Raw genomic sequence first — 288,358 nt, forward strand, 5'->3', positions numbered from 1 at the left:
GGTCTTCAGATCTCTGTCACAGTGGCTTGTATGGTAATATACCAACTGGGTATTGAAATACAGGTATTGTATTCTGTCTCTCAAAGGTGCCTGGAACTTCTAGAGTGTTTATTATTAATGTATCTGTAAAGCACCATCTGCAGGAATGTGCTGCTGACTAGTTGGAGCAATGATGTCATTTTAAGATAGATTTGATGTGCTGTATATATTTTAATATCGGGGTGATTTAAGTAGCACATTAATAAAACCTTTCAACCCAACCTTTGATCCCAACCTTTTGTAAAAGGGCGGGATCACTCAGACTCTGAGAACAGCACTGCTTGAATGGGAACTCTTCCAGGAGTAGAGGTGTACATTGGCATTGTACTGATGCTTCCGTCTGGATCCAACTGGAACTCGTCTGATACCGGTCACTCGCTCTGGTCCGCGCGCGTGGGACCCAGAGGTGGGGCTTCCTTCAATCTCGATGCGTGGATCCACACAGGGGAGTCGTCTGTCAGCACCGCAGTTCTGGTCACTGCCTGGACTGTCGCAGGGGGTCCGTAGGGTGGGTCCAGCGACTTCAACTTATGGAGGGCCTTCACCAGGACTCTGTCTCCAGGTTTGAATGGGTGGGTCGGTGCACCTGTTGGCAAAGGAAACGAGAGCGAAATATCACCATAATCACTATTCAATGTTTCAATCAATTTTGCTACATATTCCTCTTGTATCTGCTGCAAGTCTCCAGGTATCAGAATTAATGGACTCGGTGTCCATGGGGTTGGGAAGGGTCTCCCCATCAAAATTTCGAAAGGAGATAACCTGGTTCTTGGGTCTGGAGTCATTCTGACTTCAGCAAGAATCGCAGGTAAGTACTGGTCCCACTTATGGTAGGTACCCTCCGTTGCCTTCCTCAGTTTGTCCTTCAGTGTGCGATTCATTCTTTCAACAACACCTGCACTCTGGGGGTGATATGGTATGTGGAACTTCCAATCTACAGCCAACTGTTCAGCTATGGACTGTGTTACCTTTGCAGTGAATGGGGTTCCATTGTCAGAGCTGATTCTGACCGGACAATCCCACCTGGGAATAATTTCTTTGCACAAAATCTTTGCTACAGTTTTTGCATCCTCTTTCCTTACCACAAAAGCCTCTGGCCATCTGCTGAATCTGTCAACAATTACCAAAAGAATTTTACACCCATTTGTTGCCTTTGGCATGTGTGTAAAATCGATGTGTAATTCCTGAAATGGCCCTTGTGGGGGCAGTAAGTGTTCATGGTGGCCTACTTTTTTACCTTGGACATTGTTTCTAGCACAAGTGAGACATCTTGAAATCATACTTTCTGTGACTTGTTTTAAATTTTCTGCACAAAACCTTTTACTTACCTCCTCCATTGTTTGCTTGAGTCCCTTGTGGCCTAAACCATGTATTTGTAGTATAAGAACAGGGGCTGCTACTTGAGGAATTCCTACCACTCCTCCTTTTGACCATAGACCGTTAGCGTCTTTGGTCAACCCTTGGGTCTCCCAATAAGTAATGTCTGCTGGCGTTGCAAATGCTTGGAGTTGGGACAGCATGACGTTATTTTCAGGTGTGAGCGGTACCAGCGGGGCATTTAGAAGAACCTCAGTTGCATGATTAAGTGTGACACGAGAAGCTGCTTTTGCATGCTTGTCTGCTAACCTGTTTCCCTGGGCAACTAGTGTCATTGAGGTTGTGTGCGCCTGGCACTTAATGACTGCAATGGCTTCTGGGAGTTGAATCGCTGCAAGAAGATTTGTAATGAGCTGTGCATGCGCAATTGGTTTACCTGCCGCTGTCGTGAACCCTCTATGCTGCCATATTACCCCAAAGTCGTGACACACTGAAAATGCGAATCTAGAGTCTGTGTACACATTTACTCGCTTGTTAGCCATGATTTCACAAGCTCTGGTGAGTGCGATTAACTCAGCAGCTTGTGCTGATGATACAGGAGCTGGCATGGCCTCCAGAACTGTATCAGGCAATTGTACAACTGCATAACCAGCATGAAATGTGTGATCATCTGGTCGTGTGCAGGAGCCATCTACAAAAACATCGTCTGCATCAGAAAAGGGGACGCTTTGTAGGGTGGGGCGGGGGCTTGTGGCAATGTGAATTCGTTCTGCACATTCATGTTGTTCTGATATCTCATCTTGTAGCCCCTTGAATCCTAGGAGAGAGTTCAAGAACAACATTGGTGCAGTTGTTGGTGCACAGTAGTGAACCTTGAGCCCTGGAGTGGTGGTAAGGATAACATCATATCCCGCCAACCGTTGGGCAGTCATGTGTTGTGTAGACAGATTTTTTTAGGAGGTGAAGGACAGAGTGTGACATGTAGAGTGTTGTATGGAGAGGTGGTGAACTTTAGCACGTTCTGTTTGAGGAATGCCTCAATCATTGGCGCTAGAGCTTCTTCCTTTGCTTTCTGGATGGGATATTTTTTATCTGTGCCTGCTGGGTCTGTGTAGGCATTGGTTGGGCCTGGTCTGGGGGCGGGCAGGGGCAATCTCTAACGAAGTGCCCTGGTTGCTTACACCTGTAGCAGACACGTGAGTTTTGTCTGGACCCTGCATGCTGCTGAAAGCTGCGCTTATCTGTATATCTCCCCCTATTGCCATGGCGGGGGTGGGGCTGGGAGTAATGAATACTATGAGCTGAAGACTTGGTGGTCTGCTTATGAACCTCAAAGCATCCTGCCGAGTCTTTAGCTATAGCCTGCTTCATTGTTTGTGTTGGGGTTAATGTTGGCCAGTTATATTCTGTTGTTAATTTAGTTAAGACAGGGTATAATGGCACATAAGGAGGCGGAGCAGAAGTTGGGGATACAATGGGGGCTTTGATCTGCTGCTTTTCAGTTACACAGCTAAGATCAGTCCAAAAAGTTTGCAATGATAACCATGCCTGTCCACAGGTTTTCATATAAGTTTTATCCCAGTTTGGATCTCCATGATACCATGGAAAAGCACCTATGTCATTTAGACACAACCCCTTTATCATGGTAACATGAAATTCTGAAAAAGATCCCTCTCTTGGAAATGGATCACTACATCTCATTCCCTCAGTCCAATTTGACATATTATCCACCCATGGGTCTGTATAAAATGAACCTAGACACCTCTGGACAAACATTTTAGGTGTTTCCCCAAATTCATTTTTGGGAGACACTTTCACCAGAGAGTGGTTTGCAGCAGACTTAGGAACATGCTTTTCAGTTCTAAACTTAAATTTCAAATTTCCCTTGGGCGGCTCCATACCTTGAGAGTTGCCCATTATGCTAAGCTAAAAATACAATAAAAAAAAATAGAGTGAGATTAGCTGAGTTTGAAGGTTTATCTAGGGATGGTGACGTCAGTATTAGACTTTACTGGAAAACCTGGTCTCCAGCTTATGTGATTCTTCTATGCTTTCTAATCAGATTTATCTACACCCGATTTATGGTTTGACTTTTAACTATCCTCTGTGGACAAGATTATACCTTCAATCTCAGCTCAACCTCGCATACAATCTACACAAATCTATACAGTAACATGCAATCTTATATAACAACTAAAACTCACTTAAGCGACTATACAACAATATACAAGGTTTAGAGGGACTATTCACTATTTCACACAGTACTGCTTTCTTAATTGGGGCATCAGACCCGCTATTTACTTTAGGAATATCAGATTCCTGGGAGGCGCTACAGAAGCGCTTTCCGGGTTCTGCTAATCCGCTCTGACAGTATAGGGTGGTAATAATATATAAAAAAAATAGTATTACTCACCCGATACTGTGTATGGCGAATCCCTCTTCTCGACACCAAACTGTTAGCTTGATTCCTTCCGAGGTGGCTGCACGATCACTTTAGCAGCAGTCAGACCTATGGATTCAACTCCCTGGTTCTTAGTGAAAAGTCCCTCTCCAGCTGGGAAATGCACTGACACGACACTCAAGTTGGTGACAATGCATCTGAAATCTTTATTTACAGGTCAGTCTTATATACACCCTGATGTAGGGGAAAGAACCAGGTTAAACCGGTGTGCCCATGTGAAGTAGTGGAGACAATAGAACAGACATGGTAGAGACAGTAAAAACAATAGCATGTGTTGTTCTGTAAACACTGGCAGAGGTAGAATTTGTGCATGTGTTAATTTCTCAATGGACCAGGTTCTTTAACAACAATGTGTGAATAGGTCTTCAGATCTCTGTCACAGTGGCTTGTATGGTAATATACCAACTGGGTATTGAAATACAGGTATTGTATTCTGTCTCTCAAAGGTGCCTGGAACTTCTAGAGTGTTTATTATTAATGTATCTGTAAAGCACCATCTGCAGGAATGTGCTGCTGACTAGTTGGAGCAATGATGTCATTTTAAGATAGATTTGATGTGCTGTATATATTTTAATATCGGGGTGATTTAAGTAGCACATTAATAAAACCTTTCACTGTACAAACGGAACGTACGTCCCGCATAGCAATGCAAAGGCTATGCGGACGTTCACATACGTACGTTCCGTACAGTACAGAGCCGGACCGGATCCGGACACTTTTCCAACATGCGCTATTTTTTGGTCCGGCTCATCCGGCCCACGCACCCCGACCGGAGCCTGACTGCACCATCCGGATATAGAAAACCAATGGGAAACGGAAGCACAGAACACACTGAAGACAACACCAGACGTTCTACCCCACTTCCTATGCGTATCATAGCGGCCATTTCGGATGGGTACACATAGGCCCAGCATATCTGGAGTGGAGCAGCAGTGCTGGAGCTGTTTTGGAAGTATGTCGGAGATGGAGGTGAGGCCTACAGCGGAGGACCTGATTCTACAGGTGCACCTTTTGCAGACCCCAACACATTTCAAGGTATTTTGTTGTTTTTTTTCCCCCCACGGATCCGGATGGCAGCCTGAAGCAGTCCTGATGCAAACGGACCGATCCGGATCAGGTCCTGATACGATCCGGATGCGGTCCGTTTGCATGCCAAAACGCAAGTGTGAACGGGGCCTAAAACAACAGCCAGTGGCGTAGCTAAGGAGCTGTGGGCCCCGATGCAAGTTTTACATGGGGGCCCCCCCCCAAGCACTCTATACATGACAATTGATACGGCGCACCAAAACCTGCCAATGGCAACTACAGTGCCTGAGGTGCAAGAAGGGGCTGGGGAACAGTTTCCTAATGATTACCATTATTCAATGTATCTATAGAAGTGATTATTATGAGCACAGGACCAATAGAGAGCTAATACTGTAGTTGAGGGAGGGTCCTTCGGGGCCCCTCTGGCCCAAGGGCCCCGATGCGGTCGCTACCTCTGCACCCCCTATTGCTACGCCCCTGACAACAGCAGCACTACTAGAACGAAGCACAAGAGAGAAGCGGAGCATCGCTGTAGAATAGATAACGTTCCTCCCACAACGTCATCCGTTGCTAGGAAGGCAGACACAGGAGGGAGAGGTTTCCTGCCGCAGCCAGACACCGCCCACTCAGCGCCACCGGACTTCCCCGTGACGTAAGCGGCGCTTTCCTGCGTCAGGCGCAGTGCGCTCCGAGCCGCTGCGTTTCCAGCCCTCTTGACTACGGCCAATAGGTGGAGACAGCGGAGGCGGGACTTCCGGTTGGCGCAGGAAGTGAGGCTGTCTCGTTTTTCTCATCCTCCTCCTTCTCACGGGATAGAGATAGTGTCGTTATCCGCGGGTGTTCGGAGGCCTGGCCCGCACTGTTACCGGACACCCGAGTTCCTCTCGTGAGGTATTGCTTGCTCAGCTGTCTCCTCCCCGGATTCTCCGACACATCGCGCTGCTGTGTGTGACTGAGGTGTAATCTCTACCACGGACCGGCCGGTCACTCCCGCCTCACAGCCGCCACACCGCCCGCCCGAGAGAGGAGCCCTGTGCGGCCAGGTGAGGCAGAGTGCGGCCTGCACTGACTGGCTGCCGTATAGTGTCGTATTCCTGCATAGCCTGCTTAGCACTGCCTATCTGCCATTATGTGCCGTATCCCTGCGCCTCATATCCAGTGGCTGATATCTGCACTGCCAGATAGTACTGTATTGCCTGCCTGACATTTAGTGCCTTATACCTGTCCTGTCTGCTTGTACCTTTCTACATTTCTCTGCATTATGTGCTTATTAGGTACCCTACATTAGCTGTTATTCAGAACCTTATTGTAGTATTTGCTGCTTGCCATTTATTACGTTATCCCTGCACTGCCAGCTATTTATTACATTATACCTGCACTGCCTGCATGCAACTTATTACCTTGTTTTTACTCAGCCTGTGTCCCCTGCGTTACCCATCATTTAGCGTCTTTGCCCTGCACTGCCTGTCATTTAGCGTCTTTGCCCTGCACTGCCTGTCATTTAGCGTCTTTGCCCTGCACTGCCTGTCATTTAGCGTCTTTGCCCTGCACTGCCTGTCATTTAGCGTCTTTGCCCTGCACTGCCTGTCATTTAGCGTCTTTGCCCTGCACTGCCTGTCATTTAGCGTCTTTGCCCTGCACTGCCTGTCATTTAGCGTCTTTGCCCTGCACTGCCTGTCATTTAGCGTCTTTGCCCTGCACTGCCTTTCATTTAGCGTCTTTGCCCTGCACTGCCTGTCATTTAGCGTCTTTGCCCTGCACTGCCTGTCATTCATTTAGCGTCTTTGCCCTGCACTGCCTGTCATTCATTTAGCGTCTTTGCCCTGCACTGCCTGTCATTCATTTAGCGTCTTTGCCCTGCACTGCCTGTCATTCATTTAGCGTCTTTGCCCTGCACTGCCTGTCATTCATTTAGCGTCTTTGCCCTGCACTGCCTGTCATTCATTTAGCGTCTTTGCCCTGCACTGCCTGTCATTCATTTAGCGTCTTTGCCCTGCACTGCCTGTCATTCATTTAGCGTCTTTGCCCTGCACTGCCTGTCATTCATTTAGCGTCTTTGCCCTGCACTGCCTGTCATTCATTTAGCGTCTTTGCCCTGCACTGCCTGTCATTCATTTAGCGTCTTTGCCCTGCACTGCCTGTCATTCATTTAGCGTCTTTGCCCTGCACTGCCTGTCATTCATTTAGCGTCTTTGCCCTGCACTGCCTGTCATTCATTTAGCGTCTTTGCCCTGCACTGCCTGTCATTCATTTAGCGTCTTTGCCCTGCACTGCCTGTCATTCATTTAGCGTCTTTGCCCTGCACTGCCTGTCATTCATTTAGCGTCTTTGCCCTGCACTGCCTGTCATTCATTTAGCGTCTTTGCCCTGCACTGCCTGTCATTCATTTAGCGTCTTTGCCCTGCACTGCCTTTCATTCATTTAGCGTCTTTGCCCTGCACTGCCTGTCATTCATTTAGCGTCTTTGCCCTGCACTGCCTGTCATTCATTTAGCGTCTTTGCCCTGCACTGCCTGTCATTCATTTAGCGTCTTTGCCCTGCACTGCCTGTCATTCATTTAGCGTCTTTGCCCTGCACTGCCTGTCATTCATTTAGCGTCTTCAAACTTACCCCAAGTCCGGGCAGCATCAGCAGTGTTGGACATACCTTCGGGGCACGAGTCCAATGCTGTCAGTTCTCTCTTGCCATCTGCCGGCTGTTCTACACGCCATACTACCTGGTTCCTTTATGTCACATGACATACAGGAAGTATGCCGTGCATTAGAGCCTGCAGGAGGCAAAGTGGATAGACTGGCATCACTGGACTCGTGCTGGAAGGTATGCCCAGCACTGCCGCAGCTTGGGGGCACAGAGAGGCAAAAGGGGCAGAGAGAAAGACACAGAGCAGGCTCAGAGAGACAAAGGGGGTAAGAGAGAGACCCAGAGGGTGCAGCAGATCAGGTGTTTCTGACATTATTGTCAGATCTGACAAGATTAGCTGCATGCTTGTTTCTGGTGTTATTCAGACACTACTGCAGCCAAATAGGTCAGCAAGGTTGCCAGATAACTGGTATTGTTTAAAGGGAAATAAATATGGCAGCCTCCATATACCTCTCACTACAGTTGTACTGTAAAGGAACCAGATGCTTTGGTCTGAAATTTAAAGGGGCACTACAACACAAAAGTGTAAAATTTAAAATATGTACAAACTTATACAAATAAGTTCATTTTTTTTTTCTAAAGTAAAATGAGCCATAAATTACTTTTCTCCTATGTTGCTGTCACTTACAGTAGGCAGTAGAAATCTGACAGAAGTGACAGGTTTTGGACTAGTCCATCTCTTCATAGGGGATTCTCAGCAATTCTTTATAAAGATATTCCCTAAAAAGGATTTAAACAATGATGCTGGCCAGCTTCCCTGCTCGCTACAGTTTTTTGGCAGTTGGACAGAGCAACTGTCATTCACTAAGTGCTTTTGAAAATAAATATATCCCTGAGAATTCCCTATAAAGAGATGGACTAGTCCAAAACCCGTCACTTCCGTCAGATTTCTACTACCTACTGTAAGTGATAGCAACATAGGAGAAAGGTAATTTATGGCTCATTTTACTCTGGAAAAAGTGTACTTCTTATTTGTATATGTTTACACATATTTTACAGTTTTTCGCTGTAGTGCCCCTTTAACATGCTACCTTGCGGGACTGGGTACCGGGTTTGAATCCCAGCACTCTCTGCATGGAGTCTGTGTCGGTTTCCTCTGTTCACACTCGTTTCCTCCCACACCCCAAAAACATATAAATAAGCGATTGGCCCTAAACTAGGATGGACATATGACTATGGTAGGGATTTCTGTATTTTTCAGACTATAAATTGCACTTTTTCTCCCCCAAAAGTAGGGGGGAGAAGTAGGTGCGTCTCCCCCCCCCCCCCCCCCCCCAAGCAAGTGCGAGTACAAGACCAGAGTGCCCTGACTTACACAGTCCAGCTCGGAGTTCTGCATCTTCGATATTCCTTTTTCCTTCAGGCAGCATGCTCCATCGCGATGGGCATCCATTTTCTGCTTTCATGCCCGCATTGACAGTGGGAGACATTGGTGCACACACTCTAGTGCAGGTTGTGTTGCTCCAACCCCTGTATTTGGCAGCTTCACAGCGTCTGGCACACTTCATGGATGAAATGCTTCCTTTCATCCCTGTGCTGCTGGTAGCATACTTCGGTGCACACACCGGAACCGTCTCGCCGAATATAGCCCATTCTTTGGAAGCTTATCTTCCGTCCTCCGCCCCCATTTCCTTTCCGATCTATCTACCAATCAGGCAGGGGATGCTGCCCCACACCCACCAATCAAGGCCGCCCCTTCCTCCTCTCCTTTCCTGATTGGATGGTGTCCCTGGCGGGACCAGGGCTTCTTCATTTGTCCAATCACTGTATTCCCTGATTGGCCTCGCCTGATTGGTAGATCTCTTGGAAAGGAAGCAGGGAACAGCAGAGTATACAGTAGAAGGGGTCAGACCGGATGGAAGAGAAGCTTCCAAAGACGGGGCTGGAGCCGGTGCATTAAAGTAAGTGTACCGAAGTGGGCCTCCATCAGCACGGGGATGAATGGAAGCATTTCCTCCAGCTGAACATGCGGTGTACCAGTCGCTGTGGAGCGGGGACGGAAGAGAAGCTGTGCAACGATGTCTGCCACCAACACAGGGATGAGAGGATACATGCTTCATCCAGCGGTAAATGGCTAGCGAAGCTGACTATGTGCAGTGTTGCTGGCAGGAACAATGATCATGGGGTCGGAGAACAGAAGACAGGTGACAAAGGGGGTGCAGACAGGTGACACAGGGGCGAACAGAGGACACAGGATTAACAGCTGACACAAGGTTTGGGCTGGTGATACAAGGGGACAAACAAAGGACACAGGGGGTATGGACAGGTGACACAAGGGTACAGACAGGTGACATGGGGATGGACAGGGTAGGGACAGAGGACACAGTGGACATAATAATTGGAGGGGAAAAAAGTCTATTAGACACCCCTGCACTATAGATGCACCAGGTTTAGCATATTTTTTTCCCCTGGACTTTGTCCTCTAAACCTAGGTGCATCTTATAGTCCGGTGCATCTTCTAGTCCGGAAAATACAGTACACTGTAAACCCCTCTGATAGACAGTTAGTGACAGACTATAGAGTCTTCAAAGCACTATGGAGGATGTCAGCCTTTTGTAAATATTAATAAATAATAATAAATCTGTTTGCTACTTAGTGTGCATATCATCACTACTCTATCTACTGTTATAGTCACACCTTTGTCTAGAAATATGGCATGTCTGTGTACTGTCGAGGGCTGTGGAGTCGAGGAGTTGGAGTCAATTTTGGGTACCTGGAGTCAGTCTGTGGTTTCATACACTGAGGGGTCAGATGATTTGTGTACCAACTCCACAGTGTTAAGTGTTAAACTAAGGAGTCAGAGCTGTTTTAGGTACCTGGAGTCGGTGGTTTCATGAACATCGGAGTCAGATGATTTTTGTACTGGCTCCATGTCCCTTGTTTGCAGTGACAGTACTGGTTGATATTTACTGTTACTACCTAGAGTACATGGAAAAGAGTGAAAAATTGTATAATACTAATATGCGTATTTGCTTCGCCAGTAAGGGGGAGGTTTCATGTATGAAATCACCGAACAATGAACACAACGGCTGGTTAACTGGATCAAATGCTAGAAACTGATTTGCTAATCCAAAATCCTGTCTCTTGGTTTTTGCTAATTAGAAAATAGTGGCATTTGTTGATAATCACTGCTGTGGTCTCCATGCATCACCTTCATGAACGGCTTGGTATAATTGTGCCAATGCCTTATTCATCTACTCACGGCAGATGTGTTTTGCCAATGTACTTGATGGCTGCAGTGTCTGCATGTTCTATAGTATTTGTTCTGTTCCATGCCTGAGCTGTACATGATACATACAAAACAGAGTGGTCTCAGTTGGACACAGTCTTCTTTCACGTGCGTACAAATAAATACCGTACATAATATTAGTTAAGAAGTAATCCTTACGTTATCGGTTTAAAACATACAAGTCCGGTATAGATAGGTTGCCAGTTCCAATCTTCAAACAATGTTGCTCCTAGGTGTATCCCATACGTTTCTTAATGCAAGCCTGTGCAATAGTTTGGATAATAATATTGATACTTAGCAGCACTGTAGAGGAAAGCCTCTGGATTTGGAGTGCGGCCTAGCCATGTCAACGGGCTTCAAGGAAGTCCCAGCGCTGGATGGGTGAGGCTTCCCTTTACTTAGGTAAGTACCCATTTGGGGCACTTTTTTTCACTACAGATTAGACTTTACTACGTTTCGCAGCTGTCAGACCACTTCATCAGAGGCAATGTAAATTTGTACTAAACATCTCAGGTTTTCAAGAAACATACAGTTCCAAGGACTTGTGTATATAAAAAAGTGGTATTTCTTTAGCGTATAGATATCACCGCTGTTGGAAACACATCACGTGCACACATTCAGTGTGTCACGTATAGCAAGCGTCCTTCTCCACTGTCTTACCCTCCCCCATTAACATTCTTCTTGCTTGACTGATCTAACAAAGAGGTGCTGATGCTATTTGTGGTTCCAACTTTTTGACACAGATAGATCTGAGGAAGCAAGGGGCACTAACAAAACGCCATGTCTGGCATTGCTTTGTAAAGTATTTAAATCTTTCCTATTAGTTTATGACCTTTGATTGTAGGAAAGTGGCACCCTGTTATAAGCTGTTGATAGATGATATACTTTATCAGGCGCCCCCCGTCTCCCTGAGTCATAGTTCAGGCCTCTTATGGTGCTTTCACATGCACAATAATTGTTGCCTCCTGGGATCAGAACTCGATCCCTCAGGCGACAGTTTTGGGCAATGTGTTGTACAAATCAGGAGATGTGGTCTGTTGCTATGGAGGGTGAGGAGGGACAATGGCGCTGCACATAAATTGTGGCACAGTCTGCTTGGCTAATGCCTAGTACACACCATACAATTTTCTGTTAGATTTTCCAGGGCTGTGGAGTCGGGAGTCGGAGCAATTTTGGGTGCCTGGAGTCGGGAGTCAGATGATTTTTGTACCAAATCCACAGCCCTGGTAAGTATTAAGCTAGGTACGCACGTGCCAATGTAATAATTTCCTACATGTTGGGAATTATCTATCTGGCAGGTAAATCTAATGCTGGGAATAGACGGGTCGACCGGCAGCTCGATTAGCCGCCGGATCAACACCAGCCTCGTTCTCGCTCGTCCGCACGGATCGATTACCGCTCGTCCCCGCCGGCGCTTCCTTATCAGCGCTCGAGTCCCTGCCATTGTTCGCTGGCGGGGATCGAGCGGGCGAGGGTCGAGCGGCTTGATCGGGCCAGCTGAATATTATCAGCTGGCCGGATGAGCTGGTCGATACACGGTACAGAAACGTACCGTGTATCCCCAGCATAACAGAAAATTGTATGGTGTGAACTAGGCATTTATGTTGGACATACACCGCGTTTATGCGCAGGAATCAAGCCGCTGACTCGATGCCGGCTCGTCCGTGCGGGCGCGTGGATCGATTCCCGATCGTCCCCACGGGCATTCCTTATCAGCGCTTCGTTTCTGTTCATTGTCCGCCCGCGGGGATCGAGCGCGGTATCGATTTGCTGCGGTGATCGGACAGGTTGGATTAGGGCTGCACGATTTTCCGGTTTTAAACCGAAACCGCGGTTCCTGAGAAGACTATCTAGGGATCGTCAGTATCCGGCGGTTTTCGGTTTAGTGCCCGCTGTGCCCGCGCTTGGCCGCATGGTCCGCCTACCGCTACGCGCTGAGGGGAGACGCCGTAGTGCATATTCCATATGTAAATGAGCGGGGGGGGGGGGGGGGGGGCGGGCGAGTCCAGTCCAGAGAAAGCAATGGAATGACGGAGGCGGTAGGCGGAGTTGTACGCTCTGTACAGCTCCGCCTACCGCTGCCGTCATACCATCGCTATCCATTGATTGGTGAAGCTGTGTGTGCCGCTCCGGACTGGACTCCCCCCCCCGGCTCATTAGCATCATGAATATGCACTGCTTCTGTCAGTGGATCCGCCCACGGCTGCCTGGCTCATAAGAGTCCCGTACGCCGCACATTAGTAGTAGTACCGCACGCACATTAAGCCGAGGGGTCCTCACAGAGGGCTTCAGAATTTATAAATGTGCATTGCCTGAAATGCAATGCGAATGCACAGCAACATTTTCTGACACAGAGCCCGCCATAGCTAGGCTCCTGACCCCCCCCCCCCCCCCCCCCCCCCTAAAGCTTGTTTAAAAAAAAAATCGTGAATAAATCGAAATCTCAATTTCCAACAGAAAAATCGCAATTTCGATTTTTACCCAAAATCGTGCAGCCCTAGGTTGGATATTATCAATCGAGCCATCAGCGGCTCGATTGATAAGAACTATCGTGCCGTGTATGCCCAGCATTAGACTATCCACAACTTTTGTTATTGTAGCTGTGTCAGGGTTACTGTACGCACACTAGATTCTTGTCAGAGATGGCCATACATGCTGCCCCATCGAAGTATAGTATATCATGTCAGTAGATCCCAAAGGAACGGGCACTTTTCGGTAGGGGCTAGTCCTTTCCAATACACTTTTTTTTTTTGTTTTGTTCTGGACACAACCTACACAAAGATCCTTCTGGAGTCCTGACTGTGGACAGGCTAAAGTCTTGTACACACATCAGATGGTTCTCAGTGTAAAGCGGCCACCCCCAAAGTATTGGTGAAAGATCCGACTGGCAGTGCCTGCTGAGCACAGGGCGAGGGCATTGTTTTCTTACTCGCTCCATCGTTCACCGCACTGTCGACCCTTCTCTTCCCTCAATAGCATCACAACGCACATGCTAGTGGCACACCTGTACAGAGCTCTTCTCTGAACTGTCACCTGAGGTATTGAGTCATAATCCCTGCAAGCAACAGTCTTTGTACATAGGTATCAGATTTAATTCACAGACATGCTTGAAGTGGGTTTCTTAAAGTGACCAGGGTTAGTGCAGATATCAATTTTTTTCCCTCTACTCTCATCACAACTAATTACTAACTAGTGACTCCTATTTTTTAGGTCCTTTGTCCTGCTCCTCAAATTAGGTATAACATAAGTTGCCTTTGTACCGTTCAGTCTTCTAGTAATTGCAGTTCTTGAGCGTTTTGAGCCCAACAGGAGAAAAGCGCTATACAAATGTTATTACTATCTCCTCTTCAGTGTCAGCCAGACCTGTTCTTATTTTCCATCCTTTCCTGCCTGACATTTATTGAGCCTGTCTACTGCACCATTCCTGCTTGCCTGATCTATAATGAGCCTATGTACTGCCCCAACCCTGCCTGCCTGATAAATAATGAGCCCAAGTACTGCCCCATCCTTGCCTGCCTGATTACTAATTAGCCTATGTACTGCACCGTCCCTGCCTGTTATGTAATGCCTATGTACTACCTCATCCCTGTCTGTCTGATACCATGTTCCTGTCTATTCCATGCCTGTCTGATATATTGAGTTTTGGTTCTGTCCCCCCCCCCCCCCCCCCTTTCCTCCATATCTGGCATAGTGAACCTATGCACTATTCCAATCCTGCCTGCCTGGTATTGGGGGGGGGGGGGGGGCTATATACTGTCCAGTAACTGCCTGTCTGATGTGTAAGATCAAGATAATGTCCAATACCTTCTTGCCTGATGTGTATGGTGCCTGGGTACTGCCACCATCCCATGTTGTCTGATATATAGTGCCTATTTACCATACTGTTCCAGCCCTGCCTAGTATATGGTATGATTATACAATTCCATTTCTACAGTAGCTGCCTGTGTCTTATATTTCTATACCCTTTGTTTTTTTTTTTAAACTGGTTTACTCACACATGATGTGATCATTTACCCCTGTCTGCTCCCTGTCATTACTGGCTTCTTGATGTATGGTGTGCTTCTATACCTTTTTCCTCTCTGCAGTGACTGCCTGACAAATGTATAGAGCGCTGATAAACTCCAAGATCATCTGCACACTGCCTGCCTGATATACAGTGTGCTTATAGGCTGACTCCTCTCAGCTCTGGCTGCCTGATATATGGCTTGCTTATTTACCTGTGTCTTATTTCTACAGTGTTGGCACTGACAGCTTCACATGGTGTGCTTATTTCCTTCCATCTCATCTCTACAGTGCTGGCTATTCTTAGATTTTGCTGCCTTCAAAATGAGCTAATGCCGAAAGTAGCATTTTCTGACAGTTGGGAAAAGCATGCATAGACGCAAATAACTTTTTTTTTTTTTTTTGGTTCCCTCAATATAATAAAGAATTGCCATTTGACCCTAATTCTGAGATTACTTGAAAGTGAGATAAGCAATTGTCATCCTTAATTAATTCTGGAGAGTAATATTAATGTAAATTAAAATATGGACAAAAAGTGTGTGTGTGTGTGTGTGTGTGTGTGTGTGTGTGTGTGTGTGTGTGTGTGTGTGTGCGCTACCCTACCCTTAGTGCACAGGTGTCGAACTCCAGGCCTGGAGGGCCAGATCCATGCCAGCATTTAGGATGGACTGAGAAAGAGAGGAATGTGTTCTACCTGATGGACCACACCTTTCCTGATTCCGGCCCATCAATTAATTTGAGCTGTTTAAAATAGTATTGCAACAGTGCTGAAGAGTCGCATGGTGCGATATGATGCATGCAATGGAGCACACACTTGTATGCTTATACCACAGCTGTTACCGTGCACATTGTCCTTTAACGTACAGCATGCTGCACTTTGTACCGATAGAATCTGCATTGCTCATGTGACAATGTAGTGGCACCATTACAATATGTTTGCATTGTGTTTAGAAGCAATTCTATTGTCCATTGCACCACAACAAATGTACCGTACTACAGTAACTTCTTAACATTGCTCCAGACATACTTGCCTCTCTGGTTCTCAACAGCATTTCTCTATGCATGGGCTCCAGCCCTTTTCTGTCCTTTACCAGTGACGTGTGCGCAATGAGGCTTCATAGACTCATGCGTAAGATCGGGTTCAGCATGTTGAGCGATAAATGCAAAGATCTTGCTGTCACATGGGCACTATTTAAACCTACCTCAGATGACCCTTACTGCTTTTAGGTCTGTACCTTTCTCGTCTGTTGATCACTGGCCGACCCCCCCCCCCCCCCCCCCCCCCCCCACACCTATGGTGACCATGGCCTCCCTTATTATTTCCTCCTCTCTAGTTGTCACCTCAACTAGGCCTGATATACACTTGTCGGGACATTAGCTTCTGACCTACACTATGGACAGACGCAGCGGGTTACCTGGACATGTACTAAGGTTTTTCCACCACATAGGGATTAGTTATTCCTCCCACTATATCAGATGTATACAGCTCTTGTCCGTTGTTGACTCTGGCCCTGACAGATTATTCTCTTGTCCTTTCCAGTTGTAAACTCAACTATATGTTTGAAAAATGCCTTTCCTGACTTTTAGGGTATATTTCCATTGGTGCGGTGCAATTCCAGTGCGGAAAACGCATGTGCGATTTTGCATGCGGATGCGTTTTTCCATGCGTTTTTCTATGCGCTTTCGCATGCGTTTTGTGGCCAAGCGTTTTAAACCATGTCAATGCTGATGTGCTTTTTTTTTTTCATTATAAAAGATTTTATTGAGCAGATGTTAATTACAAAAATTCAAATAAACTTGCAGTTGAAAAGCTGTGAATCTTATATATGACTACAATATATGTAAGATAACAAATGTATTACAGTAAACATTAGGAACGATAAAGAATAATGAGAATAATATTTAAATCACTCCAAAACCTAAGAACCCGGATTAGTTGTTTTAGCTAAACCTGTGTGCTGATGTGCTTTTTACATTGTCTTTACACAAAAACGCATAGAAAAACGCATGGCCCGTTTCCACTAGAGCGAATCTGCATGCGTTTTCTGCATGCAGATTCGCATAACCAATACAAGTGGATGGGACTGTTTCCACTTGTCAGGATTTCTTTGCGTTTTTCTGTGCAGAAAAAATCTGCACGTCAGAGCCATCAGAATTCGAATCGCATACAATGTAATTAATAGGAAAAACGCATGCTTTTTCTATGCGTTTTGTCATGCGTTTTTGTGTAAAAACAGTGTAAAAAGCACACCAGCATTGACATGGTGAAAAAAGCTTGGCCCAAAAACGCACAGAAAAACGCATCCGCATACGAAATCACACATGCATTTTCCGCACTGGAATCGCACTGCACCAATGGAAAGGTACCCTAAATTACATCATGCGACTCACACACCGTTTTGCGGTGTGCAAATTCTGATGGCTCTGCCGTGCAGATTTTTTTCAGCACAGAAAAATGCTAAGGGCCTGTTTCCACTACAGCGAATCTGCATGCGCTTTCTGCATGCAAATTTACATAACCAGTACAAGTGGATGGGACTGTTTCCACTTGTCAGGATTTCTTTGCGTTTTTCTGTGCAGAAAAAATCTGCACGGCAGAGCCATCAGAATTCGTACACCGCGAATCGCATAGAATGTAATAGGAAAAATGCATGCGTTTTTGCCATGCGTTTTCACATGCGGTTTTGGCTAAAAACAATGTAAAAAGCATACCAGCATTGACATGGTTAAAAACGCTTGGCCACAAAACGCATAGAAAAACGCATCCGCATGCAAAACCCACATGCGTTTTCTGCACTGGAATCGCAACACAAAAGTGGAAACGGGCCCTAAGAAATCCTAACAAGTGGAAACAGTCCCATCCATTTGTATTGTCTATGCAAATCTGCATGCAGACTCGCTCTAGTGGAAACGGGCCCTTACTTCTGACCTAGATTACTTTGACGTCTGACAGATTCTGACCTAGTCTGATATCCACCTTTCTTGACCTCCACTATGTCTGATATGTGACTGTTAAATCGCGACTTGTAACCTGACCCTGTTTATCTAATGTTGCAATGACCTTTGGTTCTGTCCCTTCCTGTCCAGTCTACTGCCACCTATGACCTTTGCTTGCTAGTTTTCTCCACTCTGCATGGACCCCTCCTAATCACAGATGGGGCTATTCCAGGTCCCAGAACCTGGTAGTCACTTGCAGATGTGTTAGCAGCTGATTGATCCTTGTGGCACACGTTGGTGAACGTCAGTTGGGATGGTCTGTGAGATGCAAATAAACAGCGCTGTGGAGTCGGTACAAAAATCATCCGACTCCTCCGTTTATGAAACCTCCGACTCCTGGTACCCAAAATGACTCCAACTCCTTAGTCTAATACTTACCAGGGCTGTGGATTTGGTACTAAAATAATCTCACTCCAACTCCTCACTTTATGAAACCACCGACTTCAACTCCAGGTACCTAAAAATTGCTCCGACGTCTCGATTCCAACTCCGACTCCTCAGTCCTGCAAATCTGAGTTGATGCAATATTAGACAGACTTTTCAACTTTGAAAAGTTATTTCCCACAATGCAACAGGGCTCCCACAGTGTGATGTAAGAACCATGGTCCTGACATTACACTGTGGGAGGGGATTCACCACAGTATTAGCCATACAAAGCCCCCTGATGATCCGTTGGTAAAAACGAAAAGATTTATCATGGGAAAGGTGGTATCAGCTACTGTGAATGAAGTTCAATTCTTGGTTACGTTCTCTCTGCAGATCAGTACAAGTCTGCAGATCAGATGTCTATGACAAATCTGACAAGATTAGCTGCATGCTGGTTTCAGGTGTATGATTCAGACCCTACTGACCAAATGGAGAAGCAGGACTGCCAGGCAACTGGTACAGTTTAAAAGGAAATACATACGGCAGTTTTCTTTGGTCTCACACCTCTGGCTCCTTTTTTAAAGGGATTTATTTCACACGGTGGGGCCATATGCAATTCACTTTTTCACCTGAGTTTTGTTATAGGTGATATTTTTCAATTTGTCAATAAAATGCCTGCTAAACCACCAGCAAGCAAGAAAATCCTCAAAATAATTTTGATAGTTCTTTTCTGCCTACTTTGTGGTATTTTTTCAGTTGAAAAGTGCTGGAAAGTTATTTTAAATAGAAGATAAAAAAATATCACGTAGGAGAAAATGCAGGAAAAAGGAGAATTGCATATGGGCCAGTGTGAGAAAACTCAGGTCTGAGCTAGGGCTGTCTATTGAATTTACCCAGTCACAATATTACAACAACAACAACAACAACAAATAACATTTGTAAAGCGCTTTTCTCCTGTGGGACTCAAAGCGCATAAGCATGGTCGGAGCGACCATCGTGGTACAGAGGAAGAATTTTATAAATCTGGAAATGCCAGGCTAAAGGCTAATATTACTTGTTATTAATCCAAAATAAATCAAATGAACTAATCCATCTTCATTGTGAGCACGATATTCCTTAAGTATTCACTTCATTCCCCCCTCCCCCAATTCCTCTTGTCTTTTTGTGGTTAACCTATCATCTGAACCAGTCTTGTATTTTTTGTGTCACCATGAAAAATCCATACTTTCAGCATGACCTCATCCCCATCTTTCTAGCTTCTGTAGACCACCACCATATCATTAATCTTGCATCCTCTTTTTCTGTCTACCTGTATAGTCTATCTCTGCCTAGTATGAATTGCTCCATAACATGTTTAGTGAGATCCAGATTACTACAATCTATTTCTTTCCTCCATACATCTCCTCACTAATCTCAAGATATTGCCCCTCCCGCAACCTTCGCTCCTCCCAAGAAATTCTCCTGGCCTCTAAGCTGATCACCTCTTCTCATGATCGCATCCAGGACTTTACACGAGCATCATCCCTTATCTGGAACTCTCTTCCACAGCCTGTACGTCATGCTCCAAACCTGGACATCTTCAAACACACTCTTAAAACACACCTTTTCATACAAGCTTATAACATTCTATAGCCCCTATTTACTTATCTGTCACAATGTAATCAGAGGCAAAGGGTCACTGCCTCATGCATCCTCCACCCCCTTACCTAATATGTCCCCTACAACCCATTAGATTGTAAGCTCTCAAGGGCAGGGTCATCCTCCTAATGTTTACTGTTTTTGTAACAATATTTGTGCTGCTTGTAACTCTGCTGTACATTTGTTAGTTGTATCTATGTTCCCCTTGTTGTCTTATGCTTTGTAAAGCGCTGCGGAATATGTTGGCGCTATATAAATAAAAAATAATAATAATAATTTTCCTTTTGACTAGAGTCAGCTGACATTTGAGGAAAAGCATCAGAGGACTTAACTTACAAATCCAGGTGAGATATTTTACACCAGAAATGTAGAGTAATCAAAGTGAATGCTGAGCTCATTACCACTTCCAGCCTCCACACATCACCATCATAATCTGTGTAATCACCATTCACTCCATTATCAACCATCCTTCCCTGTTATTTCCTTTCTTCTGTGCAGTCAGTCCCACTGTGATGAGTACAAAAGATTGCTAGCTCATGCTTTTACCTCAAATAATGGCTAAAGTACCCCACAGACAAGGGGGTGATGTTTTGACCAACAGACTGATCTCAGTACAGGTGTTTGTGCCTTTCATGACTCTGATGCCTAGCAGTTGGCTGTGGGTGGCAGAATGGTTTTTTTGCAAGTTTCTGTATTCCTACCCCCAGTATGGAGTCTGCTGCATGGGACAGTGCATGCAGCGCAGTCAAGCTTGCACAATTGTCTCAAGGCATTCTGTTGACTTGATCAATGCCATTTTGGTTAAAGAACAGTAATATATGCATGGCATTTATTCAAGCAAACCTGTGAGTTCAAAATGAGTATAAATACAAATGATGACTTGAAACAGCACCCCTTCTAAGCTTATTCCATTTGGATCATTTTCACCAATCTGGGCTGCTCCTTTCTCTCCTTTGCTTTTTTTTTTTTTATAATTTAAAAATGTATTTATTTTCTTTAAAGGGAACCGTAACTGAGAGGGATATAGATGTTTCCTTTTAAACAATACCAGTTGCTTGGCAGTCCTGCTGATATCTCCGGGAACTGTAGTGGCTGAATCACACACCTGAAACAAGCATACAGCAAATCCAGTCTGATTTCAGTCAGAGCACCTGATCTCCATGCTTGTTGAGGGACTGTGGCTAAGGCCTCTTTCCCACCAGGATGTTGCGTTTTAGGGGACGTTATAGGTCGCATAACGTGCCCCTTATGCAACGCCTGGTGGTGTTGGAGGAGGACGCTACATAGAGCTGCGTTAAGCAGCTTTTGGTGCACCTTTTTTGTCCCATGCACTGCGGAGACCACGTAATCGGAACACTCCGCATCACGTGGTCCTGCCAGCCAATCAGCGGCCACTCCAGGAAGAAAACACTGCAGTGCAGTGAATATTAATTAGCCATCTGGCTAAGTACGAAAGTGGACTCTCCGCTCCTCCTCTCCTGCACAAAATAACCCCATTACTGAGCATGTGCACACAGTCTAACACACAGCATGCTGCACTTTCGTATAACGTCCAGCGTTACACTGTAACGCAACGTGGGCACTGTGAACAGCCCATTGATTTTTCATTGCTGTGAGTTGGGCTGCGTTACAGGCTGCTGTAACGTCAGCCTGTAACGTCGCACTGTGTGAAAGCAGTCTTAAAGTATTAGAGGCACTGGGTCAGCAAGAGAGTCAGTAAACTGATATTATTTTAAAAGCAAAAATCCATATCCTTCTCAGTTTAGGTTCCCTTTAAAGGTAGCTATGACCAAGAAGTACTTGAGGGTCCATGGCTGCGTGGGCATAATGCGTTTATCGGGCATGTGCATGAAGGGACCTAAGGAGCATGCTCAGTTTGTCCTCTGGTGCAGTAGCTAGTGGCAGTGTACTCATGTGCTGGAATGGTTGTGTTTTGGGTGTCCCCATGGCAGCTACTGCTGCCCCCTTCCTCTTTCTAGTGGTGGATAAGCTGCTTGTCGGATGTAAATGAACAGTCAATATGGGGGGTGTCTGTTAGCAGCACTGTGGAGACGCATATCAATATGTGAGTATTGTGAATATGTCTGTGTGCTCCATTTTAATTGGAAAAAAAATCACATCAGGTACACCTTAAGTGGCTGTATTGGCTAACTTTAATAGCAACTTAGATTTATTGTTGCTACAGTTCTGTGTGGCAGTCCTTAGCTGTTTTTCTAACACAGATATCCAGAATAGTTTGCTGTCTATGGTCACCATTACATCATTGTGAATGACACATAAAGAACACAGTACATGCAAGCCGTTTTGTTTTTCTATTTGCATTTCAGATTTTAGCACCTGTGATAAAGCTTAATATAGTACATATGTCCTAATATTTTTATTACCTGGACTTCATTGTTAATAATTGCTTTCAATCAGTTCAGGCTTACTATAACTAAGATATTCAAGGTTTTGGAGTGTCTTCATTTTGTCCACTATTAGTAAGTGTTTGCCACACACTAACAAAAAACTGTGAACTTTTAAAGGACCACTATTGCAAAAGATTTAAAATACATACTTATAAGTACTTAAAGTTAATTAAAATCTGAGGGTTTGGACTAGTCAATCTCCTCATGGGGGATTCTCAGTTGCTCCTTTATTCTATACAAAAGCATTTCCTGGAAAGGATCTAGACAAAGATGTCAGCCAACTTCCATACTAATTTTCCACTATTTTGGCAGTTAGACTGAGCAACTGTCGGCCAGTAAGTTCTTCTGTAAACAAAGAAATAACTGAGAATGCCCCATGAGGAGATGGGCTAGTCAGAAATGTGAAAGATCTGTCCTATTTTTACTGTCTACTTTTAGGAACATAGGGGAAAAGTAGTTTTCAGTACATTTCTATTTGGGAGAAATATACTAATTAGGAGTACACATTTCAAATTTTACATTGTTTTGTGATATTGGTCCTTTAAAGGGGAACTGAAGTAAGAGGTATATGGAGGCTGCCATATTTATTTCCTTTTCCTTTTCATCAATACCAGTTGCCTAGCAGCCCTGCTGGTCTACTATTTCTCTGCAGTAGTATCTAAATAACACCAGAAACAAGCATGCAGCTAGTCTTGTCAGATCTGACTTTAAAGTCTGAAACACCTGATCTGCTGCATGCTTGTTCAGGGGCTATGGCTAATAGTATTAGAGGCAGGGCTGCCAGGCAACTGGTATTGCTTAAAAGGAAATAAACATGGCAGCCTCCATATACCTCTCTCTTCAGTTCCCCTTTAAGAGCAACTCTGGCATTTTCTGAACCTCTTCATCAATGTTGCTATGGTAGGTCTGCTGCTACTTACAGGTGTTTTTACTATGTAAGGTTTGACGGTGCGTTGGTAGTGTGTAGAATGCAGCACTGGTGGTTCTCTGCTTTCGCTTTTGAATTTTGGTTTAGAGCAGTACAGTATTTTGTTCTGACCATGCTATAAGCTGTCTGGTTCACACCCAGTGATAACATTTCTTTTGATTGGATTGCTTTGTGTGTAATGTATGTGGCATTTGTATGTGTTTAGGAGAGAGGTAAAGTATCTGTGAACAGTGATGTGAAGTGATACTGCAGTGTGCCGTCATCATCCCTGGAAACACTTTCAGTCCAGGCACCACAATGCTGCAGACAAATGTCTGCCAAAGGCACTCTAATATGACAGTATAGAGTACTCCAAGAACACTTAATTACACTGCTTTCTCTTAATGTTACATACTTCCAGCCAGTGCTTTGCAGTTGTTTAAAAGATAGAATGTCAGTACTCTTGTTTGTGTTGGGTGAGGATTTTATGAAGTCCACATTAAAATAACATTGGATGCAGTTCAGGGAGCTTTCATGTACAAGTACACTGACCTGACATTTGGAATTTGTAAAGTCCGGCAATAATAAAGTAACCAGATTTCATTGTAACGTCAAAGATGTTTCCTGCAGATGTAGATGAGATAGTGCGGCCAATTCACCAAGTTGCCTGTCCAGCTCACTTCTGCCAACCAGTGGTGTTGGACCCCGCAGCAGCCGTTTCCCATAAGGCCTAGTTTACACTATATACAGAAATAAAAAGCATTTTCCCCCTCAGTTATGACATATGAAAACTGCCTATCAGTGTGATTGTTCATATCAAGGACACTTTTCCATTTGCATGTTAAAGTAACGGCTACTTTTACTTTTTTTTTTTTTTTGACGCCATACGGAATCTTATATTCAGTATTCAGTGCTTCCATCTTTTGAGATGGCCTTTGGCAAATGAATGCGAATGCTTCTTTAAAGGGATAACTGAGAGGGATACGGATGTTTCCTTTTAAAAAATACCATTTGCTTGGCAGTCCTGCTGATCTCTTTGGCTGCAGTAGTGGCTGAATCGCACACCTGAAACAAGCCTGCAGCTAATCCAGTCTGACTTCAGTCAGAGCTCCGGATCTGCATGCTTGTTAAGGGGCTGTGGCTAAAAGTATGAGGGCTCGTTTCCACTTTCGCGAATCTGCATGCGTCCAACGCATGCAGATTCGCACATGTAATGCAAGTGGATGGGCCTGTTTCCACTGTAGCGTTGTTGAGGTGCGTTTTTTTCAGCGGTAAAAAAACGCACAAAAGAGCCAACGAATTCGCCTGCGAGTGGAATGCATGCGAATCGCCGCTAATGTATTTAATAGTAAAAACGCATGCGTTTGTTACATGCGTTTTTACCCGCGATTTCGCACCTTTTTCAATTTTATTTTGCCCTGGCAGTGTCATGGTTAATTTCGCATGGCACCCTGCCATGCGAAATCGCGGGTAAAAACGCATGCGGAAACGCATCCGCATGCGTTTTTACAAGCGTCGGAATGCCGGCGAAATCGCGTCGCAACAGTGGAAACAAGCCCTTAGAGACACAGGATCAGCAAGAGAGTCAGGCAACTGGTATTATTTTAAAAGGAAAAATCCATATCCTTCTCAGTTTAGGTTCCATTTATGATGTACAAGCTCAAGTGTGATCATAGCAAACAGGTTTTTCGAAAGGTGGCCATTAACAGTACAATACAGGCGATTGGTTTGGTTGAAATGAGAACGACTTGTGATCGTTAACCCTGCCAATCAGGGCTGTGGATTCGTAGTTGAGGAGGCAGAGGAATTTTGGATGGTTGAAGTCTGATGATTTTTGTACCAATTCCACATCCCTGCTGCCAATGATCAATTGGTCTAGCAGATTGATTTAATCTGAATATCCAATAGGATTTAAAGAGGAGCTGTTAGGTATAGGGTCTCAGAGAAAATAAACACATATATCAGTAGCTAAAGATTGGCTGTACTTACATTACATATGCATTTCACTGTCCACGTTTGGATTTCACAGAATTTGTATATAGTATATGCAGAGATAGATGCTCCTGACAGCTCATGGCAGGCTCCATGTTTGTGAAGCCAAATGTGTCGTCATGTCCTGCCTGCTTCTGATCACAGATACACTCGTTCTTGAACAACACGGTGTGCAGTGAATATTAATGAGCCATGTGGCTAGGAACAATAGCTGACTCCTGCAGTGTAGTCTGCCCGGAGATTTATCAGTGCTTCGCTCTGGACTGATTACACAAGCTGCTGTACCGTCTCATTAGCAGCCGAGGGGAGGGCCCCAGAATGCTTTGCAGTTTAGCTGCGGCTTGCGTCTTTATGGGTCTATAACAGAGGTTAAGATAAGCACACATCAAAGGTAACTGAAATGTTTATCTTCACTAATGGCTTTTGAGCTTCCTTCTAAACTGTTTAACACAGGAGAATAGAGGTTTAAATTAGCTTCTGCAGCCTGACAGTTACTCTTTAAGCCTTCATTCCATATATCAGGGCTTTTCAACCCTGTCCTAAAGTACCACCAACAGTGCATGTTTTGTGGAAATCCACAGAGGTAGTTAATCAGCTCTCCTGGAGTTGATGCTTCAAGGAACACATTTCTCTGTGTTTTCCTTCTGTCCTGTGGAATAATAATAATGGCAGTATTTGTATAGCGCCTTTCTCCTGTCGGACTCAAAGCGCTTGCGAGGCAGCCACTAGAGCACACTCAGTAGGCAGTAGCAGTGTTAGGGAGTCTTGCCCAATGAACTCCTTACTGAATTACTGGCTTACTGAACAGGCAGAGCCGAGATTCGAACCCAGGTCTCCCATGTCAGAGGCAGAGCCCTTAACCAGTACACCATCCAGCCACTGCGTTGAGGTCCACTATAAGTCCGTGTCACTCAAGTCACGGAGCACTTCAGACTAATTACTGCTACATATTGCTTACAGCCAGTAGTTTTCAGATGCTTTTCTTTAGGGAGTGCTTGCTAATTTTAATTTCGTTCACCCCAGAAATGTCTTGTTTGGAGTGAAGCCGTGAGTAAATGAGGACGGTAGTGGCAATGTTCTACCCAGAATTTTTTCCAGCCGGGTAGCATGAAAAAGTCTGGTGGGGTGTGATGGGGGATGCAGGGCCGATGCAACTCTGCTTACAGCATAGGAGTAGGATAAGGAGGTGAGCCGATGAAAGCTGGTGCGTACCAAAATTAGCAGGGTGAAGCACCACTGGTCAATGGACCATCTGATCAAAATGGTCAAATTGCCTGCTGGTCTGAAGCAAACTTTAATAGTTAACAGTATTTTTCAGCTTTTAAAAGATTGGACTTGGCTGTAAATATCAGTTTGTGTATATTACATCGTGCACTTGTGTAGACAAGCACATAAACACATTTAGTGGGAACCTGCTGACATATGCTTGGAACAAAAAAATACCTTTATTCTTTGGACTAAAAGACTTTCTTGACCATAAGACGCACCTAGGTTTAGAGGACAAAAACCAGGGGAAAAAAAATATACTAAACCTGGAGCATCCATAGTGAAGGGGCATCTTGTGGATTATGCCCCCTTTGTACCTCATGTCCCTTTGTACCTCATGTCCCTTTGTACCTCATGTCCCTTTGTACCTCATGTCCCTTTGTACCTCATGTCCCTTTGTACCTCATGTCCCTTTGTACCTCATGTCCCTTTGTACCTCTTGTCCCTTTGTACCTCTTGTCCCTTTGTACCTCTTGTCCCTTTGTACCTCTTGTCCCTTTGTACCTCTTGTCCCTTTGTACCTCTTGTCCCTTTGTACCTCTTGTCCCTTTGTACCTCTTGTCCCTTTGTACCTCTTGTCCCTTTGTACCTCTTGTCCCTTTGTACCTCTTGTCCCTTTGTACCTCTTGTCCCTTTGTACCTCTTGTCCCTTTGTACCTCTTGTCCCTTTGTACCTCTTGTCCCTTTGTACCTCTTGTTCCTTTGTACCTCTTGTCCCTTTGTACCTCTTGTCCCTTTGTACCTCTTGTCCCTTTGTACCTCTTGTCCCTTTGTACCTCTTGTCCCTTTGTACCTCTTGTCCCTTTGTACCTCTTGTCCCTTTGTACCTCTTGTCCCTTTGTACCTCTTGTCCCTTTGTACCTCTTGTCCCTTTGTACCTCTTGTCCCTTTGTACCTCTTGTCCCTTTGTACCTCTTGTCCCTTTGTACCTCATGTCTCCCAATGTCCTCCTCTGTCCCCCTTTTGTCCTCCTATGTATAACTCCATGCCTCTTTGCCTCCCTTGTGTCCTCCATTTTTTCCGCATGTGCTCCTCTGTCTCCATTTACTTCTTGTGCCCCCCACGTGGCGGCCTGTCATCGCGGCCTGTGCCCCGCACATAGCGGCCTGTCGTGGCGGCCTGTGCCCCCCATGTGGCGACCTATAGTTCAGGTGCCAACTGCCTTACCAATGTGTGGAAAGGATACATCGTTCTGTTAGGGGAGGTAGATGCTAGACACAAGAAAGGGAACTATAGGCTAGGGCAGGGGTCAGGAACCTTTTTGGCTGAGAGCCATAAACGCCACATATTTTAAAATGTAATTCTTTGAGAGCTATACAATATGTTTCAAACTGGGACAGTGCGCATGCGCGGCAGAGGGCAATGTTGCCATGGTGATGTGTATACAGTTGATCCGCTGGGCAACGAAAGTGTCAGACATGTCTTTAGCTTCTCTTGGGTTTCCGCAACATCAGCAATTTCCCTGAGAGCCAGACAGAAGAAATACCGACTAACAGCTTATACATTTAGCTAGCTGAGTTGGGGGTTGATTCACTTTGTAGGACAAGATCCCCAAACTTTGGCCCAATAGGCTGCTTGTCACGGGACAGGCAGCGTATCGGGCCAATCAAAGTGTAGGGATCTCGACCTACAAAGTCACTGGACCTCACAGGGTCCAGCGTGGAACAATTGGAGCAGCCGTTCGTTTTGGGGTAGCGTGAGTAAGTTAGTGCATGCTACTGCAGTAGTGTGCCTACTTTGAAAATTTTATTTGTGGTGCCACATTAAAGGATACCCGAGGTGACATGATAAAGACATGGGTATGTACAGTGCCTAGCACACAAATAACTAACTATGCTGTGTTCCTTTTCTTTCTTTCTCTACCTGAAAGAGTAAAATATCAGGTATGTAAGTGGCTGACTCAGTCCTTACTCAGACAGGAAGTGACTACAGTGTGACCCTTGCTAATAAGAAATTACAACTATAAAACACTTTCCTAGCAGAAAAAGGCTTCTGAGAGCAGGAAAGAGATAAAAAGGATCAATAGTTCATACATTTTAAGCTCTGGCATACTTCAAAGAATGTCATTGAGCAAAAACTATAAACAGTTAGAACTTAAAAAGTAGATTTGAACATAAAATAAAACTGTGGAATATCTTGAAAAGTCATTTTTAGGAGAAGGAAGATAGGTTTACAGTTGTGCCATACTCCCATTTTGGTAATCATGTATGATTTTCGCTCCACTTCTCATGTGTACACTACTTTGTATTGGTCATTCACGTGGAATTCCAATCAAATTTATTCATGTTTGTGGCAGTAATGTGACAAAATGTGGAAAACATCAAGGGGGCCGAATACTTTTGCAAGCCACTGTCGATACAATCATTTATTTCATTCGTTTGTTTTTGCCTCGGGTGTCCTTTAAGCTGCGCTGCTTGAGCAGTGTAGCTTAGTGAATCAACTGCTACTGATTTGTATGTGAGCCAGATGTAGTCATTGAAAGAGCTACATCTGTCTCCCGAACCATAGCTTCCCTACCCCTGGGCTAGGGCATCACTAGACGTGCTAGATTCTTGGCCAAGATGTGCTCCTAGATGACTACCTGCCGACTTTGGCAGTGAATAGCAAAGCCCCCATACATGCTATTTACACCAAAATTGCTACATATGTTAAGGAGCATAGTGGGTATAAGTCAGAAAAATAATTTTCCAAAAAGACCATGTAGTTTTTGAGAAAATCGATTTTAAAAATGCAAGGAAAAGTTTTTAAACTGAGAAATGACAGTTTAAAAAACGTATTTTTGTATTTTTAAAATCGATTTTCTCAAACCACAAAGTCTTTATGAAAAATTATTTTATGACTGCTTATTCTGCTTACCATACTTAATGTAGCAATTTTGGTAGTAATAGCATGTATGGGGACTGTGGTATTAACCGCTAAATTCGGCACAAAATTATGAGATAACGTTGCAGAAATTAACGCAAAATTATTAAATATTACTATTACATACGAAATTCATTATGATTTTCTCTGAAATTTTGAATTACAATTATGATGCGTAATTGAAAATTTTGATGCAAAATCACTGGTTCATAACAACAAAAAAGATGAGGAACACTGCTCTGTACCAAGTGATCTCATATGAAAAGGTTTCTATTTTATTTTTATTTTTCACGCATTTGTACCTGGTCCAGATAAAGCTTAATTGAAGCATTAAATTACCATCATTTTAGTAGAATGTAATATGTTGTTTGGGATACTCAATCTTACATTATTTATCTGGTTTCAGCATCAGAAACTCTTTGTATAGCTGTGTATATTACCTGTTTTGTCTGGCTATACACAAAGGGGATCGTGCTACCACCACAAAATATAAGACCTCTCTGAAACTAAGCCCTATCACATCTTTTGAAGGAAAGGTTAATATTAAACGGGGTCTTATTTTCAAGGTAACATGGTATGTAGCTCCGCCCTTTCAGTAATGTTTAAGCCTAGGTTATTTAGTGATGCGCCCTTCTGCCCCAGAGCACTCTGAGAGACCAGGTGTTTCTGCTCACTTCGGAACACATAATGAACAAGCATTCCGAACTGATGCACTTTGCCTGCTGTACTGCTTGTGATAAATTTATGAATAAATCAGGGAGATGAAAGAGTTTACAATGGACAGACATTGATTGAATAATTTATAAGTTAATATTGTAAAATATAAGCAATTGGAATCCTTACATTGCAATCAGTAATGTTCCTCTCTTAATCCTGTACAGATATTTGACAGCTGAAATGGTAGTTTGATTGTTTAACCTAGTTATAATCTATACAGCCCCTGTTCCTCCTCTTCTGTCTTCTGCACCTGTCAAACATGTGCAAGGAGCAACTGGGAATTTGTAGTCCTTTGCTGATGCAGTTACTGTAGTCGCCTCCTGCTTGTCTTCCAACACCCCCCAATCCAGACCGTATATTCATATTGATCCAACTGAAACTGTATGAACTGTCACAGGCTGACTGCAGGCTGTGGCTGAAATAGAAATGAACGGTTATTTAGCCCTGCTAAAGTCTATTGTTTATGCGTTTAGATTAGAGGCTATCTGATAGATACGGTGAAACCCCCATTATCCACGAACGGGGATTGGGTGATGCTGGTTCTAAATGTTGCCTGAGAATTGATATAAAAAAAAAGTACTATCCCCCACATTATATGCTTTCTATAAACTCTGTGAAATACAGAGCTCTTCTAATGCGTTGAAGAGCTGACCCACCGACGGGTCTCCATGCTTCACGGATGGCCAGTTGGCCACACTGGAGCTGCAGCGAGGAAGTCAGAAGACATCTAGGGGCTGGGAGAAGCCCCAGGTAAGTAACAATTGCTAATCTGGTTGTAACTGTTGGGCATAAAATCAAAAATCAATTCTTTATTTTTCTGGTTAACAAGTAATAAGGATGCTAACCAGGCAATACAAAAGTTAAAAATCACGATTACTTGTGTTGATAAAAAAAAAATAAAAAAAAAAAAATCATTCCCCAGTTTCACTTGCTCTTATTTGGTACATTGCCGCATAAAGGAAGTTGCAGGGAATGCTGGATTGTCTTTTTCTTTTTGCTTCTTTACTATCCCATCAGACTTAACTAATGCAGCCTGATTGGCTGAAGCCTCTTTCCTGTTTTCCCCTCCCACACCTTTGTTTCTCTCTGATTGGCCAATATTTCTCATGCTTCCCAAGCTACAGAGTCACACGACAATGCACTTTCTATTGCAAAGCTGGGTAGGAGTGTCCAAAGACTGTCTGTTTGCATTGGCCGTCGTCCTACCTGAGTAAGGGAGGAAATGACATCAGTATGGGATTCAGGCCGAGGGAATTAAGATGGCAAATGCCTGAAACAGAATTCTCTTACTTATTTACTATATAAAATTCACTGAAATCAAAACGTGGACAGTGCAATACATGTTATGTAAGTAGAGCAAGTATTTATCTACTTATTTATGTTTTTTTTTTTTTTTTAATGAGATGGTATAGCTGACCGCTCCTCTTTTAAGGACTAAGGTATCCTTCATGGTAACAGAGGTTAATTACTGTATAAAGAAGTGTGAGGCCTGGAACCCACTAGAGCGATTTTGTGAGCATTTAGTGAGCGATGCAAACCGCTAGCGATTTCCCTAAAAGCCCTGCATACGAGTGGGGCGGGGAAACGCAGCCTCTCTAATTAGTCACTTACCACCCAGATCACACTGCGGTGCAGATTTATGCAGCCGAATCCCTATAGCTGTGCATGGCGCGGCTTAGCGATTCAGGCTGCATCTTCACACCAGAACAGTATATGTGGCCGAATCTGAAATGGCCGCAGCTCTTAGTGGAAACAGGCCCTGTCTGAGTCCTGGGTAACGGGGATTTAAGGTACCTATACACTGGATCTAATTCCCGCCGATCTACAGCAGATTCGATCACTGCGTGAAATCGATAACGCAAATACTGAGTGATCGTCATCCGACATCAGTCGATCGATCGCGTTGGAAAATTTAGCTTGATCGCCGGCGGGTCGGGAAAACATCGCTAGCGGCGTTCGATTCGCCATAGATGCATAGCGGCAGCAATAATATCACATGTCCGGCTGGCGCGAGTCCTCGCGATACGTGCAGTCTCACTTCTTCCGGCTGGCCTTCTTCTCTCCTCCTCCTCTTCACTTCCTGTCACGTCCTGTGACAAGCCAAAGTTCAAACAGTAGAGCGCCTTCTGCTAGTCACAGGACAAGACAGGAAGAGAAGAGAAGAGGAGAAGTGAGACAGCACGGATCCCGGAGACTTGTGTCGGCCGGACAGGTGATGTATTGCTGATGGCCGGGGGAGCCCGAAGGGGGGGGGGGGGGGGGGACCAGGGGGCAGCAAGGCAAGCATGCTGAAATCGATTCAAACCTGTGTGCAGTGTATGGGCAAAATTAGATTATGGGCAAAATCTTTGGTCAGATTAGATCAGAGAGGGATCTTTCTGTTGGTCGATCTGGTGGCACCTCTATTAAGGTGGCCATACATTAGGCGACTTGGCCAATCGACCATCCAATTTGATTATTATAATCGAATTAGATGAAAATGGGTGCTGTTAAGTGCATGCCTGACCAAAAAAGCGACCAATTTCGGTAAAGAAATTGGTCGATCGCGCATGCTGCAACATGTTGGGCCGATGTCGGGTGCGTGGAGGTACAGCGGGCAATTTTAGAACAAGTGACGAAACGACAAATTGTGTGTGTGTGTGTGTATTTATACATTACCTGTCCGGTGTCAGCCTCCACACATTTTCCGTCCATCTCGCGGGTTCCACATACATGCTAGCGGCACATAGCGTCTAACGTCAGAAGCTATGCGTCACTAGCTTGTATGTGGCTGTTACCTGGCATGGATGGTCACCGCATGGAGGCTGCTACAGGGCAGGTAATGTATAAATGCACACACTGGGGTGCATATTTATACATTAGGGCAGTGGTTGTCAAAGTTTTTCAGGTGAGGGTACCCTTGATGGCCCTGAAATTGTTTTCAAGGCACCCCCGGCAAAAATAACTACTGAAATGCTGTTATGAACCTTATTCAGCAGCACCCCCCAAAGGATGGGGATGAACGCTGAGGCACCCCTGGCAGGTGCTCAAGGCGCACCAGGAAGCTGCGGCGCTCAGTTTGAGATCCCCTGCATTAGGGGGCAGTGGCGGTGCGGACATGGCAAGCTCAGCCGATTCCCTGAAGATTTCATGCTGAAATAGAACAGAATCGGCCTGTAGTATATTGGCAGCTTCAATAAGAGACACATTTATTGGATTGGAGATAAATTTGTCTTTTGTCGAATCTGCCCATAATCGTCAGGTCTATGGACACCTTTAGTGCATAGCCACCTTTAAGGGGCCCATACACCTAACTATTTTCCCGCCGAAATACGGCACACCGCTGACAGAACGATGGATTTCCGTCCGAAATCCATCGTTCCCGTTGACTCCCGCCGATCCATCCGTGCGGAAGATTTTTCTCGGTCGTCGGCGGGTCGGGAGTGCTTTGATAGCGGCGTTCGAATGCCCGACGACCGACGCAATAGAGCGGGTATACATTACCTGCTCCGCCGGCGCGAGTCCCCTGGTCCACCGCTGTCTTCTCCGCCTGGTCCCGGCATCTTCTCCGCATCAGCTTCCGCATCCCAGCATCCGGCATAACTTCCTGTGTCACTGCAGTGACAGCGGAAGTACAAATAGAGGGCGCTCTATTTGAACTTCCGCTTTCACTGGAGTGACAAAGTTATGCGCGGATTCCAGCCGGGAGCCGATGCAGAGAAGATGCCGGGACCAGGCGGAGAAGACAGCGGTGGACCAGGGGACTCGCGCCGGCAGAGCAGGTAATGTATGCAGGGGGGGGGGGGGGGGGGGCGGCGGCTCCACAGATTGTGATCGGTTTTAGTGTGAAATCGATTCACAATCTGTTTGCAGTAAAGGTGGCCATACGATCCCTCTCTGATCAGATTTAATCAGAGAGGGATCTATCTTTTGGTCGAATCTGATAGCAAATCGACCAGTGTATGGCCACCTTTACTGTTGTTAAATTACATCCATTGTAGTTCCTCTCCTATAATATTATCTAGCTACTTGGGAGATAGATTGTGTGCACAGATTGTATCACTAGCTGTCATTATCCACTGTACAGGTGTTCTTGTCATGAGCAGCTGACCACCCACTGGGACAACAATGCCTGGTACACATAGAGTAATGTCTGATCAGATCAATGTGTTGGCATGTCCAATATGCTCCAGATGAAGAAAGAAATCAATTTTCAGATCAATACTAGACAAAATGGTCCTCTTTCTTGATAGAGGCAAACATTATCGTTCGACTTGCTTGCGTGCTGCTCTTCTACCCACCCCCACCACATACTACTACATGGCACTAGGACATTATTTAATGTCTGGTCCCTGCTTCAGCTGTCTATAGCTGTCCACTTTATTTTGACTACATAAATTACATGGTGATAAAATGTAGAGTACTATATACTCAGGTCTCATTTGTTGGTGTGGTGACTGTTGTTACTGTTGCCATTAGCAAGTAATGAGCTTCTATCATCTTTGCTATGCAGAATAGAAAGTAAGAGAATCTAGTTCTAGCAGCAATAGGACTATTTTTCTAAAGGGTACTTTACAAACACAGCCGCTGTTCTTCTGTGTTTTTATACTGGAGGTAATAATTATTCTCAAATGTCAGCTTTGGGGACATAGTGTTTTTTATGTTCGCTGCCCCCTGCTCTCTGAACAGTATGATCCTGCAAACCAAGCTGCAGCAGTCAGTGTTCTGCTTAAAGTGGACCCAAATAAAAAATACAAGATTTCAGAAATAAAATCTATTTTCTAAATTATAATAATAAATAGCAGCCTTTTTTCAGCTGCATGATGACAAATATAAAATATTTTACATTTATTGGAGGAACCCCTCCCTTCCTTTCATATTGCCGGGACAGAATCCGGCAAACTGGTGGAGTAGATGGTGTCCAGCAAAGGAGGAATTGCTAATGGCTGCCACCTGTATAACCCAAGTTATGGAAAGAGAAGGGTGAATAGCATGCACTGAAATGCTCATAGGCTTGAAGGAGTGTTTATTTATCTTTGTATGTGTCAGAGTGGTGCAACTAAATATTTTGAATTAAAAAAAATGTTTGGTTTGGGTCCGCTTTAACTTACAGCTGAGCCACTGCAGGTCACATGACCTAGATTTTGTACACAGCTTTTAGCCACAGTATATTAAAGGAAATCTGAAGTAAAAATAAACGTATGATATAATGAATTGTATGTATAATACAGCTAAGAAATAGAACATTAGTAGCAAAGGAAAGAGTCTCTCATTGTTTCCAGTACAGGAAGAGTTTAAAAAAAACTTAAGTTGTTCTTTATGTAAAAGAGCTTCTCTGAGCTCTCCAACCCAATTTGGGTCGAAGACAGTCCTATTTTTTTCCGACGACGCACTTCTACATCAAAAACAGTGGAAAACCACTTCAGATAAGGTTTTACGGCAGGGAGGTTCAAAAGGATCATTAGCTCTGCTCTATTTCCTATTTCATAGTTTAAAATGCAGAATGGTTTTTGTAATTGCAAATATGACAGAATGATGCGGTGTTTAAAAAAAAAATTGTATTTTTTGGACTATAAAACTCAATGTTTCTCCCACAAAAGTGGGGAAAAAAGTCTTATAGTCCAAATGCAAGGGAGTACCTGACTTGTGAACGCCTGCCAATACAAACCTCCAACCCGCAGCAATGTCTTCGACTCCCTGTGCTGTGCCCATGCAGAGGAGGACACGGGACATAAAGGGGCATAGAGGAGGACAAAAGAGAGACAAAGGGGAATAGAGGAGAACACAAGGACAGAAGCGGACACGTGGGGGACAGAGGAGGACACAGGGAGACGCAGGCGGTACAAGGGGGCATAATACACAAGATGAATGCACCAGGTTTAGTATACATGTTTTTCCCCTGGTTTTTGCCCTCTAAACCTAGGTGTGGCTCATGGTCTTATAGTCTGAAAAATATGTATAACTGAAAATAAAAATGACTCTTTTCCTTGCTGCTATGTTCTACTAATTATAAGGTTGTGTTTTTTTTCTCCTCTCTTCACTGTCACTTTAAGGTAAAACATTAGGCAACTCTGCTTTCTAAAACTTGTGATCTGTAGCTGGATTTGGTTTAAAGCCCATCTAGACACATAGCAGTCACTTATGTATCTATATATCCAGCCCCCTTCTCCCCTCCAGCTCTAAGAAGGACCCTTCCTTTGAGTACTTTGTTTTTCTGAGGCTTTGCAGAAGACTTACCTCTGTGGGACCAGCGGGAGTCGGGAGGGCCAACCACAGTGCCACTTGTTAGAGTTGAACATGGTGCACATGCTACTTGTCTTTCACCGCCTGTTATCACGGCCACTTCCTGCTATTTTAGTGAATGCCAAGGTTGATTGTATAGAATGATGTACAGCAGCAATAAAAGTTTTGTGGAAAAACAAAGACAACTTTGTATAGCTTTGTTGCTTATTATCACTGAGGCAAACAGCAGAATAAAGTCCTACACAAAGCAGGAAATAAGATTCATTTCATTTAAAGAGAAACCATATCCAAGAATTGAACTTAATCTCAATCAGTTGCCGATGCCCCCTTTCTCATGAGAAATCTATTCCTTTTCTCAAACTGATCATCAGGGGGGCTCTGTACGACTGATTTTGTGGTGAAACCCCTCCCACAGTGTGATGTAAACACCTCACCGCTCTGAGGACATGACATCACACTGTGGGAGCCTTGTTGCATTGTGGGAAATAACAGCTGTTTCCAACTGTCAAAAAAAGCAAGCAGCATCTCCTTTGCCAGTAGTAAAAATGTCACCATGCGATAAATGTCAGAATGTAAATCAGGGAGAGGAAAGATTTTACAATGAGCAAACACTGACTAAATAATTATTGTAAAAATAAAGCACTTTCTTATTAGAATATTTTCACTGGAGTTCCCCTTTAAAATGGGAAATGCTAAGAAGGATTTTCTCATCTGTCATTCTACCACCAGGGCCGGCTCTTCCATAGAGGCAAAGGGGGCAATTGCCCCAGAGCCTTTGGGGGCCACCTATGGTGCCCCTCCTTCCCTCCAGCTATGGTGACCCAGTTCCTCTTAACGCCCCTTCACACCTCTCCTATAGCTTTGGAAGGGGTACGGCAATGGTACATTCATTGCATAGGGAGGAGGGGTCGCCCTATCCGTGAGAAATCTTATACACATGCTAGATGGGTTATCACCCAAGGTGGTTGCCAGTTAGGACCTCCTCCACCAAGAATCTAGTGTGTGAAGAAAAAGCAGCGCCCCCCCCCCCCCCCCCTGATGCTTTGCCAAGAGGCCTGTAGTGCTAAATAATCATGGCAGAGTGCAGGACATTGTTCTCCTCATGGCTAGTGACGCCTGTCTGCAGCATTCGGCCCTGAGCTGCCATTTGAGAGATTGAATCTGGTTTCCTGTGAGCAACAGTAAAGCTGGCCATACACTGGCCCGATTTGCGGCCGTTTCGACAGCAGATTCGATCACTGGGATCGAATCTGCTGCCAATCGTTCGCGCTAAACGCACCCGCCGATCCGATTTCCTCCCGAAATCGGATCGGTCCGTCGATCGTGCCGTGCGGAAAAATACCGTCGATCGCCCGCGGGTAGGGAGCGCGTCGCTAGCGGCGGCCGTTTCGATCAGGTATACATTACCTGACGCTGGCTCCCGGGCATCTTCTCCACGCTGCACGGCTCTGTCCCTGCTTCCATCCCAGCGTACATTAACTTCCTGTGTCACTGCAGTGACCAGGAAGTTCAAATAGAGTGCGCTCTATTAGAACTTCCTGGTCACGGAGTGACACAGTGTACGCTGGGATGTGGTGCGGGGTGCAGCGCGGAGAAGAGGACCCGGAGCCAGCTTTAGGTAATGTATACGGGGGGGGGGGGGGGGGGGAGACAGGCGGCAGGAGCAGCTCAACAGATTGTGATCGGTTTCAGGCTGAAATCGCTTCGCAATCTGTTTGCAGTAAAGGCAGCCATACGATCCCTCTCTGATCAGATTCGATCAGATAGGGATCTGTCAGCTGGTCGATCTAATGGCAAATAGACCAGTGTATGGCTACCTTAATTGTTCGTTTGTGTTCACAATATGGAGTATTAAAGAGCACCTGAAGTGAGAGGGTTATAAGGGCTGCCATATTTTTTCCTTATAAACAATACCACTTGCCTGGCATCCTGCTGAGCTTTTATGCGGTAGTTTCCTAATCACTCACCAGAAAGAAGCATGCAGCAAATCCAGACAAACTTGTAGTAAAGCGGAACTGAAGAAAGTATTTTTGCTACAATTTCATAATATAGGTATGTACCTTTTTAAGGCTCACATACCTCTGCGCATTCTATGTAGCTGTTTCCTTGCTCTCCCTATCCCGAATTTCAGCCGGTAAAATCATCGACTTACAAGTCGATGCTGAAATCAGGCAGACGAGCCTGTGCTCCTCTCCCTGCATGACCTGTTTTCCTTCCCTCAGGCCAGGTCTCCGCCCCTCCGTGGCCACTCCATGCTTGTTCCATCAGCGCAGTGTGAACGCTGCTTTATTTCACAAGAACGAGAAGTAAATGGGGATTTATGAATTATAATCTATTTTTTAACTTGCCCAATGCACTTTTTACTCACTGACATACTGCTGCTGGCGCTTTCAGAGGAACGAGCAGGACTCAGAGTGCACCAGAGGACAAGTTGAGCATGTGCAGTTCTGGAGTCCTCTCGTGCACGCTATCAGCCACAAGTGAACGCGCACTAATGATGCGCGATGACCCGGAAGTAATCAGGCACTGTTGCCATCTTGCCTGAATCCCAGAAAAGAAGAAAAAAATTAAAAATGCAGCGATCGCAGCGGCGGGGTGCGGCGCTAATTAAACGGACATGTTCAGCTTAAAAAATAGAAGCTGCTGGTATGTTTTTTTTTTTTTAATTATTATTATTATTATTATTGAAATCAATATACCAGTTCCGCTTTAACCACTTTGAATCCCTTGCTACGCTTATCGACTCCCCACAAAACTTCATCTGAAGCTCAGGGGAGTAGATAGGCGTACTTGTGGTAAACAGTGTGCTGTATGCCCAATACGCTATCTGATCATGTATATAGGGTATCATTTTAACCGTGACAAGTGAGAGAATAGATTTTGTGTTGTTTAACAGCTGAGGGCTAAGTCATGTGATTTTTTTTTTGATTTTTTTTTTTACCGGAAAACTGAATGAAAAGCAATAAAACTGTTATTTTCATGTACTCTATACCCCTAAATAAATACTTGTTAAAAAAAACAAAAGTGACAGCATTGAAAAGAGAATACATAGTTACCCTAGGGACTTAGCTTTTAAAATATGTATGCCATGAGAGTGTATTACTGTTAATCATGAAAATAAGGGCTTTTAATTACTGATAGAGTACAATGAGAAAACAAAAAACACAAACCAGAAACTAATATATTATCACCATACATTGTACTAGGAACATTATTTAAATGTTCAGATAACCAGGACAAATTAGCAAATACAATGTGTGGGTTTTACCTATGGTAACATTGTTTATTTGAAAACTATAGTGGATGGAAATGGAGAAATAGTGTATTTTTTCTTTCTTTTTTTCTCATTTTTTCCTGAAATGCACAGATAATAACATAATTACTAAGAGCAAATATCACCCTCACAAAGCATAATTTGTGGCAAAAAAAAAAACAAGATATAGATCATTTACATCTAATGAGTAGCAATAAAGTTATTGGTGAAAGAATGGGAGGAACGCTGAAATGTGAAAATTGCTCTGGTTTTTAAGCAAAAAAACCCTGTGGTGCTGAAGTGGTTAAAGGGGTTCTGTGGATCTTTAAAAAAAACAAAAGCTGACACTTACCTGAGGCTTCTACTGGCCCCTTGCAGCTGTCCTTTCCTGCGCCGTCCTCTACGATCCTCCATTCCCTCCGCCGGTTACCAATCCTAAGTGAATGTTGTAATAGTGTATAGATGGTTATTTGCTAAATTATCCTTTCATTATAAGAGGTAGTATGTCCTAAGCTGGAATATACTACTGGGTGAACACAGCATGCTTTGTACCAGCAGCAAATGAGCATTATCTACTATCAGGCCAATAGTTCACCACATGCTTGTTTCTCTACTATAAACATTCCTAGACAATTGAATGAAGAGGAATAACCCTTGGACCCTTCATTTTTACAAGTCCTTGTTTTTAGTGAGAAGCAATGTTAGCTGTGTCAGCTCTTGCAGGAACTGCACTGCGTCTGCTGCATGCTCTGTTTGCTGCTGCCAGAATCTAAGTTCTCAGAGTCCTCTGTGTCCTGTGCACCGAGATTCAAGCCTGCTCTATATACATCTACCACTGTTTGTCATTTTGGCAATTTCTTCTCCATCTGTACAACAACCTACACCCTTTGCATAAATGTGAGAATTCTTCAGGTAGCAGTTCACCCATGTCCTAGTGCTCTGCTTTCTGCTGAGCAACACACTTTAAGGAAGTATGGAGGCTGACATTTATTTTTAAATGATGCTGATTGTCTGGCTGTCTTGCTAATCCTCTGCCTCTAAAGAGGCCCATACACTGGTCGATTTTAGTGGATAATTCGATCAAACTGATCAGCCACAAATTGGTGCACGATTGATTTGCGGCAGATTTCGATCGATTTGATCTATCTGACAGGATGGAAAATCCAGGTCGATCTGCTGCTGGCAGCAGATTGATGGCCTATAGAGTTGCATTAGATCCAATGGTGCAGTAATGCCTTTAGATCGATTTTTCAATAGATTTCATTCTGAAATCTATTGGAAATCTGTTCCTAGTATGTGGCACACATCAGATTCCTTTAAAAACACACGATTGGTTCGCACAATGGCCAGGGGCCCCGGACCTCTCTCACTGGCCGGGGCCCCAAGGTCAACATGCGATACCTGGAGGGGAGTGCAGGTGGGTCTGGACCTCTCACACCCAGGCTCTGGACCTCTCACATTCAGAAAACTCACCAACACTGCCTCCATACTGAATGCTAAATTCAACACACACAAGCAATAGAACACAGCAGTACATGCATCCAGCTACATTTAAGTGGTCAGCAGGTGCTCGTCAGCCAATCAGGATGCACTGTCATACACCCTTTACCTGCCATACCACAACTAGCAGCCATTAGCATTCAGGTGGGAGGCTTCAGTTGGACGCCATCGCAAGATTGCGTCGCTAGCAGGACCGCCCCGTGCAGGCATCCCTCCCACAGGGGTCCCTCCCTAACTGTCACCTGTCCGCCATGTCCTAGAGCTGAAAGAAAACGTTTAAAAACACACGATTGGTTCGCACGATGGCCAGGGGCCCCGGACCTCTGAGAGAGGTCCGGGGCCCCTGGCCATCGTGCGAACCAATCGTGTGTTTTTAAACGTTTTCTTTCAGCTCTAGGACATGGCGGACAGGTGAGCGGTTAGGGAGGGACCCCTGTGGGAGGGATGCCTGCACGGGGCGGTCCTGCTAGCGACGCAATCTTGCGATGGCGTCCAACTGAAGCCTCCCACCTGAATACTAATGGCTGCTAGTTGTGGTATGGCAGGTAAAGGGTGTATGACAGTGCATCCTGATTGGCTGACGAGCACCTGCTGACCACTTAAATGTAGCTGGATGCATGTACTGCTGTGTTCTATTGCTTGTGTGTGTTGAACACATCAGATTCCTGTCAGATTCGACCTGACAGGCATCTGACAGCAATCTATCTGATGGTTTAATCTGCTGCAAATCTATCCGTGCATGGCCACCTTAATACTTGAAGTCAAAGACTTTTAACAGGCATTCAGATCAGATGTTACTGACAAAAATCTGACAAGATTAGCTGCATGCTTGTTTCTGGTGTGTGATTCAGACAGTACTGGTGCCAGAATGACCAGTTCAGGACTGCCTGACACCTGGTATTGTTTACAGGGCTGTGGAGTCGAGGAGTTGCAACAATTTTGGGTACCTGGTGTCTGAGTCGGGGGTTTCAATAAACTTACGAGTCTAAGTCGGATGTTTATTTATTTATTTACTTTTTTCTTACCAATTTCACAGCCCTGGTAAGAATTGGACTAGTTGAGGAGTCTGAGGAATTTTGGGTACCTGGAGTCGGTGATTTCATAAACTGAGGAATTGGAGTCAGATGATTTTTCTACCGACTCCACAGACCTGATTGTGTAAAAGGAAATAAGTATGGGAGCCAACATATGCCTCTCACTTCAGGTTCTCTTTAAAGTGTAGAGATAAAGTAAATTAAGATTTATACATACCTGGGGCTTCCTCCAGCCCCATCTGCAGGGATTGCTCCTACACCACGGTCCTCAGTCTTCTGTACCGGGTCCCGTTCGTTCGGCCAGTCTGAGCAAGCGCAGTGCACTCCCTCCGTCTCCTGCGCAGTACTATTCTCTTGCATACATAGAGAAATGAAAATGGCAGCGCATCTAACCAAGATGCACCTGACATTGCATAGGGCTAACTAGCCTCTTAAAGGCACAACTGTGCTCATAGCAGTAGAACAGGTGCATTAGAACTAATGCATCTCACAATACAAATAATGGAAGCAAATCCATGCGTTACACATTATTAACTTATTGGGGGACCTTACCCTTGTCTTATTGAGAAAGACATCAGTTCAGTAGCAGGGACGGCTCGTGCAGCCTTCTCTCGGGGTCCCTGCCCTAACCTACATTTAAAATCACCCAGCAATATGGGAACATGCCTGCAGCATTGCCTTGGGAGCAGCCGGCCATATGAAGGGGCGTGGTGTGGGCGGCGCCCCAGGCTCTCTCACTGGGCCGCCCACGCCACACCCCTTCCCCTTTATATGGCCTGCTGCTCCCAAGACTATGCTGCTAGCATGTTCCCATATCGCTGGGTGATTTTAAACATAGGTTAGGGTGGGGACCCCGAGAGAAGGCTGCACGAGCCGTTGAACTGATGTCTCTCTCAATAAGAGAAGGGTAAGGACCCCTAATAAGTTAATAATGTTAATGCATAAGTTTGCTTCCATTATTTGTATTGTGAGATGCATTAGTTCTAATGCACCTGTTTTACTGCAATGAGCACAGTTGTGCCTTTGAGAGGCTTATTAGCCCTATGCAATGTCAGGTGCATCTTGGTTAGATGCGCGTCCATTTTCACTTTCTTTTGTCAAATTATGAGCAGTACTATTCTCTGCCGGAGAGAGATGGAGGGAGTGCACCGCGCATCCTCAGACTGGGCCGAAGCTATGGGTCCTGGTACAGAAGACTGAGGACGGGAGCGATCCGTGCGGATGGGGCTGGAGGAAGCCCCAGGTATGTATAAAACTTTTAATTTTCTTTGTCTCTGGTTTCCTTTAAAGCGGACCTAAACTCAGAACTTCCTCTCGTCTCTAAAAGATAAGCAACAGCATAATAACTTTTAAAGGACACCCAAGGCGAAAATAAACAAATGAAATAAATGATTGCATCCATCTTCCTTCTCCTAAAAATGACTTTTTAAGATATTCCACAGTTTTATTTTGTTTAAATCTACTTTTTAAGTTTTAACTGTTTTATTGTTTTTGCTTGATGACATATTCATTGAAGTATGCCAGAGCTAAAATCAGAACTATTGACTGTTTTTATCTCTTTCCTACTCTTAAGCCTCATCTACACGGGTAGATGAGGCTCCGATCCGGCGGCTCGATTAGCCGCCGGATCGCCTGTTCGGCGGCCCCGCTCGATTCCCCGCTCGTCCCGCTTATCTTCCACTCGATTCCCTGCCATTGTCCCCTCGCGGGGAACGAACAGGGAATCGGCGGTGGGGAGATCCGTCCTGTCGGATCTTATCAATCAAGCCGCATCAGCAGCTCGATTGATAAGGAACATCGGAGCCTTATCTGCGCGTGTAGATGAGGCTTTAAGCCCCATACACACACACACTCAACAGCGGTCCTTTAGGCTCTCACAACTTTTCTTGTGACATACCTAAAAAAAATCTCTTGCTATTGTTCAAGCAGCTGATAAGACTGATAAGAAGTCAATTCAACATTTGGGTTGATTCGACCCAAATGTTGATTTGCCGTCAGATTCGACCAACAGATCCCTCTCTGATCGAATCTGATCAGAGAGGGATCGTGTGGCTGCCTTTACTGCAAACAGATTGTGAACCGATTTCAGCCTGAAACCGTTCACAATCTGTAGTAGTGGTGGTGGTGGTGCTGCCGCCACTCAAACCTCCCCCCCCCCCCCCCCCCCTCCCTCAGGAGGAACTGAAGCATGCCGGAGACCAGAGCGGAGACGGAGCAGCGGTGACCGGGGGACTGGAGTCGTGCCGGCGGAGCAGGTAATGTATTGCCGCTCTATTGCGTCAGTCGTCGGGCACTCGAACGCCGATAGCGACGCGCTCCCTACCCGCGGGCGATCGACGGTAATTTTCCGCACGGAGCGATCGAGGGGATCGGACGAAATGGATCGAAATTCGACGTAGCGCGAACGATTGGCAGCAGATTCGATCCAAGTGATCGAATCTGCTGTCGAAACGGCGGCAAATTGGGCCAGTGTATGGCCAGCTTAAAGCTGGCCATACACTAGGCCGATTCCCCGCCGATCGACAGCAGATTCGATCATTGGGATCGGATCTACTGTCACATCGTTCACGCTACACGATAAATTTCGATCTATTTCGTCCCGAAATAGATCGATCGCTCCGTGCGGGAAATTACCGGCGATCGCCCGTGGGTAGGGAGCGCGTCACTAGCGGCGTTAGAGTGCCCGACGACCGACGCAATACAGCTGCAATACATTACCTGCTCCGCCGGCGCGACTCCCCAGGTCTCCGCTGTCTTCTCCGCTCTGGTCCGGTCTCTGGGTCCGGCATGCTTCACTTTTCCCTGTCCCGGCAGGAAGTTTAAACAGTAGAGGGTGCTCTACTGTTCAAACTTCCCCCAGACAGGAAGAAGTGAAGCATGCCGGACTCGGAAACCAGACCAGAGTGGAGAGGAAGACAGCGGAGACCTGGGGAGTCACGTCGGCGGAGCAGGTAACGTATGCGGGGGGGGGGGGGGGTGAAGCGGCGGTGGCACCACCACCACCGATTGTGAAAGGTTTCAGGCTGAAATCGATAAACAATCTGTTTGCAGTAAAGGCAGCCATACGATCAGAGAGGGATCTATCTGTTGGTCGAATCTGATGGTAAATCGACCAGTGTATGGCTACCTTAAGGGCCCATTCACACTAGAGCGTTTTGCCGAGATTTCGGCAAAACGCTCAAATGCTGTAATGAAACCCTATGGGCCCGTTCTTACTTGGGCAATTTGCGCTAATCGCTGCAAATCGGCCAAAAACGCAAACGCGTCGCCTGCACCATTTTCAGGCAATTTCCCGGTGATCGCGTTTCAGTGCTATAGAAGTGCTAAACGCGGTTGCGGCAAAATCGCCACAGTGTTCAGTGATTTTTCCGCGTGAAATCGCGGAAAAATCACTCCTGCAAAATGCCGGTAAAAATCGCCGGCGTTTTGTAAGTGTGAACAGGGCCTCAAAAACCGCTGTTGTGTGTATGGGGGCATCAGAAGCCATTTTCTGCTAGGAAAGTGTTTTAGGGCTCGTTTCCACTAGTGCGGCGTGCGCCTCGCAGACGCACGCCGGTACTGAGCAGGTGGGCGGGATCACAGGCGAATCCCATGAGCCGTGCCATGCACGTCTATGGGATTCGCAGCCTCCGCCGTGAATTCTGCGGGGGGTTCCGGCCGAATCACTTGCGGGAGCGATTCGGCCGGAACCCCCCGCAGAATTCGCCGCGGCGCCGCTGTTATCCCCTATGGCAGTTTCCCCGTGCGATTCATGTGCGGGGAAACTGCGGAATCACGCCGGAAACCGCGATAGTGGAAACGGGCCCATATAGTTAGTTGGAATTTATTATCAGTGAGGGTCACACTGCAGTCACTTCCTGTCTGAGTCAGGACTGAGTCAGCCCGTTACCTGATATTGAACACTTTCAGGCAGAGAAAGAGGAAAAAAAGGAACACAGCATAGTTTTGTGTGCTAGGCACTGTACATACCCATGTCTATCTCATCATGTCACCTCGGGTATCCTTTAAAGAAAACATTTTTGTTACAGCTGATACAAATCCTGCAATAAATCTGCAGTTTCTACTCCCTGCTTTCATGGAAGCAGAGGTAGGATTAACATCCTGTTTACAAATCAGCTGCTCTGCTGAGGCAGCCAGCTGACACAGCTGAGAGATCAAATTACAGTTGTGATTAGTCACAGATGAGGGGGAATTAGACAGGCTTAACTCACTAAATACATACAGGGTGCATTTCACTGTTTTCCTTCTGTCCTGTGCAAAAGTTCAGGTCCACTTTAAAACAATACCAGTTGCTAGTACTGATGATCTTTTGCTGCAGTTGTGTCTGAATCGCACACCAGAAACAAGCATGCAGCTAATCTTGTCATAGTTTAGTCAGAAACGCCTGATCTGCATGCTTATTCAGTCTTTGGCTAAAAGTATTAGAGGGAGAGGATCAGCAGGGCTGCCAGGCAACTGGTATTGCATAAAAGGTAATAAATATGGCAGCCACCATATACGTCTTACTTCAGGTTCCCTTTAAAGTGAACCTTTAGTCAGGAAAAAAAATGAGTTTTACTCACCTGAGGCTTCTACCAGCCCCCTGCAGCAGTCCTGTGCCCTCGCAGCCACTCACTGCTCCTCTGGTCCCCCGCTGCCAGCTAGTTTCGTTTTTGCCGACAGGCCCGTCAGGACTGGCCACGCGTAGCTTTTTCTGCATTCCCGACTAATTAGCGCTATTGCGGGTCGCATGCGTGCAAAAATACGTGTTGCCGCATATCTATGCGTGCGTAATGCGGCAACACGTATTTTTGTCTGCGTTGCGGCCCGCAATTGCGCTAATTACAGTCGGGAATGTGGAAAAAGCTACGCGTGGCCAGTCCTGACGGGCCTGTCGGCAAAAACGAAACTAGCTGGCAGCGGGGGACCAGAGGATTAGTGAGTGGCTGCGAGGGCACAGGACTGCTGCAGGGGGCTGGTAGAAGCCTCAGGTGAGTAAAACTCATTTTTTTTTCTGGCTTAAAGGGGAACTGAAGAGAGAGGTATATGGAGGCTGTCATGTTTATTTCCTTTTAGACAATACCAGTTGCCTGGCAGCCCTGCTGATCCTCTGCCTCTAATACTATTAGCCATAGCCCCTGAACAAGCATGCAGCAGACCAGGTGTTTCAGTGGTTCAGACTTATAAGTCTGATCTGACAAGACTAGCTGCATGCTTGTTTCTGGTTTTAATCAGATACTACTGCCGAGAAATAGACCAGCAGGGCTGCCAGGCAACTGGTATTGATTAAAAGGAAATAAACCTGACAGCCTCCATATACCTCTCTCTTCAGTTCCCCTTTAAGTGTCTCTTTAAGTTAGAAGAGGAAGATAAGCACAGGCAACTAAGGTCTTACAAGCTCGGGATGGCAATTTCTTTCTTTCATTCTTTTTCTCTATTTTGTGGCCAGTAGTTTTTTTTTTTTTTTTTAATTAAATTCATGCTTAACACTTAATGACAAAACGGCTCCAGGACATTTTATAAGTCAAACAGTGCTGCTGCCGCTGTGCGCGCTCCCGCACGTGCACTCCTGCGCGCGTGCATGTGAAAATGGTGAAAAGATACACCTTTATTTCCAAATAATATATTGTCACTATACTTTTTTACTAGGGACATAATTAAAATCTTGTGATAGCCAGGACAAATAGGCAGATAAAATGTGTGGGTTTTATGTACAGTAGTAATGTTTATATTAAAACTTTAGGGGATGAAATTGGAGAAATCGTGTATTTTTTTTTCATTTTTTCCTTGTTTTTTCCCTTTACAATGCATAGAAAATAAAATAATGAATGAAAACAAATAACCCCCAAAAGCCCAATTGGTGGTGAAAAAAACAAGATATAGATCATTTCATTGTGAGTAGTAGTGATTAAGCTATTGGCAAATGACAGGGATGAGCACTGAAAGGTGAAAATCGCCCTTGTCCGTTAGGGTAAAAAACGCTTTGGGGTGAAGTGGTTGAAGACTGACCTATGCTTTGGCTTTATCCATGTATGAAAGAATGATTGGAGGCTTCTTTGAAGGGTTTGCCCTGCTTCTTCCTTTCGTTTTACAGAGCTAGTTAGCAAACTGAAACAGGTTGCTATAGGGAACTAGCATTACTACTGTCCAAAACGAGGACCTGGGGTACAGGTTGATCTATTTAAAGTGGACCTGAACTCAGAACTCCTTTCTGCTCTAAAAGATACACAACACCATAATAACCTTTAAACGAAAAAAATATTTTTTGTTACAGCGGATACAAGTCCTAAAATAAATCTGCACAGATTCTACTTCCTGATTCATGGAAGCAGACATATTGTTTACAGCCTGTGCTTGGGGTTATCAAATAGGCTTATCTGCCATAGGCAGTCATGTTACACAGGGAGAGATCAAATTATAACTAGTGATTAGACATAAATGAGGGGGAATTACTAAGTATGAAGGCTAAACTCTACATACAGGGTGAATTTCTGTTATGTTTTTATTGTGTCCTGTGCAAGAGTTCAGGTCCACTTTAAAAGAGCTATACTAGGGTAACTGAAGACTAGAACCACTTATCCCATCACCTAGAATGGAGGGGGAGGAGGGCGCACAGTTGGCTGAAGTCTCTATCCATAAATATTTGGACACAGTTTACTTACATAGAAGACCCATGATCGCTTTTGTACTTGGTTTTTCTTTATGGCAAGTAAGATTACTTTTAGTTAAGCAATTATAAATACTTGAAATACCTGACTGAAAGTTGTTTGCTAATGCATTAAATATTTTCTCTGTAAATTCATACCCATTTCCAGAAATGACAATGCTATGACAGTGGCTGTCCTGGTGTCCCTACCCCATGTGACAATGTTCTCAGCCCATCCCCTCACCCCATGTGACCATCCAGGATGTGTCTCTTTACATGCTGCACATGCACACCATGGGGTACGCACCTCTGAGCTGGGGGGGGGGGGGGGGCGCAGCTGGAGAGGACAGTAGAGGTTTCTTGGGTAAAGCCTAAATAATGAAGTACACGACATGAGACCAGAACTTTTGCTGTTAATTGATAGAGATGAATAGTTAAAGTGGTCTGAAGCTCAGACATAACATTCAATAAAAATGTGTTTTCCTACTTTTTATTACTCATACAGTTATCATATTAGCTTTTGTGCACAAGTAATATTGTCTGTCTACAAATGACAAGTTTCCAAAGTGTAGTTTTTCTTGCCCTGAAAACTGCCATTGCTTTTTATTCCAACTGATTATTATTGTATACTAGTGACCTTAGTCCGTTTAATAAACGGGCTCTACGTCTGTCACCGCCGCAGTAGCGCAAATGCAGTAGAGAAAATGCATGGACACACAAACAGGGACAAGACGCAGAGACACGTGTATTATTATAGAGGATTACAGTCTTCTAACAAGCTGTTCTGAACTGTGTGTGTGTGCCTGAAGCAGAGAGTTTCTCAGAGTGTTTTTTACTTGTTAAGGTGCCCATGCACTGGTCTATTTCAGCCATCAATCGGAAATGGATTGTATCGAATTAGCCGATCAATCGATCTGCCAGCAGCCGATCGATGATCTATAGAGTTGCATTGGACCTAGTGGTCCAATAATACATTAATACTACATTACACTACTCTGTAGTGTACATTCTGCATTATGAGATGACCAGAGGACACCTTTGTAAGGTGTAAATATAACAGGACACTTTAAGGCTAAAAGAGTTAATATTTGAGTATTTACATTAATTATACCGTAGTTTCATGTCTGATCTTTCAAATGAAATTCCTGAAAGCTGTGCCATTGTTGCAATCCAGAATGGCAATCTGTGCATGAAGTTAGAAGTGTAAGGTCATGCCTTAGGATCAGATGATCTGGGTTTGCAGCTTTGGATTATTGTCTTTCACTTATCTTATTAGGTGTAATTTTCTACTTTGTAGAATGACTATTCAACCAAAGGATACAGTTTAGTTTGATCTTTCCAGTACTGTTGGTAGCCATACAATCGTAGATGGGAGCTGAGACTTTCCCTGCAGTAAGGCCTTGTTCACACTGCAAGCTTTTTCTAAGCGCTTGTGATTTGAAAAGCTCTTGCTAATTAATGCTATGTATGTGTTCTCATCCGAGCAATGAGATTTTTATAAAAAATCCCCTATAGCATTGCGTTAGCAAGAGCTTTTTAAATCACTAGCATTTAAAGTATACCAGAGATGAATAGATTTAGATCAACAATTAGATTCCCCGTTAGAGAATACAAAGATATAAAATATAACTTTTATTGATTTATTCTAAAACCATATTTGATATATTTTTCCTTATAAACCATATAAGGTAGATGTATTTATAATAGTAATCAATATATGACCTATGGGTCCATATGATACTTGATCCCACCTATTCCTCACTAAAGATTGCTTAGGTGCTATTTACAATTCCCCCACCACAAAGGATTAATCTTTAGTGAGGAATAGGTGGGATCAAGTATCATATGGACCCATAGGTCATATATTGATTACTATTATAAATACATCTACCTCATATGGTTTGTAAGGAAAAATATATCAAATATGGTTTTAGAATAAATCAATAAAAGTTATATTTTATATCTTTGTATTCTCTAACGGGGAATCTAATTGTTGATCTGATAAAAATCAGTTTGTGTGTTTTGATGAATAGATTTAGGCATTTTACACCAGGGCTTCGGAATCGAGGAGTCGGAGTCGGGGCAATTTTGGGCACCCGGAGTTGCAGTCGTTGATTTCATAAACTGAGGAGTCTGAGTCAGGAGTCGGAGTCGGATGATTTTTGTACAAAATCCACAGCCCTGTTAAGTATTAAACTAGGCTGCATGGGAGTGATCGGTGCAGAGGGGGCTGGAGGAAGCCTGAGGTATGTATAAAACTCTGAAATCTATTAGTCTCTGGTACACTTTTTACAGTATATTCTGGCGTATAAGACTACTTTTTAACTCTTGAAATTCATTTGAAAAGTCAGGGGGCTTATACCCTGGGTGTCATTGATGCTGAGTGATACGCTCTATCCTGTTACCTCCTCTCAGATCTCGCTGCTGAGGACTGAAGTGGCAGAGATGCACATGTGTGAGATCTGAGAGGTAGAAGAGGAGGTAAATAGGATACAAGGGCGGGGCCAGAAGGGTGAAAGAGGCGTGTTTTATGGGCACAGCGCAATCTATACTTCCATACCGCTTTGATAAACAGGGAGAGCTGACCAATCGGGAAAGGGAAAGTTGACCAATCCAACCAGTCAATCACCTATTTACTGTTACAGTGGAGGAAATAATTATTTGACCCCTCACTGATTTTGTAAGTTTGTCCAATGACAAAGAAATGAAAAGTCTCAGAACAGTATAATTTCAATGGTAGGTTTATTTTAACAGTGGCAGATAGCACATCAAAAGGAAAATCGAAAAAATAACCTTAAATAAAAGATAGCAACTGATTTGCATTTCATTGAGTGAAATAAGTTTTTGAACCCTCTAACAATAAAAGACTTAATACTTAGTGGAAAAACCCTTGTTTGCAAGCACAGAGGTCAAACGTTTCTTATAATTGATGACCAAGTTTGCACACATTTTAGGAGAAATGTTGGTCCACTCCTCTTTGCAGATCATCTCTAAATCCCTAAGGTTTCGAGGCTGTCTCTGTGCAACTCTGAGCTTGAGCTCCCTCCATAGGTTTTCTATTGGATTAAGGTCCGGAGACTGGCTAGGCCACTCCATGACCTTAATGTGCTTCTTCTTGAGCCACTCCTTTGTTGCCTTTGCTGTATGTTTTGGGTCATTGTCGTGCTGGAACACCCATCCACGACCCATTTTCAGTTTCCTGGCAGAGGGAAGGAGGTTGTCGTTCAGGATTTCACGATACATGGCTACGTCCATTTTCCCGTTGATGCGATTAAGTTGTCCTGTGCCCTTAGCAGAAAAACACCCCCAAAGCAAAATGTTTCCACCCCCATGCTTGACAGTGGGGCGGTGTTTTGGGGGTCATAGGCAGCATTTTTCTTCCTCCAAACACAGCGAGTTGAGTTAATGCCAAAGAGCTCTATTTTGGTCTCATCAGACCACAGCACCTTCTCCCAGTCACTCACAGAATCATTCAGGTGTTCATTGGCAAACTTCAGACGGGCCTGCACATGTGCCTTCTTGAGCAGGGGGACCTTGCGAGCCCTGCTGGATTTTAATCCATTGCGGTGTAATGTGTTTCCAATGGTTTTCTTGGTGACTGTGGTCCCTGCTAATTTGAGGTCATTCACTAACTCCTCCCGTGTAGTTCTAGGATGCTTTTTCACCTTTCTCAGAACCATTGACACCCCACGAGGTGAGATCTTGCGTGGAGCCCCAAAGCGAGGACGATTGATGGTCATTTTGTGCTCCTTCCATTTTCGAACAATCGCACCAACAGTTGTCACCTTCTCTCCCAGCTTCTTGCTAATGGTTTTGTAGCCCATTCCAGCCTTGTGCAGGTCTACAATTTTGTCTCTGACATCCTTGGACAGCTCTTTGGTCTTTCCCATGTTGGAGAGTTTGGAGTCTGCTTGATTGATTCTGTGGACAGGTGTCTTTTATGCAGGTGACTAGTTAAGACAGGTGTCCTTAATGAGGGTGGCTAATTGAGTAGAAGTGTCTAACCACTCTGTGGGAACCAGAGCTCTTAATGGTTGGTAGGGGTTCAAAAACTTATTTCACTCAATGAAATGCAAATCAGTTGCTATCTTTTATTTAAAGGGATACTGTAGGGGGGTCGGGGGAAAATGAGCTGAACTTACCCGGGGCTTCTAATGGTCTACCGCAGACATCCTGTGTTGGCGCAGCCACTCCCCAATGCTCCGGCCCCGCCTCCGGTTCACTTCTGGAATTTCTGACTTTAAAGTCAGAAAACCACTCCGCCTGCGTTGCCGTGTCCTCGATCCCGCTGATGGCACCAGGAGCATACTGCGCAGACACAGACCATACTGGGCTTCTGCTATACACTCCTGGTGACATCGGCGGGAGCGAGGACACGGCAATGCAGGCGCAGTGGTTTTCTGACTTTAAAGTCAGAAATTCCAGAAGTGAACTGGAGGCGGGGCCGGAGCATCGGTGAGTGGATGCGCCAACACAGGATGTCTGCGGGGGACCATTAGAAGCCCCGGGTAAGTTCAGCTCATTTTCCCCCGACCCCCCTACAGTATCCCTTTAAGGTTATTTTTTCGATTTTCCTTTTGATGTGCTATCTGCCACTGTTAAAATAAACCTACCATTGAAATGATACTGTTCTGAGACTTCATTTCTTTGTCATTGGACAAACTTACAAAATCAATGAGGGGGTCAAATAATTATTTCCTCCACTGTATGTACTGGGTAAAACATACAGTACAGCACCAGTATCTGTTCATACATAGCACCAGTATATGATCTATTTATTTTTATTTGGTGTGCGTTGGAAGAGGGTTAGTCTTATACGACGAGTATATCCCAAACTCTATATTTTAACTGGAAAAGTTGGGGGGTCGTCTCATACGCCGGAATATACGGGTAAATGCTAGTGATGTAAAAAGCTCTTGCTAATGCAATGCTATGTGGGATTTTTATAAAATCTCATTGTTCAGATAAGAACACACACATAGCATTGATTAGCAAGCGCATTTAAAATCAGAAGCGCTTAGAAAAAGCTCCTGCAGTGTGAACCAGCTTCTAATAGGTGGTGTTTGTAGCAGATTGGCTGTCCAGTCTCCTGATTACCTTTGTAAATTAGTATAATATTAACTATGGAACTGAATGGTAGTGGCCCAGTCACTGTATTGTGACATTTGTTTTTACTACAAACTTTGTGATTTTGAAACTGAAGCCCCTAGTTTGGATTCTTGAAAATATTTTGGCATGTTTGATTTTACATTATGTACTATTTCTCTTTAGCTGTGAGGCTTTGGTCAGCTGAAATGGATGATCGTCTGAACAAAATTTATGTAGTTATGAGCAGGAATGTTCTTTCCTGGCCAAAAACGTAATTTGCAGATTTAAGTTCTTTACAGTGGGCCATCTAGGGAGTTCCCCCATAACCATGCCGGCTTCCCCCAATCAACCTCCCCTCTTTCAAAGCTTGGAGTAAGGGTGTGTGCTATGTGCTTTCCTTGCTCCCCCTTTGATCGCATTTTTGAATGGTTTTACACAGCAGCCACTGCTGGGAGCATTGTGGACTTGCATGGTTAAGAAACATGTCATAGCTGAAGCTCCAGAATACAGCCCGTCGGGAAGCACGCGAGTGGACTGCATTCGTGGCCTTCATATAAAAACCTGGGGGGGAGAGACATAATGCATGAAGCTTCATGGAGGAAGGACCTTCAAGTATGGCCACCTCATGCATTTTATTTTTATTGAAAGTGTCACTGGAGTGACAGTCTGATACTTGCCTATGAAGAGGGAAGGCTCTGGATTCTATAGAGCGGACTCGTTCCTCCCTTATTGTCTTGGTTCCAGTGCTTTCTCCCTCATTACATCTATTCAACCAACCGGTCGAAAACACCTCCGTGAGCCCTCAAATGCCTGCGGGACTCCTTATGTCCCCAGGTGCTCACGCAGATAAGCAGGTTCTTATTATGCATGTGCCAACGATGCATTTGTGCATGTGCAGTACAGAGCCTCCCATCTTCAGGAGTACTTGAGGACGTCTGTGCTGCCGAGAACTCAGAGATGGCATAACTTCACAGGGGGACAGCCGAAGAACGACAACACCGAGAGGGGGACAGGGAAGGCTCAGTAGGACCCAGAGCGTTCCCTCTTCAAAGGGACGTATCTGCCTTTTTATTTTGTGTTTTTTTTTTTGTTTTGTTTTTTTTTTATTCCAGATTTGCCCTAAAGGGACACTTCATGTTCCCTTCCTCAATAGCGTCCTGCACAGGCAAAGAACTCTATTGTGGACGGGAACGTGAAGAAAAATACGCATGGCCAGACCTTGTTGAGCCTGTCGGCGAAAACGAAACTAGCTGGCGTTGGGGGACTGGAGGCTCCATGAGTGACTGCAAGGGCATGGGACGGCTGGAGGGGGCTGGTAGAAGCCCCAGGCAAGTAAAATTGATTTTTTTTTTTTTTTTTTTTTAATTCAGGGATATGGAGGCTGCCATATTTATTTTCCTTTAAGCAAGACCAGTTGCCTGGCCATCATGCTGATCCTCTGCCTTTGATCCTTTTAGCCATATACCCTGAACAAGCATGCAGCAGATCAGGTGTTCCTGAGATTGTCCGATCTGGCAAGATTTAGCCCCATGCTTGTTTCTGGTGTTATTCAGATACTCCTGCAACCACATAGATCAGCAGGGCTGCCAGGCAATTGGTTTTATTTAAAAGAAAATAAATATGGCAGCCTCCGTATCACTTTTACTACAGTTGTCCTGTAAACCCCTTATTAAGTGACACTATTCACCACTACATCAAAACAGACTAAAGTTTGTCAGCAGGGCCTAAGACAGCAGACATGACTTTTCTGTGTCTAGACTAGTTTACAGAGGTCAGGCCAACTATTACTTGCTGGCCTACGTTCTACAGTGTCAAATGCCAGGTCTAAAGTCATGTAGAGACAAAATACTTTTTGTCTGCTGAAATAATTGCTTCTTCCAACAGTGCAGTGATAATTAGTGACAGCTCATGCACGTTTTTACCAAGTCTCCTACACTTTCCTATGGAGGCAGAGCAGAAACGAGCAGCACATAGACATAAACCAGCCACAACTGTAGATTGGGGCCAAGTGTTTGTCTCTCCAGTTTTTGTGGGTACATAGACAGGAATACCTGTAGAGACATGCATCTAATAACTGTAATTATATACCTCAGTTATTGTCTTGTGGTTGGTTCCTGCAGGCAGAAGATTGTTTAATTGCTTTTGTTTTTATTCTCTGTTGGTGTTAACCACTTGAGGACTGTAGGCTTACACGCCCCTAGTGACCAGGCTATGTTTTACTATTAAGGCCACTGCAGCTTTAAGGGCTCGCTTTTCTGCCATTTTGTTGGTGGGCTCTGATCCCTGCTGCCCTGTTTGTCTATTTATTTGGGTGTTTTTTTTTCACTAATTTCTTTTTTTTTTTTTTTTCCTGCCCTCCCCTTCCACCCCGCCAGCCAATCACTGCGGTCGCCTGTCAAAGGCATCAACCTGTGACAGCCGGTGGCTGCTGCGCCTCCCAGGGCAACAGCCGTGTCACGCAGCTGTCCCCAGTACAGCGCTGCTGTAGTTCGTGGCGCTGTACTGTGTAAGTAGATGACGGTTTCTCCGTCTAACAGTCTCTTAGCTAATCGCTGCTGGGAGACTGGAACTGAGATGCACATGCAATCTCCTGCAAAATCTCGTCCTTGGACTTGACGCCAGTGGTCCTGGGGCTGCCGCCACGTTCATGCCAATCTGCGTTGAGCAGATAGCAAGCGGTTAAAGTACTGCTAGACATGACTGATTAGTAATCCTGTAGTGGATCCATAGGATTACTACAGCATAGGATTCCTTTGTTGTATTACTGTACGCGCCTGTACCATGTGGCTGCAGGTGTGTGTGTGACATCACACATGCACCTGATTCTATGAGGTACAGGCAATAGTGGAAGCGGTGAATACTAGGAGAGGGCAGCGGCGCTGCCTGGGGGTACGATGGTTGTTGTGATAACAACCGCCGGTACTGCCACGCCCCCTGATAAAGCGCTTGCAACCAAGATTTCTCAGCACGTCTGATCAATCCTTTAGTCCAGTCTAATGATGCATGGGCAGATCGACCAAGAGACAGATCTCTATTATTTCTGAGCAGAGAGAGATATGTTGGCTAACCATACACCGCAGGCAGATTCCCACCATGAAATCTCTCAGGAATCGGCCTCATGACACTGCCACTGTCGCTATGTTAGGCTGTTGCGATATCGCACACAGTCTTACCTTAATTCCATAATTATCGAATTGGATGTTCGATTGCCCACCAAATAGCCAAATGTATGGCCACCCTTAGATTGACTTCTTGGACCTGCAAAAAGTTAATCGGCCTGCAGACTAATGCTTTTAGAAGTGGAGTATTTTTTTTTGTATGTCCCTAGCAGTTTTATTTTTCACCAAGAGGTGTAGGAATGCTGTTGTGTATGCACAAGTCCGCTATTGTGGTTTCTGTTCCTTTAAATGAGCAGGCCTGCAGTACAAGCGCCCTGCTGTCCGTTGGGGAGGTAAACGTTCTGTAATGACTTCTTGAATAAATGATGGGCCGGTTTGATCTTTGAGGCGGTGATCTGTGCATTGTGCTGACTATATAGCTAGCAGTATGCTGAACTCTACTCATAAAGCAGGGCCACACCTGATGTGTATGCTTATATAGCATGCTAGATTTCTATGCTTGTGAAGTATCGCTGTGGCACAGTGCAAATCCACGCTCACATTATAATCAAACGCATCTGTGCTTTTTTTCTGCTACAATGTCTTGTCTTCCTCAAAGGAAAATTCTGCTTAGTCATAAACACAGATCACTGCTGTACAAGTCTCTTTGCAATTACAAGTAATGATAAAAAAACACTTTACATTTCAATCTGCAGCCTGCTAAGTATTTGCAAAATTGGAAGCCTGAGCAGGATTTACATGAAAGCAATCCAGAGCCCAACAATAAAGGTAAAAAAAACGGGGGGTGGGGGGTGTTTAGTCAGATCAGGTAGAGCCTCTTACTCCTGTGGCCATCAATCAGTCAGTTTCATTTTTAGTGACCCTGGGGTCATGACGCTGCAGCTCGCTTCTCTCACAGAGCAGAGAGGTGGGGGAGAGCCATGGGGGGGCTGGATACAAGCAGGAGAGAGTCTTGGAGGGGAGGGATAGAGGCGTGGAAGATACTCCCGGATGCAAGGAAGGGACATTTTTCAGGAGTGCCAGGGACGCCCCTTTCCCTAGTTATCTAGTGATAATCCTGTAAGCATTTTTGGGGGGTCTGCAGCAGAGTAAGCGGGAGACTGTGAGCAGCGCACAGAGAACACAGAGGCATGCCATTAACCACTTAAGTACCAGCGGTCTCTGCCCCTTAAGGACCAGAGACTGCTGGTACAAGAAACGTAGTAATACCAACAAATAGCCGCTCATACTCTTTGCAACCGACGTCCATGCCGCATGTCGCGAACCTCAGCCACTCACACTGCCGTCTCTATGAAAGCTGCTCCTGAACGTTCCTTTCAATGTAAGCCAATGGGAGTTGCTTACATTGATATGCAGGGTCAGCTGCCGTTATAGAGAGTGAGCTGCGGCTGGGAGATGACGAGAGCAGTGAGAACGTTTGGTGGGTTGGAATCTACGCCCAAATCCGCATCAAAACAGCATCAATTAGCGTTGTCTTTAAATGGTTAAGCAAAGAACATGCCTTTGTGTTTCATTTGTATTTAAAAAAACCAAACAAACAAATGCCTCGGGTAGTAAGATGGGTTTGTGCCGCTCAGGGCGACAAGCATACATTGTCACCGTCAACGCCATGAACCCCTTGCTCAGATCTGTTCATTGCATTGGACAAGTCATAATGGCGTTGCCATTTCAATATGACTGACTTCCATCTAGGGATGATCAAGGAGATGCAAATATTTCCGGATTCATGCAGGATTATGTACATTTTTATGGAAATATACGCACCTTGAAAATGGACCAATCCAGTCCCACCCAGGTTTAAATTGGTCCATTTTCAAGCTGCATATATTTACATAAAAATGTACATAATCCTGCATGAACTCAGAGATCTTTTCATCTCATTGATCATTCCCACGTCTGTCTCTGGCGTCCGCATCAATCTCACACGTTATGGCTTTGAGTTCCGTCTTTGTATTTAGACACAACAGAACTGACTGGACAGTTCCATTGTTGAAGTGTAACTTTCGGGCATAAAATAAAAATCTATTCTTTATTTTTATCTGGTAAACAATACAGATGCTAACCAGGCAATCCAAAAGTTAAAATCACTATTACTTTTCTTGTTGATAAATGATCATTCCCCAGTTTACCTGACTTTTTTATTTGGTGCACACAAAATTTGGTACACAAAAAGGAAGTTGCAGGGCATGCTGGATTTCTTTTTTTTTTTTTTTTTTTTGCTTCTCTATTTCCCCTCAGACTTGACTAATGCAGCCTGATTGGCTAAAGCCTCTTTCTCTCCTGTTTTCCCCTCCCACACCTCTGTTCCTCTTTGATTGGCCAATATTTCTCATGCTGAGACAATGCACTTTCTATAGTGAAGGGCGGGCAAATCGGGCAGAGGAGAGTACGGGAGGAAATTACATTAGGATTGGCTTTAAAATAGCCACGCTTAAAGAGAAACTCCGACCAAGAATTGAACTTTATCCCAATCAGTAGCTGATACCCCCTTTTACTTGAGAAATCTATTCCTTTTCACAAACAGACCATCAGGGGGTGCTGTATGGCTGATATTGTGGTGAAACCCCTCCCACAAAGAAATTCTGAGTACGTTTTCTTGGCAGTTTCCTGTCTCTGTGAACACTGTTGCATTGTGGGAAATAGCTGTTTACCACTCTTTCCAACTGCCAAAACAGCAAGCAGCATCTACATCACCTGCCAACAGTAAAAATGTCACCATGTGATAAATGTCAGAATATAAATTGGGGATTTAAAATATTTTACAATGGGCAAACACTGACTAAATCATTTATACATAATTATTGTAAAAATGAAGCACTTTTTTATTACAATATTTTCACTGGAGTTCCTCTGTAAAATGGGAAATGCTAAGAAGGGTTTTCTCATTTGTCATTCTACCACTAGGGCCGGCTCTTCCATAGAGGCAATGGGGGCAATTGCCCCAGAGCCTGTGGGGGCCACCTATGGTGCCCCTCCTTCCCTCCAGCTATGGTGACCCATGACAGTGGTTATGCAGTGTGTTTACTCTGTATTGGAAAAGGTTAATGAGAACCCCAAAAGCAACCCCAAAAATGCTTTTTAGAGAGACATAAGATAGACACCTAATGATATTGTGTGCTATCCTTCCGGGTAGAGGCTGAGCTTTGTGCACTAGCTCTGCCTCTGCTTCAGTCGATCTTCGCCTCTCCCCGCCCTTTCACTTTCACTGGGTGAGGCAGAGATTGATTGGACTGGTAGCAGAGCTACAGCGCAAAGCTCTGCCTCCCACAGGCAGCAAAATCTACCACCTGGAAAGTAATGGAATTTTGCACCAGGATTTCATGGGGATAAAGACCTCGTTCTGCTGCGGGGATGCGACAAAGCAGTTTGGATTGTAATGCTGAAGCTGCCTGCAGAATAAAAACGTATTTTAAATCCCTTCGGACTCTCTTTAAAGCTAATGGGAATCGATGACTAAATAGAAAAAGTCAGATACTCACCTAAGGAGAGGGAAGGCTCGGTTCCTAATGAGCCTTCCCTCTCCTCTCCTGGAGCCCTCGGTGCTGCACTGGCTCCCCCATTCAAATCCCCCGCCGTGGGGGCTCCCGAAGATAGGCGGCTCCATACTGCGCATGTGCGAGTGCGTCATAGAGGGCGCTCGTGCGTGCGCATTGTAGGGCGGCCCGTCTTCGGGAGCACTCAGGCTCCCGAAGCATTTCCGAAACCTCCCTTCAGCCGGGAAACATCGTTATTTGACCGAAACTGTCGAATACCGCTACTGGGGAGCCAGCACAACAGCGGGGACCAGGAGAGGTGGGGGAATGCTCAGGGGTCCCCAACCTTTTTCGGCCCCGGGACCGTTATCCAGACCAATTTTTTTTCTCGGAACGGTAGCATTAGGGAGGGGGGGGGGGGGGGGGGAAATGTGTTGTACACAACGGGTTCCCATGGGGGGGGGTTGGGGGTTTGTCTGTGCAGCGGTCCCAGTATAAGTGTACTTTAGTTGCCCCAGTATAGCTAGTATAGTTGCCCCAGTATAGCTAGTATAGTTGTTGCCCCAGTATAGCTAGTATAGTTGTTGCCCCAGTATGGCTAGGATAGTTGTTGCCCCAGTATAGCTAGTATAGTTGCCCCAGTAGTTACACCAGTTACTGACCTGTATAGAGGTAGTATTCCCTTAGTTGCGGCCGATTCCTCTTTCATGTTCTGCTGGTCGGTCCCTCTCCTCCATGCTGCGTCTTCTTTCACAGCAGCGCGTCCCCCGGCTGTTGTGAAGAGGCAGGGGTTCTCCTGGTAACGGCGATATACATCGCCGCTAAAGGAAGCTGCTCTCCTGCTTCTGCCTCTTCACAGCAGCTGGGGGGGGGGGGGGGGATGCGTTACTGTGAGAGACGCAGCATGGAGGAGAGGGACTGACCAGCAGTTGCACGTGTGCTCTGCATGGATTCAGTTGCGTGCACTTGCGGCTAATGAAGGTTGGCGAGAATTAATTAAAAAAAAATCATTCTGAGGTAGGGAATGAGCTGCGGCCTGCTGCAAACGTCCCGCGGGCCCAGTGGTTGAAGGACCCCTGCTCTATGGGACTTAGAGCCTCCCTCTCCTTAGGTGAGTATCTGACTTTTTTTTTTATTTAAATTTCGGTTCCCGTTCACTTTAATGTATGTGGCTCCCGGAAAGGTACTTTGCAACTGGTTTATGTGACAACAGCTAATCAGAAGTTTGTAGACAGCTGAAAACATGCTCTGCCTTCACACGACTCGGAAATCATTTGTGTCTGGAGCTGGGATTTAAAGGAAACTTGAGCCGAGAGAAATGTCTACACTCCATCAGTGACCCCCTGTGAATGCCAAGTGCCTGGCTGCCTCTGGCATGCATTGCAGTTGCTGGGAGAGCTGCATAAAATACATTTGTTTCAGAGTCAGGTAGTTGGTAGTGCAAATAATGTTTCTACTCTGGTATTATGACTTGCACTTTCTTCTGTTCCTGTGTAACTGCCTCAAATACTCATAAAACTAATGAGTAGATAGTAATACGGTAGAGTGTCACACTATGGGATAACAATACGGCCACTATTGTCAAGAAAGCGCAACAGAGGATGTACCACCTACGGCAGCTGAAAAAGTTTGGCCTACCTCAAAATTTAATGGTGCAGTTCTACACTGCAATTATTGAATCCACCATAACACCTATGACTGTATGGTTCAGCTCCTGCTCAGCATTAGAAAAGGGGAGGCTGCAGCGCATCATCCGAACAGCGGAAAGGATAATTGGCTGTAGCTTACCTTCCCTGCAGGATCTTTACACTAGCAGGTGCAGAAAGAGAACAACTAAAATTGCTTCTGACCCCTCTCACCCAGCTCACTCCATCTTCCAGCACATGCCTTCAGGAGTAAGATTCCGGGCAATCGCTACCAAAACCTCCAGACACAGGAACAGCTTTGTTCCTCAAGCGGTAGCCATACTTAATGCTGAACCACGTTAGAGCTGCTAAGACTTGATAGTAATCAGCACAGAACTGTAAATGAACAATTCTCACATTGCTTACTGCATAATATACTTGCATAAATGTCCTTGACTTGTAATATACACACTGTCTGTCCGTGTATTGTTTTTGTTTGTGTTTGTTAAGCAACTGCCAAGACAAATTCCTTGTAGGTGCAAACTTACTTGGCGAAATAAAATTGATTCTGATAAAATTGATTCTGATTCTAAAGTACACCTAAAGTGAGAGGGATATGGCGTCTGACCTATTTATTTCCTTTAAGGCCTCCTTTCCATCTATGCGATTTTAGCTAATTTTAGGTAATGCAGTGCGAATTGCAGTGACATCAGAGTCCATACAAAACCATCTGCTTGGCATCCTGCTGATCTTTGGCTGCAGAAGTGTCTGAATCACACACTTGAAACAAGCATGTGGCTATCCCAGTCAGTGTACCAGAGCTGAGTTAATATGAAGAATTGATACTTACCCGGGGCTTTCTCCAGCCCATAAGCAAGTGTGAGTCCCACGGTCTGACTTTCAGCCGTGATCAGCCCTGGTAACAGGCTAAGTTGCGTTATTATTGGCCTAACTAGAGGCCTCACAAGTGCTTATGGGGCTGGAGGAAGCTCCGGGTAAGTAACCGATTCTTCCCAAGAAGAAAATGGAGGCTCCCATATTTATTTCCTTTTAAACAATACCAGTTGCCTGGCAGTCCTGCTGGTCTATTTGCCTACAGTAGTTTCTGAAGTACACCAGAAACAAGCATGCAGCTAATCTTGTCAGATCTGACAATAATTTCAGAAACGCCTGATTTGCTGCATGCTTGTTCAGTGTCTATGGCTAAAAGTATTAGAGGCAGATGATCAGCAGGGCTGCCCCACAACTGGTATTACTTAAAAGGAAATAAATATGGCAGCCTCCATGTCCCACTCGTTACAGTTGTCCTTTAAAGGGATACTGTAGGGGGGTCGGGGGAAAATGAGTTACCTGGCGCTTCTAATGGTCCCCCGCAGACATCCTGTGCCCGCGCAGCCACTCACCGATGCTCCGGCCCCGCCTCTGGTTCACTTCTGGAATTTCAGACTTTAAAGTCTGAAAACCACTGCGCCTGCGTTGCCGTGTCCTCAATCCCGCTGATGTCACCAGGAGTGTACTGCGCAGACACAGACCATACTGGGCCTGCGCAGTACACTCCTGGTGACATCAGAGGCAGCGAGGACACGGCAACGCAGGCGCAGTGGTTTTCAGACTTTAAAGTCTGAAATTCCAGAAGTGAACCAGAGGCGGGGCCGGAGCATCGGTGAGTGGCTGTGCGGGCACAGGATGTCTGCGGGGGACCATTAGAAGCCCCGGGTAAGTTCAACTCATTTCCCCCCCATACCCCCCCCCCCCCCCCCCCCCCCTACAGTATCCCTTTAAGTTTGGAATTTCGCTATTCTAGATCTTCTCTTTGGCGCTCCCAAACCTCCTTTCTTCTATGTACAAAGTTTGCAAGTTAAATCAGCAGTCTTGAGTTATAAACAATATACTACTTTATGTAACCTTTTCCTGCTTAAAAAAAACCCAAAACAAAAAATTTCTTAGTTGTGAATTGAATGAAACAAATATAGGAAGTAATTGCTGTACATTGCATTTTTATTCCCCAGCACTGACTTCCATTTTCTCTTGATTGAGGGGAGTAAAGAAACATATGCTGGTATTACATAATATTCACTAGTGTAGATGGACAGTTTGTATTTCTTTTCCTCACATAGGCCTCAATTCACTAAGCTTTATCAAACACTTAATCAAATGTTTAATAATTTACCTCATGCGTAAAATCTAATTTTGAATTCACTAAGGTGTTATAGATTTATTGAACGTTTCATCGATAGAACATTCGATAAATCTATAACACCTTAGTGAATTCAAAATGAGATTTTACCCATGAGGTAAATTTTCAAAAGTTTGATAAAGCTTAGTGAATTGATGTAATTGTGGGAGAGATTTTATCAGGCTCTTGATATGAATAGTGTTGTCAGACTGTGTGTGTGTGTGTGTGTGTGTGTGTGTATACGCGCGGTGTGCACTAGTTTTATCTTCAGCTCAGTAACTTATGATTCATTCTGTAATCATTTTCATGAGATGCTTTGAATCATTGTGTACTTAAACATGTCCCCAATAACTGGATTAAGTGCCAAGGCCTGCATTAGTTCTGTATTTATAGCATATGATATCAGCCACAGCTACAGCAGCCACAAGCAGCACCGATCTCTAATGCAGGTTCTGTGTACAGACTGGGTAGTTTGTTTGTATTGGAAAGTATCTGTGGAAAACTCAAAAAAAAAATCTATTAGTTATTTATTGTATTTCCAGAAAAAAAAACACATTATGCTAATTGGCAGGTCACATGCACTTAGATTGTTCATTCTCCTTCAGGACCCTTTTGCACTATAGCTCTTTCTTTGCATTGTGTTACCCTTTCTGCACACAGGGTAATGCAATAGCAAATAAAGTGTTTTGGGCTCAGTACACTAATGGTGTCACGTGGAGGTACCCGATTTGCTGCCACCCGCCGCAAAGTCATCATTGCGTTACCATGTGACTTCCGCAATACAGCGGCGTGAGATTGCATTAAAGTCAGTGCACGAAGCACACATTTGTGAAGCTAATAAATGCACAAAATCACCTGCGGAAAACGCAGCCAGATGCAAGTGTGGTTCCAGCCAAAAGGGCTCATTTCCATACAGCGCGCTTTCATGCGCGTTGATGGAAACGCGATCATAGGGACAGCAGACAGTGCGTAGACTGCACTGTCTGCTGTTTCCGTTCATGCACTGCGATTCACCACTGGATCGCCGCACATGATTTTCTGCATTTCAGTAATGAATGGGATCGCAAGCCCCGCCCACCCATCGGGAGTGACTCTTTTCTGTTTCAATATTGCTTTATTGAAAAACAAAAGTAGTGTATAATTCAGTTACTTATAGTAACAATTCTAATCTTGTTATAACATGTAAGAAGACATTAAATATGTAGTTCTATTCTGAACACATGTATGTTAACAGTATATTTGAAGAAATAAGTTAAAGTATATAGAACGGTATACATTCAGTGTTAAACCGCAAATTGATCAAAGTATGGATTAATAGAATACTTCTCTGAATTTTATTATGTATGGTATTGACCACAGGTAATCTGAGCGAGGTGAAAAGAAAAGGAATAGAGAAGAGAGATGCAAAGGGAATACAGAGTTATAGGGGAAAATGCAGAGCGAAATATCTAGTGAGGAAAGTAAAATAAGGCGGGGGAGGGGCAAATAGAAGGGGGATTGCCCCATAAGATTTCAGAATCTAGTAGCACAGTTTCCGGTAAGTATCAGAGGTTTTGACTGTTGGCCACAGATTCCAGGTCTCAATGAATTTTCTGGCGTATTATCAGCACCAGGTATAACTTGTTCATTCTCCTTTATTTTCTTAAAGGAATACTATCAATGCCCAAGTGTTCTAAAATGACAATGTACAAATAATGTCTAAGTAGCTGTGTAAACATTTTCCTACTTTTCATGTTAAATATCAGAGGCAAAAGCTTTAATTTATTGAGAGTAGTATTTGGCTATATTGGGACAAATCAATTGCAGAAGGGGTGTCTGCGTCAATGCACAGCCAGTGTTGCATATCAGACTTCAGTGTATTTTTCTCAGAAAGCAAAAACGGTATGAAACACACACACACACACACACACACACACACACACACACACACACACACACACACACACACACACACACACACACACACACACACACACACACACACACACACACACACACACACACACACACACACACACACACACACACACACACACACACACACACACACACACACACACACACACACACACACACACACACACCTCTCTCTGATCAAGAGGGGAATTTCCCCTCTCCTCATGGCTCACTCTGTCAGTTTTGGAGTCTGTAAGGTTTGAAAGTATTTTGATAACCGTAAACAAAGAGGTTGCCAGTGAAATGTATACACCAGTACTTAGCAGCACTTCCCAAACAATTCCTATCTCAATTGAAAAAAGTATCTAGATCGATAGTGTTCCTTTAACCCCTTTTAGCCATTGTTTTATGGAGGGAGAGGTAGTAGTTTTCCAATGGGGCTCTGCGTTTCAGTGGAAACGAGCCCTAAAGGATATATCTGGGAAACTAAAAACTGAAAAAAAAAGTTCCAGCCCCTAGAAATCTGTTAGGTTCCGCTCTGAGCCAGGCCTCCACTCTCCCCTCCTGAAGATCGAAACTCGCAGCCTGGTCAGGATCTCCTGCGCATGCGCGCTTCTCATGATCCTGCTCCCAGCGTTCAGAGAGAATTGAACTGAGGAAAAATAGAGTGCTCAGAGCCAAACTGGTACATAGCAGAATTCTAGGCTTCTAGGGGCTGGAAGAAGCCTTAGGTGAGTAAAAAAAAATTTTTCTCTGTTTGCCAGATGCATTCTTTAAAGTGGACATGAACTCTTGCACAGGGTAGAAGAAAAACCTAGAGAAATGCACCCTGTATGTATTTAGAAAGTTTAGCCTCTCCAATTTACCCCCCATCTATAACTCATCACAAGTTGTAATTTTCCCTCAGCTGTGTCAGTTGACAGCCATGGCAGAGAGGCTAATTTGAAAGCACAGGATGTTAACGATATTTCTGTTTCCATGAAAGCAGGAAGTAGAAACACTGCAGGTTGATTGCAGGATTTGTATCAGCTGTAACAAAGAAATGTTTTTGTTTTTAAAAGGTTATTGTGTTGTTGCATATCTTTTAGAGCAGAGAGAAAATTCTGATTTCAGGTCTGCTTGTTTACTTTTTATATAGCACATGGTGGAGTACTAGACAAAAAAACACGTGTATGTAGATTGTAGAAAACTCATATTGCTGACTTTATACACCCATACAATTGGTGAGACAGCTGTCAGTTTATGGGTGCTCTAGTAAAGTGACAGTTCTGCGTGGCATTTTTTTTGGTTTATGACCGCATCCTCTGTGCACCAGTATTCTTGCATTTCTTAATTACATTGCTTGCCTGCTGATTTCTGCTGCTCTTATGTAGTGCACAGTGCAGCACTAAACTTGTGTATGGAATTGTTCTTAGTAGTGTCTTATAGATGTTTTTGCATTGCAGGCTGCTGGATGTTTGACGTGTGACTTATGTACACTTCTGGGGTCCGTATCACTTCAGTACATCTACTGGAACACTTCTAGCAGCTGTGAAACCGGATACAGCTGAGTAAGGTATGAGGGAGCTGTGTGCAGACATTCGTGATGGGAGCTGCATGACCCTAGCCGAGAGTCTTTTGTTTTTACTGCCTCATAAATTTATAGGGTGTATACTGAGAGTACCCATGGCTTTAATTTGGCTAAAAATATACATCTTCTCTAATACAAGTTAGAAGAAAAAGCAACTTTAGCTTTGATTCCCATATTCTCCTTACTTAAAGAGGAACTGTAACCAAGGATTGACCTTCATTCCAATTCCAATCTTTACCTTTTATTGAATAAATCATCAGGGGCTCTGTGGCTGAAATTGTGGTAAAACCACAGGAGTCAGGACCATGGTCATTGCAGTTTCCTTTCTGTGAACCTCGTTACATTGTGGTAAATAAAGGCTGTTTTTAACTGCCAAGTAGGGCTGCACGATTTTAGGTAAAAATTGAAATTGCGATATATATATTTTTTTTTTCACTCAAATTATGATTTCGATTTTTTCACTTTTTTTTCAAAACAAGCTTTAGCGGGGTCAGTGTCTGTCACTGTCAGGTTGATCACACAAGCAATAGAACACAGCAGTACATGCATCCAGCTACATATAAGTGGTCAGCATGTGCTCGTCAGCCAATCAGGATGCACTGTCATACAACCTTTACCTGCCATACCACATCCAGCAGCCATTAGCATTCAGGTGGGAGGCTTCAGTTGGACGCCATCGCAAGATTGCGTCGCTAGCAGGACCGCCCCGTGCAGGCATCCCTCCCACAGGGGTCCCTCCCTAACCGCTCACCTGTCCGCCATGTCCTAGAGCTGAAAGAAAACGTTTAAAAACACACGATTGGTTCGCACGATGGCCAGGGGCCCCGGACCTCTCTCACTGGCCGGGGCCCCAAGGCCAATATGCGATACCTGGAGGGGAGTGCAGGTGGGCCTGGACCTCTCACACCCAGGCTCTGGACCTCTCAATGCTAATGGTAATGAATGCTGAATGCTAATGGCTGCTGGATGTGGTATGGCAGGTAAAGGGTGTATGACAGTGCATCCTGATTGGATGACGAGCACCTGCTGACCACTTATATGTAGCTGGATGCATGTACTGCTGTGTTCTATTGCTTGTGTGTGTTGAATTTAGCATTCAGTATGAAGGCAGTGTTGGTGGGTTTTCTGGATGTGAGAGGTCCAGAGCCTGGGTGTGAGAGGTCCAGGCCCACCTGCACTCCCCTCCAGGTATCGCATATTGGCCTTGGGGCCCCGGCCAGTGAGAGAGGTCCGGGGCCCCTGGCCATCGTGCAAACCAATCGTGTGTTTTTAACTGTCAGGTTGATGGCAGGGGGCTGAAAGACAAGACCTAGTCTAGCTCGTATGAGTGTGGCGAAGGGGGTGGAGTCTAGCTATGGTGGGCTTTGTGTCAGAAAATTTTGCTGTGCATTCACATTGCATTTCAGGCAATGCACATTTAAAAAGCCTGAAGCCCTCTATGATGACCCCTGGGCTTGAACAATATGCGGTGTACCGGACTCTGCCAATCAGCCGGGCAGCGGAGGGCGGATCCACTGGCAGAAGCAGTGCATATTCATGATTGCTAATGTCCCGGGGGGGGGGGGGGGGGGCGAGTCCAGTCCGAGCGGCACACACAGCTTCACCTATCGCTGGATAGCGATGGTATGACTGCAGCGGTAGGCGGAGCTGTACAGAGCTCACAGCTCCGTCTACCACCTCCGTCATTCCATTGCTATCCAGCGATTGGAGAAGCTGTGTGCCGCTCTGGACTGGACTCGCTTCCCCCCCTGCCCGGCTCATTGACGTCTTGGAATATGCACTGCTTCTGCTCTCCTCGGCGTGTAGCGGTAGGCGGACCATGCGGCCAAGCTCGGGCACTAAAAACGGAAAACCGCGAATACTGACGATCACTAGATCGTCTTCACAGGAACCGTGGTTTTGGTTTAAAACCGGAAATCGTGCAGCCCTACTTCCAAGTTTTTTTTTCTTATGTCTGCCAGCAGTAAAGATGATTACGGCAGGCGCATTGCGGATCAAACAATATGAACAAATTGCATGGCAAATATCAATCATTTCTTGACTTCTCTTCTATTGTATAACTTCTCACTTTGCAATGTATTAATTTATGGTTTCCCCTTTTTCACTAAAGTTCCTCTTTAAGGGACACTTAAAAGGACAACCATTGCGAAAAACTGTAAAATTTAGAAAACGCACATATATAAAATGTAGGGGTCTCACAGAGTTAAGATGCACTATAAATTACCTTTTTCCTATTTTGCTGTGGTTTACAGTAGCTAGTAAAAATCTGACAGGTTTCAAACTAGTCCATCTCCTCATGAGGGATTCTCAGGTAATTCTTTATTTTCAAAAGCACTACCTGAACAGCAGTTGATCAGTTAACTGCTAAAATAGTGTACTAATGAGTAGGAATGCCGGCAGGCATATTTGTACAGATCCTTACCAGTAAGTGCAGTTGTAAAAAATGAAGGTAATGCTGACAATCACTCATGATGATCTGGACTAGTCTAAATCTTTCAGATCTGTCAGCGTTTTACCACTCATCTGTAAGTGACAGCATCATAGGAAAAAGTAATGTATAATGCATTTTACTCTGGAAGAAATGTACATTTTAGATGTATGTATTTTAAATGTAACAATTTTTCACAATAGTTGTCGTTTAATAGTCCAGATGCTTCCTGATATATTGACAGGCACACCATTTCATGTACTGCTGGCCACACTGCCCACGGTGTACAAGCATGGCCGTACTGCACTTTTGCAGGTGCGTCGCTGCTTGTGCAGTAGCAGCTGTGCATGGGCTGTAAGGCCGCACTTGTACACAGAGAGGGGGGTGGCCGCAAAGAGGGACAGCAGCAAAGGGGTCGGGTGGGAAAAAAACTGAGTCTCTAAGGCAACTATTTATGTATTTTTTTTAAAACTGATTTTTTTTTTTTTTTTACAAGTGTTTTTTTTTTGGGGGGGGGGGGGGGGGGGGGATTTGGAAGTGTGAGTTATTCATTTTATTAATATTGCGTATGTATGTGCCTGTATGTGTAATTATACTTTTTGGCCACAAGATGGCTCTAGTGAACACTCTCCCGTTATAGGAAGTGTTCACTTTCTTTTTTTTTTTTTTTTTTTTTTTTAACATATAACCACACTGTGACTGTTTCCTGTTTTATGAATGGACGCTGATCGCGGTCACGTCCATTCATTCCAGGCATTGCGATTTATAGTGGACCGCTCGGTCCTCTCCCCCAATCACGGAACATGGAGTCCCGACGGCAACGGTGGCGGGAGCGGCGTGCACACGTGCGAAGAGCACACGTGAGGGAGCAAGCGATTTATTAAAACGTCCTGTTGCTGTTAACAGGCTCAAACAGGACAATTTAATAAGTCAGTTTGCCATTAACTGGTTAAACTTATCAAAGAGCTGCCAGCATACGGGGAAAAAGTTCTATGACTGGTTATCTCCTGCTTCTCCTTCTCCAAAAGTATGGCCTACGGCAGAACAGGGTCAGATGGTAGGCTGAGATGAGGATTGATGGCCAACATCAGCGTCTAAAGACAGATTACAGTCAGGCAATATTTCTGGTAGGCAAGGTCAGCAGTAGGGAACAGTGTTGGCAGGGTTTTACCCCGATGTTGTAATTTCTGTGGCCACGCTCCCTGTCTGAGATCACAAATTGATGTATATTGCAGAAAGGACTGGAAGACTTTGAAGAAAGGTATTTTATTCAACTCCAATAGTGAACAAAATGTAGCCAACCTCCGTTTACAGCATCAGATGTAAATATAGCTCTCATGCTGCCAAGCAATGGACCAACTACCAGATGGAGTGGGCAGGGTCACATTGTGGCATAGTTTCAACAATGGACTGTCGCAGTTTAGTCAAGTAGTAATGCACTGAAGTGTGCAATCACCACCTCTTTATATATCTGTCTCCTCCCCTCCCCACCAATCACTACACAGGAGGACGTGATGGGGAACTTTGGCAATAGGGTGTGGTGTGTTGACAGCCAATAAGATTCAAATACTACTGGTAGTACTCACAGTAGGGAACATCTCCACCCCATGTGGGATGGTGTAAAGGCACGTACACACACCGGACTTTTTCAAACTATGGGTCGTCAGACCCACCCGCGGGGCGGTCGTTCTGACGACAGTTGCACGTGAGTACAGGCTGTCCTCAGACAGGTAAGACTGATTTTGACTGATCCGCCGTTGTAAAATCGATTGCATGAAGCTCGTCAATTTACATTACAAAATTAATGTAGACGCGTAAAAAACATAATGCACATGCGTGTAAATTCAGTCGCATAACCTGTATCAATTAACATTATAAACCAGGGCTGTGGAGTCGGGACAAAAATCTTCCAACTCCGACTCCTCAGTTTATGAAACCACGACTCCGACTCCGGGTACCCAAAATGGCTCCGACTCCTCGACTACGACTCCTTAGCCTAATACTTAACAGGGCTGTGGAATTTGTACAAAAATCATCCGACTCCTCAGTTTATGAAATCAACGACTCCGACTCCTCAGTTTATGAAATCTCCAACTCCGGGTGCCCAAAATTGCCCCGACTCAGACTCCTCGACTCCAACTCCGACTCCACAGCCCTGATATAAACATGCATCAATTAACATTACAAACACTGTATAAATGCATAAGAAGTGACGCCAGTTACAACCATCTAAGTATACAAAGCGCTGCTTTAGTGCCAAAAATAGTTAACAGCTGACTTTCATGCATTGCCAGGCTTACTGCAGTCACATGACAGTGAGCCTGGAGCTCATTCGGTGAGTTTATCTGCAGCTTTGTAACTCTTGCTTGAGCTCAAGGCTCGCTGTCATGTGACCACAGTGAGTCTTGAGCTCTATCGGAAAGTTACAAAGCTGCAAGGGAGATGAGAACACACACACACACACACACACACACACACACACACACACACACACACACACACACACACACACACACTCACTCACTCACTCACTCACTCACTCACTCACTCACTCACTCACTCACTCACTCTTTCTCTCTCTCTCACACACTCACTCCAGGGGCGATTAGCGCACAATACACACACTCACTCACACACACTTTCTCTCGTCATAAAATAGTCAGCTCATCAGCAGTGATATACAGTACTTTCAAAACATTGATTTTAGAATACTTTGATGCACAACTGTAGGAAGTAGGTTGAGCTCTTTAATAGGGCACATTTGGGTAACTGATAGCAAGTGGCTTTGATTTGCTAGCCCTCCTTTTCCTTAGTGCTGGAGATGTTGATAATATATTGTTTTTCTGCTCCTCCCCTCTGACTATTAAGCTTGTTTACAGATGGTTACTGACATAATTTTGTCAGTAAAGTAAAAGTGTATTTTTTCCTCCCTCCATTCTGAGCCTGATCTATATGGGTGACTGAACTAGATCTGGAATCAGGCCAAGTATATCCAGCTTTGACACTTGAATAAGATATTTATAATCACTGTAGCCACAAGTATTAAGGATCTCTTTTGTCTACATAATGACGACATGATCCACCCAGAGTTCAGAGCAAAGCAAGCAAATTGCTCACCCTGAAACTAACCCCTCCCTGCCAGGACAGATCTGTGAGGCTGACATGAATGCTTTCCGAAGCCAAGCCATATGTCATAGGTTTATTCCATCTTGTGCGACCTGTTCTGCATTGTCCCAGCAGGTGGATATGGAGCAGGCCTCACCTGATGCTGCTGAAACCTGATCAGCAGCTGCATGGCCAACATCAAAACGGAATGTCCTCTCTTCAGTGTTGAAAGCTCTGAGCTGATTTACATTTCAGGAATTATTTAGTGACGAATTCCACTTAAAACCATAAAACAGCGTTGGCTGGAATTGCATTAGAGTAGTTTAAATAGAAAATCTTGCTTGCCTGCACACCAGCAATCCTCTGATTCAGCAGATGTATAGAGGAAATCTCTTCCGTCAGGTGGTCGTAAAGGAGATTTCCAATCTTCAAGCAGAAGTTACAACAGCTTTGGGACTGTTCAGAGTAAAAACTAGTTATCTCTGCGAGGACTGATGTATTGGCTGGTTCTTCTTCCTGTGCATGTTTGCTGTGGTCTATGACCTGCTGTATCTAAACTAATGCTGCTGCTTTATCTGAAGCTACTCCATGTCCTTTTCTGTGCACTTAAAGGACAGCTTTACCCGGGGCTTCCTTCAGGCCCTGCCAGCCATCCTGTGCCCTCACCGCAGCTCCGCTCCCAGCCGATGGCCCGGAGTTCCCTTCCTATGCAGATGCTGACCCCGCCAGGTCGGCCTTTACTGCGCCTGTGGGAGAGCCACTTTCACTTGTGCTGACGTCATCTGGAGTGTTCTGCGCAGTACACTCCAGACGACATCAGTGAGATTGACAGCGGCGCTCACGCAAGCGCAGTAGAGGCGCCTACACCGGAGGGGAGTCTGAGCCACTGGCTTGGAGTGGAGCTGGGGCGAAGGCACAGGACCGCTGCCAGGGCCTGGAGGAAGCCCCAGGTTAGTACTTTTTTTTTTTTTTTTGTAACTGTAATGAAAAATAACAAACACAATTGCTTATTTTTTTACAATATTCCTTTATAGATTTAGCTATTGTTTGCCCATTGTAATATCCTTCCTCTCCCTGATTTACATTCTGAAATGTATCACTGGTGGTAACCTCTTTAGTTCTGCCAGGTGATCTGTACGGAATGTTCACTACTGAGGGTTCTATGCACAGAGGGGGATTTTGCTTGCTCGGCAGTTGGAAAAAGCCGATATTTCCCACGATGCAACAAGGGTCACAGTCGGCAAACTGTCAGGACCGTGGTCGTGACATCGTACTGTGGGAGGGGTTACACAACAATGTCAGCTATACTGATCCCCTGATCTATTTGAGAAAAGGTAAAGATTTCTTATGGTAAAGGGGGTATCAGCTACTGATTGGGATGAATCGCATATGATGATAACGGCAGAAGGGCTGTCTATGCACTTCTGCCGTTCTTATGTGTCGCACACTATAAGTGCTGCCGTAATGCGCACGGCAGCGTGTATAGTGGGAACCGGGCCTTAAAGAGGAACTCCAGAGAAAATAATGTAATACAGAGCTTAATTTTTACAATAATTATGTATAAATGATTTAGTCAGTGTTTGCTCATTGTAAAATCTTTCCTCTCCCTGATTCACATTCTGACATTTATCAAATGGTGGCATTTTTACTGCTGGCAGATGATGTCGCTGGAAGGAGATGCTGCTTGCTTTTTTGGCAGTTGGAAACAGCTGTTATTTCCCACAATGCAACAAGGCTCCTACAGTGTGTCAGGACCTCAGAGATGTGAGGTGCTGACATCACACTGTGGGAGGGGTTTCACCACAAAATCAGCCATACAGAGCCCCCCGATCCATTTGAGAAAAGGAATAGATTTCTCATGGTAAAAGGGGTGTCCGCTACTGTTTAGGATGAAGTTCAATTCTTGGTCACGGTTTCTTTTCAAGGGTAAAGCTCATTTTACAGCTGTACTCTAAACGAGGCCGAGGCAGCTGCCCAAGTTCATTGTACTGTCTTTATGCACCTTTAGTAGTTCTTGCAGACAGCTTGATTGCCTGTGTTACTGGTTTTCCTGATTCACCTTCCTCTATGCTCCCTGCCCTTGAAGGTGATCCTTCTAAAATCATGGCATTGCTGTCAGGTAAGCTATCTGTCACATTCCTGCACTCTGTCGCCCTGTAGGACTGTATCCTGGGAGAGGTGAGGGTGTATTGGCTGCACTGTCAGCCTAGGGAGAGCAATGTCCTCAGCATGTTGTACTCAGCTGCCGTACATGCAGAGTGGGCTGTGTCACATGAGAGATGTAGCTGCTGCTTGTAACAGGCAGGGAACACACTTGTTTATTTTTTTGTGCATTTTATGCTCAGAAAAACAGATTTAAACTAAGGCCTAGTGCACACCAGAGCGTTTCGGCTGCGGTTTGCGATCCGCTTGCGGGTGCAGATCCGCTAGGGTAATGTATTTCAATGGGCTGGTGCACATTAGAGCGGGAGGCGTTATGCAGAAACGCATACTCCCGGGCTGCTGCAGATTTTGGATTGCGGATGCGTTTCTGCCTCAATGTTAAGTATAGGAAAAACGCAAACCCCTCTGAAAAACGGCACTTCAGAGAGATTTGCCAGGCGTTTTTTGTTACAGTAGCTGTTCGGTAACAGCTTTACTGTAACAATACATGAAATCTACTACACCAAAACCGCTACACAAAACCGCAAAACGCTAGCTGAAACGCTACAGAAAAAGAATAAAAAGCGTTTCAAAATCTGCTAGCATTTTGCGGATCTGCTAGCGGGTTTTGGTGTGCACCGGCCCTAAGAGCTTGTGTTACTCAATGGGCTAGTTTACACTTGAATGCGTTTTTCGCACGCAGTAAAAAAGCAGACACCCTGAAGCATAATTCTTCACATTGTGTGCATTCTCTCTATTAAAGGGACACTTAAGCCAGGAATAAAATAATCAGTTTTACTTTCCTGTGACTTCTTCCAGCCCCTGATGGTGTCCCATGCCCTCGCAGTCACTCACTGAGCCTCCAGTCCCCCGCCGCCAGCTAGTTTTGCTTTCACTGACAGGCCCGACAGGCGTTCCATGGGTATTTTTCTTTGCATTCCCGTCCACAATAGCGTCTTGCGCCTGTGCAGGATGTTATTAAGGATGGGAACATGAAGAAGGATGCACATGGCCAGGCCTGCGCAGAAAGCCCGTTGACTCCCTGTCAGGGTGTGTCAGCGCAAATGAAACTACCTGGCGATGAGGGACAGGAGGATCCGAGAGTGACTGGGAGGGCACGGGGTGGCTGCAGGGGGCTGGTAGAAGCCACAGGCAAGTAAAAATGATTTTTTTATTCCTGGCTTAATTGTCCCTTTAATTATATTAACTTATGTGAAAAAAATACTCCTGGTTTTCTGCATACAGACACATGGTGTACAGAAAACAAATGCAGAGAACTGAATGACGAGTGTGTCCCCTGCCTTACTGTGAGCCTGTGCAGATTCTACAAATGTTAAGGTGCCCACACAACATTTGATATTGTGGTCCGATCGACCTTCAGTTTTGATAATTGTATCAAATCAGAAGAGGATTGGTGCAACACGGTCGCCTGCTTGATACATTTTTGGCTAGAATCGGCCAAAAAGATCAATTGGGCATGCTGAAAAATCCTGTTTGCAAATGCTTGATCAGGTGTGCAGTGGCATCAGCATTTGATATTGCAATGATCTATGGGCCCCAGCCTTGGGGTACAGATTTTCACGGGGAAGCCAAACACCACAGCAGACTGTCATGCAGTCGGACAGCTGGGACTTTACTGAGCACAAATACATGGGGGCGCGGCTAGGGCCGTTTGAGTCATCGGGTTTAGGACACTTTCTAATACATTTCATTTGGAAGTTGGTCTGTGGTGTATGGGCAGGCATCAGATCCTTCTTTGATCAGAGCTGCCCTGTATAAGTATCCCACCAGAGCAGCAGCAGCCAGTGTGCTGTTTCACATAGCTGTTAGCATCTGCATTGGATAATAGCAGTAGGTGATTAGCATCTTTGTAGCTGTGAATAGTGGCAGAAGGTCAGTCTCCTGTGTGACATGGCTTTCTGACTGGAACCTAGCAGCGTTGCTATGCAGTACAAAATTACCTCTGCATTGCTCACCCCGCTGCCAGGGTGATTCTTATTTTTTCCACCTACAATCCTAGTTCCAGCCAATTTCTTTAATGAAATGGTGTGAACGTTCTGCTTTTTTCATGAAATGCAGATTCCGTACAAATGATTGCATGAATTTTTTTATTGGGACTATTGGTCTGTGTATGGTAGCCTTAAATATTGTATCACCTTTTGTGCGGCATTCTACAAATAGTTTATTTAAAAAAACAAATGTTTTCCATAACAGTAGTCATCAGGCTGCCTTGCAGTTACAAGTTTTACAGTAGGACGTTGGGGTTTGATGCAACGTTAAAGTCGCAACGCAAATTAAAATGCAGCCCCCCAAAAAAGTTGCAACACAACTTAATGCCCGTTATAGTTGCATACAGTAGAGCATACAGGCAATGAAAAGTATGCTTCCAAGTCATTACTGAGCATGTGCAAACAGTCCAACGCAGCTAATAACGTGTATAACGCACAGCATGCAGCACTTTCTAATAATGCTACACGTTACATACAAACGCAACGTGTGCACCGTGAGTGTTGCACAGACTTAGCAATGCTGTGTTAGTCTGCGTTGAAATATTTTCTAACGTGTGACTTTAACGTCGCACTGTGAAAGAGGCCTAAGTATATGAATGACAGTTAATGAGATTACATATACTTGACAGCATGAGCATTCTGGAGTAGCCGCAACCCTGCCACAACTGTCACTCGTGTTTAAAAAGAAAACTGTAACCAAGAATTGAACTTCATCCCAATCAGTAGCTGATACCCCCTTTCCTATGAGAAATCTATTCCTTTTTAGAAATAAGATCATCAGGGGACTCTGTATGGCTGATATTGTGAAGAAACCCCTCCCACAGTGTGATGTAAGTGCCATGGTTCTGACATCACTCTGTGGGAGCCTTGTTGCATTGTTCAACTGCCTAAAATGCAAGCTGTATCTCCTTTGACTGACATCACCTGCTAGCAGTAAAAATGTCACTATGTGATAAATGTCAGAATTTAAATCGGGGAGAGGAAAGATTTTACAATGGGCAAACACTGCCTAAATTATTTATACATAATTATTGTAAAAATGAAGCACTTTTTTATTACTTTTTCACTGGAGTTCCTCTAGTCCGGTTCTGGATATGTGTTCTGTTATACAGCACGGTGGTGTAGTGGAAAGCTCTCTCGCCATGCAGCTTTGGATCCTCTGTTTGAATCCCAGCCAGGGTACTATCTGCATGGATTTCGTATGTTTCCTCCCACATCCCAAAAACATACAGATAAGTTAATTGGCTTCCCCCTAAATTCGCCCTATACTACGATACATTCAGTACACAATACATACATAGATATATGACTACGGTAGGGATTAGATTGTGAGCCACTCTGAGGGACAGTAAAGCGACAAGACAATATACTCTGCACAGTGCTGCTTAACCAGTTCGGCCTATCTGGACGAGCTTCCTCGTCCAGATAGGCACTGCTGCTGCCGCCGCCTCGTGCGTGCGATCGGGCGCGCTCCCGCTGCCCGCCGCTAGCCCTCCGATCAGTGAATGGGAATATAATTCCCATTCACCGATCTATCTTCCCCGCAGAAATACCGACGCTTTCTCTCCAGAGAGCGCGGTATTTCTGCCCCCAGGAAACATCTCCCCTGCTTTTAAGTTCCTGGATGCGAGATCGTTTTACATTTAAAATTAACAGTTTCCCTCCCACACCAAAAATTACCCACATACACTTTTTTTATTAGAAATAAAAAATACAATAAAAAACAAAACAAAAACATAAATAGTTACCCAAGGGTCTGAACTTTTTAAATATGCATGTCAAGAGAATATGTTATATTATTTAAAATTATAAGCTTATAAATAGTGATGGACGCAAATTGAAAAAATGCACCTTTATTTCTAAATGAAATATCGGCACCATAAATTGTGATAGGGACATTGTTTAAACGGTGTAATAACCGGGACAGATGGGCAAATAAAATAAGTTTTAATTACGGTAGCGTATATTAATTTCAAACTATAATTGCCAAAAACTGAGAAATAATGAATTTTTTTCATTTCTTTCTTAATCTTCCTGTTAAAATAGATTTAGAAAAAAATAATTCTTAGCAAAATGTAGCACCCAAAGAAAGCCTAATTAGTGGTGGAAAAAACAAGATATAGATCAGTTCATTGTGATAAGTAGCAATAAAGTTATAGGCGAATGAATGGGAGGTGAACGTTGCTCGGATGCATGAGATTTTCGGACCGCGGCGCTGAACCGGATAAAGATGTTGGCTCAATATAAATACTAAAAAATAATAATTTTGGATCACATGGAAAGGGATTTCAAACTTTTAGGATCCTTTAACTTGGGTAAGTTAGTCAGTTGTTTTCTGACAGATAATTAGAGGTACACTATCGATTAACATGTTTCTTTTTTCAATTGAGATAGGAAATGTATGGGAAGCACTGCTAAGTACTGGTGTATACATTTCACTGCTTGATTACTTTTATGTAATTCCTTTCACATTTTTCTGATGGCAATCAGCTGAAATTCTGATGGCAGACTCAGCCATGAGGGGAGGAGGGAAATTCCCTCACAGTGTAATCTGTTAACACTGTGTGCAGAGAGCTCAGTCAGAGGCAATGCGTTTTATGTGCAACTTGCAATCATTTGTAATATAGTAGTGTGTAAAACCTGATACCTGTTTTGAAATAATCTGCTTCAATATTACACTTTTCTTAGCATGTCAGACTGCAGAGATTCTTACAGATTCATACCTCTGCAAATGAGACATTCCATACGTAGCTAAAATCTACACACAATGAATTAAAGCTTTTGCCTCTGATATTTAACATGAAAAGTAGGGAAATGTTAACACCGCTACATAGACATCATTTGTACATTGTCATTTTAGAACACTTGGGCATTGATAGTATTCCTTTAAGTCGCATTGCAATTATATTTTCATGGACCATTCACACTGGGTGTGTTGCGGTGGGTCTGTCGGACGCATAGCATGCTGCACATTTACCACACATGCGCTTTTACAGTGGCGGCAAAGCATACTTTCACTGTACTGTATGCTTCACATTGCAGTTCTAACAAGCAATATGACTTTTCACCTCTGTTGCGATGTTATTGCAGCATGTATAGTGTGAAAGGATCCTTACCTAAGAAGGGGGAAGTCTCTGGATCCTATATAGAGGCTCGCTACAACAACTTCCGGTCCCCTCGTTGCTGCTTGCAGGCCCTCCAAAGATTGTCTGTAATTTGATTAGGGCTTCTGCTTCTGGCATGAGCAAGGCCGTGCTGTGCCTGTGTGAGTACGACCGCGCCTGCGCAGTAAAGTAAATGCTGCTTGTACATGAGCGGCTCCGTGATACTGCACAGGAGCTGACATGCTTGTGTGTGTGCAGCATGGCCGCTCTCATGCCAGAAGAGGAGCGCGGCACCGATCAGCTGGATGGAGAGTCCTGGGCAGCGGGCAGCGAGGGAGGCTCTTCCCTCTCCATAGTTAGGTAAGGGCCTCAGTTTTCTCACCAGAATTTTTTTCCAGCCAGGTGGCAGAAAAAAGTAGCCGGGTGGCATGAAAAAGTAGCTGTGTGGGGCAAAATGAGAGAATGCAGGGCCAGTGCTTTTTTGCACAACTCTTCTTACAACAGAGGAGGAGGTGAGTCAATGACTGCCGGGTGCTCACCAAAACTAGCTGGGTGGAGCACCCGGCTAAAAGAGCCTAGGGAGAACACTGGGCCTGTTTCCACTACACGCAGATTGGATGCAGTATGGATGCAGAAAAACTGATTTCAATGAATGCCTATGGGCCTATTTCCACTAAACGCGATTTTTCTGATGCAGATTTTCCTATAGGCATTCCTAGGAGTCAGTTTTTCTTCATCCAATCGGCCTGTAGTGCAAACAGGCCCTTAGTATGTGTTTCTGGACCCGAGCATTGGCTCAGTTTCTCTATAACCTCCCTGGCGGTAGGCCCGACCTAGGGCAGGGGATCACATTGCCACGGGCGGATTTTTTAAAAATAAAAGTTAAGCTATATGCTTCCGCTAGCATTTCGCTAGCTAATTATGTCCCCCAAGTCCCTCCGGTCCCCACCGATCGCCTCTGATCAAACGCCATAATACATACTCCTCAGGGATCTCGCGACGGCGCAGCGTCCCAATCAGCTCCAGCCTTCGCTATGGGGAGGATCGGGACTGCGCATGACGTCATGTCCGATCGTCACCATGGCGGCGAGTGAAGCTGCAGCTCTCGAGGGATCGCGGAGGGGTAAATATTGCCGGCGGTGATCGGGGGGGGGGGGGGGGGTTAGTTGGGTGCTGGGGGGTTTGGGGGACATAATTAGTTAGCGAAGTGCTAGCTTAGGCATATAGCACAACTTTTATTTTCTTAAAAATCCTCCTGCGGACGCAGCCTCTAAAACTGCGTACCGCCAGGGAGGTTAAATTTAGTTCTGCTTTAAAGGGCATTTCCAGGTTGTGTTGAAAAAATGTAACCCCCTAGTTATATCGGTGCCGCCTGAAATTTAATATTTCAGTATTTATTTTCTCTTGCTCATAACAAGCTTTGAGCGATTGCTTAAAATAATGGAATTTCTCCTCCTGAAAATATGGTTTCATGGAATGAATTTAATTTTTTTTTTCCTTTGAAATACTCCTCCGCTTTAAAGAGGAACTTTGTTGAAAAATAGTTGTTTGAAAAAAATAAATCAATACATTGCACAGTGAGAAGTTAGAAAATAGAAGAGAGATCAAGAATTGATATTCGCCCTGGAATTTGTTCATGTTTGATCTGCAAAGAATCAGCACGTCATCTCTACTGCTGGCAGACAAGAAAAAACTAGACGGCACCCACTGCCATTATCTATAACCACACCAACAATGCTTCAAATGTACATCATTGTTGGCAGTAATAGAACTGTACACTCCCGTCCCATCTAGAGGATGTTTCCGGCTGAATCATTGTCAGTTTGAGACTGGGTGCAGCAGCAACCCATGGGGCCCCCTCCTTGGATCCAAATCCCCCCCTCATGTGGCTGGTAAAACACACCTACACACCTTTCCCCGGGCACCATCTCCCCACAGTAGTTCAGCGTTGCCTTGGTACATCCACCTTCTCCAGCGATGCGTCACATCTCCCCCTGTAGCCGCATGCTCCCGACCACATGACATGCATTCAGCGCCAGAGGCATGCAGCACAGAGCTGACTGTCGGGAAGATCTGAGGAGACCCAAAGCAGCATCTGAGAAAATAAATACAAAACTCCTCCACTGCAACTCCCTGCAGAAAGGGGAGGAGCAGAGATCCAGGCCCTTTCCACAAGGTCACTATTGTTGCATCACTTTTACAGTTTATTTTTATATGTTTATTTCACTTTAATCTTATATCCAGTGAATATTAAAGGAGTACTGTAAGGGGGTAGGGGGAAAAAAAGAGTTGAACTTACCTAGGGCTTCTAATGGTCCCCTGCAGACGTCCTGTGCGCGCGCAGCCACTCACCGATGATCCGGTCTTCCTCCGTTTAACTTCCAGAATTCTCAACTTGAAAGTCGTAAAAACCACTGCGCCTGCGCGGCCGCATCCTCGCTTCTGCTATGTCACCGGGAGTGTACAGCGCAGGCCCAGTACGGTCTGCACCTGCGCAGCACGCTCCCGCTGCCCCTCCCCATACAGTAGTCCTTTAAATCTCAATACACAGTTTGGTTCGCGACTTAGACTGGGTTTTAGATTTTAGAACCTTGCCTGATTGAATTTGAATCTCCCCAAGTCCTCCTGGAGACCACCGCTGCTGCCTGACACCCTCTTAAAGATTGGTGTCACAGGAGCCCTAGTGGCTGACCGCACTTAGCCTTCTAAACGGTGCCAGCGCACAGATCGTGCGAACTCTGGTCGCAGTCAATGCGCAGGAACCGTTAAGAATTAGCCGCAGACAACTCAGAAGGGAGCCTGTGAGACACGGGTAATTACAACGTCACCTACTGGTTCAGAGTAAACTGCCACCACCGCGGTTACCATGGGACCGTGGAGCCCACTAACTGACTGACTAGTCCTGCGAATAAAACGGTTAAACACACGGTATTCTGTCAAGCCAACAACAAACAAACAGTAGCGTATCTTCAGAGACCCGGGATCAGTTCTGTGTGTGTGCTGATAAGCAGGGTAGCGGACAGTGAATGACTTGGAGAAAGTCGTTTATTCACGCAATATAAATAATTAATATATACAGACAATTATTAAAATCACAATTATTAAGACAGTAATAGCCAGTATAAAAAATAAAAGAAGGGAGAAAAATACTTAGTTCCTGGAAAGATGTCCTTTTTGTGGGAAAACAGAGTTCTGGGTTTCAATTTGAGTTCAGAGTTAAGACCAGGTGGATGCCAGCATATCCTCAAGCTGGCATCTGATGAGTTCAAGATGTTTCAGTGTGGAGGACCCTGAGTTTGGGTCCTCTGCCATTCTTATGCCCCTGCTTCAGTAGGAGGGAGTGAGGGCGGGGAGCCATACACCCCCTTAGAAGATGAGATGAGCCCTCCCCTTGTCCTGGGGGCTAGAAATCATATCTACCCATATATGGGCTCTATCTCACAGAACCGTACAGGTCAGGGCAGATTTATTAACATTTTCAGGTCTGTCTCGATTTACCCAGCGCCCTGATACCAGACATGAGGGGTGGGACCCCTGTGGTATCATCAGGGCATTTTCAAACTGCCTAACTGGCAGTCCTTACCTCAGAATGTTCTGAAACTTCCTCAGAACCAGCATCGGGGCTAATGCCACACTTCCCCCACGTTTGGCGAAGCTGCCATCTCAGGAACCCCAGAAATCTGACAGATCTGGGAAGTTATGGATTATGCTATGAGACTCAGGTTTATTCAGGATGTGTTCTAGCTGCTAACAGCTGACTTCCCCTTTGATCTTTACCAGTGAGCAAGGTGTCAAGACCCCCCGGAGATTTGTAGCCTACCTGGCTGCACCTAGGCATCCTGATCACCCCTTGGTTAATTAACATCTACATGAGATCAGCTAGGTGTCACCTTATACCTGATGGATGGGCCATCCGCACAGCTTGAAGCCAGGGACTCTCTGGGCCCAGGCTCATTAGCATATCAAAAGAGCCATCCAGCCTTTAGGATGGTGCTCTCTCTGCTAAGAAAAGGACTTCAGCTCCCCCTACACACTCAACCCAGATTGTATCGATTTGAAGCGCAATCGATGCAGGGAATCGAGTGCGATCGCTTTTTCTTCACGGGCGGTTACAGGACGCGCCTGCGGCCCCGCAACCGTCCGTGACAATTGGGTTTGCTCTTCTCTTCATGTGCTTGTATATGAGGAGCAGCTCTTGTCAGATATGTTTCGTGGGTCCGCCTGCGGCAATAGGGAGGGCCAGGAGGATGTTGGAGTCCTGGATGATCCACAGGATTTCTTCTTGGAATCTCATTTTCTTTCTTCTACCTCCCTCGAGGACACTTTAATATTGCAAAATGGTTTAGGTACAAAACTGTTTTGTTTACATTGTTGCCATATACATTAAGTACAGTGATAACATATTGCCTCACTATAGTTCTTCTGCATCTGCCCTGAGTCTTGAACAGTGAAAACCAGTTCAGTTACTGGCCTATTGCAAGGTGTTTCCTTCTTGACAGCCATTCTTTTACACATATCACACTTGTTACTGCAATGTGAGTACATGTAGTATTTGGCTCCTTGTTTTTCTGTACAAACAGTTTCAGACAAAGCGCTATAACCCACAGAAGGGCTGCTGGCCAGCACAGATGCTGCTTGGCATTGTCAGGCTCTTGCCTTCATTGTTAGGAAAGTAGTACACATGCTGTTATATTTACAAGACTGACAAGTGGGTTTTCAGCTTTAGAACACTCTGCAGCAGCTTTTTTTTTTTTTTTTTTTTTTTTTTTAAATGTCTTCCTAGCATGTAGTTGTTCTAATGCATCACTATGCTGATTCATTGTCAAGTGACACGAGAAGGTGAGAAGTTGAAACTGGTGTCACCTGACTTGCTCTGCAGTTTAGTAGATCGATCTGTTTAGATCACATGATTGTCCACACAGTATTACTAATTCTTTTGCAGGTAAAACCTTTAACATGAATATTTCAGCTGTTTTAGTTATGTAGCTGTAGTTCAGCTGGGAAAATGGCTGTATATATTACAGCACATCTAAAGTGAAAGAGATCTGGAGGTTGCAATATGTATTGCCTTTTAAACAATGCAAATTGCCTGGCAGGCCTGTAGATCCTCAGCCTCCAGTTCTTTTAGCCATGGACTCTGAACAAGTATGCAGATCAGATGTTTGACTGGGGGTCTGTTTCCCGAATCCTGTTCGAATTTGCAGTGTGAATCTGAACAGCGTGCTGTAAATTTCTGTAGCATGCAGCCAAATCACTATAGCCATGCATGGCTTAGTGATTCAGGCTGTAGCTATTTAGCTATTTGGGAGTCACGGCTCTTGGTAGAAACTGGCCCTAACGTTTTACTGCCGCATGCTTGTTTTAAAGGAGTACTGTAAGGGGGGGGGGGGGGGGGGGTAGGGGGAAAATGAGTTGAACTTACCTGGGGCTTCTAAAGGTCCCCCGCAGACATCCTGTGCCTTCACAGCCACTCGCCGATGCTCCGGCCCCACCTCTGGTTCACTTCTGGAATTTCCGACTTTAAAGTCTAAAAACCACTATGCCTGCGTGGCCGCGCCCTCGCAGCTGCTGCCGTCACCAGGGTGTATTGCGCAGACCCAGTATGGTCTGTGCCTGCGCAGTACGCTCCTGGTTATATCAGCAGCAGCGAGGGCGTGGCCATACAGGTGCAGTGATATTCAGACTTTAAAGTCAGAAATTCCAGAAGTGAACTGGAGGCGGGGAATGGAGCATCGGTGAGTGGCTGCGCTGGCACAGGACGTCTGCGGAGGATCATTAGAAGCCCCGGGTAAGTTAAACTCTTTCCCCCTACCCCCCTACAGTACTCCTATGAGGTGTGATGAAAGAACCGCAGGATGCAAGGCAACTGTTATTATTTTAAAAGAAATTAATATGTCAGCCTTTATATGTCGCTTAAAGTGGATCCGAGATGAACTTTTACTCATTGCATAATTGTGTTTCTTTCCTATAGTTTATAGGGCATTCCTCAAGCCAAATACTTTTTTGTTTTCGTTTTAATACTCTAATTCCCTATAAACTAAACAAGCCACGCCCACAGGTTTTCAGAGAGCCAAGGCATTTTCAGACAGTAGCAAGGGCTCATGGGAGCTCCATCTGGTCAGGAGGAGGGGGAGGTATTACTAGCCGGAGATTTCAGAGGCAGAAGGGAGGAGGAGGGGGATTAGGTTTTTTTGCTCAAGATGCAGATAGGCCTGCCTCTATGTAATGTTTACTAACAACATGGCTGCTGTCGTATCACAGGAAGAAATAATCATATTCTGTTGAAGCCGTTTGCAGCTAGATTTGCTGTGTAAACTATCTAAACTTTAGATAAGATATAGACAAGTTACTTGTTATAGTTAGTTTTTCATCTCACATCCGCTTTGGGGTGTCCTTTAACCACTTAACGACTGCTTAACACCGATAGGCTGCGGCTGGTCGTTAGTGGTTTTACATGGAAACTGCCGCTCGTGTCAGTTCACGGAGGGTGTCTCCGTGAACTGCCTGCGAGTCTCCGATCGCGGCTCGCAGGCGAAATGTAAACACACGGGGAAGAAATCCCCGCTGTTTACATCATATGGCGCTGCTGCGCAGCAGCGCCGTAAAGGAGATCGGCGATCCCCGGCCTCTGATTGGCCGGGGATCGCCGGCATCTGATAGGCTAAAGGCTGTCAGAGGCGGCGCAGGACAGATGTCTGTCCTGTGCCGCCCACAGCGAAAGGGAGAGCGACGGAAGGCGAGGTAGGGCGGAAATCGCTGCGGAGGGGGGCTTTGAGGAGCCCCCCCCCCGCTTGTCACACATAGCCGGCGGCGATCAGACCCCCCAGCAAGACATCCCCCTAATGGGGGAAAAAAGGGAGGGAAGTCTAATCGCCCTGGCTGCCAGACGATCTGTGCTGCGGGCTGGAGAGCCCACGCAGCACAGATCTAAGAAAACAAGCCCGGGCCTTAAGTGGTTAACTAAAAGTAGCTTTGAGCTGTTTGAAAATATTCCAATTTTATTTTCTGCTGAGAAAAATTGTTAAATAAAAAAAAACAAAAAACTTCTTGTTTGGTTTATGTAAAGACCACACCACATGGCAGAACTTCAGTTCAAATGTTTTGGGTTTTTTCTCAAAATGTTTTGCATATCTTGCCATGCCGTGAGGAATGACAGCCATAAAACTTTTACTTGGAAGAGAACAGCTTCTGAGTGCAGGAAATGGGTAAAAAGGTCAATAGTTCATATATTTTAGTTCTGGGACATGAAGACAGTGCCATTGAGCAGAGACAATAAAACATTAATTCTAACTTGTTTACGTTTTTAAACAGAAGATAAAACTGGAATATATAGAAAAAAAATTGAATAGGAAAATAGAAACCATTGTCCTCCTTGGGTTCACTTCAAGGCCATCACACTTTAGATGTGATAAATGATCAGTGTGTATGTGAGATTTGATGTAAAACTTGAAACAAGGAACAAGTGGACTTTTACTCACCTGTGGCTTCTTCCAGCTCCCTCAGCGACCACCTGGTCCGATCCGTTGTGCTGCTGTAGCCAGATTAAAGTCTGCAACCCAGGGGGTTCTATGCATTTGCTGGTTTGGGCAGCATGCCTACTTGATCATGCTCTTGTGGCTAGAAGTGTTCTGCACATGCGTAGTTACAAGTCTGTATGAACTGCGCATGCGCAAATGCTTCTGGCCTTGGGAGCGCTTTTGAGGAGGCCCATGCCTGGGTCACTACATGGGCTGCGTATGCTCTGCTAATCACAGACTTTAACAAGACCTTATAGCTGAAAATCGGATCAAACCAGTAGGACAGGAAGCTGATAGACTACAGGTGAGGTGACAGGACCAGGTAAGTATTCTCCTGTCCCCCCCGCCCCATCTCAGGTACACATGTTTAAAAAGAGAGACAAATACAGGCTATCAATCTCGCAGAAGAAAGATGCTGATGTTTCTTTTAAAGATGTTTCTTTTAAATCATCTTTTTAATCCATTGCACTGGTGTGAAGTTAAACTAATGTGAATGGACTGTTTTGGACAGTTTTATGTATTGAACAGATTTATTGAGATAAAGGTAAACTGATTGTAGTTGTTTTCTATCTCCCCCAGCTAGGGTGACAGGTTTTCTCTGAGGAGCCTAGAAGCAGACGGCTCATGACTTCAGATCAGGATACTAAAGTTGTGGCTGAACCGCAGGTGCAGCAAGTCCAAGAAGCCAAAGACAGTTCTCATCTTGTAAGTCCTTGATATATCCAAATAAACGGTGTGGACATATTATACATTGTGTTTACCTTTTTATTTCAATGTCTTTAATCCTTTTCTTGGAGCTTAAAACTGTTGAATGTCTATTACCGTTTATGCTAGCCTATGTAGTGTTAGGGCCCGTTCACACTGCACGCGTTTCCAGCCGCGTTTTGGAAACGCGTGCAGGTGGCCAAAACGCACGACATCAGACATTGCATAGAGTGCAATGTCTGATGTTCACACAGCATGCGTTCCGGACCTGTGCGGTCCGGGAACGCATGCTGCACGCAGATTTTACAAAAACGCGCGGCTGTCCCATTCACTTTTCAGTGATGGGATCAGCCACGCAACGCATACGAACGCGGACATGCGTGCGTTCGTACGCGTTGCGGTCCGCATGCGTTGCGGTCCGCATTTTGTAGTCTGAACGGGCCCTTAAGCCCTGTAAACACCAGGGGAACTTTGTGGCAACTCTGTTGCCAGACAGGGATTGTTACACGATTCCTTGGATGACAGAGCCGACGCCATACAGATGCATCATCGGGGAGAAGGGGCTCGGCCGTTGTACGAGCGGGAAGAACAATTCACTCGGCTGTCGGGGATCTATAGCAGATGTTGTGCGGCCGCTCACCCTCATCTGACTCCAAATTCTTGGCTGGGGCTGACGTTATCCTCCATCACGGCCGAGCTCAGACCAGTGTTCATAGGTGGCTTTAGGCTCTTTTTCCATGGGAGGCTGAAGGTGATGAATTTCACCACATCTACTCCCGCATACGGCATAGGTGTTGGAAATGTCTGACCTTCTGTGGAGTAACCTCTTAGCGTGCTCAGACACAGCAAGTTGCATCTTCCTTTGCTGCAGGGTAACATCATTGTCAAACAATGACATACCTGGTGCTACATACGTTGCTGTTCAGCTGCATGACAAGGCGCTCATGGCTGGCAGCCACAGGAGGATGTCTGTGAAAATTGAGCCTTACGTGGTTACAGGATTTTGGTGCCTGTGATCACATCTTTTACATTTAGCTTCTGATGCTCACCAGTGACTATTACGACTTCCAACACAGTTTCTTCACTTGCACTGTAGCACATCTAGACTTTTGTTTGTTCTTATAGCACTTAGCATTGCTCACAGGTACAGCTTTAAGCTATCATTTTTGGCAATATGTATGAACACGGCATGACTATTTTACAATGAGTTCTATAGTAATTCAGATGTCCATTCTTCATTTTTCTCACTACATTGTACTGTTATTATGACTATAATTATGTATCCCCCAGTTGACTCTATTTTGCAGTTGCTCTTGCAGAACTGACTGGGCGACAGGCATTCGTTTAGCAGCGGTTGCAAAGTTGTTTAACCCCTTGTATGCAGTCTCACATAAACCATTGATTTTCATAGGGAAGTGCAGTCATAACTGTGCTCTAATACCTCTTCAGTCAAAGGGTTAAATGGGAATTAGGAGGTAGAGCAGGGGTGATGGACCGGTAGACAAGGTTATCTCCGGAGGTGATGGCATATCATGCGCAGTAGTGTTGGGTGAGTCATGTCGTCAGCTTACGTAGTTCAAGCTGAAGCAATTGTCAACTGGGATTTATAGACACAGAATGTCCAGTTTCGAAAATAAGGGTTCCAGCCTTTCAAATAAAACAGTCACTATTAATCAGGCTTGATTGCACAGAAGGAAGACCTCGCAAGTATTATTACTACTATTATTGAATTATAAAACCTATCCCATGGCGCTGTAGAGCAGCAGTGTCAAACTCAATGTAAGGGGCCAAAATCTAAAACCTAGTCTAATTTGGAGGGCAAATTGTTCATTAAGAATTAACATTGATTAAACTAGTGGCGTAACTATAGTGACCATGTGGGGCTTGCTCCTCCCCTTTCTGCAGAGTAGTGCAGAATTTTAATATCTATCTGCTGCAGTGCTGCTCCGGGACTCCTCTGCTGTGTACCTCAGGCTCCGAATGCAGGTCACGTGTTCAAAGCTGAGGGTATGGTAGCACAGAGCTTGCAGCTGCTGGAAAGAACAGAAGGGGCATGCTGCATCGCTGGAGACGGTAAGTGTTACACTGCTCTGCTGTGGTACTCTGCAGTGTGGGGGGGGGGGTGTTTTAACCAGCCACATGGAGGGATTCATCCCAGGAGGGGGCCCCATGCTAATTTCACTGGGCAGCCCCATGGGTTGTTGCTGCACTTCGGCTGAAATTGCCAATGTTTCAACCAGAAACTGTCACCAGCATGCTCCTCTGGTTAGAAAGGCACTGTGCTGTCGTTCTTTTACTGCTTACAATGAGGCACATTTGAAGCTCTTTAAGGCCACATAAAATGACAACGAGGGCCACATTCGGCCCTCTGGTCTTTTGTTTGAAACCTAATGGGCAAACATTGACTACATTTATAGATATTGAAAAAAAATATGCAATTATGTTCATCATGTTATTTTGGTTACAGTTCCTCTTAACCTCCTTGCCAGGCTAAAAAATCCGGCAAGGAGGCAGCACCGCACATTTTTTTAATTTTTTTTTTTTTTTAAATCATGTAGCGAGCTTGGCTCGCTACATGATAGCCGCTAAGCGGCGGCATCCCCCCACCCACTCCGATCGCCTTCGGCGATCAGAGTATGCAGGGAATCCCGTTGAGAACGGGATTTCCTGCAGGGCTTCCCCGGTCGCCATGGCGACTGGGCGGGATGACGTCATGGACGTCGGGACGTCATAGGGAATCCCGATCCGCCCCTCAACGCTGCCTGGCACTGATTGGCCAGGCAGCGCAGGGCTCTGGGGTGGGGGGGAGCGACTCGGCGCGGCGGATCGGCGGCGAGCGGCGGCGATCGGAAGTTACAAGCAGCTAGCAAAGTGCTAGCTGCTTGTAACAAAAAATAATTATGCAAATCGGCCCAGCGGGGCCTGAGATGTTACCCCGAGCTGAGCTCGGGATAACCGGCAAGGAGGTTAATAACAGCGACATATGTGACGTGATGATCAAAATCTTTAGCAAATTCCAAGAGGCAGAGAGACCTGCTCTTGCGAGCTTACAATCTAAAGGAACAGGTGAAACAGACATGGTGGGATAGTATGCAATATGTATACCTTGATGCAGTGTGTTTTAGGTTATCTTTAAGGAGTGAAACTTGACCAGAAGTATGAGGGGAATTGCCTGAGGTTGAGCATATGCTTGTTGGAAAAGTGAGTTTTGAGGAGCATTTAAAGAGAAACTCCAACCTAGAATTAAACTTTATTCCAATCAGTAGCTGATACCCCCTTTTACATGAGAAATATGATGCTTTTCACAAACAGACCATCAGGGGGTGCTGTATGACTGATTTTGTGCTGAAACCCCTCCCACAAGAAGCTCTGGGACCGCTGTACTTTTGACAGTTTGTTACAATGTAACAAGGTTCACAGACAGGAAATAGCTGTTGACAGCTGTCTCTAACAGCCAAAACCGCTAGGAGCAGCTACATAACCTGCCCACAGTAAAAATGTCACCATGTAATACATGTCAGACTGTAAATCAGGGAGAGGAAAGATTTTACAATGAGCAAACACTAACTAAATCATTTATACAGAATTATTGTAAAAATGAAGCACTTTTTTACTACATTATTTTCACTGGAGTTCCTCTTTAAAGATGCCAAAGGCTGGAGAGATACGTATGCGTTTTGGAAAAAATTCCAGAGGAGGGTTGAGGCTCGTGAGAAATCTTGTATATGTGAATGCAAGGAGGTGATTCTAGAAGAGAACAGGGGGCCATATGCAATTCAAATTTTTTTCTCTTGAGTTTTCTCCTAAGTGATATTTACACACCTTGTAAATAAAATGTTTTTCGATCACCAGCAAGCAGGAAATTAAAATAATTTGGGTAGCAGTTTTGCACCTACTTTTTAGTATTTTCAGTTCTAAAGTGCTGCAAAGTTATATTAAAAAGAAGTTGAAAAAGTATCTCCTAGGAGAAAACTCAAGAGAAAAAGTGAATTGCAAATGGCCCAGATGGTCATGTGTTAGAGCTGAGATTTCAGGTGGAGTGTTATTAAAGTAGGCAGCGACTCTTGTGCTCCTGGCTCTGCTTTCCAGTCTGAGACTCCCCTCCAATATGAAATGCATTTATGTATTTCACTTGTATTATGTCATTTGGTTTCCAGCTGTCACCCTACTCCTGACTTTTCCTCTTGGCAGCTCCCACATCCTGGAGGTACTCTGCCAAAATAGTGTGGCCATCATAATCCCTGCACCTCATAAGTGTGGCTAGAACACCTGATCTGTTAGATGGACCTCTGTTTCAGAAGGGGGGGTTAGTAGTTGGGACACCCACAGCTCTTGGGCCCTCCTGCATTTACTGAAGCTGAGCTTGTTGGCAGGCATGCTGTTTTGTTGGGTAAGAGCAGGACTGCGGATGGTCAGAGGAGAACCACTAATGAATGGGCTGCAGAGTGTATGAGAGGACTGCTTACCTAGACATGTGCTGGAGGAGTGTTCACTTTGTCTTAGGGCCTTTTTCCACTAGCCTGCGATTTGCGATTTGCTTCTGATCGCAAATCGCAAGGTACATTAAACTAATGGAAACTGCAGCAGCAATTTCCATTAGTGCGATCCGATTGCGATGCGATTTTGGTCAAAGCGCAATCGTCGTCCTGCCGCGTTTTGTATGCGATTGAGCTGGACTATAATGAATATAGTAGCTCAATCGCAATCGCAATCGCATGGTGGAAATTGAAATGCGATTGCGATCGCGATTGGAATCGCAATCGCGATCGCATTTCATAGTGGAAAAGGGCCCTTACTTGGCTGCTTTTTCAGAGATTCACGATAAATTGTAATATTTGTACTTTACAAAAACAAAGCTGCAAAAGTTCTAAACGTTATTTAGCCATATAACCAATTCATCTGTTTGAGCCAGGAGATGTCAGAGAAACAAATCAAGTCAGAGGACAGTTGTGTAATATTTAACCACCTCTGGACCTCAATGATTGACGTAAACGCCCTGTTTTGATCCTGTTATACTTGCCAGGGCGTAGATTTCAATCATCCCGCCGATCACGTCGCTCTCTACCCACCTCAAATCACTCGCCCTGCCATCTATATAATGGCAGAGCTGTGTGAGGCGGTCAGGAGTGATTTCATTGGCTTTTAACCCTGTCGTCACTGTAAGCCAATCCCATTGGCTTACTTGATTGATGGGCAGTGTCAGGAGCCAATGAAAGCTGCTCCTGACCTGCTCACACAGCTGTTTCATCACAGTTACGGCAGAGAGAGGGGCCTGCGGAGATTGTGGAGCGGCGGGTATGTTCGGCGATTCGCCGTTCTTTGGCAACGGCAGTCTCTAGTCATTGATACCAGAGATTGCTGGTATTAAAGGGGTTAAACACAATACAATGCCTGACAGTATTTGTTTATAAATAAAACAGCATGGGATATGAAAAAGAACCCCACTTGAAAGTCCATAAAGATTACTTTAGGATTCAGTGTTTTCTATAGCAAGAATGTTTTTTTTTTTCTTCAGGTAAAGTACACCTGAGTTGAGAGGGCTATGGAGCTGCCATACGTATTTCCTTTTAAACAATGCAGATTCCCTTGCTGTCCTGCTGATCTTCTGCCTCTAATAATTATGGCCATATACCCTGAACAAGCATGCAGATCAGGTGCTTTGACTAAAGTCTGCCTGGATTAACCACATGCTTGTTTCAGGTGTGTGATGCAGACACGGCTGCAATCAGAGAGATCAGCAGGACATTCCAGGAACTGCTATTGTTTAAAAGGCAATAAATATGGCAGCCTTCATATCCCTCTCACGTTAGATGTACTTTCAAAGTGCATACTAAGCAATGGGAAAGTGCCATTCAAAAAATAATTGCAATAACTGACAAAACTAAAGGGACACTTTTATATTGCACATAGTGGGTTGTCCTGGAGCAACTATACTCATCCTGCCAATTTTTTTGGAGATGAGTTATAGGGATAAATCATTAATATTTGTGGTAAGTTAGCAGGATGCTTACAAGTAAAATACAGCAAACGGGGAGGGGGGAGGGGTAGAGAAGATATATTCATTCTTTTTTCACCCACTTGATTGCTCTACAAGGTTGTAGGCTAATTGAGTTAGCTGACTCATGGTCTCTGTTTCTGGTCACATGCTAGTGAGTCTAGTCAGGCTTGTTAGCACCTCCTTACCTCATATGATGTGCTCCCTACACAACCATCTCCACGTGACACCACTTTCACCCCTCCCTTTCATGCACTGAGTTTGTGCGCCTGGTGAGCTGAGAGCAATACAACTGTACACCTACACAAATGCCTACCAGGGGACACAGAGAGGAGGTAGTACATTTTCAAATCCTTGTTTGCAGAGCAGCTCACTGTGGTAAGAATCCTATTCCCTCCCCCCATAGATCTCTTGTAACTTGAACTTTAGGACTTATTGCAGGAAACATCTGAGATTTTTTTTTTTTTCAGATTAACTTACCTGTGGCTTCCTCCAGCCCCTGGAAGCCTATATGTCTCTTGGCGCAGCTCTGCTCCAATTCGGTCTCCTGAGGTCCCCTCTGTAGCATGTGCAGCCGGACCACTTGCTGTCGTGCTCCTGTGACCAGGAGCGTTCTGCACAGGCACAGTACTTTGAGCGGTGCGCAGAGGCCGCTGGCTGCTACTGAGGGGAGACGGGCTCGGAGCAGAGCTGTGGCGAGGGGCACCTAGGCTTCCACGGTCGGGAGGAAGCACCAGGTAAGTAAATCTGATTTAAAAATAAAAATCTCAGATGTTTTCTTTAAAGCAGTATTGTCACCATAAAAATTATATTTCAACAGCAACTAGTCTGAGTGGATTACCAGCCGGGCGGTATGGACGAGCTCAGCTCGTCCATCACCGCCGGAGGCTGCCGCTCAGGCCCTGCTGGGGCGATTTTCTTCAAATAAAGAGCAGCACACGCAGCCGGCACTTTGCCAGCCGCGTGTGCTGCCTGATCGCCGCCGCTCTGCGGCGATCCGCCGCGAGCAGCGGCGAAAGAGGGTCCCCCCAGCCGCCTGAGCCCAGCGTAGCCGGAACAAAAAGTTCCGGCCAGCGCTAAGGGCTGGATCGGAGGCGGCTGACGTCAGGACGTCGGCTGACGTCCATGACGTCACTCCGCTCGTCGCTATGGCGACGATGTAAGCAAAACAAGGAAGGCCGCTCATTGCGGCCTTCCTTGTTTATTCTGGGCGCCGGAGGCGATCGGAAGAACGCCTCCGGAGCGCCCTCTAGTGGGCTTTCATGCAGCCAACTTTCAGTTGGCTGCATGAAATAGTTTTTTTTTTTATTTAAAAAAAACCCTCCCGCAGCCGCCCTGGTGATCTTAATAGAACGCCAGGGTGGTTAAGTGATAAAGATGCTAATCCTGCATTCAAAACTTTTTCTGTTTTTATGATTTGGAGTTATCTCATACTTTAGGAGCACTTGCCCTTTAGTAGTCCGTGCCAAAAAGTTGAATGCTGGGAGTTCTTTTTATCTATAATATATTCCTCCTCTTCCATTTATTTTTCTGCCTAGCTTTCTTATCTGAAACACCCTCTGCTCACTTGTGTTTACCCTCAAGGCTGAGGTGACTCAGTGATTGGAGGAGTAAATAAAAAGACAGTGCAGTTCCTAGTATACACCTCTGAAGACTCTGGGAGGAGGGCAGCTAATGAATACACAATGAGCAAGAGAAGGGAGGGGGGAAACAAGAGTCAGGGAGGATATGATGTCAGCATTAGCTTGGCAAAATGGCCACTGCCTAGAATAGGATTTTCTGCTTTTCCTTTATAAAATTCACAGGAATCATTACGTGGATAGCACAATATATCTGTTATGTAAGTAGAAGTAGTATTTATCTACTTATATGTGTTTTTTATTTCTAGGTTAGCATGGGTGTCGCTTGTTCTTTAAGCTTTGTACACTCGCTCGATCACCATCTTTGAGGGGAAAAAAGCCATCCCTCACAGTTTTGAATAAATAAACGATGTCAGAGCATGGTTGAATTAAATAACACAACTGTCCACCGATTGGATCATTAGCAGAAGCGCGAAAATGAGGACTCGAAATTGCGAAATTTAGCACACGAGTAGTTTAAATGGTTTGATGCAAACAATCATTTGATGCAAACCACTAACACCAATTATTGTCCAAACTGATCCACCAGGACCAATCGGACTACATAGATGATAGTCTTTTACAGTTGTAGGGAGGGGGGGAGGGGGAATGATCTCAGCCAACCCATTGTAGCGGAAACGCAAAAGCGAGGACCCAAACGGCAAAATTTGCCACATGTGAGTAGTTTAAATGGAGCAAGTGTTGTCGTTCGGTACAAACAACACCAATTGTTGTCTGAACTGATCCGACAGGAACGATTGGTCTATATGGACAATAGTCTGTCTTTTCCAGTTGTTGGGACACTTGAAAAAACAAACAAAAAAACTATTCTCAGCCAACCCGTTATTTGTCGTTTCAGGGTAATGATGGTCAATTGTGTGTATAGAGATTTAACTTTAAAAAAAAAAATCAAAAAATAATTATTTATTTCAGTTTATTGCCAGATTAATGAACAACTCCATTAAACATGTAATAGTAGCATATTCTGACAAGGTAAAACAGCCTGTGTGACAAAAATTAGATCAGGTGCCAAATGGTATCATAGGATAAAATTAGCTCAGTATCACAAGAGTAGTAATACTTACAAAGGGGGGTTGCAATTCCTTAGGGAATTCAGTTTGCAGCAGGGGCGCCAAAAATCTTTTTCTTTCTTAATTTTTTTTTTTTTTTTGTGGCATGTTGAAAATTGAATTCCTGAGGCTTTTTATTGACCTGAGGAGGCGGGTAGAGACCCGAGAAATGCATTGTCTTTTTTTTATTTGTGCGTGAATAAACCTTACCTGATATAAATCTTTGTTCTTCTGGGTTGGTTTATCTGGAGAGAGGTAAGATACCTCATGTATTTGTCTTTATAACGTATACTCTGAGAGATTTATTTTTGGGTGCCTCCATCCTTTATATACTGACAATGGAGCATGGAGAACTGTAACACCATACCAACTTAGAAATAATACATTACAGCATGACTGAGAGTATGTAAGGAAATTCGGATACATATTTTGGTAACGATACTTTATATCGTATTTTTCGGACCATTAGACGCACCAAGGTTTTGAGGACAAAAATCGGGGGAGAAAATATAACTAAACCTAGGTGTATCTATGGTGCAGGGGCATCCTATGGAACTTTTACCTCCAAAAACTGTCTCTAAGCTAAGCTACACTACACTAATCCCTGCTGCACCCTACCACTTGAACTTCACTACACACTAGACTATACACTACACACTAGACTACACAGTAGACTATACACTACACAGTAGACTATACACTACACAGTAGACTATACACTAGAATATACACTATACTACACTGCACTGCACACCACACTAGACTATAAACTTCAATACCCCACACAGTAATACTATCTACTACATTACACTACACTAACCCCCTCCTGCCCTCCTAACAGTTTAGCTCTCACCTGATCCTGCCACTGCGCTCCTCCCACCTCCCTCCGGCTTGTCCAGGCGTCGCTCTACTCTTCGGACATCTTGGGCATCCCTCTTCTCCTCGGGCATGGGTGGCATTTTCTGGTATAGCTGTATTCAGCGGCCACTTGCCCGCTATACAGCTCCAGGTCGCCTGTGCATGTGGCTTCCTCCTTCTTCCGCATTGGTTCGGCGGCTGCTGTTACATGAGATGCATGTGCGCTGGAGTCACACTGACATCAGCGTGACCCTGGCGCACGTGCGCTTCTCATGTAATAGTAGCCACAGGACCAATGCGGAAAAAGGAAGCCACGTGCACGGGCGACACTGAGCTGTACAGCAGCAGATGGCTGCTGTATACAGCTATTCCAGGAGATGCCACCCATGCTGGAGGAGAAAAGGGACGCCTGTTGAGATGCCCAAAAAGAAGAGGGATGCCTGGACAAGGCAGATGAAGAAAAGAGTGCGGCGGCAGGATTGGTAAGAATCGCATTCTGTGCACCTCTGCACTTCATTTATTTATTTTACCTTTGGACCATAAGACTCATTCAATTTTTTCCCCAAGTTTTGTGTTATGGTCTGAAAAATACGGGAGATAAGGGAAAAAAGGTGCAACAGTTTGGTCACACTAGTAAATAAAGCAGGTAATAGTGAGGCAGTTGAGCATTACCATGCTAGAATTAGAGATGCTGGCGAACTGCTCGCTGGTGAACATCTATGGACAGCCTGGCCCTGTACTACTTCCGGGTCGCAATGTCCCTCAGTAGTACACCTGCCCTAGCCTGGTCTCGTTCATTAGTACGCCTGCTCTAGCCTGGTCTCGTTCATTAGTACGCATGCAGTGGCCCGGCGGTGCAGGCCGTTGATTGCGCGCCTGTGGCCGGGCACCCTTCGTGACGCCACGCTCATGCACATAGCAATGAAGGACAAGCACCTTTGGGCCAGGACACACCTCCTAATGTGCGTGTGGCTTCCGTCTGTGCCAGGGCATGTGTTCTACTGCGGGACATTGCAGATGAGCAGCTCGCATACATCGCTAGCTAGAATAGGAAAAGTAACTTCGCTACACATACGCTAACTGCCTGGTCTGTGATCGGCTTTCAGAGCACCCAGACTCACTGCCAATGAAGACTTAGAGGATCTCCATGCAAAAACAAAAATCCATCAGCGCTGCTGTAATTAAGTTTTATTTACCTCCGGTGTCTTGTCTCAAAAAGCCGACGCCAAGCCCCCGCATCACTACACTTACAACGCTTGGCCCCGCCTCCCCTCCAAGAAAAACGCCAAGCTATTTACTGCAGTCAGTAGCTTGGCGGTTTTTCCTCGGAGGAGAGGGGCAGGCGGGGCCAAGCAACGGATGTGTAGTGATGTGGGGTCTTCTGGGCGGCTTCGTGGGACAAGACACTGGAGGTAAATATAACTTTACAATACAGCAGCGCTGTAGGATTTTATTTTATTTTTTTCAGGGAATCCTCGTTAACTTTAGATGTCAAAAGCGTAGTTTTTCTAAACTGTTCATTATCTTTAGGCTGGTGTCTGCCTGCTTTTTAAAATAAGGTTGCTGTTATACCTCCAGATAATGAAATGTTACCATTTCCTAACCAACTGTAAGAGTTTCATCATCTGTGCAATGAATGACTTAACCTTGTTTCAAGGCTTTTATGCCATTGAGAGTGTCTCATTAATCATGGGCCCACGTAATGTCTTAATATCCCACAACCTTCAGCAGTAACGTGCCACTGAACACACGGTGTGTCCTTTCTGCTGAGAACCTTAAGGGCCTGTACACACTGGCTGCGCTTCAATTCCATTTTCAATGGGTGTGTGTGTAGGGGTGTGTGTTTTGTCCCATCAGCTTGAGGGATTGTCAGTCTGGACCATTATGAAGCCACCACTAACATTGGCAACCTTTCATAAGCTGTCTTATTTATTTTTGGGCTCAATATACTGTCCTTGGATGGGGTGGGAGGCGGCATTACAGAAGCTACAGTAGGTGATACAGAAAACTTGGTGTAGAGTCTTCACAAGTATGTAGATGGAGAGTGGTATGCAAGCAACTGATGCATTGATGTTGCACTGTATAGAACAGTATAAAGCTAGTGGAGGCAGTGGTATGGTTAGTATTTAATTAGATCTGATCTAATATCAAGTAAAAGGTTGGAAGCATGCAAACTGGTAGATTTAAAGGGATACTGTAGGGGGGTCAAGGGAAAATGAGTTGAACTTACCCGGGGCTTCTAACGGTCCCCCGCAGACATCCTGTGTTGGCGCAGCCACTCACCGATGCTCCGGCCCCGCCTCCGGTTCACTTCTGGAATTTCAGACTTTAAAGTCTGAAAACCACTGCGCCTGAGTTGCCGTGTCCTCGATCCCGCTGATGTCATCAAGAGCGCACAGCGCAGGCCCAGTATGGTCTGTGTCTGCGCAGTACACTCCTGGTGACATCAGCGGGAGCGAGGACACGGGCGTGCAGGCGCAGTGGTTTTCTGACTTTAAAGTCAGAAATTCCAGAAGTGAACTGGAGGCGGGGCCGGAGCATCGGTGAGTGGCTGCGCCAAAACAGGATGTCTGCGGGGGACCATTAGAAGCCCCGGGTAAGTTCAGCTCATTTTCCCCCGACCCCCCCTACAGTATCCCTTTAATAATGTTACAGAGCCAGATAATCTTTCTTGCTAATGGAGCATAAGCTAGCGGCAATGTGCTGGTACTGCTCCCTTTTACAGTTAGCTAGGAGAAGCCTAGTACCGGAAAACTTCATCAGAGTGTTAGAAAAGGTATTTTCATCCATCAGGTAGCAGTGGAGATGGAGCTAATGTAGTTGAATCCAAATGGAAAAAGTCCAACCCCACTTGGGTTAAGAAGTCGTTCTATTTAGTACTGGAAATTTGGAGTGACACCCCTGTACGAAGGGTGGACAGCACATGCTGATATAATCCAAGAACATAGGTGCCAACAGTTGTTAAAAAAGAGGTAGCTGTAGACTTGCCTCCAAAGAACGACACAAGTGGTCTCATCCAAAGAACAAAAAACGTTATTCAGACAAAACACCACTTTGAAAGGCATTTTGCAGGTGATAACCCGCTTCCTCAGGCAAAATAACTTAAAGGGCCCTTTCACACCAGAGGGATTTTTCGGCGTTTTAACGCCACGGCCGAAGTTGGCGTTTTGCTAGGTAAAAGAAAGTCCATAGACTTTAATTTTACCTTTCACATCTAACTCTGCGTTTTGGAGCGTTGCGTTTTAACGCTCCCAGGAGCTTTTTCAGGGCTGTTTACAGCCGAAGTTGGCTGTTGGCGTTTCAATGATAGTCAATGGAAAACGCCAACTTCAGCGTTTTCAAAGCGTTTTACAGCTATCTTGCTCACTTATTTTTATACAAGAAAAAAAAATGACGTTTTCATATGAGCTGTAAAACTCTTTCAAAAGGCTTTGAAAACGCTTTGAAAACGCTATGTATTGGCGTTCAGCAAAAGGCTAACTTTCAGCCTTTTCTACCGCAGCCTCTAGTGTGAAAGAGCCCGGAGTGTCTAAGGGCTCTTTCACACTAGAGGCTGCGGTACAAAAGGCTGAAAGTCAGCCTTTTGCTTAACGCCAATACATAGCGTTTTCAAAGCGTTTTGAAAGCGTTTTACAGCTCATATGAAAACGTCATTTTTATAGAAAAAAAAAAAAAAGTGAACAAGTCAGCTGTAAAACGCTTTGAAAACACTTTGAAAAGGCTGAAGTTGGCGTTTTCCATTGACTATCATTGAAACGCCAACAGCCAACTTCGGCTGTAAACAGCCCTGAAAAAGCTCCTGGGAGCGTTGAAACGCAACGCTCCAAAACGCCGAGTTAGATGTGAAAGGTAAAATGAAAGTCTATGGACTTTCATTTTACCTTAGAAAACGCCAACTTCGGCTGTGGCGTTAAAACGCCGAAAAAGTCCTCTGCTGTGAAAGGGCCAAAGACATACAATCAGTTTCCTCAGAGACCATATTCAGTACTTATGTAGCGGGTTTATTGCCACAGTAACACTAATTATACATGAATTGGATAACTATTAATAGGGCAAATTTGGTTTGTAAAACCCTGCAACCTAAAAGCGTACATTAGTCATACAAGAATGGCTGGGTTACTAAGAATTAATACATTTCACTTCACTTAAGTTAATCCCCTGGATTTTTATCAATATCAAATAAGCACATTAATACATCAATATACAGTACAATAAAGAAATACATAAGTTGAGCATATACATGAATAATAGCTGAAAAACTGTATATTCACATTTTATTATTAAACATACAGGAAAGTGCAACAGTGGGACAGAATGAGGATAACTGTAATAGTAAAGAGCGAAAAAGTGAAGTAAAGTGCATGATTGCCGGTTTAACTGATATAAAGGGGTTTCCATGGGCTGAAGTAAAGTGCAAGTGCCAGGTGTGGGTCTTTAAAAAATAAGTGGTGCTGCTTAAAGCGCAGCTGAAGTGAGAGAGGTATTTGGAGGCCAACATATTTATTTCCTTGTAAATACAGTAGAATCTTGTTATAGTAAACTCTCATATAGTAAACCTCTTGATATAGTGGCTGGCTAGTACTGGTCCTGGCTAAGGTCAGTACCTATTCAGTAAGGAGTTCAAGGCAACACTCCCTAACACTGCAGGGTACCCGCTTGAGCCTGCTCTTAGGGCCCTTTTCCACCTGCAATCGCTAGCGTTCACGCTGAACGCTAGCGATTGCTGAATCGCAAAACCGGCGATTCCCCCGACGTTTGCGGCCGCGATTTTGCTATGCTATGCACTGCATAGCAAAATCGCGGCAATTATCGCTCCGCCGCGCGTTCGCGTCCCCGACAAAAGCGAATCGCGGTAGTGGAAATGACCTACCGCGATTCCTATGTTAAAAAGCAAACCGTAGCGATTGTAAAATCGGTAGCGGTTTGCGGTTTTGCGAATCAGCCAGCGCAAACGCGCTGGTGGAAAAGGGCCCTTAGTGGCTGCAGCGCTTTGAGTCAGACAGGAGAAAAGTGCTATACAAATGTTCCAATTATAATAATAATCATTATTATTATAGTAAACTCAGTCCTTAGGTCTCAGCAAATGCATCTGTATAAATATACAATGTATGAACAATTCTGATGTAGTAAATTACTTTTCCTGTTCCTTTGGAGTTTACTATAAAGAGATACTGCTTCAATACCAGTTGCCTGGTTTTCCCGCTTATCCACCACCTTAAATACTTTTAGCCATACACCCAGAACAAGCAATGCAGATCAGGTACTCTGACTGAAGTCTGACTGGATTAGCTGCATGTTTGCTTGTTTCAGGTGTGTGATTCAGACACTACTGCAGCCAAAGAGATCAGCAGGCATGCCAAGCAACTGGTATTGTTTCAAAGTAAATTAATACGGCCAATTTAATTTTAAATTGGAGAGTGGCTTTTTCCCACATGTACAATATTCTTAAATCTAATGTATTTGGCTGCATCCACAAAAAATGATGTATAAATGTAGAAAATTGCATGACAAAAACAATTAATATCCCAGCTCACTAATAGAAATACAACCAATATATTGAACATTGTAAAGTATGGTTTTGTTAGAATTCCACAAGAATATTCAGTGTTAAATGTCAGAGGTTATGTCATAAACTGAGGATCTGAGTCAGAAGATTTTTGTACCGACTCCACAGCCCTGGAATCGCGGTTGCTATACTTCACTGCACCCGGAGCGTGTGTTACCTAGTAACCAGGACACGTAACTAAGGAAGGCACACTACACTGCAGGACCACATGTAGTGTGCCTCTCTGTATTTAGCTCGCAATGCTGCCATGGAGCTTGCACTGCAATAGCAGTGCAGCTTTATGAATCTGCCCCATAGACTTTAATGCAAATGTAATGCAAAGACTGCATGCGGCTAGTTAGAATAACTCAATCCATAACTGTGAACAGGCCCATAGGATTGTATGGGCAGTAAGTTGACAAGTAGAATTATACTGGGTCTAAAAGAAATGAATATGGCAGCCTCCTTAAACCTCTCACTTCAGGTTCCATTGAAGATTTATAGACCTCGTCCATTTTTTTCCCGTTGAACTGATGCCATCTTAGAGAAGGAAGTGTAGCACACATAGTCAATGCGATGCAGATCTGGCTTGTTTGCAGATCTCATGCAAATGATATGTAGCCTGGAACTGAGCCAATTAAATGCACTTTCTGCTGTTTTTGATTGTGCCAGTTCTTGGTTCCATACAATTTGCATACAAGCTATAATTGCCGTATTTGAATCACATTTACCAAGTGAAGCTGGTTGCCTCTGGCTCCTTAGGAGGCGCCCACTGTTTAGATGGTCAGCACACATCATGCTCTGCATATCTGCTACCAGTGTAGTAAATTCTTTAGCCATTAATTACTGATGTTAGAAGTCTTACGGTTTGGATAAAGAAACCAAAAGCGCTCACAGTGGCTTTATGTTAGGGGTGTATAAAGCCCCCTGGACCGCTCTCACCTGCTGCATATGCTGTCAGATCAGCAACATTATGTGATCTCACTTGTTTGCTGCATGGGACTTGGCCCACACTGGCTCACTTTCTGGCTTCATCCCGATATCCATCTAGAGATCTGATAGGCAGGGTTAGCTGGCCATCACTTGTGTCGCTATCCTCCTCATGTCAGGTGGGACCTGTTGTATCACTGGTCTCCTCGAGGTGTATCAGGGCTGATCATGAAGTGAGTCTAAATTCCCGTGCTTAACCAGTATTTATGTAAAGCACTATAGGTAATGTTAAACTGCTGCATCCCTGCGGCAAAATGAGGGGTTAATACCCCCACATCCCCTCTGCAAAATCTACGACTTTCTTGGTCGTGGATTTTGCGGCTCATGGCGGCAGAGCTATGAGCTGCAGCTCTGCCTCCATGCGCGTCAATCCACTGCGGATCTCTGCCTCTCCCCCGGCCCTCTGTCAAGAAAAATTGAGAGGTGCAGGGATTGACGCGCCAAGAGGCAGAGCTACAGCCATAAGCTCTGCCTCTATGAAGAAGTGCTCCCCCGGACCTAGCAGAGGGGATTTGGAGGGTATAAACCCTTGGTTTTGCCGCGGGGATGCGGCGGTTTAGCATTACCTATAGTGCTTTACATAAATACTAATTACAAACTGGAATTTAGACTCACTTCAGAGTCTCTTTAAGACTCATGCTAACTACAGTATACTTCTACTAAGAGGTGAATTCCACTCAACCCACGCTGCAATGGTAGTGCCAGAAACGGGCCACTTGAACCCAATAGCAATGTGAGCAAAAAGGAGTCGTTCCGCACGATAGCTCTTGCACAAAGTGTGCTTCTACTTCTATAATTTGCTCATAGCTGATGCCTTCTGCCTGTTTGTTACACTGTATAGGGGGCTGCTAGCTTACTGATGAAAACTAGGGAAATGTTTGATATATTTTGAACATAACACTTTTTTTTTTTTTTAAATCTCTTTGTTTCATTTTTGCCAGTCAAGTGTAGGTGGACTCGCAGCTAAGAGCAGCAAGCAATCAACAGCCACAGAGTTGTCTACTGCAGTAATCAGTATAGAGCTAGCAGGGACAAAGTTTCCATTTTTGCTAAAATCTGATAGAAATCAGGTGGTGCAAGTTAGCACACTTGATCTGGCAAATGATTGACATTTCCATCAGGGAGATATCGGTTGCCAAATTAATTGTATGGTACGCACATTTATTTATTTATATAGCGCCGACATATTACAGAGTATATTGTCTTGTAACTAACTGTTACAAAATTGATGTAAACTTACTGCACCATTGATACTTTTGCATTGGTTTTGTTCCTGATTTGCATTCATTTGTGTTGATAAAACTGCCACATTGGGCATGATTGGCAAAGCTTTTTCACCTGTTTTCACCTTACCTAGGTTATATTTTTAAGCTCCCAAAGAGCAAAAATATAATTTAAGGTAAGAAAAGTAATATTGAAATAAACTTAAAGAGAACCCGAGGTGTGTTTAAAGAATATTATCTGCATACAGAGGCTGGATCTGCCTATACAGCCCAGCCTCTGTTGCTATCCCAAACCCCACTAAGGTCCCCCTGCACTCTGCAATCCCTCATAAATCACAGCCATGCTGTGAGGCTGTGTTTACATCTGTAGTGTCGGTCTCAGCTGCTCCCCCGCCTCCTGCATAGCTCCGGTCCCTGCCCCCGTCCCTTCCCTTCAATCAGCAGGGAGGGGAGGGAAGGGATGCAGGCGGGGACTGGAGTTCTGCAGGAGGCGGGGAGAGCAGCAGACTGACACTATAGAGATAAACACAGCCAGCTCTGACAAGCTGTTTGTCAGCAGCATGGCTGTGATTTATGAGGGATTGCAGAGTGCAGGGGGACCTTAGTGGGGTTTGGGATAGCAACAGAGGCTGGGCTGTATAGGCAGATCCAGCCTCTGTATGCAGATAATATTCTTCAAACCCACCTCGGGTTCTCTTTAATCAGCACCAACTTTAAGGAATTTTGCTTGTAAATATACTGAAAGGTTATTTTTATCAAATAAGTTTTGTGAATAGAGCCCATTGTCTTCAACCAGTCCTGTCATATACAATGTATTACACGTATCTGTATGCTTCACACTAGAGGACTACAACTAAACTTTCTCAAGAGATCTGCCATGTGCCTCTGCTTTTTTAGCTCAAGAGAGCTTGCCCAGAACATCCTTTAGCTCCTATCCAGTCAAATATATCTTGTCCATAACACAGGTGGAGTTTACTCACCACTCTTCCTCTTTAAAAGGCCCATTATGACCAAGTTCTGGTCGGTTATAAAAATGTAATCTCTGATCCTTAGCCTCGATTGGTGCGTCTTCTCGACTCCTAATAATGTATTTTGCATACCTCTAAAGCAATGTGTCTTTTGCCAAGTCCAAATTGCCTATCCTGTAATACAGCCTCAACTGCATTTCTTTTATGCCCCGCCCACAACTACCATTATTGTCATAATATGATCTCGAACACCAGTAGAAATAAGGTTGGTGAGAAAATGAAGTCCTGTTGAATCCTGGAGTTTACGGTGAAAGATTTACTAACTTTTCCTTCATTTGAGACTTGAGATTAAAATTGACGTTTTGTTCTTTCCTGTAAATATATTTACAGTCTTTATTGGGAGACCATAGTCTAATATAGACATTAATTACTAATACTTAATTTTCACCTGCCCTTAACAATACCTCCTGGTGGGATAACTAAGACTTTAGTGTCTGGTGATTTCACTCAGGATAGATGAGATTTGTACCTTTTTTACCTAGTTAAGACTAAGCAGGACTGCTTTTATTTCTGCGTATTCGATACACAAAAATTGGAAATTAAATATAGCCTCTAGATGTATAACTGTTAAAGAATTTAGCTTCAACATTTTAACTATAGATTTTGTGACTGCATTATTGCATAGAATTATTCTGTCACACTCTCCCCTGTGCTTCCATGCTTGCAGTCAGATGGCAACATTCAATCATGTTTAGTGGGACTGCCTCGTAGTTAAGGGATTATGGGAGAAAACATAGGAACTAATTGAAAATCTGTTTAGGATTAAATAGCTGTTCATTATGCTCAATGTATTTTTATACCTCCCACTGCTGAAAGTACCAAGGAAGTCTCATAAATTAGCAACTTGTATAATTTTAGCTTCTCATGGGTGTATAGTGTATGCTAGGCTGCAAGGATCTATTATTTTTAAAGCCAATGGGTACCACTATAAAAATAAAAAAGTCAGATACTCACCTAAGGAGAGGGAAGGCTCTCGGTCCTAATGAGCCTTCCCTCTCCTCTCCCGGTGCCCTCGGTGCTGCGCTGGCTCCCCCGTTCGCGTCCGCCGCCGCAGGGACTTCGGAGGTCTTCGAGAGCACTCGGGCTTCCTAAGACGTGCCGCTCAATACTACGTACGCGCGAGTGCGTCATAGAGGACGCTCGCGCATGTGTACTATGGAGCGGCCCCGTCCTCGGGAGCCCGAGTGCTCCCGAAGGCTTCCGAAACATCCCTTCGGCTGCGGAAGTGGCAGTATTTGACCGAACTGGTCGAATACTGCCACGGGGGATCCTGCGCGGGACCGGGCACCGGGAGAGGACAGGGAAGGCTCATTAGGACCAAGCCTTCCCTCTCCTTAGGTGAGTATCTGACTTTTTTTTTTTTAAAGGTAAACATTTACTTTAAATATCCTTATAAATTAAATTGCGTATCAAAGAAAACGGGAAAAAACAGTCTTGCTGAACTTCAAATAACACAATTTTTCTAAGAGTGGGTTGGGAAAGGTTACAGGGAGGGTGTATGGGGAGGAATAGCTCTAGCGTGTTGCCACTTCATGCCAATTGAGCCAGGGGAGAGGGATTAGGGTAAGGAGGTCAGATGGCAAAAGCAACTATCATATAGTTATTTTAAATAACAATACAAGAGTATATGCACTTTGTCTCCAGGCGGTAAGGCAGAACTGATAGAACTACATCATCGTTTAGATGAATTGATAGAGGAAAAGGCAAAAAAAAAAAGGTCCTAAAAATAATGCAATATGTAGGGTAGGCCCAGGTTGTCCTGCCAAGTCATCCACGGACTCCCAAGTCTTGATGTTAGGCATCGTTTCCTTAATTTTGGTTAAAATGTGTCCAGAAAGCATAGACTGATTAAGAAGTTCTAAGATGAAGACACGATCTGAAGCAGCCTTCTACTCATAGATTATTAGATTGAACTGACTTAATCTTCCTATGTGCCTTTAAAATCTTTAACTTTTCGTTTATACTTGTTGAAACCGTTTAGAAGTTGTCTTGATTACTGCATGTTCAGTTATAAATTACCAACTTATAAGCCATTAGTTGATAATGTTCTCTTACATACTTATCACTTAACATAGTGTAAGACATTGGCCTCAATTCACTAAGATCATGCTGGAGATAAGGCAAGAGAAAACTTATCTTCACACAGTGAGAGAGTCATCTTATCTCTTCATTCCTTAAGTTACCACCTCTGTAGTTATTTTCACACGCAGTTAATTAACAGCCTGTCTTTAACATTAGCATTCTGGAGTTATTTTAAGGATCGAAGAGTTAACTTAAAGACAGAAGAGTTAACTTTAGGTTTGCCTGAGGTAAAATGTTTCCTGAATACTACATGCCTCATCACCATGGTGATAACCCTAGAAACATTATTAAAGACAGGAGATAAGCTTAGTGAATTTAGGCCAATATTGTAACACTATGCAGTTAACCATTTATGCTGTTACTACTACTACATGTTTCTATCTGTTTTTTTATTGAAACCCAATAAAAATGTATTGAAATCAATAAAAAAAAGTTCTAAGACTTGAGTCTGTGGAGAGGTGGGGGGACCTCCAGTTGGCAGTTATGTTTTTTTTTCTTTTGGCAATTGCCTTCACAATCCTGTGTGTAGGGAAGTTCACTCCAGAGGGCTTGTTGAGCAATCGGTCATTGCATCCAACATCCGTTCAGGGTTAAAGTGACATTCAAATACTTGCTGTTATCCCATCTATGGAGCATCATGAGGTTCTGTAATTAGCTGCATATGCAGGTGCTTCAGTAAAAAGAGTCACTTGTAGATTCATATAGCCACCCCATTGCAGTATAGCATTTGAGTTTGAAATACAAATATGACATCCTACGAATAGGTGCAGGAGCAGGCAAAAAGTCTGTATTTTAAGGAAGTATGTGGTTATTAGCCAGGATCCACAACGCAGACAGAAAGGATTGAATTATTATGGTTCTAGTGGAGCAGACATTCCAATATAGAAGTGCACGGTGTAATATGTGAGTATTACCATTTCATAGGAGTCTGGCGAAGGTATATGATTACAAGAGTACTGTCACTCCTCCTTATTAGGGCCAGGAGGGCTTATGATGTCATCTGAGACCGGCATCTGGTGGACCAAGATCTGTAAGGTCTAAGGGGTCGTTTGTGTAAAACTGATGGCGGTGGTTGGTTGGCTGCTTGAACACAATGCCAGCTTTGGTCAGGGCAGCTGTGTCTTCAGCTGGTGCTTTGCATACATATGATTTGCTCCTAGACTGGAATGAAAGGGGGAATGGAAACCCCCACCTGTACCTGATAGGGGCTTGCTAGAGTGCCAAAGTATAAGACCTTAAGACCTGCGTTTTTGTATGGTCAGAAGAGCCAGGTCAATGAACAACTGGACCGACTGGCGCATACCCGGGAGAGCGGAGAGATCCCTGGCTGCCACGAGGATCTTATCGCAGTAGTCTTCTAAGTAAAACTCGCCTATGACGTCTCGAGGTAAGTCTGCGTTCGTAGGCCTTACCAAAGCCTAATCATGGAAGTATCCACTTGTGTCAGTAAGATGCTAAATAGATAAGTGACTGTTGCGTCCAGATCATGGATGGACTCTGGCAGGCCCTTAATGCGCACATTTACCCACCAGCTCTTATTCTCGAGGTCTTCTATTTTAGCCTCAAGTGCATCAATCCATGTATCCTGGTACTCCAATTAAGTTTTTTCCTTCTCAAGGGCCTGAGTCATCTTGTCTGACAGTTTCTCAAAGTCTGACACATCCAATTCACTATCTCATATGTTTTCTCCCAAGGAGATAATTTTTCATCTTCTGTCTAAAATAACTTTTCAGCACTATGCAACTGGAGAAGTACCAAAAAGTAGGTGAAAAAAATGCTGTCAAAATTATTTTGAGTATTTTCTTGCTTGTTGGTGGCTTAAAAGGTATTTTATTGATAAGGTGGGACAATATCCCCTAGGTGAAAACTGAGGAGAAAAAGTGAATTGCATAAGGGCCATGGCCTCCAATGTCAGAGATCTGCCTGGAGAGCTCAGAGACTACATCTCGTAGTTTGGCCTGGAACATTGTTTGGATGGTGGTGAGACGTTCTTCATTAGAGAGTCCTCCAGTGGCACAACTTGTGAAAAAAGTGACCCGATGTAGATGGGATCCGTCTGTCTGGCGAAGGGAGCTGGCCTCGTGTTTTAGTTTTAGAAGACACATTGTCAGCCATCTTGGATTTTCTCTGGGAAGACCGAGAGGGAGAAATTAAGGTCTTTGGGCGGGAGTGGCATCTTAGTAAATATTTGCAATAGGTCCTTAGCATAGCTTGGGGGCTCAGGAAACGAATAAGGCATTGTGAACCTGGGCTGGCATGGAGGGGGGCTGTTAAAGTTGTGATGCGGAGCTCACAGATGACGCCCTCTCGCTGTGGCGCCACGTATGCGCCCCCCAAACCATGTCCATTTCATTATGATAAATCATCAAAGAAAGTATTCCAGAAAGTGCGGGACATGTGGATGAAATTGTTTTAGCTGTGCAATGGTTAACTCTGTCTTACTACTGTGATATTACAGTATGTTCTGGATTATTTAACTTCCCTGGGAGTATGAATGAGCCTGTCTCATGAAAGGAAAGGCAGGGTACTGTTTTATTCCCTGCAATAGTTCCCCCCCCCTCCCCCCCCCCCGGATTAAACTTGAATTTATATGCGAATTTCACATGCTCTGAAAACCTTCACGTGAGAATGTTATTTGTTTTCTGGCAAGAAGCTATAATGCGGGGAAGTAATTTATTTTTTTTTATTATTTTTTTTTAAACTTGTATTATGGTCAAGATGTAAACTAGACCCTTGCATGATTCACTTTGGTAAGTTACAGGCAAACATTTCATAAAAATTTATTGGACCACTTTTTGCACAGATATCCAGCCAAAATTGAATGCCAGGGAGGTTAACACCAGGGGTGGACAAAATGTCGAGCTCCGCAGCCAGTTTCTCCAGTCTAGGAGCCAGCTCTGTTCATTCTGTTTTCCAGTGGGCGAGCCCTATGGCATTATACTTTTGTATTGTACAAAATGTGCCATACATTTGTACTTAATAAAGTGGAATATAACCCTGCATTTCAACTTTGCTCTAAAACATTATTTACAGCATATTATATGCAAAAAGCGTTGTTTTTTTTACTAGACCAGCATTGGAAGGGTTGAACACAGATGTTTAAAGTTCCGTGGAGAGATATGCAGAAGTTCAGATTGTTACATTCTATTTAGTTAAATGTATCTATTGAGAAATTTTACACACTCTTTGGCTGTCCTCCAGCTCCTTCTCAGTCAGAGAGATGAGTCACAGGCCACACTTAGATACATTTATGTAAACAAAATGTATCTATGTCAGCTTCGGATGCGTCTGCAGAAATCTCCAGGAACTTTAAAGCCCTGTGTAACCCTTCCAATGCTGGTCTAGTAATAAAAAAAATGCTGGTTGCATATAATATACTGTAAATAATGTTTTAGAGCAAAGTTGAAATGCAGGGTTATATTCCGCTTTAAAGAGACACTGAAGCGAAAAAAAATTATGATGATATGATTTGTATGTGTAGTACAGCTAAGAAATAAAACATTAAGATCAGATACATCAGTCTAATTGTTTCCAGTACAGGAAGAGTTGAGAAACTCCAGTTGTTATCTCTATGCAAACAAGCCATTAAGCTCTCCGACTAAGTTAGTCATGGAGAGGGCTGTTATCTGACTTTTATTATCTTAAGGGCCCGTTCAGACTGCAAAACGCCGACAGCCACGCATGCGGAACGCAACGCGTGCGAACGCACGCCATCCGCGTTTGTGTGCCTTGCGCGGCTGATCTCATCACTGAAAAGTGAATGGGACAGCCGCGCGTTTTTGTAAAATCTGCGTGCAGCATGCGTTCCCAGACCGCACAGGTCCGGAACGCATGCAGTGTGAACATCAGACAGTGCAGTCTATGCACTGTCTGATGTCGTGCGTGTCTGCCTCCTGCACGCGTGTTCAAAACGCGGCTGGAAACGCGCACATTCTGAACGGGCCCATACTGTAAGTGAACTGTTTACTTTTTCTCTGCTAGAGGAGAGGTCATTACTTCACAGACTGCTCTGAAAGACTCATTTTGAATGCTGAGTGTTGTGTAATCTGCACATATTATAGAATGATGCAATGTTAGAAAAAACACTATATACCTGAAAATAAAAGTATGAGAATATTTTCTTTGCTGCTAATCTTCTAGTAATTATTCATAGTACACAACCAATTCACTATATCATATATTTTTTTTCGCTTCAGTGTCTCTTTAAGTGGTTTCCTACAATAATACAGTTCATATAAGTATTTCATTGATGAACACTATAAATCTGACGACACATTAACATTTGAAATTGTGTTACTTGTTTCTGTCTGGGCTTTAATACAGAAGACTGTTGCTTTAGATGAGGTCAGTAATGGGAACACTAAAGCTGTGAACTACCGTATACAGGATCTTCTCAAAAAATTAGCATATTGTGATAAAGTTCATTATTTTCTGTAATGTACTGACAAACATGAAGCAGTCATTTCTGCAAAAGGATTCCCGACCAAGTATTGAGTGCATAACTGAACATAATTATTTGAAAGTTGACTTTTTTTGTTTTCAAAACACTTTTCTTTTATTGGTCGGATGAAACATGCTAATTTTTTGAGATAGGAAATTTGGGTTTTCATCAGCTGTATGCCAAAATCATCAATATTAAAACAATTAAAGGCTTGAACTAATTCAGTTGTGTGTATTTGAATCTAAAATATACAAAAGTCTAATGTTTATCAGTACATTACAGAAAATAATGAACTTTATCACAATAAGCTATTTTTTTTAGAAGATCCTGTATACTCTACTCTACCCTATAACTTGGCTTATACTTGAGTATATATACGGTATTATTATTTAGTATTTCTATAGCACTGACCGCCTCCACAGCACTTTTACAGAGTTTATATAGTCTTGTCACTAGCTGTTCCTCATAGGGGCTCATAATGTATTCCCTACCATAGTCCTATGTCCATCATAGTCTAGGGCCAATTTAGGGGGAGCCAGTTAACTTCTTGCAAATAAAAGGCTGGGCTTGTATTCATGTAATAAAAAATTGTTCTGTATCTTTCTAGGAATCAGCCAAGGTTTCCGAGTTAAACCCCAATGCTAAAGTATGGGGGAACCACGTATTGCATGTGGAATCGGGCAGAGCTGCTGATGGGACTGTGGATGAATCTGGAGGGTCACCAGGTAGCTCCTCACAGGACTGGCCCAAAGAAGGTAAAAACTACAGCCAAACTTCTCATCAGTTTGTTGCAAAGTATTTCCTTGCATTTAGTCTAGCCAAGGTGCATTGCATATTTTTACCTTGTGTAAAAAGAGAAATGTGATAGCATTCCCAACTTTTTGAAATTTTTAAAAGGCACACTCCAGAATGTTATTTTAAGTGGACCCAAGCTCATAACTTAATGAATAAAATTGCTTAGTTTTACAGTATACATTTATAAAGTATTAACCATAGTCAAAGTTTACCCGTTGTAAAATGTTACCTAACCTTGATTTACATTCTTAAATGTATTTGTGATGCTGGGATCTTGACTTCGGGCAAGGAGAATCACTATTGGATAAGTGCAAATTTTGGACAGAGGCGCCAGGCAGGTTAAAATGATCTAAAAACAACTAAAAAGGAGGAGTACAGGTGGACTTACCTCCTGAAATGATGGACAATCGAGATTGTTCAATTCGCAAATAACAATTTATTTTGGCACTCCGCAACGCGTTTCGCAGGTATAACCCGCTTCATCAGGCAAGGAGTGCAAGCTAAAAATCAAGCATACAAACCTTAAACAATATACAATAAACAAAACGCGACCCTAAGAGCTTGCCATCATAATACAAAAATGACATATGTCTGTCACAGAAGGGGCGATCTGCTGTGACAGGAGACGTGTAAATACCAAGGGCCTGATTTACCAAAGGACGATAAGCTGCTTTGCATGTCTAATTGTTTGTTTGCTCCTCCAAACAACCGCGAGAGCTATTGCGGGCGCCCGGACGCAATGCGCCGCCCCGGACACGCAAAGCCCATAGACCCGTATTGGGCCCTGCGCATCCAAGAAGACGCACCCCGCGCAAATGCAGCGCGCGCAAATGTATGCGCGTGCAAAAAACGCTAAGGGAGAAAAAATCGCGCCAAGCGTTAGCAAATCAGGCCCCATGTGTAATGAGGAATGCAACCAAATTAGTACAAGAATCTATCATGAAACAGCACATAAATAACTTTTCATTCAATTGTCAGCATAAGTTATTATATATATCAGTGTAAGTTATTATATAGTGACAATACCCGTGTGTCCATAGTGGTGTAATAACTATCTACATAGCCGCAAAATTATCATCTATAAAAGTGAAGTATAGCTCTTTGAATAAATAGGGAATTCCATCTTACCTCAAAAAGGTCCAATAGTGGCAATGCGCCTCTGTAACTCGCGCTGCTGCTGTCTGCTGTTTATAAAGGTGTCTATGTGCCTAAATTAAAGGTAGGATGTCAGGTGAGTACAGCGTGACATCACATCCCCCACACTGGGCTTATATGGGAAGTGATGCTGGGAAGCATGGGCGAGGTGGCGTCGGCCATGTTGATTGTCGGCAATTTTGCCAGTAGCTGTAAATATGTATAAAATGTGGTGTTTTTGCCACACTATGCATCTCAACAATATTTCCATGCCTATGCGACCATATAGTGGCACTGATAGCGTTACTGGCTATCATTAGATTGTGATCTCTATTTGTTGTTCCTGTATTCATATAGTCTATGTAGTATATATATATGAATGCTGCCATCTAGTGGTCAGAATATGGAATAGCAGTTAAAAGTAGTTCTACTCCTATACAAATGCATAAAACTGAATTAAATCCAATAACAGAGATAAAACAACAGTGTTAATATGGTTAAGAAGAAGTAACATCAATAAAATATATAAAAAAAATATGCTTATCTAATATAATAATTTTAAGAAATGTATAAAAAATAAGTGAGGACTATCATAATAAAACATTGTTTGCTATTAGCAAGCTACTGTTTGGAGTAATAATAAATAATTAATCATTAAAATGCTTTTTCTAAAACCTCATTCAGACCATTGGGTATCAGGCACTTTAGAATTTGTATCCAATAAATTTCCTTTTGGCGCAGTATCTCGAAAGCATTTGTGTGGGATGGGGAAACTGATTCGATGAAAGTGATTTTAAATAAGAGAGGATTATTGTTGTGGTGGATACCAAAATGTCGAGAAACGCTGTGTAAATTGTAATTATTTATGATGTTTCTCTTGTGCTGGCCAATCCTGCTGCGAGCCTCCTGGGTCGTACGACCAATGTATTGAGGCCCACATGGGCATGAAATAAGATAAATAATGAAACGAGAGTCGCAATCGATATGTTGCGTGATAGGATATTCAATGTTTGTAGTGTGGGACTGAAAGGTCTTAGTGTTCACCACGAACTGGCAGGCTGTACATCTCGCTTTGTGGCAGGCATGTGATCCTGGTGGTAGGCGGGGGCCGGTGGATTGGGAGAATGTCCTCAGCTTGCTGGGAGCTAATAAGTTACGCAAATTAGGTGCACGTTTAAATGTGAGTGTTGGTTTGTTGGGTAATAATGGTTTAAGATGGGGATCTTGTGTTAATATGTCCCATCTAGACTGCAACGTGGTTCTAATAATATTGTGTTGTGAACTGAAGCGTGTGATAAACCTGGGAAATGGATCGTTAACGTTAGTAATATTGGAGTTAGGGGCAGTCTGGGATGTAGTGGTGGGGGTGTGAATTGCTTTGTATTTGGCGTCTTTGATTAATTTGTTTGGGTATTTTCGTTCGGAAAATTTTTTTGTCAATATTGTCGACTGTGTATGGTAGTCATTTATGTCAGTACAGTTCCGGTAAATCCTTTTATATTGGCTGTACGGGGGTGTTGGTAGTCCAAGGTTGATGATGGTGACTGTTGAAATGAATGTAATTGTTGGCATCGACTTTTTTGAAATGGGTTTTGGTTTTTTTATATTGAGTAATTCAATGAACAATACCAGGTGCAGATATTCTATGGTGGTGGAATGATATTGGAAAGTGAAAAGTAGACCAGCCGGATTGTTGTTGAGGTATTGCACGAATAGAGGAATATTGTTGGGGTCGCCTTGCCATATGAAAATCAGATCATCAATATATCCACGATAAAACTTAATGTTCTCTGTAAAGGGATGCTGGGAATGGAATTTTAAATGCTCTAGGTAACCCATGGTGAGGTTCGCAAAGGACGGAGCAAATGAACTCCCCATGGCTGTACCTGTACGTTGGTGGTAATATTTATCCTGAAAACTGAACGTGTTATGTTGAAGTATGAATTCTGCACAGTGAATAATGAAGTTAATCTGTGGATGAGGCATGAGCGGATTGTTGTTTAAGAAGAAAGATAAAGCTGTAAGTCCAAAGTCGTGTGGTATATTGGTGTAAAGCGAGGTGACATCGCAGGTTAACCAGTAATAATCAGATTTCCAATGGATATTTTTAATCAGATGAATGAGGTGTTGGGAGTCTTTTAAAAAAGATGGGAGGGACTGGACATGTGGTTGTAAGTGTTTATCTACAAATACAGATAAATTGCTGGTGGTGGAGTCTATGCCCGATATGATTGGTCTACCCGGTGGTCTGATGAGTGACTTGTGTATTTTAGGTAAATCATAAAAGAAGGGGGTTTTTGGGTGTTGATTAATGATGAATGCCCTTTCGTTTTTTGTGAGAATCCCCTTAAGATAATGCTCATTGATAAAGGTTTTTAATTTTGAGTTATACTCTTCAGTGGGATCATGATAAAGTACGGTGTAATGTAGGGGGTCATCAAGTAGACGCGAAGCTTCTTCGAGGTAGTCTACTTTGTTCAGAAGGACAACCCCCCCTCCTTTGTCCGCTGGTCTGATTATTATAGAACAGACCCCTGTGGGACCCCACTGCTAACAGTCTCCCATTTTGAGTATGATCCATTGACCACAACTCTTTGTTTTCTGTCCTTTAGCCAGTTCCCTATCCATGAACACAGACTCTTCCCCAGTCCTTGCATCCTCAACTTTTGCACCAGACTTTTGTGGGGAACAGTGTCGAAGGCCTTTGCAAAGTCCAAGTATATCACATCTACAGCATTCCCAATATCCATATTAGCATTCACTACCTCATAAAAGCTGAGTTAGTCAAACAGGACCTGTCTTTAGTAAACCCATGTTGATGCTGAGAAATAAGATTATTTTCTACTATGAAGTCATGTATAGTATCTCTTAGTAACCCCTCAAATAGTTTGCATACAACTGATGTTAAACTTACAGGTCTATAATTTCCTGGATCAGATTTTTTGCCCTTCTTAAATAATGGGAAAACGTGGGCTGTACGCCAATCCACTGGGACTCTGCCAGTTGCAAGAGAGTCACAAAAGATAAGATAAAGGGGTTTATCTATAACTGAACTTAATTCCCTTAGGACCCGAGGATGCATGCCATCCGGGCCAGGTGCCTTGTCTATTTTTAATTTATTTAGTCTTGCCTTCACTTCTTCCTGCGTTAAGTATTTAATATTACAGTTAGAAGATTGAGACTCTTCCGCCTCTGTAGTTTGCAACAGTGCTGTTTCTTTTGTGAAGACAGAAGCAAAGAAAGCATTTAATAACTCTGCCTTACCTTGGTCATCCACCATTGAGTTCCCATCCTCATCCTTTAGGAGTCCTATACAGTCAACCTTTCTTTTTTTAGAGTTAATGTACTTGTAAAACTTTTTTGGGTTAGATTTGATATCCTTAGCGATTTGTTTTTCAGCTTCAATCTTTGCCTGCCTAATTTCTTTTTTACAACACAATATTATTAGAACCACGTTGCAGTCTAGATGGGACATATTAACACAAGATCCCTATCTTAAACCATTATTACCCAACAAACCAACACTCACATTTAAACGTGCACCTAATTTGCGTAACTTATTAGCTCCCAGCAAACTGAGGACATTCTCCCAATCCACCGGCCCCTGCCTACCACCAGGATCACATGCCTGCCACAAAGCGAGATGTACAGCCTGCCAGTTCGTGGTGAACACTAAGACCTTTCAGTCCCACACTACAAACATTGAATATCCTATCACGCAACATATCGATTGCGACTCTCGTTTCATTATTTATCTTATTTCATGCCCACGTGGGCCTCAATACATTGGTCGTACGACCCAGGAGGCTCGCAGCAGGATTGGCCAGCACATGAGAAACATCATAAATAATTACAATTTACACAGCGTTTCTCGACATTTTGGTATCCACCACAACAATAATCCTCTCTTATTTAAAATCACTTTCATCGAATCAGTTTCCCCATCCCACACAAATGCTTTCGAGATACTGCGCCAAAAGGAAATTTATTGGATACAAATTCTAAAGTGCCTGATACCCAATGGTCTGAATGAGGTTTTAGAAAAAGCATTTTAATTATTAATTATTTATTATTACTCCAAACAGTCGCTTGCTAATAGCAAACAATGTTTTATTATGATAGTCCTCTCTTATTTTTTATACATTTCTTAAAATTATTATATTAGATAAGCATATTTTTATTTTATTTTTTTATATATTTTATTGATGTTACTTCTTCTTAACCATATTAACACTGTTTTATCTCTGTTATTGGATTTAATTCAGTTTTATGCACTTGTATAGGAGTAGAACTACTTTTACCTGCTATTCCATATTCTGACCACTAGATGGCAGCATTCATATATATATACTACATAGACTATATGAATACAGGAACAACAAATAGAGATCACAATCTAATGATAGCCAGTAACGCTATCAGTGCCACTATATGGTCGCATAGGCATGGAAATATTGTTGAGATGCATAGTGTGGCAAAAACACCACATTTTATACATATTTACAGCTAATGGCAAAATTGCCACAATCAACATGGCCGACGCCACCTCGCCCATGCTTCCCAGCATCACTTCCCGTATAAGCCCAGTGTGGGGGATGTGATGTCACGCTGTACTCACCTGACATCCTACCTTTAATTTAGGCACATAGACACCTTTATAAACAGCAGACAGCAGCAGCGCGAGTTACAGAGGCGCATTGCCACTATTGGACCTTTTTGAGGTAAGATGGAATTCCCTATTTATTCAAAGAGCTATACTTCACTTTTATAGATGATACTTTTGCGGCTATGTAGATAGTTATTACACCACTATGGACACACGGGTATTGTCACTATATAATAACTTACACTGATATATATAATAACTTATGCTGACAATTGAATGAAAAGTTATTTATGTGCTGTTTCATGATAGATTCTTGTACTACTTTGGCCGCATTCCTCATTACACATGGGGCCTGATTTGCTAACGCTTGGCGCGATTTTTTCGCGCTAAGCGGTTTTTGCACGCGCATACATTTGTGCGCGCTGCGTTTGCGTGGGGTGCGTCTTCTTGGATGCGCGGGGCCCAATACGGGTCTATGGGCTTTGCGTGTCCGGGGCGGCGCATTGCGTCCGGGCGCCCGCGATAGCTCTCGCGGTTGTTTGGAGGAGCAAACAAACAATTAGACATGCAAAGCAGCTTATCGTCCTTTGGTAAATCAGGCCCTTGGTATTTACACGTCTCCTGTCACAGCAGATCGCCCCTTCTGTGACAGACATATGTCATTTTTGCTTTTTGTATTATGATGGCAAGCTCTTAGGGTCGTGTTTTGTTTATTGTATATTGTTTATGGTTTGTATGCTTGATTTTTAGCTTGCACTCCTTGCCTGATGAAGCGGGTTATACCTGCGAAACGCGTTGCGGAGTGCCAAAATAAATTATTTGCGATTTGAAAAATCTCGATTGTCCATCATTTCAGGAGGTAAGTCCACCTGTACTCCTCCTTTTTAGTTGTTTTTAGATCATTTTAACCTGCCTGGCGCCTCTGTCCAAAATTTGCACAGTATATAGTCCACCTTGGGTGGAGGGGACTGTCCCCTTCTTTCTATCTACAGAGAGCGACTTCTTAAACCTGAGTGGGGTCAGGTTCTAATACTCCCCACCTGCATTTCAAGTGGTTGCCTATGTGGTAACCCGTGTTTGTGAGTATATCCACATCTGTTAATTATTTCGCCAACAATTGTTAGACTTACTGCACTATATTGGGCTCTCGGTTTTTCTTTTTGTTTCAAGTGCACTATTAGATAAGAGTTATTACTGCTGTTTTGAAACTTGATGAAACAGGTTTTACATCAGACTGTCACGGCTGCTGTTTAGATTTCAGTCTTGAGAATTAAAATTAACAGAAAACAGAAATTTGAGACGGTTATATGTAACTGTTACTTTACCATTGGTACTTCACATACAGTTAATTATACATTTATTTTCAGTTTAGGTTTGCTTTAAATCAAATGTATGCTGCCAGTGTGTCTGCAAGGGCTAGTGTACTCAGATGTTTACTTTTTGCATCTGATTTGGGGAACCCGAGGTGAGGCTGCCATATTTATTTCCATTTAAACAATACCAGTTGCTTTGAAGTCCTCCTGATCCTGTGTCTTTAATTTTTAGCCATAGACCCTGAACAAATATGCAGCAGATCAGGTACTCTAAATTAGCTGATTCAGGTTTTACTGGAATAGCTATATGCTTGTTCCAGGGTTTTGACTCAGACATATGCCAGAGGATTAACAGGGCTGCCAGGCAGCTGCCATTGTTTACAAGGAAATAAATATGGCGGCCTCCATATCACTCTCACCTAGGGCCCCCCTTAAAGTACCCCTTACCTGGTCTTTAATACTTTTAAAATTGTTTTATTACTGTTGCTGTGACTTTGTCACAGCACCATCCTCCCCCCTCCAGCAACCCCTGTGGCCCCGTTCTGGCAACCATTATGAGCGGGGAGGAAATGACAGTTCTTCCTCCCCTCTGTACGTCCTTAACTCCACCCTCTCCACTTGTGGCCTTAGGTCCATATAGGTTGCACTGCACACAGCGCACAGGGGCGCTGTGCTGTGTGCGGGCTTGTTAATAGAGTTCGGAAGGATATACGACCTCAATTATCACAAGCACACATAGCGCAGCTCCCCTGTGCGCTGTGTGCAGTGAAACATAAAGCCGCAGGTGGAGGGGCGGAATTATGGATGCGCACAGGGGAGGAAGAGCTGCCACTTCCTCCCCGCTCATATTCAACGTTATGCCTCAGTTGAAGACTTCGACTGAACAGAACAGGGTCCACGGGATACTGGAAGGGGGGAGGATGGTGCTGTGTCTTAGTAACAGCACCAATAGTAAAACGCTATTAAACGTTTAAGGTGAGGGGGGAACCAGGTCAGGGGTACTTTAAAGAGAAATCGTAACCAAGAATTGAACTTCATCCCAATCAGCTGATACCCCCTTTCCCATGAGAAATCTTTTCCTTTTCTCAAACGGATCATCAGGGGGGTCTGTATGGCTAATATTGTGGTGAAACCTCTCCCACAGTGTTATGTCAGGACCATGGTCCTGACAGTTTCCTGTCTGTGAACCTTATTGCATTGTGGGAAATAGCAGTTTACAGCTGTTTCCAACTTCCAAAAAAGCAAGCAGCATCTCCTTCCCCTGACATCACCTGCCAGCAGTAAAAATGTCACCGTGTGATAAATGTCAGAATGTAAATAAGGGAGAGGAAATATTTTTTTTTTTAATGGGCAAACACTGACCAAATCGTTCATACATAATTATTGTAAAAATGAAGCACTTTTTTATTACATTATTTTCACTGGAGTTCCTCTAAGTTTATTGGAGTGAGTTTAAGTGCATGTTTTTTCCGTGACAGCGTTTTCTGTTTGATTTTTCCCTTGTTTTCAAATCTATTGATTTTTCAAATGTTTTCTCCTTTATTTTGCATTTGAAGTTCTTAAATTTTTAATGCAATGGTTACCTGAGACTTGTCATTCAAATGCAAATTAAACTTTGTTCAGGCATGTGAATTAGAAATTGACGTTGACACAAATCAAAAATGTTGGTTCTAGGTTGCACCAGCTGGCAGTTATGTACTTTACATACTGTTCATTGTTTTTTAACATTTTATAATCTCTTGCGTTAGAAAAAAAAAATGAAACTAAAGAAAAACTTGGTGGCAGGAATCAGAAAGCGCCTGTTCTCACTGCCAAACTCTATGCACACAGGCAACAGGCAGACTGTTGATTGCTGTATGTGGTCGTGCCATGCGACTTTTAATGTGCTTGCCAGCTCCTATTAGTGGAGAGTGCAATATGGACTTCTATGAGAAAAGCCCATGGCACACAAGTGCAGTGGGCGCAGACTCTCTATCAATACTCCATGGAGCAGTGTATGAAGAGAAGCCTTTCTACTTTAAGTTGACCCAAACTTATCACATTTCAGGACTGGATGCCAATGGGGACGGCATCAGCACAGTGTTAACGGAAGACCCGCCTCCATCAGTTTCCACGTCAGACCAAACAGATATGAATACTGTAACTCTGGGAAACTCAGAATATGAATCTATGCATGAACTCTCTCATTCAGGTAACTTTCCATCATTTTACTGATCCGTTTACTTTGCTGTGAGACACGGCAGCATTACTGAACCGTTTAGTTTGCTGTGAGAGATGACAGCATTACTGAACCGTTTACTTTGCTGTGAGAGATGGCAGCATTACTGAACCGTTTACTTTGCTGAAAAATCCTGATAAAGTGTTCCCTCACGCAACATGCATAAAAAGGACATGCCAATAATGGTTCCAATTTGTGAATACCGTTCCCCTGTGTTCTTTGTGTTAGGGTCAGAAGCGACCCGTTTTCAGGTTGGTTCTGACAGTAACAGAAAAGCTAACATAAGATGCTTCTCCTGGAGAACACTGGTCTGGGCAATGCTGTATGTGGGCCTGGATCTGTGGTTGTGGGACCAGAATACACAGCAGTCTACGGTGTATCCAGACTTGCATTCAGAAAAAAAATAACTTTTTAAAAATAATTTGAGGAAATGGGCACATTACGGTTTCTGCATTGACGACGTAGGCGGATAGAGTCCTGCATTATTTCCCTGTGTTGCTAAGAGGGCTTTAGTTATCAAAATGAAATAACTTTTTAGAAAAAAAGCCTTCTGGTCGCATCAAGGAAGGTTTATTTAGTCATTGTTACATTGGCCTCAATTCACGGAGCATTATCAAACGTTTATCAAACACTTTATCAAACGTTTGATAATTTACCTCATGGGTAAAATCTCCTTTTAAATTCACTAAGGTGTTATATATTTATCGAATGTTTTACCGATAAAACGTTCAACAAATATATAACACCATAGTGAGATTTTACCCATGAGGTAAATTATCAAACGTTTGATAAAGTGTTTGATAAACGTTTGATAATGCTCCGTGAATTGAGGCCAGTGTGACATTTACACTCTTCCTGATGTACACAGTTGAAATCTACGCCCTATCAGGAGCCTCTTGTTTCTTCCAGGGCGTAATTTAAATCCCATGTCGGCATATGCTTCCACCTCTATCACTGCTTTGTTTCAGCTGACCCTGTGATCATTGTGACTGCATTAGAAAACTGCAAACAAAAATCCCCGTTCCCTAAAGGACAACTGACCTGAGAAGGATATGGAGGCGGCCCTATTTGTTTCCTTTGAAATAATACCAGTTGCCTGGCAGTCTTGCTGATCTTTCATGCATCTGTAGTGTCTGAATTAGACAAATGAAACAAGCATGCAGCAAAAGCAGGCGTACTTAAAGTGAACCTTAAGTGGAAAAAAAAGTGTTCTACTCACCTGGGGCTTTCCTCATCCCCCTGCAGCTGATCGGTGCCCTCGACGTGTCTCTCCGATCCTCCTGGTCCCGCCGGCGACCACTTCCGGTTTCGCTGTCAGGACCCGACAGGCTGGGAACACAAGTGATTCTTCGCATTCCCAGCCACAATAGCGCCCTCTATGTTGCTATAGCAGCGCTCTCTGCTGCCATAGCAACATAGAGGGAGCTATTGTTGCTGGGAACACGAAGAATCACTTGTGTTCCCAGCCTGTCGGGTCCTGACGGCGAAACCGGAAGTGGTCGCCGACCAGGGGATCGGAGAGACACGTCAAGGGCACCGGTCAGCTGCAGGGGGCTGAGGAAAGCCCCAGGTTAGTAGAACTCTTCTTTTTTTTTTTTTCACTTAAGTGCCTCTTTAAAGAGAGCCTGAGATGGGCTCATAAAAAAAAAATATATATAGACTACCTGATCCAGGGGGCTGAGCGGATCAGGTAGCCTCCAAAACCGCCGCTCCTGTGATCTCTGGGTCACGACGCTGGAATGAGAGATTCAATCTCTTTCACAGCGTGCCAGGGAGGCAGGGGAATGTCAGGGGCCGTGGCCAGGGAGAGAGAGCTACCCACTGGCAGCTCTGGAAACCCTGCAAGAACGCCCCTGGTGTCTGTTATGAACAGAGAATCTCCCACTCACATGTTTACCTCCGAGATAGCGACAAGTATTGTCGTTAATCTCCTGGGGCTATAGTGGGGGGGGGGCTGGGTTCAGAGAGTGGCGGTGTGGGGACACAGACAGAAGCATGTCATAAGGTAGAGAACATGCCTATGCGGTCCATCTGCCCCTACCAAAAAACACCTCGGGTTCTCTTTAAAGCAGTCATCAATCAGATGCTACCATCTGATGCTACCCGCCCCCGTACTACTTACTTACCAGCGGCTTTCTCCAGCCCCTGGCAGCCACTACCACTATGTCCCTCGCTGCATCCCCACTCTCTGCTGCTGGCTCCCGATCCCCGACATTTCCTCGCCATACATCCTCTACTGCACCTGCACGAGCACCGCTGTCAACGCCACGTGATCCGGAGCGTACTACTGCGCAGTACACGCGGGCCATGTGGAGGTGATTGATAGCGTCGCAGGTGCAGTAGAGGACGACTTGGAGGTCGTCCTGTGCACCGTCGTGGGCCAGCGGCAGAGCTGCAACGGGGGACTGCTGCCAGGGGCTGGAGGAAGCCCTGGGAAAGTGTGTGTGTGTGGGGGGGGGGGGGGTGGGGGTAGCAGAATCTCCTTGACTCCTTTAAATGGAAGATCTGAGGTAAAAGGAAAAAAATTGTGCTACTCACCCAGGGCTTCTTCCGGCCCCTAGCAGCAGATATGTCCCTCACTGCAGCTCCGCTTCGGTGGCAGTACTTCTGTGCCTATGCAGCAAGCAACATGTGTGAGTGGTGTGGCCTCATGCTCATGGAGGCGCAGAAGATTCTGACCTGGCGAGGTCAGCATTTCCAATAGAGGGGACCCCGGTCCACCGGCTAGGAGCAGAGCTGTGGTGAGCGACATATCGGCTGCCAGGAGCTGGAGGAAGCCCCGAGTAAGTAGAACTTTTTTTTTTTTTTTTTTTTATATCTTGGATCTTCCCTGTAAGTCAAACTTTTAATCTGAGTGCTTGTTCAGGGACAATGACTAAAAGTATTAGAGACAAAGGATCAGGAGGACAGCCAGGCAATGTGCTTTTAAAAGGAATTAAATATGGCAGCCTCCACATCCCAGATCAGTTGTCCTTTAAGGGGTCAGAACCTGCCAGTCCATAAAAGGTTAAAGAACACTTCGGTTATCTGCACCAGGGTTTCTCAGCATTACCGAATGTGCCCCTTTTATTCAGGAAGGGGAGGGGGTGTTGCCCATCACCCTCTCTTGTATTTAACATCATCTTAAAGGAGTTATCAGGGAAATTACCTAAAATGAGCTCTGCTCCCCGCCGATGTCTCGGTCTCGCCGCTCGGTATTAAGCAGGGCTGTGGAGTCGGTCCAAAAATCCCCAGACTCCGACTCCTCAGTTTAGGATTCCTCCGACTCCTCTAATTTGCATATTACATTTTTGTTGATTAAAAGTATGTAACATGAAATTCGTCTCTTAACTGCCAACGCTTAGGAATTTTACAAGACAACTGAAGTGAGAAGGATATGTAGACTACTATATTTATTCCTTTTAGACTAAAACTAGTCCTTGGTAAGAGTACTTGTAAAAGGTACAAACCGGAACAAAGAACATCTATCAGGCCCTAGGCAATGTAAGTGTGGGTACATGTAAGAATGATGTGCAGGTATTTTGCAGGGGAAGAAGGAGATTGTAAACAGACAACACCTCTGTGTTCAATGTGCACAGCATTCTCAGTGGATTCCCTGCAGCTCTGTGGGGAGTGCATATGTAGAGTATAGTACTACTGTGTAACAAAGTAAACCTGAGACAGATTAAATTAAAGTTTTATACATACCTGGGGCTTCCTCCAGCCGCCTTCAGGATAATCAGTCCCTCGTTGTCCTCCTCCACCACCTGGATCTTCTGCTATGAGTCCAGGTACTTGAGCCAGTCAGGCGTAGTGCGCATGCACACACTCCGCCGCCAGGAGCATACTACACCTGTGCAGCACTATTGCGCAGGTGCAGAATGTTCCTGGCTGTGGGAGCGGCATGCGGCTGGACAGCGCTGACTGGCTGAATTACCAGGACTCAGCAGAAGATCCGGGTGGTGGAGGACAGCGAGGGACTGATTAGCCTGAAGGGGGCTGGAGGAAGACCCAGGTATGTATAAAACTTTACTTTTCATCCGTCTCAGTTACCCTTTAATTTGTAGTCACTAAACCAAATTTTAATAACATATCAAATTATTTGATTTCATCAGCAAAGGGAGTGCATACATTTGCATAAATCGGCATCAATGCAGAATTATTTCCATCTCATTGACCATCTCTATTAGTGACACAGCTACACATCAGGCTTTATTCTTACAGCATAGATGTCATTTAGTATATATAAGAGATTCCTGTGTACACATCATATATACAGTCACAATCAGATATGTATATCTGACCTTAAAAATACGGGGACTGCTTTATTGAAGCAGCACAAGTAACTAATTTTGATTGGTTTATTTCATTTTTGTGGACTAAGCACAGCTATTACTGTATTTATACTGTATATATACATTACTTTTCATGACTATTATCTGAGAAATAGAACATTTTATCATATTTTCTATTTTAATTACAGTTACAAATTCATTAGGAGTCGGAGTCGGTGCATTTTTTCCCGACTCCGACTCCAGGCACCCAAAATTGCCCGACTCCACGACTCCGACTCCGACTCCACAGCCCTGGTATTAAGGCCTTCCTGCATAAAAGGGGCACATGCTGTAATAACTCCTTTAAGTACTGTACCTCTTGATATACATTTATTTGGTAGGAATACTGCATAATTATCCAGAAAATCTTTCATGCTTTTCACTATGCTTCAGGTTTGTTTATATAATTATATAATTTTTGTTTTTTTTCTCTTAGCGCAAATCTTAATATAATGGGTAGACTTTGACATGTTCAGGTGCATACGTGTAAACAAAGGCGCCTGGAAATAAGTATGCAGGGTATTGCTGCTAGTAGAATATTGTTAAAATTACCGATATTCTACTACTTAATTCCAATAGTAAAATATTGGTAATCTTTACCGATATTTTTCTATGTCTTAACCTAACCCTACTCTTACACAGAACCCCCCTCTACCAATGCCTAACCATAAGACCTCCCTCTACCGATGTCTAACCCTAACATCTCCTTCTACTGATGCCTAATTATAAGATCTCCTTCTACCGAAGCTGAACACTTAAAGAGACACTGAAGCGGAAAAAAAATTATGATATTATTTGTATGTGTAGTACAGCTAAAGGTAGCCATACACTGGTCGATTTGCCATCAGATTCGACCAACAGACAGATCCCTATCTGATCGAATCTGATCAGAGAGGGATCGTATGGCTACCTTTACTGAAAACAGATTGTGAACCGATTTCAGCCTGAAACCGTTCACAATCTGTGGTGGTGGTGGTGCTGTCGCCGCTTCCCCCCATCCCGCATACATTACCTGCTCCGCCGGCACGACTTCCGGGTCTCCGCTCTGGTCTGCTCTGGTCTCCGGCATGCTTCCCTTCTTGCTGTCTGGGGGAAGTTTAAACAGTAGAGCGCCCTCTACTGTTTAAACTTCCTGCCGGGACAGGAAGAAGGGAAGCATGCCGGAGACCAGAGCGGAGACACGGGAGTCGCGCCGGCGGAGCAGGTAATGTATGCGTCTCTATTGCGCCGGTCGTCGGGCACTCAACGCCGCTAGCGATGCGCTCTTTACCCGCGGGCAATCGACGGTTATTTTCCGCACGGCGCGATCGACTGGATCGGACGGATTGGATCGAAATTCGGCGTGTAGCGTGAACGATTGGCAGCAGATTCGATCCCAGTAATCGAATCTTCTGTCGAAACGGCGGCAAATCGGGCCAGTGTATGGCCAGCTTAAAGGCCCATACACACGTCGGATTTTTGCGAACGACCCGTCGTTTGAACGTTCAGTCGTTCGCACGTCAAATCCGACGTGTGTACAGACTATCGTTCGGGTGATGAGACTGGTTTCCAGCGATCCGCCGGGCGGATCGCTGGAAACCAGTCTTATCACGCGAACGATAGTCCGTACACACGTCTGATTCCGCGTGCAAACGACTGGACGTTCAAACGACCCGTCGTTCAGAAAAATCCGACGTGTATGGGCCATAAGAAATAAAACATTAAGATCAGATACATCAGTCTAATTGAGTTAAGAAACTCCAGTTGTTATCTCTATGCAAACAAGCCATTAAGCTCTCCGACTAAGGCCACATACACACATCAGACCATAGTCTTTTGAAAATGAAAGATCACAGACCAATCTTACCACCCTTCATGTAGTATGAGAGCCATACCTACACAGTCTTTTCTATGGAGCTGAACTCCACATCAGAAAAAAATCTTTGCAAGATGCTGTACACACAGATGCTGTACAGACACAAAAGATCAGTATCTGCAAAAGATCTGTTCCTGCCAAAAATCCATTCCTGCAAATTGCAATGATAGTCTATGAGATCTGCAGATCATCATACACACATGATTTAACTGACATTCATCTGCAGATCAGATCCACCAGGATGGATTTTCAGATCTGCAGATGATTGCTTGATCTGCAGATGAATGTCAGTTAAATCATGTGTGTATGATGATCTGCAGATCTCATAGACTATCATTGCAATTTGCAGGAATGGATTTTTGGCAGGAACAGATCTTTTGCAGATACTGATCTTTTGTGTCTGTACAGCATCTGTGTGTGCAGCATCTTGCCAAGATTTTTTCCTGATGTGGAGTTCAGCTCCATAGAAAAGACTGTGTAAAGTATGGCTCTTATACTACAGGAAGGGTGGTAAGATTGGTCTGTGATCTTTCATTTTCCAAAGACTATGGTCTGATGTGTGTATGTGGCCTAAGGCCTGGTGCACACCAGAGGAGTTTTTCTGAGCGTTTTGAGTTTTTGAAACCTCCTGCTAATGTTATCCTATGTGTCTATGCACACTGGAGAGATGAGGTTTTGTAAAAAAAAAAAAACCACAGCATTACATTGGGAAGAGCTTTTGAAACCTCTAGCGTTTGGGGAGTTTTTCTGGTGTGTCTAAGCCCTAAGTTAATCCTGGAGAGGGCTGTTATCTGACTTTTATTATCTCAACTGTAAGTGAACTGTTTACTTTTTCTCTGCTAGAGGAGAGGTCATTATTTCACAGACTGCTCTGAAAGAATCATTTTGAATGCTGAGTGTTGTGTAATCTGCACATATTATAGAATAATGCAATGTTAGAAAAAACACTATATGCCTGAAAATAAAAGTATGAGAATATTTTCTTTGCTGCTAATCTTCTAGTAATTATTCATAGTACACAACCAATTCATTATATCATATTTTTTTTTCCGCTTCAGTGTCTCTTTAACTCCCCCCAAGGTTAAACTACCCTGCTGCAATGCCACGTTTAGCAATAAAGAAGGTACATTTTAGTGCCTATACAATCGTAGGAGCCAAGGCATATGGATATGCAAATTGCGGTATTGCATATCCGCATGCCTCAGCACCCGTGATTTAGAGATTTACTTTCTTTGCTGCAAATCATGACTTTTATAATGGGAGCCATTAGCAGCAAATAAGGTAAATTTTGGCGCCCAGTAGCGGGCACTGTTGTGCACCCAAATGTTTCCTCTTTGTAGCAAATTGTGGCTTTTATAATAGGCGCCTATTGCACCCTTTTTTTCCTGATTCGGGTTCAGATACCCCTTGAGGTACGTGTGTTGACAACCTAAGATCTAAACTAAGCATATCCTGTTGAAAACCTAATCTACAGTGTTATGCTGGGCATACACGGACAGTTTCATATTCTCAATCGAGCCGCTGATGGCTCGATTGATAATTTTCAACCTGTCCGATACCCCGCCGGATCGATACTGCGCTCGATACTGGGGGGGGGGGGAGCACGGGGTTTGAGAACAAAGACAATAAACGAGCTGCTCATTAGCGGCGCCCGTGGGGACGAGCGGCAATTGATCCGTGCGGACGAGCGGTGACGCGCCGGCATCGAGCCGCTGGTTTGATATCTGCGCATAATCCTACCGTGTATGCCCGGCATTACTTGCAAGTCTTAATGCATGAAGGAGATACAGTCCTGACAACCATTGTTTACAGTTGTGAATCCCCAGTAGAGTGCTAACGAGAAGTGATTTGTATTGTAACAGCCTGTATTTTTCCCCTATTCTGCTGTAGACAAACTCTTGGTATCTCTTTCATGTGAGCAGCAGACGCTTCAGGTTCTGGAGAAGTTAGCCAGGGCATCTGTAATGATTAAGCACTTTTGGCTGTGCAGAACGGCAATGTTTCATATTCTGTGAGACAGATTTGTCATTGCAGGTTATCAGTAATGTTACCACTAATTACTCATGCAGTTTGTGGGAATAGAATTTGGCAAATGGTAATCCATTTGCTGCCAGCTTAAGTAGACTATTAGAAAATAGTGTCTCATATTTTTTGTTTCTTCCATTTCTTTTATTCAGGAGCAAATGATTTACCACAGCCAGAAGGGCAAGAAGATCTGCGCGATGTGCTTAAAAAAACACTGGAATTTTGTCTGTCTCGGTATGTCAAATACTTTTAAAAAGTAAAGTGAACCTGTTAATCCCCAACCTGTTCACCTCTCCTGTTCCCCCATAACCCCCCCCCCCCCCCTTGCTTGATGAAGCAACTATGGGTTGTGAGCGTTCTAATATATTCTAGAAACTAACTTTTACCTTATCCCATACATAGAACATTTGTTTTTTTCCTTCCTACTCTTAATAAATCATGAAGCTGATGGATTTTAGTCTGAAATCAGCACTGTCCCATTTCAATTATTGTAGTTACACTTGAAGAAGAAAAAAATGTTAAGATGGCTGTGTGAAAGTATCTACTCTATGCTGTAAATTTAGCTGTGGTTATTTCTGCTTTCTAAAGACGCATCTGTCCAAAGGATCTTTCCATTATCCAACATTTATATACACTGTTTTGGCAAATCTGTGAGCCATCTGTAGCGTGTGAATAAGCCAGCATTTGTTCCAGCATGGGACAGAAGTGATGAAAAAAAATAAAATAATGCAAGAAAATTCCTAACTTGGCCTTTCACATTATTATTTTCCTCAATTTATCCATTTAAAGTGGACTGAAACACTGCAATCTTTACATGTAGGGCATCCATTAAGGATTGTAAAGAACTAGCTTACACAGATGAAAAACTTAACTTTATTGGCTTGCTTCTTTGTCCTAATGGTGCTCTGTCATTTGAAGATGCCAACTGATGGTCTACTCTGTTGGCGGATGGGAACATTTTTGAAGACTAAGTTCCCATGCTCACTCAAGCCTGCTGCTTCTGCTCACCCTCAGAATCATCCTGTTAGTTTACACACAGAGGATGGATCTAGTGCAGCCTAAGCTGCAGTGCCCAGCCTTCTACATGGGTAGGTGTGTACACTCAGTTCAACCAGTGAATGACCAGGAGCAGCAGGGGTAGGGGATTATTTCCCATCCGGCAAGAAGAAAGCAGCCCTCATCAGTGTTATTAAGGCGTTCTATTATACAGAGAGAACACCAGTGGCTGCAGGAATGATGGGGAACCAGAGTGGAGTTTGATGGGGGAATAAGGCTACGTTCACAGTGGTGCGATGCAGCACATCAGCCGCTCTGTAGCGCGGCTCGCCGCACTGCCATGCACCACCTATGCAACGTTTACAGTGTGACACATGTTGCAGTACAACAGGGTGCAGCATCTTAACACCACTGCAAGGTGCACCTAATAGTTACAGCGAAGCATACTTTTCATTCACCATATGCTTCACTGTATACAACGCGCAAATAAAGTGTAGTGCCACCTGTCTGATCCATTGCACTGCGTTCCTGGTGTGACAGGGAACGCAATGAACATTGTGAACCAAGCCTAAGGCCGGTTTCAAACAGCCAAACAGGAAGTGATGTTCGTTTGAGCTCACTTCCTGTTTCGTAAATACGGAAGTGTATCTAAGCGTATTGCAAAAATACGTTTCCGTGCATGTGTGCCGCAACAACACTGCGTACATTTTTTTTAAAATCCCTGCATCGCCATAGACTTACACGACTTCTGGTCCGCCACGTGTCGTCCATAGAACCTCGCAGTAATGTAGATCTGTCCTTGCATCGGGGATGTGGCGAAAACGTCACTTCTGTCGTATTGCGCTTTACTGCGTCGGTATGAACGGCCTCATAGACTTTCATTGGGCTGCAGTGGGGTACAGTAAAAATACCGCACTGCACCGCTCCAGTGTGAAAGCACCCTCAAGGTCCCATTGGTTTGTGTTTGAGTCAGCCATGTTTACCTGTTTTCTCAGGTAGAAGTAGAAGTTTGACTTATATTTGAGTATATGTTGTCAGTTTAATTTCTTCATTAGTTTTAATCCAGTGTCGAACAAGCACAATGGGCAGCAGTGGAAACACCTACCCAAAGATGAGTATAGCTGGGATAGCAGGGCCTCAGATTCTACAGTCTATCAATTTTATTCCCACAGCATTTATACCAAGTTATGTTCAGATACTTCACGTGCTGCAATATGAGGCATGTCTGATCTTTATTGCTTGTCTTCTGCAGAGAGAATCTTGCCAGTGATATGTACCTTATATCACAAATGGACAGTGATCAGTATGTGCCAATTATGACAGTAGCAAATCTGGACCATGTCAAGAAGCTGAGCACTGACATGGACTTAATAGTCGATGTACTGAGATGTAAGTATTCATTTCTCATAGTATGTTAGTAAGGTTATGTATTTGTATGTCATGTCTAACAGTTGCACATTCAGCGCATCATTTTTACACTTGATCCTAGTCTATCTAAGGCTCCCTGCACACTGCATGCGATTCCGATTCCTTATCGTTTTTTACATCCGATTCCGATTTTTAATCATTACTTCATGCTGCGTTTTTTCCTCCGTTTTTCTCCGTTTGATTGTATTCAGGGAAAATCGGAAGTGCAAATCGGAATCGGAATCGCAAAATGGATTTGCAGTGTGCAGGGAGCCTAATGCTGTATTTAATCTTATATCAGCATTCAATCTGTCATATTTCTGCTGAAATCTGGTCAAAAATGGTTCAGATGATCATATTGCTGCTTAAAGAGCAACTGTAGCCCAGGATTGAACTTCATCCCAATCAGTAGCTGATGCCACTTTTCCCTTGAGAAATCTTTACCTTTTCTTGAATAGATCATCAGGGGGGTCTGTATGGCTGATATTGTGGTGAAACCCCTCCCACAATGTGATGTCAGCTCCTTGGTCCTGAAGGTTTACGGTCTCTTGTTGCATCATGAGCCTGCTAAAGTTGTAATCAGGACAGTAATGGCCCATACTCACGGGCAGCAAATGTTGCCTGTCGCCAGCACACGTGAGCGTGTGGGCGACAGGCCGGCGACAGCTCCTCGCCAGGTCCCTCCGCGTACACACGCGGAAGAGGGACCAGCGGCATGACGAAAGCTGTCGCCGACGTTCCTCCTCCCCCTGCCGGAAGCTCGCCGGAAGCTCTGTGTACCTCAATGGAGGTTGCTGTCGCTAGTCCGCATACTCACGCAGACTAGCGGCGGAGTTGCGGCGGCGACTGTCGCCAGGCGATTGAACTTTTCAATCGCCTGGCGACATCAGCGACGGGCGACAGTTCGGGGTGCGCGCCCGTTGCGGGCGACAGTTCGGGGTGCGCGCGGCCCATACTCACGGGCGACCTGTCGCCGCAACACGCGCGCGCCGCGTGTTGAGGCGACAAGTCCCTCGTGAGTATGGGCCATAAGAGCTGGGCTTCACGCAGCTGGTGAGGAGATTCTCACCTAAGTCATATCAGTGTACAGATTAGTTTTGACCAGCCAATTTAACTTTTTTAAACATTGCTTATCTTGCAAAAATCATTTGACAGTAACTGAAAAACTCTTAATTCGCAATAGTGCCTCTTTGAGAACTTTTTGTCTAAAGTGGTAATGTCAGCCACAAAACCAAATTCTATTTAAATACTGCGGTGTGTTTAAAATGCTGCCAGAAATCTGTCTCTGTAAGTACAAGCTCTCCAATCTATTCAAGAATCTCTCTGCTGTTATTATATTTTCTCAGTCCCCCAGGCTATTTTCTGTGCCTTTGCCAATGACCCTCCCAACTTCCTGCTTCTCACTGATTGGCTTAGCAGGCTGCTGCCTAGCTGAAACATTATCCTCTGCTCACTCTGTTTACAAGCAAGGCTGAGGTGACTCAGCGATTGGAGGAGAAAAGAAAAAAAGTTAAGGGAAGAAATTACATCAGGATTTAGCCTCAAACTGGACAAAAGACATGGTTCCCACCAGGAACAGAATTCTTTTCATTTATTATATAAAATTCACTTAAACTTCCTGGCGTTTTTTTTTTTTTTTTTGCAACATGCAGCTAGCACTTGGCGCGATCGGATTTCCTGATCTGAGATCGCCGGAGGCGATCGAAGCGGGTGGGGGGATGCCACTGCACAGCGGCTATCATGTAGCGCTCGCTACATGATTTAAAAAAAAAAGAAAGAAAAAAACTGCTGCACTGCCCCCTGGCGGTTTTTAATAGACCGCCAGGAGGGTTAAAGGAGTTATCAGGCAAAGTTTAAGAAAATAAGCGTTACTTACGGGGGGCTTCCCCCAGCTCCAAGCTCCCAGCACGTTCCTCGCCGCAGCTCTCCTTTCAGCCGTTCGCTGCAGGTCCATCCCGGTCCCCGGCGATGATGTCAGAGCGACCTCCAGGTCGTCTGTACTGCGCCTGCGCGATCGGCGCTGTCAATCACCGCCACGTGGGCCGGAGCGGACTTTCTTAAACTTTGCCTGATAACTCCTTCAAATCAAAACCTGGACAGTACAATACATGTTATGCAAGTAGATTTATCTACTTATATATGTGTTTTTTCCCTGGCATAGTATGGCTAATCCTCCTGCTTTAAAGCAAGATAATCGGCCAAAGGGAATTAACAATCCTGATATTTCGGAGTCCAGTATAGGATTTGTGGCTGGACTAGAGAAAACTTGAGAAACTTTTCAAAAGATATGGGCAAAAAATTAATGGGCTACATGATTAAAGCTGCTACAACAGCTACAGCTCTTCAGGGGATTTAATACAACATGCTATCTGTTTTTTTTTTTTTTATGTATTTGTAATTAACTAAAAATCTGTTTGCAGGTTTATTTTAACACAAGTCAATTTACACTAAACAGTGTAAAAATAAATAAATAAATAAATTATCCCTATTTTTAAAGATTTTCGAACATAAAAAATGTATAGACTTGATACGTAGCCCTTGTCTGAATGAAGAGCAGTTTACACTAGAGCGGATGTGAAACGGACATGGTAAGTGCATCTGCTAGGCGAATGCGTTCCGTCCGGTTTTCATCCGTTTTCAGCAATTTCACTGTGTTTTGAGTTAAAGAGGAGCTGTTAGGTATAAGGTCTCAGAGAAAATAAACACATATATCAGTAGCTAAAGATTGGCTGTACTTACATTACATATGCATTTCACTGTCCACGTTTGTACTTCACAGAATTTGTATATAGTATATGCAGAGATTGATGCTCCTGACAGCTCATGGCAGGCTCCATGTTTTTCTGTCAAATGTGTCGTCATGTCCTGCCTGCTTCCTGATCACAGAAAAGCTCGTACTGAATAACAGTGTGCAGTGAATATTAATGAGCCATGTGGCTAGGAACAATAGCTGACTCCTGCAGTGTACTCTGCCCGGAGATTTATCAGTGCTACGCGCTGGACTGATTACAAGCTGCTGTCACGTCTCATTAGCAGCCGAGGGGAGGGCCCCAGAATGCTTTGCAGTAATAGTATGCGGCTTGCGTCCTCTTAGGTCTAACAGCTTTTCTGATAAGCACACATCAAAGGTAACTGAGATTTTTATCTTCACTAATGCCTTTTTGGCTTCCTTCTAAACTGTTTAACACAGGAGAATAGAGGTTTAAATTAGCTTCTGCAGCCTGACAGTTACTCTTTAACATCCGCCTGTACACATCTCACTTGTCCCTTTGCCGATCAGTCTGTCTATATTCAGCCGGAGGGCAGCAGAAGCATGTGGGGTTTTTTTTTCTGCAAGGATCAGTTTCCTGCACTAAGCGGAGCTTAAAGGGGTTCTGTAGTTCTTTATAAAAACAAAAACTGACACTTACCTGGGCCTTCTACCGGCCCCCTGCAGCTGTCATGTACCATGAGGTCCTCTACAATCCTCCGTTCCGCGCCGCCGGTCACGGACTAACGCAATGGCCGCCACGTGCGTTTCCGATCGCGTCCCCAGAGCCTCCTGTGCAGGCTCAGTACGAAGTTTTCTCGTACTATGCCTGCGCAGTAAGCTCCCGGAGACGCAAGCGGGAGCGAGGACACGCGCAGCTGGACAGGCACAGTGGCATTCGTCTAGTTAGACTAATAATTGGACAGTAACCGGCGGCGGGGGTCAGAGGATCGTAGAGGACGGCGCAGGACAGGGCAGCCGCAGGGGGCCGGTAGAAGCCCCAGGTAAGTGTCAGTTTTTGTTTTTCTAAATAACCACAGAACCTCTGTAAAGAACCAAAAAAAAAAGCCACAACTGGTAGCTGCAAGTGTGAACCGGCCCTTAAAGAGAAACTCCGACCAAGAATTTAACTTTATCCCAATCAGTAGCTGATACCCCCTTTTACATGACAAATCAAATGCATTTCACAAACAGACCATCAGGGGGCGCTGTATGACTGATTTTGTGCTGAAACCCCTCCCAAAAGAGGCTCTGGTACCGCGGTACTCTGGGCAAACTGCCACAATGTAACAATGTTCACAGACAGGAAATGGCTGTTTACAGAACAGCTAGAAACCGCTACATAACCTGCCCACAGTAACAATGTCACCATGTAATACATGTCAGAATGTGAATCTGGGAGAGAAAAGATTTTACAATGAGCAAACACTGACTAAATCATATATACATAATTATTGTAAAAATGAAGCACTTTTTTATTACATTATTTTCACTGGAGTTCCTCTTTAAAGGATACCCGAGGTGACATGATGAGCTAGACATGTGTTTACACAGTGCCTAGCACACAAATAACTAAGATGTGTTCCTTTTTTCTTTCTCTGCCTTAAAGAGTTAGGGCCGTTTCCACTATCGCGAATCCGCATGCGGATTCGCACAGCCAGTACAAGTGGATGGGCCGGTTTCCACTTGTCAGTTTTGCTGTGCGTTTTTCTGTGCAGGATTTTTCTGCACGGCAGAGCCCTAAGAATTCGCCTGCGTGTGGAATGCAGGCGAATCGCACACAATGTATTTAATAGGGAAATCGCATGCGTTTTCCCCATGTGTTTTTTGCCGCGAATTCGCATAGGTACCAATGTAAATTCACACAGGCAGTGACAGGGTTAAAATCGCATATACCCTCACCTATGCAAATTCGCGGCAAAAACACATGCGGAATCGCATCCGCATGCAATTTCGTCAGCGGTGGAATCCAGGCGATTCCGCAATAGTGGAAACGAGCCCTAAAGCATCAGGTATGTAAGTGGCAGTTCCTGTCTGAGTCAGGACTGAGTCAGACTACAGTGTGATCCTCGCTGATAAAAAGTTACAACTATATAACACTTTCCTAGCAGAAGATGGCTTCTGAGAGCAGAAAAGAGATAGTCAGTATTTCATAGATTTTAGCTCTGGCATACTTCAATGTATGTCATTGAGCAAAAACAGTAAAAACTTGAAAAGTAGATTTAAATATAAAATAAAACTTTTTTTAGGAGAAGGAAGATGGATACAATTGTTTTTCATTAGTTTATTTTCATTTCGGGTGTCCTTTAACCAGGTTTGTTAAGATGTAATGGAAGATGATTGCATGAGATTGATCAGCTTATTTTGATGTTCTTCCATGTTTAATTTCAGCTTTGCCTTTGGTCCAAGTGGACGAAAAAGGAGAGAAAGTGAGACCGAATCAGAATCGGTGTATTGTGATCTTACGGGAGGTCCCTGAGTCTACTCCTATTGAAGTAAGGATAGGGTCTTTCAGTATTTGTAAGTTTATTTACATTTTATTGCAAATGGCTCTTTTGGCTCATGTTTTTTGTTGTTTACAAAATTATTCAAAACTGTTCGGTTTCCCTGTTATGCCTATAGGGACTGTTCACACCGGCATTGATCCATCGTTAAAGTTTACCACAGACAAATACTAGTGAGTTTTATACATACCTGGGGCTTCCTCCAGCCCCATCCGCACGGATCGCTCCCACGCCACCACCCTCAGTCTTCTCCAGCTCTGGTACCGGGTCCCGTAATTTTGGCCAGTTTTAGGCATGTGCAGTGCGCTCCCTCCCTCACCGGTGGAGAATAGTACTGCGACTGCGCAGTATTATTCTCCACCGGAGAGAGCGCACTGCGCATGCTCAGACTGGACAAAGTTATGGGACCCGGTACCGGAGCTGGAGAATGGCAACATGGGAGCGATCCATGAGGATAAGGCTGGAGGAAGCCCCAGGTATGTATAAAACTCGCTAGTATTCGTCTCTGGTGTACTGTAAACAAAGGCCTCGGCGCTCAAGCGCTGTCCATTCAAAACGCTTTTCCGTTTGCTAGCATAAAAGTATTTGAGCAAGACGCCATGTGACGCCTGTCTGATCCAGCCCTAATGTCCATTCTTCATTGCTGTTTTTTTTTTTTTTTTTTTTTTTTTTAAAAGACAAAATTAAGTCCTATTGTTTACTTTCCTTTAATATTTTGCATGTCACGATTTTCTTGCAGCTGTGAAATGTGCCATCTTTCATACATGACCAGTTAAGGGGTGTCAAAATGCTAGAATAGTAAATGGCAATTGGGCTGTGTGACCCTAGCCTAAAATGGACACTTCTAGATCTGTTCTTATCTTTAACTTAAACGTTGGTCAGCTGAAGGGTTCAATGTAGAGAGGTTTTGGTGAATGATCCCAGCACAAACGCTGTGTTCAGCTGCCTGCTAAACAGTCCTTTTGAGGTCAGAAGACATTAATCTATGTACACACTTTAGGTTTCTGGACAAAAGGATGAAGAATAATTATTTTGACTCAAGGAAGCTGCATACAGGTTCCCTTGACATCGCTGGCCTCCCCTGTAGCAATGTACAAGGCTGGATCACTGTCTCCTGATTTCTTTGGTTTTCTAGGAATGTCAGGAAGTTCCCACAATATGCAGGTGCTAGCTCACCTTACCCATCCATTGGGCAGTACATGTTGTTTGACCAGGAGCCCAGCAGCTTATCCATAGAGAAGTTGGCTTATCTGTGGCTGATATGGCAGTCCCTCCCCATGCAGATAAAGCATTGGAAGTGTCTGTAACTATAGCTACCACTCCGTTTTCCAGTTCTTGTTCTCACCTGAAGCTTTGTAACTCACCTCAGGAGTTTAACTGGGGTCACATGACAGGAGCTCTTACAGTGAGTTACAAGACATGAGGACTGAAGCTGGAGTGAGGAGAGGTAGTTATGGTTACTGACACACTACCTATGTGTATTTACCAGCAAAGACACTTCCAAAGCGCGCTTATGGGGGGGGCTAAAGTCAGACCTAGAGGGTGGGCTCTATCATTGGATCACTGCATTTGGACCACTGTTCAGGCTGGTAGTTGGGGGTTTGGGCCTATCCATGGTGATATATGGTACTTATTACTCCCCCTCCCCCCTCTCCGGACTGATAACAGCTCAGCTGTGTTAGATGTTGCTGGGTGGATCAGCAGACGGTATACACACATACATGCAGATTAAGCTATCATGCTCTGCACTGTGCTGCTCATTCATAATGTATGGAGAAAGGAATGAGTGTCAGAGGCCATAACACAAGACGTGTGAACAGCAGTTTGTAGGGAGCTATTGCAGGGTGTTATGTAAACGATTATATTGCACAATACGCAATTTGATGTCTGGCTGGTCTCACTGAGAGCTGTATTGAGTACTCTTTTGTGACTGCAAATAAACTTAACTCGTGCTGAGTGCTGCCTGCAGAAAATTTTCCTGAGACAGTAATTTGTGATAAACTTTGGTTAGAACCTTAGCATCGGCACAAGTGTGTCATGCAGTTTATTGCTGGATCTTTAAATGACCAACACAAACGACTACTGTTGTTACCTGAACCATCCCCTGACATCATGTTAATCAAGGGACTGTCGCCGACTTTCTGCAAGCAAATAAAGGAGGGACTGTGCTAAAATGAGTTGTCCCTCATTGCTTTAGAGGGGACTGAAGCAGCCAACCAGTTTTTTTTATCAAACACGAATAACTGAAGATTTTCTGCTAATAATGGACCACTTGGACCAAAGCCGCCCCCCCACCACCACCACCACCACTTGAAAGAGGGCCTGAAGGGAGAGGTATATGGAGGCTGCCATATTCATTTCCTTCTGTACAATACCAGTTGTTCCTGCTGATCGCTTTGGCTGCCATAGCGTCTGAATCACTACTGCAGCCAAAGCAGTAGGAATGGTTTCCTTATAAATAAATAGAAGCCAAAACAGCTGAGAAACAATGAGATAACACTTCTGATAAGGTTTTAGTGCTGCGAAGTTCAAAGGGTCATTATTTCTATATTTACATTTTTTCAATCAGGCAGATTTGTCATGGCTGCTGTTTAGAAAGAAGTCGTAAAATGAAGCCTTTAAACTAAAATAGAAATGACTCAGTTTTGTGTTTAATTTACCTTCATTAAAATGCTTTTACTGTATCTTCTGGCGTATAAGACTACTTTTTAACACTTGAAAATCTTCTGAAAAGTCGGTGTTTGTTGGAAGAGGGTTAGGCTTGTACGGCGAGTATATCCCAAACTATATATTTTAACTGGAAAAGTTGGGGGGTCGTCTTATATGCCCAGTCGTCTTATACGCCGGAATGTACGGTTATTACCTTGAAATGCAATTATTCATCTCAAACTTTTATTGTCCTTTCAGGTTTGCGTTAAGCTCCTCTTAATTAACGTAATCTAATTTCAGTTGAGTTTGTATTTAGCTGATGGTGTTGTCCTTCTGTTTTCTAGGAGGTAGAAGCCCTCTTTAAAGGAGAGAACTTGCCGAAATTTATCAATTGTGAATTTGCCTATAATGACAATTGGTTCATCACATTTGAATCAGAAGCTGATGCACAACAGGTAGTGCAAGTGAATGTTTATGTTCTGACCCATTTTGCATGACAAACTAAAGTTCCCACATCTTAATGAAGCCATCTTAATCTATTTCATTGATTTCTACCATTGCGATTAAAATGTGGTTCTGTCCTTAGATGTGTAGCAGAAAAAATGTCTAACTCAGCTGCAATTATGTATCTAGTGGAGTTGTGGCTGTAGTATATGATACCAGCAGCAGCTTGAAGCTCTATGGGCTGAAGCTCTATGGACTTGTATCTGAGGCAATCCCGTTTTGTAGCCGCAGGTCTGCTACTGTGACTGCCGTGATACATGTTTATGGATCTTGTAGTTGCTGCTTGGCTGGTAGCAACTCTTTCAGATAATGTTGGCAGTAACTGTGCTACAGTCATACAATTAATATATTGTACATAACAACCTTTGTGCGTGTGTTATACTATTGCCTCAGCATTTACCTCAATTCCTGTCCCTTGGACCTCTATAGACCTCAGTGACTATAATACAGCAATCGGTAGTACTAGTCACCTGACCTTTCCCACAAAAAAAAAATATTTTTATGCTGTATCTGTAATTTTCGAAGGTATTGTCTCCACTTCCTGTATTTATAGTAAGTTCTCATAGATGAGGACACAAGATGGCAATAAAAAAAATCCACAATGTATTGTAACTCATAACCAGATGTACAGTAAGAAAATTTATCAGATCATCTAGAAGATGTCTTTTCACACAAATATTTCTTAAAGTGGGATTGTACTCCCAAAACTAAAATATTAGTAACTGCTCTTACTCTTTAAAAAACATTTGAAAGCATTCCCAGTGTATAAAATTGTTTATTTAGGAAGTATAATCCCACTTAAAAAAAAAAGATATGCTTTAAAGTGTGACTTAATTGTACAATATAAAGTTATGCATGATGTATGCACTCAGTCATATGTACTTTGACTATATGCTGGCTAGCTCATTTCAGCTCATTTTCATACCACATCGTAGAGCTTATGAAGGAAGTGCTGACATGGTTGCATCTTTTTAGTCACCAACCAGGCTTCCTTACACATGTGCATGCACACACTCACTTGCGCACGCACACACACACACACACACGCACACGCACGCACGCACGCACGCACGCACGCACGCACGCACACACACACACACACACACACACACACACACACACACACACACACACACACACTTGCGCACGCACACACACACACACACACACACACACACACTCACTTGCGCACGCACACACACACACACACACACACACACACACACACACACACACACACACACACACACACACTTGCGCACGCACACACACACACTCACTTGCGCACGCACACACACACACTCACTCACTTGCGCACACACACTCACTCACTTGCGCACGCACACACACACTCACTCACTTGCGCACGCACACACACACACACACACTCACTCACTTGCGCACGCACACAGACACACTCACTTGCGCACGCACACAGACACACTCACTTGCGCACGCGCACACACACACTCACTTGCGCACGCACACACTCACTTGCGCACGCACACTCACTTGCGCACGCACACACTCACTTGCGCACGCACACACTCACTTGCGCACGCACACACTCACTTGCGCACGCACACACTCACTTGCGCACGCACACACTCACTTGCGCACGCACACACTCACTTGCGCACGCACACACCCACACACACTCGCGCACGCACACAGAAACTAATGCCATGTGTTATAACAAAACACATACATTAGCAAGCTCTAACAGGCTTCCTTCAAGATGCCTAGCAACCTGTAACCTGTATTGCCACTTTGAAGAAAGCACATCTTGAACTTTTTTTCATTGCTGTTAATCTACACGCCAACTTTTCATTCACCTTAGGTGAGTGTAAAATGAGTATTATCTATTGACCACAATTGCTTTATGAGCACGAGTAGGAACATGTTTATCAATTTGCTTCTAATGGTGCCCGTACGTGGTACAATTTTTTCCTTTTTTTTTTCGATTACATCATCTCATTTGATTATTCTGTTAGATCAAGTATAAAGATTTTTCCAACATGTCCGATAGGATTTTTATTGAATAAAAATGGATAATCGTTCATTTTTCTTGATCGATAAAGATTTTTTTCGACTTTCATTTGTTTGTTTTTTTCTCTCGAATACATAGGAAAATTGACAGTTTTATTGTATCGTGTATGGGCTCCATTAGATTTCAATTCCAATGAGCTCACTTTTTTTAATTCAGCCAACAGAGTGCATCTTAGTTCCCTGAATGATGAGATTTCTATTTATCGTTGTTTCTTTTGTTTGGAATGAGTTTGTATGTGTATGACCTTGTTCTGCTGTACTCTAGGCTTACAGATACCTGAGAGAAGAGGTGAAGACATTTCAAGGGAAGCCTATAAAGGTGAGGACACCAGGCTCTGGTTTAGCAGCAGCTGTGTAATATCTGGTATTGAAACTATTGCTTGTGTATAACTGCTGTCTTTTTTTTTTTATTCCCCCCCAGGCACGGATAAAAGCAAAGCCAATAGCGATTAATACTTTTTTGCCAAAGAATGGTTTCAGACCTCTGGATATGAACCTTTACACGCAGCAGCGTTATACTACATCCTTTTACATACCTCCGCTGTACAGTCCGCAGCAGCAGTTCCCACTGTACAGCCTGATTACCCCACAGACCTGGTCTACTGCACACAGCTACTTGGACCCGTCATTGGTATGTTCTCGCATCTTACCCACAATCCCTTTCTGTTTGGATATGCAGTTTATGCTTCTTGTGAATCTCTTAACAGAGGAATGAGTGTGATTATTTTGTATAATCTTTTTCTGTACCTCACAGAAAACCAGTTGTTGCATTTTTTTTAATGTGAGCCTCATGGGGTTGTCAGTTTTTTCTAAAGGAGCTACTGCTCAACAAAATGACTAGGGGCTCATTCGGACTACATAAGACATGCACGGGCACGATGTCGTTTATGCATGTCGTGGTGCGTTGAAGTGCAGACATTGGTGGCTTCAATACAACAGAACCTGGGGGAAAACGAGCGTGTCGTGTGAAATGTTTCCATCAAAACACACTGAACGCACAGCTATACTGTGAATGGTAATCTTAGTGTATGGACTTTTATGTTGCCAGGCAGATCGCACACAATGGCTGACAGCAGTGCACGTAGTGTGAACGAGCACTTACACTGCATTGATGCAGCCTTACTGAGATTGCTTCTCTTGGCTTCCATGGATCCATCTGTGATCCTTCCGTGCCCAGCATGTCCCCACTCAGAGACTACTTGAAACTACCAGGCAGGCAGGTGTGCTATTTTGTGGGGGAGTGGATTGACTAAGCGGTACCCTGGATTGAGTGATTCCATTTCAGTGGCTGTGTGAAGACACAAAAGGGTGGAAATGAAGAAGGAAAGGTGGTAGTGTGTTGGAGGTGCAACTTACGCATAGCTTTGTATGGTATCAGTCTGTACAAAGCGAACGGTGGCTGTGGTTCAGTTATCAAAACGGTTTTCTACTAAACCTTGCTTGGTAAAGTCACTGTTTCCAAGTGTGTGGGCACGTGCACAATTTCATTCTATCCCCTCCTGCCCCTCATTCACGATGATCAACCTCCCCAGAATTTGTGGTCTAAGGATGGCTCTAAAATGCACAAGGATGGGGAATGGGGCAAGAGTCAGTCCCCTGGCCATACTGTAGTCAGGTGGTAGTAATCAAGCTTTACCAGATTTTGGTCACCATTGTATATAGTGGATAGCAGACATTGATTGACAAATAAGGACCTCTATAGGTGCTTATTGGGCTAACCATCTGCAGAATAAATTATACGTTGTAAAGCCAGCTTCACAGCCTATTCATATAATCTGTGATTTCTGATCAAATGAGACATCCAGAATACACAGACTCTTGCAGAAGTGGCGATACATATTGCTGACATAAACAAAGTGGCAGTGCTCTTGCAAGAAATGGGCACCAGGAAACCCTTACTTGAAAAAGGATGCTTGATGGACAAGTTTGCTAGATCAAATCTATAAGCATTCATGGTCAGAGGTTGGTGTAACCAGCAAACGGCAACATTTTCAAACGTTGGCGATCCTTCTGGATGGGTCAGTATCTTCCCCTACAGAACTAGGAGCTACTGACCAATCCAGATTGAAGTATGTGGTATTTTATAACTTATTACAGTATAATAAAATGGATCCACAGAATTTTTTTATTTTTTATTTTCAGGTAACGCCGTTCCCTAATACTGGATTCATTAATGGGTTTACGTCTCCAACTTTCAAGCCAGCAGCATCCCCTTTAACATCTCTGCGACCCTACGCACCTAGGAACAGGCAAGTGGGCCTTGGGTCATATTCTGTTGTTAGACGTTTGAATCTGTTACATAGTTCTAAGTTTTCATTAGTTCCAGAATGCTACAATTAAGTTCATATCAGTGGAATGTGTACATAGAAAATTATAGACTTTATATTTGTATACTTTGCAGGAATCCCACCAAGTCCCATCTGCGGCATACCATACCCACTACCGACAGGGCTCCTGCACTTCTTGATGGTTCCACCATCTTCAATTTTACTACTGATAGATTAATTAATGGTGTCCGTGGGCCTCCCACACGGCAGCCGGGACAGACGAGAACAAGGCTGCCCAATACGACAACCTTCAAGAGGGATGTCGGCACAGGTCGGGTGGAACCTCCAACTATTGAAAACTCTACTGGCCTCGGGAGGGGAAGGTGAGTAAAAAGCAGCTCTATTCAACTGGCGGCAATTTACATGCGAGAGCTCTTGCTTGCCCGCTCTTTTTTTCTGTGTCATTCCGCTTTCTCTAGCAAGTAGTAGGCGCTCTGCCCCCTCCAGACAAAAACTCCTGGTGCTTGGCAATCCAGGTCTGGTAAAGAGCAATGCCAAATACTGTCTTTCAAATGTTGATATCTGTAGAATGAAGATAACTGCAGTTTTGCAAAGCTAGGTGCAAAAAAAGAGTTCCGATTAGAGCGGTCAATTAGATGTTAATCAGTCTAGCTTGTATAAAAATGTACTGCCACATACAATACAATTGGTCAGGGCTGTGGAATCGGTACAAAAATCATCCGACTCATACTTTGAATCTTCAGTTTATTAAACCACGACTCCAGGTATCCAAAATGGCTCCTACTCCTCTGCTTTGACTCCTTAGCTGTGGAATTGGTGCAAAAATCACCAGACTCCTCGGTTTATAAAACCTCCGACTCCAGGTACCCAAAATTGCTCTGACTCCACAACCCTGCAATTAGCATGCAAGTTGGAATTATTTGCATCTAATTATCTGTCTTTAGAGCCCAGGGTGAATCGGCTACATTTTTTTTTTTCAAACACATGGGGATTTATGCAAATGCATTGCCAACCATAATACAGTAAGTCTCGGTTATCCGGAACTCTGATCTCTGGCAGTCTTAACCAACCAGTATGCCTGGGATGGGGGCAGGAATGGGGGCGTTCCTTTTTAGGTTTGCAGAATACAGCAGACTTGCATATCATTCGGGCGTCGGTCATCAGTCCTGCAGCTCTTTTTCTACATCCTTGTATGGTTCCCCAGTGTGTCACCTGACCCACATCAGGTCACATGACACATTAGAGCTGTTGAGGGGGACGGAGCAAAGCAACTGGGAGATGCAGACTAGAAGACCAGCGTTAGGAGGATTTGTAAGTTGTTTCCTCTGCGCTCTGCATTCCAAGAACAGAGCAATCCCTGCCTGTGCATGATAATCGGGACTTTGCTGTGCATATACTTTGTTGTAAGGAATGCTTGCTTTCAGAATTTAACAGCTTCAATTGTGTGTTTACTTTAGTTAAAAATTGCCTTTCCATTTCAAGCAGCAGCTGTGAATTTCCCAAACCACCTGTAAATGCAAATTGCACAAAGCAGGTCATCTTAGTAGTGATTTTCCACATCTGCATAAATCTATCGACTAGTTACAGCATGGACACTCCAAGTGGTGAGCGACTGCGCTCCGACTCAAAATATGCAGTTTGAAAATACTTGTGGCATTAATCCTTAGTGATGCAGTTGTCTATTAAATGGGATTGAGTCCGTGGCTGGTAATATTTAATGGAGAACTTATTTAAATGATACCTGTACAAAACAAAACAAAAAAAGTCTGCCCTACCATCAAGAAAGATCATCGGTTTGTACCCACAACTACTCCTATAGACTGGGAGTGACATCATCATTGTGTGACAGGCCTTCCCTGCCACATGCCACTAGGTCACACCGCTTCATTGTCAATATACTGGGATTTGGATGAGTAGGGGCTATTAAGGCCCGTATACACCTGCAACCAAACCGCCTAATTGTTGGACGACAATCAGGTGTGTGTATGTCTGCGAAACGACTCAATGACCGACTGACAACAGGCTATTTGCCTGATCCATCTGGTGTATCTACTCACACAACATACTTTTTTTCGAATGCAGCCATGTTGTGCAGTCCATTGTTTCGCTTTAGCGCGCCGACTATTAACCGAATGTGGACCGACTTAGTTTGAAGCTACCTCCAGCAGGTGGTGCTGCCGCTCTGACTGGACGTAGATTCAACGTCCACGAAAACGAAGCATCCCGCCGCGATCGTGCGCACCCAAGAGGGGAGGTTAAACTGTCTTATGACAGCTGACATCTCCCCTCAGTGATCAAAAGCCATCGCGTATGGCTTCTGATCACTATGATCGCCGCGGCTCATAGGGGGGGGGGGGAGAAGAGTATCCACTCACCTTCCTGTTGTTCCCTTCGGCGATAGTCTCTCCCCTCTGCTCTGGCCGGCATCCCAGCTCGCTTTGACATTAGTACCGGGTCCCAGCTTGATGACGGCGCCAAGCAGCGACCCAGAACTGAGCAGTACGAGCGGTGATGCCGGCGAGAGTGGAGGGGTCCACAGCGGCTCATCGCTGAAGCCTGGGAGGTGAGTAAAGGCTGTGGGCTACAGGGGGGACACCTGGCTACTAAAGGGAAACCATGCCAAGCTATCCCTAAGAAGGATCCGGCTGCCTGACCCCCCCCCCCCCACCCCACCCCCAAAGCGCCAACACTCCCCCCCCCTTATTTAAATTTGCCTGGTACTTAAGAGGGGTTGGGGGCAGCCGGTCACAAAAGGGTTTGAAGTGGTCGTTGAGTTAGTTGGTGCGCAGAAAATACAAATCGAGTAAACTGTTCTTCGTGGGGTCATGTTGTGATGCTGGCAATGCACTTCTGTTGATCAGGTTTCTGGAAAACTGCAAGAAAGTTTTACAGCAGTTACTTTTTATTATTTGCCAAAATTTCCTTTTCACATGAGCACATAATTAGCATACTAGAGTTCCCCCCTCAGCACTGGCAGTGCACATTTGCAGTATAGCAGTACATACGAGGTGTGATATGATGCACAAGAACATCAGAAACTGTATAGACAAAAAGTGCAAAGCATTTTCTCAACATGAACTTCATTTTTGTATGCTGTGATTGATTTGCCCCAAATCATTATACTGACACTTGTCTATTTTTCTTTAGAAAAACCTCCTATGGCTTTAGGAAGAAGAGGGATGACAAGTTTGTGGTAAGTGCTTGTAAACATACTAATAAGATATTAGGGCTGGGGCCCTCTACAATGCTTTCCATGAGGCAAAGCGCTGCAACAGTGGAACCTTATGACAGTGGTTCCACTTTCAGCGTCGAGATCACAGAGTGCTGCTTGCAACATTTTCTAAGCAATTGCTTTCAATTGCTGCAGGGCCAAATCGCAGTCTGGGAATCTGGTTTAAAATCGTGGTACTTTGCAATCTGGAAATCATGAAGCCACTCTGTAGTGGGCCCAGTGGTTTAAAGAAGTGTGGAGGGGATTCGCTCCCATAAGTAAGGGTGAGATGCAAATAATACAGAGTTGCTGATTTAATGCATATTTATGCAGCTTAAAAAATGGACCAATCAGACTCTGCAGCAGCATTTGGTGCATTCTAAAACAACATAACATTGCAGAAAATGAACAAATAAAATTTAATCCACTCAGAATTATTTGAATCTCATTGGCCATCCCTACCCAAGGAGTAAAGGTCTTCGGAATTCAAAGGACAAACGAGGTGACATGTTGAGATAGACGTGTATGTACAGTGCCAAGCACAAAAATAACTAGGCTATGTTAAACATCAGGTATGCAAGAGACATTGGCCTCAATTCACTAAGCTTATCTCCTGTCTTTAATAACATTTCTAGAGTGATCACCATGGTGATAAAGCATGTATTATTCAGGAAACATTTTACCTCAGGCAAACCTTAAGTTAACTCTTCTGTCTTTAAGTTAACTCTTCATTCCTTAAAATAACTCCACAGTTAAAGACAGGCTGTTTATTAACTGCGTGTGAAAATAACTACAGAGGAGGTAAATTAACTACAGAGGAGGTAACTTAAGGAATGAAGAGATGAGATAACTCTCTTAAGGCCTCAATTCACTAAGATCATGCTGGAGCTAATAAGGCAAGAGAAAACTTACCTCCACATAAGAGAGTTTTATCTTATCTCTTCATTCCTTAAGTTACCTCCTCTGTAGTTATTTTACCTCCTCTGTAGTTATTTTCACACGCAGTTAATAAACAGCCTGTCTTTAACTCTGGAGTTATTTTAAGGATTGAAGAGTTAACTTAAAGACAGAAGAGTTAACTTTAGGTTTGCCTGAGGTAAAATGTTTCCTGAATACTACATGCCTTATCACAATGGTAACAACTATAGAAGAGTTATTAAAGACAGGAGATAAGCTTAGTGAATTAAGGCCTTACTGTGTGGAGGTAAATTTTCTCTTGCCTTATTATCTCCAGCATGATCTTAGTGAATTGAGGCCAATGTCTGTACGGGTCAGACTATAGCCTACCCTCACCGATAAGGAATTACAGCTATAAAACACTTTCCTGTCAGTAAATGGTTTCTAAGAGCAGGAAAGAGATAAAAGGGTCAATTAATACATTTGAGCTCTGGCATTCTTCAATGAAGGTATCATTAAGCAGAGACAATGAAACAGTAAAAACTTAAAAATTAGATTTAAATATAAAATAAAACTGTGGGATTCTCAGTTTATTTTCACCTCGCATGTCCTTTAACCTCCCAGGCGGTAACGGGGTTTCCTGATCGGAGATCACCGGAGGCGATTGAAGAGGGCGGGGGGATGCCGCTGCACAGCGGCTATCATGTAGCGAGCCCTGGGCTCGCTACATGATTTAAAAAAAAAAACTGCTCTGCTGCCCCCTGGCGGTTTTTAATAAACCACCAGGGGGGTTAAGGCTAAGGCTAGCCATATACTGGTCTGTAATGGTCAGATAAGGTAAGCAATTAATCACTCCTCAAATACAAATCAATCAGGTAATAGAGTGACATCTTGCCTCACTTGAGCCACCTTGACCCCCATAGCCCTTTCAGGAACAGACGGCTCTGGCTCTTTAAGAATCGGAGCCATCTGTTTCCTATTTTGCCCTGAGATTACTGTGATTGGCTCACATTAATTATGGGGTCAGGAGCGAATTACATTTTCATTGAGACTGCAGAGCTAGTGTGTGCAGCGACAGAATAGCGACATGAGTGCACAACGGTGAATTGTTGGAATCTTCGTCCTGTCAGAGCCGCACAAGTCCGCCCCGTTCCATTTGCTGCCTAACAATCTCGATCTACATCTGATCTTTTGTTTCCATTTTCTTCAGAGAGGGCAGACTCAATCTCCTCCACCTATAAAGCCTCCATCTCCAAGCTTTGAACTGGGACTGTCTAGTTTCCCTCCTCTACCTGGTGCTGCTGGCAATCTAAAACCTGATGACTTTTTTGAAAATAGACTTTCAAGTTTGGTGATAAGCACATCAAAAGAAAAGGTAAGCCATTCCTAATGTGCAAGGATAGTTTACAACGCAGAAAGTGAGATAATGTAGTTGTTTCCTTCTCTTATCCTTTACTTAGCTGACTCCTTCCCCCAGTTTTGAACACTTTTTATGTTCCTGGGTGGTGGTTATGCTACCCCCTATTAACCTAGTCACATGAGCTCAGTTAGAGAGGGTGTTCCTCATGCCTACTGCATTGACAAGCTGTGAAAGGAAAGGATGGAGTCAGCTAGCTTACAACAGACCACACTGAACGCTGCACTATCCCACTCCTGGGTAATGTTTTTTAAATCAGGGGTTCATTATTTGGAAACCCAGATAATACCGTCCACCTTTATGTATGGTTTGGAAGGAGGAAACGGAGTCCTGTGACATGCGACTGGGAACCTAACTCTGTGACTCTGCAAACTTAAAGGTGCCAAACTGTTTTGGGTAGCATTCTCCAGGTTATCCTTAGAATGCCTCTAAGACTCTTTCTAAGGCCTGGGACCCACTAGCAGCACTTTAATGCTTGTGGTTTGAATAGCCCTTCCTAATATAATGCTACGTCCGTGATCTCACTTGAGGGATGTGATGTTTTCAAGAATCACCTATAGCATTATATTAGCAAAAGCTGCACAGATTACACGCACTTAGAAAAGCGCTGCTAGTGGTTGCCAGACCTAAATGGCAAGAGCGGTTTTTATGAGCTAGAGTTACCTGCTGCTGTCTTTCAGTCAGTGGTCATGTGTTGTCCCCTAAAGTAAAGTTTACCACCTTTGTCTATAACGAGATGAGCAATGTCTATGTTGGTAGTGTTAAGATAAATGTCGACCATTGCTGAGGTGTTTTGTCATCAACATTTAATCTATATGCAGGTGAATTTAGTATATATGTCACTCCACTTCTTGCCTCTGATCGGAAACTGAAAGCATTAAGTTATATTTGCTGCTTTCTTTCCATTAGACTTTGAGCATTTGGGATACCCTAAAGACTAATGCGGACTTCCACATAGTTCAAGGAGAGCTAGGAACTGCCACGGTATTTGTTTTTCCCTTAAACTATAGATTGTCTTTGCTATGTATTTTAGTTGTAATCTACAGAGCCTCTCTAGGCCTTGAAAACATCTACTTAGAATGCCTGTTAACATCTTACCACCATATCAAATTATTTAAGCTGTTTGTCATAATTGTTTAGCTGAAAAACGTGCTGGGTGTAAAGTAAAGCACCATGCCGAAAGTACATTCTGCACCAGAAGTGGGCTGAAGCCATGCCAAAAAATATATGCTTTGCTGCAGGAGGGCGATTTGGTACTGGGATGACTTAACCTTCTGAAGTGACATGACTTCCGCATTTCAAATTCCCACTTTCACATGAAGTTTTGTTTTAAGTACATGACTGCTTTAAGGAAAAAAATAAGAAAAACTTGGCACTGCTCAACTCACCCCCTGATCTAAGAGAATATGTTTTTTTCACTGAATTATGGGGTGGCGTTTGTCTTTCACTTGGACCACTTGACTTCATCCTACTTGAAGCCTGTCTGTACCACACCATCTTACTTAAAGGGAGGTTCAGGGACTGTTTAAAAAAAATAAAAATCCGCATCCACTTACCTGGGGCTTCCTCCAGCCCGTGGCAGGCAGGAGGTGCCCTCGGCGCCGCTCCGCAGGCTGCCGGTGGATGTCCCGACCTGGCCAGGCCGGCGGCCAGGTCGGGCTCCTTCCGCGTTCCAAAATGCGCCTCACGGCGGCGCACTGACGTCATCGGACGTCCTCCGGGCTTTACTGCGCAGGCTCAGTAGTTCTGAGCCCGCGCAGTAAAGCCCGGAGGACGTCCGGTGACGTCAGCGCGCCGCCGTGAGGCGCATTTTGGAACGCGGAAGGAGCCCGACCTGGCCGCCGGCCTGGCCAGGTCGGGTCGGCCACCGGAGATCACCGGCAGCCTGCGGAGCGGCGCCGAGGGCACCTCCTGCCTGCCACGGGCTGGAGGAAGCCCCAGGTAAGTGGATGCGGATTTTTATTTTTTTTAAACAGTCCCTGAACCTTCCCTTTAAGTAGCCCATACATTGGTCAATTTCAGCCATCAATCAATGGCGGATTCGACCACTCTGATCAAATCGGCTAAAAATCAGTGCAGCAGGGAGCATGATTGATCAGCCAATCGATCGATTTCCGTCCGATTTCAATCGATTTGTTCGATCGATCCGGATGGAAAATGTAGGTTGATTGGCTGCTGGCAGCAGATTGATGGCCCATAGAGTTGCATTGGATCCAATGATGCAATAATGCATTTCGATCGATTTTCAATAGACTTGATTCTGAAATCTATTGCAAATCTGTTCCTAGTGTGTGGCACACATCAGATAGATTCCTGTCAGATTCAACCTGACAGGCATGTGACAGGAATCTGTCTGATGGACGAATCAGAAAATCTATGCTCGTTTCCACTAGTGCGGTGCGAATCCCTGGGATTCCACCGCTGACGAAATCGCATGCGGATGCGATTCCGCGTGCGTTTTTTGCCGCGAATTCGCATGCGATTTCGCATAGGCAGGGTCTATGCGAATTTAACCATGTCACTGCCTGACTCAATTTGTATTACTTTTCATGCGAATTCGCACGCGAATTCGCGGCAAAAGACGCACGTGCGTTTTCCCTATTAAATACATGGGCTGCGATTCGCCTGCATTCCTCACGCAGGCGAATTCTGCAGGCCCTACCGTGCAGAAAAATCCTGCACAGAAAAAACGCACGAAAACAATGACAAGTGGAAACAGTCCCATCCACTTTCATTGCCTATGCGAATTCGCATGCAGGTCGCACATGCGAATTCGCCCTAGTGGAAACGGGCCCTTAGATATTCACTGTATAGAAGGCAGAATGGCAATCCAGGCCACACCCCCTTCAACATCCCATTAAAGCGGACCTAAACTCATGCATAAGAGAGAAAGGAAGCACAGAAATCCACTCTGTGTGTGCTTATCGAGAACAGCCTGTTTAATTCTCTATTCTCAGCAATTTAATGAGCCAGTGTCATTTGAGCTGTCAACTCTATGCTAAGTTGTGAGGTAATATGTAAGCATGGGAGTTTAACCCTTTCTCTGCTGCCATGATACAAATAAGTAACCACACTGCAGCATCTCTGTAGGAGCTCTATAAGATAAGCTGTAACCAGGAAATGCTTTTCTTTAAAGAGAACCCGAGGTGGTTTCTAATAATCCTAATAGCACACAGCGGCTGGGGCTGCATATAATTCCCAGCCACCGTTGCTACATTGTTTTCCACCCAGGCCCACTCTGCACTCTGTTGTGCTCACATAAATCACACAGCCGGCTAGCAACACAGCGTGTCGCAGACTGCTTTTTACCTCTGCATGTGTCAGTCTGGGGTTGCTAGCTGGCGGTGTGATTTATGGGGGCACAGCAGAGGGGGCCTGGGGGGAAACCATGTAGCTACAGAAGCTGGGCATTATATGCAGACCCAGCCTCTGTGTGCTATTAGGATTATTAGAAGCCACCTCGGGTTCTCTTTAAAGTTTTATGCTGTTGCTTATCTTAGAGCAGAGAGGAAGCTCTGAGTTAAGGTCCCCTTTAAGCCATGGGAAGCCTATTTCTGTGGTGGTAATAGGGGTAGTGGGAGCTGGGCTGTGTTTAACCATTTAAGCCGCCTGGACGTTGTAGTCACGTCCAGGCCACTGCTTTTGTGCTGCTGCCCGCTTCCGCACGCGATCACATGCGCACCCGTGTTGCACCCCGTTAGCCTGGCGATCAGTGAATGGGAACAGTTCCCATTCATTGATCTAAGTTTATGTTCGCATTCATTGATCTAAGTCCCCAGTAGAAAGACCAATGGCTTCTTATCAGAAACTGCCATCTTTCTAATAAAAAAAGTTTCCAGTCGTCCTTATGCTTCCGTGAAGCGAGAGCGTTCACTTCCAGGACTAAAAAAATGTTTTTGACTGTGGCCATCTTGTGGCCAAATAGTAAAACTGCATCTACATACATTTTAATAAAATAAAAACACACATTCTTACATTTAAACTTAACTGTTTACCCCCCTCACCAAAAATGACTCAAATAAAATTTTTAATGAGAAAAAAATTACAATAAGAAAAAAAAAAGTTACCTAAGGGTCTGAACTTTTTTAATATGCATGTGAAGAGTGTATATTACTAACATTTTTAAAATTATAAGCTTGTAAATAGTGATGGGCGCAAAACTGAAAAAATGCACCTTTATTTCCAAATAAAATATCGGCGCCATACACTGTGATAGGGACATCATTTAAATGGTGTAATAACCGGGACAAATGGGCAAATAAAATACATAGGTTTTAATTATGGTAGCATGTATTATTTTAAAGCAATAATGGCTGAAAACTGAGAAATAATGTTTTTTTTTCCATTTTTTCTTAATATTCCTGTGAAAATGCATTTAAAAAAAATAATTCTTAGCAAAATGTACCTCCAAAGAAAGCCTAAACCAGGCAGAAAAAACAAGCTCTAGATCAATTCATTGTGATAAGTAGTGATAAAGTTATTGGCGAATGAATGGGAGGTGAAAATTGCTCTGATGCATAAAGTGAAAAATACCCGCGGGCTGAAATGGTTAAAAAAGGGTACAGTAGTTAGAACTGAGCTGTGTAATTAAAAAAAAAAAAAAAAAAAAAAAAAAGAGGGTGGTTAGAGTAGAGCTTTGTTAAAAAAAAAAAAAAATTGATAGCAGCTTTAAAGGAAACCAGAGACGAGGAAAAATAAGTTTTATACGTACCTGGGACTTCCTCCATCCCCATGTGTACGGATCGCTCCCACACTGCAGCCGCCGGAGAGATACGTAGAGGGCGCACTTCTCTTGCGCAGACTGGCCGCGACTGGAGGAAATTACGGGACCCTGTATCAGAGCTGCAGACATTGGAGGACGGCGGCGTAGGAGCAATCCGAGCGCATGGGGCTGGAGGAAGCCCTAGGTATGTATAAAACTTTTTTTTTTTTTCCCAGTCTCTGGTACACTTTAAGATACTACTCCGTGACATATTTTGACATTAGTTGTGGTTCCCTCTTCGATTGAACAGATTTATCAGACAAGCCCTCCTAACTATAAGTTGACGGTTTCTACCACTGCCAATCCGGTATTCTACTGAGCATACAGAGTAATGAGACCATCTGTGGACTGATTTATAGCTCTTCTTGTGCTAATTTTACATTGCAGTTTTTATTGCTTGGCAGCCCAGGAAGGCAGTGTGCAGAACGCAGCGAGTAATCCCTCGTGAATCAGCAGATGCAGAGAATATTCATAACTTTCTGAGTGTATAGCAGACTAGATGCAGCCACCTGGCATTTTTGTGGACAGAAAAGCTTTGCTTTTTCTTCTGGAGTGTGTAGCTACAATTTACAATTTCTCTAGTCGTCTTCCAGGACAGCACAAGAGATAGAGGCTCGTCTTGCCAATACCAGAATCCCAAACCTTTGAATCTGAAGTGAAAATAAACTTATGAGATAATGATTTGTATGTGTAGTACAGCTAAGAAATAGAACATTAGAACAAAGATATGAGTCTCATATTGTTTGCAGTACAGAAAGAGTTAAGAAACCTCAGTTGTTATCTATGCAAAAGAGCTTCTCTGAGCTTCTTCCTCCCAACTTGGCTACAGCGCTGTTTTCTAAAGCACTTATGCATCAAAGAAACAGTGAAAGACCACTACAGATAAGGTTTTACTGCAGGGAACCTCGAAGGGTCATTAGCTCTGCTCTGTTTCTTGATTTAAAATACAGAATGTAGTTTGTAAAGTGCAAATATTAGAGAATAATGCTGTGTTATAAAAAAACTATGTAACTGAAAATAAAAATGATTATTTTCTTTGCTACGAATGTTGTATTAATTATCAATGCTACACATACAATTCATTATAAGTTTTGTTTTTTCCTGCTTCAGTGACCCTTTAAAAGCCCCACCTGTTCTTCACTACCTGCTTGTATTTCGTCTCTTATCTGATTAAATGTGTCACCTTGAGTCCTGGAACTATGTGTAAACCCCAACCATGTCCAGGCGCAGAAGTGCAGGCTCTGTGTCCTGGAGATTAGCGCTGGGGAGATTGGGGAAATCTGGCATTCCCCTTTCTTATGTGTGTTTGAGGTAATGCTTAGTCCCTCCTCACATCCCTTTTTAGTTTGTGTGGGGATTGACTTAAAGAGAACCCGAGGTGGGATTTAATTATGTTAGTGGGGCACAGAGGCTGGTTGTGCACACTAACACCAGCCTCCGTTGCCCCATGGTGTGCCTCCAGGACCCCCCTGCGCGCCACTATACCCCCCGCAGTCCTAGCGACACACAGCGTGTCGACAGCACAATGTTTACCTATGCACTGTCTGTTAGCGCCGCTCCCCCGCCTCCTCTGTATCGGCGCTACCCGCCCGCGTCCCTTCCCTCCAATCAGCGCGAGGGGAGTTACCCGGGCGGGTAGCGCCAATACAGAGGAGGCGGGGGAGCGGCGCTAACAGACAGCGCATAGGTAAACATTGTGCTGGCGACACGCTGTGTGTCGCTAGCTCTGCGGGGGTATAGCGGCGCGCAGGGGGGTCCTGGAGGCACACCATGGGGCAACGGAGGCTGGTGTTAGTGTGCACAACCAGCCTCTGTGCCCCACTAACATAATTAAATCCCACCTCGGGTTCTCTTTAAAGTCTGAAGGCATCTAAATTGCCTCTTTTTATTCCCCAGTCATCTTCAGCATTAAAGCGGACCCAAACCAAACATTTTTTTAAATAAAAATATTTAGTTGCACCATTCTGACACTTACCAAGATAAATAAACACTCCTTCAAGCCTATGAGCATTTCAGTCATGCTTCTTACCCTTCTCTTTTCATAACTAGAGTTATACTGGGGGCAGCCATTACTTCTGAGCTTAGTAGGAGGTTTTAGATCATGGATGTGTTTGTCATCAGCTACCCTCCCTCACAGGGTCGTCTATGTGAAATCTCACACAAGCTGAGATCACCTCCCCTGTGACATCATCAGTAACAGCCTGTGTTTGTTTGTTTTTTTCATCTCCTCCACCAGTCTGCCGGATTCTGTCACGGCAATATGAAAGGAAGGGAGGGGTTCCTCCAATAAATGTAAAATATTTTATATTTGTCATCATACTGCTGAAAAAAGGCTGCTATTTATTATTATAAGTTAGAAAATAGATTTTATTTCTGAAATCTTGTATTTTATATTTGGGTCCACTTTAAGATGAAAGCTGATTCGCTGCATCCCCGCGGCAGAACAAGGTCTTTATCCCCCCCCCCCCCCCCCCCCCCCCCGAAATCCCGGGGCAAAATTCCACAACTTTAGTTGCAGATTTTGCTGCCCAGGGGAGTCAGAGCTTTGCGCAGTAACTCTGCCTTCAGTCCCACCGATCTCCGCCTCTCCCTGCCCCTCTCAGTGATAGGAAACTGAAAGGGGGCAGGGAGAGGCGGAGATCGACAGATTGACTGGACAGGAGGCAGAGCTACTGTGCAAAGCTCTGCCTTCTCCAGGAAGTAAAATTCTGCAATCGCAGAATTTTGCCCAGGGGATTTCAGGGGGATAAAGACCTCGTTCTGCTGCATGAATGCGGCAAATCAGCTTTGCTCTTAATGCTGAAGATGACTGGGAAATAAGAGGTAATTTATATGGCTTCAGACTAGGGCTGCACGATTTCTCGGTTTTAAACCGAAACCACGGTTCCTGTGAAGACGATTTTGGGATTGTCTGGATCCGGCGTTTTTCGGTCTTTAGTGCTTGCCCGCATGGCCATGATCCGCCTACCTCAGCCGCTGCGCCGTGCCACAGAAGCAGTGCATATTTATGAGGTTAATGAGCCGGGCAGCGGGGGGAGGAGAGTTCAGTACAGAGCGGCACACAGCTTCTCCAATCGCTGGATAGCAATGGAATGACGGAGGCAGTAGGCGGAGCTGTACGCTCTAGTACAGCTCCACCTACCGCTGCCGTCATACCATCGGTATCCAGCGATTGGAGAAGCTGTGTGCCGCTCTGGACTGAACTCTCCTCCCCCCGCTGCCCGGCTCATTAACCTCATAAATATGCACTGCTTCTGTGGCACGGCGCAGCGGCTGAGGTAAGCGGATCATGGCCAGGCGCGGGCATGGCCGCAACGGCGTACCTACCTACCTATACTGCACACTTTACTAGCTGTACTGGGGCACTACCCATTCATACTGGGCACTATACTAGCTATACTGGGGCACTTTACTAGCTATACTGGCGCACTACCTACCCATAGTGGGCACTATACTAGCTATACTGGGGCACTATACTAACTATACTGGGGCACTACCTACCCATACTGGGCACTATACTGGGGCACTATACTAACTATACTGGGGCACTATACTAACTATACTGGGGCACTACCTACCCATACTGGGCACTATACTAGCTATACTGGGGCACTACCTACCCATACTGGGCACTATACTAGCTATACTGGAGCACTACCTACCTGTACTGGGCACTTTACGAGCTATACTGTGGCACTACCTACCCATACTGGGCACTATACTAGCTATACTGAGGCACTACCTACCCATACTGCCGGGCACTATACTATCTATACTGAGACACTATACTAGCTATACTGGGGCACTATGCTAGCTATACTGGAGCACTATACTATCCACACTGGGGCAACTAAACTCCCTATATTGGGGCTACTATGCTAGCTATGCCGCTGCACCCTAGTCCCCCCCCCCCCCAAAAAAAAAACCCGCTGCGCACGACACTGTACATTAGGACAAGCTAAAGCTTGTTTTGGAAAAAATTGTGAAAAGAATCGAAATCACAATTTCTGACAGAAAAATCGCAATTTCAATTTTTACCCAAAATCGTGCAGCCCTACTTCAGACTCTTTAATGTCTGTGGTAAATAATGAGTACCAGTCAGTTGAAATGGCAGTGTGGCTTCTAGTCCACCCAGGTTGGCTTAAATATGGGAGCCAGGAAGCCCTAAGGCTGGCATGTCTGTTTATATTGCATATAAATATACATTTGCATATTACATTATTGCTGTACAGAGTTTTATCAGTTTGATATTTAGGTACCTCATTTCATATACTACCTCTGGATTTTTCTGTTGCCTTTATGTTTGAAAGGGTGAGTAAGATTTGGGTGCCTTCCAGTCACTTTCTACATATTTGAAGGATAAGTGAGGCGACAAAAGAAATGTAGTTTTACTTACATGGGGGTTCTTCCAGCGCCTAGAAGTCATTTGTGGCCCTCACAGCAGTTCCATTCTTCTCTGGGGTCCCGCTGGCAATTTCCTAGAATCGCTGTCCCCTGACGGGTCGCCGTCTTCTGCGCGGGCGCATGCGGTATATGGCACATGAACAGTCATGTCATCAGGAGCGTACTGCGCCTGTGCCATATTACTGCGCAGGGGCAGCACACTCCCGGTGACGTGGGTGCATTCTCGTGCAGGCAGGGTTTAGAAGACTGCGACCCATCGGAAGACATGGATCCTTAGTGGCTGCCAGTGGGACCCCAGGGAAGACCAGAGCTGTGGTGAGGGACACAAATGACTTCTAGGGGCTGGAAGAAGCCCCAGTTAAGTAAAACTTCATTTCTTTTGTCGCTGATGAATGTGCTCACTGGGCTTCAGATATGGCCAGCCAGATTGGTGAGGTTTTGGTTCAGAAGGGCTTTGCTTTCTGTCTTCAGGTGCTTTAATGGGTCCTTGTGGTAGTTGGTATTTTGAGTCTAGACAAGGCTGTGTATGTGTACTGTCTGTATCATTCACACTGTATGTAGACATTGCATATTGACTTTCCAGTCAGAGCTAATTGTGCTTAATCACTCCTGGTTTGTGTTTGTTTTCCACATGGCTTTCCCTGACAGTCTCTCTGGTATCCAATTCACTGATTAAGCCTCCCATACCATACATTTCTTTGTCTGTATAGCTTATATTTTATGCAAAGCTTATAAGTTTTCTCATTTATATTTACCTACAGCTCAGACTATGGTTTTTATCCAGCATCTCTTATTGGATCAGTTTCACATGGCTGAAAAACTGTTCTGTTTGCAGCAAATCCGCTTTTGTGAACAATCACATACATTGTATTTGGTGTTTAACTCCATATCCTTTTTTTTCCAGCAGTGGCACAGAGATCACCGTAGTGGCCGCTATGGGGGCCTATAGCAAAGGGTTGGGGTGGGCCTCGTGGAGACACGTGCTAGGCCTCTTGAGGTGCCTAGGTGGAGTAGTAAAAGCAGAGCATAGGAGAAAAGTAACTTCTCTGCTAGCTCCACCATCCCTAGGCATTCTCGGGCACTCTAATCATAGCAATGAAGTTGCCTGGAGAAGTTTCTTCTCACCTAGGCTACGCTCGCACCACTCTGCATGGGGGAAAGGGTCACATCTTGCTACATATACTGAGGGGTCTTTCTGGCTACCTGTACTGAAGGGAGCTACTGATGGCTATGTATACTGGGGGGGGGGGGGGGGGGGGCGCTGCGGCCCCTCTAGCTGCCTACATTGGGATTTACATCTGGCTCACCACTCCTGAAGGGGAGTTACAATCCTCCAGCAGTTGAGTTGCAACTTTGGATACCTAGTTCATTGCTCACTCGTACTGAGCTGGCAACATGTGCCCACATCCCAAGTCAGGCTCCTAAGCAAGGTAGTGAGTGGCCATTGGAGTGCTCATTCCCTACCTCTTTCTGTGTCAGGTGTGGTGCCAATAAGCCACGCCTACATGTTTTTCCTGTGATGCTACAGGCTTTCTCAATGCATGCTCAGACACCAATGGCTTCACTTATATTGTTGGGTAACTATGGCTACCAACACTGGAGGGCTAGTCAATACTGAGAGGCACCTCTGGCTACCTAAAATTAGTTGGGGTGTGTGTGGTGGAGGGAGAACTGCTGTACACAACCTGGACTCTTCGCAAAGGTTATAGACTGTCTCGGCCGAGTTTCATCTAGCGTGTACAGAACTTAAACCCCTTTGGGTGACAGTAATTGTGCTTACACACCTTAAAGGATATCCGAGCCAAAAGGAGGAGAAACGGGGGGAGCAGGCATGTAAGGGGAGCTTTGCTGATGCCAACCGCTTCCCCATTCTCCTCTGCCCCTTCCTTTTTTACCTAAAGAACCCCCACAGCCTCTTCCAGGTTGCCGGGAGTTGGGATCACTGCACCTGCACTGGCCCGGCTGCGCATGTCCTACAGCACGCGACCACGAGCCCTCTGCGCTTTACGTCGTGCACAGAGCTCTCCCGGCCCTGCGCTGTAGGATGTGCGCTGCCAGGCCAGTGCAGGTGCAGTGATTCCAACTCCCGGCGACCCGGAAGAGGCTATGGGGGGTCTTTGTGTAAGTAAAGAGGGGGGGAGGGGTGTGCATCAGCACAGATCCCCTTACATGCCTGTTCCCCCGTTTCTCCTCCTCCTTTCGGCTCTGGTATACTTAAACTGTTTTCTTTTTGTTGTAACTTTTTAGAATGACTTTAAATGTCTCTTGTTTTGCTTGTGACTTGTGCTTCAATTGGAGACACTTGCACTGCAAAGAGGTAAATGCAGGGGCGTAGCAATAGGAGTTGCAGAGGTTGCGACCGCATCAGGGCCCTTGGGCCAGAGGGGCCTCAAAGGGCCCTACCTCAACTACAGTATTAGCTCTCTATTGGTCCTGTGCTGGTATTAATCACTTCTATAGATACTTTGAATAGTGGTAATCATTAACAAACTGCTCCCCATCTCCTTCTTGCACCTCTGACACTGTGGTTGCCATTGGCAGGTTTTGGTGCACCGTATCAATTGTTATTTATAGAGTGCTTGGGGGGCCCCATGTAAAACTTGCATCGGGGCCCACAGCTCCTCAGCTACGCCACTGGGTAAATGAGGTATCATTTTCCCAAAACCTTTCAAGTTAGATAGAGAGTGAAGCATAGTGCTGAAAAAACAGTAATAATAAATAGGCCTTAACCACTTGCCGACTGCCTAACGCAGATTGTCGGTGGCAGAGTGGCTTTGTTGCTCCTCCAGGATGCCATATGGCGTCATCTCATGAAGAGCGAGATTTGCCACCCGGCACTGTGCTCAGCAGGGCATAGCGATGGCGCAGGAAGACTATATAATTTGACATCCAACTATATATATATTGACGCTGCAGAGTATTGCCTTGTCACTTAACTGTCCCTCGAAAGGGCTCACAATCTAATCCCTTCCATAGGCATATGTCTATGTATGAATAGTGTAATGTATATAATGCAGTGTAGGGCCAATTTAGGGGGGAGTGGAGGATTATAAAAATGCAAACATTCTGCTCTTTTAATTAAAAAAAACAAAAACTAACAATCGCAGCTGCAATCAAATACCACCAAAATAAAGCTCTATTTGTGAGAAGAAAAGGGGGTAAAATTAATTTGGGTTCCAAGTTGGATGACTGAGCAATAAACTGGTTTAAAGTTGTGAAGTGCCGAATTGTAAAAAAAATAGCCTGATCAATAGGGGGGTATAAACCTCTGGTCCTCAAGTGGTTAAATATAACTGGGGTGGTGGTTGTAGGATTAGAGCAAGTCAATTATTTACAACACTTTTCTCTTGTACTGTTACAGAATGTTAATGTGGATGCAAGTACAAATACCGTCCCTTCTGGGATTCCACGGGAGCCATTGCTGCCAGTTCCTCCTGCACTTCCGGTGACCTACCAGAGCCCTCCATCACCGGCTCAATCTCCAGAGTAAGTCAGCCTTTTCTGCTTGTAAGAGAACAGCGTGAAGAACCGCGACCATGCTAAGGATACACTTCAGTTTCCATGTCATAAGAATTCAGCCTGACCAGAGTGGAATAATCCTGTGAAATAAAGCAAACCAATGAAAACATACATGTTGCTATGTTATAATTGCTGCATGTCTAACATTCGAGCGTTTTTCCTTGCTCTGAAATTGCCTCCTTGTATGTGTGTATGGAGTGAGAGATGCGATTCACTGCTCCCATTGGTCAGCTGCCACTATTGTTAGTCATGTGACATTGTTGATGGGATTACAGAGGACTGGTCTTCAATATGCTCAGCATTACTGAGAGGGAAGTGTAGAAAGTGCAGCACAGGTCCGCTTGCATGGGGGTGTGTTTGTGCTCATTGCCTGTAGCACTAGCAACCAGTCATATTTCTTGTAACATGCAAATCCATATTGTAAAATGACAAGGGGGCGCAGGACAAATACTTCAGGGAGCCAAAAGTCGTGGAGGAATCCAAATGCAAGGAACAGACTTCTGGTGCCCATCAAAAATTTAAAACTTTACTTCTAAAGTCTACTAGCCTCAAATATCTCCTATATTTAAAATCTACTAGCCTCAAATAACTCATATATTTACATGCATTTATTTTATTAAGCTCATTTTAACACCTCTTTTGCTTTGGATGGCGATGGCTTAGAATCTGTCTCTTCCAGTCTAAGGGAGATTTCACCTGTTCCATGGACTGGGTCACTGAGAACAGGAAGTGAAGTAAGATGAGCACACTTGGAAAAATAAAACCCTTTAATAGCACAGAGGAATGCTGGTGCATTTCAACGTTTTTTTTGTTGTTGGTTTGTTTTGATTTTTTTTTATTTTTTTTTTACAATAAAGTTTGGAACATGAAAATGTAATGTTTAGACTGCAAGCTGTTAGTGGTGGCAGCATCTGCACCACAGCCAGCAGCTCTCTCGTGATGCTACCTCCCATCCTGATTGCTTGAAATCTGCAGAATGGAGGGGTGAAACCACCTGTGACCCTTAAAGGACAACTGACCGGAGAGTGATATGGAGGCAGCCATATTTATTTCCTTTTAAACAATACCAATTGCCTGGCCTCCTGCTGATCACCCACCTGAAACGAGCATGCAGCAAAATGCAGTCAACAAGTCCAACATCTGATCTGCATGCTTGTTCAGGATCTATGATTAAAAGTATTAGAGGCAGAAGCTCAGCAGGACAGCCAAGCAATGTGCATTGTTTAAAATAAAACAAATATGGCAGCCTCCATATCCCTCTCAGATCAGTTGTCCTTTAATAAAGCCACGTCTCACTAGGGACTGATGACTTTCAATGAGCTGTGAATCTTCAGGGGTAGTTATTACACTGTAATACTACCAGGGCCAGAACCTATCTGGTACGGAGGAGGAGTAAAGGGGTAGAGAATGTCCTGGCTGTGCATGCATTACTGTACTTGCTTACTTGCTGCCAATTATTTGATTTAAATGTACATTTTCATAGAAATGAAGGTATTAAAGGAAACTTGAGATGTTTAGAACTGTAGTATTTATACTTACCTGTTGCTTCCGCCAGCCCCATGCACGCCGTTGGCTCCCTCGCCGTCCTCCCGGGCTGCTTCGTTGTCCTGCGGTAAAGTGAAGAATGCTCCCGGCTGGGCTGCTCATGTGCAACTGGCCAATTTACCGGGCCTTTCCGCAGGACAACAAAACAGCCTGGGAGGACGGCGATGGAGCCAACAGCGTGCATGGGGCTGGATGATGCCCAAGGTAAGTATAAATGCTGCAGTTCTAAATATCTCAGGTACACAAGTATGTGCCTTAACCTAGGGCTTTAATGATAGAGAAAAGAGTGGTTTAGTGACTTTGCCAGCCATGCCCCTCCCACATGCTATTGTAGGGGCTAGGTTCCCACAGTAAAGTGGCAGCCATCCTTTGGTGGGCCCTGAGGTCTGGCTTTTCTATACAATGTTAGAAGAGTAACCTTTCAAGGAGAATTCCACAAAGAATTATTGGACTGGGTATCAAATAGGGAATTAAGTAGGAGTGACAGCTTTAACTCCTACCTGTTTCATGCCCTTCAAACGATACCTGCAGCAAAACTTGTAAATGGTGCTCAGAGTTGGTCTTTAGACAGCTTTCTAACAGTTGTATACATGTCCGTAGATAAGAGCTTGAGCACTGTTCCATTGACTCTTCTGCTTTTACTAGAGTAATGTGTTTATTGCTATGGGGAGAGGAAGAGGGACGATATGCAGAGCCTGAAGGAACGGCTTCCAGTAGGAGGGATGAGGACAATGCATGTATGCATGCTTGCTTCAGGTGTGTGATTCAGACATTACTTACCAGAAATGATCAGAACTTCCAGGCAATTGTCTTTGTTTAAATGGAAATAAATATGGCAGCCTCCATACACCTGTAACCTAGGGTTCATTTTAAAGGCCACTGAGCACCCATCAGACTTTCTTTTTTTTTTTTTTTTGTACAATGAACTTCCCCATAAGAGAGGTTCGTAATGCAGTATGCCGATAAGGTGAGCGGCATTGCTTACCTATGGGGGCTGCTCCTGTAGTTCCCAGTCCGTGTGGAGTACACCATCACTGTCCGCAGCGGCCACAGTTCTAACCTTTTGAGGTTGCTCCGGCCACAAGGTATGCTTGTAGAAACATGCCACAATCCACACCAGGATCTATAGTACGTAGATGTGAGCAACTCCCGCTGAGGAGATGTACAGAATACAGCTCCTGTCGAGCATTGCAGCCAGGGAGCAACCTCCAAATGTTTGAGCTGCGATTGGTCACATGGGGGGGGTGCAAGAGGAGCAGCCCCACATAGGTAAGCAAAGGGGCTCCCCAATGGCATACTGCATTACGAACCTCCCTTATGGGGAGGCTCATTGTAAAATAAAGTTTGATGGGTTCTCAGTGCCCTTGAACAACTTGGGATTACATCAACATTCTCTCCAACTGGGGACTGGCTGCTGCTCTAGATCTTTGCATATAGATGGCAACCAGTCTCTACTATCATATAGATCCCTGTCAGATTGACTGAGCTGAGAGAGATCTACAGTATAACTGCCACATACTAAGCAGATTTTTCATGAAGAGCAATGCTATGGACCTGCCTCTGCCATCGCTCCCTATCCGGAGCGATCGATTTTGGCCCATGGATCAGGTTGGCTGTGGCATTGGTTTCTAGCAGATTTTATCAGTGATCGAATCAGCTGAATATCGATGAGAAACATCGATGTTTATGGTCACTTTTAGGCTGCAATTGGAATTGGCATGAAATTAGTATCCGCTTGGCTGCAGATCTGCCTGTTGTGGCATTGTAACACATACAGCTGTATAATTTTATGCAGAATTTGCTTCATTATGCATACATCAGATTACTGCAAGAATCTAGGTTGTAGTATGCTGAATTGATCTCCTTTAGCTTACTCCTCTGGAGGTTGAACATTTAGATGAAAACAAAGGACAAGAGTCTAACCAGGAGCCACAGTAAGGCCTGCATTATCTTCTTATATCTCCTCGTACAAGTGTGATAAGGTATTATATGGGCATTATTGGTCGGGGATTACTTTTAGGCTAGTTATCCACTTTCTGCAATTTTTTTCCACACATTTTAGCAACGAATATTCACATTTCTATGCAAACCTATGATTGCAAGTGGGATAGTTTCCATTTTGTTTGAGTTTTTGCATGCTGTTGTATGCGTGAATAAAACGGATGGCCTGCTGAACATTTTTGCATTCTGTATTAGGCCTAAACGATTTTAGGAAAAAATTGAATTGAGCGATTTCTTTCAGAAATCGCAATTTTGATTCGATTCATGATTTCCTTCAAATTAAGCATTGTTCCCAGCTACACCCCTCCCCCGTGAGCCTATGTCTCAGTCTCTCTTTGTGCCCCTTTGTCTGTGTCCCCTCTGGGTTTCTCTCTAGCCCACTTTGTGTCTTTGTGCATCTTTTGTCTTTCTGTGCCCACTCTGGGTCTCTCTGTGCCCCCTTTGTCCCCCAAGCTGCGGCAGTGCTGGACATACATTCCAGCACAAGTCCAGCGATACCCATCTATCCACTTGGCCCCCTGCAGGCTCTAATGCATGGCATACTTCCTGTATATTATGTGACATACAGTAACTAGGAAGTAGGCCGTGCACAAGAGCCAGCATATGGCAAGAGAGGACATACAGCATTGGACTCATGTCGGAAGGTATGTCCAACACTGCGGGCCGCACACGCGCCAAAACTTGGGGGAAGCCTCTTCTTCATACTTCCCCATGCAGAAATGACCTCATCATGGAAATCGCTGCTTTGACTATTCCAAAATTGTGATCTTGGTGATCACGATTTCAGTTTAAATTCGATTTATCTTTAAGGCTTATTCTGTATGCGATTTTTCGTATGTAATGCAAAAAAAATTCATAAAAAGTGAATTTTCCCAGCCATTTGATTACTGGCAAAAGGAACTGGTCATGGTATTACTAGGCAGATCATGTAAATTAGCGCCATTGAAAAAAGTTTCATAAAAATCGTATGTGATTTTTTCCCGATGTAAAATGCAATGCTACAGTAGAAACATGGCCTTACAGCTTTATCTGGAAAAATAAAAAGAAATGCCCTTTAAGACCAATCTCTGGGAAAAATAAGCCTTTCAGGAGAAAAGGTTGGGGCACACCTGAACAGGGATGCTCTCTCCCTTGTTCCGCCTTTTCTTGGTTTCCAGGTCCACGGTCATTAATCCTATCTGTCCAGCAATGTCCATCTGCTCTGTGCCTTCAAGTTACGGCAGTAGTCTGCTAGTAGTGTCCCGGTCAATCAAAACTGCTGCCTTCCCTCACCATAATGAGTGCTGGAGAGGCAGGACTGGCAGCCATCTTTGAAAATACTGACGCATTGCACTGGACACCAGAGGGAGCCATCGTGGGGACTGGAGTATCTTCTTCTTTTTTTTTATAGCAGTGACTGAGGTTCTGTTCTAAGGGGTAGTAAAATAATGCTTCTGAACACTGAGCTGGAACATTTACTTATGTATTTTATTTTTTATTTCTGCAGCGACTCTAAAATGGTGGATATTCCTCAGCGAGAGTCTCCAACTATTGAAAGGATTTCTGCCACTCTTAACACTGCTAGTAAATCGGTTCAAGTCAATGGAGCTGCTACTGTAAGTATTTGTTACATTTTTCCTACATACGTATCATCCACAAGTAGTAGCAATATACTGATGTGGACAAATTTGTTGGTACTCTTACATGTTATTGAAAATGTGCTTTGGCCCACTGAAAAGTAACTAAATGAAAAGTGTCGAATGAAGGAATGTCCGCACGATGCCTCCTCGATCCACAAATTTATTCAGGACGTATCCCTTACAGATAAAAGAGTACTTAGACTGACATGTTTCGAACCTACATGGTTCTTAATCATAGCCATTTTATGGTTTCCATCTACAGGATTTTAGAGAGGGTGATGGGCAAACCAGGGGGAGTGGCAGGCTGACCACACCTAAAATGGATAGTGGCCAGGAACTGCGTCCTCTATACTGCCTGCCACATCAGCCTTTACAATGGTGCCTAGTCGAAAAATCCACAAGGCCTCTCTCTTCCGAATCATGGCCAGTAGATCTCCCCCTCTTTTTGGTAATATTACCCTTTCTATGCCATGGAAATTTGTATTTGGAGTTTATCATGGGTTTGTTTGTGGGCCTCTTTGTATGTATCTATGTTTGTCATCTAGAGATATGCAGTTGTGTCTTTATTTTTGAGTGCGTATGCCTTGCCTGGTGTTTTGCCTGGCATTTTATTTGTGTATAAACTTTTTGTTTTAAGAAATCTTTTAAATTTACGTACACAACATTGTAAAGGCTGATGTGGCAGGCAGTATAGAGGACGCAGTTCCTGGCCACTATCCATTTTAGGTGTGGTCAGCCTGCCACTCCCCCTGGTTTGCCCATCACCCTCTATAAAATCCTGTAGATGGAAACCATAAAATGGCTATGATTAAGAACCATGTAGGTTCGAAACATGTCAGTCTAAGTACTCTTTTATCTGTATGGGATACGTCCTGAATAAACTTATGGATCGAGGAGGCATCGTGCGGACATTCCTTCATTCGATACTGTGTTTGGGCTGGGCAGCCCCTGTTCCAGCACTGTCTCCCCGTTGTGAGTTGAGCGGTATTTTTCCTTATCTACTAAATGAAAAGTGGTTGTTATTTGTATACTTGGCATGCTCTTGATATGTCATCGGCTAAATTGTGAAAATAGATGAAGTGGTGTTCTACAGAGATATTGGCCCAGATACATTTGTTGTTACCCCTAGATTAACTTTCCTAAGGACAACTCTCTAAGAGGTTCAAACTAAAAATAAAGGTTACTTTTTTTTAGTAACAGTGGTCCCAAAGGAACAATTTTGCTGATGTACAGCAGAGGAGACCCATGCTGTTTCTATTGTTCTGCTCTTAGTGCATTTCTTCTCTACAACACAACATTAAAGGGACACTTAAGTCAAACAAAAAAAATGAGTTTTACTCACCTAGGGCTTCCAATAGCCCCCTGCAGCTGTCCGGTACCCTCGCCGTCTCCCTCCGATCGTCCTGGACCCGCCAGCAGCCACTTCCTGTTTCGGTGACAGGAGCTGACAGGCTGGGGACACGAGTGATTCTTCGCGTTCCCAGACACATTAGCACCCTCTATGCTGCTATATGGTATATGATATATGCTATAGCAGCATAGATGGCGCTATTGTGGCCAGGAACGCAAAGAATCACTCGCGTCCCCAGCCTGTCAGCTCCTGTCACCGAAACAGGAAGTGGCTGTCGGCGGGGCCAGGAGGATCGGAGGGAGACGGTGAGGGTACCGGACAGCTGCAGGGGGCTATTGGAAGCCCCAGGTGAGTAAAACTTTTTTTTTTTTGTTTAAGTGTTTCTTTAACTTCCCCCTCTCCGATACTAAAAGCGGATCTGCACTCACCACTTCCCCTCTGCTCTTAAAGATAAGCAAGAAGTTTTAAATCAGGATGAGACCATTTATTGGCTAACTACAAATGAATAAGAATAAACAAGCTTTCAGCCTTGCAGCCTTCGTCAGGTTTACATCCTGTTAGTTTGAAAGCTGGTGGTACAGACAGCTTATATACATGCAACATCAAAAGGGAAAACAGATATTTTTTTCAAGCATAAATACATCATTAAGATGCCTTAATACAAACAGACCATCTAAATGGGGTAAGATAAGGATCCTTGTTTACTTTATTGCTCACAGACCTGGTATTAGGATTGACCCAGAGGTATCGTAAATTCTTAGTTCAAGATAAGCAACAGCACAACAACCACTAAAGAAACACATTTCTTTGCTAAAGAAGTCCAGCAATAAATCTGCAGTGTCTACTTCCTGCTTTCATGGAAGCAGACAAAGGGTTAACATCCTGTGTTTACATATTAGCTGGGCCGGCCGAGGACTGCTGAATTTCTGTGCTGACACAGCTGAGAGATCAAATTACACTTGTGATTTTTTACAGATGAGGGGGAATTAGACAGGATCCTCCCTCTAAAAACAATCTGTATGCATGTAGATTAGTGTGGCTCTGTAATATTAACAATTTGACACATCGTTGCGTTCCAGCAGTTCTGGAGTTGTGCTTAGCTATTAGGGATGATTTGCATATTTAGCAGTGATGCACTGGGGCACACCTCAAATCTCACTCCAACATGAATAATTGCAAATACCTTTTGTTTTAAGAAGGCAAACTTCTGTTTTGCATAGCATCTTAGTAAGGAGGCTTTTTGATCTGCTTTAGCCCCTTAATCTTAGGAGTTCTGGCAATCTGTAACAATGCTTCTGTAACAATATCCTTTGACCATATTAGTCAAAACTGGAGCGTTGTGGCATGGCGATGCGAATCATTTATTTATGCTGCTTTAAAATGGATTAATCAAATGCCACCTTGGTGCAGGGAAGCTCATCATGGATTAATTACGAGTAACCACGGTGGTTACTCGTGATTCAAATGAGCTTTAATTGCCGCAGCTGATCGGCTAGATGCGACGGGGTTAATTACCCATAAGGCCGCTCTCTGCATAGCGTTTCAACGAGCTTGCAAGCATCCTATTGGACGCGTTGCAAGCCTGGCTATAGCACACTTCCTCCTTCGGAAGAAGTGCTCCATAGCGAGGCTTGCAGCGCGTTCATTAGGCGGCTTGCGAGCTCGTTGAAACGCCGGGCAGAGAGCGACCTTATGGGTAATTAATGTAGCTGCTCAGCTGCGGCAATTAAATATCATTTGAATCACGAGTAACCACCGTGGTAACTCGTGATTAATCCGTGATGAGCAACCCTGCCTTGGTGGCATGTAATTGGTCTGTTTTCAAGATGCATACAGTACAAACCAAACTTTGCACCCACCTTCTCATTTAAAGAGTTTTCTTTATTTTTATGATTATGAACATTGTAGATTCACACTGAAGGCATCCAAACTATGAATGAACACATGTGGAAGTATAGTACATAACCAAAAAGTGTGAAACAACTGAAAATATGTAATATTCTAGGTTCTTCAAAGTAGCCACCTTTTTGCTTTGATTACTGCTTTGCACACTCTTGGCATTCTCTTGATGAGCTTCAAGAGGTAGTCACCTGAAATGGTCTTCCAACTGTCTTGAAGGAGTTCCCAGAGATGCTTAGCACTTGTTGGCCCTTTTGCCTTCACTCTGCGGTCCAGCTCACCCCAAACCATCTCGATTGGGTTCAGGTCTGGTGACTGTGGAGGCCAGGTGATCTGGCGCAGCACCCCATCACTCTCCTTACTGGTCAAACAGCCCTTACACAGCCTGGAGGTGTGTATGGGGTCATTGTCCTGTTGAAAAATAAATGATGGTCCAACTAAACGCAAACCGGATGGAATAGCATGCCGCTGCAAGATGCTGTGGTAGCCATGCTGGTTCAGTATGCCTTCAATTTTGAATAAATCCCCAACAGTGTCACCAGCAGAGCACCCCCACACCATCACACCTCATCCTCCATGCTTCACGGTGGGAACCAGGCAATGTAGAGACCATCCGTTCACCTTTTCTGCGTCGCACAAAGACACGGTGGTTGGAACCAAAAATCTCAAATTTAGACTTATCAGACCAAAGCACAGATTTCCACTGGTCTAATGTCCATTCCTTGTGTTCTTTAGCCCAAACCAGTCTCTTCTGCTTGTTGCCTGTCCTTAACAGTGGTTTCCTAGCAGATATTCTACCATGAAGGCCTGATTCACACTGTCTCCTCTTAACAGTTCTAGAGATGTCTGCTGCTAGAACTCTGTGTGACGATTTCTGAGGCTGGTGACTCGGATGAACTTATCCTCCGCAGCAGAGGTGACTCTTGGTCTTCCTTTCCTGGGGCGGTCCACATGTGAGCTAGTTTCTATGTAGCATTTGATGGCTTTTGAGACTGCACTTGGGGACACTTTCAAAGTTTTCCCAATTTTTCAGACTGACTGACCTTCATTTCTTAAAGTAATGATGGCCACTCGTTTTTCTTTACTTAGCTGCTTTTTTCTTGCCATAATACAAATTCTAACAGTCTATTCAGTAGGACTATCAGCTGTGTATCCACCTGACTTCTCCACAACGCAACTGATGGTCCCAACCCCATTTATAAGGCAAGAATTCCCACTTATTAAACCTGACAGGGCACACCTGTGAAGTGAAAACCATTTTAGGTGACTACCTCTTGAAGCACATCAAGAGAATGCCAAGAGTGGGCAAAGCAGTAATCAAAGCAAAAGTTACTACTTTGAAGAACCTAGAAGATGACATATTTTCAGTTGTTTCACACTTTTTGGTTATGTACTATACTTCCACATGTGTTCATTCATAGTTTGGATGCCTTCAGTGTAAATCTACAATGTTCATAGTCATGAAAATAAAGAAAACTCTTTGAATAAGGTGTGTCCAAACTTTTGGTCTGTACTGTAACTTTGCATAATTCTGTGTGAACTCTGAATGATTTGCATCTCATTATCCATCCCTAACTGGACCCAGAGAAAGAGAGGGGGAAAAAAAGGAACCTTTAAAAGAAAAATTCACTACTTTGAAAGGCGGAGGAGACTGGATTATGAGGCTGCTTTGCTGTATGTTTCGTGTAGAGTCAGTGCAAGAAACAATGCCATTCTCAATTTAACATCTGATATGAAAGCGGTCTTATGCCGCTAGGAACCGCTTGCTTGCCAAAGTGGATTCTTTTGTGTGACGCGTGTTCAAAAACCGATGCCTGTCACATTTGTAGGTGTTTGTAGTTAATACAAATGCAGGTAAAAACACACAAACCCCTGTCTACTACCATGTTATAATGATAGCCACTTCAACATAACAGCTGTGATGTGGCAACTGCAGCGCTCCTTTAGAAAGATATAACAGTTGTAGGTTGTGGATCCTCATGTCTGATCTTATGCCCAATTGTCATTCAAACCGGAAGTTTGAACGACTTGTCATTCAAACAAAAAGTCGTTCAGACTCCTTGTACCTCAAAACGTTTGAAATGCTAATTACAGCTCATTTGCATGTCGTTTGACTGGTCAATGAACTTGAAAGAACAATGGACTAGACTGATTAAATGACTTGTTGTTTGAAAGTCTATCAGTGTCAAACTAATATTTTCAAACAACAAGTCGTTGGTACACATGTAAGGACCTAACTGTCGTTTGAACGACAGTCCATGGATCTGCCAAGTGGATCATTCAAAACTGCTGCTATCAGTCTAACGATCGTTCCTACACACGCCGAACTGTCGTTCAAACTTGTTTGAAGATAATGGTCCACACCACATCCAAATATAAATCCATTTTATTGAAGATCCATAAAATGCTGTGTAACAGTGGGCTGTAGCTGCTACACAGAAATTTATGGATCCTTAATAAAGCCGATTTATAGTTGGATGTGGTGCAGACCATTATCTTCAAACAAGACGGATCTTCACCCTGTTAGTACAAGGGGTTGGTTCCCACACACCCACAGAGGATTGCCGAGGTGCTGTTCCATCTCTCTTGAAACTGTTGTTCAAACGACTTGTTCGAATGACAAGTTGTTCAGAAATATCAGACGTGTGTACGCACCTTTAGGCTCGTACACACGTCCAGACAATCTGCCCAACTATCTTCTAAACTTGTTCTGTTGGAAGATAGTTGGGCGTGTGAATGCCTGGCAAGCAACAAGATGACCAACTGATAACTGGTTGTTTGCCAGATCCAATCGGTGTATCAACCTACCTAACTAACGTGCAGGTTGGCACCTGTGTTACAAGTGTTTTGAACTACTTTGATGTTTTTGAATGTGGACATGTTGTGCAGTTTGTAGTTTAGCTTGCGCGCATAGTATTTAAGTGAATTAGTTGTTTAGTTGGTTGACGTGTGTACGTACTTGTCGTGTAAACAACTTGTTATGCGGTTGGTCACGTTGTGCGTATGAGCCTTTAGACTACTCTGAAGTGGCCTTCAATGGGCCCTTATTTGAACCCTAGCAAACATCTATGAAAAGAACTGAAGCATGCATTGTGGAGAAGGCATCTTTCACACAGCACTGCTCTGCTAGTTTGCTCAGGAAAAATGAGCAAGACAATTAGTTGACGTGACTGCTACAGAAGTCTCATTGGGGTTGATTGACTAAAGGATATAGCGCAGGCAAACTCCTGTTATTCGCCCTATTAAGCCAGAGCGCCTTAATGTTAGGTCCCTGCATGTTACATCACCACAGCACAGCTTTTGTAAGCAGCAGCCACGATACTTCACTAGCGCGGCTGCTACTATGTTCACATAGTTACTATGTAACATCGTAACAGTTAATCAATATGGTAGTGGCCGCGCTAGTGAAGTATCGCGGTAGCGCTACATCACTACCATGCAGCTTTTGTAAGCAGTGGGCATTGTTTAGTTACGCACACGACGCTGCCACTAGCGCGTGCAGGGACCTAACATTAAGGTGAGCTGGTTTAAATGAGTCATCTGGCAAAACCAGGTCGTAGTACCCCCCCCCCCCCCCCCCCCACCACCACCACCACAACCCCCGCTCTACTTACCCGGGGCTTCCTCCAGCCCCTTGCAGCTGACATGTCCCACGCCGCGCAGTTTTCATTTGTGATATTAGAAATATTGTTTTGTCTCATTTTTATCATGGGGATGCATGCCAGTTACTTGTCATTTATGGTGCCAGCAAATGTATGCATTTCTGTATAATATAATCTAAATTTTTTTTATATAGGAGCTAAGAAAACCTAGTTATGCAGAAATCTGCCAGAGAACAAGCAAAGATGGGCCACCCTTGCAGACTCCTAAAGAACAGAAGAACTCGGCCACTTGTGTAAAAGCTGAAGGGAAGGTGACTGATCCTCCCATAGAGAAATCCAGGGACACCCCTCCTGCAAAGCCCACTACAGGACGACCCAAAGACCAGAGGAGACTGTCAGGTCGCAGGTCGCCTCCACCTCCTCTGTCTATTGGAAAACGTGGAAATAAAGAACCTGGAAGTCCCTTGAAATCTCCTCAGTAGGAGCTGGGGCAAGGAAGGACTTAACATCACACTGAAGTTGGCCATACTCCACCTGTGAGTCTCTGAATGAAACGCTGGAGAAAAGTGGGTAGTTACGGACCTCTACAGCAACTTCAAGCTATTTCAGGTTCCAGTTTATCTCCAGTATAAGACCTAGTGGCGTTCAGATGAATGGAGTTGGAGTTCTTATTCTCTCTTTAAGCCAAGTGGGTTTCATATCAAAAATGCAAACCTTCAGGACTTTTGTCTTTTCCTCCCCTGAAGCACCATCCATTTTGGTTAATGCTTTATAACCCTGTAATGAATCTGGCTACCGAAATAGTAACATTAATGCGAGCACGTCATTTACTAAAGTAAGAAATGCGTGAATGTGAACTCCAGAGAAAACCTGTAATTTTTACATTGGGTGGAGGACGTTAAGAGACTCTGTATATAGTTATATGGACCTATGGAACTCTGAAGTTCTTCTGCCAATTTCTTGCTGTTGCAAATCTGAGTTAGGTTTTGACGCAGGTAGCTTCAGTGGGTAAAATTTTATCAGACAATACAAAAAGGGGGTGGGGGGGTTGAAAATGGAACCTGACACTGGCAGATCCTTACTGTAGTAAGTAAGATTAACTTTAGCCTGTGATAAAAGGAATATAGCAGCCATTGGTATTGTTTTACAGATGAAGGCTCTCATTTTGACCCTGTATTCATCTGAAAGTGAGTCACTTACTAGTAACAAGTATACCAATATATAAACTAAATATAAAAACAGGTTTTTCAAGTAATGATGGGCAGAAACTTTCATAGTTGAATAATAATGATGTAGTCCTTAAGTCATTTCTTCATTTTAATATCCTAAATTACGGTAGGTGTTGAGATCTCAAAGTAGATCGATAAAAAAAACGCAAAATAAACAGTTTCTTTGAAATATACCGCCCTAGGATCTTGAATGGTAAACCAATTTATACTGCAAATGCATTTTTACTGATCTACTTGAGAACACCTGTTTTATAAGATTGAAATAAAGAGGTGATTCTTATGGACTGCATGATCTTTAATTATGCAAGATTTTCTTGCCCTTCGTTGATTCAATCACCTGTCTTCACATCATTATATATTATGGAGGTTTTATATTGTATACTGTATTTGCTTAACGTTGTCAACAAGCTCACCACACAGGGATAACGACTTTGACCGCATGCTTATTCCATTCCAGTGATTCACTATGCAGTGAAGCCCGGATCAGTATGATGGCCCCATAACCTCTACAGTAGAGTAAGCCTCCTTATCCTATTCTTTATAATGTGGTGTTTTTTTGTTTCAATACATCTGCGTAGCAAAGCCCAGTCAAAGCAGGCATGCAAGCTGGTTCTTTGAAAGGGCATCTTAAAGTTTTACCCAAGCCGAAGCTCTCGTTATAAAATTACATACTTGCCTAACAAGAGGGAAGCCTCTGGATCCTAATGAGGCTTCCCTTGGTGACATCCTATACCATGTTGCCGCTTGTGCACTCTACATAGATTACCGGCAAATGCACACACAGCTGCACCCGTGCCAGAAGAGGAGCAGGGCCTGATCAGCTGGATGGGTCCATAAGCGGCAATGTGGGACCAGAGGACATCGTAGGAAGCTTCATCAGGATCCAAATCTTCCCTCTCCTTAGGTTAGTATGTGTTTCTGGACCCGAGCTTTGGCTCAGGTTCTCTTTTAAATGTTTCTCCAAATGCTAACAGCTTAGTGTGCGGAGCAGCAGTAAGAAAATTATTAGACTGAATAATTTTTTCTGTTATGTGAAAATGTTGACAGTTTGAAGTCTCCTGATCTCTAGCGCTATCAGAGATGGACAATGAGATGCAAAAATGTACTTCATTCGTTTTCAGCTTGCATACAGACTGTAGTTTGCATGGAGTTGGGCCAATCAAATGCACTTCCTGGCGATTTGGACTGACCCAAATCTAGGGTGCCTACAGGTTGCGTCAGATCTCTTTGTACAATGAAAAAAATGAGCATCTCATTAACCATCCCTCTCCACCATTAGAGGCCACTGTTTACTGTGAAAGAGCAGCTCGCCTCCCAAGATGTGATTTTCTTGGCTTGTGGGAGCACTCGTGAAATTCTGGCAGCAAGGATTCTGCTGCAGGATTTGGGAGCTGATAAGTTTAAGGTTCAGTATATTTAGAAAGGGTACCTAATCTCTCTATCATTCTTCTTCTGTTTCCACACAAGCTAGTAAAAATCTGCTAGGTGTTGTAAAAACACTCAACGTTTGACTCCTAAGTAAACCATTGAAAACCAAAATCTTGAAGTGCTTAGAAAAGTATACCAACTAATGACATCAGGTTTTATCTGCAGTGCATGCCCCTTGATTTAAAGCCTTAGCCTAGATCTGTGTAGGCGCCGTATTACAGAACTTGGTTGTGTTGTAGAAGCTTCTTCATAAATAAATTGCTTGTAAAATACAAGCTCAGCAGCCCATACGTTGGCTGCTTCCTCTTTGCAGTGGTCTGCAATCTTCTCATATAAATTCAGACTGTGCCTGCCCGCTTGCAGTCTGAACAATGGCAATGATGAAAGCAAAGCTATTAAGCCACACCCATTTAGTCGGAAAGCTGCCACACTGAACTGTGTGTTTCAAAACGGGATTCTTGGCCGTATTTCACGCACAATAAAAAAAAAAAAAACTGACTACTAAGCTAGATTAACTTTTTAGATTTGTGCCTGGAGATTTAATCATTTTTCATAGCTATTACAGTGGCTCTTCCCACAGTACAGGACCAGCTGCAAATCTGTTTGGGGCCTGTCTTCAGCCCTATTCATTAACATTAAGCTACATGAAGATTGTTTAGACTGTTTCAGGCCTGGAACCTACTAGAGTGGTTTTTTGAGCGTTTAGGGAGCGCTTTCAGTCGCTAGCGATTCCCTTAAATGCTCTGCCAATGTAAATGGATGGGACAGATTCCACTAAAGCGATTGCGATTGAAGAAATCGCAGTCGCAGGACATGCAGAATATTGGGAGCATTTCTATTCTAATGAATTGTATAGGAGCAGGGGAATCGCTCCCTAAATCGCTTGCTAAAACTATATCATAAATCGCTAGGGATAGCGTTTTGCACTTTCTAGTGGGTTCCAGGCCTCACACAGCTTAAGGTTAGTAAATGGAGATCAGGGCCACCATAAATAGTAAATGTTCTGCTGGTCCTTGGCTAATCAGGAACAGGACTGTGGCAGCATAGGATTTATCGCTTTCTGATTTTTAATTAAGGGGCATCTGTTGCAGATAAAATTTGCAATTAGTTGTTTGCTCACTTTTTTGATGCCCTTGGAACCTCTTATTTTCAGAGCATTAGTTGAATTAGTTTAAACTGTTTTCAGCAACATTGTGCCGCTGCACGATAGCTCTCTCTTTAGAACAAATCTTAAACCCGAAGGCCATGCCAGTGTGTAGCTTCCTGACCGAAAAGATTTTTGTGAGTTGAGACCCTTATATGTGGTCAACCCTGACTGTACATAAAAGATTACCAAATGAACCTCCATCCAAACCTAAATTACTGGTTTTACTTGGAGTTCAAGTGTTTTTGAAGATTTTCTTTTTTCCTTTAAGTGTGCTACTAGCAATATTCAGCTGCATATTTGTGAAATACCAGTTAAAACATTAGATAATTTCAAAGCACATGTTTCTTAATTAAGAAAGGCAGAGGAGAGACACTCCGTTGTGTCTGCTCCTTGCAAGTTTTCCTCTTCCCTTAACAATTTTTTGTTTTTTATTTCTGAAATTAAGCATTGCGTACATCAGCGGTAACTATTTGCATGGCATCTCCCGGTTGCCATGAATTATTTCCATTTTGAGTTGGAAGGCAGTTTGCTAATGCTCTCTGTTTTTTTTTTTTATATGTGGAGAGATGTCATAACTGGTAATAAAGGTTTATTGTAAGTTGTATACACTATATAGTACTTTTGAAGGACATGGATGCACTAAAAATTTAATACCTTTCTAATAAAGAAGAATCTAAATTATTTTAGTTTGAAGCGTGTAAAAAGTATTCAAGACAGCAGAATGTTACGCTGTAGGGTACAGTATATTCCAAGCGTGCTTTTTTTCCCCCCATTACCCCAATTCATTTTAATGCAATGCCTATTTGACCTGCATAATTCACTGCAGGTTTTGGGCAATGCAGAAAGATAGCTGGGGATTTTTTTTTGTTTTGTTTTTAGCATTTTTTTAAGACAAATTTCCATCCAATATTTAAAAAAAAAAAAACTTGAATTTTATTTAAACTTGAAAAATGACTTTGCCTTAACTTTTGTATAAGACAGCTTAGATTTAATTAAGTCTGGCCCCCTTTCTCTGTGGGGTTAGCATGAGTGAAATACAAAAATTACTTGGTTTCAGTGTGTATCTCTGTTATGACTGACCTGAGTAATAACACTGTTGTACAGGAACTAGCAACAGCTTTTTGTTTTGTTTTTTGTTTTGTTTTGGGGTTTTTCTTTTGTTGTTTTTTTGTTGTTTTTGTAATATACCTTCAAGATCTCAACAATTGATTTTTTTTTCCAGATTGTTGAAATGTAAATGCAAAATAGTCAATACTGTATTAAATATGTGCACTTGAAAGTGTGTGCTTTGCTTGTACAGTTGTAAATAATCAGAACATATAAAAAAAAGGTACCCTACGAAAAATGCTAAAAATTATTGTTGATATATTATAAATGTTGCTGTTAAGCTGGATGTAGATAAACTAAATGTTGTGGTTTGGTTCTTTATTTCGGTCATTTTTATGTTTCTTTTTTTTTGCTTTTGTTAACTTGGTGTGTTGACTGACTTTGCCTATTCACTGCAAAAGGGAGATTGTTAGTCTTATCTGAAGATAAAAAAAAACCCTCATCTATTTCATCAGTCTTTAAGTATATTCACTACCGTGAAGTATTTTTTCCTTTTTTTTTTTTCTCTTTTTTTTTTTTACCAGACAGTATGTACACTTTTTTTTTTACCTACTGGTACAACTTCGGTTTTTTTTCTTTCCTTACATGCACCATTCGGCAAAAAACATTTGCATTATGCAGACATTTTCTGAGCCAGCGGTTTTACATGTTTGTGTCCCTTTATTTTTTTGTAGGTAGAACTCTAAGCGGAACGTTTTCTTTAGATTTGGGATAAGTAAAGAAGGGTTTGAGTCTACATTACATTGCTTTGGTGTCTATAGAGTTGGTTGACTTAAAGTTGGAGAACTTGGGAGCCCAGAAATTATGCAGCTAATCTTGAACGGGTTGTTTTAAAAAAAAGTCTGCTATTAAATGGTAAAAAATATATAATTCTTGCCCAGGGCCTGTTTGAGGCTGTTTGCTGCCTGTGGCAAACTTGCGAGGATCTGCCGTGCCCCCCCCCCCCCCCCTTCCCAATTTGGAATGGATGCAGATGCCTCCAACAATTTACTCTGCTTTATTTAATGTTCTCACATGATATGCTGCAATAGCACCCTAGCTGGCTGTGAGTCTGTGACAATCTGCTTATCCTCAGCTACTCCATTCCTCCTCAGTCAGGACAGCAGTGCTACCTCCTCCCTTCTGCTGTGCAAGTCAAAAGACACACTGCTGCTCTCCTGCCTCCCCTCCTCACTCACTGTCAGACTCCTCTCACAGCACTATAAACTGCTTTTCCCCAATGATGACCTCTTCACCTCGCTCTCCTCTTGCTTCTCCTCTTACTCTGACTGCTGTTAGTGTAAACACACACAGTACAAACATGCTGCCCCTGTAATCTTTGCACCTGATGCAAATGTTTCACCTTGCTTCATGAGAGAATCGGCCCTGTTCTTGCCTGAGTCATATATGACCATAGCTGTTATTGTTGGAAGGTTAATAAATCATCAATCAAGTGATTGTAGTGGTGCACACACACTCCAAACAAAAACGTTTTAATAAATTCAGGACAGCGCAATTACTATCCCTCGTTCATGCCTGTGTGATAAAGAAGTGGGGTGAGGGGGGATGTGACAGAATGGGAAGTTTAGGCCGCAGTTATTTTAAATTATGTGGTAGTTATTGTTAGTTTTTGATTTTACTAAAACATACTTTTTTTCAAAAACGCTTTTATGTTTAATTTCAAGGCATATTTAAATATTTTCCTTTTAGACAGTGAGGTAGAGTAAAACCTCACTTGTACATTCATTGCTGCCCTATACTGTTACCTAGAAATTTCCATTGTTTCCTGTTCAGACAGGAAGTTGAGCGTAGAGTTATGCCTAATACACACAATGAGATTTTCTGGCAGATTTCTTGCCAGATCGATTATTTCCAGCATGTCCAATCTGATTTCCGATAGATTTTCCATCCACTATGGAAAATTGATCGGAAATTGGATCGGACGTGCTGGAAATAATTGATCTTGCAAGAAATCTGCCAGAAAATCTCATTGTGTGTGTTGGGCATCTAGAATTATTTTGTGTAGTTTTTATTGCTCTACTTAAAGTCCTGTCCTGTGGACTACCAGTTTTCATACCAAGGGCACAAAACTCCATGGAGGTCACAGGGGACAGAGATAATGAGGTAAAACTATATATCTCTTTAAAAATATGTTCTGTTAAATTAACTTAGAAGGGATAGCGCCTGTGTGGAGTTTTTAATCTCTATATATCCTCTATATTGTGTGGGGCAGGTTAGCTAGCCTTTCTCCCCAAATTAGACTGTGATGAGCACACAATCCTGTTAGATGCACTGAGGGATAATTAAATTAATGTGAATTAGTTAGCGTTCTGTACATGTAAATTGGATCTGCATTCCTTCAGTACAATACAAATAATAGTTTGTAAAAACCAAGAGGGTGCATGCACATGCATGAGTAGTGTCACTCACAGGGTTAGGAGACTATCCCTCAGGCCACAGTTTGAGGCTGAGTTCTGTACCAACACATTGCTAGCCAGGAGTGGGAGTGGAGGGACTGAGGAGGAGAAAAAATGGCCTTGAACTGCACCTGGCTGTGATGATCAGGCTACCCAGGTCTCTCATTGCAGCATTGGGGATATTGTACACATGCTAGATTAGCTCCGATTGGCCAAGAACTATCTAGTGTGTGTATACACACCCAAAGCCTTTAAAGTGATCTGAGCAGTTATTTTTCTATTTTAACCACTTCCCTACCCTGGTAATTTTCACAGTTCAGCTTAGCTCTGATTACTTTGACAATAACTTTATCAATAATTATCACAACTAAATGATATATATATATATATATATATATATATATATATATATATATATATATATATTGGGGGGGGGGGGGGGTTTCAGGACAAATTAGTCTTTTTGTGGCTGATATTTGTTATTAGTAATTTCCTTATTTTCTATGCATTTTAAAAGAAAAATAAGGAAAAAAGTGGAAAAAATACACAATTTATCCACTTTCATACATTATAGCTTTAATGTAAACAGTTCTGTTACACATTAAACCCACATAATTTATTTGTCAATCCCTCCTGTTCATTTACACAGTTCATTTGTTTTGATAATGTATTAGATGTAACAGTTAAGTAATGTATCCAATCTTCTACTGTCTGCTGTACTGTAAAATGTGTATTTTACACTTGTTTACTAATTAACTCTGCCATTGAATTCCCTGGGGGGAGAAGAGGGTTTGCTGTCATTATTTTACAACTCTATTGATGTTATCAGGTCAGAGGTAAACAAACAGTGTTATCTAAGATTTTGTAGGAAGGAGAGTGCAGAGACTTAATTTCACGTCATAGGGGACAGCAAGTGTTTAAAAAAAAACTGGGCATGCGTGCTGCAATGCATGCCAGGAGATGTAGTCCAGTAATGCAAGTACAGAGCTATACTCTTTTCTCCTGGCATGCATTGTGGCGTGTGCATGGTACCTGCCGGGAATCACAAATGCAGAAGCTGCAGTCGGCTTGACAAGATGGAGAATCCATCTGGCCAGTGGAGCAGCACCCATTTGGTAAGTAATGGTGTCGTCCCCCAAACCCCCAGTGGCACACACCATTACAAGCTTCCCTTATGGGGAGGTAGTAGTTTTGGGTCACTCCAATTCTGTTTTATACATGGAAAAATCACTGCTCAGATCACATTTTGCTTTGGTACATGCGGAGTTACTTTTGTAGTAGACTTCAGTTCTGCTTCATTTTAGGAGTTTCGTCTTTTTTTTAATCATGCCATGAGGTAAGCTTGTAGTATAGTGTGAGTTACATATAAGCCGGAGTCCTGCCAGGACAAGACACCTCAGGTGAATTGCCATTTACACCTTTTAAGTTAAAAAAGATGTTTCTTTGATAACTTTGCAACGACTACTGCACAGACTGGCATTCTCAAATTCATGATTACTGTATTAAATTCACACATCTCTAATCCTAATAGTTTTGCAAGTTTGAATGCACGCGCACACGCACACACACGTCTCTTTATTCTCCTGGTTGTCACCTTCTTGTGATTGGAGAAGCGTCACTACTACATAAAGACCCATACACACGCTAGATTAAAGTCGGCAGAGGCGGCCAATAACGTCTATATGGTGTTGGCCCAGCGTTGTTGCCTGAGGTATCAGGGCCTCCTTCCCCTTCATTGCTTAAGAAACTGTAGGAGGCGCCCAAAGATATTCTATATTCTGAGTCCTAAATTATAGGAGTAGATTTGTCTTACTTCCATAAAGGAACAAACCAATAGGGTAGCTATACATTTTTATTGATGCACAAAAGACAACACGTTTCACGGGTACTGGCCCGCTTCCTCAGGTCAACAAGTGCCCAAGTGAATTAAGAGGCACCCACACCTGCCACTGCTGCAAACTTGGGCACTTGTTGACCTGAGGAAGTGGGCCAGTACCCGTGAAAGGCATTGTCTTTTGTGCATCATTAAATATGTATACCTGCAACTTCCACCTTCGCAACATCTCCAAAATCCGCCCCTTTCTGACCCCGGACTCTACCAAGCTTCTCATCCATGCCCTCATCATCTTCCGCCTTTACTACTGCAATGCCCTATTATCTGGCCTCCCCTTAAAATGCATTGCACCCCTTCAATCTGTCATGAATGCAGCAGCTAGACTCATCCATCTTTCCCACCGCTCTGCTTCCACTTCTCCCCTCTGCAAAGCCCTACACTGCTTCAGGATCAATTTTAAGGTTCTGTGCCTTACCTGCAAATCTGTGCACAGGACCTGCCCAACCTACATTTCTGAGCTCATCAACAGATATATACCTGCCCACCCCTTCCGATTCTCCAATGATCTCCGCCTGAGCTCCCCACGCATTTCTCATTCCCATGCACGCTTACAAGATTTCTCAAGAGCGGCCCCACCCTATGGAATGCCCTTCCACTCCCCCTCAGACTTCTTCCTTCAACACCTTCAAGCAAGCCCTCAAAACACATTTCTTTAAAATGGCCTACCCCACATCTACCACACTTTAACTCTGTCAACCACCTTTTCCCCACAGTCCTACCTTATGTGTCCCTCTCCCACCCTTTAGATTGTAAACCTTTGTCAGGGCCTCCCTTAGTGTGTCCTTATTAATTTTACTACCCCGGCAATGACACCCTTCCATAGACTAACTCAGACTTGGTTTGCCGGGTCTCTGTGAAATACATTTTATACCCTAATTGCATGCATAACCTTGTGCTATGTTGTATAACTTCTACCTCTCTGTCTGTCACCCCTTGTTACACTGTATGTATCCCTATTTATTGTCCAGCGCTGCGTAATATGTTGGGGATTTATAAATACAATTAATAATAATAATCTACCATATTGGTTTGTTCCTTTATGGAGGTAAGACAAATCTACTATAATTTATGACTTAGAATATAGAATATCTTTGGGTGACCCTACAGTTTCTTTAGCAATAGCTCAACCCTTCGAGGTAAAGTATTGTACACCACGTGTTTCAATAACCCAAGGAGAGTGACCGACCAGCAACTGTGTAGCACACCTGAGATACTGAAAGGGAACGGTTAATTTCCCATAGGCTCTGTCGATGGTTGCAGGAGTGCAACCTACCTTTGCGAGTATAACTTATTACTCCGTTCTCATCCGCATACCTAACGATACTGCATCATCGGGCTCCTGGTCTCTCTCATTACAGAATCTTGGTGGTTGAAAGGTCAATCTCCAGGAGTTGTCCCTACCCTTCCCCTTCAGGTGACATCAATAGTGCATATGGGCATTTAGACTTTAGCACTAGGTGTCTTTGGCCATTGATTTATGTGTACTGTCTGTCTCAGAATGTTTTGGGTATGTCATGGTCTCTGGATGCAGCCACAGCTGCTCCTTCTTTCAAAGGATTTTTGTTCTTATGCACATGAGTGTTCCTGCTCTGGATGCTGCTAGGTGTTTTGTTGGTGCATCCTTCAGAGAAATAACAGCTCCCTCAGGTGGACATAAGTGTTAGTGTCTTTGTGTTTTGTATGTAGTGTGCAAGGTGCATTCTGTGTTGGAAGACTGTTGTCTCCTGTGAACAAGGAGTACTTGGATGTCACTAATATAGCATGAATGTTGGTGTTTCACCATTGTTGACTGTTTTGTGTACCATGATTTCCCACACCTCTGTATTTCTCACCTCTATGCATTTCATGTGTCGGGTGCATAGGTTAAATCTAAGGTACATTATTGTAAAGGCTGCTTTCATTAAACGTGAACGTTTCCTTCAGCTCGGAAGAAATCTAGATCCTAGCCTATCTTATCCCATTGACGAGCTTAAAAGACCCAGGAAGGCTTTAAATATCTGAGAAAGGAATTTGCCGCAGCATCTGTTTTGGATTTTTAAGACCAATGTGATGTTGCTTATTTTTCTTTACCAAATTAAGATAAGTTCAGAGTCCACAGATATTCATCCTGTAATGGATATCTTTATGCCCAAGTGGTGGTAAGGCTACCGCCACAGCATTGACTGCTGCCACTAAATGGGATCTCCTGAGACCTGTGGGTCCATACCTGAAAGCTCAACTGTACTTCCAGTGTCCCATGACTTGCCTCCTCATGACCAGCCCACAGCATGGGCATGCACTGGTGGAGGAGTAGGAGTAGCAGGCTAGTTACTTAGGTCTTTAGTTAAGTTGTCATCTGACATCAGGGATTAGTAGCTGTAATGTTTACTCACTGGTTGCTGGTGAGTGAGTCCAGCTCCAAACAACATAACTTCCAGATGGTCAGGATTTTCAGGAGGCAACCAGCTGCATTGCCTCTTATGATTGGTTTCTCTATAGTAAACCTAAACTCTTAGAAATATGGAAGGTGGCATTGCCAACACCCTTAAAAAAAGTACCATGGGTTGATCTTTGATTACATTGTGAATCACTAACCCAGAGCAAGTATGCAGATCGGGTGTCCTGTCTCAGTCTGACTCTGGTGCATTCTTGTGTTTGTGATTCCGACAAGACTGAATCCAAAACGTCATCACCACAATCAGAGAAATGGCCTTATGAAAATGAAATGGCACTATGTTATCTTCTGTATTCTTTACATTACCTTTAAATGTGGTGCTATATCCAAAGTATAAAACACCCTCTACACAAATATTTTACTAAGACAAGATAAAGCGAAACGCTACTGAGGCCCTTGTGATAATTCTCTATATTCCAAAAATTGCTGTGGAGTCGGTACAAAAATCTTCCGACTCCCAACTCCTCAGTTTATGAAATCACGACTCTGACTCCTCGACTCCGACTCCTTAGTCTAATACTTAACGGGGATGTGGATTTTGTACAAAAATCATCCGACTCCCGACTCCTCAGTTCATGAAATCAATGACTCCAACTCCGGGTACCCAAAATTGCCTCGACTCCGACTCCACAGCCCTGGATTTGACACCAGTCCCATGACCAATAGAGATGCCCATGTGTAGGAGAACTTATCTATCACCTGACTACATGCTTTTTCCATAAGTAAGTCTGATTTGCTAGTCATGATCATGTGCTAAAGCAGGACATGATCACAGCAAATCAGAGCTTTGTGGATGTATCACTGATCAAATAAATCGCATGCTTCTACGAGACACGAGCAGTCACCCCTAGCCAACAGCTTGATCTTGGCTGATTGCTGAAAGATTTGATTCTGGTCTTTGAGCTGAGGACAAGGAGTTGGTCACAGAGTTTTCTGGCATGGGATTTCAAGAGTAGCCGACTCTGGGATGTAAGAATGTATTACTCAGGTGTTTTTATGAAATAGTTTCTGGGTGCATGACCCATTTCTAACAAAATGTGACCAGTTGCCTGGCAGCCCAGCTGATCTATTTAGCTACAGTAGTGTCTGAATAACACCAGAAACAAGCATGCAGATAATCTTGTCACATCTGATGATAATGTCAGAAACATCTGATCTGCTGCATGCTTGTTCAGAGTCTATGGCTAAAAGTATCAGAGGCAGAGGATCAGCAGGTCTGCCGGGCAACTGGTATTGCTTAAAAGGAAATAAATATGGCAGCCTCCACGTACCTCTCACTACATTTGTACTTTAAGTAAATCCCTGTGCATCATTACTTTCATCACATGAAAGGTTTTTTTTTTCATATTGTTTTTAGGTTTAATTTCTGGAAGTGTAGTATCCATTATTTTAATATTTTAACACCCATTTTTTTAATTTATTTTTGTATGTTCATTACTGGAAATAAACAAAATCTCACTCCTGAATTGTATTGGTGTACAAGGTGAAATCAGAATGGCTTTCAGTATTTTCTAAGCATGAGATCGCTGTATATGTGCTAAGAATTCTTTGTTCAACCTGTAACAGCTGAGCACAATGGTACATATCTGTCTATCTAGTCACATGGTTCCGCCTATTTATGTGTTGTGGATCTTTTACACTAACTGCTGTGGGTGTGTCTCCCAACAGCCTCCGTCATGACTTGAAATAGAAATATCAGAGGGTTTTCAGTTTGTCTTATTTCTTCCACTAAGACTGGAATCATGCATATGTGTAAAATACTGGTAATTTTTTTTTGTGACATAAAATGTAAAAAAAAATGAAAAAAAAAATTTAATTTGAAAAAAAAAAATGTAGGTTATGAATAATAAAGATTTAGACACTTATGTTTTTTATTTTTTTTCCCCATTCAAAATAAAGACTCTGTTTCATTTTATTTTCTACGGATAGTAGAAGGTGTTTTACCTCCTTAGCAGTAATTTCCGGCTCGGGCCGGAAATCTGCAGCTCAGAGCGGTAATCCTGAGCTGGATCCATGGAAGGTGTGTAATGTGCAGGGCTGCTGCAAGTCTATGTAGCGGTATGATTTTTAGGGTCTAAAAGCGTGTGAAAAAATTGCATTAAGTCAGACAGTAAAGTCTGGAAATAACCATACTGACAGGGACATGGGCGTAACAATAGGGGATGCAGCCCCTGGCCTCGTGGGGGGGGGGGCTGACCCCCCCCCCCCCCCCTGGGACCCGCTCAGTGCCATTTTGGGGGGCTGGAGGGGTCGCAGTATGAGGGGAGAGCTTGGTACTGGGGAGGGGGGGGACAGTCCTCCCTCACCTCGGGCTCTCCCCTCCAGCATTAAATAGTGTGTATGCACACGGTGGGCAGCGGCAGATACATACCTTCCTTGCATTCCAGTGCGGATGTTTCCCCCGCTAGTGTCTTACGCTACTTCCTGTGCATACAGGAAGTCTCGTCAGAAGCTAGAGAGAGGAACATCCTTGGAACGCAAGGAAGTTATGTATCTGCCGTCTGCATACGCACTATTCAATGCTGGAGGGGAGAGCCCAAGGTGAGGGGGGGGGGGACTGCCCCCTCCCCGCCGATGTTCCACCAAGCTCTCCCCTCATGCTGTGACCCCTCCAGCCCCCAAAAACGGCCCTGAGGGGGAATGGGGGACCCGCTCAGAATTTCTGCAGGGGGGCCCGGCAATTCCTAGTTACGCCCCTGGCCAGGGAGGTTAAGGAGTCACTCAGAAGAGCTATGGAGGTGAAGTCTAGAGCTATAAAACACACACTAGCGGTTTTGGTTATCATGATATATACTGTTTTGAAAATTCCTATTGAAATGTACTGTATGTACCCAATATATCATGTTCTTCATTATAGAAGCTCTATGGGCTCAATTCACTAAGACCTGTTTGGTAAAAATTTCATGTGAGGTAAATTACCTCACGCAGAAGGACAAAAGCCTGCATGCAATTAACTATTTCTCCTGAGTTTTCTCCTAGGAGAACATTTTTAATCTTTTATTTAGAATAACATTTCAGCACTTTGCAGTTAATAAAGTACCAAAAAGTAGGTAAAAAATAACTGTCAAAACTATTTTATGTATTTTTTTTTTGTCCTTGCTGGTGAAAAAGTTCAGGAAAAAGTTAATTGCATATGGGCCTAAGAATTTTTTTGTATTTACTAAGTTTTCACACATGCGAGAGTAGTTCTTTCATTTACTAAAAAACATGGTTTCGGTGCACAAATACCTGTTTGGTAATAGGTAGAAGCTGTGGAGTAAGTTTTCCATCTACTACTTCTGTGCAGTGACAGTTACAATAGTAAGAAGCATCTTGGACTTCCCTTTAGACCTGCATGTCCCCTTCTAGGCCCTCTGAATCTTCAGTATTTCTTAACCTTTTTTTTTTCTCATAGCCTGAGTGTACATTTACTTTCAATAAATGTAAGATACACCATGCTTGAATGATTTCCCTAGCTGTTCCTCTGCATCTTGGAGCAGTAATCTGAAGGGTTAATATCTGCAGAGGAAACCTCTTCTGTGATGGCACTTTTCTGCTGCCTGGGAAAGAGAAACTTGTCAGTCCCAACAGTATATTGGCACCAATGGAGGGAGTAGCAGGATGGGGTGGCTCCTCCTATTGGCTGGCTCCTTTGGAATATGTTATTGAATGCTGAGTGTTGGATAATGACAGCTGTAGCCTGGGGATAAATACCTCACTTCTCACTTGGTTTTACCAAATGCTTTTAGTGTTTTGACTTTTGAGGTATTTTCTGCACAAGTCGGTAATTTATCTCACTGGTTAGTAATTTAAGGTTGCCATGCAGTAACATTCTTCGAGTATATACATTTGTTAAAATGTTTTGTAAAATCTGCAGTTTTTTTTGTTTTTATTACTATATGCGTAATGCTTAGTGAATCAAATCCATTCGGGTAAAAAAATTTAATTTTGTGCAAAAGTCCATTTATTTCAGTAATTCAACAAAAGGTGATACTAATATATGAAATTCTCATTACATGCAAAGCGATACATTTCAAGCCTTTGTATAATTTGGACGATTATGGCTTACAGCTTATGAAAACCCCAAAATCAAAATCTTAGATCATTAGAATATTGTGAAAATGCTCAATATTCTCGGCTCAGTGTCATATTCTAATTCGCTAATTAATCCTCAACACCTGCAGAGGGTTCCTATTTCATATATTAGTGTCACCTTTTAAACTAAAAAGCACTAAAGCAAAAAAAACAAAAACTTATGATTAATTGTATGTGTAGTACGGATCGTTAATAGAACGTCTGTAGCAAAGAAACGGGTATCAATTTTTTTTGTTGCATCATTCTATAATATTTGCAGTTGCATACCAGACACTGTATTTTAAACTATGAAACATTGCAGAGCTAATGACCCTTTGATTTTCCCTGCAGTAAAATCTTAGCTGTGTCTCACTGTTTCTTCGATATAAAAGTTCTTCAGAAAATAGGACGGTCTCTGACCCAAGTTGGGTCAGAGAGCTCAGAGAAGCTCTTTTGCTTAGAGAACACATGAAGTTTGGGCCAGTGCACACCAAAAACCTCTAGCAGATCCGCAAAACACTGAGGGCCCTTTCACACCAGAGGGCTTTTTCGGCGTTTTAACTCCACGGCCGAAGTTGGCGTTTTCCTAGGTAAAAGAAAGTCCATAGACTTTCATTTTACCATTCACACTAAAGCCGCGTTTTGGAGCGTTGCGTTTCAACGCTCCCAGGGGCTTTTTCTGGGCCTACCGCGGCGTTTCTCATTACAATTGATTGTAATGTATTGGCGTTAAAACGCCTGCAGCCAAAACGCAGCGTTTTAGCCTTTCACCGCTGCCTGTAGTGTGAAAGAGCCCTAAAGGTTTTTGAAGCAGATTTTCAGAGCGATTCTAGGCATGTTTTTAGAAAAATGTTCTAAACATGCCTAGTGGTTTTTGGAGCATTTTTGTGTAGCAGATGTCATATTTTGTTACAGTAAAGCTGTTACTGAACAGCTTCTGTAACAAAAACGCTTGGAAAACCACTCTGATCTATCGTTTTTCAGATCGGTTTTCCACTTTCCTATACTTAACATTGAAGCAGAAACGCCTCAGAATTCTGAAAAATGCTACAGGGCAGGAGTTTGCATTTGGGGGAAAAACGAGCCGCTCTGGTGTGCACCATCCCATTCACTTTTATTAGCCAAGCGCTTTTCGCCCTGCAAGTGTTCTAAAAAACGCTTCAGAACCATTCTGGTGTGCACCAGCCCTTTCTTAACTTTTCCTGCACTGATAACAATATCAGGGCCTATTCACGCTAGGGCGATTCCTGCTAATTGCCAAAGCGCTAGTGCTGTTCTACCCTATGGTAGTGTTTTCACTGCCGCGATTGGCGCCGATCGTGGGTGATTGGTGATTAGTGCCAATCGCAATCGTGTACCTGCATCATTTTTGGAGTGATTCTGGAGCGATGGTGGTACAGTGCTTATAAAGTACTGACCGTGATCGCTCTGAAATTGCAGAAGTGTCCATTGATTTTTACCACTCTTATTGCGGTAAAAATCACTCAAGCAAAACACTAGCGCTAATCGCTAGTGTTTTGCAATTTCTAGTGTGAATGGGCCTGGAGACTTCTTTGCTACTAATGTACTATTTCCTAGCTGTAGTACACATACAATTCATTATATCTTAACCACTTTACCCCCGCCCGTACGCATTTCTCCGTCCCTTTTTCCATCCTTTAACCCCCCAGGGACGGAGAAATCCGTACTTTCGGCACTCCTGCCGCTGCCCGCGCTCCCGCTCGCTCTAGCGCGCATTCCCGTGGGTAAACACGCTCGCCCGGAGATCAATGAACGGGAAAATCCATTCCCGTTCGTTGATCTAAGCCCCGCAATGATCCGCTGCTCTCCGATGAGCAGCGCGATCATTGTGGAAAAAAAAAAAAAACCACATTACCAGCCTCCTTGTACTTCCTCCAAGCCTCAGGAAGGACGCTTGAAGGTCGCATTGAACAAAAAGTTACTGTTGCCATCTTGTGGCCAAATAGTAAAACTACACCCTAAACATTTTCACATACAAATGAATTACTTATGCACAAAAAATTAAGTCATTACCTCCCACACTCCCCATTTTTTTGTTTTTTTTGTAATTAAAAAAAAATTAAATTTACAATTAAAAAAACATAAATAGTTACCTTAGGGACTGAATTTTTTTAAATATTTATGTCAGGAGGGTACAGCACTGTTACTTTATAAACTATGGGCTTGTAATTAGGGATGGATGCAAAACTGAAAAAAAAAATGCACCTTTATTTCCAAATAAAATATTGACGCCAAACATTGTGATATGGACATCATTTAAACTGTTTTATAACCGGGACAAAAGGGCAAATAAATTTCATGGGTTTTAATTACAGTAGCATGCATTATTTAAAAAAACTATAATGGCCGAAAACTGAAAAATTAATTTTTTCCCACATTTTCCCCATTAAAACACATTTAGAATAAAATAATTCTTGGCATAATGTCCCACCTAAAGAAAGCCTAATTGGTGGTGGAAAAAACAAGATATAGTTCATTTCATTCTGATAAGTAATGATAAAGTTATAGACAAATGAATGGAAGGAGCGCTGAAAGGTGAAAATTGCTCTGGTGGTCAGGGGGTAAAACCCCTCAGTGGTGAAGTGGTTAAGTTTATTTTCATTTCAAATTCCCTTTAAGTTGAATTATTGAAATAAAAAGGTCTTTTGCATTTTGATGTTCTAATTTTTTGAGTTTCACCTGTATCTATTTTTCTGTCCGTCTATGTGAAGGGCATGCACAACCAGCTTTTCTCAATTAACTGTTACTGAAAGTGGGATTACACTCAAAATTACATTTTTGCCCATGCATTAAAAAGTAAAAAGCAGATGAAGCACTATAGGATTACGCTGATGTCCTTCCAATGCATGTTTACACCTCACTGAAGCGAAATGGTTACAGGACAAATGATCAGATTGTCTCTTAATTAAGTCATTAGTTAGCAAATAAAGGAGAACGTTATCTACCCCACATTAGGAGGTGGATTCGTCTAAATACTATTTACAAGAGGTTCAGAGCTGTCGGATTAATACAGTATTGCCTACTGTGATAGTCAAGTAGGAAGAATCGGTAGTTTTGGTAGAGCTTCTGTCCTCCACTTTGGTAAATATCAGGAGAAATAGCGGATATACCACTTTTCAAGTCCACTTAGCATATAAAATATAACTTCCTTTATAAATGGGATGTCAAATTTTATGACCATGTCTAGTAATGAAGAAGAACACAGGGACACTGAGAGCCCAATGGTGTACATATGGATCAAGGAAGGATGTATGAAAAGTAAGTATAGGATACTCACAAACCAGGGTTACCTCCTAGGCAACAATTGTAATAGCAGGTGGGGAGTACAAGCCTGTCCCCACTCGGGAATAAGAAGTTACATAGTTATTTTGGTTGAAAAAAAGACATACGTCCATCGAGTTCAACCAGTATAACGCTAAAGGTTTTTGAAGCAGATTGTCAATGTGGTCAGAAACAAACACACTAAGGCCTCAATTCACTAAGATCACGCTGGAGATAATAAAGCAAGAGAAAACTTACCACCACACAGTGAGTTATCTTAACTCTTCATTCCTTAAGTTACCTCCTCTGTAGTTATTTTCACACACAGTTAATGAACAGCCTGTCTTTAACTTTAGAATTCTGGAGTTATTTTAAGGATTGAAGAGTTAACTTAAAGACAGAAGTTAACTTTAGGGTTGCCTGATTTCACAGGTTTCCTGAACACTGCATGCCTCATCACCATGGTGATAGCTCTAGAAACATTATTAAAGACAGGAGATCAGCTTAGTGAATTGAGGCCTAAGTATTGATTTAACCTTTTTTCTATTCAAATAATAGATGAAGGCAAGTGGCTACTTACATTTTTAGATCTGAGGGGAATATGGCTAAATAGGGAAAAAAGTAATTACTTGCACAACATTTCTTTTTGTATTGCCCAATATCTAGTACCAAATTACACCCCCATCCCCCCCTCCTTCCCTTCCTTGTTTTGACTCGCATCACTCAGTGTATCGGAAAATGGAAGAGTGCTGCAGGCTTGGTTGCTTTGAATTGGCATGGATGGATTGCCTATTAATGCTAACTATGTTAAGTTGTTTTAGTCCATGGTTTTGACATCTATACCTATCATTTTTGACCCCTCATGCCCAACCTTTAGGCTGGTTTCAGACCACACATTGGCGTTAGTGGTGCGGCTTTAGGGCCACGCCACGCCGCACTGCCAAAAACGTGCCTTTGGGATTATATGCGTTAATCCCCATCTGCCCGACATCCAAACAGGAAGTGACATTCACTTGCTCTCACTTCCCGTTTTGGAAATGTGGAAGCATGTTGTAAAAATACCCTTGCGTGAATGTGCGCCGCACTGCCACCGCCATCATTTTTTAAAACTCCATAGACTTACATAACGTATGCCGCACAACCGCGCGGTGACAGGTTTGTGGCGATTACGTCACTTCCGTTGCATCGCACTGCACCGGCTCAGTATGAAAGTCCCCATAGACTTTCATTGACCCCAGTGTGAAACTACCCTAAAGTGGACCTGAACTCAGAACTTCTTCTCTGATCAAAAAGATCCACAACATCATAATAACCTTTAAAGAAAAACATTTCTTTGTTACAGCTGATACAAATTCTGCAATAATTCTGCAGTTTTTCTACTTCCTACTTTAATGGAATCAGACTTATTGTTAACATCCTGTGCTTTCAAATTAGCTTATCGGCCGTGACAGTCAGCTTACCCAGGGGGAGATCAAATAACTTGTGATTATACACAGCTGAGGGGGAATTAGACAGGATAAAATCTTTAAATACATACAGGGTATTTCTCTATGTGTTCCTTCTGTCCTGTGCAAGAGTTCAGGTCCACTTTAACGTTCTCTTACAAAAATACACCCTCCTGGCAGCTTCCCAAATCTTACCTTCCTGACAAAACCCCCTAAGCTAATCACTAAGCTTAACCTCACCCAATTGCTAAATTTCCAGTTATGGATGCCTAACCTTAACCTTCCCCTTTAACCTCCCTGGCGGTTAATTTTTTTTTTTTTAAATCAGCAAAAATCTTTTTTTTTTAATTTTTTTTTTTGTTTCATGTAAAGCTACCAGAGTGGTAGCTACATGAAACACCACTAGAGAGCGCATGTGTCCCTCTAGTGCGATCGTCGCCGGCACTAATAGCAAACAGGGGAGCGCGTATATAACGCGTTCCCCTGTTTGGCTTCTCCTGTCGCCATGGCGACGATCGGAATGACGTCAGCCGACGTCCTGACGTCAGGCGCACCCGATCCAGCCCATAGCGCTGCCCGGAACTCATTGGTCCGGGCAGCGCAGGGCTCTGGCGGGGGGGCCCTCTTTCGCCGCTGCGTGCGGGCGATCGCCGCAGAGCGGCGGCGATCAAGCTGTGCGCGCGGCTAGCAAAGTGCTGGCTGCGCGCACAGCACTTTGAATGGGTTAAATCGCCCCACCAGGGCCGGAGAAATCCTCCTGCGCGGCATAGCCCGAGCTCAGCTCGGGCTTACCGCCAGGGAGGTTAAGGGGCAAATGACGTCAGAGGGATATGAAGGCTGACATTTACTTTTAAACAATGCAAATACCGTTTCAAGGGCAGAAATCACATTGCCTGCTAAATTGGAGGCCTAAAGTGCTTTAAAACATCTTGCATGTGACTACATCAATCAGGTAGTGTAATTAGAGTACTGCTTCACACTGACAGACCAAACTCACTGTGTAACGCACCGCAAACAGCTGTTTGTGTTGTGACGGCCGTGCTGGACTGGTGCGCACCATGGCGAGAGTGCAGGTGATGGCGGCTTTCCATCCCATATAGTCGGGCTGTGGTAGCTCAATGACAGAACAGTGACTGTCCAGCTGATCAAATTTGGTCTGTCCACAATGAAGCAACAACCTTATTATCTCATATAGCCGGCGGTCATTACCTCATTGTGATATGCAAGCCCCTTCACTGCGGCAAGGTAATGATCAAGAAGGGGAATTGACACATGTACATGCCTTTTGTTTTGTTGTTGCAGCTGCAGTGCAGCCAGAAACATTAGCCAGGCATGTACACGCACCAGAAAAATTATTATAGCGGCCGATGCTAGCAGCGGCCTTAAAAGTTGAGGAATCCGCCTGAAGTCCTGGACCCTGTTGGTGGTGGCGGAGAAGGCAGTCAAGTGGCCTGCAGGCAGAGATGCTGTGTGGGGAGCGACTTAGTCTTGGGGTAGGCAGTCACACGGCGTGCAGGCAGAGATGCTATGTGGGGACAGACTTAGTCTTCTGGCAGGCCGGACCGTGCTTTGCAGACCAGGCATCCGTAGTCAGATGGACCCTTGACCCAATGCTGTGTGCCAGAAATGACACCACTTGCCTTTTCAACATCACAGTACAGGTTAGGTATCGCCTGTTTTGAGAAATAATTGTGGCCTGGTATCTTCCACTGTGGTGTGTGGCTTTGCTTTTGTGTGCTGCTTTTCCTCAGGTGGTCATCCCATTGCAGTTTGTGCTTTGTAATCATGTGCCTTCGTAAGGAAGTTGTTCCTACACGGGTCTTGGTCTTTCCACGGCTCAATTTTCTGGTTGCAGAGAATACAGATGGCATTGCTCTCATCTGGGGCAGACACACAAGAAAATGTCCACACCGCTGAGCCCTGGGATGATGGCACTTTGGTGATGGTTGCCGACGGAGTGTTAAGTGGGGTGCCAGAATCAGAGCAGGAGGAGGAAGATATGTCACGCTTCCGTGCGGAAGCTGAGGAAGATGAGATTTACTGTGTTAAATAGAGATGGCTCGAACCTCCGATTTTAGGTTCGCGAACTTCTGCAAAGGTTTGCGAACTGCAATAGACTTCAATGGGGAGGCGAACTTTGAAAACTAGAAACATTGATGATGGCCAGAAAAGTGATGGAAAAGATGTTTCAAGGGGTCTAACACCTGGAGGGGGGGCATGGCAGAGTGGGATACATGCCAAAAGTCCCGGGGGAAAATCAGGATTTGACGCACAGCAGCGTTTTAAGGGCAGAAATCACATTGCATGCTAAATTGGAGGCCTAAAGTGCTTTAAAACATCTTGCATGTATATACATCAAAAACACACGATTGGTTCACACGATGTCCATGGGCCCCGGACCTCTCTCACTGGCCGGGGCCCCAAGGCCAACACGTGATACCTGGAGGGGAGTGCAGGTGGGCCTGGACCTCTCACACCTAGGCTCTGGACCTCTCACATCCAGAAAACCCAACAACACTGCCTCCATACTGAATGCTAAATTCAACACACACAAGCAATAGAACACAGCAGGTCATGCATCAAGCTACATTTAAAAGTGGTCAGCAGGTGCTCGTCAGCCAATCAGGATGCACTGTCATACACCCTTTACCTGCCATACCACATCTAGCAGCCATTAGCATTCAGGTGGGAGGCTTCAGTTGGACGCCATCGCAAGATTGCGTCGCTAGCAGGACCGCCCCGTGCAGGCATCCCTGCCACGATTGGTTCTCACTGGCCGGGGCCCCAAGTGGGTGTGAGAGGTCCAGGCCCACCTGCACACCTGCACTCCCCTCCAGGTATCACGTGCTGGCCTTGGGGCCCCAACCAGTGAGAGAGGTCCGGGGCCCCTGGCCATCGTGTGAACCAATCGTGTGTTTTTAAATGTTTTCTTTCAGCTCTAGGACATGGCGGACAGGTGAGCGGTTAGGGAGGGACCCCTGTGGGAGGGATGCCTGCACGGGGCGGTCCTGCTAGCGACGCAATCTTGCGATGGCGTCCAACTGAAGCCTCCCACCTGAATGCTAATGGCTGCTAGATGTGGTATGGCAGGTAAAGGGTGTATGACAGTGCATCCTGATTGGCTGACGATCACCTGCTGACCACTTTTAAATGTAGCTGGATGCATGTACTGCTGTGTTCTATTGCTTGTGTGTGTTGAATTTAGCATTCAGTATGGAGGCAGTGTTGGTGGGTTTTCTGGATGTGAGAGGTCCAGACTCCAGAGCCTGGGTGTGAGAGGTCCAGGCCCACCTGCACTCCCCTCCAGGTATCACGTGTTGGCCTTGGGGCCCCGGCCAGTGAGAGAGGTCCGGGGCCCCTGGCCATCGTGTGAACCAATCGTGTGTTTTTAAACGTTTTCTTTCAGCTCTAGGACATGGCGGACAGGTGAGCGGTTAGGGAGGGACCCCTGTGGGAGGGATGCCTGCACGGGGCGGTCCTGCTAGCGACGCAATCTTGCAATGGTATCCAACTGAAGCCTCCCATCTGAATGCTAATGGCTGCTAGATGTGGTATGGCAGGTAAAGGGTGTATGACAGTGCATCCTGATTGGCTGACGAGCACCTGCTGACCACTTTTAAATGTAGCTGGATGTATGTACTGCTGTGTTCTATTGCTTGTGTGTGATGTAGATACATCAATCAGGGAGTGTAATTAGTGTACTGATTCACACTGACAGACTAAACTCACTGTGTAATGCACCGCAAACAGCTGTTTGTGTAGTGGCAGCCGTGCTGGACTGGTGCGCACCATGGCCAGAGTGCATGCGATAGCGGTTTTTCAAACCCATATGGTCGCCGGGCTGAGGTAGCTCAATGACAGAACAACAGTACAGTGAAGTACAGGCACTGTTGGTATTAAATATCACACTGCGTGCACTCCCGTAGGTAAGTGGGTGCACTGAACAACAGGTAGGTATATGCAGTGCTGCCACACACACAAACACACACACTGCAATGACTGGTGGTATTAACAATGCGTGTGCTCACGTAAGTAGGTAGGTGCACTGAACAGTGAACAGGTGCAGTGATTGGGATTACAAATATGCAGCTACCTGCCTGTCACACACCCAGGTAGTCACTCACTGAATGTGCTGGGCCTGGAAGTGGCACAGTAGGAATTACCACCAAGGGGCCAAAGGCCAACTGCGACTGACTAACTAACAGGGCTGTATATGCAAGTGGGCCACACAAAACAAAATTAGATCACAAGAACAAGATTAGCTCTCAAAAGAGAGGGTGGGGTGCTTTTTTTTAGCAATAAGAATCAGCAATGAGCAAGCTAAGAAGCCTACAAGAGAATAACTAAGCTTTCCCTATGAGAGTCTGACTGCAGCAGCAGCAGGACCTGTCCCTTCACTAATTACTGCAGGCACACGAGTGAGTGAAAAGCCTGACTCTGCCTGCCTTTTATCAGGGGGGGTGGGGCTCCAGGAGGGAGTATAGCCTGATTGGCTACAATGTGCCTGCTGACTGTGATGTAGAGGGTCAAAGTTGACCCTAATGATGCACTATGGGGGCGAATCTAACTTCCGGAAAAGTTTGCGGTTCGCCGCGATCGCGAACCACCGAAGTTCGCTGGGAACTGTTCACCGGCGAACCGTTCGGGCCATCTCTAGTGTTAAATTGTCAACTATGTTCTGACAATATTGGGGGTTGATGGCACGTGCCTTCTTCTGAACACTGTACTTTGGTCGAGGGCCGTACAAAATCACAACTGCGCGACCTCGAACAGACATGCCAGGTGGCCTGCCTCTGGCTCTGCCTTTTGTTTTGTCCATATTGGGGGGAGGGATGAAGTGAAAGGTATGCACTGACTTGACTAATACAATGTGCGGTTACACAGGTGCAGTGAAAAGGTTACAGTGACTGCTGGTACAACAATGTGCGGTTACACAGGTGCAGTGAACAGGTTGCAGTGACTGCTGGTACAACAATGTGCGGTTACACAGGTGCAGTGAACAGGTTGCAGTGACTGCTGGTACAACAATGTGCGGTTACACAGGTGCAGTTAACAGGTATGCACGGACTGGTATAAAAAAAGCATGCAGTCACACAGGTACCGTGAACAGGTGCATTGACACTGCGTGCGGTCACCTAGGTAGGTAGGTAGGTGCACTGAACAACAGGTGGGTATGCAGTGATTGGTATTACAAATGTGCAGCTACCTGTCACACACACAGGTAGTCACTGAATGTGCTGGGCCTGGCAGTGGCACAGTAGGAGTTAGCAAGGCTGTATATGCAACATAGGTGTCTGTGGGACACTCTTAAAAGAGCTGTTGAGGATGAGGAGTGCTTTTTAGCAATAACATCAGCAAGAAGGCGCAACCTAACAAGCCTAACACAAGAGCCTAACTAAGCTTTCCCTATGTCAGCAGCACAGTTCTCTCCCTTCTCTAATTACTGCAGCCAGCCACACGAGTGAGTGAAATGGCTGACGCTGCCTGCGTTTTATAAGGGGAGGGGGGCTCCAGGAGGGAGTGTAGCCTAATTGGCTACCCTGTGCCTGCTGACTGTGATGTAGAGGGTCAAAGTTGACCCTAATGATGTAGTATAGGGGGCGGGTCGAACTCGCATAAAGTTCGCGTTCGATTGCGAACCACCGAAGTTCACGCAAATAAGTTTGCATGCGAACCGTTCGGGCCATCTCTATTAGAAACATCTGATCTGCATGCATGTTCAGGGTCTACAGCTAAAGTATTTGAGACAGAAGATGAGCAGGACAACCAGGTAATTGGTAATGTTTAACCACTAGCTAACCGTGTCACGCCGATGGCCGTGGCCGCAGCGGCAGCCCCAGGACTGCCTACTGCCGAATGGCGTTAGGTCCTGCGGGCCTGGTTTGCTGGAGATTGCGTGCCCATCCCTGCTTGGATGGCGGAGCTCAACTTCACCTTCAGTCTCCTAGCGGCGATCGCCGCTAGGAGACTGTTAGACGGCAAAACCTCTCTCTGTTTACTAGGTACAGCGCTGCAATCTAAGGCAGCGCTGTACAGGGGACAGCCGTGTCACTCAGCTGTCCCCTCCAGAGTCACAAAAGCGATCCGCTGTGATAGGCTAAGGCCTATCACAGCTGATCGCGCTGACGGGGAGAGGGAGGGAGACAAAAAAAAAAGACCATTTATTTAACCACTTTACCCCCGCCCGTACGAATTTCTCCATCCCTTTTTCCATCCTTTAACCCCCAGGGACGGAGAAATCCGTACTTCCCGCGCTCTCGCTCGTAAACACGCCTCCGGCCGCTCGTAAATACGCGCCGCCCGCTCGCCCGGAGATCAATGAACGGGAAAATCCATTCCCGTTCGTTGATCTAAGCCCCGCTATGATCCGCTGCTCTCCGATGAGCAGCGCGATCATTGTGAAAAAAAAAAACACATTACCAGCCTCCTTGTACTTCCTCCAAGCCTCCGGAAGGACGCTTGGAGGTCACATTAAACAAAAAGTTACTGTTGCCATCTTGTGGCCAAATAGTAAAACTACACCCTAAACATTTTTCACATACAAATGAATTACTTATACACAAAAAATTAACTCATTACCTCCCACACTCCCCTTTTTTTTTTTTGTAATTAAAAAAAAATTAAAAAATTTACAATTAAAAAAAATACATAAATAGTTACCTTAGGGACTGAATTTTTTAAATATTTATGTCACGAGGGTACAACACTGTTACTTTATAAACTTTGGGCTTTTAATTAGGGATGGACGCAAAACTGAAAAAAATACACCTTTATTTCCAAATAAAATATTGGCGCCAAACATTGTGATAGGGACATAATTTAAACGGTTTTATAACCGGGACAAAAGGGCAAATAAATTTCATGGGTTTTAATTACAGTAGCATGCATTATTTAAAAACTATAATGGCCGAAAACTGAAAAATAATAAATTTTTTCCCACATTTTTCCTATTTTCCCATTAAAACACATTTAGAATAAAATAATTCTTGGCATAATGTCCCACCTAAAGAAAGCCTAATTGGTGGCGGAAAAAACAAGATATAGTTCATTTCATTGTGATAAGTAATGATAAAGTTATAGACGAATGAATGGAAGGAGCGCTGAAAGGTGAAAATTGCTCTGGTGCTCAGGGGGTAAAACCCCTCAGTGGTGAAGTGGTTAAACATAAATAACAAAACTGTTGTAAAAAAAAAAAATAAACACTGGGGGAGCGATCAGACCAGACCAACAGAAAGCTCTGTTGGTGGGGAGAAAAATGGAGGGGGGGGCACTTGTGTGCTGAGTTGTGCGGCCCTGCAGCGAGGCCTTAAAGAGAACCTGAACTGAAAATAAAAAGTCAAAATAACCATACATAGGTCATCCTTACCTCACGTGTAGTCTACTCCTCAATCTCTTTATCCTCTCCTGCGTCCCATTTGTCCCCTGTGATCAATGTATTTCTCCGTCCTCTATTTTAAAAATGGCCATTACCCCCTAACAGCTTCCTGGTCAGCACACTGTTAAACTGTAATATCACCCACTTGAGCCATAGGAAAACATGGACATTACCTTGCACATTCAGTTGTAACTGACAGCTCCTGATATATAACTGACAGCAACTGGTATATTTCAGTTGTGACAAAATATTGTCAGAATTGGCAGAAATCACTCACTGTAAGAAGAAAATGGTGACGGGAGGAACTGGCAGTGAGGTTAGTATGTAATATTGATTTGCAGCTACATCATGTGTTTATTTTAAAGAGGAACTCCAGTGAAAATAATGTAATAAAAAAGTGCTTCATTTTTACAATAATTATGTATAAATGATTTAGTCAGTGTTTGCCCATTGTAAATATTTTAAATCCCTGATTTATATTCTGACATTTATCACATGGTGACATTTTTACTGCTGGCAAGTGATGTAGCTGCTGCTTGCTGTTTTGGCAGTTGGAAACAGCTTTAATGAAAACCTGAACTGAAAATTAAAAGTCAAAATAAACATACACAAGTCATACTTACCTTCCATGTAGTCTACTCCTCAGTATCTTTCTCCTGTCCTGCGTCTTGTTTGTTCACTGTGATCAAGGGAATTTTCCGTCCTCCATTTTGAAAATGGCCATTACCAATAACAGCTTTCTGATCAGCACACAGTTAAACTGTAACATCGCCCACTTGAGCCATAGGGAAACATGCACATTACCTGGTACATCAGTTTTCCTCTCAGCTATAACTGACAGCAACTGATATTTTACTGACAGCAACTGATATATTTCAGATCTGACAAAATATTGTCAGAACTGGAAGGGATTATTGTCAGAAGAAAATGGTGAGCTTCCGAGAGGAACTGATGGCAAGGTAGCTATGTAATGTTCATTTGAAGTTACCTCATGTGTTTATTTTAAATATTTTTACTCAGTACAGGTTCTCTTTAAACAGCTATTTCCCACAATGCAACAGGGTTCCCAGACAGGAAACTGCCAAGAGTACGTACTCAGAATTTCTTTGTGGGAGGGGTTTCATCACAATATCAGCCATACAGCGCCCCCTGGTGGTCTGTTTGTTAAAAAATAATAGATTTCTCATGTAAAAGGGGGTATCAGCTACTGATTGGGATAAAGTTCAATTCTTGGTCGGAGTTTCTCTTTAAATATTTTTCCTCACTTCAGGTTCCCTTTTGAGCTGCAGTGGCCAATTTAGGGAGAAATGGCCTGGTCTTTGGGGAAGGGGTGAACACTGGGGTCCTCAAGAGGTTAAAAGGAAACAACTATGGTGGCCTCCCTTCCACCCACTAGTGGCAAAATATATGAATTAAGTCTTAAAATTAATCCTAAATACAAAAATCTGTATCAACAGCAACCCTGTGACTACTGTAACTTGTCCTAATGTGATTTTGGAGGGAGTGGCTAACTCTCTAACTTTGTCTCCAGGTGCCCTATTTATGGTAGGCTTAAATTTAGCCACACTCCTATATCTTGTGGCAAATGTGTGTGGGGGTCTCGTTTCTAAACATTGTTCCTTTAAGCCTCTTACACCTTTACCTTCACTGTATGTGTCATCCTTTGAAGTTAATGCTGTTTCTGTCTACTGTCTTCACCATTTCCAGATCAAATAGTTTAGTAAGATTTAATATTTAACTGTTTCAAACCGGCATAACAATAGTGATGGGGGGGGTGGTGGTGTAAAGGGACATACAAACTCCGTGCAGGTTGTGCCATGGCTGGGTTTTGAACTGCACTGCAAGGCAAGAGTGCTATCCACTCCGCCATCGTGCTGCCCAGACAGAGCATGAAGCTGCCAGGCCCAGGAAGCATAGAAAAGATACAATGCATCGCTGAAGCTAGTAAATGTTACACTGTTCTGCTGCTCTACTCAGCAATGTGGGGGGGGGGGGAGGTGTGTGTGCGTGCGTGCGTGTGTTTTACCAGCCACATAGGGTTTTGGATAGGGGAGGGATGCTAATTTTGTGAGGGAACCCATGGGTTGTTGCCACGTTTCAGCTCAAACTGACATTTCAACCTGTAACACCGGTGCACTCCTTAGGATAGGAAGCCAGTGTGCTGTCATTCTGTTAGGCCTCGTTCACATTGCGTTCCACTCGCGTCATCGTTCGCGTTGGGCTTTTTTTGATGCAATTTTTTTTTCGGTTCCTGGCGCTTGGGTGGGCATTCTGCTTTTGTTAAAAGCCACCTTCACTAATCGATCTGACCGATGTTCTGTCTCCATGCTCTGAATGCAAAAATCGATTCAGAGTCGATCGAATGACATGTGAACAGTAGCCGATTCCTGTGCTATTCACCGATATCTTGCACCCTGTTCGATCGATTAAGCTAGTCGATTTGACTTGATATCAGCCACTTTTCATTGATTGGGCATAGTGGGACACACTCGATTCTATCTCGATTCTATAAAATAATTAAATCAAATGGTCGATCCTACTGCCAAATCGCTAGATGTATGGCCACCTTTACAGTTGTCTTTTAATTTTGTAGCACGTCTAGCAGGAGGTCTTGTTTTCGGAGCAGAGCTTTTCAGCGCAGGAAGATTTGGGCGCAGCCGGCACCACCATAGACTATAATAGGAATTACATCTATAGTGGCGTTCAGTAAGTAACGTCGGCGCCGTCAGAAGACTGAGCTGAAGTTACTTTTAAAACAATAATTCGACCTCCAGCAATAGCTTGAAGCCAAATTATTTCATTCCCCACTATCCATGGCAGCCTGGAGGGGGAATAGTAATTAACACGCCGGGACTTGTGCAGCAGCAGGATCAGCCATAGTTACATAGTTACATAGTTATTTTGGTTGAAAAAAGACATACGTCCATCGAGTTCAACCAGAGAACAAAGTACAACACCAGCCTGCTCCCTCACATATCCCTGTTGATCCGGAGGAAGGCGAAAAACCCTTACAAGGCATGGTCCAATTAGCCCCAAAAGGGAAAAAAATCCTTTCCTACTCCAGATGGCAACTTCCATATATGGAGTCCTTCCCGACTCCATATACCGGCTGTGTCCTGCGCCCAAGTCTTCCTGGGACGATTTCAAATGTGTGCCTTGTTTTTTGACAATGAAATCTACCAGCATTCACGCAACCAGTCTTCAGTCTAGAATAGTAAAGCTACTTTTATTAACTGCTCACTTGGTTGTGTGATACAGACAGGCAGTGAACCTGTTTTTTGTGCTGTTTACACAGACCTACTCACTTTTTCCTCCATCATCCGCTGATAAAGCGTTCCATTTGTAGCTTTAGGGAGGTCATGGACTGCAGGCAGCTAACGAGTTTTCCACATTCAGAGGGAGAGGTGGGTGAACAGAGGGATTTGTATTATTGACTAATAATATCCAGTAACCTGACACTTACATAGAGCACAGAGTGACGTTAGGACGTTTATCTGCATTTTCCACCAGCACGAAACATTGACCGGTGAAATGAAAATACAGGAAATAAATATCCTGCTACCATGTGACGCTAAGCTTACCATTTACTAAGTTTGTAATGAAATACATGACAATAAGTAAACATGCTTATTGTATTTGTGACAAAGGAACACAGAATAACAAGGATTTTTCCATTGGAAAGAGAATCTGCCTGCGCAGAGATGGAAGCACTTCACTGTATGTTATTTCAGCCCTGGCATGTAGATGAAAGCAAAGGTAATGGTAGAAGCTGCTATGAGGGTAACTTGCCAACTGCTGTAGCTCTGAGGAAAGTCACATGATCAGCCACTGGAAAATGATGATGGAAGGAGGTGCTGTGTTGGAGGGAAGCTCATTTATGTTAAAGCCCCAATTTTACTTAAAGGAACACCATCAAACCAAGTGTTTTAAATTGACAATGTACAAATAATGTCTAAGTGCTGTGTAAACATTTTCCTACTTTTTTTAACGATTGTGGAATTATCACCGTGGTCAGCGCACAAGATGTGCGCTGACATTGCGGAAATCCTCCACAAGCGTCTGAATAACAGAACCCAGCTTTGGTGCAATGCACCTGTAGAGGGGAATTCCCACCGGCAGATGGAGCTGTGGAGTGCAGAGGAATAAACCCTCTGCACTTCCACAGATGACAGATAGGAATTGTACGAGGGGAAGCAATACAGGGCAAGATAGCCCCTAGTGAGAGAGAATGAGCACAGAGACAGAATATATGTATGTCCACCAATCTAGTCGCCACCCGGCGACGGTTGACATACAACAGCGAAAACCAAAGTGAGAAAGCAATCGCCACAATGGCGATTGCTAATAGAGACACAAGACTGAGTGAGACAGAGCGTGACTGAGTAGGAAAGGCACAGCAAAGAACCACAATCTGAACGTCAAAGAAAATAACAAACGAACTACCTAAACGCGGTCTCCGCACGAGAAGCGCAACAGAGACAAAACACGCCAACCCTGACTAACAAATTAACCTAACAAAGACGACAGAAAAATAATGCGTGCTGGACAAGACAGACTAAAGGAGTAACCAGTAACCGCAGCTAAGGTTATACTAAAAGACAGACAAAGGAGATCCACCGCCACTACTGCCAGGGCGAATGCGATCTAGGAACGAGACCAAACTATTTACTGCCAGCCGTCGCAGGCAACAGTACAATCGCAGGGACCAGACAAAAACAGCACAGGAATAAACAGTACAAATAATACAAAGCCTGACTGCACTATAGAGAATGCAAGATGCACTCCCCAATAATTAACTACGCTAGAATCTTCGCCAACAATCAGCAGAGGAGCTGAAACTCCAGGAAAGTTAGCAGGAACAAACCTTCATAACCAGCAGGGAATTCTGGGAGGAAATAGTATTTATACTGCAAGCCATCAAAGGAAGCAGCTAAGCAATTTGCATGACAAGTGGATGCAAATTCCTCACCAGAACAGCAACTCTGAAACTTGCAGAGTGAAGATATTTCTCTTTTCCAGGGACCTGCAGCACTCAGACCTAAAAAATGGTCAAAAAGCTGTCTGCCTGTGCAGACAGCAGAGCAGATCATTACACTTTTCATGTGAAATATCCGAGCCAAAAGCTTTAATTCATTGTGTTTGGATTGTAGTTCAGTTGCAATGTTTCATTTGCAAAGGTTTGCTTCAATATTATACTGTTCTTTGCATGTCAGACTGAATATAAAAAGAAGTGTCAGGTTTCATATACAATTACAAATAAGTTACATTTCCTCTGCTCAGTGCTGACAGCTCAGTCAGAGACAGGCAGTGAGAGTTTTCTCTCACACACAGGGCTAACAGATGCAGTGTGAAGGAATCCCCCCTCACTCCATGAATGAGTAGTCCCATCAGATTTTGCCTCAGATGCCGTCAGTAAGTGTGAAAGGAATTTAATAACAGTAAACAAAGAGATAAGCATTTAAAAGTATACACCCGCACTTAACAGCACTTCCCAAACTATTCCTATCTCCATAGAAAAAAAAACATGTAAATCGATAGTGTTCCTTTAATTTTGTACAGCATAAATCTTCCCTAATCAAAGATGGCAGCTGCGGGCTGATTTAGTTAAAATTACACCGATTCACAGGGGATGAGAGAGAAGGGCCTCCAGAGGTTAATAGAGCCTCTGATTGGCTGCAGCTGATCAGAAAATTAGATGGTCAAAAAGATTATTTGTTTACCTCTGTGTTTGTTTGTTTTTTTCCTTTATGTTTTTCATTTATGTTTTATGTGAGTTTCTGTTTTGCTTTTTCAATAAATATTTAACTACTGAGTTTTTTTTTTTTGTTTTTTTTTTTACAAAAACAAATGCAAATCGCATGAACTTTTGGTTTTCCATAGAGAACCATTGTCTGCAAATCACATGCAACTCACATGTAGAAAAAAGGAACTTGCTGTACAATTTTCAAATGCACATAGAATCACGTTGAGAATCCCACAGTAATTAATTTTTGTGCAACCTACAGATTAACATTATATAAGAATCCACATGGCTTTTATGCCATGCTGCCAAATGCATGCGATTCTGATAAGTGTGCTCCTTGTCTGAAGGTATAAAAGGATGTGAAGAGCTATGTGTCAAACCAACCCAAATACCCAATATTCAGGACAATTGACCCAAATCTAGATACTAACAACAGTGCAAATCTTTCTTCAAATGGTTTAACCACTTCCTTGGTTTGCTACAGTACAGTCCTGGCCAAAAGTTTTGAGACTGTCAAAAATATTAGTTTTCACAAAGTTTGCTGATAAACTGCTTTTATATCTTTGTTTCAGTTGTTTATGTGATCTACTGAAATATAATTATAAGCACTTCATATGTTTCAAAGGCTTTTATTGACAATTACATGAGATTTATGCAAAGAGTCAGTATTTGCAGTGTTGGCCCTTCTTTTTCAGGATCTCTGCAATTTGATTGGACATACTCAATTGCAGAGATCCTGAATGGACATAGATGGCTATGTTTGCTGCTTTGTGGTTACGGTATACTATTAGCATCACACAGTTTCTGCACACCCATGATGCAAAGTCTCGTTTGTCCACATCATGGCGTAAACACTGCTTTCTTATGCCTCGCTGTTACATCATTACGTTAGCTCCGCCCATACAATGTCATGGCCACGCCCATTTTTCACCGCGGCAGCCCCCCCCGGTCTTCATCGCTGCGCGCGCCTCAGTCCTCCCCACTTTTCGCCGCGGCCCCCCCCTCCCCGCGCCCCCCCTCCCTGTCCTAGGTTGGACCCACAAAAATCTGGTCACTCTACCTTATGACACGGTGCTCCATCATGCTGGAGAATGCATTGTTCTTCACTAAACAGTTGTTGGATTTTTGGAAGAAGTTGCTGTTAGTGTTTTGGTACCATTCTTTATTCATGGCTGTGTTTTTTGGCAAAATTGTGAGTGAGCCCACTCCCTTGGATGAGAAGCAACCCCACACATGAATGGTCTCAGGATGCTTTACTGTTGGCATGTCACAGGACTGATGGTAGCGCTCACCTTTTATTCTCCTGACAAACCTTTTTCCAGGTGCCCCAAACAATCGGAAAGGGGCTTCATCGGCGAATATAACTTTGCCCCTGTCCTCAGCAGTCCATTCACCATACTTTCTGCAGAAGACCAATCTGTCCCTGATGTTTTTTTGGGAGAGAAGTGGCTTGAAAAAAAATCTATGTATCCCTTTTTGATGTTGCATGTACAGGATCTTCTCAAAAAATTAGCATATTGTGATAAAGTTCATTATTTTCTGTAATGTACTGATAAACATTAGACTTTCATATATTTTAGATTCAAATACACACAACTGAAGTAGTTCAAGCCTTTTTTTGTTTTAATATTGATGATTTTGGTATACAGCTCATAAAAACCCAAAATTCCTATCTCAAAAAATTAGCATATTTCATCCGACCAATGAAAGAAAAGTGTTTTTAAAACAAAAAAAAGTCAACCTTCAATTAATTATGTTCAGTTATGCACTCAATACTTGGTCGAGAATCATTTTGCAGAAATGACTGCTTCAATGCGGCGTGGCATGGAGGCAATCAGCCTGTGGCACTGCTCAGGTGTTATGGAGGCCCAGGATGCTTCGATAGCGGCCTTAAGCTCATCCAGAGTGTTGGGTCTTGCATCTCTCAACTTTCTCTTCACAATATCCCACAGATTCTCTATGGGGTTCAGGTCAGGAGAGTTGGCAGGCCAATTGAGCACAGTAATACCATGGTCAGTAAACCATTTACCAGTGGTTTTGGCACTGTGAGCAGGTGCCAGGTCGTGCTGAAAAATGAAATTTTCATCTCCATAAAAGCATGAAGTGCTCCAAAATCTCCTGATAGCTAGCTGCATTGACCCTGCCCTTGATAAAACACAGTGGACCAACACCAGCAGCTGACATGGCACCCCAGACCGTCACTGACTGTGGGTACTTGACACTGGACTTCAGGTATTTTGGCATTTCCCTCTCCCCAGTCTTCCTCCAGACTCTGGCACCTTGATTTCCGAATGACATGTAAAAGTTGCTTTCATCCGAAAAAAGTACTTTGGACCACTGAGCAACAGTCCAGTGCTGCTTCTCCGATAGCCTGGTAGCCAATGTCAGGCGCTTCTGCCGCTGTTTCTGGTTCAAAAGTGGGTTTATGCTTCCATCTGCTGAAAAGCTTTATGGAGATGAAGATTTCATTTTTCAGCACGACCTGGCACCTGCTCACAGTGCCAAAACCACTGGTAAATGGTTTACTGACCATGGTATTACTGTGCTCAATTGGCCTGCCAACTCTCCTGACCTGAACGCCATAGAGAATCTGTGGGATATTGTGAAGAGAAATTTGAGAGACGCAAGACCCAACACTCTGGATGAGCTTAAGGCTGCTATCGAAGTATCCTGGGCCTCCATAACACCTGAGCAGTGCCACAGGCTGATTGCCTCCATGCCACGCCGCATTGAAGCAGTCATTTCTGCAAAATGATTCCCGTCCAAGTATTGAGTGCATAACTGAACATAATTATTTGAAGGTTGACTTTTTTTGTTTTAAAAACACTTTTCTTTAATTGGTCGGATGAAATATGCTAATTTTTTGAGATAGGAAATTTGGGTTTTCATGAGCTGTATGCCAAAATCATCAATATTAAAACAATAAAAGGCTTGAACTACTTCAGTTGTGTGTGTTTGAATCTAAAATATATGAAAGTCTAATGTTTATCAGTACATTACAGAAAAGAATGAACTTTATCACAATATGCTAATTTTTTGAGAAGATCCTGTATATAGCTGGCTGTACCATCAGCTTGCAAGCAAACAGGATTGAAGCCCGATGAAGACTGCAAAGCCAAAAGCTTGCTTACTCTTATTCTTTTAAGTTAGCCAATAAATGGTATCATCGTGATTCAAAACGTCTTTGTTTTACAAGTGTATCCGTGGTTCCGTTTTTGGGACTGGACCAAAACCAGAGCCATGGATACAAATGTTAAAATTAGCGGCCGTCTTCACCCACTTCAAAAACGAATTCGTGGGAGATCCAAGAGATCTGTGCTGAAAAACTGAACGGAGAGTCCGAAGTTGCAGGTTTTTCACGGACCCCGATTACCCGGAGGGGTAGTGAAAACCAATACAAAAACGGATCTCCCTTTACGAAGACAGCTGTGAACACAGAAACAGATCTGTTTCCAGTGTCCCAGCCCTGTCTGTGGGCATGGCGGCATGCTGGAGGGGGTAGCAGGCAGGAAGGGGGGTAGCAGGCAGGGAGGGGGGTAGTGGCACAGTGGTGGGGGGTGGGGGGGTCGGACCTCCACCCCACCTGTGTACTCCCTTTCCTGCTCCCCCTCCAGCTATTTTCTTTTAAAATCAATCAAGCAGTGAGCGGGGAACTCACTCACTTCCTTGCGTTACACCGCACGCCACGTCACTTCCTGCAATGATGCCCTCTGTACTACAGGCAGCATTGCAGGAAGTGACGTGGCGAGCGGTGGAACGCAAGGAAGTGAGTGAGTTCACTGCATGCTGCTTGATTGATTTTAAAAGAAACTAGCTGGAGGGGGAGTGGGGAAGGAGGGACCCAGGTAAGGGGGGATTCAACCCCACTCCTCACCTCTGTGCTCGCTGCCCCCCACTCCAGCATGGCGGCCTTCTACGCACCCACGGCTGTGGGCACGTTTAAATTTTTTAAATCGTAAACGGACTGGAAACGTGTTGCAAAAAGTGCAGCACGGATCAGTTTTCCATCCGTTTACGTTCAGGTTTACAAAACCAGAGCCCGGACCACGGATTGCATTCTACAATCGCATGTAGTGTGGACCGAGTCTTACCCAGCAATCACTGCAGCAGAAAACGGCAGAAACCAGCCATGTGCCAATATACTGACACTTAGCCACCTGTGTAGATTATTATTATTATTTAGTATTTATATAACGCCGACATTTTCTACAGCGCTGTACAGAGTATACTGTCTTGTCACTAACTGTCCCTCAGAGGAGCTCACAATCTAATCCCTACTATAGTCATATGTTTATGTATGTATCGTAGTCTAGGGCCAATTTTAGGGGAAAGCCAATTAACTTATCTGTATGTTTTTGGGATGTGGGAGGAAACCAGAGTGCCCAGAGGAAACCCACGTAGACACGGCGAGAACATAAAAACTCCTTGCAGATGTTGACCTGGCTGGGATACGAACTGGGGACCCAGCACTGCAAGGCGAGAGCGCTAACCACTACGCCACCGTGCTGCCCATGCTGTAGATGACTGGTCCTCTTCAAATTGAATGAATGAGTTGGCTGGCAGGTGCTATGTGCCAGCACTATGCATGCTCTGTTTGTATCTCTCGTGAGATATGTGAGTCAGTGTTTGTGATGATCCCTCCTGATGAGTTCCTGACATGGATAATTTATTGCATCAGGAGCAGCATGACTCATCCACTTTCTGCGTCACACAAGGGGACATTGTTCATATTTCTCTTCTGAGAAAAGTGACAAACTGGATTTATTCTCAGAAAATCATGGCCTCCCATTCTCCCATCCGGTGACGGGTCCGTGCAGGGATGTGCATGGGGATTATGTGGCTTTGCGTGAGCTGAGCAATCGTAATAACGTGGTAAATGTGACATGCAGAAATGGTTGCTGTTCACGTGGAATGAATGAAGCCTTCCTCCCCCACTGAGGAAACAGATAATTTGTGCAATGATCTGTGTCAAGCTATATCTAAAATATCAGTTAGCGTCTGTTTCCTGGCAGCATCATGCAGATGTGTGCAGAGAGCCCCTGCATGTGTTTGACACATAATGGCCTCAATTCTGGTAGCTATGTGAGGTAATTTTTTTTTTATGTTGGTAAAACACCTCATGCAGTATTTTCCTCTTTTTTTGGGCAATTCGGAAAGATTTTTCCGCATTTTTGAAAATGCGGTAAAATGTGCAGTAAAACGTGTGGTAAATGCGAAAAATGTGGTAAAACATGCAATATTTCAGCGGGCAATATTAATAGCCTTTAATTGTCTTCCATAACTTAGGATACTCTTTGGAAGGTTGTTTTTTTTTGGGTGGGGGGGAGGTGTATTTGATTATGCAACCTATGGAAATTATATTTATCGGCATTACCTATGAAAAAAAAATCCAGTAACTATTTGGAGTTTTATTTCTACTATTCTTCTCTATTACCCAGCCTGAATAGGAATTCCACTAAAACAGGAATAGGAACTGAATAGGGACTCCACTAAAAACTGCAAAATGCATACAAATTGACTTTGCCACCAGGTACAGGCAGGTCTTAAACTGATTTGTAAATTATGTGCTCACATGCCCCTTATTTTTCATGAGAATTCCAACTTTTGGTAAAATACCGCACATTTCATGACCTAATTTACAGCATGAGGTAAATGATGACTAAAAGCTACCAGAACAGCAAACTGTTTTTACCTCATGCAGTAAAAGACCACTTATGAGGTAAAAACTGACGGTAAGAGTACCAGAATTGATGCCAATGGCTTATTTGTAGAAAGTTGAGTTGGAAAATGTGTCCTTAGCAAGGAACCAGATTCCCTGAATGCGGTCTATGCGGAGAATCAAAGAAAAACACAGGGAACCCGGTGTAAGAAACTATACGTTGGTTGCTATCGGCAACAACACAACACCTTTGTTCGGCACCAGCAACTCATTAGTAAGAGCTGCAAACACGACTCTCATCACAGCAAACAGTATAGGAGATAGAACTTCTTAAGCGTCTTCAAAGTTTCAGGTGTTTATTCAGTAAACAGATATACAGATGCAGTTCGTTACATCTTTAGCCAAGCAGATTATTCTGTAGTAAGTCTTTTGCGTTGCAGCTTCTTGATTACCTTCCTGGTGAATGGTAATCAGGTTATCTTCTTATGTCAATCCTACGTTCCATCTACACTACGTATATACAGCATATAGTTGTAAAATGACAAAACAAATAAGAGTCAAAGGTTGTTGAAAGCCAGCAGAGAGAAGAAGTGTCTCTCTTCAGCCTGTGACCCCTTTTAATACCGGGCACCAAAGAGTTAAATGTGACATAATCTGAGCCATCCCCCCAAACCTACAATTCGCTCAGACCCCTTGTGGTGTCAGTTGGCTGATGGTGTAATGATTAAGGGCTCTGCCTCTGACACAGGAGACCAGGGTTAGAATCTCGGCTCTGCCTGTTCAGTAAGCCAGCACTAATTCAGTAGGAGACCTTTGGCAAGTCTCCCTTACACTGCTACTGCCAATAGAGCGTGCCCTAGTGGCTGCTGCTCTGCTCTGGCGCTTTGAGTCCGCAAGGAGAAAAGCGCAATATAAATGTTATTTGTCTTGTCTTGTCTTGTCTAATATTCCAAGTGCTTTCTACCCTACATACAAGGAATGCCATGTTTGGTAAATATTGGCTATGTTTACCTTTCTGTTGACTAACGGTCTGGGGCAGTTTAGGCCTGTGGCCTTTCACCAGGGACATGTTCGGGACATGTTCCTGGTAACTGCTTGCATCATATCTTCTGCGAGAAACCCGTCTTAAAGGTATATTCTGCACACCAAGCCTTTTACCTAAACTCAGGCCAAATAACTGAGGCCTACTTAAATTATAACACCCGGGAGCCCGATCTAGTGCAGTATTTTGTGTAAATTGTATCAGTGTTGGTAAGCAAAGAAATGGGTACTTTCTGGTTGCCCAGCATGCAACCAGTATAATCACTTGAGGGGAAGTACAGTCCCCACTCAGAAGCATATTTAGGGAAAATTACACCTATGGCAAACACTGAAATCCAACCAGAGGCGTAGCTAGGGTTTCCAGTGCCAGGGACAAAGACCGTTTTTGTGGGCCCCTCACCTGGACAAAATGGGTGTGGCCCCAGAATAGAATGTGGTCGGGGTTATGGATGGAGTCAAATGTACAAATGCTGTTTAGATAGCCAGATGTACCCCCTTCCCCCAAAGATAGCGATATGTGCCCCCCTTCCCCAATTTAGATAGCTAAATGTGCCCTCTTCCTCTCTTCAGATAGCCAGATGTGCCCTCTTACGTGATTTAGATAGCAAGATGTGCACCCAGGGATGGACTGACCATTAGGGCATTTGGGCACGGACCGAGGGCCCGTGGTCAGGGGGACCCGCCGCCCACCAGAGAGCCCTGAGCACGAGGGGAGACAGCCAGTGAAGGAGGGCGATGGGCATAGTAACGGAGAAGGGGGGAAGTCCCCCCCCTTCTCTCACCTTGGGGCCCCCCTCCCTGGCTCTCACCTCCAGAATCGGTAAAGTGTCGGCGCAGCGGGTAGCGGCTGACAACGGGCGGAGATTTACCGCTGTTCAGCCACCAGAGTAGTGAGCGCTGATCTGTGTGCCACTAGTCTGGGCTTCTCAAGCCCAGACTAGTGGCACACAGACCAGCGCTTCCTCCGGTGGCTGAACAGCGGTAAGTCTCCGCCCGTTTTCAGCTGCTACCCGCTGCGCCGACACTTTACAGATTCTCCGCTGCTATGCCCATCGCCCTCCTTCACTGGCTGTCTCCCTTCATGGAGACACTACAAGCCTGGTTGTGAGTTGTGCATCCTCCAAATGTTTCAGTGATCTCATAAGATGGGTATGAGTGTGCAATTAGGCGAATAAAGCTTTGCAATGTGCAGCGACAACGACCATCACAGTGGATCTAATGTTTAAGATCCCCAACCACTTTCGCACAAAGTGTCACGATCGTGCTCTCCCTCTTCCCTTATTAGTGATCTTAGCACACACACAGCTTGCTGGTATGTGCACATGACACATATGTATGTATTAGCAGCTCCCTTGCAGTATTAGTTAGATGCACTATCTGCCCCAGGGAGGACGGTAAGCATATGTGCTCCTATTCCTTAGATAGGTTTTGATACGCTGAATGCGTGCATGTTTGTGCTATGCATATTACAGGGCCAGAGATACGACACCGGCTACCTCTATGCGGTGTATGTGACTACGCAAGAGTCCTGTAATGAAGATCCCAGTTTTTAACTTAGCTGTAGGGAGAGCATTGATTGCTGCATGATTTTTGTGAATGGATTCACATGAGGATTTGCAAGCGTGTGCAGAAGTTCATTTTGACTTTGCTGTTTTGCTTGCCACACCCCTTCCAGCACCTCCCTATTACATCTGCATGTGTTTAAGGCTTCTTTTCCACAGGCAGTTGATAGGAAGTGAAATGCCTCTCAAACTCTCACAACTGCTCACTGCTGCCTGGTAACTGCTTGCTGAGCAGTCCAGGGGTGCCTCTAGTCATTTTGTCACTCCAGGCGAGAAAACCTGTGGCGCCCCCCCCCCCCCCCCCCACGCCCCTCCCCCCCAGGAAAATAATCATAATGCAGCATCGTTTCACCAGAAAATAATCATAATGCGGCAGTGTTTCATCAGAAAATAATAGTAATTATCGTAATTCAGAATCGTAATTCACCAGAAAATAATCGTAATGTGGCAGTGTTTCACCAGAAAATACACTTATTGCAGCAGCAGTTCACCGGAAAATATTCGTAAGGTGGCAGCGTTTCACCAGAAAATACACTTATTGCAGCAGCATTTCACCAGAAATTAATCATAGGGCAGCAGCGTTTCACCAGAAAATAATCGTAATGGAGCAGCGTTGTCAGAAAATAATCGTAATGCGGAAGCGTTTCACCAGAAAATGCACGTAATCCGAGCAGAGGGAAAGAGTAGAGAGGGAGAGGCAGCATAAGATGTAAGAGCGGGGTAGAGGAACAGAGAGGGGGAGGGATAGACAGCATAAGATGGAAGAGGGTGCAGAGAAACAGAGGGGAGAGGGAGAGACAGCATAAGATGGAAGAGAGTGCAGAGGAACAGAGAGGGGTAGAGACAGCATAAGATTGAAGAGGGGGCAGAGGAACAGAGAGGGGAGAGGGAGAGACAGCACAGCACTGAAGCACAGGTTTACAGCTTTACCAGCCTACAGCCTAACCAGCTTTCAAAGAAAACTCTAGTATCAAAAGAGCAGGGCACATTCTAGCAGTTATAACAGTACTGGGAGTCTGCACACAGGACAGGAAGTGTTCTTAGCAGCCTGCCTGCATACCTTCTCTTCTGCCTGTGCATGCAGGTTATCATCTCTGGAGTAGTGATGGGTCGTTCGCGAACGAGCCGGCTCTAAGAGCCGGCTCTTTGCTGCGAACGACAAGAGCCGGTTCTCAGTTTAGAAAGAGCCGATGCCTCAGTGCCCCACAGAGCTCTGCTTTGCTCTGCAATAAAGGGCGCTGAGGCATGTTGGGAGATGTAGTCCTCCTCTTGCAGCTTGTAGGAGTGTATGGGCGGAGCAGAGGGATTGCCCCAGTCAGAGAAGCAGTCTGGAATTGTCATGGAGACGGGGGCGGGGCTTTTACTCCGATTCTGAGTGGTGTTTAGTGATATTTAATGAAGAGCCGATTCAGAGCCATAAGAGCCGACTCTTTAATGGGAGCCGATTCAGAAAAGCCGATTCTCTGAAAAGAGCCGGAATTCCCATCACTACTCTGGAGCAGAAACTTCCCTTCTTCCGGGCTGTGTTACTGTCTTGTGCGGGGGCGGGGCTCCAACACGGACACATCACATTCTTCTCTCCGTGACTGCATCTGTCCCCTGGCTGTCTTGCTCCAGTGTCTGTGTGCAGCCAGTGACACAGGTGGGGGGTCAGACTGTCGGGGGCGTATGCTGGCTGGCCGCTGGCTCCTGGTTTGACTGGCGTGGGGCGGAGTTAAAGGCTGGGCCACACGAGGTAAACACTTTACCTGTGTGGCTACTGAGAAGAAGGGGCACGGCTTTTAAGAAGGAGCCTGGCAGAGAAGAGCAGTATTGATTGCTCTATTGGCTGGGGAGAAGTGGAGGTGGAGGCACTGGTAGCGTGCCGAGCACCGGGGACGGAGTCGGGAGGTAATATAATATTAAAAAAAAAAAAAAATAGTCACGGTAGCAGAGGTGGGGGAATGCGCCTCACCACCTCATGGCGCCTCACCACCTCATGACGCCCCAGGCAACCGCCTATACTTGCCTGGTGGGTGAGACGCCTGAGCACACAGTTCAAGTGCCCGTGGAAAAGAGGCCTAAATGTCCTAGCTTGAGGTGAGGAGCCTGGATTTTGTTTTTTATAGATGGATCGGGGGGCCACGTTCGTCGCGTGGCGTCGCTGTGAGGTTCTTCGATCCATCGTTAGGGATTTAGCTTTAGGCTTTATAGACTCTAAGTGGCTTGTGCAAAATACTGCAGTTTTTTTGTAACCTAATATTGTCCATTTTAAATAACATGTGCTGCTTGATTGGCCCACACCCCTTTAGCCCCTGCAGTAAACAAGCCTATTTAGCTACCATGGAAACTGATCAGTCTTTTTTGGTTGTTAGAGATTTCTAGAAGTGCCCTTCTTGGTATATGGGACTTTTGGAATCAGCTGTAAGGATACATTCAGATCCTATACTGCAATGTCCACCACAAGCTTCACCTATAGACAGTCCCTTCTTGAAAGGGAGACTGGAAATGTCAATCCGATTTTGGTAGCCCCCTGGAGTTCATTGTGCAAGGTATAGGAGCTGAGACTGGAGAAATGAAACACTCAAGAGCCAGAGTCCCAAGGTTGAAGCCAAAGGTCAAATGCAGTTTTTCAGGTAACCGGTGGATTAACCAGGGATGAGACAGAAGTGTAGTCAGGCAATCCAAAACATGGTCAAAAAGGTCATACAAGGCCAGCACCCTAGAACAGTCCAAAATGAGAGCCAGCAGAATAGCACTCAATGCTATTTTGAGCAATGAGCAATGGATAGTGGTAGAGTTTTATGGGAGATGAGAGCAATCAAGTCCCAGCAGCCCACAAGCTGCCAACAGAATGGCCAACTGCCCTCTCACAACCAATCAACTACCCTCTGATGGCTATATTCAATTAAGACAAGGGAGTATAAAGTTATAATTCAAAAACAGTGTACAAGTGTATTAGAAGTGTGGCAATCACAGACAGTAGACAAGCCAGCCTGACCTCTGCCTCACACTTACCTCTCCATTGCCTAATTAACCTCCCCTTCTTCATAAATAAAGGAACATACTACACCTCCTCTTCTCCATAATGAAAGAAACATAAATAAACTGTAAATCTAAAAAAATCCACTATACCTCAATCCCAGCCCTTAGGACTCACCCCCTTTCATGTTCCCCTTTTCCCCTTGCCAATAAAGCTATTTTTTATTTGATTTGATATCAGCAGGACTGAGCTCATGTGCTGCTGCTGTGCATATGGGGTTTTAGCATGCCTTGATAAAAAGCAGAAATTGACATTACACCTGCCCGGCACTCATACCACACACCTCCCACCACAAGCCATACTACTACCTGGACAGCCTTCCATAGAAAACAAGAAGCAGGATGGCAGCCGCAGATTGTCTCTCTCGTTCCTCAGTCACGCTGTGACCTCGCGAGAGCCGAGATTTTCAGGGAACGAGCACTTGTTTGAGCATGCATTCCCTGCAGTCAACATAGCAGGGCCGCCGCAATCAGCCTGCCAGCCGCGATCGCAGCTGGTAGGCTGAATTTAACAAAAAAAGAAATAAGGATCAAAGCAGCAATCAGAGACCACCAAAAGAAAGCTCTATTAGTGGGAAGAAAAGGTGGTAAAATTCATTTGAGTGCTAAGTTGTATGACTGAGCAATAAACCAGGGCCCTAGCAATAGCCATAGCAGCTGTTATGGGGCCCTGGAGCATAGGGGGCTCAGGTGGTACCTAATATATTTACCATAAACTTTCTTGTGTTCCTCCACCCTCTGACTTGGTCTCAGTGCCAATGAACTATGTGCAGTTTTGATTGTATCATACTGTAAATTGCCACATTAACTCATATCCATAGGGTTGGGGCAAAGGGTATTGCTTAAGAATGCATCCATCTGAGGGCCCCATAAAAATTTAGCTATAGGGCCCCATGATCTCTAGCTTTGCCTCTGCAAAAAACCATTACAGCTGTGAAATTCTGAATTGTAAAAAATGGCCTGGTCACTAGAGGGGTATAAACCTGTGGTCCTCAAGTGGTTAAACGGGACATCAATCTCGCAATGGTAATTTCACAGTTCACCGAGCAAATTTGTTATTCCACAAAAACTTGGCCTATCACGCAGTTAAATATATACTCTGGAAATAATAGATAATCCTATATGATTATACCTAACTGTCCCTGCGTCATCCTCCTGTCCCTGTGTCTGTGGGTTTTGGCTACTGCCCATGTGTAGCCCTTGGGACAGGAGGACGGGGCCAGGGAGCCGGGCAGGCCTGTGCGCGGGCGGACGGGTGCGAGAGCACTGACATGCAGCGGTGTGACAGACCTACAGCCCGTTTGTAAACAGGCTTAGGTCAATTAGTAAAATAATGAACATCATGGCAGTTGTGCAAAGCAGGCGGGTTTTGGGCACACAGGCAGACAGTTGCATGCAAAATAACAAATCTTAAAATAGATGCATATGAAGCAATGGTGCTCCAACAAAATAGTCTACATCGTCAAACTAACCTACAGGATCTTCTCAAAAAATTAGCATATTGTGATAAAGTTCATTATTTTCTGTAATGTACTGATAAACATTAGACTTTCATATATTTTAGATTCAAATACACACAACTGAAGTAGTTCAAGCCTTTTATTGTTTTAATATTGATGATTTTGGCATACAGCTCATGAAAACCCCAAATTCCTATCTCAAAAAATTAGCATATTTCATCCGACCAATAAAAGAAAAGTGTTTTTAAAACAAAAAAAGTTAACCTTCAAATAATTATGTTCAGTTATGCACTCAATACTTGGTCGGGAGTCCTTTTGCAGAAATGACTGCTTCAATGCAGCGTGGCATGGAGGCAATCAGCCTGTGGCACTGCTCAGGTGTTATGGAGGCCCAGGATGCTTAGATAGCAACCTTAAGCTCATCCAGAGTGTTGGGTCTTGCGTCTCTCAACTTTCTCTTTACAATATCCCACAGATTCTCTATGGGGTTCAGGTCAGGAGAGTTGGCAGGCCAATTGAGCACAGTAATACCATGGTCAGTAAACCATTTACCAGTGGTTTTGGCACTGTGAGCAGGTGCCAGGTCGTGCTGAAAAATGAAATCTTCATCTCCCATAAAGCTTTTCAGCAGATGGAAGCATGAAGTGCTCCAAAATCTCCTGATAGCTAGCTGCATTGACCCTGCCCTTGATAAAACACAGTGGACCAACACCAGCAGCTGACATGGCACCCCAGACCATCACTGACTGTGGGCACTTGACACTGGACTTCAGGCATTTTGGCATTTCCCTCTCCCCAGTCCTCCTCCAGACTCTGGCACCTTGATTTCCGAATGACATGTAAAAGTTGCTTTCATCTGAAAAAAGTACTTTGGACCACTAAGCAACAGTCCAGTGCTGCTTCTCTGTAGACCAGGTCAGGCGCCTCTGCCGCTGTTTCTGGTTCAAAAGTGGGTTCATGCTTCCATCTGCTGAAAAGCTTTATGGAGATGAAGATTTCATTTTTCAGCACGACCTGGCACCTGCTCACAGTGCCAAAACCATTGGTAAATGGTTTACTGACCATGGTATTACTGTGCTCAATTGGCCTGCCAACTCTCCTGACCTGAACCCCATAGAGAATCTGTGGGATATTGTGAAAAGAAAGTTGAGAGATGCAAGACCCAACACTCTGGATGAGCTTGAGGCTGCTATCTAAGCATCCTGGGCCTCCATAACACCTGAGCAGTGCCACAGGCTGATTGCCTCCATGCCACGCCACATTGAAGCAGTCATTTCTGCAAAAGGTTTCCCGACCAAGTATTGAGTGCATAACTGAACATAATTATTTGAAGGTTGACTTTTTTTGTTTTAAAAACACTTTTCTTTTATTGGTCGGATGAAATATGCTATTTTTTTGAGATAGGAATTTTGGGTTTTCATGAGCTGTATGCCAAAATCATCAATATTAAAACAATAAAAGGCTTGAACTACTTCAGTTGTGTGTAATGAATCTAAAATATATGAAAGTCTAATGTTTATCAGTACATTACAGGAAATAATGAACTTTATCACAATATGCTAATTTTTTGAGAAGATCCTGTACATTCCCGGTTTTTCTGTCCAATGAATTGTACTACATCATTGAACAAACATACATGACACTGACTTAAGGGCTGGTTCACACGGGCATCTCCTCATTTAAATGCTTTTCTGCAAGCAGAAAATAATTTGAGATCTTCTGGCAGCTTTCAACGGCTTCCGGCAGTTTTGAAGAGGAACTTTAACCAACAATTGAACTTCATTCCAAGCTGACATCCCCTTTCCAATGAGAAAGCTTTACCTTTTCTCAAATAGATCATCAGGGGCGGTCTGTAGGGCTGATATTGTTGTGAAACCCCTCCCACAGTGACAGTTTGCTGTCTGTGAACCTCATTGCATTGTGGGAAATAACAGCTTTTTCCAACTGCCAAGCAAGCAATATCTCCCTCTGTGCATAGAACTTTCAGCAATTAACAATCCGCACAGATCACCTGGCAGAACTAAAGATGTCAACACCAGTGATAAACTTCAGAATGTAAATCAGAGGGAGGAAAGTTTTTACAATGGGCAAACACTGAATAAATAATCTATAAATTAATATTATAAGCGATAATTTTATTTATTATGTTATTGTTACAGAACACGAGACTCGGCGGTAAGCGAACCTGTAAGCTTCATGTTGCTTCCAGGGTCAGATAAATTGTTAGTCATGTCTCGTTGTTTGAATTGGTAGCATGTTTGAGTGTTGTTCTACTCAGGTCCATAACAAAGTACCGTATATACTCGAGTATAAGTCTAGAAATTTCGGTCTTTTTCACTTCATAAAAGCATAGGGGTCAACTTATACACGAGTCACTGGCAGCATTGAGCACACTGAGTATAGTGTGTACTAATAGTGACATTCCCATTTGCAGCAATGTACCCCGTGGTAAGTGATACTAAGAGGAAAGTAAATGCCAAGAAAAAACAGGTCTGAAAGTCCTGGGCACAACAATTAAGAAGGAAAGGGACAGGGGAGAAATACTGGGCTGCAGGAAGGGAAGTGAATAATTGCTGCACTTGGGGATCTGGAGGAGTTATTTGCTGCACTTAAGGGACAGGAGGGATTAATGGCTCGAATACTGTATGCAGTGATGTCATTAACCCCTCCTGAGCCCCAAGTGTAGCCATTAACTTTGCTGGGTAGACTTATACTTGAGTCAATAAAACATTCCAGTTGAAGTGGGTTGAATATTGGAGTCGACTTATACACGAGGTCGACTTGTAATCGAGTATAGGTAATATTGTATTATAATATGACAATTGGATTTGGGGGTTTTTTGGACAAAAAATTTGAGACTGTACATACAGAATTGATTGTTTCTTTTTCATGTTCTCTCATTTTGATTTGTTAAGATTTATGTGGGCAATTGGTGTAGGTTCAAAGTTACAATTGTAATATACAGGATTTATTTACTATGGGCTTGATTTACTAACACAAATAGCACGCCTTATCAGAGATAACACACCTTATCAAAGTTAACACGCCTTATCAGAGTAGCATAGCAAACTTATGCCTGCTAATTGGCAATGAGGAGAGCTCCACTCATCCTGCCCTGAGCCCCTGCGGGTTCATAGCGCTTGCTATGCTACTCTGATAAGGTGTGTTAACGTTGATAAGCTGTGCTAACTCTGATAAGGCGTGCTATTTGTCTTAGTGAATCAATCCCTATATGTTCTATATTTTTCTTTTATCTCTTATTTTTAGATAACGTGCTGACAGAAACTATAATCCCTGAATGTACCTTCTTCAGCGGTTTCAAGTGGCCTACATCTTCCATCAAGGGTCAGCTTTGCATGGGAGTAACCAAGATAAAGGGGCTTTAGGTTTGACAGCTGTTAAAGGAAAATTAACTTACAACATGAGACGTCTCCAATTCGTGCCAATGAAAATGAAATCTTTATTTACTCAGCCGAGGACTTTCTCACAGCCAGCATATAAAAACCGCAGCTAACACAGCTCAGCTCAGCAGGAGAAAGTGTTTTTTTCCTGGTGTGCAGAGTCTTTTTAAACCCTAATTAATATGATAAAATATTCCTCCTTTCAGGCAGTTCTTTCTGGTAAGTGTCCAATCAGCATCATATCAAGGGGACTCAGTCCTCCTTTCTGGGCGGGGTTATTTGACTTCTCTCTGTCCTCCATAAAAGTGAAAGTCAGCTTTGGAGGAAGTCTTCTGAAGTCAGCTTCTAGTTTAGTTTCTCAAAGTCAGGCCTGCCCTCAGTATCTGGTTCAAACTGCTTCTCAAAGATTTGTGCCTAGTACAACATGACACGAGGGGGAAGGGAGGTCGTTCTGGAATTCCACTGCAAAGGACATAATAAACTGTGCACAGTAAATAGTTCAAAAACATATATAACATATATTCAGTGATATTGTGATAACTCTTTATTTAAAGTGTCATTCTAGCACACTGGTCTGATTATATAAATGTGATTCTTATACCCACGTGAGACTATAAAAAAATATACCATGAGATTAATTATAAATCCTAATAATTCTTTCCACACAGCCGACACCTCTTCATCTTTAAAAAAAAATATATTTCACCATCACGTTTTTGCTCGGTGACTGAATTCTGGAAAGATAAATCAGAGCAATCTGCAGAAGCCAATCAGCAAAAAGGTGTAGATAAATTTCCTTGTAGTGAGGTTCCTGCAGGGGGCAGAGCACTGGCCAAGCGTGCCTCTAAAGATATTTGCAAAAGGCTACCAAACATTAATATTGGTTGAGCCTTCTACTTCTAATCACAGGTTTTTTAGATTTTGAGTCTTTTCTAATTTTTGAGTCTCTTTAGATAATTCTGTATGGGGAATACTGTAGGGGGTCGGGGGAAAATGAGTTAAACTTACCTGGGGCTTGTAATGGTCCCCCGTAGACGTCCTATGCCCAGGCAGCCACTCACCGATGCTCCATCCCCGCCTCTGGTTCACTTCTAGAATTTCAGACTTTAAAGTCTGAACACCACTGCGCCTACGTTGCCGTGTCCTCGCTCCCGCTGATGTCACCGGGAGCTTACTGCGCATGCCTAAGTATGGTCTGTGCCTGCGCAGTATGCTCCTGGTGACACCAGTGGGAGTGACACGGCAATGCAGGCGCAGTGATTTCAGACTTTAAAGTCTGAAATTCCAGAAGTGAACCGGAGGCGGGGCCAGAGCATCGGTGAGTGGCTGCGCGGGCACAGGATGTCTGCGGGGGACCATTAGAAGCCCCGGGTAAGTTCAACTCATTTTCCCCCGACCCCCTACAGTATTCCTTTAAGTGTTTTTTTGTTTGTATGTTTGTTTGTTTTGGTAATGTCTAGTATTGTTATAGTGTTGGTTATTGTTTTCTTTTGCATATTGTGTGGTGACGGTTCTATGACGTTAGTCATGTCTCGTTGTTTGAATTGGTAGTATGTTTGAGTGTTGTTCTGCTCAGGTCCATAACAAAGTAATACTGTCGTATAATATGATAATTGGATTTTGTTGTTTTTGGACATAAGTTTTGATACTATTTATACTTGTGTAATTACTGTATATGTTACGGCCAGAACCCGAAGTTTGACTACTTTAGGTTCTGGCCAGTCAAAACTAGAAATGGCCAGTGTGCAAAACGGGGACTTTTTGCGGACTTTGGCAGGCCAGAACACAATATGGCTAGATGTGGCTGGTCAAGTCCCGAAGTCCTGAGTCCCTGCCTCCTTCATCCAGCTCACCACTCCCCGTCTTTTAACTCCCCGCCATCTCCCGGCTGCTCAGCTCACTGCCATCTCCCCGGCAGCTTCACTCACCTCTCTCTGCCTTCTGTCTCCCCCACTGCTTAGCTCACTTCTCCCCACCTGCTGTCTTCCCCACTATTTCCCAGCTGCTCAACTCACCACCGCAATCTCCCTGGCTGCTTAGCTCACTTCTCCCCGCCTGCTGTCCCCCCGCTGTCTCCATGGCTGTTCCCCAACAATGCCCTAATGAGCTCTCCGCTCCCCGCCACCGATACTGCAAATCTGTCTTCCGTCTCGGTCTGTCTTTCCTCTTCAACTGCTCCCTGAACATTTCAACGTTCCCTGCTGCCCAATTAAAGTGGACCTGGACACTTGCAAAGGACAGTTAGGGAAGCTATAGTGATAGTGAATCAACCCCAATTAGCTAAACTACACTTCACTGTCCTGAACTACACTACACTGCAGTACAATTTCATACTATACCTGCTCCTGCCTCCTCAGTCCTCTTCCCCTACAGCCTCCGCAATCCTCTCCTCCTGCAGTGCCCTCCTCTTATGTGGCAGCAGAGTCAGCCTCGCTGCTGCCTCCATACACGCCGATCCTAGTGGCGCACGTGCACCAACATCATGTGTGACTCCGGGCTCATGTGCACTGCTAGGATCAGCGTAAATGGAGGCAGCGGCATGGCGGACCCCTGTGGTCCTGCACAGCTATTTACCAAACAAGTACACTCACTTGAGTTAACACATGCAAAGAAAAACATGAACATCCACTCAACTGCCAGGAATATGAGGGCTGGGACCAGCATTTGCTAAAGCCCTAGGCAGAGCCGGAGCTACCATAGGAAAAAATGGGCAATAACCCCAGGGCCCCCAAGGTATCCCTCCCCTATCTTAACTGTTGCTCCCTAGGGACTCTGCAGAGTCTGTTAAGTTGGGAGGTGATTGGGGGAGGGTCAGTAGCCAGCTCAGGGGCCCAGGAGGAAGATTTGGCTGCAACAAAGGGCCTCTAATGACGCTTTTTGGTCGGGGGTGTCTGTTGGGGGGCCCCCAGGCTAATCTTGCCCTAGGGCCCAATTGTTACTTGAACCGGCCCTGGCGCTAGGCTAATGAAAGCTAATGGAGGTGATACCACGGGAGCGATTGTGATTTTCCCAAATCTCAACCCTGGGTCTTGCAGCAGGTTCGGAGCATTGACGCTTCAATATAAAGTACAGGATCACTGAAAGATCACTTTTTTATCCCTGGCCTGTACAAAATGATTTTGCAGAAATTCTACCTTCCAGTATGAAAAAAAAACTCTGCTATTTCCCTAAAATTGCTACCATTAAATGATAGAAATGCTTTTAAATCACTCTGCAAAATTGTTAAAAAAAAAAAGTGCAATCTACATTGCGGTGGGTCTCAGTCCTCAAGGTGACTGCTGAATCCACTGTGAATTTACACAGATTGACATACCAACAGAAACCACAAGGTGGCGTGAGCCACCCATAGCACATTAGGTACACTGTAACACGTAACAGAGACAGATTTGCAATGGCCTCAATACGCTCCTAAACTCTTCTGCTGTAATTAATGGACTTATTTAAAGGGACCCTGAGGAGTAAAAATAAACGGAATCGCTACTTACCTTGGGCTTTCTCCAGCCCACCGTAGGTCGGGAGGTCCTCCGGCGTCCTCCTGACTCCTTTCCCGGATATGTTAGTTGCCTACCATACACTGAGGCCTGGGTTCAAATCCCTATCATGGTATATAAGCTGGTTTTTGAAATACTGGAATTCCCTGGCAGATGAGACCCTCCTCCCTCCGGGAGGAGGGAATAGGTAGGAGGGTAGGAGGGGGAGGAGGGAATAGGTAGGAGGGGGAGGAGGGAGGAACCCACAAACAGGCTAATTAAAATCTCCCTAGCAGAGTGTGTAGCAGCTGTCCCTTAACTAATTAGTGTAGGCAGTATAAGGACCTTACTTGGAAGAAGGAGGGGGGGGGTGAGCCTCCAGCATTGAGAGCAGTGTGTATGGCAATAATGTGTCTGCTGGCTGTGATATAGAGAGTCAAAGTTTTGCTTTATGGGGCGAATCGAACTTCCGGGAAAGTTCGCGTTTGGTAGGCGAACGCGAACCCCCGAAGTTCGCCTGGAACCGTTCGCCGGCGAACAGTTCGCGACATCTCTAATGAGGAGTTCAGCTCAATAGACTGTGTAGAGTATGGCTCTCATACTACATGGAATGGGGTAAAATTGGTCTGTGATCTTGCCTTTTCCAAAGACTTTTATCTCAAGTGTGTATGTAGCATTAGTCAACAGTATCCCTCAGGCAGGTTGCTGCTCACTCCTCAGCACTATCAATTTTCATACTTGTTCAGCCTGAGATCTTTTCACCACAACACTACTAGGCATGCTATAGTTTTTTTATTCAGCAGGGAGGTAGGGACACATTATATGGGCTGGTGCACACCGAGCGGCTTTTTCAGCGTTTCAAGCGGCTGCAGATCCGCTTGGTCAATGTATCTCAATGGGGTGGTGCACACCAGAGTGGGAGGCGTTTTGCAGAAACGAATCCTCCCGGGGTGAGGCATTTTTTGGATTTCGGATGCGTTTCTGCCTCAATGTTAAGTATAGGAAAAACGCAAACCGCTCTGAAAAACGCCTGTTCAGAGCGGTTTTGCCGGCGTTTTTGTTACAGAAGCTGTTCAGTAACAGCTTTACTGTAACAATATATGAAATCTACTACACCAAAACCGCTACACAAAACCGCAAAACGCTAGCTGAAACGCTACAGAAAAATAAGAAAAAGCGTTTCAAAATCTGCTAGCATTTTGCGGATCTGCTAGCGGTTTTTGGTGTGCACCGGGCCTAACTCACTAAGACCTGCAGTGGCTCATTGGGCTTGATTCACAAAGCCGTGCAAACTGTTTAGCACACCCGTGCTAAACAGTTTGCATGGCTTTGTGAATCAAGCCCATTGTCTCCCTTTCTAAGGGCTGGTGCACACCGAGCGGCTTTTTGGGCGTTTTCAGATCCGCTTGCGGCTGCGGATCTGCTTGGTCAATGTATCTCAATGGGGTGGTGCACACCAGAGCGGCAGGCGTTTTGCAGAAACGAAAAATGCCTGGGTGAGGCATTTTTTGGATTTCGGATGCGTTTCTGCCTCAATGTTAAGTATAGGAAAAAACGCAAACCGCTCTGAAAAACGGCACTTCAGAGCGGTTTGCCAGGCGGTTTTGTTACAGAAGCTGTTCAGTAACAGCTTTACTGTAACAATATATAAAATCTACTATACTGAAATCCGCAGCAGCAATCCGCAAAACGCTAGCAAAACGCCTCATAAAAATAAAAAAAAGCGTTTAAAAATCTGCTAGCATTTTGCGGATCTGCTAGCGGGTTTTGGTGTGCACCAGCCCTAAGGGCTGGTGCACACCAAAAACCGCAAGCAGATCCGCAAAACGCTAGCAGATTTTTTAACGCTTTTTTTTATTTTTATGAGGCGTTTTGCTAGCGTTTTGCGGATTGCTGCTGCGGTTTTCAGTATAGTAGATTTCATATATTGTTACAGTAAAGCTGTTACTGAACAGCTTCTGTAACAAAAACGCCTGCAAAACCGCTCTGAACAGGCGTTTTTCAGAGCGGTTTGCGTTTTTCCTATACTTAACATTGAGGCAGAAACGCATCCGAAATCCAAAAAATGCCTCACCCAGGCATTTTTCGTTTCTGCAAAACGCCTGCCGCTCTGGTGTGCACCACCCCATTGAGATACATTGACCAAGCAGATCCGCAGCCGCAAGCGGATCTGAAAACGCCCAAAAAGCCGCTCGGTGTGCACCAGCCCTCAGAAAATATTTTCAGTTTTTTTTTTTTATTCCATACATAGAAGTATATTCATCAAACTACAATAAAGCGGACCTGAACCCAGAACCATCTGCTCTAAAAGATAAGCAACAGCATATTAACCTTTAAAGGAAAACATTTCTTTGTTACAGCTGATACAAATCCTGCAATAAATCTGCAGTGTTTTCTTCCTGCTTTCATGGAAGCAGACATGGGGTCAACATCTCGTGTTCACAAATTAGCTCCTCTGCCATGGCAGAGGAGATTATTGAGCCGTCACAGCTGAGAGATCAAATTATGGTAGTGATTAGTCACAGATGAGGGGGAATTAGACAGGCTAAACTCTCTAAATACATACAGGGTGCATTTCTAAATGTTTTCCTTCTGTCCTGTGCAAGAGTCCAGGTCCACTTTAAAATGTACGTGTGCAGACAGCCAACACAAACCTTAAACATACAAAAAAGAGGGGCGCTCTGAGACTCAAATTAGCACTATAACACTCTCCTGCAGGACAGGTCTTACCTGATTTTCCTTTGGCTGGCACAGCGTACTCAGCCACGGTGCGCTCGTGTCCCTCTATGCCGAGCCGGGGACCGGGCTCTCCGAGTTTGCGTGGCGGAAGTGACGTCACTCTCCGAAACCTTCCTCGTAGTTATCACTATGGAGACCAGGACGCTCGCTCTGCTCGCGCTGGGGTAATTAAGTAATTAAGCGATTAATGACTTGAAAAAGCGGAGGGTGTTCCTCCGTGAAACGCGTTGTCAGTTTTAATACATTTATACCTTTATTAATTGATTTTAGTTCCCTTGTTCATACCGCTCCTCACAGCGGTTTACCTTACCCTTACGTGGAAATCCAGGCGCCGCTCACTGCGTAGCCCCAGCGAGCGTCCTGGTCCCCATAGTGATAACTACGAGGAGGGTTTTGGAGAGTGACATCACTTCCGCCCCGCAAACTCGGAGAGCCCGGTCCCCGGCTCGGCATAGAGGGACAAAAGCGCACCGTGGCTGAGTACGCTGTGCCAGACAAAGGAAAATCAGGTGAGACCTGTCCTGCAGGAGCGTGTTATAGTGCTAATTTGAGTCTCAGAGCGCCCCTCTTTTTTGTATGTTTTTCTCTAGTGGTCTTCTTGGGAGCAGCCGAGAGAATATAAGATGGCCTGATCGCAATTGGGGGCTATCTCACTACCCCACTCTTTTCTGGAACACAAACTTTTAAGGCAGGTTTCAGACTGGCAACTGGGGAGTGCTGCGGTACGATGACCGCATCATACCACAGCACTAAAAATAACCTTTGGGGATTACCGTGGCAATGTGCGGTAATCTCCCTTCTGGCAGCAAGCCAAGCAGGAAGTGAGGCTCAGATAGCTTTTCTCCCAGAAATGAAATAATAAGAATAAATACAAACATCAGAAGCTGTTTCTAAATGCAGTTCTGTCTTTTTAATTGAAACACAAGGTGGTTATTGATCGCAATGTCCACACCAATCAATTCTCAAAGACATCCGGCACTGCTTGACTCTGAGTTCAGTTCAGACCTTTAGCGCTGACCGGACAACATCATTATTGGATTTGCCTGGCTACGATTTCGTTAATAAGCAGTCACTGTCAGGCTGCAGTCCGACGCAGGTGATCCACAATATTGCTTTATTATGACACAGCAGCCACCATATCGATCTTCTCTCATAATGTCTGCAAGCTGATTTTTCCACTTGTTTTGTCCTTTCTTAAATATTGATTAGGATTATATCCATGGATGGAGCCGTGAATAAAATAAAGACTGGCTTTCAGATTATAAGTAGACATATGTTATAAAAGCCCTCTATAAAGTGCCTGAGACAGTCCTGTAAAACAACTGTCTAAACAGAAAATCGGATGTCAACGAGTGCTGATAAAAGTTTCAAAGTTAAGGTGGCCATACGCTACACAATCTTACCTGTCGGTATCTGGCAGGTTTGATCACTGTGATCAAATCTTCTAGAAATAGATGCTGCAAGTGATGCCTGATTGACTTTCGTTTGCAATCAGTTAATTCGGTGGATTGTGCAGGACTGAAAATCCGCTTGACCGGCGGATTGAGAGTGCAGCGTACGATTTGGTGAAGATGAACACAGAGTGTTAGCCGCAGAGCTCACCTGTCCCGCCGGCACACCTCCTGTGTCCGGAGTCCTTATTCAAACACTAGAGGTTCGGCGTGTATTCTGTTGTACCGCTATTGTTGGAACTCTGGCTTTTGTCACATGTCACAGGGCAGTGGCGTAGCTAAGGAGCTCTGGGCCCCGATGCAAGTTTTACATGGGGCCCCCCAAGCACTCCATACATAACAATTGATACGGCACACCAAAACCTGCCATTGGGAAATACAGTGTCAGATGTGCACAGGGCCGGTTTAAGCAACAATGGGGCCCCAGGGCAAAATAAACCTGGGCCCCCCCCCCAACAGATACCCCGGAACAAAAATTGGCATTAAGGGACCTTTTTTGCAGCTGGTATAGTCAGGGTGTGAAGCCCCAATCGGTCGGAGCTCCACATTCTGGCTACCCCAGCCTGCATGGGGGACAAGGGGTTACAAAGTTTCAGGAGGGGGGACCCAACATAATTTTTTTTTAAAAAATTCCCACACTCTAAACAAAAAAAAATTGGGAAAATATGAAAAAAATGCCAGGGATCTTCATACGGCCATATTGCGGCTGTATAGCGATCCCTGGCCAAAGCGCTGCGGCTGCGTATGGACCCCCTGGAAACCCTGTCAGGAAATGTATTGCTCCTTCTTTTGATACATGTAAAATTACACTACCGTTAGGTACTAAAAGTGACATTTACCGCATTTAACATACTTTTTTCCTTCGAAACTTTAAAATCGATTTTCTCAAAAACTATAAGGTCGATTTGAAATTTTTTTTCCTCTTGTAGCCACTGGGGGCCCCTACAAGCTCTGGGGCCCTGGGGCAGCTGCCACCTTTGCCTCTATGGTAGCGCCGGCCCTGGATGTGCAAAAAGGGGATGAGGAACAGCTTGTTAATAATTATTACTATTTAAAGCATCTATAGAAATGATTATTATGAGCACAGGACCACCAGAGAGCTAATACTACAATTGAGGGAGGGCCCCTTGGAGCCCTTCTGTCCCAAAGGCCCACGATGCGGTCGCTACCTCCGCAACCACTATTGCTACGCCCCTGTCACAGGGAGAGAAGACGCAGGGAGGAGGAGCCCCATGGCTTGGCGAAAAGCCCCTGGACATGGGAGAATGTGCGCTGACGGGACAGGTGAGAGCTCTCCTGCTAACAACATGGGGCAAACAGCCTAAAGGTGGCCACACACCATACACTTTTTTAAATATCTGTTCAATTCAAGAATTGCAATCAATTTTTCTGACTGATTGTAACATTTCAAAAATCTGACTAATATACCACACACGTGTGTTTAATTTTTCCTCAATTATGAAAAAAATTGATTGGAAACTTTGAGAAAATTGCTTGGGTGCATATATGAATAAACTGACAATGTACCACACACCATTAAATTTTCATAAAAATTGATCAGAAAAATCCACCATTCCCGATCAACTTTTATAGAATAGAAACAGGAAATTCGATCGGATTTCTCGTTCGAATAAAAAAGCTTTAGATTTTTCGGGAAATCTGATGTTTTTTATCGAATTTTCGTAAAATTGGATCATTTTATTGTATCGTGTGTGGCCACCTATAGAGATTGGCCTTCACTACTGTGAGTACTGCCGGCGATTTGTGCTGGTTGGTTGAGTCTGCTGGTTAGTTGAGTTCTGTATGACCGAACCTCTACTGTATCTTGTATTTATGTTGCAGACATACTGTATTATGCAACACTGTACAACTAGCATGAGACAGTCAAAAAATGTAATAGGAGGGGGAAGGAGAACCCTATCTCATAATTCTGACAATCTTAGAAGCTTATTACTGGTTGGTGGATACTGGGTACCAATTGTGTCAGATGGTGCACAATGGCAGAGCCGGTTCTAGTAACAGAGGGGCTACCAGGCAGAATAAATCAGGGGACCCTGAAATTTCAACATCCATATCTAATAAAGCTGTAATACTGTGTGAGTATGACACATGAAGTTGCATCTGAACACAGCTTTTGTTTAACTTGAGCTTTTTGTCCCTAGGCCTTCTCAAAGGACTAGAGCATAGTTCCCCAACCCTGTCCTCAAGGCCCACCAACAGTACATGTTTTGCAGAAATCCACAAACATTCACAGGTGAGATCATTAGTATCTCAGTAGAGCTGATTAACTACCTCTGTGGATTTCCACAAAACATGCACTGTTGGTGGGCCTTGAGGACAGGGTTGGGGAACACTGGACTAGAGGACATTATCTGCGCATGGAGGAATAATGTTTTTAGCCATTTAGTTAGGAAAGGGTTCTTAACAGTACGAGTGATTAAGATGAGGAATGCATTGCCACAGGAAGTAGTTATGGTGAATTCTATACCTGCATTTAAAGGGGGCTTAGATGCTTTCCTTGCTTTGAAAGACATCCATGGCTACAATTACTAGGTAATGCCAAGTAATGTTGATCCAGGGATTTTATCTGACTGCCATCTGGAGTCGGAAAGGAATTTTTTCCCTTTTGGGGCTAATTGGATCATGCCTTGTAAGGGATTTTCACCTTCCTCTGGATCAACAGGGATATGTGAGAGAGCAGGCTGGTGTTGTACTTTGTTCTCTGGTTGAACTCAATGGACATATGTCTTTTTTCAACCCAAATAACTATGTAACTATGCCGCTGATTAGCTATGTGGATTCCTCCCCCTACAGAGCATTTTGGGAGACCAGTTATATTTTGTACTGGCTTCAGAACTTTCAGGAAACAAACATTCCACAGAGATCACCTGAGAGGACTAAAGATGTCATCACCAGTGATACATTTCAGAATGTAAATCAGAATCATTTATTTTTCCAAGCATGACTGGGTTATGCCCCAAATTGGGTTTTTCTCAAATACATAGCTCAATGAAGTGAAGAGAGATGGGTAGATAACAGATGCAAAAGAAGACAACTTAGTAAACACCTTAATAAACAACGGTATACTCCTTTAAACCTCACATTGCAGCTCAAAAATATATTCCGTATCCGTCCCTTCCTCACACAAGAGACCACCAAAATGCTTGTACATGCCTTAATCATCTCCCGCCTAGACTACTGCAACACCTGTGGTCTACCGTCCCTTCCTCACACAAGAGACCACCAAAAGGCTTGTACATGCCTTAATCATCTCCCGCCTAGACTACTGCAACACCTGTGGTCTACCAAAAAACAGGCTAGCACCTCTCCAATCCCTCCTAAATTCAGCTGCCCATCTCATTCACCTTTCCACACGCTCCTCTGATGCAGCCCCACTATGCCGTTCTCTCCACTGGTTACCTATTACCCAGAGGATCCAGTTTAAACACCTGACTCCCCTCCGTACATCTCCTCACTAATCTCAAGATATTGTCCCTCCCGCAACCTTCGCTCCTCCCAAGAAATTCTCCTGGCCTCTAAGCTGATCACCTCCTCTCATGCTCGCATCCAGGACTTTACACGAGCATCATCCCTTATCTGGAACTCTCTTCCACAGCCTGTACATCATGCTACAAACCTGGACATCTTCAAACGCACTCTTGAAACACAACTTTTCAGACATGCTTATAACATGTTATATCCCCTAATTACATATCTGTTTAGATAGTAAGCTCGCGTGGGCAGGGTCATCCTCCTAATGTTTACTGTTTTTGTTGCAATATTTGTGCTGCTTGAGTCTCTACTGTACATTTTTTGGTTGTACCTATGTTCCCCTTGTCGTGTTATTGTGCTTTGTAAAGTGCTGCAGAATATGTTGGCGCTATATAAATAAAACATAATAATATTAATAATAACTCTTTCAGGCAGAGAAAGAAAAAAAGGAACACGGCAAAGTTATTTGCATACTTGGCACTGTACATACATATGTCTATCTCATCATTTGAGTTTATAGCCTGTATTATTTCCGGCATGGTAGGGCTTCCTGTCTGTTTCCAACTTCTAGCTATTACCAGTGCTGCAGCTAAGGAGCTGTGGGCTCCAGTGCAAATTTTACACTGCCCCCCCCCCCCCCCCCCCCCAAGCACTCTATACGTAACAATTTATACGGTGCACCAAAACCTGCCAAGGACAACCACAGTTTCAGAGTTGCAAAGAGGGGATGGGGAACAGTCTGTTAATGATCACTACTACTATTCAAAACCTCTATAGAAGTGATTATTACCAGCACAAGACCAACATAAAGCTAATACTGCGGTTGAGGAAGGGCCCCGGTGCGGTGGCAACCTCTGCACCCCATATTGCTACACCACTGGCTATTACAGAATTAGTAGCAAATAAAATATTTGCCATTACAGTATTTTTACTACAGTTCCTCTTTAAGATGAGGGGGTTTCCCTATTGCACCGCAAAACCTACTAACTGGCAGACACCAAACAGGCGAAAACAGACACCAACCCAAAGCGAAAATAAACCAATAAAATAAACAATTGTTTATCTTCCTTCTCCTAAAAATGACTTTTTAAGATATTCCACAGTTTTATTTTATGTTTAAATCTACTTTTTAAGTTTTAACTGTTTTATTGTTTTTGCTCAATGACACATTCATTGAAATATGCCAGAGCTAAAATCTATGAACCACTGACCCTTTTTATCTCTTTTCTGCTCTCAGAAGCCATTTTCTGGTAGGAAATTGTTTTATAGTCGAAAATTTCTTATTAGCGAGGGTCACACTGTAGTCACTTCCTGTCAGGACTGAGTCAGCCACTTACATACTTGATATTTAACTCAAGCAGAGAAATAAAAAAAGGAACACAGCATAGTCATTTGTGTGCTAGGCATTGTACATACTCATGTCTATCTCATCATGTCACATGTCACATGGGTATCCTTTAAAATGGCCATTTAGTCTAAATAGCAATGATGGCCAGGCTTGAAGAAGACCTACTTTCTAGTCAGAAGGAAAGGAGAAGCTGTGCAGGTATGGGAGGTGATGAGGTGTGCTGCAGAAGCCATTGTTCTGTGCTTATGCTCATTGTTTTCTATCTCTCACCTCAGCATGGATACTTTTCCAACAATCCCTTTGTACTTCCTGCTTTACCTCAGAGGCCTGTCTAGCATTTTTCTTCATTTGTTGTTGTTTTTTCCTGTGTGTTCTTTCGTTGTCTAACCTCAGGGACCAATCTCTTATTTTCTTGTTCTCTGCTTAGTCAATCCAGGATATTCTCCCTCTAGTTCTTTATCTCTTCAAATCAATTTCTTGTCTGCATTTCTTGTGTTTCTTCTACCCTAAAGCAGCACAATATTCTTTGAATATTAATGAAACCAGCAATTAGGTTGCAGGATTTATCTTATCGGTTGAATGCTGAAACCTGTTTACAGCAATGGCGTGGCCTTATTTGTGTGTGGCTCCTATAGATTTGTCTGAAATATTTCATCAACCATTTCGGTATCAGAAGACTCTGGCCCCTTAATTAAGGACCAGAGACTTCTGGGCAAAAAAACGGGGCTCACCGATGTCACGCTGCACGGATCTGTCTCCCTCGATGTTCGTGCCACTCTCCCGTCCCTGAAGCCCACTTGCTCTGCTGTCAGTATGACAGCCGAGCTCTGTGAGCCGATCAGGAACTGATTTCATTGGCTCCTAACCCTGTGATCACTGTGAACTAATTTGATTGGCTGAGAGTGATCACATGGTCAGGAGCCATTGGTTCACAGGGTCTGGAGCCATTGGCTTACAGGGTGAAATTGGCTCCTGATTGACTTACGGAGCTGTACTGTCATACCGATAGCAGAGCGAGTGGGCTGCAGTGGCGGGAGAGCGTCTCAATCGGCTGTAATAAAAAAAATTGTGATAAAATCACAGCGCAATAAGTCGCATTGCATGTTACAATTGCCATGCATTACGATGTATACAGTGAAGCATGAAGTGTCATTAAAAGTATGGTTCACTGCACTGTAAGCGTGCATGTTACCCTGTAATTGCTCTGCAAGCAGTGTGTGTTCCAGACAGAACCCGCCACAACGCAACACTGTGCATCCAGTGTGATAGCACTATAGGACTCTCATTGCATCGCGCTGGATTGCGATGATATTGTGGGTCGTGAGATTGTATTGCACACAGAGTGCAAGGAGCCAAAAACGTTTTCAGTTGTTACAAGTAGATTTTTGTTACACATTCGACTGCTTTCCTTAGGCCGGTTTCATACTGTAAACTGGCGGCAGCTATGCGGTGTGTCGTTATTACGTGATACTCCCATCTAGCATTGGACCAAGCAGGAAGTGATGCGTGTTTGCGGTCACTTCCTGCTTCAGGGTATGCAGAAGTGCACGGACACGTATGGTAAAAATACGCTTCCGCACATGCGCGCCACGACGGCAATTTTTTTAAAAACCTTGTGCCGCCATAGACTAACATGACTTCTGGGCCGACACAGATTGCCACAGCTCGCCGCAAAAGATGCGCGATAATGTAGTTCTGGACCAGCGGCAGGATGCGGCGAAAACGTCACTTGCCTCACAACATGGAAGTATGAAAGTCTTTCATTGCCTGGCGGTGGAGTGTGGTAAAAATAGTGCACCGCCCTGATGTGAAAGGGCCCTGTAAGTGGTATTGCCATTAAATTTCGATAAAGTATTGAAAACAGCAACTGCTTTACACTTCATTTAGCTGCTAATTGATAAGCTGGCTTTTTTTTCAGAGCAGAACTATTAGATTGTGCATACACATATACTGCATATACCTATACTGTGTGAAACTAGACCTGGCTAACCTATACTGCAGGCACCTATACCTGACTTCACAGGGGGCAATTTTTACACCCTCGCCCTGGGTACAATTTAGCCTAGAAACTGCCCTGCTGAAGAGGAGCATGGCCATTCCCAACAAGCCGTTGTTGGTAATTTTCGGGGGGTACGCCCTCTGTGAGGACCAGAAAATGGCGTGGAAAGCCTTTATAGGAACCAGAGGCTTCTGTCTTCTTTTGTCTTTTCATACCCGGGGTTCGCCTCAGGTACACTTTAAAGGCACCTACAATACTACTATGCCTCCTGCACAAATACAGGAGGAGATGAAATCCTAATGTGAAAGAGACATTGGTTTACACATATTGCAATACATGTTGGCAGGAACACCATGTGTAGTGTCATATCCATTCCTAAGTCCTCGTTCACCCGGCAGGGTAGGAGACAGACACGCACGAACATCAAAAGTGCATAGACTGCACTGTCTGATGTTCACGCTGCATGCGTTCCATACCAGTGCGGTGCGCAAACACATGCTGTACCAGTGTGCTGTGCGAATGCATGCTGCACGCTTTTTTCCCAAAACGCGCAGCTGACCCATTCACTTCAGTGAATGGAATCAGCCTTGCAACGCATACAAACACAGGTACTGCTCTCACTCCCTCTGCAGTGGAGTGCAGAAATCTAATGGCCCATACTCACGGGCTGCAAAAGTGGCCTGTCGCCAGCACACGTGAGCGTGTGCGCGACAGGCCGGCGACAGCTCCTCGCCAGGTCCCTCCGCATACACACGGCGGAGGGACCTGGCAACTAATGCGGCGGAAGCTGTCGCTGTTGTTCCTCCCCCCACCAGAAGTTGATGGTATTCCCTGGGTGTTGCTGTCACTAGTCCGCATACTCACGCTGACTAGCGACAGTTGCGGCGGAGATGCGGCGGCAACTGTCGCCGGGCGATTGACCGCGCCAATCACCTGGCGACAGCAGCGACGAGCAACGGTTCGGGGTGAGTGCCCGTGCAACAGCTCATACTCACGGGCAACCTGTCGCCGCAACACACGCGCGCCACATGTTGCGGCGACATTTGTAGCCCGTGAGTATGGGCCATTACAGTAGCAGAAAAAGCAGGCACATCTGCCTATATAAACAGGAGGAAGGGGAGAAAATCTGGCTATATAAAAAGGAGGAAGGGGGCACATCTGGCTATCTAAATAGGGAAGGTGAGCACATCTGTCTATGGGGGAAGGGAGCACATGTGGCTATCTAAACAGCATTTGTCCATCTGACTTCACCCATGACCACGCCCACATTCTGATGCATGTCCACTCAGATTTTGTTCGGGTGGTGGGCACAAAAATTGTCTTTGTCCCTGGGCGCTGAAAACCATAGTTACGCCTCTGGGAAGAGGGGGCTACAGGTGGAATGGAAGGGGTGTTGATACACACGGAAAGGGAGCCCCAACATACTTGGCCTAGAGGCGGAAAAAGTATAAATCCGGCCTTGCTTCAGGCGGTCTCTGCCGCACTCTGCAAAGAGGGGGGAGTTTCCAAAACAAATGGACTGAGGGAGCACCTTAGATGCAAGCAGTAGGGCTGTATTCATAGGTTGTTTGTTTCAGAATCACACAAGGTCTCCATTGTGGGTCCCTCTGTCCTTCTCCAGTACATCTGCTTTCCAGCTTCCTTCATGAATCTGGCCAGTGTTTTCCATCGACCGCTCTACGTTAGGTAGAATGAAACCTAATCTCCCGTTACCATGAGGACATCTGTAGTCCCATGCAGTGCAGAGGGCTGATCTGATCTAAGAAGGGGAAGGAGACAATACTTTAATTAATTGTCAGCTTTGATTATTCAACTTTAATACTTTGCGCATTCCTCCATCCAGCTCCCTGTTGCTCTCTTCACCCACAAGCTGTTTCAGGTGCACGCTTATCTGGATGAGGTGGAACAGCAGTCCAGTCACATTTCCGCCCATTTCAGTTCTTCCTGAGGAGCCATCTGGATACAATAACTCATGCCAGGAACTGTGAGATGGGGGGTGTCAGGTTCAAAGTGTTTGTGCGGGCAGCACTGTGCAGCATGTGTGCCAGCCATAGTGTATCACAGTAAACTGCAGTCCAGCACCTGTATCTCCTGGAGTTTATGATAATGCAGTAAATATAGATTACTGAGAGTATAAGGGTGTCCAGCTGGCCCATTTAAACCTTCGTCTGGATATTATTATGCCTTTATTGCAGAAACGTTCATACTATGTCAGTAAGTCCCAAAGTGTTCTACAGAAAAAACATTATTTACTTGAGTAAAAGCCTAATAAGCATGATAGCAAAATGCACACGTGGCAAAACAATGTATATAAGGTATAAAAAGAGTAAGAAGATGAACTTACCTGCAGAAAATACAGTAAGGGCCCATTCACACTTGAAATCAGGAAACCGGCAGCGCTTAGGTGTGTGGTACGCCAGTATAGGTAGCAGGTACAGGTAGTAGGTATAGTTGCCATAGCATAAGTAGTAGGTATAGGAGCCCCCAGTATAGGTAGCAGGTACAGATCATGCTCTCTCCACATGGGCGAGCGATCGGGTGAGTAGTTACAACCCGACCGCTGCTCCAGTCACACAAGGAGGCAGAAGGGGGGGTGTGGAGGGAGGAATGTCAGCCCCCCTCCCCACTGCTTCCTGGGTGGACAATTTGCTAATAATGTACCTGGTTCGTTATTGGCAGATATAGCCCTTCCCAGCCAACATGTATCTGGTACGTGCTTGGCAGGGAAAGGGTTAAAGACACAATTGCACTCATTACAGCTGAGACAGGTGCTAAACACCTAATGGAGGATGTTTGCTTCCAACATAATTTGCATGTAAAGGATTTTGTACTAGACTCTTCCACCGCGATGAGGTCATCCTATCGGAAGGGTCCGGAGCAGCTAGCCATTAAAATTGGAGGAAGGGGTGCAGCGTGAACCATGCACAACCCTAACCTTTGCTTAACTACTAGCCGACTGCGGCAGCCCCAGGACCGCCTAACGCCGATCGGCGTAAAGTCCTGGGGCTCTGATTTGCGCGCAGGTTGCGCGGGCATCTCCTGCTTGGTGGGCGGAGCGGGGCTCTGCCTTCAGGCTACGATCGCCGCTCGCCGTCTATTTACCCGTACAGCACTGCGAAATCTACAGAAATCTACAGCAGCGCTGTACTGGGGACAGCCAACACGGCTGTCCCCGTGTCCCACAGAAGCGATCCACTGTGATAGGCTGGCCAGGGGAGGGAGGGAGGGTAAGAAGAAAAAATACATATATTTATTAACAAAAAAAAATACAATAAATATTTATACAAAAAAAACAAACAAACCTGGGGGCGATCAGACCGCACCAACAGAGAGCTCTGTTGATGGTGGGGAGAAAAGGGGGGGGGGGATCACTTGTACGCTGTGTTGTGCGGCCCTGCAGTTTGGCCTTAAAGCTGCAGTGGCCTATTTTACAAAAAAAGGCCTGGTCTTTAGGGGGGTTTAACACTGTGGTCCTCAAGTGGTTAGAATGACATAAAAAACAGACACGCAGACAGTGTTATCCTGGGAGCCGCTAGCCATTAAAATAGAGGAAGGGGTGCAGCGTGGACTGTGCACACCCTTCCAGGTTTTTTTTATACAGTAGAAAGGTATAAATTACAGTTTTGAAAACAGTAGATAGGAATGGCACTGCATCTAAAACCAAGCTGCTCCTGACTGACACCATCTACATAGAGTGCAGGGCCTCTCAAAGACACAACTGCACTCGTTACTGCTGAGACAGGTGCTAAACACCTAATGGAGGATGTTTTGGTTTTGGAAGTACAGATAGTTGATAGTGAAATAACCGATATATTACAACATTTTATTTCCGATCACATTTATCTGACCGCTCGGGCGAATCTTCACTGAAAAGCATACCGTTTGTGGCCACCTTTAGGCTTGGTTCAGACATCTAACAGAAGTTAATTTAAAGAGGAACTTTTACCAAGGATAAAACTTCATTCCAATTAGTAGCTGATACCCCCTTTCCCTTGAAAATCTTTCCAGAATAGATCATTAAGGGGGTCTGTGTGGCTAATATTGTGGTGAAACCCCTCCCACAGTGTGATGTCATGACCATGGTCTTGACAGTTTGTTGTTTGTGAACCTCATTGCATTGTGGGAAATAATGGCTTTTTCCAACTGCCAAGCAAGCAGTATCTCTCTCATAGAACTCTAACATTCCGTACAGACCACCTGGCAGGACTAAAGAAGTCACCACCAGTGATACATTTCAGAATGTAAATCAGGAAGAGGAATTTTTTTTACAATGGGCAAACACTGACTAAATGATCTGTGAATGAATTTTGTAAACAATAAGCAATTTAATTTATGATGTCATTTTCACTACAGATGACACCTAAACTGATCAGAATTATTTTGGTATTTCGGTGGGCATTTTTATCACATTTCTCTGGGAATTGCTGCAGTTGATGAATTGCCAAGGAAACAGTATAGCGCTGCGGTGTATTGGGATTTTGATTGTGTGAACAAATTACAAAATGTTTGACTAGTACCCACCATGATAAGATGTTGCAGCTGACGTTTTATAACATGTTCTAGGCAAACACCACCTGCAAACACCAGCATAAACTCACACTATAACACACATGGGGGTTTCACATTAAATTGTTTATCTGCCTGCATAATGCTTGAAAACACCTGCCTGAACCAGCACTTACTTTATTTTCCAGAATGAATCTTATCCTATTGTGGTTGCAGGCCGGAGCCAATTATATCCTGGATAAAACTGGTCACTGCATTCCCCAGTGGCTGCAGCAGGGGGAGCTGTTGAGCCAGTGTGCATAAAAGTAAAGCGCAAAAGCTGAACATTTCCATCCTGGAAGCTGACAGAAGAGAATGGACTTTTCTGACAGTCTAGAAACTCTAGAAGCAAATTTAAAGGGAACCTGAAGTGGGAGAAACTGGTACCCTAGTCCTCATGCGCATGGCAATGGTCGCTGCTTCGCAGTTGCGCACTCAGCGCCCGACAAGGACACAGCCCATGGATGCAGGTCTCAGAGCTTTATTAGGTAGGATAACCTGGAGATGTTCTGACTGATTATATATATATAAAATCGGATGTGTGTGTGTGTGTGCGTATGTATGTATGTGTGTGTGTGTGTGTGTGTGTGTGTGTGTGTGTGTGTGTGTGTGTGTGTGTGTGTCTGCCGCGATCACTCGAAAACACCTTAAACGATTCCAACGAAACTTTGGTACACAGATCCCTTACTACCTGTTCTGAAAGTCTTACACCCCTCCTGCACACCTGGGCATAACAATAAACAGCCAATCAGATTTCACCTATTCACTTCAATGGAAAAAATGTAAAAGGCTGCCATTCTCACAACAATAAAGCCAAAGTCCCCACACTTGGCACAGTTGGTCACTTGGTGACCAAACAGTGTTGCCAACCTCTCACATTATTTTCTACTGACGCACTAAGCCTGACACACCGAAAACGGGCGTGGTCACGCAACAAAATGTGGGTATGGCTACGGGTGGGGCCAAATATACATGACCTTAGCAGTGGTGTAAAAGGTCTGCCGCAGTGTTTCCCCCAAAAATAGATGTAATCTGACAGCATTTCACCAAAAATACACGTAATCTGGCAGAGGTTCCTCCAAAATAGACATAATCTGGCAGCAACGGTTCCCCATACATACACATAATCTGGCAGCTGTTACCCAAAATATACTTAATCTGGCAGCAGCAGTTCCGCAAAAATTAAGATAATCTGACAGCAGTTCCCCTAAAATAGGTGCCTCCAGTGGAAGTAACCAGGTCTATAGGTGTTCCCATTATAGGTAGCCAGGTCTATAGGTGTCCCCAGTATAAGTAGCCAGGTATATAGGTGTCCCCAGTATAGGTAGCCAGGTCCATAAGTGTCCCCAGTATAAGTAGCCAAGTATATAGTTGTCCCACAGGTCTATAGGTGTCCCCAGATTAGATAGACAAGTATATAGATGTCCCCAGAATAGGTAGCCAGTGTATAGGTGTCCCCAGGATAGGTAGTCAGGTATAGGTGTTCCCAGAATAGGTAGCCAGGTCTATAGGTGTCCCTAGTTTAGGTAGCCAGGTCTATAGGTTTCCCCAGTTTGGGAAGCCAGGTCTATAGTCAGGGCCGGTCCTGGACTTTCTGCTGCCTGAGGCAAAGATCGTGAAGGCGCCCCCCCCCCCGGGCCCCAGGTACCCACAGCAGGCACCCTTACCCTCCTCCCCACCCACGGCCATCCTCACCCTCCTCCCCACCCACAGCAGGCACCATCACCCTCCTCCCCACCCACAGCCATCCTCACCCTCCTCCCCACCCACAGCAGGCACCATCACCCTCCTCCCCACCCACGGCCATCCTCACCCTCCTCCCCACCCACAGCAGGCACCATCACCCTTCTCCCCACCCACGGCCATCCTCACCCTCCTCCCCACCCACATCAGGCACCATCACCCTCCTCCCCACCCACGGCCATCCTCACCCTCCTCCCCACCCACAGCAGGCACCATCACCCTCCTCCCCACCCACAGCCATCCTCACCCTCCTCCCCACCCACAGCAGGCACCATCACCCTCCTCCCCACCCACGGCCATCCTCACCCTCCTCCCCACCCACAGCAGGCACCATCACCCTCCTCCCCACCCACGGCCATCCTCACCCTCCTCCCCACCCACAGCAGGCACCCTTACCCTCTTCCCCACCCATGGGCACCATCACCCTCCTCCCCACCCACGGCCATCCTCACCCTCCTCCCCACCCACGGCCATCCTCACCCTCCTCCCCACCCACAGCAGGCACCCTTACCCTCCTCCCCACCCATGGGCACCATCACCCTCCTCCCCACCTACAGCAGGCACCATCACCCTCCTCCCCACCCACGGCCATCCTCACCCTCCTCCCCACCCACAGCAGGCACCATCACCATCCTCCCCACCCATGGGCACCATCACCCTCCTTCCCACCCACAGCAGGCACCCTTACCCTCCTCCCCACCCATGGGCACCATCACCCTCCTTCCCACCCACAGCAGGCACCCTTGCCCTCCTCCCCACCCATTCCAAATAATAAATATACCACCACCTCATCCACCAGTCAGTCTGACTGACTACTACAGTCAGTCAATCACAAAACATTAAAATACAAAATCGGAATCCGACCCGACCCAGAGCAGAGCAGTCAGAGCCAGGGGCAGCCGCTGAGCCGCAGCAAAGTGACTCACCAGGGTGCAGGGATGGTGGGGTCCGGACCGCGACGACGATGGCGGAGGGCAGGCCAGCCGGCGGGCACGAGCCAGACAGCATCCATCTTGTGCCGGCGGGCAGAGGGCAGCAGGCGGGCAAGGCCGGGGGGGCAACGGCGGGCTCTTTATTGTCACGGTCACGAGCGGCAGCACTCAGTGACTGTGACTATCATCGCATTGGCGGGCGGCGGGCAGAGGCAGCGTGCTGCGTGACTTCCATTCCCGCCGGATTCTGCAGGCGGAGCGGAGGCAGCGCAGCGAGCAGCCAGGACAGCCTCACAGTCAGAGGCCTAGTAGGCGGCAGAGCTCGCCGCGGAAGTCCGGCATGGTGGGTGGGCGTGGGCCGTCACGCAAGTGGCAGGGGCCAGGCTGGCGCCGCTGCCGCGTCACTGTGCACACAGGAGGCCAGGGTCACTCACCGGGAGACTTCACTGCAGCACTTGAGGCGGCCAGGCAGGCGGGCGGCAGTAGCCGGTAGGTTACAGTGACACTCCAGTCTCTCCTGAGGGCGGCAAGAACCAGGCGCAGGCACTTCCTCTTAATGCCTGGTGCCGCCCCTCCACTTCCTGCCGCCTGAGGAATCCGCCTCACCCCGCCTCATGGGCGGGCCGGCCCTGTCTATAGTGGCCCTGTATAAGTAAGTCTATAGGTGTCCGCAGTTTAGATAGCCAGGTTTATAGGTGTCCCCAGAATAGGTAGCCAGGTCTATAGGTGTCCCCAGTATAGGTTGCCAGGTCTATAGGTGTCCCCAGAATAGATAGCCAGGTCTATAAGTGTCCCCAGTATAGGTAGTCAGGTGTATTGGGATCCCCAGTATAGGTAGCCAGGTGTATAGGTGTCCCCAGAATAGGTAGCCAGGTCTATAGGTGTCCCAAGAATAGGTAGCCGGGTCTATAGGTGTCTCCAGGATAGGTAGCCAGCTATAGGTGCCCCTAGAATGGGTAGCCAGGTCTATAGGTGTCCCCAGAATAGGGAGCCAGGTCTATTGGTGTCCCCAGAATAGGCAGCCAGGTCTCTAGGTGTCCCCAGTTAGGTAGCCTGGAAGGAGGAGCAGCAGGCACATCGGTGTGGAAGGGGGGCCGTCTCCCCCCTTCCCTCATCTGGGGCTTCCCCTTCCTTGCTCCCACCTCCAGAATTAAGCTTTGTGGCAAGCTGGCAGTGGCCAGGGAATAACTTACCTCTGTCTTGTTCCAGGCATGGGAGGGAGCTCTGCGTGCCGCTAGTCTAGTCTACTCAGTCACTGAGTAGACCAGAGCAGAGACACACAGAGCTCCCTCTTGCGCCTGGAACAAAGCAGAGGTAAGTCCCCGCCCGCTGCCACTGTGTGTTAAGGTTAGAAAAAGTGGACGGACCCAACAACAGCCAAATACATACCCGGGCAAGTTTGTGATAAAACTTCTATGTGCACCTATTGGGTATAACAGCATGCTTGTCTACTGCCTCATATTTTCTCAGTTGAAGAAGGGAGATTGATGGGTAGTTTAAGTATTGCTGAAGTATAGGGGTAGAGAACTGAGGGGACTTGGATAAATTTTCTCTGTATGCCAGAGGGCTTTGAGCTCATCATAGGACCAGGTAGTGGAACAATTGAAATAGGCACGAGACGTGTTGTGTTAAAAAGGGCGTTCACTATTAAAGCAGATGCCTTTTTAAAACAGGATGCGTCCCGGCTGGGCTTAAGGTTGACTACCCACGGGGCTTCAGGATAGTTGCCCACAGGTTACAGAGGGGTTAAAGCGGACCAGCACGCAGAACTTCCTCACTGCTCTAAAAAGATAAGCAACTGCATAGAGGCGGGGGAGCGCACATTGAATGACATACAGAAGGTAATTAGACGGCTAGCGACAAGGAGACTGTCACTAGCTGGGCACTTTTTACAGGGGGCACAGGAGACCCGGGGAAGGGGGGGGGGGAATAGAGGCGGCAATAGCGAGGCCCAGAGGCATGTCATTATGCACAGCACATGCCTCTGTGGTCTCTTAAGATTTCAAATACCCTCCTCGGGTTCTCTTTAAAGCAAACATGAAGTGAAAAAAAAACCATGAGAATTAACTACAGGTGTAGTACCTGTACATATGAAGCAGGGAATTTGTGTGCAATCGTGGCGCGGAGAAATGGATGCTGCCGTAGGAGGTTAACATTCTGAATTACCAGCTACAGACAGTAATTTGGGGGCTGGAGGCACCCAAGAAGAGAAGTAATGACCCTTTGAACTTTTCAGCCTAAAATGTTATCTGCTGCCCTTTTCTCTGCCAGATTAAACTCCTTCTCCTTCTATTTAGTTGTCAGAAAACCAAACTTAATTTGACAAGCTGTTCGACTAGCTCATTTGCATAGACTACAACTTTTTTTAATTCTTGTTGTCCTCGAAAACAGAAAGGGAATTGAATTTCTTAGAGGTACTAGTACTTTATGTACCTTAGTTAATCTTAGGTCACTTCAGGTACATATTAAGGATCTTTTTCTAATGTTGTCAAATGCCTGTCTTAGCAGAATAAATCCAGCTTGATCATGATGGATCAAGGGGTTATAAGTAGCTTATTTATCCTTCTAGCTAATATAGGGGTAAGACGTTTACAATCTAAATTTAATAAACAGATGGGTCTGATGTTTTGGGGATTAAGGTTTTCTCTGTTTGGTTCGGGAATTACTGTGATAGCAGCATAAAGGAAATCCCAGAGGATCTTTTCTTTTTTTTGCATTTTTTTTTATATAGAAGATTTTAAGGTGTGGCTGTAATCCTTTTTTCTAGTAGTCAGCAGGGCCGGTTCTCTCATGAAGCAAGGTGAAACATTTGCATCAGGAGCAGAGATTCCAGGGGCAGCATGTCTGTACTGTTTACACTAACAGCATGCAGTCAGAGTAGGAGGAGAAGCGAGCAGTGATGGTGGTGAAGAGGTCGTCATTGGGGAAAAGCAGCTTGTTGTGCTTTGTGAGGAGTCTCACAGTGAGTGAGGAGGGGGGAGGCAGTAGACTAGCAGTGTTTCATTTGACTTACAAAGCAGAAAGGAGGTGGTGTCACTGCTGTCCTGACTGAGGAGGAATGGAGTGGCTGAGGGTGAGCAGTTTGTATGTCACAGACTCGTAGCCAGCCAGCCAGTGTGCTACTGTGTTGAGCTGCAGCATGTCATGTGACAACATTAAATGAAGCAGAGTAAATTGTCGGGTGTGCACGATCATTCCAAATGAGGGGGCACATCCTCACAAGTTTGCCTCAAGCAGCAAAAAGTCTAGAACCGGCCCTGGTAGTCAGGGGGCGTAGGGTAATTCGGGATACCGGCAATCGGGGGACCCTGATTTACTTCTACCTCCGAGTTGCTGTGACTTAGAGGGGGAATAGTATTTAAAGGGACCCTGAACAGTAGCTAAAATAAAAAAAATCACTTACCTGGGGCTTCCTTCAGCCCGCCGTAGGCCGCAAGGTCCCCCAGCATCCTCCTGGCTCCTCTCTGGGTCCTGCTGGTGGAACCACTACCGGCAACACTCGGCTGAGTGTCGGGCCAACACTTCCTTGATCAGAACACTCCACGTCATCACACCACCCGCTAATAAGGTGGCTGGCGTGCCGCATACGCAGTTCAGGGTTTGAAAACCGCGCATACGCACAGGGCCGGGCCGAGGCATAGGCTGGAGAGGCTCCAGCCTCAGGGCGCAGTGTAGGAGGGGGCGCAGAATTCATTCAGCTGTCATTCCTAATTGTGTTTGAAGCAGAAAGAAATAAGAAAAGGGGATACATGGCAGTGATTGCAAGCCAGATAACTACATATTAAGGTGTTGGGGAGGTTGTGGGCCCTGTGGCGCCTCTTAGTCTAATAGCAATCAGTGTTTGATGGCTCGGGTGGCAGGGATGGAGGGGCGCACTTTGGTGTCTCAGCCTTGGGTGCTGGAGGACCTTGTCCCGGCTCTGCATACGCAGGATTGTCACGCCAGCCATTGTGATGACGCGTAGCAGGTGGTGTGATGAACTGGAGCGTCCCAATCAAGGAAGTATTGGCATGACACTCAGCCCGAGTATCGCCGGTAACGATGTCGCCAGCCGGGACCGGGAGAGGAGCCAGGAGGATGCTGGGGGACCTACGGCCGGCTGGAGGAAGCCCCAGGTAAGTTAATTTTTTTATTTTAGCTACTGTTCAGGTTCCTTTTTTAATGCTGCCGGGAATATGACAGCTCACCCTACGCCCAACTCAGCAGCAGCGAAATTATACGTACGCAAAAGATTTTCCTTGAAGACAATTAAATGAGAAACTCTTGATTTGCACAAAAAAATCAAAGTGGAAAGGAGATCCCGGTAGACAGACAATGGTTCCGGCTCAGATGTTTGTGAAAGTGAAGTATTTTCCTACAACGATGATGCGCTCTCTCCATCCCTGGAGGATGTGTCTGTGCAGCAATCCAGGAGAGATAAATGCACGCTGATGAACTCCTCTGTGTACTATCCTACTGTATATTTTAAACATTTATCTCTGAAGAGTTACGCTACTACTTCCAGCCTTTTCCGAGTAGACACTGAAATCCCAGGACAGATCCAGACCGCTATTAGTAACCTATGTTAGGGAGCTGTAAATCATACTGGGAATAATTCTGGACCTCACGTCTCTTCCGTCTAATAAAGAAGATCTCCACGTGAGAGTGATAAGGAGGCTGCCATATTTATTTTCTTTTAAACAATACTGGTTGCCAGGCAGTTCTGATGATCATTTTGACATCAATATTATTATTATTACCATATTTAGTATTTATATAGTGCCGACATATTACGCAGTACTGTACAGAGTGTATTGTCTTGTCACTTAACTGTCCCTCAAAGGTAGTGGATGATTGGTGTCAGGACACCTTCTGGGGAAAGGCACAGGAAACAAAAAACACGGGAGCCCAATTGTGTAATATGTTTAGTCAAAATTGTCAATGTAGAAGATAAGAATCTACTCACAAGAGTGGGTTGCAGAAGGGCAACTGACCACAGGAAGCCGGTGGAGACAATTAACCCGACTCCACTCGGGGAGGTCACTAAGGACCTGGATGCGGTCGCTCTACTTGGAAAAAAGAAGGGAGGTAGATGTCCACCGTGGTGTAAACCACATATGTTCTGCCTCCACCCCTCACACGGGTATCGTATGGGGGTTAGGGATGCACTAAAGGGCGCCTCTTTAAACCATTTAGTGTGTCCCTCAAAGGGGCTGAGAATCTAATCCCTACCATAGTCATATGTCTATATTGTATGGATCGTAGTCTAGGGCAAACTTTAGGGGAAAGCCGGTTAACTTATGTGTATATGATTTTGGGATGTGGGAGGAAACCAAAATGCCTAGAGGAACCCCATGCAGACACAGGGAGAACATACAAATTCTGTGCAGATAGTGCCCTGGCTGGGATTCCAACCTGGGATCCAGCACTGTAAGGCAAGAGTGTGTTAACCACAAGCCACTGTGCTGCCCTCAATCATCAATAGACATCAATAAATCATACACCTGAAACAAGTACGGTATACAGCTAATCTTATAACATTTTTGTCAAAAACATCTGATCTGCATGTCTGTTCAGGGTCTACGACTAAACATTTAGAGGCAGTGGATCAGCAGAGCAGCCAGGTAACTGGTATTGTTTAAAAGTAAATAAATATGCCTGGCAGACTCCATATCTCTTTCACGCCAGGTTCTCTTTATGCTGGGAAAACACCATAAGTTTTTTCAGCAGATAGATGGTTCGATAGATCATTTACAACATGTCCAATCTTATTTTCGTTTTTCTGATCAATTTCTTATAGCAGTGAATAGAAATTGATAAGAAAAGATAAGAAAATCGATTGGAAAAATGATCGAAAATAAGATCGGACAGTAAATCGACTGAAAAATCGCACTGAGTATTCCCAGCATTAAGCTATGGTAGTTATTGCAATTCACTCTGAAGTGAACCTGTGCCTTAATCTTGTGAATCAAAGTATATTTGTGACAACATTATATGTTGATATCTTATATTTTACTTTGCTCTGAATTTTTCTTTCATACGTCTGACGTGTAATGCCTGGTGCACACCATGCAATTTCCCGTCAGATAGGCGTGTCGAATCGATTATTTCCGTCAGGTCCGATCTGATTTCCAATCATTTTTCTGATCGATTTTGTATAGAAGTGATTGGAAAAGCGATCAGAAAAACGACTGTAAATCAGATCGGACCAGTTGAGAATATTTCATTTGACTCATCTACTGCCCAACTTGTTTAAAGTGTACCCAAGGCGAACCTCGGGTACAAAAACACATACCTAAGAAGAGGAAAGCCTCTGGATCCTATAGAGGCTTCCCATGCCGCCCTCCAGTCCATCTTGTTGAGCGCTCTTCCTAAGACGCAAGCTCGGCTGTACTTCCTCTGTGCAAAAAGCTGAGCTTGAGCACAAGCGGCTTCATGCTTATTACATAGGAGGAGCAAATGTGCTCGCGTGGCCGCGTGGGTGCAGCACGGCCACGCTTGTGCCAGAAGAGGAGCTCAGCCCTATGTTCTAGTGGGTCCCAGGCAGCGGTGCAGGTCTGGAGGACAGCGTGGAAAGCCACTGGAGGGTCCAGAGGCTTCCCTCTCCCTAGGTAAGTATTTGATTTCACCTGAGGTTCAACTCGGGTTTGTTTTAAATTAGCCTAAACCTAGCTGCACGCCATGCCAAGTTGCTGATGTGGACTGTCACAGCAGATCTGATGTATGATCTGGTATGTTTGTCCATGCAATGGTGGCATCCGTTGTAACGGACATGTCATAGATACCACACTATCGATGACATGTCCGAGTTTTGTATAGTGTGCAGAAGATGGGACTTTGCACTCTGTTATCCCAACAGACACATCTGTGAACAGATCCTATAGATAATCATTAACTCTCTGTTCTCAAGACACAGCAAGTTGGAACACTAGCAGCAATAAAAACAACTAGCTTGCAAATGGTATTCGGTTGCAAAAAGAGGACATTAGCTTGGAAAATGGTTCTATTCATTCTCGTTCTCTATTCATTCTCATTCTTCATTTCGGCACAGGATGCAACTAAAAAGAGGCTTATCCTGCTTCTGCAAAAACTCCAGGCCCGCGCTGATTACTATTCCCCCTCCAAGTTGAAGCAACTCAGGCGGCATGTAATTTGGGTGCTGGCTATTGCCGGCGGCCAAATTATCCCTCTTTTTTTTTACTAATTTGTGCAGCGCCCAGCTAAAACTCCAGGCCCCCAAATCAGGTAAGCAAAGTTGGCCCAAATGATCGGCGCATCCCTGTGTCGAAATCAGCTGGTTCTTCCAAAATGGATTATTATTATTATTATCTGGTTGACATCCAATCATACTTCACAGTAGAAGAATCCAAGTGAAAAGGAGAATTTGACATGCCAAGCATCCCTGAGGTTCATGGCAAGGTCAGTCTATAGGAGAGCTAGTTTGTGATTGTGAAGATACCAGTTGACTTCTAAAAATAAGATTATGTTTGTGAGAAAGAATAACAAAGGAACACAGCCGAGTGGCCTCATAAACAGGCTGCTCATCTCTGAGCGCTGTCACTCTAGAGATAGACATCTACGTAATTCGTTCCTAGGAATCATGGCTTCTGTTTTTACCAGATAAGCAGCCTTTCACTTAATCACTTATTCGATTATTACCTTTAAATAGCACGGCACAGGCTGGGGGTCAATAATCACTGTGTTCTTAGGATGTTTAATAATCTCTCGCACATCGTTGCACGGATATGTCTATAGAGGAGGTCACGTCACAGGAACGCAGCAGATTAAGATAGGCGAGATCTATATTTTGTTTGAATGGTTGAAAGTCAAGATGAGTGGTCTGATTATCAAGACAAAGGGCTTAGCCTCAGTTCACAAGGAATGAGAAATTTATGTCTGAAAATATAATTATGCTTTACTTTCTACATTGCCTCTACCAGGGGGCGTAACTAGACATCACTGGGCCCCCCTGCGAAACTGGATGCCCCCCCCCCCCCCCCCCACTTCCCTCGCTTTCTGCACAGGAAAACTGAGGACCAGTTTGTTTTCCCCATGCAGATAAAAACACTTAGACTTAAAGGAAATGTTAGGCAATCTATGCTCCCCCGAGATGTACTTACCCGGGGCTTCCACCAGCCCCTTGCAGCCCACAAGTCCCTCGTTGCATCTCTGCTCCCAGTATACAGTATACATACACACACAGCCGTATTATTTTACTACATGAGAGCACATGCTATATGGAGGAACAATAAAGACATGCTGAACATAAGATATAGTATTCACTGTAACTTTGTCAAAACATTCAAAATGTCACTGATTGATACTGTTATTACGGGATCTTGGACTCAGTATGAGACAAGCTCTCAATGAGGCAGCGATAGTCAGACATCAATCTTACCCACTCCGCTGTGTTGTAAAAGTAATCAGACACCATAAGGTCATTAGCCCCATGTGTGTGATAAGAATCTAGAAATCTTTTTAGAGTTATTGCTGATAAGGGACAGTCTACAACTTTTTTTCACCCTGTGACTCCTTTGTTTGTAAGGTTGTACACGAAGTCATCAGAACTTAGCAGCAGTGTGAGACAGATGTTTTTTATGAACCCTAGGGAGCAGGGACAGTGTACAAATTCCAAAGTGTTTATGATTCCTTATCTGTGTGGTGGACACTTGCAGTCAATATAACAATGGTGCGAGAGCAGAATACGTTTTTTCTCCCCATGCCCTTAGTTGTCAGTCTCTCAAACTTTTCCCCCCACGGGCCCCCTGTGGCTTCTGGGCCCCCCTGCGGAGGCATCCCTTGCAGGGTCTATTGTTACGCCCCTGGCCTCTACATTACCTCACAGGTTTCTATAGACTCATTAAAAAACGCCATTCGAAAAGTCCACCCCTCAATCATCCAAGCAATAGTAGCAATCCAATCATTTGTTTGGTTAAAGGGAACCTGAGCTTTTGTTACTGGAGGTATTTTAACTTTCATGGGGCTTCCTCCAGCCCCATGAGGTGCGTGGGCTCCCTAGCCTTCCTCAACAGCTGCTCCGTTGCTTTTGTAATCTCAGCCGGCACACTGGCTGGCCACGCTCTTCTGTGCATCTGTGGCTCGGCCGTGCGTGTAACCCCCGTCATGGTCATGCGCCCACGAGTGTTTTGCGCCTGTGCGGTAGTACTGCACAGGTGCAGAATGCTCCCAGGCATGGGAGCATGGCACGGGTGCAAGTGCAACTCCCATGCGCACTGGTCAGATTACTGAAGGAGATTTAAAGGCAACGGAGCAGCCGGGGAGGACATGGCACCTCATGGGGCTGGAGGAAGCCTCAGGTAAGTATAATGCTCTCAGTAAAGAGATCTCAGATCTAAAGTAAACCTGGACAATATGATCTGATGATGTTATGATTAGGTAAAATAGCCAGAGGCTACCTTCAGTGAAAATTGCTACAGTATTGTGTTCAGCAGATATAGTCAGGAAAACAATATGCAAATGCAGTGTCAGAAGGAAGCTCCATCCCTTTCACATTTCAAGCAGAAGTGTAACATTTGGAAGATCAGCTCCTGCATCAGCATGGGGCCCAAGGCTGTGGGGAACCCCAACTACTCACTCTCTCTCTAATGGAGGGGTCCCCTCCCCTAATATAAGTGTTTACTATTTCACCATCGGAGTACAGTAACACCCTGTATTTGTTTATTTTTCACAGAGCAACTTACACTAGATATATACAACTAGGCCAAAACAGTGAATGGTGCCAAAACAAACCGAGATCTGAATCAATGGACTGACTTAATGCATTTCGAGCAGGACACCTACTTAAAAATTTTAATTGGTGCATTCAGACACCGGCAGCTGAAATCTCCCTCCTCACAGCCGGCATCTTGGTCATTTCCATGAGGAAGCTACAAGCGTAGAACAATAGAGAGCTTATAAACTACTCTAAGAATGTAGACTTGTCATTAATGCTCCGACAGTTGCATTATCTTCTGTTCTAACTGTTACCAACAGCTCAAATGTTACCTTTGCAAAGGAAGCCCAAGGCTGTTCTCCAAGCTAAAAAAACAATAACAACGCAATGAAAAAAGGAAAGTTATTGTGTTTGTATATGTGTGTCAGTTTCCCTAAAACAACATAACCAATTAACCATGAACTTTGAAACTACCTTCTATGAAACAACAGCCATTTTATTAGAGAGCCTCTCTGTCTTTTCTACCAGGAGATATTTTTATACTTTAAACAATCTTAAAACTCCCAGTAAGCAAGAAAACACTTCAATATTATTATTTTCCTGTTGTTTAGTACTTTACTCTACCTACCTCTCACTACTTATATTGTGGGCTACCTAATACTAAGGGGCACGTCTGGTTACCTCTACTTGGGGTCATATCTAGCTATCTATACTAGAGAGCTACCTCTGGCTTACTGTACTGGGTATCTTCTGGCTACCTATACTGGGAGGCAACCTCTAGCAACCTCTAGCAATATTTACTGGGAGCTATCTAATACTTGGAGGCACCTCTGGCTACCTATACAGGGGGCTACCCACAACTGGTGGCTACCAACAACTGGGGGCCCCGGGGGGACATCTGTCTACCTAATAGTGTTGGCCCCTCTGGCTACCCATACTATGGGCAACCTCTGGCTACATATACTGGGGACTATTTAATATTTAACAGCTAAAGTGAGATGTTTTGCTGGAACCTGGAGAAGTGATGCACTTTGCAGTTGCTGGCGTTGTTGTCCCCTAAACTTTTCTGCTTTAATCATATGATTCAGGTGGCTTCATGGTATGGCCGGCCCTAAGTACATCATTGAATGAGATGTAACTGGTGATAGACATGCACCGAGAGGTAGGAGGAGTAATAGAGCAGACAAATGTGTTTGATCTATCTGATCCTCCCCCAGTATTTCCATACATAGAAGAATGCATCCTCAGCTGAGATGTGTGTATGTTCATAGGTGGTCTGTCACTTCTTAGTGTGAAAACATTTGGGCAAAAGACACTGCCTCACCTCACCTCCTGTCACCCGCACCATGACCAAAATACCTGTTCCTATTTTGCAGATCACATAGGCTTTTCTCTTATCTTTCATTTTCTTGATATTGGCATCTTCAAATAAGCAACAGAGTAATTTAGACAATCAAAAATAAACAGAATACTACTCCCTCAAGGTAAGTACACACATCAGATCATTTTTAAACAAATGATCGTTCTAAACGAGCAATCAAAGACAGACAACAATAAAGTAACGACCGTTTAACGACCAAGCAGAATACACACATAAACGATGTAAAGAACGATATTTAAAGGGAAGTGGGGTAATGTACACCGGAAATGACGTATGTATAACGACATAGATCGACCAATTAATGTACTGATATGACTGATCATCGGTTAAGTGTTTGTGTGAACAGTGTATGAGTGTGAATGCATGAGAGACTGTGTCTTTACTTTAAAATAATAATCAAAAAAAAATTATAAAAAAAAGAACGTTCGTTCATTCAACGCACGCGTACGGATGAGTCCGCGGCTGTATACGCGGCGCATGCGTTCTGTGTCGAATGATCGTTCTATATTGGTAAATCAGCTGTACACTTTGGTCGTTCATCATTGGTCGTTACAAAAAATCCAACAGGACGGATCAAAAACAACTAACGATATTGGTCGTGTACACGTGTCGTTGGAAAGCGTTTGTTATGTTTGTATAAACGATCGTCGGTTGTGCATGCAAAAGTCTATCGTTCTCGTTCGTGTACAAACGATTTTTATCTGACGTGTGTACGAACCTTTACACACATGGGCGTAGCAATCACCCCTGCGACCTCTGCCATCGCAGGGGGGCTCAGAGACTTTGGGGGCCCTCCTTCTCCCTCTCTCCAACTGCAAGTGAAGCCAGTTAGCATAAAAACCTCCCCGTTTGCGTAAAAAAGTCCCTGCCACCTCCTCCCGCCATGCAGAGTAGCGAGTAGCTGTAATTTTTTTCCTGAGGCTGCTTCACAGCAGAACTTTCTCGGCTGCCATTCACTGACTCCCGGTCACATGACCCTCATGGGGTTTTGGGAACCAAGGGGCCTCCATGCTATAATTTTTGCAGGGGGGCACTATTAAGTCTAGTTACGCCCCACCGTTAGCTCCAGGAGTCCTACTGCACATCATGGTATTGCTGAGCATTCATGTATACTTAGTACAAACAGTGCTTTCATCCATATTGCTTGTTTCACCATGTAACTTGGTAGTAAACTATTCCTTTGCACAGCACCACAGAAGTGCTGTATACAATTGTAATAATTCATTTATGTAAGAAATCTTATCCACACGCCTCTCTCGATCGCTCTCCCGTAGCCGGGAGTGTCCTACGTTTTCACAGTTCACAAAGACTTAAACTTTGAAAATGCAGAGCACTCCCTACTACGTGAGCGTGATTGAGAGAGGCATACGTATGCACCCATGCATGCGCAGTGGCCTGCACCACAGCTGATCTTTCGGAAGGGACTCTGGAGCGCAGTAGAAATACAGTGAGGGACCTGATGGACTGCTGTGGACTGCAAGAAGCCCCGGGTAAGTAAATCTCATCTCCCTCTCCCCCAGCTCAGATATCCTTTGAGGTATGTCCACTCATTAAATAACAGTTGGCTAAAACGGCCAATAATGATCAGTTTGGCCGATGATCACCCAGCTTTCAAATGTGTGTATGATCAATGTCACTTAAAGAGAAACCATAACCAAGAATTGAACTTCATCCCAATCATTAGCTGATACCTCCTTTCCCATGAGAAATCTATTCCTTTTCTCATATAGATCAGCAGGGGGCGTACGAGAGGAATCGGCGTGGGAGACTTGGGGCACAGGATACAGCAACACGGTATATGGCTGATCCTGCTGCTGCACAAGTCCCGGCGTGTTAAATACTATTCCCCTTCCAGGCCGCCATGGATGGTGGGGAATGAAGTAATTTGGGCTTCTAGCTATTGCTGGAAGCCAAATTATTGTGTTTTAAAAGTAGCTTCAGCTCCGTCTTCTGACAGCGCCGAAGTTACTGCCTGTGCACCCAAGTCTCCTGCGCTGGATTCACTGTGTTCACAGCAGGGGGCTCTGTATGGCTGATATTGTGGTGAAACCCCTCCCACAGTGTGATGTCAGCACCTCAGAGCTCCGCGGTCTTGACATCACACTGTGGGAGCCTTGCTGAATTGTGGAAAATAACAGCTGTTTCCAACTGCCAAAAAAGCAAGCAGCATCTCCTTGCAGTGACATCACCTGCCAGCAGTAAAAATGTCACCGTGTGATAAATGTCTGAATGTAAGGCCCGGTTCACATTAGCGTTCCCTGTTCGGATTCGCCGGGCCGGATCCGGACCGTATACTATACAAACGGAACGTACGTTCCGCATAGCAATGCAAAGGCTATGCGGACGTTCACACGCGTCCGTTCCGTACAGTACGGAGCCGGACCGGATCCGGACTCCGGAGGCTTTTCCAACATGCGCTATTTTTTGGGTCCGGATCATCTGGCCCACGCACCCGGACCGGATCCTGACTGCACCATCCGGATATAGAAACCAATGGGGAACGGAAAGCACAGAACACACTGGAGACAAACACCGGACGTTCTACCCCACTTCCTATGCGTATTTATAGCAGCCATTTCGGATGGGGACACATGGGCCCAGCATATCTGGAGTGGAGCAGCAGTGACACACGTGCTGGAGCTGTTTGGCAGTATGTCGGAGGTGGAGGTGAGGCCTACAGCGAAGGACCTGATTCTACAGGTGCACTAGGGGCACCTTCTGCAGACCCCAACAATTTTATGGTAATTTTGTTTATTTTTTACCCCACGGATCCGGATGGCAGCCTGATGCATGCCTGATGCAAACGGACCGGATCCGAATCGGATTGGAACCGTACGGTTCCGATCCGGATCAGGTCCTGATCCGATCCTGATCCAGTTCGTTTGCATGCCAAGACGCAAGTGTGAACGGGGCCTAAATCAGGGAGAGGAAAGATTGTACAATAAGGAAACACTGACTAAATCATTTATACATAATTATTGTAAAAATTAAGCATTCCACCAGCTCTATCGTACGCCAGTCGTCATCCCTCTATCAAACTCCACAGCTACAAAATGCATCCCTAACCTGAAGGCTAGCGATTCATCTGTACCAATTTGTCACGCAAAGGATTGTTTCCTGATCCCTGATCGGTGACAATAATCACATGTGTGTACATAGCATTAACCTCAGTCCTAAAAGTGGGACAACTGAGGGGGAAAGGGGGACAGGAGGATAGGTTACCAAAATAGTGAGTCTCCCTTTAAAGTGAACCCAAGGTGATAGTGATATGGAGGCTGCCATATTTATTTCCTTTTAAACAATACCTGTTGTCTGGCAGCCCTACTGATCTATTTGGCTGCAGTAGTGTCTGAGGTACACCAGAAACAAGCATGCAGCTAATCTTGTCAGTTCTGTCATATTGCCAGAAACACCTGACCTACATATGCTTGTGCAGGGTCTATGGCTGAAAGTATTAGAGACAGAGGATCAGCAGGACAGCCAGGCAACTAAACAGCATGGTGGCGCAGTGGTTAGCGCTTTTGCCTTGCAGCGCTGGATCCCCGGTTTGTATCCCAGCCAGGTCAACATCTGCAAGGATGTTCTCCCTGCATCTGTGTGGGTTTCCTCCAACCTTTCCAGTTTCCTCCCACATCCCAAAAACATACAGATAAGTGAATTGGCATCCCCCTAAATTGACCCTATACTACGATACATACACTACACGATACAACTCAGGAACCTTTTTGTCTTAGAGAGCCATAAACCGCACATATTTCAAAATGTAATTTTGTGAGAGCCATACAATATGTTTCAAACTGGGACAGTAGGGCTCATGTCCCTGTTGCTATGGTGATGTGTATACAGTTGATCCGCCGAGCAGCGTAAGTATCAGACATGTCTTCAGCTTCTCTTGGGTTTTAGCAACATCAGTAATTTCCTCGAGAGCCGGACAGGAGAAATACCGACTAACAGCTTCTACAATTAGCTAGGTGACTTGGGGGTTGATTCATTTTGTAGGACGAGATCCCCGCACTTTGGTCCAATAGGCTGCCTGTCAAGTGACAGGCAGCCTATTGGGCCAATCAAAGTGTGGGGATCTTGTTCTACAAAGTCACTGGTTCTGACAGGGTCCAGAGTGGAACAATTGGAGCAGCCGTTCATTTTGGGGTAGCTCGAGTAAGTTAGTAGTGCATACTACAGCAGTAACGTGCTCTACTTTGCTTGTGCAGTGTAGCTTAGTGAATCAACTCCTACTGATTTGTCTGTGAGACAGATGTAGCCTTTAAAAGAGCCACATCTGGCTCCCGAGCCATAGGTTCCCTACCCGTGGACAAGACCATATACTTCGTACAGCGCTGCAGAAGATGTTGGCGCTATGTAAATAATAATAACTGGTATTGCTTAAGGAAATAACACACACGCAGACATATATGTACACACACACTTTCATACACACACACACACATGCAAGCAGACATATATGTACACACACACTTGCATACACACACACACACACATGCAAGCAGATATATATGTACACACACACTTGCATACACACACACACGCAAGCAGACATATATGTACACACACACTTGCATACACACACACACACACATGCAAGCAGACATATATGTACACACACACTTGCATACACACACACACACACGCAAGCAGACATATATGTACACACACACTTGCATACACACACACACACATGCAAGCAGACATATATGTACACACACACTTGCATACACACACACACACATGCAAGCAGACATATATGTACACACACACTTGCATACACACACACACACATGCAAGCAGACATATATGTACACACACACTTGCATACACACACACACACATGCAAGCAGACATATATGTACACACACACTTGCATACACACACACACACATGCAAGCAGACATATATGTACACACACACTTGCATACACACACACACACATGCAAGCAGACATATATGTACACACACACTTGCATACACACACACACACATGCAAGCAGACATATATGTACACACACACTTGCATACACACACACACACACGCAAGCAGACATACTGTATATGTACACACACACTTGCAAAAAAAAACACTAAAGCACACAATTATAAAATATCATTTTTCTTTTGAGGAAGATGTAATAGAGTTAATGCAGGGCCAGTCCACAAATGCATCTGTGCGTGATTAGTAACTTGTATTCTTGTATTAATCCATTATCCGACTGTCAGCGTCCTCTGCTGTATTCACCCCACAGATTAGGGTATTATTGTGATCACATGTCTCTGCTCCCCATTGATGTGGTTCCTCATACAGACCGACACAATGTTACAATAGAGCATCTGGAGAGCATTTGTTTGAGACACATAAAAGAAGCTTCTATTATATTTGAATTTTTTTCCCTATGTTAAGATAAAAAAGCTAATTTTTTATCTTTTCTTCTTCAGTTATCAACTGTCATTTTACTTATGTAAAGCGGCGCTGTTTCTGAAGGGATTGTTTAACAGCCGGCAGATGCTGCGATACCTGGGTGGGGCCTTTTTGTGGTTTTGCAAAGGGAAAGAACTAAACAGTTGAAAATACCTCTTTCTAAGAACACATAAAAGCAAACCTGTAACGTGAGGAAAAACAGGTTAGATACTTACCTAAAGCTGGACCAGACCCCCCCACGCCCCCCTACTCCCCCATGTCCTCCTCGAAAAAAACAGGCCGAAACCCTCTTCTAGTTTGCGGCCGAGCAACCATCTGTGTGCAAGTTTGGATGTGTCTACTCAGTAACACAAATCCACTCGTGGACAAGCAGGTTGGGTAGCGTTGGGCAGCAGGAAGGAATTATTGTTAGAAATAGAGGTTAGGGTTGGGCAGCAGGTATGGATTATTGTTAGAGGCAGAGGTTAGGGTTGGGCATCAGGAAGTGATTATTGTTAGAGGCAGAGGTTAGGGTTGGGCATCAGGAAGTGATTATTGTTAGAGGCAGAGGTTAGGGTTGGGCAGTAGGAAGGGATTGTTGTTAGAGGCAGAGGTTAGGGTTGGGCATCAGGAAGGGATTATTGTTAGAGGCAGAGGTTAGGGTTGGGCATCAGGAAGTGATTATTATTAGAGCATAGGTTAGGGTTGGGCATCAGGAAGTGATTATTGTTAGAGGCAGAGGTTAGGGTTGGGCATCAGGAAGGGATTATTGTTAGAGGCAGATGTTAGGATTGGGCATCAGGAAGGGATTATTGTTAGAGGCAGATGTTAGGATTGGGCATTAGGTAGGGATTATTATTATTAGACCATAGGTTAGGGTTGGGCATCAGGAAGTTATTATTGTTAGAGGCAGAGGTTAGGGTTGGGCATCAGGAAGGGATTATTGTAAGAGGCAGAGGTTAGGGTTGAGCATCAGGAAAGGATTATTGTTAGAGGCAGACATTAGGGTTGGGCAGCAGGAAGGGATTATTATTAGAGACAGAGGTTGAAACTGGGCATCAGGAAGGGATTGTAAATTCCTTTCCTGAGGTTAGGGTTTGGTATCAGGAAGGGATTATTGTTAGAGGCAGAGGTTAGGGTAGGGAATCAGGAAGGGATTATTCTTAGAGGCAGAGGTTAGGGTTGGGCAGCAGAAAGGGATTATTGTTAGAGGCAGAGGTTAGGGTTGGGCAGCAGAAAGGGATTGTTGTTAGAGGCAGAGGTTGAAACTAGGCATCAGGAAGGGATTATTGTTAGAGGCAGAGGTTAGGGTTTGGCATCATGAAGGGATTATTGTTACAGGCAGAATTTAAGGATGGGCATCAGGTATGGATTATTGTTAGAAGCAGACCTTGGGGTTGGGCAGCAGAAAGGGATTATTGTTAGAGGCAGAGGTTGAAACTGGGCATCAGGAAGGGATTATTGTTCATCCCTTCCTGAGGTTAGGGTTGGGTATCAGGAAGGGATTATTGTTAGGGGCAGAGGTTTGGGCTGAGTATTAGGAAGGGATTATTGTTAGCAGAAGAGGTCAGGGACAGGGTTGGCATCAGGAAGGGATTATTGTTAGATACAGAGATTAGGGTTGGGTATCAGGAAGGGATTATGGTAAGAGGCAGAGGTTAGGGTTGGGCATCATGAAGGGATTATTGTTACAGGCAGAATTTAAGATTGGGCATCAGGTATGGATTATTGCTAGAAGCAGAGGTTGAAACTGGGCATCAGGAAGGGATTATTGTTAATCCCGTCCTGAGGTTAGGTATCAGGAAGGGACTATTGTTAGAGGAAGAGATTAGGATTGGGTATAAGGAAGGGATTATTATTAGAGACAGAGGTTAGGGTTGGCATAAGGTATGGATTATTGTTAGAGGCAGATCTTGGGGTTGGGCCGCAGGAAGGGATTATTGTTAGAGGCAGATATTGGGGTTGGGCCGCAGGAAGGGATTACTGTTAGAGGCAGAGGTTAGGGTTTGCCATCAAGAAGGAGTTTATTTTGGAGGGAAGTGGCTAGGGTTAGGCATCAGGAAGAATGACTAGCACTATGATAATGTTAGGTTTAGGATAAAGTAATGGAGTTTATGTTCAGGGGCATCAGGAAGGGATTATTGTTAGAAGCAGAGGTTAGTGTTGGGTATCAGTAATGGATTATTGTTAGAAGCAGAGGTTAGAGTAAGCAGTAAGAGATTATTGTTAGAGGCACAGCTTGGGGTTGGGAAGCAGGAAGATAAGATATTGTTAGAGGCAGAGGCTAGGGCTGGGCATCAGGGAGAGATTATTGTGAGAGGCAGAGGTTAGGGTCGGGCATCATTACAATTAGAAGCAGTGGATAGGGTTGTGCATCAGAAAGGGATTATTGTTAGAAGCAGAGGATGTGGTTGGGCATCAGGGAGGGATTATTGTTAGAGGCAGATTGGCCACCAGGAAGGGATTATTGTTAGCAGCAGAGATTAGGGTTGGGCATCAGTAAGGGATTATTGTTAGTCAGAGATTAGGGTTGTCATCAGGAAGGAGTTTATTTAATTGAATTGTTAAAAAAAGGAAGGAGTTTATTTTGGAGGGGTGTGGCTAGGATTAGGTATCAGGAAGACTAGCACTAGGAAAATGTTAGCCTTTTAGACTAATTTCTCTTTGAGGGAAACGTGTGGAATAATACACTGATAAAATATGTTGCAAAACCAAAACAGCAGAATATTGGTGAAATTTTTACCATTACTTAGCAGCCGTTTGCATCCAGACACATGCCAGATCCATACATAGAATACATGTCAGTGAAGCAGAGCTACCATTTGCTCATTATCTGTTATATCGTTATAGCTGATCGTTTATATTATGCAACATGAGATGTATATATGTACATTTTGTTCTACATTTTCCTAGTAATAAGCATCTGAGACTTCCAAAAAGGGCTTCTGGGCCTCCACTGGGAGAGCTAATGGAGAGTCTAAGTTGGTTGGTGTCTTTAATAAGGCCTGACGTAAGGAGAGGAGTAGGCTGGAGTATGTAATGCAGTGTTACATGAGAAGATTGTCTTTGTGTAAAAGCTGTAGCAAAGATAATGTCAAGGTCTGGTTAGAAAGCGATCTAGTCTCTGAAAGCCCTGTATAATCATCCTTACATACCGAGTACTTTGATAAATGTAACAGAATTTTAAGGAGAAATTTCATGTGCTTTCATTTTGTAGCAGAGTAAGTATAATTCCCTTCCTAATAATGAGCTTTAGGCCAGTTTCACACTGCGGATTGGCGTCAGCGGTGCGGCACTGTCAAAAACAGGCCTTCTAACGCGGTAATCCCCGTCTGGCAGCCGGCCAAGCAGGAAGGCATGCTCACTGCGACTTTTCACACTGACACGCGTCGCCATAGACTTACATGACTTCTGGTCCGCCACACGTTGACGCAGAACCGCACTGTAACGTAGATCTGTCCGAGTGTCGGGGATATGCTGAAAATGTCGCTTCTGTCACATCGCGCCGTACTGCGTCACTATGAAAGTCCCCATAGACTTTAATTGCCCTGCGGTGGGGTGCGGTAAAATTACCGCACCGCAGCGCCCCAGTGCGAAAGGGCCCTAGTGAGGTTCGGCATCTGCAATGGAGGGGACCCCAGGACACTGGCTGGGAGCAGAGCTGCGTAAAGAGACAAATGTACTGCCGGGGGCTGGAGGAAGCCCCAGTTAAGTAGATCTGGGGGGGGGGGGGACCTGTGCTTTAAGGTAATGTACAAGGCCTGATTTAGGGGCTTGATGTTGTTGGGGAGCATAAGTGATCCTTGAAACTTGGCCTGGATTTGTTAGAATAGAAAAGGAGGAGGCGTCCCAAAAATAGTGACTTTGCCAAATAATTTTTGTACAGCAGGAGACATTGGCAGCACTTCCAAACAGAGGCTTCACCTGAATTAACTACCTGCAATAGATGTGCAGAGCTCCACAATGTGGGCTAAAATACACAACTTGCATTCAAAACACCTATGAGCGCTGTCATTTGTTTGATGCTTGCCAAATAATTTGGTAGCTAAACCTTCCATCTAAAGAAGTACTGAGCCTGTAGAGGTAAAGGTATCCATATGAACTCAGACACTTAACTGGATAACGCGTTTCGCAAAACCCAGTCCGCTTCTTTAGATCAATAAGAACAGTGTCTTGTAAATAGGATTTGCCGGTAAGGAGATACTTACCTATGGAGAGGGATGACTCTGGATCCTATAGAGCTTTCCTGTTTCTCTTGCACCTCTCATAAGAAGTTATTACTAGATAGATTTTAATATATAAATACAGCAGCTATGCAATAAAATGCAATGACAGCTTTCAGAGCAGATAAACTGTACTTTGGGAACTTGTCATTTGTAAACAGACAATATTGCTTGTACAAAACTGCACAAAAGCAAATATGATAATTGTATGGGTAATACATAGAAGGAATTAAGGAAAACACATTTTTATTAAATGTTACGTCAGAGTTTTATCCCACTTTAATCATCTGTGTGTGGAATAGGAGCTTCTGCATTGCTCAGGGCAGCCAGTCAGATGTATGTTTATTTGTCATTTCCCAGCACAGGTTTGAAACCAGTGGCTTGCTCCGTGGTGGTAAAAAAAAACGTTCGGGGTTTTCTGCCACAGACACTTTGAAGGACGAGCCCCAGGATTATGGTGGTAAAGTGTTTTCTCTGTTGGTTACCTCAAGTCTAGTTTAGAGTTTGTGGCTATTTAGATGTGAAGTGCAGGTTTACAAGGAGAATGGTCTTCCTCTCCCATGTGTGCTGTTTGATGTGGCTACATCAACATTATCTCTAAACATGTCAAATCCTATGACACTGAGAACCTCATTTAAAAGTGAATCCTGTCCTCCGGCAGCCATTTTGTGTGGTTTTCCATCCACCAGCAGTGTGTATTTATATCATTAGTCAGACGTGACATCAAAGGAAAGCAAGGGATCCGAATAAAAAAAAAAAGAGTGCACTGGGCCTTCCTCAGGCAATGCACATTCTGGAGATAAGCCGTATTCTTATAGTCCTACTTCTGGGGGATTAGAGACTACAGGACAGAGCAGTCTGGTGTGTCCATTATTGCATTTATATATTGATATTTTCTACATTTATGCCACACTGCCCTTGAGGTAAAGGGAGTCTGCACAGAATTTTTAGAATAAACCGGAGCTTTAAAGTGGACATGAACTCAGAACTTCCTCTGCGCTCTCAAATATATGCAATGGCATAATAACCTTCCTTTGTTACAGATTACAAATCCTGCAATACATCTGCAGTGTGTCTACTTGCCACTTTCATGTAAGCAGACGTAGGGTTAACATCCTGTGTTTACAAATTGGCTGCCCTGTTGGGGCAGAGGCGATTCCTGAGCTGACACAGCTGAGAGATCAAATAATGGTAGTGATTAATCACAGATTAAGGGGAATTAGACAGGTTAAACTCTCTAAATACATGCAGGGTGCATTCTCTGTTTTCCTTCTGTCCTGTGCAAGAGTTCAGGTTCACTTTAAGCCTATTTCCAGCCATAAAACAAAGGAGAGAAAAAGGACCTCACTGTGTGTCCACACAAGAAAAAGAGAAATGTATTCACTTCATCCATTTGATTAGACAAATAATACATCTCACACGAACCTCTCTGGAGGATACATATACTAGAATCTGTGGCAGCTCTCTACGTTAAAGAGTGTCAGGCTGCAGAAGCTAATTTAAACCTCTATTCTCCTGTGTTAAACAGTTTAGAAGGAAGCCCAAAAGCCATTAGTGAAGATAAAAATCTCAGTTACCTTTGATGTGTGCTTATCTTAAAGGCTGTTATAGACCCATAAGGACGCAAGCCGCATACTAAACTGCAAAGCATTCTGGGGCCCTCCCCTCGGCTGCTAATGAGACGTTACAGCAGCTTCTAATCAGTCCAGCGCGTAGCACTGATAAATCTCCGGGCAGAGTACACTGCAGGAGTCAGCTATTGTTCCTAGCCACATGGCTCATTAATATTCACTGCACACTGTGTTGTTCAAGTACCAGCTTTTCTGTGATCAGGAAGCAGGCAGGACATGACGACACATTTGACAGAAAAACATGGAGCCTGCCATGAGCTGTCAGGAGCATCTATCTCTGCATATACTATATACAAATTCTGTGAAATCCAAACGTGGACAGTGAAATGCATATGTAATGTAAGTACAGCCAATCTTTAGCTACTGATATATGTGTTTATTTTCTCTGAGACCTTATACCTAACAGCTCCTCTTTAAAGGGGACTTAAAGTGAGAGAAATACGGAGACTGCCATATTTATTTCCTTCTAAACAATACAGTTGCCTGGCTGTCCTGGTGATCCTCTGCCTCTAATACTTTTAGTTGTAGACCCTGAACAAGAATGTAGGTGAGACGTTTCTGAAAAAAATCTGACAAGGTTAGCCGTGTGTTTGTTACAGCTGTGTGATTTAGACACTACTGCAGCAAAACTGATCTGCAGGACTGCCAGGCAGCATACATATGATTCAGCCCCCGGGAGATTTGGGCACAGGGTAAAGACGATAAATGGCTTACCTTGCTCCTGCACAAGTCCCGGCAGTGCTGATTTTTATTCCTCCTCCAGGTCACTGTGGATAGTGGGGAAATATGTAATTCAGTTTACAGCTATTGCTGGAAGCCGAATTACAGTGTTTTTATAGTAATTTCTGCTCTGTCTTTTCAGTGCTTCTATAGCCGTAGTTCCTATTACTGCCTATGGTGGCGCCAGCTGCACCCAATTCTGCTGCGTTGATTTTACAGCGGTCGTACCAGGCAACCCTCAAACCCTCGATATAACTCTCGCTTCAGGTGTGCTTCAGCTGTGGATGGTATTTTTTTGCTAAGAATTATTCTATTATAAATGCATTTTATTTGGAATAATAAGAAAAAAATCATTATTTCTCAGTTTTCGGCCATTATAGTTTTAAAATAAAACGTTCTACTGTAGATAAAACCCACACATTTTATTTGCCGATTTGTCCCATTATTATGTTTAAAATATTTCTTCAGAACAATGTATGGCGCCAATATTTTATTTAGAAATAAAGGTAAATGTTTTCAGTTTTGCGTCCATCACCAATTACAAGCCCATAATTAAAAAATTAACAGTAATATACCCTCTTGACATACATATTTAAAAAAAAATCAGTCCCTAAGGTAACTATTTATGTTTTGATTTTTTAATTGTCATTTTTTTTTAATGCAAAAGTTTTATATGCGTACTAGCTGATGGCCCAGTGTTGCCTGGGTATGTATTTGGCTGGTGTTGACTCCGCCCACTTTTTCTAACCCTAACACACAATTACTCAATGACCTAAAGCGTAGAAAAAAGGGCGTAAGGGACCGCTACAACCCACTAGCAACTGGCAGTGCAGGACCAGGGTAAGCAAAACCCGATGGTAAGTAATCTTGAAAGAGGAAGGTCCGCACAATGTTACTCTTAAGACTCTTTATTAACGGACGTATCCATACAGAACATCATATGCACTAAGCCAAGGTTTTGTGCATATGATGTTCTGTATGGATACGTCCGTTAATAGAGTCTTAAAGAGAAACCGTGACCAAGAATTGAATTTCATCCCAATCAGTAGCTGATACCCCCTTTTACATGAGAAATCTATTCCTTTTCACAAACGGATCATCAGGGGGCTCTGTATGGCTGATATTGTGGTGAAACCCCTCCCACAGGAAACTGTGAGGACCAAGGTCCTGGCAAGTTTCCTGTCTGTGAACCTCGTTGCATTGTGGGAAATAGCTGTTTACAGCTGTTTCGAACTGCCAAAAAAAGCAAGCAGCAGCTACATCACTTGCCAGCAGTAAAAATGTCCCCATGTGATAAATGTCAGAATGTAAATCAGGGCTTTAAAAGATTTTACAATGAGCAAACACTGACTAAATCATTTATACATAATTATTGGAAAATAAAGCACTTTTTTTATTACATTAGTTTCACTGGAGTTCCTCTTCACACTTGCGTTTTTGCAAAAAACGGAACGAATGTCCGGATCCGTTCCGTGCGCATCCGGACCGGATGCGTACGGTTGCACCCCGGATCCGGTACGGATCTGTTCCGTTTGCATCCGTTTTTTCATCAGTTAGTGATCCGGTTGATATCCGGATCCGTTTTTTAAAGAGATAACAGACTATATAAATTCTTGGGGTCTGGGAGGTCTGCAGAAGCCCTGGGGTCATTGTTGAAGACAGCCTGACGTGTGGAGACCATCCTTGGATATAGAGACTGCAGTTTGGACCATGGATCCAGTGTTTTTGCACTCATTTTACCTGGGAATTATCTCCTTTTTGATTTTTACCTATTACTATGTGGGAAGAAGGCGTGCTCCTTGCAGGAGATGGTGGGTGCACCAGGCAGGTAGCTGCTGCACCTGTAGAATCAGGTCCTCAGGTGTGTAGGGCCTCACCTCTTTGTCCGACATGCTGCCAAATATCTCCAGCCACAAGTCACTGCTGCTCCACTCCTCAAACGCTGGGCCCATGTACCATCCAAAATGGCCGCTATGACCATAGAAAACGCGGTAGAACGTCTAGATTTGCTAGCCAGTGTGTTGCCTCCTTTCCGTTTCTCATTGGTTTCAGCTGTGCGGATGGTGCAGTCAGGATCCGGTCCGGGTGCGGCGGCCGGATCCGACGTACGTGAAAAATAGAGCAAGTTGGAAAAGTGTCCGGAGTCCGTATCCGGTCCGGATCCGGTCCGCGTGGAACGGACGAGTATGTACGCATCCATAGACTATCATTGGATTGCCAAATGTCCGTTCCGTTTGTACAGTATACGTTCCGGATCCGGTCCGGAAAATCCTGACTGCTAACGCAAATGTGAACCCTGCCTAAGAGTGGCATTGTGCGGGTCTTCCTCTTTCAAGATTACTCAATGACCTAGTTTTTGAGCTTTGCGGTCTTTGGCATCAATAATTTGCATTTAAATGAAACAAATCTGATTGGCTGTGGCTTCACTCTCTTTTCTGAATTTGAACCCGAGTCACCCAATGACAAACTGTATCAGGTTTGTGGCTTGTGCCATTAACAGTGCAAGAACGGCAACAATTACATTTTCCCCTTAGGTGAATTTTTATTGGCTTTTTTAGGCTCCACGCACTTTTCTGAATATTAATCCCAGGTACCCAGTGACCAACTGTGCAAAGTTTGAGAACCCTGCCATTAACAGTGTAAGAATAGCTGCACTTTACATTTTCCAGTGAAATTTGTATTTTTCTCTGCCCACTGACGACCCAGCGTTGCCGGGGTACGTATTTGGCTGGTGTTGCCTGCGCCCACTTTTTCTAACCCTAACACACTATTACTCAATGACCAAGTTTGTAAGCTTTGCGGTCTTTGGCATCAATAATTTGCATTGAAATGAAACAAATCTGATTGGCTGTTTGTGGCTCCACCCCCTTTTCTGAATTTGAACCCCAGTCACCCTATGGCCAACTGTATAAGGTTTGAAGCTTGTGCCATTAACAGTGCAAGAATTGCAGCAATTAAATGTTCCCCTTGAAAATCAATAGGTGAATTTTGATTGGCTTTTCTAGGCTCCACCCACTTTTCTGAATATTAATCTCAGTCACCCAGTGACCAACTGTCCAAATTTTAAGAACTCTACCGTTAACAGTGTAAGAATGGCTGCAGTTTACATTTTACCACTGAAATTTGTATTTTTCTCTGCCCAATTTTTGGTTATGGGGATAAAAAACATCCTATATGTTATTCCAGGTAATGTACTACGTGTGTGCAAAATTTCATTCAAATCCATTAAGCCATTGTTGCGTAATTTAGTAACAAACATCCAAACTTTCGCATTTATAATATTAGTGAGATTTATGGGAGAGTGTGGGAGGTAAGGATTAACCACTTTACCCCCGCGCGTACGTATTTCTCCGCCCCTTTTTCCATCCTTTAAAAACCAGGGACGGAGAAACACGTACTTTCCGCGTTCCCGACGCTGCCCGCGCTCCCGCTCGTAAACACGCCGCCCGCCGCTAGTAAACACGCCGCCGCCCGCTTGCCCAGAGATCAATGAACGGGAAAATCCATTCCCGTTCGTTGATCTAAGCCCCGCAATGATCAGCTGCTCTCCTATGGGCAGCGCGATCATTGTGAGAAAAAACTCACGTGTCCAGCCTCCTTATTCTTCCTCCAAGCTTCCGGAATTGTGGCCAAATAGTAAACTACACCCTACACATTTTTCACATACAAATAAATGACTTTTACACATAAAATTAACTCATTACCTCCCACACTCCCCCTTTTTTTTTTTTGTAATTAAAAAATAAATAAAAAATTTACAATTAAAAAAAATACATAAATAGTTACCTTAGGGACTGAACTTTTTAAATATTTATGTCAAGAGGGTATAACACTGTTACTTTATAAACTATGGGCTTGTAATTAGGGATGGACGCAAAACTGAAAAAAATGCACCTTTATTTCCAAATAAAATATTGGCGCCAAACATTGTGATAGGGACATAATTTAAATGGTTTTATAACCGGGACAAAAGGGCAAATACGTTTCATGGGTTTTAATTACAGTAGCATGCATTATTTAAAAACTATAATGGCCGAAAACTGAAAAATAATTATTTTTTTCCCCACATTTTTCCTATTTTCCCATTAAAACACATTTAGAAAAAAATAATTCTTGGCATAATGTCCCACCTAAAGAAAGCCTAATTGGTGGCGAAAAAAACAAGATATAGTTCATTTCATTGCGATAAGTAATAATAAAGTTATAGACGAATGAATGGAAGGAGCGCTGAAAGGTGAAAATTGCTCTGGTGCTCAGGGGGTAAAACCCCTCAGTGGTGAAGTGGTTAAGTGAATTATGTGTAGGTCTTTTTATTGAAATAAGTGTATGTAGGTGTAATTTTACTATTTGACCACAAGATGTCTTCACACGTTTTCTTCCTGCCGCATACCAACAGTACACGAACAGGAAGTAATGTGTGTAAGTGTAACTCCATTTGCTATAATGACCGCCAGCATCTTATTGATGCTGGCGATCATTGACAATTGAGACTAAGATCAATGAATGGAAACTGTGTTCCCATTCATTGATTTTCCCTCTAACGATCGGTAGCGTGAACGAGCGGGGGATCGAGCAGGAGTATGCGGTAGCGAGAGACGAGTATCTACGTTCCTGCGAGGTGTAGTGGTATTTTGCAGGGGTTGAGATACTCTTCTCGGGGGAGGGGAAGTGGTTAAACTGTCAGGACACTTCAAGTGTGCTTTAAGCTTTATACACATGCTAGATGGTTCTCAGCCAAGGCTGCCCACAATGCTTCACCAAGAGATCCAAATTGTTGGATCGACTTGGTCAAACTTAGGCTGAGACTGCTGCTTTAGTCTTACCCCTCTGGCTCTTTTGTGCACTGCGTACTATCCCCCTGCCCGCCCCCCCCCTTCCATAGCAACAGATGTGTTGCTAACCTACAGGCTAGCAATGCATCTACAAAACTTGGCCCTCCTGGCGGTATGAAAAAATCCGCCAGGAAGGAGCGCGGCAGTTTTTTCTTTTTTTTAAATCATGTAGCGAGCCCAGGGCCTTCGGTGATCAGGAAATCCCGTTCAGAGAACGGGATTTCCTGGAGGGCTTACCCCGTCGCCATGGCGACGGGGCGGGATGACGTCACCGACGTCAGCGACGTCATTGGGAGTCCCGATCCACCCCTCGGCGCTGCCTGGCACTGATTGGCCAGGCAGCGCACGGGGTCTGGGGGGGGGGGCGCGCGCCGCAACGGATAGCGGCGATCGGGCGCAGGCCGGCGGCGATCAGTGTGCTGGCGCAGCTAGCAAAGTGCTAGCTGTGTCCAGCAAAAAAAAGATTAAGAAAATCGGCCCAGCAGGGCCGGAGAAAACCTCCTGCGCGGCTTACCCCGAACTGCGTTCGGGATTACCGCCAGGAAGGTTGAGACGATTACAAGTAAAAGTTTTATACATACCTGGAGCTTCCTCCAGTTCCCTTCAGGCTGCTCAGTCCCTCGCCATCCTCCTCCACCTCCTGGTTCCTCCACAATTCAGTCAGGTAATCCCGCTAGTCATTGCATTCTGTGCAGGAGCAGGCCCTGGCGCACACATACCCGCACACATATCGCCCTTCCGTCACCAGGAGAGTTCTGCACCACCAGTCGTGGGAATGTGATGGGAGACATCCAGACTGCAGCTGGGCGAGACTATATTGCAGAGGAACCAGGAGGCGGAGGGGGGCCACGAGGGACCGATCACCCTGAATGGGGCTGGAGGAAGCCCCAGGTATGTATGATTTTTTTATTTGGCCTGTCTCAGGTACACTTTAACTGTTGGCCGAGGTATCGAGTCCTGATCCCAGTACTCCTGTGTGGGTATGCACCTGTAGTATAGATTACTCTGTTACCGAGGAAGTAATCTGAGGTCAGAATCTGGCTCAGGAAGCAGCATAACAGCATGTGGACTAGCTGAGCAATCGATGAGTCTATAATTCACTGATCTACAGTTCAGTTACTGGTGGGAGACAACTTCTAAAACCTCTCATGAAATAAAAAGAAAAATGAACTCGATATGCTTATTCGTTATAGTTGTAGAATGTAATGTTTTTCTTTTGAAAGGGCACAGTTCCAAATCAGTCAGCAGGCTAAGAGAAGAAATGGAAATGGTAAAAACAGAATCCAAACTCTAACAAAGGACAGTGGTGCACCAATCACACATCCCACACATCATTATGTGGTCCGCTGCAAAGTACATGTTGTTTGGCAGAGTGTGCTACAGCTACAGCTACATCTACACATACTAAACCTTAGATAAACCTCCCAAGTCTTGTAATTGTTCTACTTAAAGGGCATTTCCATGGAGAATGGAAACAACAGCAGGACTGTGAGTGTGGAGGTGTAGTGTGGTCCTCCAGTACAATAAAAGTTCAAGAGAAGGTCATGCAAACATCACTTTATGGGAGATCCATACATTACACATGCAACAGGCCTGCTCTACTTTTAAAGCAGACTTCCAGTGCAAAAGAAAACCCATACTATCACCTATGGCAGCAGAAGATATAACGGAGTAGAAGGAACAAATGTCTAAAAACCACCAAATTCAGGTTTTGTTGGTTAGCCACAACTAGGGCCGGCCTTAGCTTTCACAGCACCCTGAGCAAAACCTTTGTGCCCCCCTCATCCTCTTGCCGTGTGCGCGCACACACAGGCATGCACACACACAGGCCCATATGCAATTCACCTCTTCTCCTGAGATGTCTCCTAGGACAGTGGTTCCCAACTGACACATCACACCAAATGCTCAGATCTCCATGACACATCACATATGTATAATAGAAAAAATACTATTAATAACCACGAATAGATGGAAAGATTGCATTATCCTGAATATACTTAACCATTTTACCCCCACCCGTACGCATTTCTCCATCCCTTTTTCCATCCTTTTACCACCAGGGACGGAGAAATCCGTACTTCCCGCGCTCCCGCCTCTGCCCGCGCTCCCGCTCGCTTATGCGCGCACTCCCGCTCGCATGCACGCCACCGCCTGCTCGCCCGGAGATCAATGAACGGGAAAATCCATTCCCGTTCGTTGATCTAAGCCCCCGCAATGATCCGCTGCTTCTACAAGAAGCAGCGATCATTGTGAAGGAAAAAAAAAAAGTTCCCAGCCTCTTTGTACTTCCTGCAAGCGTCCTACTGGACGCTTGCAGGTTGCATAAATAAAATGTTACTTTGGCCATCTTGTGGCCAAATAGTAAAACTACACCCTAAAGCATTTTTCACATACAAATAATGAATTTTTTCCCACATTTTTCCTATTTTCCCATTAAAACATATTTAGAATAAAATAATTCTTGGCATAATGTCCCACCTAAAGAAAGCCTAATTGGTGGCGGAAAAAACAAGATATAGTTCATTTCATTGTGATAAGTAATGATAAAGTTATAGACGAATGAATGGAAGGAGCACTGAAAGGTCAAAATTGCTCTGGTGTGAATGAAACTGGTAAAGATAGAGGCGCCAAAATAGGATAAAATGGTTAAAAACTGTTTAAAAAGGAGGAGGTGGGTGGATCCACTGTCCTCACTAAAAAGACCAGGCTAAATCAAGCCGTAAATATTACAAAAAAACATTTATTGATCTCCAAATACAAGTATTTGGAGATCAATAAATGTTTTTTTGTAATATTTACGGCTTGATTTAGCCTGGTCTTTTTAGTGAGGACAGTGGATCCACCCACCTCCTCCTTTTTAAACAGTTTTTAACCATTTTATCCTATTTTGGCGCCTCTATCTTTACCAGTTTCATTCATATCTTGTCCACCCTAGGTGGAGGGGTGTTTCCCCATACTTCTTTTCTATAGAGAGCGACTTTGTATGCCTGAGTGGGGTCAGGTAAAAATTCTCCCCACCTGCCTTTTCAGTGGTCGCCTGCGCGGTGACCCACACTTGTGAGTATATTCTCATATAAATATTTTTCCACATTGGCTGAACATACTGCACCAGATTTGGCTCTCGGTTTTTTGTCTTTCAAGCAAAATTGCTCTGGTGCTCAAGGGGTAAACCCCTCAGTGGTGAAGTGGTTAAAAATAAAGGCTAGAACCTTTCAGGAATATTAATAAAAACAGTCAACAATCAGTGGGACAGTTAGCCCCCACCCTTTTAGAATAACAGCACAGCACCGACAATTTGCACCAAGCGTTATAGCCGCAGTGCGCCCCCCCCAAAAAAAAAATGTCCTCAGACTCAGTATAGGTAGATAGCCAGGTATAGGTGCCCCCAGTATAGGATCTCATGTGTAGGTGCCCTCAATATAGGTTGCCAAGCATAGGTGCCCCAGTATAGGGAGTCAGGTGTAGGTGCCCTCAGTATAGGTAACCAGCTATAGGCGCCCCCTTGGAAGCCGGCGCCCTGAGCGACCGCTCCGGTCGCTCAGGTCAAAGGCCGACTATGGCCACAACGACTTTCTGAAAAACTGGCACGGCAGTTTTCTACCTTTGTAAAGACCGCTAAGAGGTGTGTCATCTGTTGGTGGGAGGAGCCCTGCTTCTACCTGTGCCACTGAGCCAGCCTATCACAGAGAGGAGAGGTAAAGAGAGAAATAATGGCAGCCGCAGTATGTTGCATTCCAGATCTGCTGTGTTTCCCAGCTGTCTAACAAAGTACTGTAGTCAGCCGTTGCTTCACATGGTAAGACAAAGAGTGGGGACAGTAATAGTAAGGCCTCTTGTACACCACATGCAATTCCGATTTTTTTATACGCTCTGATTTTTGATTCCGATTAAAAACATAGCAGCATTTATTGTTTAAAAAAAAAAGTAGCAGCATGCAGTACTTTTTTTTAATCGGAATCAAAAATCGGATCGTATAAAAAAATCGGAATCGCATGTAGTGTGCAAGAGGCCTTAGGGCCCTTTTCCACTAGCAATCGCTAGCGTTCGCGCTGAACGCTAGCGATTGCGATTCAGCAAATGTGCAACATTTTGCAGCGATTTCCCGACGTTTGCAATCACGATTTTGCTATGCTATGCACTGCATAGCAAAATCGCAGCAATAATCGTTCCGCCGCGCGATCGTGATTAGGTAAAAAACGAATCGCGGTAGTGGAAATGACCTACCGCGATTCCTATGTTAAAAGCCAACCGTAGCGATTTGGAAAATCACTAGCGGTTTGCGATTTTGCGATTCAGCAATCGCAAACGCCGTAGTGGAAAAGGACCCTAAGTGTCATTCTGTCTCTTTTTCACTTTGGAATTTACAGCGGAGGTCCACTTAAAAGTGTACTTTCAGTCTCACAATTAAGAGGTGGGGTAATATACAATTTTTTGCAGTAGTGGTCCTTTAAACCTCAGAACAGAAACAAATTTTAACCATCTTTGAAAGTAAAATATAAAGAAAGAAAATGCATATAAAACAACATGCTGTATACCTAGGAAGATACTTTTCTATAATATGACTCAGAGTTCTCCTTTAAAGTTTTGGAGCCAATCCTGGGGAATGCCAGCTGTGGTATGAAAACACGTGATAAAATCAATACCAACCAGAACAGCATCTGTTAATCCAGCACACATTTCTCGGGACAATCTGGGAAGGCTCAACCTTCACTGACATTGAGAGAGAAAAAATGTATTTCTCCCAGCAGTTGTCAACACGATAGGATAACAAAGCCCAGAACAATATGGGCATGCATGAAATGTTTGGCATAAGACAATGAATTCTCATGGCAACCATGTGACTGTGGTGGATATTTGGCCGGACTCTTAAAGGCTGACAATAGTCTTGGTGTTTTACAGAAGAAACATTACCAAGTGATACACATTGATTCATTGCTCCACATATGAAATTCACACCAATCAAACATCAGACAGTCCTCAGGATGTGGGATTAGGGAATCAGGATGAGAAATTTGAAGAGGACCAGTCACAGATAGACAGTGCACTGCTATATGTTCAGCACTCTGACCTTGCAGTACTGGAGTCCTAGGTCAGAATCCTGGTTTGGAAACCCCCCCCCCCCCCCCCCCCCACACACACACACACACATACACACACCTTGCCATGTTTCTGGCTTTGTCTGGATGTCCTGTGTTATCTTTTAGAAACATAATGGTAGTGTGATAGGTTAAGTGGCTTGCCCAAGATCAATCCTAGGATTTAAATAAATCCAACGAAACAATGCCAGAAAAGTGTCTATCATTGGCTAAATGTGCCCGTGTGAACCAGCCCTCAGTGGCATTGTATTCTACACATGATATGTCAGTACTTGTGGGAGAGTTCAGCGCCTGACCTGCATGTACCACACAGCACAACATTTGAGGGAATTTATGTCAGGTCTTTGCACATGCCTATACATTTTCTTTTGTGTATAACTTTCAGGTATGTTGGTTAAATCATGTTTTCTTTTTCATTTAAAGCTAATATTTAGGCAGGGTTCACATTTATTAAAAAGCACAATCAATGTGCAATTTAGAGAAATTGCGCTTGCCATACATTGAGTGTAATTCTACGGAGTTACAATTATTTTGCTTTGAATGCGATTTGCGTTTTGTGATTTCTCGAGGTGAGAGATATACAGTATCAAGACTGACATATGTATTTCCTTTTAAACAATGCACATTGCCTGGTTGTCCTGCTGGTCCTCTTCCTCTGCCTCTAACGGTGCGTTCGCGCACTCGATTTCCCGCTCGATTCCCGTCGATTCGTTTATTTCCAACATGTCCGATGTTGGAAATAAAGGAATCGACGGGAATCGACGGGAATCGAGCGGGAAATCGAGTGCGCGAACGCACCGTGTGGATCCAGCATAATACTTTTTGCCATAAACCCTGAACAAGCATGCAGATCAGATTCTCAGGCTAAAGTCTGATTGGATTAGCCCCAAGCTTGTTTCAGGTGTGTGATTCAGACACCACTGACTTTGAAGTTTAGCAGGACTGCCTGGCGACTGGTATTGTTTAAAAGAAAATAAATATGGTAGTCTCCGTACGTCTCTCACCTCGGTTTCCATTTAAAGAGACTCTGAGGTCTCTAAAAATCAGCTTTTTATAATAAAATCCTGTGTAATATGACAGCCCTACCTAAACCGCCGCATCCCCGGCGCTCTAATGTAATTAAATCCCCCCCCCAAACTCCCCGGGGGCAATGCGGGCAGCGCTTCTGTGAGAGGCAGAGCTATGAGCCGCAGCTCTGCCTCTCAGCGTGTCTGTCAGCCCGGATCGCTGCCTCTCCCCCGCCCCTCTCAGTCTTCCTTCACTGAGAGGGGCGGGGGAGAGGCTGAGATCCACCAGCTGACAGACGCGTGTGAGGCACGGTTGCAGCTCATAGCTCTGCCTCACACGGAAGAGTAGAGGGCAGCAAAATCCACGACCAAGAAAGTCAAGGATTTTGCGGGGGAGAGGGAGGGGGGAGATAGGGGGGATTTAGATAGATTTCAGCGGCGGGGATATGGCAGTTGAGGTAGGGCTATCATATTACACAGGATTTTATAATAAAAAGATGATTTTTAAGAGACTTCAGTGTCTCTTTAAGTTTGGAAAGCAGGTATCCCTTTTTTTTTTTGCATGTGATGTGCAAGTTGTGCTCTAATGTCAATGGCAATACAGAAAAAATACAGAATACAGAAAAACTTTTTTTTAAGTCTGCATTATAAAGTTGTTATTTCTGAACACTATTTCATGTCACCATGGATATCACAATGTTTATTGATTTCATTTACTAATCCATTATCAACTAATTTGACTGGGGGTTGCCCAGTTGTGAAGTTATTGAATTTTCTGGCTGGTTGCACCCAGCATGCTTTATTAGCGTGGATACTTTAAAAAAATAATTATACATACATTCCCTTTAATCATTAGATTACACGTGACGAAGCAGACACATCAAAGAGAGAGAAATAGATAACAATGATTCATGGGTACAAAATGAATATCTGCTACTAATACTGTATGGCTTTCCTTTATCACTCCTTAGCAAGAAAACAGAAACACTCAGCAGTCAGTGATGCTGCCCACATAGTGATACATTGATTTGGCAAATATCAGTCAGATCAAAACAATTTTCTGACAGAGAAGATGTTTACAGTAGTAAATATTATTATTATTATTGATCTATAAAGCGCCAAAATATTCCATGGCGTTATACAAAGTAAGAAACAAATATGGGTTAGAAATTAATAAAGACAATGGTATACACTAATTTACAAAATACAGATTGGTACAAAATACAGAATTGGTACAAAATACATAACTGATAACTGCAGTGACAAAATTAATATGAATAAATGTGTAACAAAATCCCAGACACAAATGGGGAGAGAGCCCTGCCCTTGCGAGATTACCATCTTAAAGAGAACCCGAGGTGGGATTTACTTATGTTAGTGGGGCACAGAGGCTGGTTGTGCACTCTAACACCAGCCTCTGTTGCCCCATGGTGTGCCTCCAGGACCTCCCTGCGCGCCGCTATACCCCCCGCAGTGCTAGCGACACACAGCGTGTCGCCAGCACAATGTTTACCTATGGCTGTCGTCTGTTAGCGCCGCTCCCCCGCCTCCTCCGTATCCGCGCTACCCGCCCGCGTCACTTCCCTCCAATTAGCGGGAGGGAAAGGACGCGGGCGGGTAGCGCCGATACGGAGGAGGCGGGGGAGCGGCGCTAACAGACAGCGCATAGGTAAACATTGTGCTGGTGACGCGCTGCGTGTCGCCAGCATTGCGGGGGGTATAGCGGCGCGCAGGGGGGACATGGAGGCACACCATGGGGCAACAGAGGCTGGTGTTAGTGTGCACAACCAGCCTCTGTGCCCCACTAACATAAGTAAATCCCACTTCGGGTTCTCTTTAAGGAATGGGGGAGGGGACAAGAGGTGGGGTAATATACAATATTCACACCTAGAGGCAGTGTGTTTTAGGTTATCTAGTTGGAGTACAACTTGGCTAGAGGTCAAAGGGGGACTGGCCTAAGGTAGAGCACTTCCTTGATGGAAAAAGTGAGTTTTGACTGCATGTTTAAAGAATGCAGTTGAGTGTTAAAGGGCCACTATCAGGAAAAATGGTAACATTTAAAATACATGTGTAGAGAAGTACATTTCCCTCAGAGTAAAATGTGCTATGAATTACTTATGTCTTATGTTGCTGTCATTTACCATATGCAGTAAAAATCTGACAGATCTGACAGGTTTTGGACTAGTCCATCTCCACATGGGGTATTCTCAGCATTTCCTTTATTCTTTACAAATGCACTCCCTGGAAAGGATCTATACAAATATGCTGGCGGGCTTCCCTATTTGTTTGCATTGGCAATCGGACTGAGCAGCTACAGTTCAGTAAATGCTTTTAAAAATAGAGAAAACCCTGAGAATCCCCCAAGAAAAGATGGACTAGTCTAAAACCTCTCAGATCTGTCACATTTTTATAACCTTCTGTAAGCGACAGTGATGTAGTGGAAAAGAAGTTTGTAGTGCATTTTACTCTGGAACAAATGTACATTTTCTATGTATGCACACATAGGTGTCCTTTAATTAAAGGGGCACTATGGCGAAAATTCTCTGTCAACAGAGAAAAAAATCAGTTCTCTCTAATGTTGCTTCCCTGCGCTTCCTGCTTCTCACTCCAAACGGACCAGCAGGAAGCGCAGAAAAGCAACATTAGAGTGAAGAGTGAGACGGGACCCGCAGCACCTGGAACTGGAAGGGCTGAGTGAGTGTGCTGCTGCTGAAAATCCTCCCCACTCTGATGCTGCAATGAGGGAGCCTGCAGGGGGGCAAGGGGGGAAGAGTGAGTGAGTGCACTGTCACACACTGCTGGTGGGGGGCCGAGGAAAGAGAGGGAGAATATCTGTAGATGTTGGCCCCCCACCCTGCGCACTCATGGCGCTCAGAGGCTGGTGCCTGTCCAGCCTCTGCCTCGGCCTGGCTCGGCTATGTCCTAATTAGTGCTGCTGTAGGTTTTAGGATGTAGAATCTACGTCCTGCTTTAAAATTTCACACCGCCCACCGCGCTGCACGTGTGCGCTCCCGCGGGGGAACGGTCCTGTGAATGATTCAATATATATTCAATAAGTTAGGCAAAAAAAGGGGTTTAAAAGTAAAAAAATTGTTAACCCCCTGCAATACCGATACTTGTTTATAAATTTTTAATGTTTGCCACCTGTAGCGATCAGATGCGATCGCTAGAGTGAAAGTTTGGGGCCCCAGTGCTGTATAGATATATTGTTCTGCCGTTGCCTAGCGATACATCTGTACAGACGTGCAGGCTGGGGATAACGTCCGCCTCATGCTCAGCTAGTAATAAAATATGGCATATGAGGTATAATTTAAACCGAGAAGGGCCAAAGAACATTTATACATGTTTTATTACTGTAGGAAGTGTCATGTGCAAATTAGGAAGGGTGAAAAATGAAAAAATTGGTATTTTCTGCATTTACGCTTAATAGTTTTAGGGAAAAATATCACCCAAAGAAAGCCTAGATTGTACTGAAAAAAAAAGCAAGCTATATATCACTAAGATGGTATAAGTAATTTAGTATAGTTACTGCTATACCAAAGCAACACCGATTTTTGATTCCGATCAAAAAAAAGTATTGCATGCTGCTACAATTTTTAATCGGAATAAAAAATCGGATCGTATAAAAAATCGGAATCATCTGCAGGGCTGGTTCTAGACTTTTTGCTGACTGATGCAAACTTCTGAGGATGCGCTAAGCCGGTTAGTGTGCCTTATCCCTTAGTGGGCACAAACTACAGCGCTAACCTTATCTGAGTTAGTGTGCCTTATCTGAGTTAGTGTGCTTTATCTGAGTTAGTGTGCCTTATCTGAACTTAGTGCCCCTTAAGTAGCTTTGTGCACACTAAAAGATGCACAAAGCTACATCGCGCACTGCACCGATCGCGCACTGCGACGATCACATTGCACCCGCTATACTGTACATGATGCAACCTTAAGGTCGCTGTGCGTGGCGCAGTGCGCGATGTAGCTTTGTGCATCTTTTAGTGTGTACAAAGCTACTTAAGGGGCACTAAGTTCAGATAAGGCACACTAACCTCAGATAAGGCACACTAACTCAGATAAGGCACACTAACCTCAGATAAGGCACACTAACTCAGATAAGGCACACTAACCTCAGATAAGGTACACTAACTCAGATGAGGCACACTAACCTCAGATAAGGCACACTAACCTCAGATAAGGCACACTAACCTCAGATAAGGCACACTAACTCAGATAAGGCACACTAACCTCAGATAAGGTACACTAACTCAGATAAGGCACACTAACCTCAGATAAGGTACACTAACTCAGATGAAGCACACTAACCTCAGATAAGGCACACTAACCTCAAATAAGGCACACTAACCTCAGATAAGGCACACTAACTCAGATAAGGCACACTAACTCAGATAAGGCACACTAACTCAGATAAGGCACACTAACCTCAGATAAGGCACACTAACTCAGATAAGGCACACTAACCTCAGATAAGGCACACTAACTCAGATAAGGCACACTAACTCAAATAAGGCACACTAACTCAGATAAGGCACACTAATCTCAGATAAGGCACACTAACCTCAGATAAGGCACACTAACCTCAGATAAGGCACACTAACCTCAGATAAGGCACACTAACTCAGATAAGGCACACTAACCTCAGATAAGGCACACTAACTCAGATAAGGCACACTAACCTCAGATAAGGCACACTAACCTCAGATAAGGCACACTAACCTCAGATAAGGCACACTAACTCAGATAAGGCACACTAACCTCAGATAAAGCACACTAACCGGCTTAGCGCCGGAAAACTGTTTTTTACTCCGGAGCTAACACTTTGCACCGGTTAGTGAATCAAGCCCCAAGTGTGCAAGAGGCCTAAAGCGTACCCGAGGAGATATGTGACATGAGATAAACATGTGTATGTTCAGTACAAAACATATTAATAACCAGGCTTTTTTACTTGCTTTATTCTCTCAAAGGCAACTCCGTAAACAGCATCTGCCTCTTCTTTGTGTTGCCTCTCTGCAATATCTGCCCTTTTCATTTCAGCATTGATTAGTTTTGCACAGTGTATTGCAGCATGGGACTTCTTTCATCTGGGAGGCTTTACTAGTCATATTTTTACTTTGGGGACAGGTTAAGGCTAGTTGCTGCAAAGGGTGGCGGTAATAAGAGTTGTTTGTTTGTTTGTTACCACAACCTAAAACTATACTAAAAATTTGGTCTTGGGTCCCACCGAGTAAGAATTAGGGAACTGTTTAATGCATATTGGAAAGTGTGCAGAAATTGTGTTGGTGCCGATGAAGTGCGTAATAATAATAGTGATATTCAGTGTTGTTCATCTCCTACATTACGTACAACTATCCCTCTCACATAATCCAGCTGAGTGCTATGTGGCCAATTACAACAGCTCGAACAAGCAGCTGATTCTTCCATACCATAGGAAGGAATACTGTAACTATTTCCATCTGTGAGGGCCTCTATCTAAGCACAAGGAGGTCACAAATCCAGGTGGAGTGTAGTGTTGGGCGAACATCTAGATGTTCGGGTTCGGGCCGAACAGGCCGAACATGGCCGCGATGTTCGGGTGTTCGACCCGAACTCCGAACATAATGGAAGTCAATGGGGACCCGAACTTTTGTGGTTTGTAAAGCCTCCTTGCATGCTACATACCCCAAATTTACAGGGTATGTGCACCTTGGGAGTGGGTACAAGAGGAAAAAAAAATTAGCAAAAAGAGCTTATAGTTTTTGAGAAAATCGATTTTAAAGTTTCAAAGGGAAAACTGTCTTTTAAATGCGGGAAATGTCTGTTTTCTTTGCACAGGTAACATGTTTTTTGTCGGCATGCAGTCATAAATGTAATACATATAAGAGGTTCCAGGAAAAGGGACCGGTAACGCTAACCCAGCAGCAGCACACGTGATGGAACAGGAGGAGGGTGGCGCAGGAGGAGAAGAAGGCCACGCTTTGTGAGACACAACAACCCCGGCCTTGCATGAGGGCAAGAAGCGTGCGGATAGCAGGCTTTGTACCGCCATGCAGTCATAAATGTAATAAAGATAAGTGGTTCAATAAA

General features: G+C 44.3%; 1 protein-coding gene across 6 annotated transcripts; it reads left to right on the forward strand.

The window, feature by feature from the left end:
- The first annotated feature begins 5,500 nt into the window (after positions 1-5,500).
- Positions 5,501-182,200, forward strand: LARP4B (La ribonucleoprotein 4B). Of its 6 annotated transcripts, none has more exons than XM_068235823.1 (21): positions 5,501-5,886; positions 20,008-20,059; positions 67,324-67,433; positions 88,337-88,458; positions 113,917-114,064; positions 123,205-123,348; positions 131,721-131,802; positions 133,817-133,953; positions 139,112-139,215; positions 142,218-142,328; positions 144,692-144,745; positions 144,848-145,057; positions 146,569-146,675; positions 146,828-147,076; positions 149,862-149,907; positions 152,033-152,197; positions 153,149-153,223; positions 164,767-164,891; positions 167,115-167,225; positions 169,957-170,065; positions 177,136-182,200. In XM_068235823.1, exons 4-21 carry the CDS (start codon positions 88,378-88,380, stop codon positions 177,421-177,423), a joined length of 2,346 nt encoding a protein of 781 aa, XP_068091924.1. In that variant the 5' UTR covers positions 5,501-5,886; positions 20,008-20,059; positions 67,324-67,433; positions 88,337-88,377; the 3' UTR covers positions 177,424-182,200. The 6 variants fall into 6 exon arrangements, with proteins under 6 accessions (XP_068091924.1, XP_068091925.1, XP_068091926.1 ...); XM_068235822.1 differs by having other exon boundaries at positions 5,504-5,886; positions 88,333-88,458; positions 177,136-182,198; XM_068235824.1 differs by lacking the exon at positions 20,008-20,059 and having other exon boundaries at positions 88,333-88,458; positions 177,136-182,198.
- Positions 182,201-288,358: the final 106,158 nt, after the last annotated feature.

This window comes from Hyperolius riggenbachi, chromosome 5 (genome assembly GCF_040937935.1).
Source record: "Hyperolius riggenbachi isolate aHypRig1 chromosome 5, aHypRig1.pri, whole genome shotgun sequence".
Lineage (NCBI taxonomy): Eukaryota > Metazoa > Chordata > Amphibia > Anura > Hyperoliidae > Hyperolius > Hyperolius riggenbachi.

Coding starts and splice junctions, on each gene's coding strand:
- LARP4B (XM_068235823.1), top strand. CDS start 88,378: ATGACTTCAGATCAGGATACTAAAGTTGTGGCTGAACCGCAGGTGCAG. Junction 142,329..144,691: donor CAGAAGCTGATGCACAACAG/GTAGTGCAAGTG, acceptor GCTGTACTCTAG/GCTTACAGATACCTGAGAGA. Junction 145,058..146,568: donor GCTACTTGGACCCGTCATTG/GTATGTTCTCGC, acceptor TTTTATTTTCAG/GTAACGCCGTTCCCTAATAC.